Source organism: Falco biarmicus, chromosome 4 (genome assembly GCF_023638135.1).
Source record: "Falco biarmicus isolate bFalBia1 chromosome 4, bFalBia1.pri, whole genome shotgun sequence".
Taxonomy (NCBI): domain Eukaryota; kingdom Metazoa; phylum Chordata; class Aves; order Falconiformes; family Falconidae; genus Falco; species Falco biarmicus.
Window position 1 is genome coordinate 55,690,326 of NC_079291.1, and position 283,919 is coordinate 55,974,244.

The 283,919-nt window shown below is 44.6% G+C and overlaps 2 protein-coding genes and 1 long non-coding RNA gene across 11 annotated transcripts; 2 read left to right on the forward strand and 1 right to left on the reverse strand.

Annotated features, from left to right (window-relative positions):
* Nucleotides 1-75,375: 75,375 nt before the first annotated feature.
* On the reverse strand, nt 75,376-80,674 carry LOC130148961 (uncharacterized). Of its 6 annotated transcripts, none has more exons than XR_008821726.1 (3): nt 80,576-80,674; nt 79,535-79,760; nt 75,376-77,389 (listed from the first exon to the last, which is right to left on the reverse strand). It is a non-coding gene; the product is annotated as an uncharacterized LOC130148961 (long non-coding RNA). The 6 variants fall into 6 exon arrangements; XR_008821727.1 differs by lacking the exon at nt 80,576-80,674 and adding an exon at nt 80,187-80,392; XR_008821729.1 differs by lacking the exon at nt 80,576-80,674 and having other exon boundaries at nt 75,376-75,757; nt 77,145-77,389; nt 79,535-80,063.
* A 176-nt stretch (nt 80,675-80,850) lies between these two features.
* On the forward strand, nt 80,851-189,127 carry ACVR2B (activin A receptor type 2B). The gene is made up of 11 exons (XM_056337618.1): nt 80,851-81,245; nt 160,659-160,866; nt 164,610-164,719; nt 166,070-166,221; nt 167,359-167,502; nt 168,608-168,751; nt 169,650-169,798; nt 173,428-173,542; nt 176,225-176,363; nt 178,703-178,833; nt 179,970-189,127. Exons 1-11 carry the CDS (start codon nt 81,194-81,196, stop codon nt 180,162-180,164), a joined length of 1,539 nt encoding a protein of 512 aa, XP_056193593.1. The 5' UTR covers nt 80,851-81,193; the 3' UTR covers nt 180,165-189,127.
* A 1,475-nt stretch (nt 189,128-190,602) lies between these two features.
* On the forward strand, nt 190,603-238,765 carry EXOG (exo/endonuclease G). 4 transcript variants are annotated; one of them, XR_008821347.1, is made up of 8 exons: nt 190,603-190,858; nt 192,124-192,273; nt 195,717-195,856; nt 197,627-197,703; nt 200,613-200,727; nt 227,163-227,327; nt 235,888-236,084; nt 236,448-238,765. XR_008821347.1 is itself a non-coding variant. In XM_056335471.1 (8 exons), the coding sequence occupies exons 1-7, from the start codon at nt 190,618-190,620 to the stop codon at nt 235,948-235,950; spliced, it is 951 nt and encodes a 316-aa protein (XP_056191446.1). In that variant the 5' UTR covers nt 190,603-190,617; the 3' UTR covers nt 235,951-235,980; nt 236,448-238,765. The 4 variants fall into 4 exon arrangements, 3 of the variants coding, with proteins under 3 accessions (XP_056191446.1, XP_056191447.1, XP_056191445.1); XM_056335471.1 differs by having other exon boundaries at nt 235,888-235,980; XM_056335472.1 differs by having other exon boundaries at nt 235,888-238,765.
* The last annotated feature ends 45,154 nt before the right edge of the window (nt 238,766-283,919 follow it).

Genomic DNA, 283,919 nt, shown 5'->3' on the forward strand with positions numbered 1-283,919 from the left:
CCTAGGTCTTTTCCCTTGACCACCAGCCACTCCTTTCCTCAGTTTTTACCTAGTCCTTGGGAAACGTCTTTCAACCTCTTTTTCTCTCCTGGAAATTTTTGCGTTCCTGCCTGCAGACACAGCCCAGCTGCAAGAGAAGAGTGCAAGAGCAGGTATGTCTGGGCCACCTTATATCCTAGTGGTTAAGGACCTCTCAGGAGACAGGAAACTGGGACACTAGTCTCCTCTGGATTGAGGAGACACAAACTATGGCATCCTGCTGTGGGTGAGCATTTAACTGCTAGAGAAATGGGCCAGAGGCTGGTGATGCCTCCACCACCCTGTACTGCTGTCTTGCACCTCTAGCAAAACAGGAGATGGCCATCTTCTAGGTTAAAGGATGCCTGGTGAGGGCTAGTGACCACAGCTACGCAGCCAGTGGTCTTTCAGGCTTAATGTCCTTAGATGTCTCCAGGACAAAGCAGACTTGGTGTATGCAGAGGCTGGGACTTTTGATGAATTTCAAGTGTTTAGGTCTCATTTGAAGCAGGATTTGAGCTAGCTAGATCCTTTCGTAAATGACTAAAAATGGTTTAGAGGTTTGTGCCTTAATAAGTGATCTTTAGATAGAAATCAAAATTACTGTGCTTGGAAATGAAATACTTTCAAAATTTCCTGGCTGGGAAAATGCAATGGCTTTAATTCAAGTCCTAGAGACTTTCTCTGTTTATTTTAGGACACTCACTCACCACTTCTGGTATAATCCTATGCACACTGGAATTAAAGATGGAGATAAGAGTTTTATGTGTTTCTTTCCAAGATCCCTTTTTCTTAAGTGATTGGTACTCACCCCTTAAATTGAAAAGTTTCTCTTTGAAGTGTGAAACTTCAATTATGGTAGTGGTGTCTTCTGTATATGCATTCCATCTACCTTTGTATCTGACCTTTCTGGTGTTAACAAGAGACTTACCAAACATCTAAAAGGTAAAGAGTTCTGAAAAAAAGAATGTAGGCACTTTTACTACAACTTTGGTTTTGCTGCAGATTGAATAAGCTGGAATGCAATGCAGATATTAATTACAGTTCCTTTTGCTGTGTAATCACAATAATATAGGAAATACTTTCCACTTTCCTGGCAGTGGCCCTGATCCAGCAAAGCACTTAGATGTGGGAATGGTCCTATTCAAATGGGCAGGAATTTCATAGGATCAGAGTCAAAACTTATGTGAAAACACATATGTACCTACACATATAATCCAGATGAATTTTTTTTTGTTAAAGTCCTAAAAGACAGTTCTTCAATTTCTGAATATTAGGGTCACATCCAAAAGGAGGCAACCGTTATTGCTCATTTCACAGTACTTCCTGTGACGCCTCTGTCTGTCTGATTGTGCTCCTACTAACCCACATGCAGAACCCTGCCAAGGTGGCCATATGACCACTGGAAAAGAGCTGGCTGGTGGGATAAGTGGGAAGAAGTTGTCCATCCATCCATAAAGACATGCCCTTAGTCATGCTGAGTGAATCACATTTTAAAGAAAAAAAAATTAATTCCTAGATGAGAACGTCCAGTTCTTTTGGATTTATGATAGCTCAGTCTGAAGTTAGATCCAAAATTCATGGCTCACTCTTCCTTCCAACCTTCCCAGCCAAAATTCTGAACAGGAATAAATATCCTGGAACTCTTGGAGAGTTTGAGATCCAGACCAAACTTCTGCAACTCACATCCCTCTCCAAGGGATTTCAAGGTATTTTTTAATTGAATGGTTGTTTTCTTCAAATAATGTAGGGCTTCAGAATTTGTCCTTTTACTTCCAACTCTGTTTTGTCACTCACAAGTAATCCTTATTTAGGTCAGGCATCCTAGGTTTACAAATCCGGCTTTGCATACTTCTTTCTCTTTCCTTGTCTCATCTTGAGATAGGAATAAAAGCTCTGCTTGCTAGTAAAGTGCACGGAGCTGGTGCTTGCGGTGGGGCTCATAGCACATGGGATTTATTGATTTTTATTTTTTTTTTCAACTAAGAGTGAAAATGAAAACAATCCTAGGACTTCTATCTGTTAAGGTCTGATGACACCGCCACCAAGACAAGGAGCAAGCTTGGGTGATTAGGGGCCAGCACTTTGGCTTCCTCCTTAGACCTCTTCTAATTAATCATGTAGATATTCCCTTGCAGTCTTAAAGCCTCAATCCTCCAAAAATACACAGCTTTGCTTAATTTTGCACACAGAAACTTGATACATGAGGAAATCTGTGCAGAGGCAGGGCTCCAATGTACGAGGCACTGACTGAAGGAGGTATAGTGAGGGCTCGTGATCAAAATCACTTGGGAGTAGCACCAGGAACAAAATTCTGTTCTTGTTAGCATCAGTCCTCTAAAGCCTCCCAAGTGACTCCTTCAATAAAGAAGTGTTGCCATCCTCTGTGATGGACGCTGTGTATGTAGTACTGCTACAGGTGGTTCATTACACCTGGAAATGTGCAAAGATAAGCTGTGGAGTGGGCTAGGCAGGTAACTCAAAGAACATCTAGAGATCGAGAGAGTGCAGCTGATGACACGAGAAAGCAGGAAAGCTGCCTTCTGGCTTCTCCAGAGGAAAATCCTACAAGACCTGGTGGAGTCCCCTAATTCTGTAACACCTGGCAAAGGGTTAAGCGCTGCAGAGGCTCCAGCCTAACAGCCACGCTGGCCGTGAGTAGTTAGGAGCTAGGTGGCCCATTCTTCACACTTTAGGAGGCCCCTCTCAAAGCAAACATATGTCAATAGTTTAGAGGCAGAAACTATCAAGTCATGCTGTGTTACTCAGAAATAGAGAGAAGAAACCGGTATAATGGGAAAAAGAAATGATCTCACCTGCCTGGTGGTAGAAAGACATTTCTCACAACATTTAATCTAAGAACTAGTCTTAGCCGCTGGCCATATCTATCATTCATCATGACTTAATGAGAGAGGAATTGTCTCACGTTGGGTGCAGAGCTGTGCAACAGCAACAACAATAAACATTTTTGCACTTATAGTGGAATTCTCTTATCTTTCTTTTTTCTTTCTTTTGACATATTCAGCACCACGCAGCAGGGAATAGTATGGCTTTATATAGAGCTGTACACTCCCTGTGTGCTTTGCAAAGTAACTGGTATATATAACTTTCTGGTATAGAAAGAACGATACGGTTGTGCCGCTTGGACTGTCAGCTCAGCAAGGGCTCACTGGTGGATGTGGAGCCTGTGCAGATGAGGAGTGCTGGTCAGGGCATCAGAGATATCCTTCTCCTTCAAGTTTTTCAGTGGTAATTTCCCAGCAGGATAAAAATATAAGTTGCAAAAATCCTACTGAACCTTTGTAATCCTTTGCATTTGAATGCTCTTCCTGGGACTGCGGTGCCATGACCAGATGGCTGGTTTTCAGGACAAGCTAGTTCAGATGCTGGATTCATTTTAGCTGGAGAAGCAGCAGCGTCCATACAAACCCCTAACTATCTGCCTCTCCGTTATAGTCCTACAGCACAGCATGTGTCTGCGAAGGATCCTGGGTTTTCTGCTGCCTTACTTGGGACATGAGGTGAGATGTCATCCTTTGGTCACTTCTTGTTTTCTCTATGCCTCCTGCTCATATCAGGTGAACATGGAGGTGTCACCACGTGTCTGAGTGTGCTTGCCATAAATAGTGTGCCATCCAAAATTCTCTCTCTGTCCAGACGCCGTATAGTACAGGACAATGTACAGTCATGGCTAAACCTACTGATGTGAAGATCTGACACAGGAAAGGCAATGCTAGCTCAGTTACCATGGAAGTATATGGAAAAACATACCCCACTGATGTCCAGACCACAACCAAAAAGGTATTGAAATATGTTATTCATTTTTCAGTGATGTCAAACTCAGCTCTCTAGAGATTTTGATTTCTGGCAGACAAGTGGTGTCAGAGGAATGACAGCCTCAGCTTTTCGTAGAAAAACATCTGGCAAAATAGTAGAAAGGTGGGTGCTTTTCAAAACATACAACCCAGCCTGGGAAGGGAAGGGGATTCAGAGACTCACAGGCTTTTTAGGAGGATGGCTTTACCTGCCCTGCAGCCTGCGCTGTCCCTCCAGGGCACAAAGTTCACAGTGTTTGCCAGATCTGTGATCTACCTAGGCTAAAGTACAAAGTGGCAGTTAAATCAACAAAGCGCGAAGTGAAAAAGGATTCTTTCTCTCCCCAGATCTACACTTCTTTAGACAGAGATCAGAACAGGGGCTCAAGAAACAATATTCCATCTGAAAATCACAAGCATTTATGGAGTGGAAAAGATGGTATCAAAAATGCCACCCTTCCTCCCAAATGTGAAGTCTCTCATCCTAAGGAAAGGGGTGATGGGGAGTCTTGGGAAAAAAGGATTCCAAAATCCAGCATTAGTAAACTGGACTTTTCCCCCCTCCTTTTCCTCAGGGCTATCCGCAGAAAAGTCTGGACTGCTTTTGATTATATTGAAAAGAATCTACCTGAGGCAAGCACTCAGTGTGGAAAAACTTTTCTTATGTCATAAAAAGTTTGCAGAGTTATAAGAAATGGAAGGCAGAATATTTCAATGAAAATTATTGGCTTAGATTAGTAGTAGGCAGTGTTAGCTTGCTTAACAACAATATTGTTTATCCATGGATGAGATTACAAATAAGCACATTTCCAAATACAAATTACGGCATGTGCATAGGAGCGCCTCCAAAATCCCTTCAAGTCCATGCAAGTCTTCCCACCAATTTCACTGGATTTTCACTTGGATCAAGCCCAGGGGGCTGAATTTGTTAAAACAGCTTAAGACAGGAGAGTGTTACTTTGAGCTAAAATTTGCAAGGTAATTATAAAAATAGTTGGCTGTTGAAGTAATGTACAGGGAAACCACTGTTTGTTAATGAGAATAGCAATAGGCTTAATATGTCTGACTGGGGGTAATAAATAAATCAGTCTCAGATTGAGAGTCTGGGTAGTTACCTGAAGCCAGGGCAAAAGAAGCTCCAATGTTCTTACATATGCTGTGTAAGAGGGACTGAATTGGATGAGGATTTTGGAGATTTGTCTAGAGACAATGGAGCTTTAACACTCAAGTGCTTTTTTATAAACCTTATTAAAATAATGTTACTTGAATATACTACTGCATTACATGCACCAGCTATAAAGTTATTTGCAAACAAAATACTGGATTTAAAACAAGAAATTCTGTCAAGACTGCAGTTTTACACTGTTTGACACAAAGCATGAGAACTCAGATCTTTGTATGTCTTGTTCCTATACGCTTTGTGTGTACAACCCTTTTGAACTTTTAGGTGATTTTGATCCAATTCAAATAGCTTGCTTCCTTCATCCTATAAATTTCAATCTCTGATCAGACTAGTGGAATAGTACAGGTTTCTTCCAGCAGATAAAACAACTCCTTTAAATTCTTGTGGGTGTTAAATTTCTATTACCCCAGTGCTAGTTGTTATAAAAACTAATTCTAAGCTATGTTCCACCTTGAAATGCTTTCATTTGGAATTTCAAGTCTTTTTACAGTGAGCTGGTTATTTGGAAGTTTTCCCTTTTCATTGCCTATATAAATTCGTAGACTGTGTGTCTAATTCCTGTCTGAAGTCAGGTACAGGTCTCACCCTGAAGGTGCCTGGAACTGGTTCTTTAGAACATCAACTAAAGCTTGGTTTGCTTCTACTGGGGTTACCAGAGGGAGGTCTTCACCATAACCAATGCAGTGTCCGATTCCTCCCGTACATATTTTTTTTATAGCTTGGCAAAAAGAGAGCTAAGTGGTGGCCAAAATATTGAGCGTATCTGTGTAATGGTTCAGTGCACCGTGTGGTCAGAGACACTGGTGAGAACCTGATCTGCAGGTGTGGGTCAAGCTTCATGAATATCGGGGTGGAGAACACAGGTCCATAGTACGTGCATGTGTATCTGGTGTGGTCAGTCTGCTGGCATCCACGGCATTCCTAATCTATCTCTTTACTTGCCAGACACAAATGAAGACAGGCTTTCTGGAACCTCCCAACATTGCAAGCTTGGATGGGATTTAGAGGCCACTGGTGCTTGGTCTGCCTTTTGTGAGGACAAGCAAGAGTGCCTGGAGCTAAGGCAGGGGACAGGGAACAATCTGTCTTTCTGGAAAGTCAAGGGAAGCTCTGTGCATCCAACAGATGCAGCAGCCCTTGTCATGAACAGGAGATAAATTCAGACCAGCCTGCCCCCAGCTGAACTTGAAACCAACCCTCCTTTCTTCTCTTCTGGCAGTCTTGGCCCAAAAACAAGTGGAGTACTTGTGTCCTGGACTTGTCCTTTCCATTTGTAAGCCCTACACAAACTCCCACAGGCAGAAACATGGAGATTACTAAATCAGGAATGTTCTCTCTTTGTAGGTGGGAGAAAGAAATGGGAAGGAAGAAGCTGTACCTGGAGACAGGGTGGGGAAAAGCTACAGAGCTAATTTAGGAAAGATGGCTTACTTAGCACAGCTTACAAACACTCAAAGGGATAGCATGCGGAAACACTTACCCCAGGGTGGAAGAGAGAGCTCATTCAAAAGAACATTTCCAGAACAGGGCTGTGAGTGAAGACCTAAAGATGTCCTTCTTCCTCTGTAACTAGAGTAGTTCCTTCTCAGCCATCTTCCACCTTCTTCCCCGAGGGGGTTTTATAAGGGCAATAGTTAAGGTGGGTCAAGGAGAATAAAACCCTAGCAGTTGGGGTGCCTCAGGCAGCTAAAACATATGCTTCTCCCATGCTTCTTTTAAGAGCAGTGAGTCAATGTTGAGAGGGGTTGAGGGTGGTGGTGGAAAAAGATGACCTTTCTGCACCTGCCCCAAGCCAGGGATATGGGATGCGAGGCTCCTTGGGAAGAAGAGATCTTGAGGCAGTTTGGGGCATAATTGTTGGGAGGTGAAATAGGATTTATTAGTAGTAGGTGAGGACGCAGGGTTAAGGTGAGGGGTGACAACAGGTCTAGCTGCTGTGCAAAGAGGCAGGCAGAAGCATGGGCAAGCAGAACAATGGAAAAAGTGGGCTTTTCAGGGCTTTCCAGGTGACTCTGAAAGCACATGTAATAAGAAGAGTTGTTTATTAAAGGTGGCAGACTGACGTTTGCAACTTGGCCAGTCTTTGCTGTGTAAACTGGTCCAAATCACATATATAGGATGTTTGAAAGGAAATAGGAAAAATCCACAGCTGTTGAGGGGCACTTGGCACAGCATGACGAGCACAGCCACAGCAATGACATCCTTGAAGCTTGTTCTGATCCTTCTTCCAAGGGAGCATGCTGCTACTGAAACATCTGCAGCCTCTCAGATGGGCAGGTTTGTTGGAAAAACAGCAAGGAAGTGGTTAAGCCAAAGATCTGAAGCAATAGGAGTCAGGAGAAAGATATCTTAAGAAGATAGGTCTGATCTGAATATCGCTGAGCAGCTGAAGTACCAGAGGCACCAGCATAAACAGAGCATCTCTGAACACCCAGCATAAACAGAGCATCTTTGAACACCCAGCTTGCTGCTTTCTCCTCCAAGCTACACGAGGACGGTTCACATGGAGAGCAGAGAGGAAGCCCTTCCAGATGTCTGCCTGGCACATTCACAGCAAAACAGAAATTATTTTGGCTTTAAATTTCCAGAAAACCCTCATACTTCTTAAAAAAAAACCAAAAACCAAAAAGACCCTTTTGTAGCTGAGCGACATGGCAACAAATTCCCAGTCTTTCTGTTGCTTGTTATCTTTATTAATAAGTAAAAATACTAATGGCCTAAATGTCTGTGTCATGGAGATGGTTAGTGTCGTTCTGCTCCATCATCCTGCTGATGTTAAAAGGACGCAGTAAGGATGCAAGACTGCATCCAGCATGCTCTGGTATTATTAATATTGCATTGTGAAAGGCCTTTATGAGCTAGATTAAAGCTTCAGTGGTAGTAACACTAGGAAATGCCTGCGCATTAATAGTACAATAATAATTATATAATTGTACCCCAGAACTATGCTGTCATTAAAGAGAGCTCTGAGATATAGAAAAATCCAGTGGCTGAATTCTAAAGAAATTCATTTGACCAAAGTCCCTCTCATCGGTAACCTATTTTTCTGACTATTGAAGAAAGAGGCTGATGATTTTCCTGCTCTGCTCATTTAAGGATCACCTCCAAAATAATGCCCTTTATGAAAAATTTCAATCAGGTTTCAGACCTTATCATAATGCGGAGGCAGCTCTTCTCAGGGTCAGCAACAATTTACATATGTATAGTGTGCTGATCACAACTTACTGTCAGCTCTTTTATTTTTGGATTTCTCATCTACTTTTCACAGGACAGACCACACAGTCTTGAGCTCAGCTTGGAGAAAAGCAACTGCAGAATTTCCAGCATGGCTTTCGGGGAGTTCAGCCCTTACATTGCCACATCCACCAACTGATTTAGCAAACAAGATGGGCTTACTTTCTTTTTTTAATTCCTCCCACAGCTTTGCCTACCAATTTCCTGAAAATCGAAGGTTCGGGTTCATGCTTTAGTAGAGATAATATCTTTTGTATTGGCAATTAAGCAGCAGTAGGACTGAGCTGTGTGTGAAGTTCAGCTCTGTGTTTCAGACCATTGACACCAAGGCTAAAGTATCACTGAAATCCTCTCCTACCAACCCAAAGCAGCATACTCCTGAATCTTCCTCCCAGACAGCACAGAAACAGGGCTGAATTTTCCTTTTTGCATCATCACTTTTATATTGCTTCTCTCCTTTTCCTCCTTTTGCACTATTCAGCTGGAAAAAAATAGAACCATACCACTGAAGACTGGGTTCCTGTTCATGAAGTGATTGTGTGTTTTCATGAAATACCATCAAATATCAAATACATAACCTGGGCTGAAAGCAGGATAGGACCCCAAACATCTGCCTGAGCATCCTAACCAACAGGCTGCAGAACAGGGATTTTATGACTCATGAAACTTGTATCCTTGAAAAGGGGCCAATTTCAGGCCATTTACCTGGGGCTTGTGGACTCATACCCCAGCACCCCAGTAGGTAAAGAACGTGGCTCCCATTTAGGGCCTTAACCCCACACTGAGAGGACACCATTATAAACTGCCTGATTTTTGAGGGTCTGGGTCTTGTTAATGTGAATTAGGAGTACTCGGACCTATGAACCAGGGCCAAGTGGGTATCCAGCAGGATGCATGGAACAGTGCTTGTCGGCATGAGTGGGGTCAGGACAAGCACCTGCTATTAAGACATCTTTTCAGGGTCTGTATCTTTGCTTTTTCTTGCCTAATTTACACTTCTGTAGAAGGGAGGTGATGACTATGAAAGGCACTTCAGGGTCTGAGCAAGGCAAGGGCAATTGTGTTTCCTCTTTGCTGCAACAAAAGAAGCTGATGGAGAAGGGAAATGTTTTCCCTCAGAAAGCCTCATCTTTGTGACACTTTACAGTGATACCAAGCAAGACATGCCCTGCATTGCCCAGTGTACACAACCTCCAATTAATCCCGTTAACTTCAGGATCCTGCTCACATGCTTAAGTCTAAACACATGTCTAAGAATTGTGCTAAACTGGGATTGGCATGCTATGCTTCTCATAAAGCCAGCATGGTTTTATGGCAAGTTCATTTGAGCCTCTTGAATCCATTTGGAAAACAGCAGCCTAACCTGGTGTACTTTGCTTTTTATTTCCTCTATCGCTGAGTCAGGTAACGGTATGGGCATCAGAGAGTTTGTGACAAAACAGCATTCAAATGCAACACATCAGGAGCTTTAACACTATAATTTAACCAAAACAAAACAAAACAAAACAAAACACCAAAAACCAAACCAAAACCAACCAACCAACAAAAAAAAAAACAAACCAAAACCAACAACATGAATCTAGTTCGTCTGATTTTCACTTTCCATTGTTAAACCTCAGTTCTCCTCCTGTTTCTTCTACTGTCTCATGATAGCACCCCAGGTCTTCAGTCATGACAAACATCTCTCCTGCCTATAGAAATGCTAAAAGAGGATTCCTGCTTTTAAGAGATTGTGGTCTAATGGAAGATGATGCAGCAAAGATGCTGCAAAGAAAGAAGGAAAGGGAAAGAAGCAGCACTGAGAGGATGAGGAGAACGCATGGTAGCTTAGCTGGACAACTAGATGTTTTAAAAAAGCCATAACCAACAAGTATAGTGCAGGAGCTGATGAATCTTTTTCCTTTCTTTCAATATTTGTTCCCTTATTTTAAAAGGTGTTGGAACTAGATTTGGAGGATGTAATAGACTAAGTTGTCCTTTTTTTGAAGAGCAGAATGTTGCTGTCTTTTTTTTTTTTTTACCCTTTCATCTTTTTAACGCCTCTCCACGTGTCTAGAATTTCTAAAAAAATAAGTCAGTAGGACAGTAAATTCATCAGTAAAGCTCCCTTTGATCTCCTCAGAATGGATGTCTGCAGATATTCCCTCAAGTCCCCTGTCCACTTCTTAATGACAGATTTGACTGCAACTAAACCGTAGGAGGCCAGAAATAATCTGTCAAAACTCCTTTTTTTTCATGTTTCAGTAAACACAGCTCTTCAGGGATAACAGCTGCTTCCTGAAGAAGACTTCCAGTTTGGAAGAAAAACACAGGCATTTACAGGAAAATTCCCTTTCCCTTCCCTTTTCCTCCCTTGCCCTGCCCTGCCTTGCCTTGTCTTCCCTTCATGAATTTTTCTCTTGATATCCTCATGAAGTTGATGCTGTTGCCCATTACCCATAAGTCCACCCTTACACAAGAGTTACTTGCCAAGAGAGGCAATTCAGAGGAGGGTACAGGTCCAGCTGCTCTGACCTTACGGTGGAATAAAAGACAGTGGGAGGATGAAATGGACTGTGATACGGTCTCTCAAATGGGTAAATAAGCCCAGTTTGGCATCTGTGACTCTTCTCTTCTTCTAAACTTGGTAACACTTGCTTTCCGGGCATTTATTCTGGAAAAAAAAGAAAAAAAAGTTTGCTTTTAAGGTAGGCTGTTATCCCTGTGTGCACCTAACTAACCATCTGAATCTCAGCTGGTCACCCTCAGCTCCCTCTGCAGCCAGTGGAAATGTAGTCCAGAGAGCCAATGATTCATTTCATCCTAAATTAGATACTTAAAATGGAAGACAGAATCATGCCTTAAGTATCTGCCTCCGTTAACTGGGAGGGGATGACTGCCCGAGTGACCAACTCACCTGCAGACATCTACCTGCAGGCATCTGAAGGTTGGTAATGCCAACCGTGCCTTCTCTGGGTGATTTCTGAGGTTTAATTTCACTCTAGCTGGTTTGCGCCACTTCATTCATTCTTTGTTAGCTAATGAACCTAAATTCTGTCTTCGGATGCTGTGAGATGGGCCTTGGAGGATTGGATTTAATTATTGCAAAAGTTGCAAATATTTACATTTCTACTAGCGTATACTGGCAGGTGTGCCTTTTCTTGTGGAAACACATCACTGCATTTGTGATATAGACATCAAAAAATCTGTTTCATATCCAAGTGGTTTTATTTATACCAACTATTGAGAAAATAATCATTTACCGGAGAAACAGTTTCTATTAATATTCATTATCATATGCCTTGAAAACCCATACACAAAATGTAATCACAGCCTGTATTAGTTTTGTAATTGGTGCACCTGACATGCAATTATTTGAGAACCACACTGGCAGTAGTATTGACAAGAACTCTCCACTTGCCATCTTTCACAGTATCTGGATAGGAAAGGAAAAAATGGTGGAAAGACACGGGAATTTCCATTGCAATCTGAGGGAGGCAGCCAGGTTGAGCTGTCTGCTGCAACGGAGAGTTTTAAAAGCTTTATACGGGAATTGGAGGAGGAAGGCAGCCCCAGTGCACTGCTGCGGTATGTATGTACTGAAGGGCTTGCTTGAAAATGAGGAAGGGTTGGAAGATTCTGATTTTGGCTTCAATTTGGAAAGGGAATTTGGAAAATAAACACTGAATTGTGTTAGTTTATCACGGTTCGGTTGGAGACGGAGGAAAAGTGAAGTAATAGCTAACTCAAGCAGCTGATTTAGTGTTATAGCACGTTGGAAATTTAACAGCAGATACAAAAAAAAAGAGGAAAAAGACTTAGGGGTGAGATTCATCTCTCCTAACTTCAGGGATAGGATACATCTCACTGAAATGTGGGCGTATAGAGGGTGATTCACTGACCAAACGTAGGAGTCTGCTTTACAGTGAGACAAATCGCTTCCTAGGCTCCGCCGACCATGTTGACTAGATCCCCAGTGCCGGCAGTGGGAGTGCAGACTTCCAGCTCACATGTAGACTCTTGCATTGCACCATCCTACACTACCTCCTACCCAGGCTGGCTTTAGGGATGGGATTCACTTTGTCTAATTTCAGACATCTCCCCAGCACACATCTACATCAAGCTGGTCACCCTGGGCTCCCCGCACAGTCAATGAAGAGACACAGGTATTTTTAGGGTATGAGTCATGACAATGCAGATCTGTCCCTCCCAACTGTTGGGCTACAAAGCCAAAGCCGCTCTTGCTTGATCCTGTAATTCCCTGTACATTTGTCTGTACCTAAAAGAAGGAAAAGGAGAGGCTATCACCCTAGTCTTGCTGTAACCTGGAGAACTGAGCTGCAGGCACAGTTTTGTGGAAGGCTTAGAAGCTCACTTTTCTCCCAGTTCCCTTTCCCCATCTGCAGGTACTCTCCAGTTCAGCGTCTGTGCCTGCAGCCAGCTCTAGACATACAGTCCCGACGGTGGCACTGCTGTCACCTTGCCAATGGCCCTGATTCAGGCACCAACATCTACAACCCAGTGCAGTTCCAGACCTCTTGTCTCGGTGCTCCACTCTGTGCCTTCAGAGCTTGAAGTGCCCCTGGGCTCTGCCTCAGCGAGGCTGGAGCCCAGCTCTGTACTTTGACTTCCACATCATGGCCAGGTGCCCAGAAGCGTGTCACCACGCACCGCAGTCATGGGCACGCATGTCCTTTCTGGGACTCGGAGCTCATCTGCATCCAAGTCTTGCTGAAACTACTATTTCAGCAAGGTGTTTGCCAGAGGGAATTGGTTATGGAAACATTCGTTGTGATTTTGGCTTTATTTTCATAGAGTTATTAATTTGGGCAAATGCCGCTTTACCTGTTCTGGGCTTCTAAGATCTTGTGCCAGCAGTGTTCCCAGTTGTGAGACCAATAAAAAAAGAAAACAAACCCGATCACTTTCACATTGCTTCTCTCCTTTCCCCAGTTCATAAGGTCCCAAGGTGCCTTGCAAACTGCGTATACGTGTGCACAGAGGAGACATTTAGCCATCATTCAAAGGACAGTGACTATTCAGCAGCCAGCTGGATTGTTAAACTGCTGGTTTGGACAGGAAAGGAAGAAAATTGCTAAATGTCAGGGAAAACTGAGGAAGAAATGTAGATAAGTGGGACACAATTACCTGAGCTGGGACTGAGCCAGAACACTAGAGCAAAATATCTTCATTGTTTGGGTCCGCCCATGCCATCAGACTTTCCTGGATCAGGACTTTGGTCTTTTACTATGCATGAAGGGGGTTGGTTCTCCCTGAGTAATGGCACTGTTGGTGGGCTATGGGCTGAGCCAACAGCCCCAGAATGTTTCCTTGTAGGACTTTCTCCCTGCTACCTCCCCCAGCCCAGATTTTCTTAGCTTTAATAGATGCTTGGAACCACTTCTTTTGAACAAGCAACTGTTGATTTAGTACCAAGCCACAGTCTTTCCAAGTGCAAAATACAAAATATAACAAGCTACACATCTGTCTGCATGGAGAGATGCAGTCCAAATCCAGTGGAGACAGGAAGAGATAATTCAGCACTCTTGCTGAGCTCCATTAATCCACATATTTAATACAAACACAACATTAGAACTAATTCTGGCTCTGATGTAGAAAGCAGATGTAAAGGGTGTGTGTGTGTGTCAGACAATCCAGCTTTTCAGATTACCCATCATTTGTGGTTTGGATGTTAATGTGGTAGTCAAACCTCTTAGGATTATCTACCTGTCAAGAAGAGAAAAGTAGTAGTATTTTCTGTTAGGCAAATCTTAAACCACATAAATGAAGTTACTCCATTGCCAGCTGCTTTAGAGGATTGTCTTCAGGATCCACTGTGGTTATCCTGTTTCAGAACTCAAACTTGTTTATCTAGCTAAGTGAATTTAATTTTTTGGATTGTATGGAGGGCAAGATCATCAACGATGACTCCATTTTCTCTCCTTCAATGTCTGCGTGCTTAGCGAGGTTACACCAGAGGAGGCCAAAAGTTGGAGGTTGCAGCATACCCAGGAGCTCTACCCCTCCAAGTGCTCTACAGGGTCTAATGCTGAAAAAAACCCTCTTCCATTCCTGAGCCAAAGGCACGCAGAAATGTGGGGCAGGGAACAAACTGTTAACACCTGTAAATTTCTTTCCCATCCTTTAGGACCTGACCCCTTGAATTCCCTTTGTGTCCCAACTGGCAGGTCCTCACTGCAGCAGATTTTTAGTTTGCCCTTGAAGTAACCTGTGCGACGGTGAGAGGGGAGGGAGTTGTCTGCTGGGGGCAGCGCTGGGGGTGATACAAGTAGCGGTTGAGTGGAGATGGGAGGAAAACTACAGCTGGAGTATTCAAAGGTGGCCAGTGCACAGTTTCCTGAAAAGTCAGTGAAGACGGTTTTGCTTTCCCCTAGCCAAAATCGATGAAGCCCTCCCTGCGCAGAGGCAGCCACCACCGTGCTGCCTTGCTGGGGCAATGGATTAGTCTCTGTGCTCTGCACCACGCGCCTCTGCTCCTGGGAAAGACAGGGAAAACAAAGAGCAACATTACCATAAGGTAAAAACTCTTCGGTGGGGGAGGGATATTTAGTGCTGGTTCTTGTGATCTTTACCATCTGTAGAACAGATGGAGCTTCATTATGAGGAAGAGAACACCTTGAGAAGCATTATAATCTCACACCAGCCCGGAGAGAAGCAAAACCTGACTGTAGTCAAGATCTCTCTCAGGGAGGGTTTTGGCTTGTGTTTATGAAGGTTTAGGGAGCAGGGAAAAGAGGCTAATGAATGATTGGCCACAAAAATACTGCCATTAATTTCGTTAGCATCTGAGACGAGAAGAGCCAGCGTGGCTTTATTTAGCTTTCTGTCTGAAGTAGCAGGCTATATTTTTTAATCTTGGGAAGAAAGCCTAATGCTTGCCCCTCAGAGCTGAAGTTAGCTGGGCAGTTTTTGCTTGGAGGATTTGGTGCAAAACCCTTTTATTTTTGTTTGTTTAACCTTTGTGCCTTCACCCTCTGTCTGCCTTACAGAGTATCTCTGAATCTGGCATTCTTGCAAGTCCCAAACTCGCAGCAAATCTCAGCTCTACCCTCTGCATTTTTCCTGCATTGGTATGCAAATACCAGGAAACCGCAAGATTCATCTAGCTTATGAGCGGTGGATGCAGCACAGAACTACAAGGAGGCTGTGCAGGCATTCCTGCCCCACACGGCTGGGACAGAGCTGGCCACAGCAAGCCCAGAAATGGGGGGCAGGCAGACCCTTAACCCCCTGGCAAGTCTGCACCTGGCTTCTGCACCACCAAGCCATAAATCAGCCATGGGACGCACCAGCGACCCTTGGGTTCCACCACCCTCCTGACAAAACACAACTGAGCTTCAAGTGTGAAACAAAATCCAGGTGAGTTGGAGGGCTGCAGAAAAAAAAAATCCATGAAGCTCCAGATCCCTAAGGGTGAAGAAATGCAGTTTTAGGAGAGCAGCCTTTGCTCTTGATGATTTCCTAAAATTCCCCTGCTAGTTCCCATGGTCAGATATCCCTGATCTTGAAAAGCATAACAGCGCAGATAACTTGGCATACCCTTGTCACCCTTGCAGCGATTGCCGTGTTTCCCTCCTTAGAGGTCCCAGAAGTGTTTTTGCAAAACAGCCTGGTCCGCTAGATACAGAGCATGGGAACGGGCAGCAGGAGCCCAGAGACAGTCTTTCTCCAGCTTCTCCATACAGTTTTTTTCTTTGCAACTCCTTAGCTGTCTTGTCTCTTCCTCTGTGTTTACGCAGTGCCTAGCACTGCGGGGCTGGGGTCTCGGCCGAGCCTTTAGCAGGCAGCACCATGATACAATAAAGACGTGCTCCTTTAGAAACTCTACCACCTTCCGTGAATAGCTGCAAGTTTGGTTCTGATCCAAGCAACCTTATCCACAAAGTACAGAGAGAACCTGTCATGGTGTGAAATACTAAACTCTGCCTCTATTTGGAGGAAAGCCACAATTTATCAAGCTGAACACCACAAGGAGCGGATCCGTCTGCCTACCTAAATCTTCCTGCTAGTTAATAGCTAGGCAGGGAGTTTTATCTTATATGTTTGTTATTTTTTTAATTATTTTTTAAAACTCAGAAGATCATTTATTCAAAGTGTAATGACTGCAGTACATGGGACTCGTAACAGATTCAAAATTAACATAATGATATTTGATAATAATCATAACATTTCATAATATTGATTGCCGGAGAGAACTGACAGCAAAAGAATGTACCAGCTGTCTGTACGTGTAACATCTCCCCGCTTTTTAACTTTTTGTCTCCTGAGGAAAAGTATCAGATGGAAGCTTTATTTATTTATTGGGGTTTGCTCATTCATAGAGAGGAAAAAGATAGAGGGCAAAAATGTGAACATTAAAGTATCCTCCCAAGAAGATAAAGACCTTATACCCATGAACTTGGCTCAGACATGTTTTCTGACCTCACTGCCTCTTGCTCAGCCACACATGAGAACTCCAAGACAAAAGCCTTGCTCCAGCCCCTCTGGATGCCCACCGGGACCCCTTGGGCTCTGAGAAGCTGTGCCCAAGCCATGGATGGTGGCTGTGGCTGATGCGGATTTCAAGAAGGGACTGCTCCCTTACCCTGAAGCCATGAGCGGTGACATACTTTATACCTTTATTGCTAAACCCTTTTTTTTCTTTTTTTCTCCTGCCAGCCTCAGGGTGGCTGTGTCCAAACTGCTTCCTACCCAGAGCCGGCTGCACGAAGCCCTGCGCCATGCTGGCGACAGAGCCCGAGAGCACGAGCCAAAAAACACCCCAGGGACAGCACAGCCGCGTGGGTCACTGCAGGCCAGCCCAGTGCATGAAGCCATGATTTTATTTATGGCTACACATGGAGCCTGGATGCTCCATGGGTCCTAATTCAACAGCGCATTTAATCCTTTGCTGGACAGAGCTTCTGTGGTGGTGGTGTGGCATGTCCAGCGGCTAGATGCGTTGCATTTCTTCGTTTTTACTGTAGGAGACCTCTGCAGATGCCAGGCAGGAATCTAACTTCCCAGGTGCTCAGCAGTTTTTGAAAATCTACATAAGTCAAGAGGAAAATGCAAAATCACTAGTCACATCAGCTAGCATTGTCTGGAAAATGTAAAGTGTTTCCCGAGACTATGGAATTTTGAAGAAGAGAAATCAGTCAGCCTCTCTGAAATTTTATTCCAGCTCTTTATTACAAAATCATACAGTTGGTGAGCTTCTTTCGACCACTCCAAGGAGAATGAATTGCTAAATTTGTACTGTGGGGAATTTATATTGTGGGAAATTATTGCCACTCATGTTACTACAATTTAAAGGTATGAGTGCTTCTCTGTGCTAAGAAACAATTCAGAGGGTCCGTGCACAGGGATGTATCTGTATCAGAGAGCTGGCACTTGAGCTGCCAGCCCCCTGCTTTAACTCTTTACCTGCGTTCTGTGATAAGTTATACTGCAACCCTGGAAATATTTGGTGAGGAATTTGTTATGCACACGCAACGTACAGAGTCATAGAATCATGGGGTCATTTAGGTTGGAAAAGACCTTTGAGATCATCAAGTCCAGTTGTTCACAATTGTTAATGTAATGACATTGTGGCAACATCTGCGGCTGGCATTTTTCATTGTGTGATGGAGTATAACAGCAATGTGAAATCAGGGCATTATGTGAGAGACAGAGGGGGAAGGAAAGAGGGACAGAGTCTGTTGACTTAAGAATGCCTCCAAAGAGCATGCGATAAGAAAATAAGGAGACTGGTGGAACAGTCAGTCCTTGTTTGGCTGGCTGCCTGCAGATTGAAAAGATCAAATATTTACTGGTGCTCCCAATGCAGAAGAATAGCTGGATCTCTGGCTGATTGGAAGCAAAGCGATACTGAGCGCTGTTAAAATAACACAATGCTTAATGTATAATGCTGTTTTTCAGCCAGTACTCTGGTATTCAGCTGTACCTGTGCTTGCAAAAACTGTTCATCACTGCAATAATTTTCTCCTTGAAGAAAGGTGAGTTAGGGTATAAAGTATACATTAGGACTGGGGAGATGAGTGATTTTGTAAGGGGGAAAAAAAAAAAAGAAAAAGCCACCAACGTGAATGGAAAGGAACCCTCCCAGACAAGAATTAATCTGTTGCTGGCAATGCAGTCCCCCTCTGTAGCAGCTGGCTATACCACGGACAGTAGATGATGGACAGACTCACTCAGCACTCATCCTCTGCCCGGTCCTTGCTGCAATGCCCACAGCTGCGGTGTTGCTGCCTTCCTCCTGTGCAGAGATCCCGGCAGCAGGCACTGGCCTCCAGCCTACGGGAAAACCTACATTTTGCAGAGGATGCTGGAGAGCTTTGTCTGGCTTTCGTTACTGAACTATCCAAACCCATGAGAATGAAGGGTTCATGAATGAGAATGCATCCCAAGCAATTGCACTTGTTTTAGGGGCACCTGGTTTGGAAGATGGCAGCAGTGCCAAGGTACCAGCCTGGGTGTTGCGAGTGGTGCATAACGCAGTTGTTGCATGTCTGACCATCCCCTTGAGAGAAATCAGGGAAGCAGAATTAAGTAAGGCACACCCTGATTTTCAGAACTGCTAAAATCCTCCGGTCTAATGACTTCAGCTGGACTTACAAACACTTGGCATGTCTACAGATTCAAGCTTTGCTTCTTGGGATGGTAGCTATAAAGCCAGGAGGACTTCATTAAGCATGGTAGGTGTAAGGAGAATGAGGCTTAAAAGTCACATGTGCTTTAGCTTGGTACTCTCCAGCCTTTTAAAGCCTCAGTGAAATCCTGAAGCTTTTACCTAATGTTGATTCATCCTTGCTCAAGGAAAACATTCTCTGGTTGCAGTGGATAAGTTGCCAGAGGAAATTCTTAAGGATTTGTCTGATAATGAAAAGATGATCGGAATGGCTGTGTAGAAAGCCTACAATGGTGAGAAAGCAGCAGCAGAGTGGTTTGAGAATAATACATTTGCTTCTCTGTGTGTATAGCTGTGTGTCAATTCTCAGCATTCTTGGAAGAGAAGAATACCAACCCAAGGTGGCATTTTCCAGAGAGCCTTTTGAAAAGAGTCATCCTCATCTTCATTCACTGGAGACCACAAATATACTTGTGTGTGAAGTTGTAAAGCCTTCTGAGAGAGCAGTTTGAATTAAAGTTTGCAGTTCTTGGTCTGCAAGACAGAGAATTTTCCTGAATACATTGTTCTGAAATCCCCTCCTCCCCTTTGTCCTGTTGGTCCAGAAGCTGGTCTTTTTAAGTAATTGATAAAATCGATGATTTAAGTAATTAGTCTGCCCAACAGAATTTCTACTAGGAAGTACAGTTGAACCAATTCCTAAACATAAAAAAAAATGGGAAATAATGGAGTGGAAGTGCTTGAAACACTGTTCAGAGATCATATAACAAAGTTTAATGCAGTGTTTCTTTCAGGTGCCAAAAGGTGAAAATTAGTATATTAAACATTTCCTCTGGTTATTTATCTGTGGATCCAATAAACCAACAATTGACTTGGTGGTGGTAGAATATGAAAACTAAGGATTCAAGAATGAGAATGAGGAGAGAGTGGTCCACTCTGCAACAAACTGCTCCATGCTTCAATTGCTGCAGCCAGACACCAAGTCATGGTCTCTGCTAATGAGCTACAGCCGACAGTTTTCCATCCAGCATGCTTTTAATTCCCATGTGTTTCATTTCTTTTGAGGGACTATGGAAGAGCCAGGTGAGAATTCTGCTGCCATTCAGACTGCATGCAGCTGCAGACTTCAGTCTGAATCAGCCCATCCAAGAGACACTGATTTATTGAAGAGGATTGAACACATTAGAGATGGTCTGCTGGAGAGGTGAGACTATATTAAAACACTGAGAGAAACTTCAGGGTCAGCCAGATTCAAAATGGAAAGCACAGCTGATCTTAGTTAATAAACTGTTGGGAGAATGGCAGGAGGAAAGATGACTTTTGATCTTGCCAAGCATGTAGACTTGTTAGTAGGATGGCCAAAGTGCCTTAGATGTTCTCCGTAAATGTTGGAGAGCAAAGCGTACCTCTTAGGGAAAAATGTGGTGTATGTGAGATGTGAATGCCTCGTGGGAGAGTTCTGTCTCCCTCAGTTACAGAAGCAGCCCGAAGTGACGAAGTTTCCCCCTTAGATGCCCTAATGAGATGCTCAGTGAGGAATCCTGAAATTGCCACGTCCCAGAGCTGGTTCCTGGTGAAGGCGAATTTAGATCTTTGCTTTTCTGTGCAGCGTGGCTCCCCGGGAGAGGGAGGAGGACAGCTAAAGCAATGCAAAGGAAAGGGAGGTTTAGAGAGCTGCTGAAGGCACCCTGGTTTCTGCTTCTTATGTTAAGAAGCAATTGAAATATTAAAGGTAATAAAACATCATTTAGTTCATGCTGTGAACTTCAGTTGTTTATTTCAGTTCACGCTTTGCATTTTATCTACCGGGCCTCAGACTGTCTATGTTGATAAATCACCATGTTCCAAGTACAGAAGGGGGGAAGAACATTTTATTTCATAACTATTCAATTATGAAACCAGAGGAGGAGGGAAAAATATATTAATATAACTTTTTCCAGAATTATCAATATCTCTAGTGTCATCTTTATTTTACCCTTTCTCAGCCAGGGATCCTCATCCCCATTTTAAGGAGAGGAATAGTGACTTGTCCAAGAAGCCAGGGATAAAAATAAGGTTTCCAACAATGGTTAACTTCTTCCACTCTATAAAACTGCACAATAACACTGTGCTATGATCAAAAAACAGCCCCTCCACCACAGGGAGCCTCTGGACCCAAATCCTCCCTGCAGAAAATCCCAAGGTGCACTCACAACTTGTAGCATGAGGAGGTTGTCAACAACAGCACAGTGATGCTCAGAGAGGGTTGCAGAATTAGGGGTCTACCCCTAAAATGATGAATAGTGTCACTAATTGACAGAGTCCCCCGATAATTAAATGGAAAGTTGAAAGTTATTTCCTTTTTTTTTCTTGCATTTCTCTCCTTTTGCTACCCCAACAAAGGACAAAATGTCAGTCATAACTTCAACTCAGCAGAGCTTTGTCACTTTATCTACATTTTAAATGTTATCTGAATGTTAGCTTTTTACATTTGCTTTTCTTTATTTAATAAAAAAGGCAAACCTATCATAATAGGCATAAAACCATCACGAGAAGGTCATAAAATGCATATTGTTTGCCAAAATGAACGGAGCATCTCCCGTCTTATCTATCTAGCAAATAAATACTGAAGGAAGTTTCTCTATCTTGCTGTTGTTTATAGATTTTTAAGTGTACTCGGAGCTGGTATAAAGTGCCAGATTGACAACTCTGCTTGTTGCCAGAATAGTGACAGCATAGACTGCAGGCAGGGTGAGACACCGTCATGCTAATATGTTCTGTTTTGGACCAGACTGGGATGAAAGAAAATATGTGGAGTGAAAGATCCAGTCTGTGGCCCATGCAATCTTTTGTCTCTGTAGTCTAACATAGATGGTGGTTGTATATGCCAGATTAAAAAGGAAAAAAAAAAAAAAAAAGGAAAAAAAAAGCCAGCATTAAAATAATTACTAAGCAAAGACTTGGCCAAGATTTACCAATACAGTGATTTCAGTGTGGTTGGATGCCATTGTTTCTGGGTGTACAAATTAAAACACCTTAGAGAACTGATTTTCAGAAAGCATAGAGCATTCCTCTTCGGTGAAAACTGTGCTTCTTCAACAGCATGCCTCTCCCTCAAAACCTAAATAATACTTCTGAGTATCCAGCTTACATACAAACAGGACGTGAAAATGCCAATAGCTTGTAGCAAGTAGGAAGTTTCTCTCTGTAAATTGCTTTTGGATTGTACCCAACAAAACATTCATTAAAAAGGGAAGAAATCCCCAGAAGAAAGACCCACAGGTTGCTAGGAAGTCCTTTTGAAACCTGAGCAATTACTTGGGACCTGATAATATTTCCAGCCCTTGGGTCAAACAGGTAGCTTGGATGCTTTTCCTGCTCCTCCTGGCTTTGTCAAAGGGGAGGGGGGACGGATTTAAAACTGTCCAGAGTCTCATCAGTTCTCACTCATCCAGCATGTAACACTGAGCCAAAAATCAGGTCAAGTCCATTCTGCTGCTGCTGAAGGTTGCACGGCAAATTTTATGTATGCATCTATCATAGATATACATCTATGTATCTATACATCATAGCTACCTGTGGGAACAGGAGAAAAGGAAAATTTCCTTCACCTCAACCATCAGTTTGGGAAGAAAAAGGACAAAAAGTACTTTTTTAAACAGAGAGGTTGCATGACTTATGGGAAAGTTGTTATTTAGAGTTTTGTTGAGGAGGTCCTCTTTAAAGAGAAGATGTGGTAAGCTGAACTAATACTTCCACTTTTTAAACCTGCAGGTGGCTCACCTGATAGACAAAGCAATAACATGGGTGTTTTTCACCTTGCCTAGGTGGCAGGTCATGGACCAGGAGATACCAGGTCAGCTTTTGGGAGCCCGGTTTGATAATAAACTACAATCTGTGGCTGGAAAACCTGTAAGCCCTCCATGTATCGCCTCCACAAGAGTTACTGTCAGGGCAGAAACATCTCAGCAGAGGTGGGTGTATGCACAGAGGCGGCTGCTGGTGTATTCCTGCAAGGTCTGTACCGACCGGCGCAGCTGCAGGGAGGGGAATCCAACTGTGTTGCTTCATCAGCTCTTTGCAATTAGTTGCATCTAATCGCAGCACTGAACAATAGCAATTGATGAATTAATGAGTTGGCAAGAGATGATCAAGAGAACATAATGTGGTTTTCAGAGCCTTATGACTGACATTACAGTGTGAAAGAGAAGGAAAGAAAAGCAGGAAAGAACAAATGTTTCCACCCAGCCAGCTTACCTTCCTGTCCTCAGGGACTGGAAAGTTTAGTGGGCAAAGAGGAGAGCTCCTACGAGAGGTATGACACATCACAGGGAACAAACCTTGCGCTGAGGAGCCTGCAGTAGATAAAGGAGCAAAGATGGATGGGATGGAAGAAGCACAGTATCGTTTTCCCCACAGCTTCCTGAAGCCCCAGTTGGATGCACGAACTCGTGCAGGAGACACATAGCAGAGCCTTGAACTGAACCCACAGACCCACATGTAAGAGAACGTGTAGACAAGTGTTTAACTTCACAGATGTGTTGAAGTTCCCTTCAAATGCTTAAAGAGCTACCCTAGGAACGCAGAAACAGCAAATGCAGTTCCCTGCCTTATTAAGTGACCGCACCTCTTCCAGAAACTGGTTTTGAGCCATTTTCAGCCCACTGGATATTTTGCTTAATTCCATTCTTGGCCACCCCTGACTAGCTGTTTTTTATATCAGGAATGCTCTCCAGCTTATCCTGGACAACAATACTGCCCTGAGTTGGGACCACGTGATCTTTATCATCAAATCTTTCTGATTCATTTTTGTCCTTTTCTTTTACATATTGTTCTTATTCCCGTTATTGCTAAGCTTACACTGCTGGGAAGCTCTCTGGGCTAGAACACCAAACACATTCATATGGCATTATGCATCTCCTTCCTCCTCTGTGATGAAAGGAGTCAGGGAAACTTGTGTCCACGAGTGAGCCTGAAATGAAAAGCAATCCATTGCCACTTAGGTTTGGAAAAGGAGCTGTAGACCACCCTTTGAAAAGCTGGGAGCTTTGGAGACCCCACAAGGCTTCCCATCTTACAAACCACAGGCTCTTTGGGGAGGGCAAAGTTTTAGTGCCTTTCCTGGCACGTAGCTGGGTGTTTCCAGTTCAGACGTTGCGTTCGTACCCACTGGACGCTTAGCCACGTTCCAGTGAGCCAAGGAAGCGCTTGGCTGAGCAGAAGAGTTATTTGGGGCTTGAGTCATGGTGGAAATGAACCTTCCTGAACCCTGAGGCCCCAGCCAGGATTGTGAAATAGCCGTGTGTCTGGAGATCTCTCCACTTCTGTGAATAACGGCTTTGCTCAGTTGACTTTTGGAATCCATCTTTTTTGTCCTAATAATTCTACAACAGCATCTTGGGGGAATTTATCTTAATCCACAATATGCTCATGTTTCTGTTTGTTCATCATAATCTAAATATAGGCAAAGAGAAAACTACAGTCCACTTACTCTCCCTACTGAAAGAGGCTAAGAGGGAGCTTTTACTATTTGCACAAGCTAATGGAGATACATCTCCTAATTCCCTTTTTGCCTCACAGACTTGAAGTTGCTTCTTGCTTGCTGTTAAAGCTGGTAACTGATAATAAAGGTAGCAATTATTTTTACGTCGCAGGATGCCCGGTACTGAGGCTATGCAGGAGCCTCATTACTAAACAGTATTCAATATTTATTCATGTATGTAAATTCCACTGGTCGAAATCTTGACACATTCACAGCATCACATATTTCATTCAGTTTATCCTCTGTAATTGTTCCCAACTGCTCAACAGCTCTGAACGATGAGTCCCATTGCGAGCAGGAGGTACAATGAGCGTAGTGGTTGTTGCTTCATAAATAATCTCAGAAGCCTGAGGACTGCAAATGACCTTGTTGTGTTTGAGCTTGGAGCAAGGACCGTACTGTTCGAAAGCTGTTTGGTGGGTTTGACTTTTACACTCTCTGTTTACGTATGTGTGTTGTTACTTTGTCTTCTTGAGCAAAAGATGGATGGCACAAGAGGTAAAGAGAACGTGAGGTGCAAGAGGTGTGTAAGAGTCATTGCTGTAAATAATGAATTTGATATTTTCACTCTGGATTGGTGGGGTTTTTTTGAATACTTATTATACAGAATCACATTGTGCAGTTGGCAGGAGCTGTTCTAGTAACTTACATGCATATATATTTTAGGAACAAAAATTTTAAAGGGGAAGCACAAAAGAAAGAGTGGAGATTGAAGTGCAATAGGTTAACACATGTTATGGCCTTTATTTAAAATTTATTTCCTGATTCTTCACCTCTGGAAACCATTTTGGCATGACTCTGACTACGTTCAGAAGGATTGGTTCAGTGCAACTTCAAGATCTTGTTAATTCAGAGCTTGAAATGGTGGGCATAGCAACACCTAATTTTTTTCTTAAAGCTGTGCTGACATTGATGGCCCTGGCATCATTGGATATGCTTGGTAACTAGTCCTGAACTGCCTGGTATTTGTGCTGCAGATCTAGGAGTGCTTTGCAGCGGTGCAGTCAAAGATAAGCCCAAGAAAAAATGTAGTTCTCACATCTTACTTGGGCGATATGTTGTTTGGGTAACATGTTGTTTACTTACTTCTTAGATACATCAATGCTGAAACTTCACTCTGTCCTCACTGCTATGCCCCAGGGTGCTGCCTGCCTCTGAAAGCATCAGCTGGTTTAGCTGAGGGAGAGAGACCCCTCTGAGAGATCTGAGCATTAACAAGACACAGATTATGCCTCCCTCCTTCACACAGGGCAATTTGGAAGACACTACTAAACATGCTGAAAAACAAAATCAAGGCATGAATATTTTCACAAGGCGAATCAACACCAGCACAAGGAAAGGAGAAGAACAAAACACCCAAGGTTTCTAAACGTATCTGCAACTTGTTTGTTGCTTTAAGCAAGACTTGAGCATTGAAATTAAGCCCAGGGAGGAGGTGGAAGAATAGAAACATTATTATTTCTATGTATAAACGTGGATGGTTTTGAAGGAAGAGTTGCCACAAGTAATCACAGACTAGAAACTTGCACTGGGGAACCAAAGGGTGAATGGCTGACATCCCAAGCCCAGACAAGCAAAAGGTAATCAGCAGGCTCGATCTCGCAGAAGGAAAATAGTGAGGAGATTTGCACTCCCATTTAAAAACAAACAAAACTGATCTTGGCACAAAACTGATCTTGGCCTTATTATTACTGCCTAAAGTTGAAGAACTGCATGGTAGTGATTATCATCACAGAAGGAGAGAGAGAGACTGCTCCAGGCTCTGGCTGAAATTACAGCATCTTGTCTTCCACGTACCACTCCTCTGCATCTCCAAGATTGCTGACGATGTGGCAAGAGGCTGCCGTTGGAACTTTGGCACGGCCACTGCCTACTACAGACAAGACACGCTTGCTGAGCTGATGTTCGTGGTCCTTTGGCATTTGTCCTTTTTTATTGTTTTCTTTGAACTAGGTGATGTTAGACTGAAAGCATATGTTGGCTGTATAAAGAAAATCTTAACCAACCAGTGCATATAAATTACAGCTGGTCTTGTTACTTCTTATTAGCAAGAACAGGTTTGAGAGGATGTGGTTTGCACTCACCCTGACAAGCTTCTTACATCGTGTCTGTCTCCAGAGCAGGCTTTGGAACTAAAGAGTTTTGTATTTCTGCTCTTCCATGATGTAACCTGGCCCATCCACTGAGTTCAGGCTGTGTCACAAGCTTAGCAGGAATTACTGTGAAGCAAGGAGGGTATGAATGATTAAAAGGAGCCTTGACCAGCTAAGCTGTGAAGGCATTTGACAAAAAAACTCGATGTCACTGTCACAGTAATTAATACTGAAGAGCATTTTGGTGCCATGAATATTGTACTTAAGGAATTATATCAGCATGTTAAAAATGCATCATGAGAGGGCACATTTCATTTGACTTAGTTTCAAAAAGGAACTACTCATAATACAAAGACATAAAACCATGCCAGCAGGGAAAATCATCCTTTCTTCAATTAGGTCACTGTAACCAGACTCTTTCAATTGCATAGCTCCCAAAAATGTACCCAGTTTATCAAGATTCCAGCGATACTGTCCAGTGTTGCCAACTTATTGGGTGTCTCAGATGGGTGCTTTCAACAGAAAAAGGAAAGCTTTCCAAAAATTGCACAAAATTCATTCAAAAATGAAGCAAAGGTGGTTGACCACATCCACAGCGTGCAGCTCTGGTCCTCCAACCTTTCCATCTCAAGAAGGATCCATTAGAACCACAAACAAATGGTACTAAAAGGGTGAGAAGGTTGCTCTCAAGTATAAAAAGGCTTTATTACAAGGAGGCTACATCTGTGCTAGTAAATGAAATGGTCTGGGGCCCTGAGGAAAGGTTGCCCAGCCCAGCTTTCACGCATGTAGCTAAACTCTTCTGCAAGAAAACAGGTGGGTCTGCTCCCTGCCATCTCTTGGCCATCCTTGTCTTGGTCTGTCCTGGGGAAGGCGTAGCATCTTCATTACTGGAGAGTTCAGAGAACAGTTTAAAAAACATCAGGAATAGTTAAGCTCTACCTGAACCTGCCTTGAGACTGGGACTTGGTATCTTCCATCCCTCCCCAGTGCTCTCAGGTCTGTTAGATTATAAATACATCACTTCTTGCCCTAAGATGTGCTACAATTTTTCTAGGCATTTTTCAAGTCTTACCTTTAACTCACTTCTGAAGTGGCTGCAGGAGGTGGTGAAGTAATCCTTGTTCATGACAATCTTTGTATTGTATGTCTGCACACAATGTCCCTTGGGATCCAGCCCCGGTACTGGATGTGTACTAGACATGACTATTTTAGTCATCACTTTTCTATTCAAGCTGTAGGATGCTGCTCTGCTCTTCCTTTCATTTGATGGCGTCATCTGCCCTATTCTTCTTCCACCTTTTTGTTTGTTTTGTGTTTGAGGAATGTTCCTTGATTCTGAACTGAATAGAGAGGTCACTAATGGAAACCCTGCATCTGAAACACCGCAAAGTGAGAGAAAAACTCTGCCCATCTCTGAGGGACAACTTCTGGTTGGTAGGATGTGTTAAAAAATTGGCCTCCGTTTCTGTGCCTGGGGCAAGGGAGACCACCATGGAAGCACAGGGACAGAGACTAGTCTACTCTGTGTACAACAGCTTTCTGGCTAAATTTCCCAATGACCTGTACCTTGAGCAGGTACTTGCACAAGGGTGTATTTTACATCCACTCCATGCGGCTATCAATCTTCAAGCCCTCAGCTCCCATAGTACGAAGGGAGATGGGAGGAGAGGGTGAGTGGTACCAGAGGGCAAAGCTGCCATCTGGGGACTGAGGTCCTGAGACAATGAATGTTCCAGCTGAGCTTTGTGCTCTTCCCCACGAAGTGTTTGATGCTATGTCTGATTAATACAGCCTTCTATTGCTTTGTCATCGAAACCTTTGGTGTTGTCTAAATTCATGAAAAACATGTTTCTTTTGCCAACAAATTGATTTGATTTTCTTTGATAAATTATGGGTTATCATAAAAGAAGAAGCACTTTGTGTGCCTGGTGACAACTTCCTTTGAGGTAGAGCATATTAATCTACATACCGCATTTGCTTTGAAGTCAGAACAAAATCCTGACTCGTGATGTGTGTCCATGAAAAAGAAACAGACAGTAAGCTCAATTCTGTTCTGCTACATCCATGTAAATCCATATCAGTGCCAAAGCTGCAACAGAGATAAGGATTGGGCCCAGTATGTTATCTCTATGCATATCCCATGCTTGGTAGGAAGGAAAAGACAGGAAAGAGAGAGGTGAAAATTCCGCATTTTAGCTGTATGTCATCTCCCCGGTGAAAGATGCGTTGACCGGAGGATGATCTTGCACATTAAAGGTAATATTGTGTATCTGTATAGAACAGCTTAAAGTGAACTAGAAATAAAAAAAAGTCAAAGGAAGCAGTTATGGTGGTAAATATCAGTGTGACACAGACGAAATAACTCAAAATGCTTTTTACTGACACAGCGTCAGCAAGATGTAGAGCTTGTTTCTCCACTCGTACTAGTTTTACAGCCCTATAACTCACCAGATGGCAACAGAATAATCCTTGATTTGTGCTCGTTCAAGAGGGTCAAGCAGCTACCCAAATTTCTTAGTCCAGCCCTCTCATTTCCTTTTGCCATAATATAACCTCTTCTTTCCCAAAGCTGCCATTGCTGAAGCCTGTGGGTCTCCTGCTCTGACAGCTCTGGTGCTGCGGGACCAGCTGTCTGCGGGAAGGTCCTCCTGCTCTGTGTCAGCATCCCTGAGAAAGGAGTCAGACCCCACATGTGGCTGTCAGCATCTCATTTGCAAAAAACTTGTTCAAAGGCAAGGTGGATAATGCTGAATATAATGCTGTGGTCCATGGAAACCCAAGTGAAGGAAACATTTACAGTGGAAGGGAGATGTCTTACCTGTTGTTAACCATTCATCACTTTTCTTACTCTGATCTCCTCTCACTTTTACTCCTTTGGCCAAAGTCTGAACCTAAATATCAGCTTTGAATTTGGTTATGTTATAATTTGGTTTATGATTTTTACTTCCCAGGTATCTCCAGGCACACCTTGGTAAAGGAAAGCTGCTGGGTGGGCGGAGGTTAATGCAGAGAGAATAATGGAGCAGGAAAAGCAATCACAGGGATCTGTGCTTGGATAACATGGGAAAACCACAGAATAAAATAAAGAGGTGGTGAAATCATTGGAAAGGACTGGTTTTATTATCATCATTGTTGGAGTCTGTACCACAGCCTGTAACACCCAAAACCACAAAAGCAGCTGGTCCACTTCTAGCGAGCGAGCTCCCTGCATTCAGTGTGGTGGAACTGTGCTCTGCAACGGATGGAGACATTGCACCCCCACCCAGCACAGAATCACAGAGGTGCTGAGGCTGGAAGGTGCCTCTGGAACCACCTAGCCCAACCACCTTGCTCAGAGCAGGATCAGCAAGAGCAGGTTGCCCAGGATCTATTCTAGCTGGAGTTCAATATCTCTAAAGGACATGCCACGCACTCTCTGGGCAACCTGTTTCAGTGTTTGACCACCCTCACTGCAAAATAGTTTTTATTTCATTTAAATGCAATTATCTATTTCAGTTTATGTCCATTGCATCTTGTCCTGTCACTGGGTAGCACTGAGAAGAATCTGGTTTCATCTTCTTAAACACTCACCCCACCCCCCTTAGGTATTTATGCACATTGATAAGATCCCCCTAAGCCTTCTCTCCTCCAGCCTCTTTTCCAGACTCCCAGCTCTTGCAGCCTCTTCTCTTACATCATATTCTCCAACCCCTTAACCACCTTTATGACCCTTCAGCAGACTCACTCCAGTATGTCCATGTCCTTCTCATACTGGGGAGCCCAGAACTGGTCCCAGCACTCCAAATGTGCCTCTGCGGTGCTAAGCAGAGGAAATAGAACAGCCCCCTTGATGTGCTGGTGATGGTCCCCCTAATGCAGCTCAGGACACTGTTGGCTTTCTTTGCTGCCATGACACATTGTTGGCTCATGTTTGACTTGTACACCTGGGACTTTTCTGCAAAGATGTTTCCCAGACAGTTGGCCCCCAGTATGTATTGGTGCATGGGGTTGCCCCTCCCTCAGCATGGGAGCTTGCATTTTCCCCTCTTGAACTTCATGAGGTTCCCGTTGGGTTAGTTCAGCCTGTTGAAGTCCCTCTAAACAGCAACACAACTGTCAGACACTTCTCCCTGTTTTCCATCATCTGCAAACTTGCTGAGAATGTCGCTCTGTCCAAGCAATTAATGTGGATGTTGAAGAGTATCAGCCCCAGTATTGAGCCCTGGCACACACCGCTAGTGACTGTCCTACAGCTGCATTCTGTGCTGCTGCTCACCCCTTGACTTCAGCATCTCGGCCAGTGTTCAGTCCACCTCACTGTCCATCTAGCCCGTACTTCATCACTTTGTCAATGCGGATGTGAGGAGAGATCCTGTCATAAGTCTTGTTAAAATGAAAATACGCAACATCCACTGCTCTCCCCTCATCCACCAAACCAGTCACCTCATCATAAAAGGCTATCAGGTTGGTCAGGTATGATTTCTCCTTCAGAACTCCATGCTGGCTACTTCCAATCACCTTCTTTTCTTTCATGTGGTTGGAAAATGCTTCCAGCTGGATTCGCTCCACTATCATTTAAAGGGCCAAGGTAAGGATGACTGGCCTGTAGTTCCTCAGATCTTCCTTCTTGCCCCTCTTGAAGACCATAGTGGCATCTGCTGTCTTTCAGTTCTCAGGAACCACTCCTAGTTGCCATGACCTTCCAAAAATAATTAAGAATGGCTTTACAGTGCCATCAGCCAGGTCCTTCAGCACTCATGGGTGCATCCCATGAACTTCTGTATATTCAGCTTTTTTTAATGCTCCCTAACCTGATCCTACTGTACCAAGGGCAAGTCTGCTTGCTCCATACTTTGACACAGGTCTCAGGGTCCTGGGATTCTTGCAGGTAAGACTTGTGAGTAAAGACAAGTAAAAACCAGCACAACATCCATCAACAGATAACAAGGCAGCCTCCCATCATTTTTTTCGTTGTCAATAATTACAAGAAAAGGTGAATGAAACTAGGTAGCATGTAGAGGCCAATCTGAAGAAGATACTAATGCAGCTCAGTCTTTCCTACTGTTCTTGTAATTGCCAAATAAAAGCTTTTTTACTAGAATAGCAGCCTCTTTGACCTACCAAGAATGTTACAACCAGTAATGCTACAGTTTAGTCTTGTGCATTTTCCTTACAAGCCTATAAATACTGTAGAGTCTTGCTTATAAATACTGTAGAGTCTTGCCTATAAATACTGTAGTCTTACTTACACAGAAGGCAGTTGGGGTCTTCAAATGGCTTCGCTTTAGACATACCTCACTGTAGTATGTGAGGAGCTTCTCAGCACGTGATAGTGAGTGAAGCAACCACAAAGAAAAAGATGCAATCTGGATGGCGTTGGATCTATTTCAACAATTTTTTTGGTGTCTGTTGTATGTAAGAGATCATTTGCATCTGCACCATCTTTGGCTTTTCTTAAAAAAAAAAAAAAAAGTTGTTTGTTTTGGGTTTTTTTTGTGGTGGGAGGGTGAGAGGGGAAAGAATTATTTCTGAATCTTATCAAGAAATAAAATAATACAAAGCACATCTTACGAAAGAAGAGGCACACTGTGCCTTTTTTTCCACTGGCCTACTGCCTAAGGGAAACATTCACTGGCAAATCTAAAACTTGTTCAAAACCCTTTGGAGAAGCAGACTATTATTAAATTATTTATTTTATCTTTGAAGTGTTTCCATTTTTATACTGTTAAGGATTTCTCTGTAAAAGCCGGGGTGCCTGAGAATATTTGGCCTGTAGTGATCTTTGAAACATAAGCCTCTTTTTTTTCCTCTGTCTTTTCTTCTCCCCCACTCTCTCCGTCCCAGTTTCTTCCCAAAATGAATGAGGATCTGTCTGATGTGGAGAAGCTGTACTCATTGGGGAAATTTAAGGAGATCTTTAGTAGCTAGAAACAACTAGAGCCTGGTTTGCACTGTGTTTGTTCAAATTATTTTTTAAAGAGAAACAAACCTGGCAGAATCAGAAAGGGTGGGAGACATATTCAAATGCTCTCAAGTGCTTATTAAAATGTTATGTAATTAAATGTTAAGATCACGCCTGTAGCAGTGTCTTTTGAAATAACTGTGCTAGCTGGGTCTTCTGAAACCAGCACAGGAAAGTAATTCATTTGCAAGGTTATCGGTCACCGAGGCATATGCCTTGGGAACCTAAATTAATGGGAGAACTCCTGTTGACTCGCAAGGGCTTGGACAGGGCCTGAGGAGAGCTCTGCTGTTGTTTCCCAACATGGTTCTTGCAGACTTGGAGGACAAAAAAATTGAGTAGCCATATGACGGTCACAGTGATTTGTGTTGGGGTGGCCCTGAGGAGGTAGCAGCAAAGCTAGCGGGACTGAGCCCTCCATGGGTGGTGGGTACAGCGCTTGGGAAGGATGCTTTGCTGGATGCTGGATGCGGTACTGCTGCCAGCAGGAGCTGCACCACTTGAAGGTGCAGGGATCATCACTGTCTCTGCAGGATTTCTTACTGGATAGCAGAAAGAGGGGACACAATATACAGGCTAGCGTGGGAACCTGGTAGAAATGTGCCTTTTAAAACAGCATTATGGGGCTTCCCTTTCCAGTAGTGGTTTCCCAGTTACCACAAGGAGGGTAACTATTAATGCTGCTTCAGGCTCAGGCAGCAGAAAGGGTCTGAGTGTTAGGTGAAATGGATGTGGAGGTGCAGCCTGGGTGCTGTGAGCATCTGTGTGTCAGCAGCTCCATCCCTCAGTGTGGGAGGTCCCACACTAAGAGGGTGAGTTGTACAGAGTTGCATGTGTGGAGGAGTTAGATCGCAAAAAGAATGGGTTCTCCCATTAGTGGGATTAGGACCATGTGTGTAAGGGAGTTTATATACGTCTGGGCTAAAGCTGAGCTCAGCAGTGAGGAGTTAGCACAGTGGCAACGTGAGGGATGGGGCAGGTCCCAGTGCAAGGGGGCTGATGAGGCTGCTGGTGCTGCTTCCTACAGCAGATAACATGCCAGCTGGTACTAACCCATAAAGCTCGATGATCATCATGGGGAATTCCTAGCCCTCAAGATTACTGGTAGGGAGATCTTTTCCCTTGTAAACAGCTCTCTGAATGAAGGGCACAACTAAAACGTGCCGAAAGCCTGTACACAACGCTTCATTTATATGGCTGAACTTTATTGCACAAGGGAGGACTTCTGTGTCAGTCTGTTTTGTCTTGTGCAACCTCCTTCTTGCTGTCTTAACTGCAGATGATGATTAGGTAAATGAGTCTGTTCCATCCGGTAAGTAAAGGGCATCTTCACTCTAGTGCCGTGTGGGTCACAGTGGATCATCTCACACTTTTTCACTCAGCATATTGCCTGTCATTAGAAATCTGCTTATCTTTCCTTCATTTCTAAGGCCTGTTAAGTGCACATGGCTGCAAATGCCTTCAGGTGCTGCCTCTGCTCCCACACCTCTCTTTTTACAAAACATTTGAAACTTAACGTGCTGAAAGTGCATCTTGTGAAAGGGGACTCTGCTGCCACAAATGTAAAAGCACACTTCCACCGTCACTAGTGTCAGGTCTGTGCAGTGCCAGTTCAGCCACCTCTACAGACCCGAGTTTGGACAACAACTATCTGCACTTCCATGAACTGGTGGGAATGGGACAGGATAGAAAGTATGCTCCCAGTTGCGGGAAGACTAAACACTTGATCTGGCAGAGCAGTTCCTGATAAAGGGTGAATCTGTGAATGGTTTTGAACAACTAATAAGCCCCTAATAGACCGATGCTGTATGCCAGGTGGTCTTTTAGATCCAGCACTTTGACTCCAAAGCCAGAAGTGGTGTGTCATCAAACCATGGTTTAAAATTGCTGCAGGATTCATATTATGATGGGCAAGCATAAGTCTGTAATACCAGGCTGTCCACTTTGTATTTTTTTGTGAAATAAGTGAGTGCAAATAATGATTGTGGAACCCAAAAGCAATATTGAAATATTAATAATTGATAGGTTTGTGTTCTTCTGGGTAGCCAGGATAACAGGCCAGCTTGTGGTTCCAGGGAAGTCAGTGGAAGCCAGTGAAGCAACCTCTCAGCCCTCAAAAAGGCCAAGTTTGGAAAGGCCCCACTAAAATGGAAGGAGTTGTGTGTGCCTGGGAGTGTCCCTGAGGCAACTGCTTCTGCTAGACTGAAGGATTTGCAGAGCAGGCTACAAGGAGAGCAGGAAAGCCATTTTCCTTGTGTACACCATAAAAATCAGATCCAATAAACAACATTAGTTTTATGTTCCCTGAATAACATGGCGGGGGGGGGGGGGGCGGGGTTTCAGGCTTTTAACATTTTCATCTACTCCTTGCAAAGACCTACACTCTAGCTCCCTCTTAGCAGATGGAAATCAGAGGAAAAAAAAAAAGAAAAAAAAAAAAGACTGTATGTGCTGGCATATCCATATGGCAATGAAGTGAGAAATCACTTGGAACATGGGGCCTCGTGTGGGGTCACAGCCTCCATACGTTCTTTGATGGGTGCAAAGGGTCCTGAAACTTGTTGCTGCTGTAACAGCGGGGGAATGGGGTTGGTATAGCACAGGCTGAAAATCCCTGACAGAGAAGGAGGGGAAGACGAGCTATGAACAACCCCTAAGGTGTTTAGTTACCTCTCTGCCCCTGAGATCCCAGTCACTGTTGAGAAGCTAGGCCTGAGTGCTTTTGAATGATTTGCAGCCTCTTGCTGTAAAACGATAATTACATCAGAGCAAATATATGCCAGCTTTATCATGCATAATAAACTCCATCTGAGTGAAACCATCTCCAGCATGGAGGATCTGCAGAGGATGCTTAGCATGGGAGGGGAGGGGAGGGGAGGGAGGTAAGTGATGCAGGAGCCTCATGTGGGCTTTCTGCCTTACTAGAAGGACAGGTGAGGACTGCACGTGCTATGGCAGGAGCACGAACAGATAAAAGGGATGTTTGTGCATTGCTGAGTGGCTCTTTAGTCTGCTTGAGTTGTCTGAGCAACTACTTGAATGCCAAAGACCGACTTCGAGCAGGGCCTTTTCTCTTATCCCCTGCATTATCTAAACCTGTTCTGGAGTCATCTGGTACATCCATCTTTGGCTTTTCATTGACTTCAGCAGGTTTGGCATCAGCCCTGTGTACACATATATCTGTCTCTGTAATTCTCCTAGCTGTTTACGTATCTGTCTTATGTATTTATTTTCCCTAGTACCCACCACTGCAATATATAAGGCAGGAATCATCCTCCACAATGCCAATTTCTTTTGGCTTCTTTCCTGTGCGTGTTTGGCTTTGCACTTTTCCTCTAAAATTATGGCTGGGATTCTCAGTTATTCTGCAATGTTGCTCTGACTCTGCTTAGATGAAAGGTCTACCACCAGCTTCAATGGGAGGAAACTCAGAGCAGGGCTGACATTTCCTGGGTGTCCTGTCCTATGTGTACCACAGGAATAGCCTGGAGTGTATCCTCTGACAAACAAAAGGTAGCTGACCATGACGTTCCCAGAAAATCAGAAGGGCTTCAGAGACCCTGCAGATCCTTTCCCACCTGACCAGACTTAAATGTCAGTTGTTGCACCTCTAATTAGGAGTTAAAATAGCTGAAATGAGTACATTTTTTGAGAACAGAATGTCATGTGCAAAAAGGAAACTAGCTGTATTCAAAACTTTATTCAGAATCATATCCACAGCCCCAAACTTCCATGTATATAAGTAAGTCAAGGGAATAATCCATTTGTTCATATCCTGAGTGCCAAGAGGAGGCTGCAGAGAAGTCACAGGACTGCAGCACTTGCAGACCTCAGCATCCTCCAAGGCCAGGTCTGGTTTAGCCCCTGTTCAGCCTCTTGCCAGCTGCTTGCTGTGATCCTTCCCAAGCTCGTTCGCAGGGAAAAACAGGCAACTGATGCTCTAAAACCCACTGAAGCAATGGGGAGTCTTGGGCTGAAATCCAAATTTGTGCAAGACTTTCATCTAACCAGTGCTAGCGATTCAGCTCCAGGATAACAAACAGGCGTGAGCTTTGTGCCCCTCAGAGCTCTTTCCCAAAAAGCTGGTAGTTCATGTACCCTCATATTAAAGACTAATCTTAGTAACAAGCTCTGACATGGGCTTTCTTTAGTAACTATGTACGAACATCAGTTGCTTCAGGTCAAGTCGGTTGTTCCTTCTAATTCCTCAAAAGGAAAGAGCTTTGCAGAATATCACCCTTCCCTTAATTTCTTTGCTTACACACTTAGAGGTGTGCACCTGTAAGGACGTGTTCTTGTAGCAATGAAACAAAAGACGACCAAAGCCAAATGCAGCTAACACTTGTTAATCTATTGGAAGTCCAAAGAGCCAGTCATTACATATGGACAGCTTTATATGAGACATAAGTATTGCTTGGCATGGGTCCTTCTTTAATTGCATTATATAAACATAACAGAAAATTGACCCAAAGGGGGAAAACAATTTTATCCTTAGAACACTCTTCTGACTAAGTACAGAGCTTTTAATTAAATTCCCTATACAAAGTGACTGCCTGTCTCTCATGTTGAGCCTAATTGATATCAAAGCCATCCTTAAAATCAATATTTTTTTCTGGAAAAAAGAGCAAATACCCTCTCCACCCCAACAGAATTCAATAAATAATTTGATAGTACTTGACTCCTAACTGTAATCTTTGTCTCATTTGAGCAGAATATAAAGTGAAAATTTGTCCGCACTGCCCCCCAGCATTCCCATTGCATCACAAATCAGGCACCACAAAATGTCAGTATTCCTCCTCAGCAGGTCTGCCGTTTCCATTTATTTCAGGGAACCACGCTGAGCAAGGGAGGAATTCAAAAATCTTCAAGTGGCAACACATTTATGCGGCTTTTGTTACCTGTTTTATATTTTTCACTTATTTATGATTATGGTCGCAATTGGATCCCATTAGAAGTCGCGGTAACATCAAAGGCTTGTTAGAGCAGGTAGCAGACAAACCCATACTCTTTAAAGCTTGCTCGGGAGGGTTTGCAGCGTACCATATCCCTGCTGCAAACCTGTAAGCAGGCACTTAACTCTACTCCTAGGAAAAAAGCTGTGCAGGTCCCTGCAGGATGGGGCCCCTGCTCTGACAGACAAATACAGATCCAAGGAGCAGGGCTCGTTCGTTACCTTTGCTTTCTAAACTGTCTCCTTCAGCTGTCCTTCTCGCTTTGTGCAGGCATCCTGTCAATCTACCTCGTCAAAGCTGGCAAGAGAGTTGGTCCCCTTTGCCAGGAGCAGCTTAGAAAACCAAAGGAAAAGAGGAAGAACAAAAATTAAGCTAAACGTTAGGGTGGGGTTTTTGTTTTGTTTTTGTTTTGTTTTTCAATTATTCAGCCAGATTTAGTGAAGCAGGCAGCTGAAAGTCTGGCATCGGTTACCGCCCCACCAAAAAAGATGGTCCAACCTTAAGTCAAAGCCAAGTTAGCGTGTGCAGTCCTTTTGCATTGCCTGTTCCTGATAAAAGCAGGAATAATCCCTGCAGAGACCACTGCCTAGCGAGGGAGCATGGACTTGAAAGCTCAGCCCTGATCTTCAGTTCCTGCTCTGTAATGTCTCTCTGTTGATATCGGCCCTTGGGGACTCTTGCTACAAGCACAATTTTCTTTCAAGAGCGTATGCTAATTGTGGCATTAGGGGTGTATTTATGATCTCTCACTGACTGTGGCAGGTAAGATTGGGAGAGAAGTGATACTGAATCTGCAGACAGATCACACTCATAAAGCATGATTTTGTGCTTCCCGTGCGCTGTGACACCCTGAAGCACAAGGGATTAGCATAAAGAGAAACCTGCCTTGGCGTCACTGGAATAAAAATTCATTTGTGATTTAGGCAGTCAAGCCAGCTCCACGGACCTCGCAGCATGCTTGTGCACCAGGATAATGACCCGAGACCTGCTTTTCATAGGGAACCAGCAAAGCACTCTGCTATCCTGGGCTTTGGGAAAGGAGAAAGGCTGGGGGAAGTCTGAAGGCATGGGAAGGTGATGCTATTTTACCTAGCCCTTTATTCCAAATAACTCATTTAGTCCTGAAAATTATTTAGCTTCCAAAGTGGTCCTGTGCCCTCACACCTTCCTGTGGCCGACCTCAGAAGCAAAAATCTGGTGGCTGGCCACAGGAGGAGACAGCAGCCAGCCAGCCCTCCCGCAAGGTCACCTCTGGGGGGTTTCCTCATTGGGGTCTGCATCCCACAACCCTTTTAAAGTTTTGTTGCTGGCTTCAGCAGATGGATGGGATGGGATCACCGGGCGAGCGTGCCTGTGTGCACCCGAGTGGCACCTTCAGCTGGGGTGGCAGCTGGCGGTGGGGGGCCAAGCCAGCGCCCGCCACCGAGCACAGAAGGCCCTTGTAGACCGCGCGTGTTCAGCTACGCCACCATTTCTCACCTCGTGTAAACTTGTTTCGGCTACACACAATACACATAAAATATTTAGCAGAGGGCTGGCTGTACAGCTGAATGCCAGAAAGTGAGAAGGGCTGGAAATGAACATTGAGATGAAGGTGCCAAGGCTCAGGGTAAGGCAGGTGTGTGTGGCGCTACTTTATAGGCTCCGCTACATGAGCAGAGCCTGCCTCTGCTCCCAGCTGCAGCGGCGTAAATCTGAAGTAACTCTGCAGCTGGTAGTTGCACCACTTCAAAAATGGATGAGCCTCTGTCCGGTGAGGCTGAGCACTTCAGTGCAGTTCAGGAAGACCCAGACCTCCCTCCTATTAATATTTATGCAGGGCTCCTCAGGCATCTTCGGAAGAGTCACCATAAAATTTCTGCTGCTGTAGGGAGGGCCCTGAAAGAACAATTTGCAGGCAGTTATTATCATGATTAGACATGGTAACTGAATTAGTAGTTATTTAATTATTATTTTTAGTGTAATACATAGTTCTCACCCTCCTTGGTCCTGCAAAATGCAGCCTGAGGAAATGCTGGTGAGAGGGAAGAGCTCCATTTGGAGACAGCTATTAGCAAAACACTGCAGTGAAGGAGGAACCAGAGGAAATATCCATACCCACCCAGAGGGTAATTTCTGCACACTCTAAAATATTGCAGAAGATGCCACTTCCAGAGGTGTATTTTGGTTCAGGGAGGGGTTACACTGGAGGGCTGAAGTTGTTGATTTATATGTATGTATATATATTGGGGTTCGCTTCATCATATATGTGACATGAGGGCCTGCAGTGTAACCAGTTAACTTTTCCATGGATAAATTGCTTTGAGTTATGAGAAACATTTATTTACTGATGGAGGCTGTGTGGTGACAACACAGCCTGTGAGGCAAAGCAGGTGGAAAGAAGGGTCCGTCTTGGCTAGTCTTTAACATGAGCCCAAGAGATAAGCGTTTCCAATACAGCATGCCAAAGCCATGCAGGGAGATTTGTCTCCTACCCAAGCTAATGATGGAGCCATGTCACCATATGTGTGGTTAGTTTCCAGCAGCTCCTCACTTTTTCAGCACGAATGGAGGGTGACAGATTGTATATTAGACAAATTACTCTTCTCTCGAAAGCAGCAGCCACAGTGATATCCAAGTGCCTTCTTCACTCTCTCTTCACTGAACAATTTCTGCACCATCATTCAAAGCTCTTTGCAATAAAAAGGTGGTCAGTAAGCAAGAATTACAGTGTAGCTTCCCAGCTCCCAGCCAGCGCTTCCCGAGGCTACGCCTGTACCAGCGACCACAGCAGGCTGCCATCCATCCTCTGATCCTCCTGCCAACTGGCACGGCCATGCTGGCACCCATATGGACAAACCCTCTTCTGAAAAAACCAGGGTGGCCACATCCCAGCTGCCTGCTGAGAGCAGTCCTGCAGGCTCAGCCAAATACCCCCCAGGGAGGGTGCTCACCGGGGCAGTGCCGACATCTCCTGCCTGGGGTTTGAGCCAGGCTGTGGACCTGTGTCCACCCTTGGATGGGTGGCAGGGGTGTCTCCAGGCAGAGCAGCATGGATTGCTTCCCTGACCTCAGGGCTGGTCCCAGGAAGGTCTCCAAAGAAGCAGATCCTTTAGCACTGGTGGGAAGGACGTGGGGAATTGATGTCCTCAAGGGAAGCCTTGGGGGTTGCCTCAGACAATAAATTCAGTAGCTGCCTTGGGGGCAAAAACTGGAAGGCAAACACGCTCTTTAAAACTTCACGTCCCTGGGCACACTTTGGTAGAGATGAACTTTTTTTTCACCGTGTTTGCTGCTTTCAGAGACAGATGGTGATTTCCCTTGTAAGCTCAAATTTTTAAGACATTTCTGATATTAAGGACTCATCTGTTATCAGTTGAACTCTGAGTTCCCATTGGTCATTGCCTAAGCATACTGCATGTAGAGTCACCCAGCTGGTGATGACAAGTGGTCTGCAAAGTAGTACCCTCTTGACCTACCCTCTTTTGAGGACAATCCTGTAGATCCTACCAGCCACATGTTGTCAGGGGTCTGGTGCTCTATGTTACCCTCCATCCTTCTGTTTTCACTTTTGTGTCCCATCATCCAGCACATCTTCCAGGCACCACCCCAATCAGATCTAATTCTTGGATTTGCTCTTTGGCTGTCACTTCTGACCTTCTCTTTGCCCCCTCCTGAAATTCCTGCTGCTGCTTTCTGTCTCCAGGACATCACTATGGATAGTGCATTGCCCTCTAATGGATAGATTTCAAACTGAGCTCCTCCACCGACCAGAACTGTTGGAAGGATCCTTTGACCCACTAACGAGGCGGGAGATTTGTTATCCACACTCAGGCCACTTTCTATCCCCTATTTCCACTTTCTATCCCCTGCTTTCCTTGAATCAAAATCAAATACTTTTTTTTTTTTTTTTTTTTAACAGCACAGACATCGGACTGAATGTTGCAGCTATTTTTAAGAGGAGGCAGAGGAAATCTGTGCCAGTATGAACCCTGGTTCCTTCACGTCCATGAATACTTTAATTGGCTTCAGAGTTAGGAAAGCATTAACAAAGCTGATTTCTGTGATTCCATGCATCTGGATTTCAGGGTGGGTTTTTTTTAGCTTGCCTAATCCTGCTTAAAGTCTTAAGATTTATTTGTATAAGATGCTGCTTTTCTCATTATATGTACATTATAGTCACCATTAAAATAATACAAACAAAAGGAAAAACAGAATGGACTTGCAAGCAGCTGATAATTAATTACGGAGAACTTTTGAAAGGGTGTCTTAGCATCTTAAGCAACTCCTCTTGCTGCTAGATACATGGGCTTTTTTTATAAACTACAATCAATTGGGGGGAAAAATGCAGTATGAAGTTAGTTGTCTGAGCTCATTTTCAGTTTCAAAACCCGAAAGGCTTTGAGGCATAAAGTACCCTCTTCTTTTAATGTCAGTAAATAAGTTGATCTGTTTATATGGTTTTCAATACAAGTAAACTGCTTGCCATTTAAACAAGTTCAATCAGCTGTGAAAATTGACATTTTTAACCATAAAATCAGACTTCATCCTACCATGATATTAAATATTAAGGAATAATTTAAAGGACAGTATACATTTCAGAAACCTGCCTGGAGAGATGAATGCCAATTTCTGCCATTCACAAATCTGTACCCAAAAATGGCCCCTTGGCTTGAGGCCTGCTGCTCTGTAAAAGCCACTTTACAGATTTATTCCAACATGGTAAATCATCATTGCTCTGAGACGACCTTCAAGCTTTGCATTCAGCCCTTGTGTGGCAAAAGCACATCCTTGAGAAGGTCTGCCAGCGAGGATGGATGGGAAAAGGGCATCGTGTGCTGATGCTCTCCCCAGTGACAGCATGCCCAGGTCCGCAGGAGGCTGCAGCAGGGCTCAGCATCCTCTGGCTGCTGGGGCATGGGGCTTTGCAAGCCTGGAAGGCATCAGCCCAGCCCTACCCTGCCCATGGAGGTGAGCAGGGGGATTGCCAGCCCCCCCCCCCCCTTGCTCATACGCATGGCTGCGCTGACAAGTGGCACTTGGAAAGGGGACATTCCTACTGTTATCAAGACTTTGGGAGGTCTGTATACACTCCTCTTGGCCCCTGCCTTCTATTTTTTTAATTTTCCTTCCTTTTTTCTCCTGTTTCTATCCAATTTGGGGGACAAAAAAAACCAACAAACCACCACACTGCTTCTGACCAGGCTCACAACTGACACAGCTCTTCACAGCTCAACACCCCTGATGTTTTCCCTGTGTCAAAGGGGTCTCATTGTGTCAGGCGTTTCCTTCTGAATAGGACAAAGCAAAACAGCAGAGCAGTGGGATTACTGGGCTGCTCAAGGGAGACAATGGGGAAACAAAACTCAGGCCAGAGAGACATTTATTTTTCAGAGGGGCATGGCTGCCCTTACACAATCCCTTTTAAAGCGCTGTGAAGTTTCTCTAACACAATCCAGTCCTGCAGCCAGGCAGAAATCCAGCATGTTTGAAACCTTTTCATGCCATCTTTAATTTTAAAAAATGTGCACCCATTTGCTACCACAAACTGGCAAGAGTATTAAGGTATAGGAAGATCTAACAACAGTCTTTGGGGTTTCTCTGCTTGAGCACCTCTGGACGTTTCGAGCACCGGGTGATGACAGCGGTCAGTCCTTTCCATGCTGACAAGCTGATGTGGAAATCTGAGTGGGTGCAGGTTTCGGTGAGCTGCTGCCTGCTGACCAAGCACATCTCTGCTGTTCCCTGTCCCGTACAGGCTCACTTTTGGCTCCCTGCCTGAATTTTAGCTTTAATTCCCACCAAATGGCCTGAGGCTTTTCTGCTTGGGGGTAAAGAGAAGAGGTAGGTCTCTCTTTGTGGCTGTGGCAGTGATCTGCAGCCAGGGTGGGGTGAGATTGAAAAGGAAGTGTTAAATCTGGGAGTGCTGGGAGTGCTGGTAGGATCTGGGTTTGCTCCCTGTTGAGGATTCAGGCTGTGACTGTGGTTCCTTCCCTTATAGAAATTTTCTCTGGAAATGGCCCTTCTGGTGCTGGAAGTTGGCCTTACCCATACAGGACCACTCAATGCTATCTCACTTGTGTCACAAGTGCTGGGTACGAGCACCCCAGACCAGCCCAAGGGATTAATTTCCTCTCAGTTTCCTACATGCCAAGCTGTGACTCTCTCCCTGCCCTAGGCATAATGGGAAAAATGCTGGAGAGAGAGCACTAACGCATCCCATGGGGCTGCTTGCTATAGGGCTAGCTCTTGGCACCCCTTTGTTCCCCTACAAAGGCATGTGGGGTGGGGAGAAGCCAGTCCCATCATAAGTAAACAAATGCGCTGAGTTAAAATTTTTAAATGGAGTCATAAATAAAGAACTATCATTGGAGAAGTCCCCAAAGACATGGGTTTTGCTAGGGTTTTTTTTTAATGTTGGCAGCTTCAGTAACTTTTAAAGGGATGTCAGAGTAAATAGCCTGCGATCCTACAGCATCTTATAAAAGACTTTAACAACAAGAAGATTTTTATGCTTTCATATTAGATGGGTTCCTAATAGAGATTCTGTTCATGTCTCCTTATTTTATGTAGTGTAAAAATAATAATAATAATAATCCCTGTCTGCAGCATATCTTAAAATGCACATCTTTAGCAATTTCTGACTTAAGGAAGAAAAAACTAGATGCGTTTTGGACAGAAGATGTTCAGGGTTTTCTGGGATTTGGAACATCCCGTAGCTTCTGCACCAGCCATAAAAGGGGAAGGAGGGGAAGAAATGTTTATTCTGTTTAACTTAACAAACAGAAATTTAAGTGAGACTTAATCACACTGTGCAAGTAAATTTCCTGATACGCTATTAGAAAGCTCTTTCATCTTGCAGATTAAAGGCTACCTGGGGAAGCTGTTGCACAGTGAGGTAAAAGGTGCAGCAACTCTCCTCGCTCAGAAAGTACAAGGTGGGACATTTCACTTTCAAAGTGGGGGAAATTTTCTTTCATGAGAAGAGTCACTGCAAGGAGCATAAGTACAGCATGCTATGTGTTTACAACTCACATTTGGGACAGGGTTGATTTCCCCCCATAGAAGAGGTCAAAAAGCATGATGAGATGCAGTAGCTGGGACACAATGTTCTTAAAGGTCTTTTCCAACCTAAATGATTCTATGATTCTATGAAAGCTGAATCTCTCAAAATTCAACCTAAAAATGAGCATACACTCTCAACCATAGGCATTTTTAGCTCCTGGAACAACTTACCTAAATTCCCCATCATCTGACAGCTTTAAATCAAGTCTGGATGTGTTCCTAGAAAATACACTCTAAATCAGCTGAAAGTCAAAAGCCTGGTGCGTGATTCCCATAGGGAGAGTCTACAGCCTACATTATGAGGGAGGTGAGACCAAGCAAGCAGAATGGTCTTAAGAGTTGCTGAAGCCAATGAACAACATGTTCCATACCACTCTCGACCAACTGCTTCTGCGTGCAGAGTGAGTGCCTTTAATAAATCATGGTTTTTTTCCTTTCTGTATCAATCACTTATTTCAACACAGGAACTTTCTCAAAGTGAATGTTATAGGGACCCAAAACCTTCACCCATGGCTGAAGCATGAACACAATGACGGGGTTTTAAAACATGGAACTCGTTTTACTAAAGCCTCTTTTCTTCCTCATGCCTGGAATTCATCCCTAAAACCTTTGGACTCCATACATTTCTGAATCTACTTCCCAGGTGACAACTAAGGTGAAGCCCACCACAACTACCTTTGGAGTTGTCTACATTGCAGATGTCCACCTGACCCAGCCACCATGTGTAGTGGAAGGAGAGAAATAAACCTTTCTAAAGAGTGACCTTCTGACCAATGTTAGAGTGAGGTGAAGAGTGCCCTGGGCTCCCTTGGCTCTACCAATTGCTTTGGCAGTGAGCATAGAAGGACCTGAGGGTGATGAGTTCAGATAGATTTAGTGCCAAGACAGTGTTGCTTATATCTTGAAACAATCTCTAGAGGAGAATTTAGAGCAGCCAGATTTGAAGGGGGCGGTGGTGGTGGCCCACCTCCTAGAAGAACAGCTCCATGCAGTTGCAGCAGCTGTGCTGGCTATGTATATGGGCAACCCAAGATGGGTCTGTAGTACCAGCTACCTCTAGTCCTTTCTGAAAACTAGCTTTCTCTTTTCTTTTCCATGTGTGTAAACCATCATTAGAAGCTCAGTGTTTCCTTTAATGCTGTAAATAGACAGCCTGCTAGTACGATGACTGCATTTGGTCTATATACTTTTTAAACACTGCTCTCGTGGATCTCTATTCTCTTTATTTCAGGCTATTATCAAATCATTGTGAACTCATGATGGAGATACAATACTTTACAATGAGGTAGGAATCATTCAAGCTGCGATTGCATCTGGGTTTGCAGCAAAGGTGAGTCCTTTGTGTTGTCTCTACGCTGATAATGCTGGAGACTTTGTTAAGGCGGAGTGGAAGTTTGGAAGGATAATAAAGAGTGTCTATACCAGATCTGGAGATGTGACTGCAACTGAGGTGGAGGCCTAATTAGCTCGGGCAGACCACCACACTTCTGTGGGTATTGTAAGCTTGATTCAAGCTCATGCACCAATGTGGTGTTGCACAGTGCTGTATAGTCAAGGCAGACTATTCAGAAATGGATCAGGCATCCCACTGACGTGCTCTGTCCATATATAGTGTTTATAAGACTATTTAAAGAGGTCTAAGACTGGGCCAAACGAATGGATAATTTCTTAACAAGCAAATCTCTTACACTATGGAATGATTTCCAGTGGCAGCTCTCTTGCTTGGGACGTTTAAATCTAGATCTGGAAACAATAAAAAATTAACAATAGGATATGACCATCCAAAAGGCATCCTCCAGCTCCATTTCCATTGAAACCGTGAATGGAAAAATGGGGATGGATTTACCACCCTGAGTAATTCTGAGGCCACTCCTGGCAGACGGCACTGAACCTGATCTGCAAGACTCTACCCAGACACCACTCTCCCTACTCCACTAGCTTCTGACTGCTACCAGCTAGTAGGTGAGCCACACTTCTTAGGCAAGGTGAACAAAGTTGTTCAAACCTTCTGCTGAGCCATAAGGAAGTTGTTGTTCCACCAAGATGTAACAAGGGATGCTTTAGATTATTCTGTGCATATCTGTGTTGGCCCTGCTACTACGACATCCAAGGACATTCAGCATTAGAAGGGCTTTTTACACAAACAGCAGGGTAATAGACAGGTTCTGTTAAGCACTTCTAAAATCTCTGCAGACAAATTGAATTCTTTAGTATACAGAGTTTCAAGAATTATCTTGGTGGTTATTGTGTCTTTGAAGCACAGAACAGCCTGGATACCAAACGCAAAAGGCAAGTACCAACTGGAAGTAGATGGAATTAGGGTTGCTTAGTTGTGTGGAGATGTGAGGGTGGGTTCAGACAAGGACCTTCTTGTTGTTGGCTTGTGGTTTTCTTGTTTACACTGTTTCTGCATTACCTCTTTCTGATCCAGCAAATCTGTTGTAGTTAAGCCACATGTGCTCCTGCTTATACTAATTGGTAAAAACAGAAATGGGAGAGTTCAGCAGGAACTGAAGGCACCAACATCCCTTGACCATTCGTAGAACGGCTATATCTGAGGAACATGTGGCTGGAACAGTACACTGGGGACCCATCTTAAATTCCCTGGACAAAGCAATTTTTTTATATTTTAATCCTAGAAGTTACAGTCTGCAGATCATGGCAAATCCAGTGGGTCTATAAAATCACTGATCTTCTTAAAACAAAGGAGGGCCTTTGAAGAAAGCAGAAACAAATAAGCTGGGTAAGTATGGGCTGACTTCCTGATTTGTCTCCCTCTTGTTTATCAGGACCCACACCCTGTCTCACTCCCTTGATGCTCTTCGTACATCAAATGGCTGAATAGCTACTGTGAGTAAAGCTGTCATTATGGCCTTACTTAGCATTCAGACCAACTTTCCTGTTGGATGCAACTTGTGGAATCCTAACTTTGCAGACCTAAGACGACTTGTGTAATTTGTGTTCATATGAACAGAAGCTTGTGCATTTTGAAATGTTACAATCAAATAATCCCATCTGTACTTGAGAGTCTGTAGCAGGCTGACGTACAGTTGCCTTTTTGCAGTAATTATGGAACTTCCTTGGTAGGAAGCATTTTGGAGGAGCTAAACCTCAGTCCTTGGCTTTTGGTTTCCTCGCAAGGTGAGATTTGTAAACCCAGTGGAAAACTCTGCATTTTGCATTTTAACAATCACTAGGAAGACTGACCACTTAGTGACAGCATCTCCTACCTTCTTCAAAACGTCTCCAGTCTCCTGTACTGCAAAATCCCAGTGAGCTTCCAAAGCAATAGGACAGTGTTTTTGTCTCTAGCCTTTCCCTGACTTTCAGGCATTTCAGTTTTTTCCCTAAGTACAGTGAAGACCCAGAAGAGATTGCTCTCCTCTTCCAATTCAAGCTTGGCCCATCCTCCTGATAATCACGGCATCGTTTATGTTGGAAAAGACCTTTAAGATTATCGAGTCCAACTGTGCACCCAGAACTGCCAAGTCCACCACTAAAACATGTCCCTAAGTGCCACATCTGCACCTCTTCTTAATATCTGCAGGGATGGTGACTCTCAACCCCTTCCCTGGGCAGCTTGTTCCAGTGATTGATCACCCTTTTGGTGAAGGAATTTTTTCTGTTCTCTGAAATACAGTGTTGCCTGGTTTCTCCTTGCGCAGCATTTTTGGCTGTAGGTGGGATACAATGAAGTCTTCATCAACATGAACAAATAAAATAAAATTTCCCTGCTGCTTATTTGTACTGCATTTTGAAAGTATAGGTGAAGATTTTTTTAACAGGCTGGATTTCCAAGGATCTGGGTTTGAGGTCTGAATACAGGTTAATAAGGGTTTTCTACATGCCAGTCTTTTCCTCCTGTTACTGGTGAGGCTTGCTTAGTATTTCTGAAAAATCAGATCCATTGCTAAAATGTGCTGCCAGACAGAATTTGATATCTATTGTTAAAGTTCATTAGACTGAAGCCAAAAAAAATCCCCGTCTGGTTTGGTGCAAAGCTCTTTTTCTCCTGAGTGCCTTTGGCTATGAATTCTGCATATTCTAATTTTAAAGTATCATTCATTTTCTATTTGGTGATAAATGCTTTCCTGTGTAAGAGTCTTTTGATTGCTCTGCTAATTAAAGTGGATAGTTTCCTTTTATGTTAGGTGACTGGGCTTCTGGGTAACTGCAGCTTGCAGGGAACAGCCAAGGTTACATGGCAGCGTTTATTACCTTCACTCATCACCAACGGGTACATGTTCTGGAGCTCCAAATTCCCCGTAAGGAAATTAATTCAGAAAATCAGGAATTTGTCATTCTGGGTGCTTTTTGATCCCCCTTTCCTAGGAATGGGGTTTTACCCATTTGCTCTCCCAGATTCATACCATGCTGAGAAACTTTTGATGACTTAAAAGGCATGGAGACAGAAGTAGGAATGGAACGTCCATGTTCTCCCTTTTTTTTCTGCTCTGAGCCTATTTTGGTCAGCATAGATATTTGTGATAGCGGCACATGAATGTGTGCTGGGAAACTCACTCTTCTTGTGAATGCTATTTTAATTGCCAAACAACTCCGTGCCTTCACTTCTGAAAAAATGTTTCTCTCTTGATCTGCTCCGGCAAGTGCAGGGGATTTGATCTGAAATATTAGAGAAAACACAGGGGAATACCCTGAACAGAACAGAAAATGTAGAATGGTGGCCAGTCAGGACAATCTATTCAGAGGAAAGCCTCTGCGGGTGGAGATCTAGCTCCCACCCAGCAGACTGTTGCTCTTCCAGGCTGGACTTCTCCTGTGATGGTTATCAGTGACAAGCTACCAAAGAAGGCCCTCAAAATATCTCAAGTGAGTATCTGATAAAGGGTACTACTATAAGCAAAGAGAACTACCACATAAGCAAAATTCTTTCCAGTCAATGGGAATTACAGAATGCGTAACATAAGATCAAGGGGAAGACGTGGAAGTTTTGGGGTCCCTCTGGAAGGAAATTGTTCACATCTTCAGGATGCTTCTGCCTGTAGGTGCCTGTTCCTGCAGGTCTGCAACTATTATGGTGTGTCTGTGTCAAGTGTGCACATGGCTTAGAGTGCTGATAAAATGTGACATTAGGATCTTTATCTGTTTCCACACTCTCAAGGTGACCAGGAGCTCTCCTGATGGTATGCAAGTGTTTTTGGTGAGGGGGAAGGTTCCTGTCGTTTCTGCAGTCTGTGGAAGCTGGTCTTCGGAGCCACGTGGAACAAGAAAGGGTACAAGACTTGAAGGCCCCCATTAGAGCTACTTTCTAGAGGGATCCTAGACTCAACAAGATCAAAAATCATCGACCAAAGTTTGGGTTTAATATAACAATGATGGCAGTTCTCAGGGAAGCTCTGCCAACTGTCTTACTTCAAATGAAATTTGGAGATACCTGGAGACTCAGTCTGGCTGCTCTTCTTTGAATGCTAAATATCCCTTTTAGATCCCAGTTCCTTTGTCCTGAGTAGCAGCAGAAATGGTGAGCCTTGCAGGTCATATCAGCAAGGGAAAGCAACCACGGATGCAGCGTCTGTGTATAGGGTAACTTGTTTTAGTCAGATCCCTGAAGCAGCAGAAGCCTTAAACTGAAAACCTTATAACAGCACCATTTTCATACTCCACAGGAAAAGAAGAAACCCAAACTGAAACTCTTTAGGCTTGAATGCATCGATTCTCACAGGACTTTACATAACCTGAGCTGTGAACATTTAAATCATCCTCCAAAACGGAACAGGCGTTTGAGATTAAGAAGAGTTTGGAAGGCAACATGTGCTGATACCCCCATAACCATGTCTGCTGGGTATCATGTGAGTGGGGTAAAAAGAAAAAAAATCTTGCTTTGTTATTGGAGACTTAGCTCTCTGCCTGCCCTGTTAAGGTGCTGGGGTGCAACATGAGATCAGTCCTATCCCACATGCAACCCTCCCCTTTGTATCTACAGCAGCAGGCTGCATGGCACGCTGCGTTAGTTATAAAGCTACACTGTGCACACTAATTGGACTCATCTACAGTAACCCGGATTTTCCTTTATAACCTAGATAGTACATATTGTCTATACAATTTCCCCAGAACCATCTCTCCTGTTGTCTCTGAGGCACAGGCACCGGGTGAATCACCAACAAGATTAAAGAAACTGCTCTAGTCTTCTTGTTCTTCATTTCTGCAGCTGTGCCCCTTCCTTAGTAACAGACACGAAAAGCCCAGACCTCAGGAACCTGCAGGTCTTGTTTACACAGCATTTCCCATTTCTAAGATCTGGTGACCTGCAAGAAAGCCATCACCTCCACCTGCAGAGATGCTAGCTCACTTAAACAGGGGGAATCACGGCTTCCTTTTAGTCTATGCTTTGTATTTGCATTTGCAGTGACAGATGAGCACCGCCACATCTTCAAAGGCAGGGCAGGCTCAGCCTTTGAAACTCCCCTCCTTACACTTCAGGGGCTGTATCCCAGGATTTTGCCTTTTGACCACCTCTACCCAGCAGGTGTGTTGCTGCTGCTGAACAGTAAGTGACTTTTGCTACCCTGTTGTGATACCTCCCTTAAAACTTGGAGGCAACCAGGGGCAAAAGGCACCGCAACAGACAGGTGGAGTCTCACACTTGGCTACTCCGGCTGTAACGGTTGTAACAAGTTGTCATTCCTTACCAGGCAGTCTTACACCTGAAACAAATGTTGTTGACCTTCCAGGTATCCTCTTGTGGACAGGATGCTGACTGCCCTGTGGAGGTTAATTGGCTATTTAGAAGTGCCACTTTAGGGTAATACACTGCTAATAGATAGCCAGCAGGTCCCGAAAATAAATATTCAGCCAAATAATTCTAGAAAGCAGAATTTCTCTGGATGTTATGGAGTCACCATGAATCCTCCTAATAATGCATTTTAAGCCTAGCTGCATTGGTTCACTGCAGCTGTAATTCCAGAGCACCCGTAGAGCTGATGTGGATCGGGGGAGTTGTTTAACAGATGGTTTCTTTCAGAAGCTGGGTAAGAAGAGCTGCCTGTTAGACACAGGACACGCAGCTGTGTGAGGATTTTTTGAGTGTTCAGGTAGCCTTCCAGCTCACCACATCTCTGTCTGATACAGGAAGGTTGGGCATGGGAGGAGAGCCTCAGGACAAAACTCTGCCACCAAGATGTAGATTAGAGGCAGCTGCAGACTCCAGGGAACGTGCTGTTCCCCAAGTCCTCGGTCAGGGTTAGTTGCTTTCTGTGATTCCCTGATCTTATTGTGGGATGATTATTGTAAAGTCTAGGAGAAACACTGTATCCATTCCTTATTTCTCTTTGGCATAGCCAAGACCTGCATCTGGTACATTTATTCTGAATGATTGAGTCCCAGGATCACTGGGGAGAGCTATTACAACCATCTGCAGTTCTGCTAAAGCCAGAAAAGTTGGACTTTCGGACAAACCGGGTTCAAGATTTCTTGGTCTTGTAATGACTGAGAGGATGTGGGTCCCCATGGGAATTGTACCATCCATTACAAAGATTCTCAACAGAAGCTGCATGCAGACTTTTGGTCTATTCCTGCCTTGCTAAGTCCCAGCATTGAACTTCATACAGCTGTGCTTTTATCTCCTCCAGCTCTTGTAACCACTTGCCATTGGCAATGAAAACCTTGTGCCACGGTGGGCTTTTTGCCTTCTTTGTGACAAGATAAACTCATGGCAAGGCCTACAGCTGTGTATTTGTGATTAAGAGGAAAGAGTTCTCATCCGTTTTGGTGGACATTGGTTTCTGTTTCCTATCATGCAGCCCAAGAGGGGAACAGCTAGTTCTGGAAGAAATGATGTTTGTTGTTCCTATCACATCAGTCATTTCTCATCATGGCATGCATAACCAAGTGAGTTGGATGGCCTTTCCTTGATGTGGACACTTTTCCTACAGGATGCTTTGTGACACTGTAGTCAAAGATCAGACAGACCCCTTAAATCCATTGCTAGCACTATGGAAAGCACCATGATGAACAGGTAAGTTCACTGTACTGGGAGTGTAATTGTAAAGAAATTCAAATCAATGTAGGTTTAATCTAAGTTAAGCTGAGCTTTAGGGATTAATCAAATCTTAATTACAGGCTGAACCACGCAGCCAAAGTTATTTCTAAATTCACTGGATAAGCATTCATGTGGGTGCTAGAAAATATCACCTTTTTGCATTACTGTTATTAAACATTACACATTCATAACCTTTTCAGTTGTAAATTATTAATGCATGTAGTTAAACTTTTAATTAAGACAAACTCTTAGGGACAGATTCTACTACTGTTATTTATCTTGTGTCTTTTCACACCAGGAATTCTCTTAACTTCAATGGGATGGTTCATATGATAAGATACTATTAATTTGTTTTTATTTTTGGAAGAGTGCATAGCATGTGAGACCATATATTCAACAAGGGAACCTTCATGTTCAAAACAACTTGAAATCTAAGACCAACAGGCGAGAAGCCACAAACTAAAAGAAAAGAAAGAGTGATACAGAAAAAGGATGGACAAGCAAGGCGGTAAAATTTATAGCTAACATCACTCCTGTGTCCAGAATAGGCAATAAAGAATTTCTGAAGGTCATAACTGAATTAGGTGAGTGGACAGCGTGAAGGTACATGACAAGTTAGTATTAGCAGTAGTATTATATTGTGGGCTTAGCTGTGGATCAAGGTCTTACTTTGTTAGGCACCATATAAACCCAGATCAAGGTAAGAGTCCTTGCCCTGTTATCCTTCAGTTAAACCATTGCTGGTGAATGTAAAATAATCCGTATAAGAAGAGTGGAAAGGAATATGAGTACACTTACTAGTTGCAGATGCAGCACTATCGTAAGACTGCTGCAATGATAGATGGCAAGGGATCTCAGGATAATTTAAAGGGGCTTCAAAATGTCTACAAAAATCTTCCATCAATTACAAATATATTAATTAAGGCAAAACAAAACGAGTTATGTTGACTTGCACTGTCTCAATACCAGTCCTCTGTGGGGGCTAGTGACTGGTTATCTCTGCAGCCACTAATTACAGATGCCTCTTCCACCCTGGAGGACCTGAGCTGCTGTCAGCAAGGAAAGGTAGTTAGCAGCTCCCTGTTTGGAGTACTGCACAAAGGAAGATGAGCTGAAAAGGGGAATGCGCTTGCAGACAGCTTGAGAAACAATGAAGCACCTTATTAACAACAGTGACCAACAGAAAATATGTCTGAATCATTATTGCACCCTCCTCACTTAAGTTTTCAGCTCAGGGTACAGCTTCTGTCAAAGAGCCAAGCAAAGGTTAGGATGTGTAAGAAATGGGATGGAGTAAATTTCAGCATGGTATAAAACCAAGGCTCCTCTCTCATCTGGAATGCTATATGTCACTGCCAAGGGAATTAAAGGATGTTCAGATAAGGATGACAAGAATAATTTGAGACCTGGGAAAAAAAATCTTATATGGAGAGAGATTGAAAAGATAAGTGGTGTTTACAGTGGAAGGGAGCTAAATAAGAAGGGCTGTGATAAAAGCTCGTGCTGTCAGGCCTGTGGCAAGGGGAAGAGGGAGACTGGTGAAAAGGGACCCAGGAGGTGTAAGCGTGCCCCAGCCTGCGGGCAGAGGTGCTGCCGAGCCTGCCCGGGAAGACTTCAGGCAGGGAGGTGGGACAGCCAGTGGCGTCGGGAAGGAGCCAGGAATCCTGTTGAGACTGAGGACTTTGGGCTCCAAAGGGAAGGCACACATGCTGGTTGACAAAATTCCCCACCCTAACGCTGTGCACTATCAGAAACAGTGAAAAGGAGGCTGGCTCAGCACTTTTTTTTTTCATGTCTCCCAACACAAAGCATAAAATTAAAGAGCAGAAGGCAGGAAATTCAAGATTAGTAAGAAAAGTCACTGTGGAAAACGTGATGGATTTGTGGAGCTCATTTCCACTGGATGTTGCAGTGGCCAAGGATTTAAGGAGATTCAAAGAGGGACTGACCGTTCCATGACCAGACATGAACAGACTGGAGTAAACAAGCATCCTCCAGCTCCAGGGTTTCCACCACCTCCTAATTACCAGGAGCTGAGGTGAAGCCTTTGTGCCAAATGTGGTGTCCAAAGGGTGTCCTTGCACACAGCCTGAGACAAGGTCCAGGGCAGGATGGGTGCAGGCTCATTTTGCTGTAGCCAGGCGCCAGTTCCTGAGGTACAGCGTGTGTGAGAGGGGCTGTCTTCTAAGAAGGGCAGCTCTCATGCTGCTGTAGTTTTCCCCATGGCTTGGGGAAAGCCAGGCAGTTTGGCACTGCAGCTCTGAATGAAGAGCCCTGGACCACGCTCACAGCTTCACCACTGGTTCCTTAGCTGCTCCTCAACACCACGGTCTCCTCACGTGTAAAATGGTATCAGTGACACTGACCACACTTGAAAGTTTGATTTCTACTACTACAAGGTGCTAAGCTATCTACTACACAAGTGCTAAGAACCTATATTTTTGGTCATCTAGTGTGTGCTTAGCTCCATGGGAGGAGTTTGTTCCCAGCAATATGCTCCAGCTGCCTTTGGTGTCACCATCCTTGCTCCAGACAGGACTTAAGCATTTCCTCTCCCTCACCTCATTCAGGAAACCATTCCAGCAAGAGGCTAAATGAATTTTACCCAAAAGCATTTAATTTCACTTCACTAAGACAGTTATCCTATATTAGATAAATACCCACTGGGTTTTAAGAGCATGTTTGTTTGAAGATTAACTACAAGGCAGAGTTGTTTATCCAGTGGGGCAACTGAATTAATGAGGTGAAAACTGAAGCACCTATCCTATTATGCTACAACTGATGACCTAGTTTTGATACTTCAGTGTTTTGATGTATTGTAAGTCACTTTGCCTTGTGCTTCTCCTGCTCCTTCTGTCTAAGTAAAGGTTCTGACTTCAGTCTGTCCAGCTTCAGAATGAGGAACTCAGTTGAAAGTGGGTCAGTAGGGTGAATGATACTGGAGAAGACTTTGGGATGCAATCTGGGGTCTTTCTTACTCTTCCTCCTCCTTGTCCTGCTGCCAGGACTCCATCCTCCTCCCATCTTTTCTGCATTACAGTCTCTCTGCAGACCTCAAATCTTTAGTCTTCAGCTTCTTCCAAAACTTTGGTCTCTCTTTTGCAGTAGCTTTGTATTCATTTGTCCAGCAAGTTTCTCCAAAGCAAATTCTTTTCATTAGCCAGAGGAAGCAAGTGATTCATGGCTGCGCTGGGCATGTTTCAGTTGCCTGGAGATATGTGTCTAGTGCCATCTGAAATGATCTAGCATCTTTCATTTGCTGCTGCAGAGGAGCACAAGTGGATTTTATATCGTACCTACTTGCCCCAGATGTCCTGGATATCCCTACATCCATTTACCACATACCTATTCTTTTGGCAACTGAGTCATGTATTTTTGTGCTTAATTGGATGCCACCTCCTTCACTTTGGGGTACAAGAAGAAGAAACGAGGATGTGAAAGCATTAAGGCTGTAAATATAGACTTTCAAAGCAAAGGAGCCAAGTGTCAGATTCTGTTGACTTTCAGCATATTCTGAGTTTGAAAATCCCAGACACGTTCCTTTCAAGACCACAGGTCTTGATAGCACTACACATAGAATCAACAGCACGGCATCCCAAACTAGCCATGATAGTCTTGTCTGAGAAAAGAGCTGCTTGAATCACAAATCCAGCAAAGCAGCTCACCTCTCCAAATCAGTGATAAGGTAAATCGAAATCTCTAATCTACCTCTAATCAGGGAGATGTGAAGGGGTTTTCTTTGTTTTCACAGAAAAGACAACTGATATTCTAGACTAAGTCTGTGCAGCAGACTAGTCCTTCTGGGCATTAGTAAAATGGATTTAACTCGAATTTTGGTACCAGTTGGAATGGAGCTTTCATCAGAGGGTGTCCAGCATTCCCCATCAACCTAAACAGTCATCTCCTCTTGATTTTTAGGTGATGACACATGGGAAATGATGACTTGGAGAAAACAAGAACGAGCAGTACACTATAAAAAGGGCAAGGGACTATAGCCTGATGAGAAATAACCACAGGTTGTGCTAAGCCGTGACCTCTTTCACGAGGCAAAAGATACAGGTAGAGCTTAGCACCAAAAGTAGAAGGGATGGGAAGAAAATGTGCTGGTGACATCAAGTTGAGAAGCAGTATCAATACTGAAGGGGCTCTAGATATCCCACAGGAAAGCCTGGATGACCTCACAGATTGGAATAGCAGGAAGGGGATGGATGAAACTAAAATCCTGAATACATGACCTTGCACTTTGCATTAATTCCTGCCATAATCAGAAACTTTGTGGATTCCTTGGGAATGCAGAGGACAAAGACCCAGATGTATTGGTCAATCATGAGACATCTGAGCTACCAACATCATATCATGTCACGTTAGAATAATGCAATCCTGAGATGCACCAAGAGACACATTTCTAGCAAAGATACAGCTGTATTAATGCTATCGTACAGGCGGCTGATGGGGCCTCTTCTGGAACAGTCTGTACAATTCCCGTCACTGGTGTTCAAATCTGATGAATTCAGATTGAAACAGGAAGGACCACTGATCAGGGACACGAACAAACTGCTTTGCAAGAGGAGATTACAAATTTGACTCCTTCAGGCTGGGAAAGACACGTGTATATAATGACTGCTTATAAACGTATCGAAGAGGTGAACATCAAGGTGGGGATAGACCTATTAGCCTGAAGGGCAACGCTGGCACAAGAATAAACAAGAATGAATTGGCCATAAATGTAAGCTAGTAAGTAGGAAGGAGCGTGCAAGTGACAGAACTGAGTCTATAGCAGCCTCTTCTCTGAACCATGGAGGGGAAAAAACTGGTTAGGTTTAAGTTGGAGCATATTTCTGAAAGGGGAAATATGGAATCTGCCACTCCAGGGACTCATTTAAAACAAAACAAAACAAAACTAAAAGAAAAGAAAAAAAAAAAAAACCAAACCAAAAACAAAGCACCAAAACACCAACAAGAAAAACAGAGGCACCTTTTAACCTGGATTTTTTTTTTTTTTGTAAGTCCACTGCCCACTGTAATGGTGCATGGATTCGATGGATTTGAAAGGGGGAGATGTCAAGTGCAGGATGCCTTCTAGGCAGAACTCCAGCACCCACACTAAAAGAAAGTCCTCACTGAATACGCAGTGTTGCTGTTGTTTAACTATTCTTCATGCACCAGACCCAAGACACTCATTTCTCCAGGCATTCTGCAAGTGCATAGGTGCTGTCCCTGCCTCAAACGCTTACAAGCTAGGGTAAGACTTCTTGTTTTCTTAAAAATGCTTTATGGTGTCTCAAGATACTTTCCAAATGGGGCCAAAGCACTGAAAGAAATTTACAATATGCTTTTAGTGTTCAGCTGATATATTAAACTGGATTATAGACTTGTATCATAGGAAATTATACTTGCGCTTTAGTTCCATTAGCCTACTTTAAACATTGGTATTAAAAGTGGATACTTACTTAAATACCAAACTGTGCCTGGGTTATAATCTGTTTCTCTGATACCATAGATCATTTGCAAACCACAAAGCCCCTTTGATCTTGCAGAATGCTCAACTGAACTTAAAAGGAAATTAAATGCAGAGCTCAATTTTTCATTAAATTGTCACCCACTGTTTTAGAGTTATGACTCTTCAGATCTGTTTCTTCTAACAGGTGGACAAACAGAATGTTAATACCATGGTATCTGTGGAGTTATAAAATCTGCACTGAGCAAGATATTTTCTAATTATTACTGCTTCTTTATTAGCAAGGCTAAAATTTCGTTTTGCCAAAAAGTCTCACGACACTCTAAAGCACAACTGAAAAATCAGGGCTTTAAAAATCTGGGGACAATTCTGTAGCCTCTGATGGTTTCAGGCAATAAGAGCAGAACACATTTTATAAAATTGGAGCTGCAAAGATCAGGGCTTATGTGCAATTAAAGAAGTCCTTGATGCGTGTTTTGCCTTTATGAAACCAAGTATATACTCCTTAAAGTGCACAATACAGTCACAGACTTTGATTATGAACGTAAAACTGCAGCATTAAGTCTTGCAGGTGCTTTTGCCCAGGACATCAATGGGTGCAGAACCAATCTCCGTGAAAAATTCCCGGCTCGCTGCATCTCACCAAGCAGGATCGCAGCAATTGTTGTGCACCCTAGAACTGCAGCTCCAGCTCCCCGAAATACTGGCTGTGCAATGCCTCTGGGAGGCTGAATCGGAAAGCTGGGTGATATAAGCCATAGGTGTGTGTTGCATGATTCTCTTGCTATCTCATTCTCAGAGGAAAGATCTATTGCAGCTCCATCCAGACAGCCTTTGGTGTCTTTAATCCAAACTGTGGCAGCTCACCATTTTAGGCTTGAAAGCCTCCAGGTTTGGCAAAGATTGTGGTCGTAATAGATAGACCTAGCAAGTACCTATTAAGGTCACAGTCTGATGCTGCAGATAGAGCAAAGACTGGCTGGAGGGAAAGAAGAAGATTAGGAAGCTGCCTGTTGAATGCATCTATTAGCAACATCCATTCTTTTGGATCAGGGTTAGGGTCAAGTTGTGCTAAGAGCTAAGCAGAATTAAAAGCTGACTTCAATCTGTGAATTACTTGTGCTCCAAACTCCAATTTTTTGTTCTGGAAAGGTGCTGGTGAAGGGGGATGGCTGCAGTGAGTGAGGCTGCTCCGTGTTTGTAGTGTTTCATCTGAATCAGGCACATTTCTCTGCTTTTCATTTCGTTGTTTTGTAGTTGAACTTTGCTTACAACTGGGATTTTTTTTTTTTTTTAATTACAATGATTTTTTAATTGGAGGAATTTTGGGTGGGTTCTGTCAGGTCCAACAAGTCCTGTTCTTGGAAATCTGAGCAGTGGGTGGTGGCAGGGCTTTGGATAAATCTCACTCTGGTTTCAGAAAACTCTCTCTTTTGAGAATCTGGCTGAGCTTTTGTTTGTTTGCACAGTCATCCCTCTCTCCCAGGAAAGGCATTGGGATCTAATGTCGTCGTCTGTGAGCAGCCTGGTTGGCTCACCGGGCTGTTCAGAACAGCGTGCTAGCTGCGTTTACTGCTCTATAGCAGAGCCTTAATGCTCTGACAAGTTGAGAAATGAAGAGCAGAAGATGTTTTTGAACTGTGGAAGGAAAGAAATGGTGAGGGTGTCTGGGCCTAGGTGGGGAGACAGACACCCCTTTGCATCCTGAATTTCAATGAGATTGTGAAAGCACAGCTATTATTTCCCAAAAGAGGAGTTTGGAAATACTGGACAGATGCTTTTATTAATAGTAATACAGTCAATGCTAGCACAATAAGAATTAAAGGCAACTGTTTCCTCTGAGCCAGGGAGAGAGAGAAAACATTCTTTTCACAAGCACTGGTGGAAGGAGCAGTATTTTAGGATGCTTTGAAAAGCAATCGATGAAGACAGAAGTGTATGAATTTCCATATCCAAGACCTATTACAAAGCACTGTTAATATTACACAAGGTTGCAACTGAGGTTTGTCAGCCCAGGCTTGTTTTATCCGAGCCCTGCAGAAACCAGGGGTTTTAACTGTAGCCTAGTAGAAAAAAAGCCTGAAGAGTTGCCTTTTCCATGATCTCCAAGATCATAGCTGTCCTGAAAGAATTTTCCAAACCAGAGTTGTAAGTGGATCACCTCTGAGAAATGTCCTCTCCACACTCTCAACACCTGAGTGAGAGCTATTGTACTGATGTAGACTTCGTTGATCCTGAACAACTACCGTCTCTGACTGGTTTGAAAATCTTTCCATAATTAGTAAATCAAGACATAAAGGAATAGCTCCAAACTCCGTTTGAGATTGCTATGGCTTGGGTCAGGCTCCCATTTGCATTATTCTCCAGCAGTGATAAAGATGTGGCAAGACCAGGAGTCTCTGTTGAGGTCTTGCTCATCGACCGCCCTCCGAGGCTCCTCATGCCATGCCCGTGCATACGTACCAAGAGAACATTCCTGGCCAGGAAGCAACTATAGAGGGAGACCAAAAAACCCAGATGGGTGCAAACATAGTAGGGAAACATGAGGTAGCAGCAAGATAGTTAAAACTTGAAAATACCTTGGATTTCTTGACCCCTACCACATCCCCACTGCGGTGTTTTAGCTATTGTGTGGAAAGAAAGGGCAGGGAGGAGAAGCTTTAAAAATGGCACTGCATTCAAAGAACTTTTTAAAAATTCTTTACACTTAGCTGCCATTAGTCTTGTAATGTTAATTAGGTCTCCTGGGAAGTAAATGTTCTTCCAGGACAGCCTTTTTCTGGGAGGCAGAGTATGGATTGGAGGGAAGATGATCATTCTTTGGGAACAGAAGGCTCAGAAATCCTCTTTGATAATTGTCAGGTCTGGCTTACTTGCAGATTCCCCATGACAATACCTGTCTATCTGGGTGGGAGAACCAAAATCCAGGAAATCCAATAGAGAGAGTTAAGTCTTCCTTTGTGTGGTCATAATTTTTTAACTTCAGAAAATGATGGGCCCTTACAAACCAACCCTTAGCCTCTAGCAGTTTGTTGTTGAGGGCTCCTTGGGGCTCTGACTATCATCAGTGGTGTGTTTGGTATGTTTAACGCTTAGATTCAACTAGCTAACTACCAATAATTAGCCCTTAACCAGCAACACCCATCCTTTGAAAGTGAGAGAAAAGATACGTAGCACACAGGGATGCTGCAAGATTCTGAGTGTGTTTCTGCCTAGGTACTTCAAAACCTGTGATAGCAGGAAAGGCTCTATCCAAGGGGATGGCCATTCACATCATGGTGCTTAGAGGGTCTTGATCCCTTTAAACATTTCCAAAGAACAGCTTACTGACAAGCAAAAAACTTCACCCCATCTTCCAGGCTCAGGAGAGCAAGGCTACCAGTATATATTATATGACTACATCACATAACCTCCAGACAGAATATGTTATTAGGATTTATTAGGTTATAATCCTTTTTTGATTAAAAATTATAAATCAGCTCATGTTTGAAGTTAACCCATAAATGCATAGCACATGTCAAGCAAAGTGTAGTATACACGGCCCCTGGGCATGCATGGAGGAGCCCACCCTGCTGCTTCCATCGCTTTGCAGAAAATAATGGATCTGATCAAAGGACTGTGGCCCGCGCTGTGTCGGGAACATGGCTTTCAAGAGGTTAAAACTGTTGCATTTGATTTATTGTCCCTCCTTTCTTCTTGTTTCTCCTTGAAACATAAAAGCTTGCAGCCCACAGACTCTTGACATTTCTTTTAAACGCTCTTGTCATTCAGAAATTGCCACAGTCATCTCCCGTAACTTTGCACTTAGTGTTCCCAGCCTGTTTGGGGTTACTTGCAGAAGTTGAAAAGGAAATACGAATAGATTACAGGGCTCAGTCCTGCAAGGTGGAGAGTCTTCTAGCTCTGAACCAACAAAGCACTTAACCATTTACTTCAAGGGTGCAGGTAGCCTTTCACAACTGTGTTGCCACTAACTGAATTATAATCTTGAGAACACAATTGTGAAGGTGTCTGCAAAATAAACAGCCACTGTAGCTACTGAGGGCAGGTGACACTGTGTGGGATTTTTAAAGGATCTTGATGATTTACGAGCACAATTATGGCTTGCACTGGAACCTTCCACTTAAATGCTTTTCTAAAAACCTGCCTCCCTATAATTTGGGGTTAGGTCCCTGGGCTCCTTGAATTCTCTTTTGCACAGCAGGACCATTTTCCTGCTCATCCTGACGGTACCATGCAGGTCTCCCTCTCTCTAATGCATGCTAATGAAGGACATGCAGGACAGTTCAAGAGGTTGGCAATTTATTATCCCACACCCAAACAACTCCATGGGAAACCCAGCCTCTGGCCTTTGCAGCCGTCTAGGGCTAAGAATAAAAGTTATGAAAATCCTGGGCTTTGGGGAAAGCAGCTTTATTTACCTCAACGCAATGCAGCAGTGCCAGGTGGAGCTTTCATCCATTTACGAGCCATTGAACTAACAGCACATTTTTTAGCTCTATTAGCTACGTGTATGAAAAGGGATAAACAGCTTGCAAACGATGCTACATTCAATATGAAAACAAGAAAACAAGCATAATACCACCTTCCATGTTGCCTTCTGAAAGAACCAGAGTGAAGACACCTGTCAGGACCTTCACCGATCTCTGATCGATAGGCAAGGTCCTATGGCTCTATCCGAGGTGGTGCTGTTGATCACAGAGTGCTTGGGTTTCGTTTCCTACCTGCTGTGAACCTTATCCTCTATCCAGTACTCATCTCCAGGAAAAGTTCCCCATGATCTAGTCCCTGTTTACAATTATTTTTTTTTTTTACTTTTCTTGGAATTTTTCTTTATCCTTTTGGTGGACTTTACTTTTCTTTGGTGACTAATGCTTCCAAAATCCTTTCCTTTCAGCCCTGAGCCCTAGGGAACCTGAATACTAGCAAGTTTTTCCAAGGACACGTGGAACTCGTATTTCCTAGCTGAATCCTGACAGTTCACTGAGCAAGAAATCCTTTTTTTTTTTTTTTTTGTCTCACACACACTGTAAATTGGAATAAAAATCTTAACTTTTTCAAATTGCTTGTGGCTGAGTGTAGCAGTTGTTTCAATGAAAAATTCAGGCAGGAAAAGCATGACAGGGTGGTGGCACATTGGAGTTTCAGACCCCCTCAGAGTGAAGGGAATTGATCCAGATTTTCAACTTCTTGGGCAAGTGCTTGAAGACAAGGTTAGTATGGAAAATGTCATCCCTTCTCTTTTCCCTGTACCCTTTCAAATGCAGTGCTGCTGGAGTCCAGAGAGCACCTTACCCGCCGGCTAGGGCACCCCGGGCATTTTGGGCAAGTAGCAGTGTTTGCAGACACCAGAGTGTGGGTACGGGACCTTCATGGGCTTGGTGAAGACAGGGTACAGCAAAACTTCAAAGAGTCTCCTTGGAAGCTTTTGCCAGGGAAATGGAGACACTTATGACTTTGCCGGCACCCGAGTGGGTTGGCATGATTTTTTTCGCAGATCTCTCTGTTCAGCTGAGGTGTCTGCGTTCTGTGCAACTGCTGTTTCAAATGTTGCCCTTTGTGATGTGCAAGATGAGGCCTAGGGTGGCTTCGGGAAGCTGTGCTGCACTGAGGAGGCACAGCTTTCTCTCAGGAACCCTGGGTAAGATAGGAGCCACAAGTGACATGAAAGGTGCATTTTTCATGACGCACCTGGAAAAGCCAATTACATGTAATTAATGTTGGTTAAATGCTTTGAAGATGAAAATCTTTTATATAAGTGTGATTAACATCTATTCTGTCAAAATGATTGTCTTTCTAATGTTTTAAGAAGCTTAATAGCACGCTTCAGCTTTTCAGTGTTTATCTCCGAGATGTGATGACCCCATGCAAAGTGTTTGCTGGAAAAGTGTATAAGAAAGGCCTTCAGTGGGAGCTGTTGTTGGCCACAAACCAAGAGTAAAGACTGAGACAGTGTGGGACAGAGATGATTCACCTGTCAACGGTTCAATCTCATACAAAGGTTCCTAATCAGCAAACCAGTTGAGCGATGCTCAAGTGTTGTCCTGATACAAGGTCTTAAATTGTGAGCGCTCACTGCAGGATGGCTTATGGAGCCCATGAAAAGATAGCCTGCACATACTGCATCCAGTTTTAGAAGGTGCATGGTAAGGCATACCAGCTTACGCTTAGCAGGAGCCCAGGATCTGGCACAGGACTGAACAGACACCTCCAATTGGGAATTTTGCCACCAATTTCAATGAAGGCAAGAAATGACTACATTTTAGCATGCACAAAAAAAAAGCTGTTATTGACTGAAGGCTTCTAGTCGATTGTCTTGCTCTGACATATTTTGCTTTCTACTGTAAATAAAGTGGATTTTATTGTAAACCGCTCACAGGAGATGAGAAACAATAAGGGTCGGACACTGAACAATAGGCGTTCTGAGAAAATAGTGAGTTCATACATTGGCAGTTGTTATTTTCTGAAAATGAGTGCAGATGTTTTAGTATGCTGAAATCATTCAAGACTTTTATGGCAGAAAGAGGCCATGGAGTAAATAAACTGGTGACAGGTATAATGAAAGGCATTCAGTTTATTTTCTTGTTCAGAATTACTTTATTCAAGGGAGCTCTGTTTTGCCTACCACAGGCAAAACCTTGAGACCATCTTGAAGAAGTATCTCCCTGTTAAAAAGAATCATCCAAGATCATGTAGCAAGCCCAGGGCTTCTGGATGACAATCAAATGGGTTACTTAATTCTTTGTAAGCAATTCCTAGAAAGCATCGCTTCCCAGAAGAGACATATATGAAGGCTCCGTTCTTTAATTTCTGGTGGGAAAACACAAGGGCTGTGCATCCAGCAGTGAGGTGAATGCCACTTGAATCATGCATGGTGCTGTTGCCAAGAAAAGTGTCCAGATATCACTGAACACCATGCTATTAAACCAGCCAGATAAAGGTCAGGGAGGTTTGCAGGGCTACAGAAATGGGCAGGTATCACACTCTCACCCTCCATCAGTTATCTTCTCAGACGAGCTGATCCACTGGTGGTTAGGACCAGCCCCCACAGGCTTTCTCTGTATGGTGGAGGTTGCAAGATTGCTCTGAGGGGTCGCTGGGATCACCTTTTTCCATTTCCACTGTTCAGCCAATGCAGCAAACCCCTTCCCTGCTCTGCCCTTGTGGCAGCGGTGGCGGAGTGGCTGCTGGGGTCCCTATTAGCATCAGGTGCAGAAATATTTGCTATTGAGCACCAGGGAAGTGTCACTCCAAGCTGTCATCCTTCAGGACACCTCTCCTGAGGTTCAACACATCCCTCAGAAGTACCAGTGATGTGGTGGGGGTGAGGGGGGGGGCGCGGCATTCAGGATTCACAAGGTTCCACCTTACCCAGCCGCAAGGTGTATGCACGGCAAACCAGGTGAGACAACTCAAGCTTCACTTGGACCTGCTAACAGACAGGGAAGATAGATGAGGTCCTCAGGGCTTATCTCTTTCAGTTCATGTGTATTAATACTTTGGCTGCTTTGCCTTCACTGGGATTTCACCTCAGGTTAATTGCTCTGCATTTGCTAACGCCATGTAGGAACATGCGTTTTTTCCCCCTGGTGAAGAGAAGCGGGATCCAGAGAAGTGCTCACCTTTACTCCAGCTTGCCGGAGCACCGGCAGCTTCGTCTTTCACAAATGCAATTAGTAAAAATGTCAAACCCATTTCCATGAGGCTGTTGCCACAGGTGGGAATTTGCATGCTCTCCCACTGGGCACCAAGAAGTGCTGCTGGAAAACAGGGATCGTTTGGGCTGTACCTCTCCCTGGCATTTACCACACATCAGGTTTTCAAGTCCACCACCTTTCATAAACACTAAATCCCTGAAAAAGACTTTTAGAGGAGAGAGCTGCAAGACAACCAACCTTTCCCTCAAAGGGAGGCATATGATAACTTTAGCTTTTGTTCTTGTGACCTGCCCTTGCAGGACTGAAAAGAGCTTCGAGCACACACCCAGGAGAGCAGGAAATCTCTCCTATGGATCACTTGTAAAATGGCCCGGGTTGAAAAACACACTGCAGAAAGAATGAAGCCTGACTGCAAAGGAGAGTGGGGTTTTTTTTCACCCGTGAATAGGATTTCAAACTAGCAGCCAAAGTGAATCATTATATATCCTTGCCATATGCCACTTTCAATCAATAAGGCCTTATGCTCTGCTAACAATCATCCTAAACTATACCTATTAACAAGAACGCACTTTTTCATAGTAATATTCCATGCACGTCACCGCACACAGACTGCAAACAGTTGAGAGTGATCACAGCCGAAGGGAGATGGTTCCTGAAACAACAGGCTAAGTGTCTGGACGTACACCACACTGTAGAGGCTGCCGCTTTTACACGTGTAGGCTGGTTTTTGCTTTCAATGGCATACCCTCCTACAGACTGATGGGGTTTTTTTCTCTTTCAAGTGTACGCTTTCCTGATGACCCAGCCAGTTTCTTTCCTGATGACCCAAGACTCCCTCAGAAGTGGCTGATGCGCTGAGGCTAAGGTGCAGCAATAGCACAGTGGGATGAGACATGGCTTCAACAGGACCCTTTCAGTTTGGCAGGAGAGAGATGACAGCAATCATCCTGACCTAATTGTCAGTACGACTAGTTCACACATGAACTAATCCTTCTGTGAAGACATGGGAACCTGCTATAAAAAAGACATGGGGTTTGAGGGACATGGTGCAGGAGCTGGAAGCACAGAACTTACCTCCTACTGCTCATGGGGCACCTCTGTTTCCCACCTGCTATTTTTTTGTCTACTTACATTGCAAACTTCTCCTGATGGGTGTCACTTCTCCAAAAATACTGTGCTTCTGCAGAAGTTATTGACTGAAATGACACAGTCTGAGCTGCTCAGAGCACAAAGTCTTACACTATGGGCACGAAGCATTTGGTAGATTCACCCAACTGAAGCAGAAATCTGCACTTGAGCTAGTCACCCATGGCTCCCTTGCTATTCAATGGAGAGTCAGTCAATACAGTCGATGGAATCTACGGTGATTCATCTCTTCCTAAAGTAGACAGTTAACACAGAGCAGACGAATTGCATAATAAAAATAATTATTTCTTCCTGCTGCCTGGAAAGCCCAGTATGACAGCTCGCATTTCAGAGCCTACACTGCAAATATTTGAAATGAGGCGAGTCTAATCCCACCACTGCCCTCGCAACCTCCCCCTGCCCTGATGCTCTCTGTGCATCTCAGGCATTTGCTGGTGCAACTTGCTCTGTATCCCGCAGTGCAAAGGGAGTTACGGCTGGGTTGAGGGCAAACCGGCAGTCCCACACTCAGGTAGCTAAAAATGTTCTAGACCTGACAAACAGCTCACAGCCCCAGGTCCTCTCATGTGTCCCTAGACCCCAACCCCCAGTTCCATTCATGAGTCACAGCCACATGATGCAAAATGCGGTACGTGAGCTGCACACTGGGATTGCATCAGCCCTGGGTGTCTGGTTGTGCAGCTAGCTCAGGCTAGGCTATACAAAATTCTTATGTCTATAGATCCTGGATTAGCAGAGCATGTACACTATGGCACATCCCCATGCAATGGCCTTCAGCCGCTACCACATAAACCCCCTTCTATCTTTCTCTCAAAGGATGATTTTAATCTTTGCTTGTTTCTGTGTTCTATAACTAAAGGCTGTTTCTGCAACCCTTGTGCAGATACTTACACATGGTCTATGTGATACTTTCCAGCAGTAATCCTTGTGTGTTTTGCAAGGTTCAACAGAAAAATTCTTTGCTAATCAAAAGGCACTACTGCTAGGATGTTTCTGTGCTGCAAAGTAACCCCCAGTCAATCAAAACCCCTTCAAACCAACCCCTGCTTATGCTTACTGCTTTGCAACCTTGTTTCCTGTGGGTACAGGTGGGAAAGGAGAATGAGCTTACCTTTGAGCAAAAAGCTGTGCAGCTCCGGGTGTCAGTAATGCCACCAAAATACAGCTGAGGTGCTGCAGTGCCCTTTTGCTGGCTTTCTGTGCAAGCACGTATCCCTAACAGCATCCTTTATTGCAACAATTTTGCTTAGTTTCTTCTTCTCTGGCATGGTATGCACTCATTGAATCTTGAAGTCCTTATTCCTCAGACAGTTCCTCTTGCCTTTGATGAAGATTTGTAATCCTGGAAAGGCTGTGCAAAATTTATACTACTAATTTTTCATATGTGGAGATGTTAATGATGTACAAGTTACTGGATTCAGTACAAGGTAACTGGCCAAATTTGTGTAGTCCATTTCATATGTGAAGTAAATATAAGTGATCAAAGGATAACTTCTGGCTTGAAAAGACATTAATACTGCTAATACCAGCTGAAGTAATTAAACTGCATGTATTTGTTTAAACACTTAGTGTAGCTGTTGACCCTACGGCATCCTCTCCTTTCTTCTTAACTTCCACAGACATTTTGACATTGGTGGGATCTTTAGGAATGAGGGCTGTAAAGCTGGGCAGAAAATCAGTTTTCCCATCACAAGAATACTCAAGATCATGAAATAAACACACTCTTATTCCAAATCGGGATGAAAGCTCAAAATCAGAGCCCTAGAATACAGTCCCAGCAATGGCAAAACCACACATGGTCCCATCTAGTTTCACATCTGGAAAACATAGCCAAACACCTCCTAACATTTTTGGCTGCTGTTTCTGGCTGTTAAAAGATGCACCTGCTCCCAAAGCAGCCCTGCATCCCTGGGGATCCCATGAAGGTTCACGATGGGGGTGCAGGTGCTCCCTTACAACGGGGATAAATTCAAAAGATCACCTTAGCTGGGGCTGAGCAAAGAACGCGGTGGATATTTAACACAGAAAAGTTCCTTTTAAGTTACTTTAAAGGGCTGTGGCTAGTTGAAAGGCAGATTCGCACCTGCCCACGGTGATTCATCCCTATGGTGTCCCCAGGCATGACGTATTGCACGGTTTGGGACACAGGACTGCTTCCTTACACACACCTCCTGTGACATTTCAGGAAGGATGGCAACTACTGAGATCATTATTTAATTACCCATACTATATCCAGAAACACAATGTGATCTGATGCTCTTGGTCTGTTGTTTCAGACACAGCCAGTGGGGCCGGCCCTGCACGGGCATGTTGAGCTGAATCCAGAGCAGCCTCACCTCCCTCTGCTGCACCTAATTAGAAGGTGCTTCCAGTGGGTGAGATCCTGGAGAAGAGGTTTGGCCACGGCAAACTGTCATCTCCAGCCAGATCCAAATCCACACCCCCCAGCAACTACAGAAGTGTGTTTTCTACGCTGCACAGACCGCATTTATTAATATTGGTGTGTCTTCAGCTTTTTCATCCTTCATTTCCCTCTACATAGTTTTATTTTTCCCCGTCAATAAGAATGATTTTATTCTTCTTAATTAGATTTTTTTTTTTTTAGGTTTCCCATAGTAATTAATGCACTTTTCTTCTGCAGTATAACCTATTATAGTAGTTAAAATATTAAATCATGACTGCTGCCAGATCTAAGGGACCAAGAAACATAGGTTTTTCAATAGCCACTTTGTCTTCATTTTTTGAATTAGTTTGCAGCCTACTTTACATTTTTGGGTAAGTAGTAAGATTTGTTGATTTCAATGAAGAACGATATAAAAATAAATTGCATTGTACTTTTAATTACATAGTCTTAATTTTTGTGGTGACACTCCAGGCTCTCATATAATGTTGTTTAATGTTTATGTCTCTTTATTGATTTGATAATTTAAATACAGTATGTCGTTCAATTTGCAGATTTCCACATTCATTGTTGGGGTGCTGTGCTCATTAAGGAATGAGGGGAATTCTGTCTTTTCCCCCATCTCTTTCATGCACACGCAGGCACGTATGTGCCTTGTTTGCTTTTTCTTAGGCACCAAATCCCAGCTAAAGAGATGCTTTTCTTCTCCACTGCACTGAGACTGTGATCCTCCCCATGTTCAACATTTTGAATCAGGGGGCTTGGTGTGAAATGGGCTGCTGATCCAGGGAGCCCTTTTTTTGGGACTCCTTGGAGGTGGCTGAAGATAGTGGTGGGTAGGTCAAGAGGCACCGCTGGACATGCTAGCCTTAGTGGGCTCTTTCATTACCTGGGAAGTCAAACACCCTCCAGCCCTGAGAATGGTTTGAGTTCACCCATGCCCTGTAGAGGACATGGTGGAAGCAGACCTTGCAAAAGTCCACAGAAACCACAGGACGAGCCCAGTTAGATCTCCTTTGCTTTAGGGTGAGGATGATGTCCTTACTGCTTTCCCGATGCCATTTAGAAACAGCTATGAGAATGCAACCAACCAACGGCAAACCCTCAAACCTTCCTTTCTCCATCAACACCGTCTCCAACCATCTCTTCCACTCACCTCAGCTCTCTCAGAGAGGAGCCATGGACATTGCTCCATCCTACCCCAGACAGTGTCCGCCACTTGACTAAATCTCATCTTGATGGACTGGTTCTTAAGATGTTTGTCTTTTAGTTTTGAGCTCCAGACATACTTTAGAATTTCTAGAATTTAAGCAAAATTAAAACTTTTCTTTCAAAAATCCATCACCATAAAACTGTTTTCCCCTCCTCTTCATTAATGATTTACTTTCTGTGGAACAAATGCACCAACTGAGGACAGAATCATTATTAAAATCTCAGTTAACAACACAATATTACTTTGGTCCTTTCATTTCCTCCACTATTATAAAATTCAAGATTCATTTCATCTATTAATATTAGCAATCTATTTTTTTTTTTAATTTTGACCAGGCACAAATTAAAGGGGGAATGATATTATGGAACCGGCGCTAGAACTTATTCCTTTTTTTTGTAAAATCTATTTTTTCCCTTCCATCAGCTCTTTCTTTGCAACTAATATTGGCTTCTTTTGCATTGATATTCCCAGTGACTTCATTTGATGCCTGGCATTACTCCCGTGGAAGTCATTTGGAAGGGGCCAACAGACTTCCTTGGAAGGTGATTAAATTAAGAGTCTGTGAAGAGCCGAAGGGTGGCCCACGGGTTTGGGAGCAAGGGAGCTGGGTTCTGGTCCTAGCCCTGCCATAAAATTGCTCTCTGACCATGTGCAAGTAATTTAATTTCTCTGTACTGCAGTTTCCATAGGTTTAAAATAGGAACAAGAGTGTTTGCTGCCCATCATGCAAGTCTCCTAGCAAATAAAACATGATGTAGAAGAGCTAACTGAGGAAGAAGGCACAGATCCTTCTCTCAAGAAATCTGTGTCCTAGGGTAGCCACAGAGTGAGGACAGGGGCAGAACAGACACGCACTTTATTTTTCTGAGAGCTCACGAATTGCTCCTGTTCCCTTTATAACAGATCATTGTCAGTGGGTTCTAATGAGATTTCCTTGTGCCTCTCTAACACTACACAGAACTGAGATTTCTTTGCAGTATTTCACACGTAAAAGCTCCACTCATGTGCAGTATTTCCTTGTCAAAGGCTGGATTTTTAATGCTCTAGAGTAACTAACTTCTGCAGCTTAGGCACACCTGTTTCTTAGCTTGCTTCTGTACCCCTACAATCCTAGGAGCTGCACATCAGCTAAATATGCTTGTGATAGCTTTTGCAATCTCCGTGATTGCAAACAGGGAATTGATACTGTGGCAGGTCTTCCCAAACACTGAAGTGCTGAATTCCATCGATTTCAGTGGCAGCCGGAGGAAATAGGAAAAGAAAGCTGGATAAAGCCTTCTGAGAGGCCCCCAGCACAATCAACAATACCTCAACAATTCCTGCATGATCTTTGCCTAACACCTTCCTGCAGTGACAATTCCACAACAGCCTGTGGGAATATCCCTGTGCAGAACTATTCATACACTAGGAAAGTTTTTCCTGCTCTTTTATCTATGTCTTTCCTGCTGGAGCTGAAGCCCATTACTCGCCCTACTTGCAGAAGGTACAAGGACCACCACGCCTCTTTGCACCAGCCTTGCATGTATTTGGCAACTCGTTTTGTCCTAGCTTGGTCCCCTCTTCAGACCTCACACTGCTCACAGCCCATCCTCAAAGGCACGCTTTCAACACCCCCCCATCATTCTTTTTGCACCTCTTTGGGCTTTTCCCAGCTGAGCTGTATCTTTCCTGAGGTGTGGAAATTGTTCTTGAGCCAAGACCCTGCCGCCGCCAAGTTGAACAGAAAGGTTGTCCCATGCCTTCTGCAGCGTGCCCCTCTGAACAGGCACCCCGCGCTGGGCTTTTGCAGCACTGGATTTCTGCTGCACTCGCAAGCATCACAGCCTTGGATCTTTTTCTGCACGGCAGCAGCCTGGCCAATTGTTCTTCATCTTGTATTTGAGAAATTGATTTTAACTCCCCTGCCAGAGAGTGCAACATTTTAATTACTTCTGTGGATAAAGCCCGTTGTTCCCATTCTGATCAGGACTTAAGAGATAAGTAAAGCAAAGCCTATCAGAGATCCTGCAGAAGCTTGAGCTGGAACCCAGGCCACCGGAATACCCCCAACCAGTACCTCTGCCATATGTCCTTCACCATTCTCATCCCTGTCCCATGCCGTCCTTGGTTTTTTTTTAATTCTTTTCCCTCCATTATTGAATTCTTTTCAAATCTGATTAGTAGCCACTTGCAAACATTTAAACTATTGCAGGTGAATAATTAAGGGTCTGTGCACTATCCCACAGCACGGATAGGCCACACAGAAAGGGAAACAGGCTGGTTACTTGCTGATTATTGATAATTTCCCTGCTGCCAGATCCTGCTTTTCAGCACAAGTAAGTGGCATTTGGTGGCAAAAATAAAGGACAAGATCAGTGGCCTTTGGGAGCAAGAGAAGGTTGGGTGGATATGGGGCCAGGAAAGTCAAGACATGAAGTGCAGCATTCCTGCCAAAGTGTCCAATTTAGGGGACACCAAGGTAGCTATGAATAGATAAAAACTTGAGTCTGGCTATGAAAATATTTCTGTCTCGTTCTTCTGAAATCAATGGAGAGGCTCTGCCCATCCAGGAGCCCACAATACCCTGGCACCACAGCCTGCAGGCCTGGCTGCTCTCACTTGTGAATAGATCTGTCACTGACAATATGCCAAAATGTCCAAGAATTGAATGCCGGGGAACGCCGGGAAGGAAAGCAGGTCCCTCTCACAGGCATGACTGGCTGCAGCAGGACTCACCTGCATCTGTATTGGCAATGTGTCACTCCTGTCTCTCTACAAAATAGATGGACCAGTAGTCGGATTCCTAACAGAACAGTTTTTATACTTTGCACTTTTTATGACATGTAGTGTGTCCTATGCTATGAAGCTAAGGAGGCTGAGAAAAGGCATCAGGGCAGCTAGGCAAGAAGCAGTTGATAGGAGGTTGTACGACCAAGGTGGAAGGTCATGAAAGCCAGAAATTGCCTGGATGAGTCCACCAGAGAGCCCTTCAGCATGCCAACAACCTGCAGTGTAACTGGGAGGGCTGAGCCAAGAGAAGACCCCTGGAGCTGAGAAGCACATGCCAGAGATGGTCGTATGGGGAGCCCAGGACTTCAGCACGGGAATTCAGCCCCTGAGATATGGCTAAGCAGCCCAAGGGATGGAGTGAGGGTCATGCTGTGCAGCCAGAAATATGAGGAAGGGACAAATGAGTCGGTCTGTTTTGGCCCTGGCAGGTTGAAGAGAGACGATTTTCCAACAGGTAAAAGCTGGAGCAGACAGAAAAGGAGCAATCTGTCCCACACATGCTCAGTACGGACCAAACTGCAGCAGGAAAGGCTGAGGATACCCAGGAGGGAAAATGTTCTGCATGTGAAACTCATGATGCCCTGAGAGCCTGGAGCACTGTGCAGGGCCCAGCACTGCAGGAAGAGGTTGGATGAGTATTTCCCAGGAATGACACAGGTTGAATGAACACTGCCAAAGGGAGGAGGATGGACTGGATGACACCAAAAGATCCCTTCCAACATTAGCTCCCAGCTTGCACGCTGCCAGCTGCCAGTGTGTGGGACATGTTTCCTTCAGGTGATCTACATCAGCATTTCCCCACAATGAGCAGCAGAGGCAGACAACTCATAGTGTAAAAAAACCCTCTGGTCCCAATAAAGACAAAAGGAAAACCACCTTGCTAGTGATGTCCAATTCATTACTTAGCACCACATAACACAATAATATTGCACTTTAAAGCTTAGCGCATCTGCCTTGCTCTATTTATACTGTGGTCTGGAGTGTTTATCACCTCCCGCTAATGGCAGTAGAGTATTTGCCACAAAAACTTAATTATTTGCCTTCTCTGAGAGGGTATTTTTCCTGATTAAAGCCTTCCTGAGAGCAAGGCAGGAAGCACTCAGCCCCACCGGGCATTCTTATACCCTAACCACTGAAATCTGGGACAATGGCCAATAATCTGGGACAAACTCTAAAAATACACCCAACCACTCCAGGACATATTTTATGGGTCCCTCCACACATGCCTTGAGTGCGTCAGGAGGCACAAGGCCACAGGTAAGAGCAGTGAACCCTATACACGCTGCGCTGCAGCCCAGCTGGCCGCGGGAGGGATGCACAGGCTCTTCTTAGGCACAGGCACTGCAGGGACACAGCACCTCCATAGGAACCTTCCCATTGTTAATGCTTAATTACAACCGGTTTGAAACCTTCCAAGTCTAGCTTTTTAAATAAAATACTGGAATTTAAAAGATGTTCTTCTGCCAACCAAACACCTGGGGAGGGAGGGAGGTGAGAGAGCTGGAGAGGTGACAAGCCTTGGCTCGAAGCTGCTGTGGCCACCACGTACACTTTAAAACACCAGCACTGCATCTTCAGGTCAAACACAGACAGCTGAAGACAACGTGGGTAAACAACTACTGCCTTCTTTTACAGAGGATGGTAACTCAAATGGATGGGGTTAGGGAACAGTCTATGGGCATTGACTGGAGATGGTGTTCTCTGCAGATTCAAGGGCTGTTGTACTCCCAGGCCCTTTCTGAGGCGCTGGAAAACCTCATGGGATTTGCTGGCAGCCACCCAAAAGACTGCAGCACTTCAGGCTGCCCTAGCCTGGTCCGGCACAGGGGAGGTGTAACACCCTGCCCCTCACCTGCCAACCCCAGCCGCTGTCAGCAATGCCGGCTGCTGCGCACAGCGGGTGGGCAGGTGTTCTTTCACCCTTCTCCTTGTCCATCTCACTTAGACGCTTTGTAGATCTGCTCTGTGCAAGCAAAACAATCTGATGATGGGACCCATATTTATTTACTTTGAGCATTGAATGGAAGGAGGACAGAGTGCTTTATGGGCATGGAGCAAGAGATTAATAGATTGCCATTACTGGAGGCTGTCACAGTCACCAGGATTGTCGCCATGAAGCTATTCTGGTGTTGCTACCACCAGTTTTGGAGCACATTTTCCTGACAGACATCCAGGCAATCTTAAATGTTTCAAGCAGAAGAGATTTTGCTGCTGTGGCACTTGGTAATCTCTTTGAATGGTTAAGTACCACCAGCTGGTAGAAACATCTTCCACCAAATTTAAGATACATTGATTTCCACTCACTGCAACACGCACTCTTGGAAGTTAGAGAGATATTTATTTTTTTTATTAGCTAAGCATCACCAATGCTGTATTTGTATATTACAGGGAAATTGAGGGAGAGAGCTTGAAAACAGGTCATTAAAATCAATGTCTAAAGTTTGGTCCTGTAGTCCACTTACATAAATATTGTGCTGTTCCACTCCTGGCCACTGGCTTTTCCAACAGCTGGAGCATTTGTACCTGAGGTTCAGGGAAGTCTCTCTGCAAGCTGCGGGAGGAGCAGCACAGCTTGGTGCTTCAGGGGAGTTTGAATGCTGGTTTCTCATCACTAAAAAGCATAGTAGCACTCAAGGGCGTAAGACAAAGCCAGCGGCCACAGTAACCTTAAGTAGCGTGAATCTCACGTGAAGAAAATACCTGAAAGGAACATGAAACATCAGGCAGACCTTTAACGCTATGTCCTGGGTTAAAAAAAAGGTAGAAAATGTGGTCCTTTACCAATTAAGCATATATCATCATTGAATTAGTCATATGACATCCATCATGTTCCCTGTCTAAGCACAGATGTCTCCAACTCGAGTGTGGACGTGCTCTGGTACCCATTGAGCTGGCATGACCTGGCGGTATGGATTAGAGCCTGGATTCTCCTTTTTGGGGATGGGTAACATGCTGATGGTACAGCTACCGTCCAGCACCAACCATCCTTCAGAGCCTTCTTGCAATTAAGTTCCCCACCCAATAGGCCAGACAAGTTCTCCCAGATTTAAAGGGAAATAATCATATGACGACTCTGCTAGTTATAGCAGTAAAAAATAACAAGCTATGGCCCAGAAGTCCTAACAAAATCCACAGGAAAGTAAAGCGATGCTAAAGATCTAACCTGAGCAAAGCTTTGGCACACGGCTCTGACGCCGGCTGACACATGCCAGTTGCTGGTATTTACTCTTTAATCCAAATACAACTGAAAACCAAGGGAAAAGTTCCAGTTCTGGAGAATGGCAAAAGTGCTGGTGTATGGGCATCTTGGTAACATCCCTTTGCTTTGAATACTCCCCCCTCCTAATCTGTCAACATCTGACGCCGTGCTCTTTAGTCTGGAGCTAATAAAAGCTATCAAAAAATATCGTTTAGGGCCCGTTCTGTCTGCCGTATCACTCGCTATTTTTACTGGCTACACTGAAGCCAGACCGCAAAGGGCAAATTTGTCAACGTGGGTGGGCTTTTTTGGTGCGAAAACCAAGGGCTCGTACAGACAGTAGCAAAGACCATCTGCATCCACGTCTGGAAGTTCAGAAGGCTCTAATTTAAAGCTGCTTTCAAATATAGAAATTCCAGCGAAGTTAATTGTAGCTGCATCACGGAGAGGTGACAGCAGCGAGTCCTTAGAAAGCTGGGGAAGATTTAAATCTGTCTCAGGTCTGTTCCCGTTAAGAGTTAGGCAAAGCCACTGGGAGCAGTGTCAGGCTAATACTGGATATAAATCCTACTAGGAAATTCTGCAGGTGGGGTGCTGGCTGAACAGCAACAGCATTTCTTGAAAATAAGGATCAAGTTCTTTAGCAAAAGCACCTTTTCTCCACGTGAAGAACTGTGCAACATCTTTTTATTTTTATATTAATTGGCCTGTGCTTTTAAAAGCTTCCTAATTCTGCTCACAACCGAGAACTTAGCTTACCGTTATATTAAGAAACTGCTTCATAGTGTGGGCTGGTTATTACCGGGAAGTGCTTAATTACAATAAAATGCGTAGTTAAAGTGACAATTTATTTACTCAAGGTTATGAATATAAATTGGTTTTTCTTACCCATGCGTTTTGAAATGGGAAGGTAGAGGCTGGGATCCCAGGAGTTCCTTTACGCTGAGTGATTTCCTACAAGCAGCTTTAGGGACCGGTAGGGAAACTGCAGCCTGCAAACCAGCTTGCTGTCTTGGGGCTGCAGTGCACGTTCCTCACCTGTTGCAAGTGATGCAAGTTCTGCTTAAGAAGGCTGGAAATGGGTCCCCTTAATTGCACCAGAGCTCCGTAACCTGCAACAAACCGAGGCCGAGCTGCAAAATAAATCCATTAGTGAATATCTGAAGAGATAAAGGAAATGTTGGGCCCCCTTCCCCCAGTATTTTCCATGTTTTATAACACCTGTCAGTATAAATTTCCATTCGCTGAAGAAATTGCATTTCACGAGAGCTACAATAGGATTTTAAGATAAATGACATGCGAGCACTGCAGTTTTGTACAGGCTTAAGTGATCCAAGTATCTTTATCACATGCGGGGTATCAAAATACATGAATTTGACTTGTTACAACAGTCACACGAGAAAGATTGAGTGTCATATGAGACCGCAAAGCATAAAACCATCTTAGCTAAAATTTATTTTAGTGCAGGAGGTTTTTCTAACTGTTAAGTATAATTATTTAAAAATGGTCTGAGCCGTGCAGCTCAGACAACTGGAAACAGAAAGAAGCTCTTGAAAACGCTGCTTGTGAGGGCACTTCTTGCAAGCAGCGCTTGCTATTAACATTTGCTACCTTCGTTCATTGCTATTTCCAAAATTCTTGGAGGCTGACAAAGTTTTTAAGTGTCATCTTGCTAAGGCTGTAACATTATCTCCAGTGACAACACTCACTCCTGGGCTTTTATGTTGCCAGTAGAGAAAACATTTTAGCTTTTCAGCAGGGTAAACATCTGCCTGTGAAACAATGTAAGCAAGACGGACTGCAATTTAATAAATGAAAATTCAAGGTATCGTTTACCTCTGGGCGAAAATCACCCTGAGTCCAGCTCCCTGTGGGTTTCTGTTTGCAGCATTGCCTGCACCGTGAAGCACCACGCTGTCCAAGTGCAAAAGGCCACACCATGCCTGTCTTACTGGGTGGCTTCAGGACAACATCCGAAGCGCTCTGGGCCCGTTTCCTCAAAAGCGATGACAGCCCTGTGATAAATGTGCTGCCAGGTCCCTGCCTGTAAAGCATGAAGTCAGGTACTGTCAAATGGGGCTTTTCATAGCGCAGCAATTAAAAATAGGAACAACGTTCGCCAGGGAGCGTTTCAGTCTGGGCAGGGACACAGCCCCAGTGATGGCCAACGTTAGCCACGCTGCCCGCTCCCGGGGGTAATATTTTCTTGGTATGAACTAAATGTCTTGTTTCAGCTACTGATGGGGACGCCGGTACACTGAAACACTGTGGTCATATTTTATCCCCCCATATATTTCTCTGTACTTCAGCCACTCGGTAGCTGTTTAAGAATTTATTCCTTGAATGAAATAAGAAGAAATATTGATGCCTTATTTGCTTTTGAATGAAGGAAGCAGCCTTATACAAAATGTTGACCCATTATTTGTCCTTGAGGCTTCAAACACATCCCGAGCTGCTGTGGCCCACGGCCAGGTGTCACCAACAAGTGACACTTCCTTCTCCTTCCATCACTGTGCTGCACTCCCTTTTGCACCCTCATGGACTTCTCCGTGACTTGTCCCACCAGCATGCAGCAACAAAATCAGTCCTGGCTGTCACCAGATTAAACAAAAACAAACCAACCCTACTTCTGAGCGCTTGTTTCTGGATAAATAGGGATCATCCCCAACCCCCACCTTTGACAGACACGTCTCCTCAGCGCCCACCCTTGGTTTGACTAGCTGGATGACAATACCCACCATGCTGCTTCTGTGCTACAGACCTGCCCAGCATTAGCTCTTTGTGGGCTTGTTTTTGCTGCTTTTTGCTCCAAAAAATTTTTTCCTGAGCTTTTTATTGTAGCTTTACCCATTGCATTGCCCATCGGTGTGCGCGTTAGCTGCAGCTTTCCCCCCAAGAGTACCGTGTTTAAAGTCGCAACCGCTATATTCCCGCCAGTGTGTTCCTTACAGCAAACATATGAATGAGCTATGATACCATGAATGATACTATTAATCAGTTTATTGCAACTGCACCTAGGAATCCCATTCACAGTTAAGACCTTGTTACACAAGTGCTACACGTATATAAAAAAAGTCTCCAGCTTCAAAGAGGTTACAAGCCCTTATAAAAGCCACCTGAAGTTTCCTGTGAACCTCTTACCGTAAAAAAAATAATATATGTATTTATTCTGGGAAAAAAAAATGCTGCTCAAACTTTTAGAAGAATGATTCCTATTTAGTCTTATCTCCCTCCAGAGTTAAAAAAGCAAATTATTTTAGTAATGTTTTCAGCCTTACCCCCACCGGGCAGACGGCAGGGAGCTAAGCTGGGGCTCAGCACCCTGTGCAGCTCGGCTGTGCCACGGCCCCTTCTCTCGCAGACCCAAATCGTGGGGAACGACCCAACTCCGGCACCTTCCCCTCCGCCTCCTTCCCCTCCAGATTGCTCCGGTGCTCCCTAACGCCGTGCTATTTAGCGATTATCATTAAAATAAATTGCGGAGAGCGCTCCATTCCTGTAATCCTGGCAATAGAGAAAACCTCGTTAACACGGAAAGTGACGGCGGAGGTGCCCCCTCAGCCCCGGGCACTGTCCCCGAGCAACCGCTCCTGCCACCCCTGGGGGTCAGGGCACTATTCTGGGTGCAGGGTCCCCGGGGCAGCCCCCCGCCCCCCCCCCCGCCTGGAGCTGTTGGAGACGGGCTCTTTTTTCTGCAAGGACACGGTTTATTCCGACGCCCCGGGGGGGTCACGCCGCTAGCTCCTCCGGCCAGGCGGCGGGTGCCGGGGGTTCCCGGCGGCCGCCCCCTTCCCCCGGGGGTCGCCCCGCGCCCCCTCCCGCCCCCCACGCCGCAGGCTCCCCGCGGGGCGCGGCCTGACGGACAGCGCCGCTGCCCACTCAGCGGCCGCGGAGCCCCCGCGCGCCCCGCCCCCTCCAGCCGCTTTGTACCGAACATCCGGGTTTCCCCCGCTGGCTCCGCGCTGGCTTCTCCCTTTTTTTAGAAGCCATTTTGGACTCGGTTCAGGTTTTTTTAATTATTAAAAAAAAAACCAAACCAACAACAAACCACGCGCGCGCACAAAAACCCCAACCTCCCCTTCTCCCCCCCCCCCCTTTTTTTTTAATTTATTTTTTCCGCTTTGTGTTGTTTGTTTGGTTTTATTCCCCTCCCCGGTAGATGGCAATTCCCGACCCAGCCCCTGCTCCCGCCGCCCCCTCGCCCCGCGATGCCGCGGCCCCCCGCCGCCGGCCCGCCGCCAGCCCCCCGCCCCGCTGCGCGCCCCCTCCGCGGGCTCTTGCCTGGCGCCCCGCAGCCGCGCTGGGTGCGGGGTCCGTACCCTCGCCAAGTTTCGCTGCGGCCGCCGCCGCCCCGGGAGCTGCCGGCGCCGGGAGCGCGTGTGCGTTGCGCGGGGGAGCGCGGGGTGTGCGCGCGTGTGTGTGTGTGTGTGGGGGGGGGGGGAGCTGCGCGTGCATTGCACGGGGCTGCGCGTGCATTGCGGAGAAGGGAGGGGGGGCGGGCTGATTGTGCGCGCACGCGGGCGTGTGCGCTCGCCCCTGCTGCTGGGGGAGCCGGAGGGGCTGGGTTGGGAGGAGGAGGAGGAGGAGGAGGAGGAGGAGGGGGAGTCGGTGTGTGGTGCACGCCGCGCTCCCAGCACAAAAGCCCAGGGAAAGAAACTCTTGGAAAGCTCGGAGCAAACGCCGGGGCCAGGCAGGAGCAGGTCGAACCGTCCGGGGCTGTTCCTCTCCACTGGATACCTTTTGCAACTGCGGAGGAATTAAATCCGATTTATTTTTTTTTTCAGGATTTTTTTCTTCTTTTTTCTTTTTAAGAGAGAGAGAGAGGGCAGAGCCTCGCTTCTCCCCCCTTCTTTCACTCTCTCTCGATCTTTTTATTTTTATTTTTGTTTCCCTTGGGGACAGAGGGGCACACGAGGAAAGGAAAAAAGTAAAGGAATATGATTGCTTCGTGGCTGACTTTCGCCTTGCTTTGTGGAACTTTCTGTGCAGGTAAGTGCATTTCGGCGTGTTTACCTCCCGCTCGGGCTTACGGTCGCCTCTTCAAATGCAGAATTGAATGGGCCGTGCAATTATACTTGCAGCCACCCTCCAAACCAGCGCAGAGCAACCAGCGAGCCTACAAACTGGGGAATAACCCCACCGCTGCGAGCTGCTTCGTTTGCTTTATTATTATTATTTTGCTTTTTACCCCCTCACCCTCGTTTTCTCCCTGCTCGCAGGACGAGCCTTCCCGTGCTGCTTTTTGTTCCCTTCAGGCAGCCTGTGGGAATTAATGGCAATGTAAACACGGCGCGATATCGAGGAAACTTTACAAAAATGGGCATTTACTTCTGGGCGGGTGCTGCGGGAGTGGGGTGGGGGGGTTGCTGAGGGGGGGAGAGAAGTTGGGAGCAGCGGGAGGAGACCTGGGGGTTGCTCCGAACATGGTGCGGAGCCGCGCAGGTAGTGGCCATGTGTGCGCTCAGCTCCTGGCGGGCTGTGGATCCCGGGGGGGTGGAGGGGACCCCTTCCACCCCGAGAGGGACCCCCGCGGTTCCCCCCCTCAGCCCCCCCGGGACGCCGTGGTCCCGTCGGGGTCTGACCGTTAGCAGGAAAGGAGCCGTTCGGGGCTGGCTGGCGCTGCGGGGAGCCGGGAGAAAGTTGGGAAAAAAGGGGGTGTGCGGGGTGGGGGAGGGGGTCTGGGGGAGCATCCCCCGGGAGATGGCTTTTGTGGCGGGGGTGTGTTTGTGTTTTCTGTGGTCTTCATGCCGTTTATATCACGGAACGGGGCTAGCCCCCAAACTTCAGCCGCAGCCTGCGGGTGCGCGTTTGGCCGGGGGAACCGGGGGGGAAGTTACCCGGGAGCCCGGGCACGGCCGGGGGCACCGGGCAGCGCTGCGTGGGCGGGGGCTCGCCGTGGGGTGCCCCATCCCGCAGCCCTCGGGGTACGTGTCAGAGCTCCTGTGCCCCTCTCCAGCACTGAAAACGCGGGCACGCTCGAAATCCCCACGCTCCCCACTTTCCCTCCTTGTTTTTTCTTTTTTAATTAATATTATTCCCCCCCCCCCCCCCCATTCCTTTTTATTATTGCTGGGTGTACGGGGCGGCAGCAGTGTTGCCCCCCCACTCGCTTGGTCACCAAGACCCCCTTGACTCCCCTCTGCGGGGGGCTAAGCCCGCCGCCCCGGCGCTGGGCTGTAACTTGTTACGTTCCCTCCATTTCCCAGCTCGGGGAAGGGGGGAGGACGGCCCGGGGGGTGGGGGGTGGGGGGGGCGCCTGGTTGTAGCCGCGGAGCTTCCCGGGGGCAGGGTGTGGGAGGCAGCGATGCTGCAGCCGAGCCCGCTCCCCGCTCGGCGACGGGCAGCCCGGGGACTCCCCGTGGGCTCGGCCATCGCGGCTTCATTGTATTGCAAAGCGGGGGGAAGGGGGGGGGGCGGGGGGGTTCCCCGCGGGGGTGTGTGTCCCCCCGCCCCGGGGAAGGGGCTGCCCGGTGGGGGGAGCGGGCGGCGGAGCCGGCCCCGGGGCGCTCCTGCAGCCGGGCTTCCTTTGTTCCGAGTGCCCATTAAATATGCACTGCCACCGCCTGCCTTTGGCATCATCAACAGTGCCATCGCTTCGTTATTTTTATTATTTTTTAAGTCACACCGCAAGCGTGAGGCCGGGTCGCGGGGGGGAGGGGGGGGGGGCGGCGATGAAAGGGGAGCGGGCAATAAGAAACGATAATTAAAAAAAAAGAAATTGATGGTGAGCAAAGCCAGCTTAGGCTTTTTGATCTGATGGCTGGGACACTTGTACGCAGCTTTGTTTCCATGTGTTGGGAAGGGGGTTGTGCGGGCTTGTATTTACATAGCAGTGCTGAGGGGGAGCAGGTATTTTGGAAGGAGGGTGGGGGGGGTGGTGTGTGTCTGGGGCTCTGTATGTGCCATCAACATTCGTGGTGCTCGGCGTTGCTATCATCACAACAGCTCTCTTGGCTGGAAAATTCTATTATGTGCATAAAGGAGATTTATGGTCAATGTATTTTCTTTCCATCTATCTTGGAATCCTTTTATCTCGGGTGATTCAATAAAAGAGATGGCTTCCGGGGGTTTTGGTTTTTGTTTTGGGGATGGGGTTGGCTTGGTGGTGGGTTGGTATTGTTTTTTAACCCGATCCTATGGCTGTGTGCATATAGTGGCAGAAATCTAAGTTGGAGGAAAAAAGCAATTGCTTTACAAAAAAAAAACAAAACCAAAAACCAAACCCTGAAAGCTTGTTAAACGTATCATGTTATGGAAAGGATAATCTGATAGGGCATACCTATGCTGACTTACCCCCCCCCGCCCCCATTAATACAGTAAATGCCAGAAAATTAATATAATTCTGCTTATTTGGAAGGGTCCTCTTGAATCATTCAATCAGTGCGTTAGGAATTCTGTAAATCCCTCCCTCTCCTTTAAAGCCTTTCTGGCGATATTTATGAGTATTTATCAATGTGATCTTCATTGTCCAGTTTTTCCTAAAGCTGTTCAGTCCAAACCAATAAAGAAAACAACCTCAAATACCCAAAGTTGCAGTGTGTTGCTGGGATTCATAGCACTGGGCTTTGCTTGAAGTATGTCTTTTGTGTGTGTACATGTTAGGACTATGCGAAAGTGGTGGGCTTTTCAAAAATCGCTTGACCTCCATTGTTGATGCTTCTCATCGCTACCTTGGCTGGCTGTAACAAAGCGAGCACAGGCTGCTATTCTTTAAAAAAAAAAAAAAATCTGTTATGCTTAATTTTTGGAATACTGAGGATTCATTGAGGAAAACATTATGTTCATTTTTAGCCCTTTGTTTGCAAATTTTCTTCAGGCCAAATGTTCAGAAATCATGTTTTAATCTATGAGCTTTAGAAAATACAGAAGGTGTAAAAGGATTTGTCTTGCAGAATGCATTGCTAACACGTTTTCCCGAGCCATTACATTACTTTTATTTTGGTGCAAGTTTAAGTAATGCCATGCAGCAATGAACTGTGCTGCAAATGGGTCTGGTCTCCTCTTTCACCGTCTTGTATTTATCCTCTTGTGCTTGAGAAAGGGAATAAAACTGGCTTCATTAGCTTGCTAATTAAACACAATGAAGTGCATGGCCCAAGGTTAATGGCAATGGCCTTTAAAAACACAAAACTCTTGAACAGGTGTTTGGGATATATATTTTTTTAATCTGTCATCAAATCTAGATAATTATACCGCCGAGATCACCATTGTCACAGTTCTGTGGAGAAGAAAATGCTATGTTAGAGGTGCAAGTGCACAGTGTATTATTTTTAGTGGCATTATTTATAAACACCTCTCCAGGTCCTGCACAGCCTGTGGTTTAACTCCGCTCTTCTCCCCCTGCTCCATTTCCAAGCACCTTCTGCATCTTCCCTCTGGTCTATGTTTTTGTGGCTTGGGCAGGGTTAAAACTTCAGTCTCCCCGGGCTGGAGTGAGGGTCTAACCTGAGCCTGGGTAGTTAACTGAAGTATTTAAACACTGAGATTTCTGCCAGTTCTTGTGCCTTTGAGCAGCCCATCCAGGCTGTAAGGCTCCTACTTGCTTGATGAGATAGTAAGAAGCAGCCAATTAAAGCGGAGGTCTCTTAACTCCCCGTATTCGAGCTGTCACCAGCCTCCTGTCCACTCTGGTCTCCATCAGCTAAAACATGCTTGTCAGGTTTTTTGTGCTTTATGTGACGCAACAGTTGTAGACCTCCCCTGCTGCCACTGAATAGATGGTAGAGAAGAAAGAAACAGGCCAGCCTCACTTTTTTTCCTTCCTTTTTTTTTTTTTGTTTTGTTTTTGTTCTCTCCTTTCTCACCATTTCCCCCCCCCCCATCCCCACCATGCAGGCACTCCTCGCTTTGCAGATCAACTTGGAGGGGTTTCCTGGCTGTACTGGTTTTAGGAAGCAGGGTGGGCACACAGGTTGAGAAGGAAGAGGGGGTGGCTTTTGGAGTGTTGGTAACAGGATGGCTGGACCAGCCTGGGAATCCTGCTGCTGTGATTTGCGTCATGCCTGTCTGCATGGTGGGTTCCTCTGCAGAAGTATTGCAGGTATAAAAGGAACCAAGGGATGTTTATCTTGATAAATTAAGAGAGAAGGAGGTGGATGGAAGAGATAGTTTGAGGCTGGGCACTTACTTGTGTGCTCTGTCTGCATGGTCCCTGTTCCTAGAAAGCCAGGACACCTTTAAATTAAAACTAATGGACATCAAAGTTACTCCACTTTTAGGCCTTGCAGTGGAAGGTGTTTTGGCTGTCATGTTTCAAAGCCTACTGTTAGAAGTATTTCTAAAATTTAACGTTAATAGTAGGTGACCATGTGGAGCTGCACTAGAATAGTCAGAATTTAATGTGATTTTACTAGTGCTGCATCTTTCAAGCCCCATAAAATACAACACTGTTCTACCAAACACACCCAGGATGGTTATTTCGAGCTTAATGTAGTAGCTGTAGTCTAAAAGTTGCAGAAGCAACTTGATGACCCCCCTGTTTCTGGCTGTGTGGCCGAAGCAAGGTGATGCTGGACGCCCCTTCTGCCGGCAGCACTGCACCCAGCGCCGGGGGCACAGCTGGCTTCTCACCACGGCACCCACCCCTCGCCTGGAAACCTGTGTACCCAGCCCCATCAGCCACGGCTGAAGAAGCGTTGCTGTCCTTTGGGATGGCTGAAGGCAGGGAGACAACTCGGGTGAGTTCAGTAGGAGTCTAGACCCAAGAGAGAGCGCTCGTGGGGTCTTACCTTCAGTTTTGGCAACTGGAGAACTGCTTATGCACTGAAAAAGTTGCAAAGGCAACTCTGGTGAAGTCAGGGTTGGCTGGTACCTGCCTCAGAGTTGGTCGTCTCTTGCTGCCACGTTTTTTGACACCACTCCTTTGACACAGCGTTTTCCAGGTTCCCAGGTCAGATGCGGGCAGCGTGGTGCTGTGCCTTGGCACTACCGCAGTACCCTGCGGTACCCCGGCTCCGGCGCTCTCCCTGTAACAAAACATTGTGGGAAGTTGGGAAATGGGAACTGCAGACCGTAGTCTCTGCTTTAAAAAGGTGTTGTCTTTCCCTTTTATCCCTCCTTGGCCTTTGATTTTAAAACTAGCAGGGGGGTGTGATTTTCTTGCCTGGCCAATAGCACTGCCTGGATCTGAATTATTCAGTGTAGCACTTGGCATTCTGCACCCTGTTCCCACTTAAGCTCTTTTTCGCCTGTTCCTTCATGTGGAGATTTTCACATCAGTGAAATTGGATGTGTTTAAGAGAGGTGTTTGTGGCCGCAGCATTCACCAGTGTAAGCTCTCTTCTCTCCTGCCTTTCCCCTCTATTAACCATTGAGGGTCAACTAATGTCTAATCTCTTTGCTTCATTATTACTTCATTCTGGAATAATTTTGTATCTCTTTAGTCATTTGCTCCTTTAAGGTGTATCAAAAAAATATAAATCACACCCATCTTCCTTGTAAGTTTTCTTGGAACTACTGAAGTCAGAGGGGCAGAGAAGTAAATTAAAGATGAAATGCTCTGCCTGCATTTTGCAGACCCAGCACATTTTATGCTTAGATTTGAATATAACCATTGGTCTTTTTCACCAATTTCATGTTCTTTTCTCTCTGTCATGTTTCTCCCTTACTACGGTATAGCTTTGATTCAAACTAAAAGTTAAGAGCGGCAATTGTCAGTGTACACTGTAAAATAATAACATGCTTCCCTCTAGCACGCAAGTGCCTCTTATTCTGCCAGTATTTGAGTCCTGTAGCTCTGATTATGTTATTGCATGTGGCATTGGTCCATCATGCTACTTAAGAAAAATACGTTACTGCTGTCTAGGTGCCTTGAAAAATACAGTTCTTCTTTTGCAAAGTGCTGTTTGTGTAGAGAAAAGGACCCTGTCCCAAAAGCACTAAGCAGAGGGGCCAAGTGCCGGAAAATGGGGCTGTCTGCAAGTGCTCCCTGCTACATCGTGAAGTGGCTCACCCAAGGTCACACCAAATATTTTGTACCTATACTAAAAAAGTAAGCTGTATGGGAAAGTGTTGCTGTATTGGCTAAAATCAAGCTTTAACCTGGTAGTGTGTTCTGGCCACCTTATGGGATTTTTATTATTATTATTGTTGTGTTATTCTTTTTTTTTTTTTTTTTTTTTCCCTTTTGGTGACTTTGGAGGTGGTTGGTGTGGTTTTGCTTTTAGAGAAGATCTTTTCCTCTTACATTGGGTTGCCTGTGAGCAGGGGCTGGCTCATGCATACAGGTTTGTATATTTAAATATAAAAGAGACATAGCGGAAGGAGCAAGCCTGTTTGTGCTCAGCTGGAGGAAGATGCGAATTAGGTGTTTCTCATTAATAATTCTGCAATTTCCAGCTTGGTGTGCCATTTCATCGCAGATTCGGTTTCGGATCTTAGGGGAGCTGTGCAGGCAGGAGGCTGCTGGGAGGAGGGCACAGGGCTAGGTGCAGGCAGGGCTGCCTGGTGGTGGGTGCTGGCCAGGGGGCAGCCAGGACTTGAAGAACCATTTTTTGGCTCCTTGATGGGTTTGGGAAGGAGGGGTGTGTTGGGGAGCTGAAACAAACCTGTTAAAATGTTTGCACCAGAGCTGTTAGAAGTAAAACTTGTATTGGTGGACGTTTGCATCCTGTTGCTATAGTGCAGGATTTATGGGATGCAATTTACAAGGTGTTCCTACCTCTTCTATGGTGGGAGTGACTTCTCTGAGATCTTGGGAGTCAGTGGCAGGGCAAGAATGCTGCTCCCCATCCTCTTGGGTCCGTGGCTGGGCTTTGACTGCCACGTTACCCTTTTTTGTCTGCCTGGAATTAAATTTTCTGGGAAAAATGGAATGTCCTGATAACTTTAGGAAACCACAGGAATCATTTTGTTTTCTTTCTCCTGTCTCAGTCTCATACTAACTCCTGTCTCAGTCTCATACTAATAGATCCGTACACAAGTTCTCCTCCTCTATTTAAAGAGAATAAAGCGCATTCACAAAAAGATGCAGCACTTTACAGTTTGAGCTACATTAATTTTTATCTAAGTGGATACTCATGCAGATTAAGACCTGGGTTTTGAACTCGACTCTTCATGTCTAATATGCACCCTTGTGTGATGAGGGAAGAAGAAAAAGGGGCTCATGGGAGCAGAGGGGGTGTGTTAAACCTCCTCCAGTAAAGCTGGAAATGGAATGTATTGATGTCAGTTTTATGGAGATATAAACAAAAACTGGGAGAGATGAGAGTGTCTCTGGCACTTTCCAGACCAATGCAAAAATCTCAGGCCTGTACTGAATGAGCCCCAAACCACAGCTGCAAAAGTTGTCATTTTAAGAAGTCTGTGGGGGCTGATGCTGCCCTGTAGTGTTTTAGGTGCTGTGACTGTCTCTACCTTCTTTTTAAATTTTATTTTATTTAAAGATTTTCCCATTATAGAACTTGTTTTCTAACTGGTAGCAGAAGTTTAAATTTTCTATCTGGTGCCCATAGTGCTAATGTAATGCTTCTTCCTAATTTATTGCTCAGAGGTGTGAGATTATAAGCCTTTGAGTGGATGAGAGGGATAAAGTTAGCTCCATTTGTGCCTGATCTATCAAATGGTCAATCTAGGCAGCTAACCCTTCTTTCCTCTGACATTATCTATTTGAAAAGCCCTGTGTAATGTGTGCAACTTTTTAAATTTGGCTTTTAGGAATACTGTATTTATACATAATTCACCTCTGCAGGCAGTTTGGAATTCCTGGGGAAGGAGGAATGTAACCGTGGGTCTGAAGTGAAGAAATGTTCGATCAAGCTCTTTCTCTTTTTGGTGACTTCTCAAAAGCATTTCATAAGATGAGGGTATTTCAGGCTTTTTAAGCCCTCTTTGTGCCGTTCTCATGTTTTGCAGTCTCTGGCTTGCTTCTGCAGACTGGTGGCTGTTGTCAGAGTTTGGCTGAGCTGTCTGCAAACTCACCCCTCCAGTCACTCCGTTTGCCATCAATGCTTTTATTTTTCTGGGAAAGGAGGACATTTAAACTTTGCGCAGTCAGTGTTCAGTCCTTTTTCTGAGGCAGCAAGCTGAGCTTTACACTCTTGAAGTTGTTGGGAGGCTATGGTGCTGGTCTTGGAAGAGCCTGTGAAGTTGGTAGGCACTCAGGCGTGCATAGGCATTTGCTTTGCTTCAGACCTGTACGCTACCAGGTGGATTTGCAGAAGCCTCTGTGCTCAGCAGAGAGAAAATATGGTTGACTTGAGATGCGGTTGCTCAGCGAAGTGCAGCTTTGTGGTTGTCTTGGTGGTAGCCAAGGGTAAACTTGCCAGGACCAGGGCTACTGTGTGGACTGCGTGGCTCACTTGTTTCTCCAAGTCTTTAATTTTCTTTCCCCAGTATGATAACTGAAACACAGCAGGATTTGTATTGCCACTTTAGTTCCCGAGAGTAATTAATGGGTTAAGAATGCTAATTTCCCTATATATGTGCAGGCTGAGAAATTCGGTTGTCCTTGGTTTTCATGGTGGGAGTATCCCCTTACAGCTCAGTGGCTATTGAGTAGCTCTCGGGTGCACAGAAGTTTGAACTTGGAATCCTTTGCTTTCACATGCACCCACAACTTACCAGGCACTTTTATTTTTGTAAGAGAGTCTCTGCTAAAGCATATTCCTATGCCTGGGGCAAGGCTTTTTCCCAGATACCTATTGCAGTTGCACTGACTAAGGCTCAGCTCACCTGCTGGGTTCCTGAAAAGCCAGTTTGGCGGTAGGTGACATACCTGAAACTATTCCCTGCTGTGAAACTCCTGTTTATGTAGGAAGCCTGGGATGCACACGAGATAATGCTTAGCACAACCCAAAGGAGAGGAGGAGGATGGTGCATTTGATGCTTGGTGCTGCCTTGCCGGGATGTTGCCTTTGCCCTCCGACAGGCGTGGTGTACAGGTACAAGTGCCCGACTCCGGTGATAATACCGGAGCTGTAGCCTCTCCAGCTGGAATGCTGCACGTGGACCCTTGGGTGGGGATGCTTTCATGGGGTATGCCCTGCCACAGAGCCGCCTCATCCATGCTCCTTGGCTTCCTTTGAAACATTTCAAAGACAAATGCTCTTAAAAAAAATAAACACAAAACAAACAAGAAAAAAACCCTAACCCCAAAACCCCAACAAACCAAAGTGGAGATGAGCTGATCGCTGTTTTACTGTCTCGCTGTTTAGTCCCTTCCTCAGGCTCCTGGAGCATCTTTTTTTAAGTGAAAGCCTGAAGCAGAGCCTGTAGAAAGGGCAGGCTCAGTGTGCTTCATCATAGCAAGAAATTCCCCTGTAGATTTTAGTCACCTTTTAGAGACTGAAGCAAAGTGCTGGCCCTCCGTTCTCCATTTCCAGGTTTCTTTACACAGGCGATAAAGGAAAGCAAAGCCTGATGGAGTGTTTCTGGTACGCACGCTTGCTGTTGCTGGGCAGTTCCCCTTGTGGGTGCAGCTCGGTGGCATAAAGCTCATTCAGCCTGAATTTTGAAGGTGGTGGATGCAAAAAGAAAAAAAAAAAAAAAAAAAAGGGAAACAAACAAAAAACCCCAACCCCAAGCTATTGAATGTACCATTCCTGCAAGTGCACGTCCCCGTGGCTGTCACCTGTTTGCATCGGGAGAGGGTTTGGCTTGATGCGCCTGTTCCTAGAGGGTATTTTAACATTTATATTGTACCTGAGATAACTGCGGAAGTGTTTTACAGATAATTTTTATGGCTATAGATAATTTTCCATAGATAGCTTCTGCTATCGTCTAATAGGACAGCGTTAGCGCTGCTAAAAGCAAACATGAGAAACCTTTTTTTCTTTTTTTTTATTGGTAATAGAATTTCCTTTCCCATGCAATCCTGTACAGATTGGCTATTTATTATGTAAATAACAGCTAAAACAAGCCCTTCCAAGGTAACCGTAAGCCCCAAAGGTAAATGAGATCACTCCTACTCTTTTAGATAAGTGAGATGCAAGTGTATCTGGCTGTGTAACTGTGTCTATAGGCTCCTTCTCAATGAATTGCTGATGAAAGAAGAAACCCCGAGTGAGGGACGCGCGTTCTTGCAGCCTGCGCTCCAGGATCGCCCGGTTGCTGTCCCTGATGCTTTTTGTGCACGGGAATGATTTCAAACCAGCTAACGTGCAAAACTTTGAAGTGTGGTATGGCAAGATAAAGTCGGCTAAAAATAGGTCTGAATATGAAAACCAGGCGAAAATTCGGAGGGGGGGCGGGGAGCAGAGGGTCGTTTTACAGGCATTGTTGATAGAGTTTCAGGGTCCCGAGGAGGGAAGATGAATGTCTTTCTGTTATAGTAACAGCTGCTCTCTGTCCATCGGGATCTAGTGTTTGCCGATCCAACTCATAATAATTAAACAAAAGAGTTATTTCATAGCAGCCTCAGTGGAGGATTATGTTGGAATTTTATCTTTCTCCATTTAGACTTTTCTTTGTCTATTAAAGAAAAATACAAAGTTAACCTCTCACCTGGACTGGGTCTTGCCTCTTGTCAGATCCAGCTAATTACTGCTGGGAGGGAAGCTAGCTGTTAACCGGGCATTCACAGTGTTATATATATATATACACACACACACATATATATATATATATATATGTAAAACCAACAAATCTCCAGGTTTCCCTAATGCACTTGTCCTTAAAGAGCTCTTCAGGGGTTTTGTGTCCTGAATGCCCGAGGGGTTGGGTGACTCTGTGGGCTGTTAGTAGCTCCCTAGTATGGCCATGTAATGCAACATGCCAATTTCTTTTCTTCTTGTTTTTTAGTTTTGTGGGTGTTTTGAGTTGTTTGGTCTTTTTCCTATTTTGAGACCTAACAGCTAGTGTGAACAAGCAAACGGCTCTGAAGGAGTCCCAGATGGCAAGTGTAGCAGCATTTTGGGGATGGATCTGTGTTGTGGGACTTTATTCCCATGTAGTTACCTCTGCAAAAGCCCCTGGTATGAGTCAGTCTCGGTGGAGTCACAGAGGTCCAGAGCAAGGCACAGCTTGGTTACTCGGTACCTTCCCGTGTATCTAGACAAAACTTTTAAGACAATTTGGATTTACCTCTGTATTCCTGAATAAAACAGTCCGTGGCCAAGTGGCATGGCACAGCACAACGGGTGCTATGCCCTTCAGATCTCCTCCCACCCAAGCAGTATGGCCACATTCCAGCCCTGTCCCTGTCCTGTCCCATTCTCTGGGCATGGGCTGGGAGAGGCACTGGCCAGAGCTCTGTCGCTCATTCCTCCTCTTTGCAAATCTCCCTTACCATTTTCTGTCATCTGCCTCTGTCCCTGCAGAGGGTTTCCAGAATATTGCACCTAGAAATAGCTGGATTGTAACTTTTTTTTCCATCACAGTGGCACAGCTTTTTTTTTTTTTTTAAATACACTGAAGCTATCGCTCCTTGAAGATCACAGGCTTGAATTTATCAGGTGCTGAAGCACCACAAGAAGCTACCTGAAGCCCACGGCTCCCATCTCAGCATCCTTTCCCAAGTCTTAATGGGATACATGCCTCCATGTAGCTGCTTTTTAAACCCTGCCAGTTAATTTAATACCTTTTACCCTTCTCTGAAGGAGAGAGAAGGCCCATTTGGATGGTAAGGTTAAAACCTGAGCTGCGCTATGTTTATATTAATAATTTCCACTGGTGAAATATGGATCTGAGACTTTCCTCATTCATTTAAACCTCATAGTTAATAGGCAACAGTGGAAATGTACCACATACATGATTATTGCAGTGACCTGATTTCACATGCATTTCTGATCTAACTTCTGCTTCAAAAAAAAGAAAAAATGTATAAAATTGATTTTGGGAGCCCTGGGAAGGAGAAGGAAACCATTTATTTCAACCCCCAAATTCCTTTGAGCTGTAGAAACATTGTCAAAGTAATTGTAGCCTTTTCAATTTTTTTCTGTGTAGATTTCTTTCTGTGTAGTCTCAGAAAAACTGTGCTCTGTTGATGGATGTCACTGTTTTTTTACTTGTGACAAATATCTCCCAAGGTATTGTTTGAGTGATGTAAAATTGGTTCATGTGTAAAATTCTAGCTTTTCATGAATACTTTATCATGGATATGTGTATGCCAGCTTCTTCTGGATTAAGGTGTTATACCTTTAGTGGTTTGCTGCGGGATATCATCTTAATCATTTTTGCTGTAATTTAATCATCTTAATTAAAACCGCATTGAATTGCGGAAAGTAATTTGGGTCTGGAGAGCACTGGGTTTTGTATTTGTATATATATTTTTTTTGTCTTGTTAGAAGATGGTAATGGTCTTGGCAAGATTCTGCTAAAAATTACTGCAGTGTACAAAAACTCATGTTGCCAAGTTAGTACATTATTTCTCCAGCTAATTGTGGCCTGGAAGGGTATAATATAAAAGGTCATCTTTGTTAGTGAACTGCAGGCTTCTCCTGCAAGACAGAAATCCATGTCCTTATCAAGGATGAAATCTTGGCTCCTTGGTTACACAATTGAGCTTTGCTATAATTTGGACATCATTAGGCTCTTTATTAAAGCAGCGGATCACTCTAATCAATTTTGGTGCTTTGCTTTCTTAAATGTACTTCTGTATGTGCATTTGTGTTCCAGCTTCCCTTTCTTTTCCGGCTCCATGAACCCTGTGTAGGGGAAGGGTCTGAAGATGAGGTAGAATTAGAAGTTGTTGGTTTTTCCTTTTTGGGCTGTTTTTTGCCTAGAAGGTCCCATTTGCAACAGTGATTTTGAGAGCTGGGATGTTTGACCTTCTCTGCTCATCTTCTTGTGTTGAGAAGAATCAGGAGACCATTCTGGAAAGAACAGCTGCTTGTTTTGGTTTGTGCTGTTAAACTTCAACAAAACAAAACAAAAAAAACAAACAACCCCCCCTCTCCACAAAACCTCATGAAACCAAAATTTAATTTGAAGAGTGGTTGGCGTTACTTTTCTCTTTTTTCAGACCCAAACAAAAGGGTTTACATTTTGGGTGGCAAAGGGGAGAAAAACCCAACCCCAAACAGATTTCTGTTTGTAGCACATGGTCATGGGGCAGAATTGTGGGGGAAAGAAAGGTGGGGTTTTGTGCTTTTGCCTCTTTTTTTTTTGTGTTTTGGGATTTGTTTTCATTAGGATGCTGGCACTCGCAGGAATGTATTTCTGTGGCACTGGCTTGTGCACTGAAAAACGTAGCTGGCACCATTTCTTTGTTTGATTGCTGCTTCTTTGACCAGCAGATGTTTTTCTAGCTGGATAGATAAATGGATCTTCCCTATTTACTGGACAGTTAGATCTGATTTTGAACAGCTATAAAAGTTAGACTTGTGCTTTGGCAGAGCTTCATTCTCAAGGTTTTGGAGACTCTAAATTCTGGTGCCTTCCATCACCTATATTTGGGTGGATCATAGGCTGGAGGTGCCTGTGCCCTTGAGATGCTCACCAGCATCAGCAATGGTTGCAGAGGCAGGAACAGCAATATCGTATCATCTCTGTAAAGGACTGTCTTCTGCAATATCCCTACCAACTTCACTTTCATATATCTTGAGGATGATAATCTGAGAGTACCACCCCAGTGGGATGTGGAAGTGCTGTTACTCGCACGCACAGATGATGACCGGAGCAGAGAGATGTGCTCTATGGCAGTGATGCTCAGGCCCTTGGTGGTGTTTGCACAAGGTAGAAGTCCCTGATCCGCAAAGACAAGCATTTGTATGTGGACCTCTAGTTCATCTCAACGGTCCTGTGCTGGGAGGTAGATACCTACAGTTATTATTTTAATAATGTACCATCTAGATGGCTTCACCTCAAGCACAGACGATGTTGCAAATGCCGAGTTTTGCAGTCAGTTGGTATATGTGCTGTGGCTTTGCTCAGAGTAGCGTGTTACGCCTTTAGAAATAATTAAAAACTGGAAAAGAGACTGTGGTGTGGTTGTGGATGAAGAAAGCTCTGTCCAGGGAATTTTGGCATCCAGCAACCTCTGTTAGGGGGTCCTGCTTTTTCTTGAATCTGTGTACCAAGGGCTCCTGACTTTGTGCTGGTACCACTGTTAGCGGCTCCTGTCTGTGTGGGTGCACACCGAAGCCCCCAGCGACATTTGAAATGGGTTGTGCGCCACCTTATTTAGACCCCTCTGGTTCGTACTTCCCCAGTTTCTGCCTAACAGATACATGTGCTCTTCAGGACCTCTCCCCAGGTTTCGCTGCTTAGTGCAAAAATTTGCTCTTTGAGCAATTAGGAGAGCTGAACGTTTCTGCTCTGAAGGGACGAGCCTTCTTGGGCTGCAAGTTTTTAATGAAAGCCTCAGGTTATGAATGTGTCATCATCTCATTACTGTTCCTCACCGCTTGGCGTCCTGTTGGTCTAAGCTAGTTTAGCTGTCTCCAGCCTAAATTGAGTGCTGCTTTCAGTATTTATAAACTCTACAACTGTTAAAATAAACCAAGCCTCCAGTTGCAGCAATGGCAGCGGGGCTGAAGACAAGGAGTTGTCTCTAAGGAATATAGTCTATTACATGTTGGGTATAAATCAGCCTCTGGCTTGTGGGTGTTGGGAGGAAAATTTCCTTGGGGACTTGTAATCCAGAATCAGCCTCCTATAAATCTGCTTGGATCTTCTCCTGAAGCATGTGGCGGTACTGGAGAGCTGATTATGGATGTAGAACGTGGACCTGGGAGTGTGAAATACTACTGCTCCTTCCCTTCCATCACCACGCTGGACGGGCAGGTCCGAGGAGCAGATTATTTCCAGTATGTTAGAAGTGATGAGTTCATTGTCCTGTTCTCACCCTCCCTCCTGCTAAAACCTTCAGACTTGGCTTTAGATACTGGGAATTGAAAGCAAACAATGACAAATATAACTGGGCTGGTTTTATTTGCTTTCTGGGGTTTCAGGTGTGAGAATGCACACCGGATGCGTTTTTGTGCTTTTTGTATTTCTTTTCCCATTCCTTGAGGGCTGGAAAATATTTTTCTTTAAATGGAAGGTGATGTTTTACATCTTCTATGCGTCTCTGAGGGATGAGTTTGTAGAAGGCAAAAATCCAGCTCTTTACTGGGTAGCAAAAAATCCTGGAAAGGAAGAACAGGGCAGGAACCGATGCCACCCTGTCTGCAGGGACAGGTTGCACGTGACCGCAGGCGAAGTTTGCCATTGTGTGCTTTCCTGAAGGTTTTTTTTTAATATTTTTGTGGTGCCACCCAGTTGGTAACAGCTCTCTTAGTGCTGCAGGTTAAGGTATCACTCGAAGAATGGGTTATGCGAGCAGCTCTGGTCCTTTGGAGGCTTTCCATGAAGAGCGGAATGTGATTGATGTCCCGGAGCTCTTTATAGCTGGTGAAATTTTCCCCAGAAAGGTAAACCGTTCTTACAGCAGCTCTAAAATGTCATCCTTACTCTGTGCTAGGCCGCCACCAGCCATTGGGGCAGCTTTATTCTCTTCAGTGGCTTGGTGGGTTTATCAGCCTCCAGGTCCAGGAGGCTGCAGGATCAGGCACCTCCTACAAGGTGTAGGACTTCTCCATACCTCATGTTGGTCACCTCCTCCTCTTCACTGCATCCATCCTGCTTCGCAGACCACTCAGATGTGTTTACAGGTTTCCCCTAATGGGAAACATGGCCAGTAGCAAGTGATACGTGGGTTTGGTTTGTGTTTGGGTTTTTTTGTTGTGTTTTTTTTTTTTATTAACCTTTTTCTTTTATCACTTCTCATGCAACTTGCCTACTTCTTCCCCTCCTCCAGTTGTGCTTTCTCTACCTTTCTCTCTCTTTAGAAGAAATTGTCTGTTCTGACTTCAGTAAATGTTTTCTCACTTGTCAGAACAAACGCAGCTGAGCCTGGTGGGGTTTTTGTTTGTGCGTGTGTGCGCAGGGAATGTGTCAGGGTGTTTTTACGGGCACTGCTGCTGAGCTTGTCAACGGCAGCTGGGCCAGGGAAGCTCAGCTCTTTTATAGATTACGTATCTTTACAGATTTTTATCTACAGTTTTCAGGGAAGGGTAGTCTGAAGTCAGTCTTGACAGTTCAGTAGAGGAGAAGGCTGTAACCACCACTCACGCAGTGCCTCCCCTGCTAGGGGAGGAGAGGGATGATGGGCGCTGTGGGCAGGGACCCTCTCACAGCATCTCCGTCACCAGGGAGGTCATTCTGCTGTGATGGTTGTGTTGGTCCTTCTGCATTTGCAACAAACTCTGCTCACTTCCCCTCCCCACGGTGCCTGTTGCTCGTCATGTTGGAGGAACCTAACTGGAAACAGTGAAACCGGTCCCTACCCTTTCCCCATTGAGGGGTGGTCCTCTCCGACTCACTTTTTGGAGTCCTAGTGACAAACGATTTGCCATTAGTCAGGAGTCCTTAAAACCCTGCCTGAGAAAGGCTTTTTATTTGTCTTCCTCCCAAGTGGCAGTTTGGGGGTGGATGCTTGCAATTCTTTATGCGTTTCTTCTCTTGCTCCTCATGTTCGGAGGAGTCAAAGGAAACCCTCTGGGCTGGAGCATCCCCCATCCCGGGCTGAGCTCCCGTTCCCAGCATGACCATGCTTGTCAGTCGCGGTTTTGGGGTTTTTTGCAAGGTCTGGATAGTGCCTGCTGTGATCGATCCATTTTGGCTGCAATTTAAAGATGTTTCAGGGTGCTTTTGCACATATGGGCATCGACACTCATCCCTCATCCGTTAACTCATCCGTTGTTTGGTGGAGGATGAGCTGTCAGGAGTTAAATCACAGGTAACTGGACTGAATTAAACTGGTAATGCCGTACTAAAATGCCCTTCTCCCTCCCTTCACATCTTTGGAAATGCCTTTTGTCTGGACTGTAAATTAGATTATTGTTGTTGATGTTGCTTCAACGAAGTCAGGAGAGTGGGAGCTCCTGGGAGCATCCTCCCAGGAAAGTCTCCTTTTAGTAAAATGTTAAGGTATGTGTTATGTGTTCTCTTTTCCCTAACTTTTGCAAAGTTACACTAGAAATAATAATTCTGTCTTTTCAGTTTTCATGATGTATTTATAAAGAAACAAAAGTCCTATAAATGTCTTAAGTATTATCTTTTCTTGCAGGCTTCATTGTAAAAATATTTATTGAGGCCTCGCTGGCTTAAACACTGTGGTCAGCATCATGAAAGTAATGTTGGGTGGGTGGTTGTTGTTTTGGTTTGGTTTTTTTTTTTTAATGGTACTTAAAAAAAAGGGAGAAAAAACCCCAGGAGAAAACCCTCATAGCCTGGAAATACTTGTTTCCCTTTTTTCCTGGCGCTTTTTTTTTTGTATTTCTTTACCAGACATGAGCTTGAAAAGGAGAAAGAAGTTCTTCTCTGTTGTTACAGCTGAGCTAGTGGCAGAAAATGAGTGTTTAAAATAGTGCTGCAGTTTAGTAGTATATAAATGCTCTTTTAAAAGGATAACATATAAAAGGTATACTTTTTTAAATGGGTTGGTGCCCCCCCCCCTTTGTTTTGGTTTTTTTTCTTTCCTTTTTTATTTAACTTTTTTAGAATTAGGGGGATGTTTGTGGAGGGTTTTTTTGTTTAATTATCCTGGTTTTGGAGCTGTGGAGGGCTGGTTCCCAGGGAAGACAAGGAAGGGGAACATTGCCCACTAACACGGTTTGGAGAGGAAGGAGTGGGGAAATGGGAAGATTTGCAGGAAGAGAGACACGGCAGCCCGTCGGTGCTTCCTTTTGCTGCTTCCGTCACCTCTTTGTTTCTCCACCTCTTCTGCCTCCGGATCTTGGTATCGTGCGACTTAATGCTGTTGGTATCTGCATCTCCTACACATCTGTTTATCCCTCCGCTAAAGCCCTTCTGTCGAAGGCTACACGGGCTTTCATCCGTCGGGGCTGGCCAGGCGGCACTGGGGCAGGCGGTGGTGGCACGTGCCGGGGCGCACGGTGCCGGGGGGCTGCCTTGCGCTGTGCTTGTTGCAGGGTCCCTGGGATGGGCATTAGCGATTAGAAAGCAACGGGGGGAGATGTTCCTGAGCTTTCTCAGCGCTCGTGTGTCCCCTTTGAATTTTTCATGGAGACGTGCACGTTTGTTGTCAGACATGTAGTTGAAAACACAAACCGGCAGTGGGGCACTGGTGGGTGCTGGAGCACCACTTAGAAATCCCTAGGGCCAGGAAAATACAGGGGGAAAAGTAGCTTGGAGGGTATTGAAGAGTCTCAGGCTGGTATCTTTTTTTATGAGATGTAGCTACCTAATTTTTTCTTATAATTTCCATCCCTGTAAAGACATGGGGCTCACCCCGGTTGTGAGCTGTAGTGGCATTTAGCCAGGGCTGGAAGCTGGGGCTGACGCTGACAGTAACAAAGATCAGATTTTGGTGCAAGAGGTGGACTTTTCTGGAAATGACGGACAAACTAATTCCCCTCACTTGTCAGTAAAAGTACGAAGTTTGGGAATCCTGCCCCCGTGCTGGCCAAGAAAAGACAAAAACCAGTTGGGGAGAGTTTCTGTAACAGGGATATCGCTCCAAAACCCAGCAGTGGTTCCTCATTTCTCATCTGCCAGAGCACGCTGCAGCCTCTCCTCGAGTGGTCGTGGTGGCTGACACAAACTGTATTTTTCAAGTAAGAAATCATCTGTTCTGCAAAACACAAAGGTCGCCATGTGTATGTGCAAACCTTCCATCTGTGAAGGGAATAATGTAACCTCTGTCCTTTCAGGCTTCACCTCAGTTGATCTGTACCACATGTCCTTCAAGGTAAGCTGGGTAAGTGGCTAGCAGTCAAGGCAGGGAAAGAGAAATCCCATTTGAGGCTGACCTGATGCCATCTGACATTTTGCTTATTTGAAAACAGGAGGTTTGGCATGGAAATGGTGGGGCTGGTTCTGAGTTGCTGTAACCCCTTAGAATGTATTAATCTCAAGGGTGAATTACAGCCTTATAAAACAACAAGGGGGTTTACTCTGTGGTAAAGACTTTTTCCCTCCATGGGCCACCTAAGTCTGCTTGGGTCCTTGACGTGTCTGTGTGCCTCACTTGAAGCATGTTGAGAAGCTGTTGTATACCTACTTAAACATGTGCATTAATTCTGTAAAACTGAGCTCTCCTTAATTATCCCTCTACTTTTGGTTTTGTGGATGACGTGGTGCACATTCCCTGCTTGTAAGTGGGGCCAATATATTCTTGCTTTCTCTTCAGCCCTCCTTGGAAAAGCTGGAAGTTTGCAGTGTGCTTCAAAGACAGAGTTACCACTGCAGCCTGTCTGCTCTCCCGCAGATGCAATCCCCTCCCTGAGGAAGCATTCAGCTAGAGGTTACAGAAAATAAAGCACCTTTCCGAACTGTAATATTTTTGTTTTAAATGGGGTCTAGAACTTATAAGTGTGGGTAGGAAATTTAGACTGCTGCTCTGCTTGTTTCGGTTTGGGTTTTTTTTTTCCTGTCTTAGTGAAACAGCGTTAGCTTTGAGGCATCGTGATACTTTCTGTTGACTTTGTGCCGGGGTCAGGATTTGCCGAGCCTGCCATCCAGTTTTCCATGACTCTACAGTTTGGAGCGTGCCATCAGCACACAGCAGATAGGAGGGGTCCTGCCTTGGTGCGGGAGCCGTTACGTGCCCTGCCCCTATTGCCGTTACTGGTACTTGGACTGGCAGAACAGGTGCAGCCACAGCGGAGAAGTTTAAGGCAATGAAACACCTGTTGTTGGGAATAAAAGCTACTGAATGTTTGTGGTTTTCTCACTTTTTATTGGCATGTGTGATGTCTCCAGGAGGAAAGACAGTATCTTTTCTGTTCATGCCCTCTCTCCCGACATCCAGCAGCTGGCTGGCGAGGTGGCTGCTCCTCTGTCCCATCCACATCCCGCTTGTTGCAGCAGCATGCTGGGCTGGGGTTGCATTTCTCATCGTGCTCTCTGCTGGGTGCAACCAGAGAGTGGGAAGAGCCAGAAGAAAGATGGTCCCTGTTTTGCGAGGACGTAGGGAGTGGAGCGCTGGAGCCGCAAGCAAGCCGGGTGCTCTGCCGTTACGCTTTCTGCCCACATCCCCTTCTACAGTTGCATCTCGTCCAACATTCCTGATTTTCCTTGGCCCAGCACTCATCTCCGTGATACCCTGCTGGATGCTCTTTAAAATGTGTTGTGATCCGGACATTGGCTTCATGTGGTCTGTGGGCCACCAGCCAGACTATGGGATGGGAGCCACTCTCTGAGGTGAGGTCCAGCCCAGTCGCTGCAGGAGCAGGTGGACCACTACTGTGGCCTTGGGGACATCCACACAGCCATCCCACCCCAGCTGGACATCAGGATGGGCCATGGAGTGGTGAGAATGTGCAGTTGATAGGATGTGGGATGCAGGAGGAAGGTGAAGGACATCTGGGGTTCCTCAGTGGAGCCATCCCAGGAAAGCAGGGGTCATCAGCTGGAGGGTGGCTGTGGCAGCTCTCGCATATCCCTTGTTTCCAGGCAGTAGTGTGTATTTCAGAAAGCTGTTCAGGATGTTCCAATGCAATTTCTTCTAAGAGGGTGAAAATCCCCATGTGGAAAATCTGCTGTTGTCCTGGTAGGATTACGTTTGAGAGTACTCTCTTATTTAAAATCACAGCTGAACCAAGGCTTGCATCTTTATTTTTGTTTGTTTGGTTTTGTTTGCATTCCTAAAAATGATCCAGTCTTTTTCTCCCCTTTAAAAGCAGCAGTGCTGCAAACCAGCTGCCGTTATGAAATGAGCGAGTTATTCTAGCTGAATTGAGTAGATTGGACTGGAAACACTTCTGGAAATACTGTGCAGGTTGTGGACCAGCTGTTGGCAAAACTAGCCAGAGTTTCATAAAACAGTGGGCCCCAAAAAAGAAACTGTATTTTGCCGTAGTGATTTTTTTTTTTTTTACCCTCTTTATTCTGCTACAAGCACGATCCTGCACTTTAATTAAAATTTGAGCTGTCTCAGCACTGGGAGAGGGCTGTAAGTCTGTGGCATGAAAGGGCAGTTGTTTCCTTCATGGTAGCTGGTTTCCCTGCCTCCATCGAGTGGTTGGTGACCTGAGACAACAGCACGTGTGAGGGGATGAAGTGGAGGGAGCTTTCGCCCCCTCCCCCCCCTTCTCTGCTAGCAGAGTTTTCATTGCCTTTCCAACCCCCTTCCATGAGCTGACTCTTCCTCTGCTGCGCTCAACGGGTGGCCCAGTGGCAGAGGGAGTAAAGGAAGAGCTTGCAATAGATCAGAGAGCTCAGCAGAGCATCCAGCGGGGAGCAGGAGGGTCTGTTGGAGACAGGTAGACCTGTGCTCATCTTAATCCAGGCTGGCACACATGAACGTCTCAGTTTCCTCTAGTGGGTCTCTCCATGTCTGACTCCATCTAATGGGCTCTTGGGCCCAATCCAGTTTCTTGGAAATATTCTGCCTTCCCAGTTGTGTATCCAACTCCAGTTTAGTGTGATGGTTGTGCAGGAAGGCTTGCAATCCTCCTTCCCTGTCCACGTAGCTGGGGTAGGTGCGGTGGGCTGGACTGGACTGGGACCAAGCACAGAGCAGCCCTGGTGGCTTTCGAGTTATTTTTCTTCTGGATGCATGGTCAAAAATTCTCCTGGCAGCATCTCCCCTCTTTCACAGGGAGGAATATTATTATCAAGCAAAATGGAGAGAGAGAAATTTTTCAGTCTGCTGATACTCTTCTTCTTTGTGAAGCATATGTCCTTTTTGACTCCCTTCTTCAGTGTTTCCCCTTTCCAGTTTTGGTCACCTTTTAATCCATCAGGTTTTCAATCAGGCACACACAGATGGGAATTCTGTTCTGTTTGCTTGCTGCGCTTTCTTGTTGTTCGCTGTCAGGTATCTGGCCAGGTCAGCTGGAGCCAGCTGGTCCGTCCTGTGTGTGCAGGAGCAGGAAAGTCCAGACACTGCCTTGCCACTGCTTGCTAGGCTAAGCTACTCAGTTTCTGAATTAATCCAGCTTTAATATCCTGCTGTCGGGGATTTTTGAACATAAGAGGAACCTTTTCCCCAACCTCCCAAAGGAAAAAGCCCTACGAAATGCTTTAAAGTGTTGTATTCCAGAGTCTGCAGTTTTCTCCAGCCAGTTGACCAAGAGGTTGACGACTGGTGAGATGCTGCTGGTTGTGTCCCATCTGCTGCTGGGACACTGAAGTTTTGACTGTCTTCAAACAACTTGAATTAGTCTTTGCAGATTGAGATGTTCCTGCTCTGCACTGAACATAGCACTTCAGAACAAAAGAGGAGGTGGATGCTAGTCCCTCTGTCATTCTTTCTACAGAAAACTTTGGAAGTGCTACAGGAGGAACCACTTCCTCCAGTTCCTTGCAGTCTGCCTTGGCCAAAGACTTGCTTCCATTTGGATGCGTTTTAGCAAAAGCGTGATACTTGGGAGCGCTGGCAATTCATTTCTTGTTGCAGAGTAGCAGCTGTATGGTGCAAACTCCCACAGCTAACTTTGCAGCAGCAAACTAAGGTTTTGAAATGTTGCTTGTGGTCCAACACGATATGGCTTTGAACAACAGCTTCTAACTAGGCGTCGCTCTGATTTGAAGGAAGGCAAGGCAGTGGGGAGCTGTGACTCTGTGGCTGAGTAGGTGCATTGTAGCAGGGAGATAAGCTACCACATCCTCCCTTCTCTGCTGTAAATATTGCTGGAGATGGGACACATGTAGCATTCGTGGTGACATAGGTGACCTTCCAGGACCTTGCTTAACTGTGGGTGAGAACTTCCCAGCTTTGCCTTTGTGATGATTTTAAAATGCTATAACTATCGTGCAGTTGTTACCTTATGGTAAAAAAATCAAATTTTTGGGGAATTTTACTCTTTAGCTGCTTTATCTTAACTGATGTTGTAGCTTGAATGAAAACACCCATTTCATCTTGCTGTGCGTAGGGGTCAGAGACCCTGCATTCCTCATCCGAAACCCAAAGGCACTCGGCAAACTCCATGGAGAGCTTTACTAGGCATACTTGATATTACGGTATGCTGATACACTGCTTTAAAATGCTACGTGTGCTCTTTGGCTGGGACTTTCTGTTGTGGACTCCACGTGCTTTGAAAAGCGCTGCCCTACTCCTCACAGGAAAACGGAGGATCTGAGGGGGCTCAAATTGACGCAATTGGCCTCGGAAATCCTCTGCCCAACTGTGTGGAGCAAGACGCTTGCTACTGGCACGGGTGGGGAGGGATATCGCTCTTTGGAAATGTTTCAGAAGCGTGAAATTCTGTCCCTCCCAGCCTGCTGACCCGGTGAGGCTGTGTTTTTCCCCTGCCCCCTCTCACCAGCATAATTATTTTACATGCAAGAAATGTGCCTTGGATTTTTCGGATTTGCATTATTAGCACAGATTACTTTCTCTTCTCTCTTAGGTGTAAAAAAAAAAAAAAAAAAAAAAAACCCAATATTTTGAATGGCTGATCTGCTTTCCGAGGAGTTATTTAAGCGCAGTAGGTCATCAATGTATTGCACGTATTACGGTTATGCCTTGGCATTTTTTTTGCGTTTGTAATCCAACACCCAGCTGCTTCAGCCTCAAACTCCAGGCAGCTATTTAGTGGTTCAGCTAGTGTTGAGGAATGCATTGTGGTGCTGTTTACTTCGTTACGTGCAAGGCTTGTATGGAGTACAGTGAGGTTCAATTAAAAAAAAAAATTGAAAAAACCCCCCAAAAAACGAAAAACCCCAAAGCTGAAAACCAGGACAGGAAATGAAAGCTTAATGTAGATGTTAACCCAAGGCAGGGTGGAAGGACCCAACGGAGAAAATTTGGGTAATATTCTGCAGTCATTGCAAGCATTCTTGATGATGAGAGCAGAGATTACTTACAGTGCGATAGGGAACTGGAGCAAGGGGAAAAAAAAAAAAAAGTATCCATCTACTCTGCTGCAGCTGTTCTGTTGCTTCTCCATCTCTGGCTGAGCAAAAAGCACTGGAAAACCCCACCCAGAGCAGTAAATAGGGCTTTCCTCGGGGTATACTCAACGTTTGCTGGTCCTGATGTAGGTTAATATTTCAGTTGCAGACTTGGCGGAAGGTTTCACCCAGCATTTCCACATCTCCAGACTCTCTAGTTTTCACTGAAGTGCTACGGGGTGAGTTGCCCTGCGCCTTACTTCATATCTAGCGTGGTAGTGAAAGTGCGTGAAGGCGAAGCGAATTGAATTCATTACGTTTAGCTGGATAATTAGGATGCTGCTAGCTGGTTACGTAAAGGGTGGTAGTAAGCAAAGCTTTTGATCAGCTGATGAGGATTTTGCATGTATTCCTGCTGAAGCTCTCTAAGTCTCCCGGGGGGTGAGGAGCGGTGGTGGCTCTTAAGAGGATATAAGGTACTGAAATCTTGCTGCTCCGGGAGAAGGGGATAGGGCAGAGCTCGTCCTGCTCTTTAGCGGGCAGAGGTTTTCATGGTGGTGTCGTCTTGGTCACAGAATTGCTTCTCATGACTGAGGAATATGTTGTCTCCAAAATGAGGAGTGATTAATGGGGGGCTATTCCTGTCCCCATGCTGCATCAGCTGGCGTTGGAGGAGGAATCTGAGGATACAGAAGAATTCGGGGAGCTCAGCCCTTGTCCCTGACCACCACTCTCATGGGTGGATTTGGTGGGCTTGTAGGGGGAGGGTTAGCTGGACTCCCAGTTTGGGCTGACCACAGCAGGGGACACACACTGGGCGTTGCCAGAAAAAAAGTGAAAAATGTGCATATGCATGTGTAGCCTCTTAGAAGAGCCACTGCACTGCAGCAGCACCAGCAGATGCTCCAGCAAACAGGGCGTGATGCTCAGTCATCGGCTGTGCTGGTCCGAAGTGTTAGTACCTGGCTGGGTCACTTGGTGGGAGAACAGTGATAACCTTCTTGTGCTTTATAAAACATGGGCCCGTTGAACTCCTTCTTTAAAAATTAATGTATGGTCTGAAAAGAATAAAGGTGGAATTAGGATATAAGCCTCAAGGCAGTTTGGCTGTGTGACCTGGGCACCCTGCACAGGGTTTTTTTGGTGCTTTTTGTGGTTGTTGTTGTTTGTTTTTTTTAATATTGGGCTAGAGAGCAAACATTCTAGTTGTAGGATTGGATTTTTGGGTTAGGGTTTGTTGTTTCTTCACCGCCCCCCCCTGCCCCCCGGTTTATCCATTTGTTATGGGGCTTTCTAAAGATACAATCTTATTTTAGCTTCTCACTGTTCTTGCGTGGAAGAAACACGTGATATTCCCTGTAAGTACAAGAATGCACCTGGGTAGGCAGTGAGGAGGTCTGGGGTGCTGGATGGACACAGTTATCCAGCAGAGCAGGTTTAAAATCTATTTGGGTTTATTTGAGCAAAAAGTCCCTTGGCATATGTAGCTGCATCTGACTTGGCATTTATTTTTTGCGTTCAGGGATCTGATTTAAAGCTTGTATATCACTGACACGTTTTTGGAGGATGCTGTTATATCCAGCAAGCAAACTGTGCTGGCTCTAGGAAGGGTTTAATGAGTAAAGGCTGGAGCACTGACCTTTTCCACATGTATTGTTTTGGATGTGATCCTGCTGTAGAGCCTGGTGTCTGACTGCCCTGCCTTTGCAGCTGGAGTCAGGGCTTTATCAGCCTAAGTCAGCATTGCTTATCAAATCCTGGGGCAGGAGTTCAGTTTCAGTGCCAAAAGGAGATGCTTCCCCCCACCCCCCGAGGAATGAAATTTGAAGGGAATTAAGAGAGCCTGTGGTCTTCCTCTGCTCCCCTTCCCAGGGTGTTGAACTGATGGAAGCTGGGGAGTGAGGTGGGATTCCTCCCCATGGGTCTCCTAAAAATGGGAACAGAGGCAGGCAGCATCCTTTAGAAACACCACTCTGTACCGTGCTCCCGTGTTGAAAAGGGGGCAGGGGAGAAATTAAGCCTATTTGTAACAAAGCAAATAAGGACTAGTATTTTGTTGTGAAGGGGGTGAGACATCCCTTAATTCCAATAAGCTCTTTGTCCTTTACAGCAGCAGTAAAGAAGGATCTTCCTGCCTCAAAGCTGATGCTTCCAGAAGGGTTTCCTTCGTGTACAGCAGCAGTCTTTAGATTTCAGAGAGGTGTTGGATCCTGCAAATGTCTTCAGCTGCGAAATGGTTATTATCCAGCTATTTTTGCAGCAGAGGGCATGTAAAAGTGGCTGTGTGGATTTGATTTGCCTGTTTTCCCTGTCAGTGTAGGTTAGGTATCTTGTCATACTCTGCGGTGGCTTTCATTAAAGTGGTTTCCAAGCAATAGCACTTCAGTGACTTTGTTTTCTTTCTTTCTCTCCTTACTTTTCTGTCGGCACATTTCAGGTTTGAGAAGAGTCGGAGAAAGCCATGCACGTTTTTGGTGCTTTCTCACCTAGCCTGCAAATCTGTCCCTGCAACCTGAGACCAACTCCTACCTGTGCCCCATTTTTCCAGACTCCTAAACCTTTGCCGTACCAGGCTTAAAAAAACCCTAGCTGATGCTTTCTTACATGTTATGGGATAGTCTAAAAATAGTGCGCTGCCCTTTTTAACAGAAGCATGCATTATTAAAGAAAGAATGAATAGGCGACGGAACCAGAATAAAATCCCCCTTCTTCTGGCTGAAGACGAGCTTTAAAAACCTCTATGCCTAAATATTTGACCCTTTTGAAAATGGGACCTCCTCATCAGGAACTGCAGTGTAAACTGAATGTCTCAGCTTGTGGCAAGGTGATTGTTTGACTTTGCAGATTTAGTACCCAGGTTATGGGCAGCTTGTTTGCTAAACACCCCCCCCACCCCCCACCCCACCCCCCCACCCCAAGAAGAGCAGCAGCAGGAAGGATGGAGCTGGAACCAGCATTTTCCTAACCACTCTGTGCCCTTGCACTTCTGCCCGGAGCTTGTAGGTGGTTTATATATAGTGATAACGAGGCCAATTGTATTTATCTTGCCTGGGACATGGTGGTATAAAATACTCCTAAATTGGGCTGGTAGCATCTGACACTGCACAGTCATTCACGCGGGCGCTGCAGTGTGTAAAACGATACTGTGCTGCTGCGGTAGCATCTTATATTCGCTGCTGGCGCAAATGAGGCGAACAAGATGCCCTGTGCCTTTTCTTGTCTGAATGAACGGTTGGGACAAATTATTGCAGGGTGTTTATAAGCAGCAGGCTCTTCTCTTTGGCTCAGTTTTCTGTGTGTTGCTGGGTGAATAACAGTGTGTATAATAAGCAATTAATGTCTATACATTTAATTTTAAAGGACACTGTAAATAACAGGTTTTACTTCCCTCCCTCCCCCAACTGTTGCATTGAATTTCATTCCCTTTAATTATACTAACAAATGTGGAAAAAATTATAAATATTTATAGTGGACTGTGTGGCTTTATTCCATGAGTGAGTGAATGTCCCAAGGTTGATTATAATCTTCCATTCAGTTACAAATCAAAAGTATCTATTATACAACTTCAAGAACGAAACTCCAAACTTCTGCCAAAGGCAGAATGAAGCAGCGCTGGACGTCAGGAATGTTGTTAGTACGAGCCGTGGTGTGACTGGCCAATAGATTTTTGTTATCCCTGTTTCTGGGCAGCTAAAAAGTGAATTATATGGCTGTAGTTCTGGTGTGACGGTGCATTTTAGATGCTGCCAATAGCTAATTTTTGAAAACAAATGTCAAGCATTGTGCTTTGACATTGACTTTGATTCAGCGCGTCTTTTAGCGGTTTAATTTGTTAAAGGATGTTTAGCCAGGCGTATGAAATGATGGGTACACAAGTTTTTTTTACCACATTTTTTTACATTTAGGGTAAACCCTCTACTTTCAATATTGCATTTACATCCCAGCTTTCTCTCTGACAATCTGAGTTTCTTTCCACATCCTTGCTATGTGTGCTGGTCACAGGAGAAGCCATCCTCCTGGCAGACCAGGGTGTTACTGAAAATGCCCTGTAGCCATGCATCTTGAAGAGTATCAGCAGCATAACCCTTCATATGTCCTCAACATTTTTTTTTACTTAGTTTTTTGCCTTTTTTCTCACTTGAGAAGTGCTGTGCCTTTACAGGGGTGGGTGTTCTTTTGCTGCAAAAATAAAATAGTTTCAGGTGGAGCTGTGGAAAGGTTGAGAGTTGATCGCTTGGTGGAAAATAAGACCTAAAAAATTGATGTTGTTTAAAACTGGTTAGTCTGCATCAACATATGCCTGATTTTGCTTATGACTGTACTGCTGAGAAAGGAAGAAAATATCTCTGTTTTCACCAATGAACAGAACATTTGATTGTCACTTTAGTGTTGGTGCTGTGAGCAGCTCTTGGTAGGTGAATCCCTCAGACCATGTGCGCTTCATCTCTGTTAAACTGCTGGGTCTGCTTCTGTGGGCTCTGATGTGAATCTACCCCAAGCTGCTCCAAAGAGGACCTGCCTGAGCTTTTTTACAAAGGAGAGGAAAAATCATGTGTGTATAAACAAAAATATAAAAATAATATATATAAAAAAGCGTTGCAGCTATAGCCACTGAGTAATGGTCTGTTTGATTAAAATTTTCTTTAAAAAAATATATAGAGAGAAGACTTTCAGACCTCCTTTCAGTTCTTTATTATCTATTCTTCTTTGTATCATCCAACTGCTGTAAGCCAGCCAGGTAGACTTTTATTGGTTCGGATTGTATTTTATAAAGAGTCCAGCATAATAGGGTCTTAACTGGAGCCCGTAATAGAGACAGTGATCATTATTGGCAATAAAACCTGGCAAATTTGCTGGAAGTGTCTTGTGATTTTATAACTTCAGATGTCTATCTTAGATTATGCTTAAATAAACGGGTCTCAAATTAGGAATTTAAGGCTTGAATTAGACTAATACTCCTACAAGTCTAATGATTTTTGTTTTGATTTTGAAGAGCTGAAATAAAAGCACTTTTCGTTTATCACTCATCCCCCTCCCTTTTTATTATCGAAGAGGACTGAAGTGACAGTATTTTAAATGTGGTCAGATGAAATGTTGGTTATGTAACTTTTTAATAGGCACTTTCAACTGCAAATAGCAGGTTTGAGTTAAGGCTTGAGCAGAAGGTAGTCACATGTAGATTTCTATCCTTTTTATTGTTGGGTGGGTTTTTTTACTTTATAAAATCAATTGCAGTGATGGGCAAATGCTAGGTACTCTCCCATGTCTAGGCTCTTGGCACTGCTCCTTTGGCCTTTCCAGCCATCCCCGCTGCATCACCTCTGTGAACGTCCCCTCGCCTTTCCTTCCTGCTTTTCAATGTTTCCTCCAGTCTTTTTTTTAAACTTCTTTCCCTCATCTTTAAACGTTCTTCACAGCTCCCCCTCCTGTCGCTTGAGTGATGTGGTGTTTTGCTGTGTCCCTCGGACGATGCCAGCCTTAATCATCCATTTGTCTAGGTCTCCTGCGGGCATCCTCAGCTGCTCTTTCATGTGCTCCTTAGATGGGTCTATGAAGATGCTTCTTTCGTCAACACTGTTCTTTAAGACTCCAGGGGTCCTACAGAGAGTGGGTATTCACACATGCCAGGAGAAAAGACCCTTTGATTTGCTCAGATAGGTAATTCAGGGAATCCTGAAGATACGGTTCCATAGTAGGCTGAGGGTTTTAACTTTCCAAACCCCATCAATTTTAGACAGTGACTGTGTAAAATCACATTATCTGTGTGCCTTGTGGATTTCTGTTCGTACCTCTATTGCTCTCCCTTTTCATTGTTTCTTCTCAAATTAAATTGCAAATGACAAGGTGGCAGCGCAGAGAGGGAGGGAGGACAGGAACCTTCCCTTATATGCCTGAATGGTTCCTACCACAGCGAGAGCTTGGTGCCATTTCATGCCTTGTGGTACTACTTTAATGTAGACCTTGTCATTGAGTGACACACATAATTCCCCAACAGTACTGGCACCTTCCTGGGGCTGGCTTGTGCTCCCTGCATGGGCCGGCTTTTATATAGACCACAGTGACCTTGAGGTACTCGGCAATGCCCCGTTTCTTTTCTTCAGGCCCCTTCCTAAAGTTGGAGTAAATTACTTACGTGGCACAGTTGCTGGTAAGGCACCTGGTAGTGCAGCTCCATAAGTCAAATGAAATTGGTTGTGAAATGAGTATTTTAACCTCAAGTCGTGCCATGCTGGGTCTTGGTGGCCGTGCAATGGGAGAGGGGACTGGTGCTCACCGCGCTGGGAAGACTCTGCACGGTCTGCTGTGGGCACTTACCATGTAGCTTTTGTCGTGTGTAATAAAAGTCATATTTATGGATTGGGGCAGTTCCTGAATAGCGCTGATTTGTACTTCACAGCCCAGGAGGCACCCAAGTGTGCGCCGAGGGTGAGAGTGGTTGGAGCGAACAGGGAGCCAAGTGCAAGAAGGAGGGGGAGAAAGCAAGGTCCTAATTTTTCTAAAGGAAAGCATGGCTGAACACCTGCTGTTCCCCAACAGAATAATATGAATTTGCATCAAAAAGGGACCCCAATCAGTTGTGCTGGCTGCTTTTGAGGAGAGCAGTTGTGTCTGGAGGCATTCTGTTGGGGGAGATGTCTTCCAGTGAAAGCATTTTCCACACAACGGCTGTGGGGCCCACCCTGGGCTGGCATTTAGAGAAGGGTGGAAATGCTATTTAAATTTCAAATGGACTCAAGTTTTCACAGTTGCCATGTCAATAGATCAAGTTCCTTGAAATACATTTTAAGCGGAGTTTACACAGAGCCGCAGGAGCCCGCATTGACTCTAGGGCCTGCCTTTATTGTGCCTCCAGCAGCGGTAAGTCAATATGGCATATTGAAAGCAGCTCTGCTCTGCTGCCGAGTGAAAGTTAGCAAATTCCCCCCGTCTCCTTCCAGCTCTTTTCTTGGGTAGCAGCATGTTTAACTAACTGAAATGTTCTTTTTTTTTTTTCCCCTCCTTCTTTTTGACTTGTTTCGGGAAGGCGGTAATTACATCAGGCTATATCAAACTCATCACACCTTCCAAAACGCCTGTCCCGGCCAGGCTGAAGAACCAGCCTGATGCAGGGGAAGGTAACAGGAAAACAAGCGGGACCAGGACGGTGCTGATAAGGACAGGCAGTTGCTTAGTACAGAACAATAGAAAATAAAACTCGGAAAACAAGACCGGCCAGAAGAGTGGTCGTATTTCATTGCAGGAGCTGATAAGGTTGCAAACTATAACTCTTGGGGTTCCAGGAACAACATCCTCTGGGAGTGACCTGATCTGACCCTCCCTCCAACTGTTACTCTTGCCTAATTGTGGTTCTCACTCATTTATTTTCCCTCCCTATCCAAAATAGCTCCATACCTCATAGGTCTGGGGCTTGCAGCAGGTGTGGGTTGCGGGCAGAGACTGCTGGAGATGGGGTTCTCCCCAGATACAGGTGGGATGGGAGCTCCCAGCGTGGCTGGAGGTGACTGCTCCTGGAAAAGGCTCTGGACCTTGTCATTAACTTCCCAACTGATCCATCAGGGTACGAATGTATCCAACAAAAATGTTATGGGTTAAAACCACTTGATGTTTCCCCTCCCCTTTTTTCCTCTGGGGGAATGGTGCATGGAGCAACGCGTTGTGCTTCTGTGCGCTGTTGTTTGTGGCTGATGCTGGAATCAGATTTTGTCTTTGGTCTTCTGGCATGTCTGCATTTGGTGTGTGGGTGCGTGCAGTGAGTCTGCAGCGCTGGAAGCTGTCGTCATTGATTTCTACAAGACGTGTTTGAAATGCTTCTGGAGATGTGTGCATTTCCTTCTCCATCATCTGCTCGTGCATGGAAAATAGTCATTTCTCCTTGGTGCAACTACCATGCCGGCTGTCCCTATTAAAGGTGCTCATTAACCATTTCTTGCTCTGCATTCCCAATGGATACATGAATTTGAACATTCTTATCTGGGGTGAACAGATGCCAGAAGGTACTTCTGATTTCGAGTTTGACCTGCTTTGATATTTTATGTGGCATGTTGCTAACTACCTGCGGTCTTCCTCTTTGTGCTGGTGTAGCATGTGAGGAAGCTGGAGTCTAGACTTTGAATTTTAAATGTTCTGGTATGAGTTGTTTTGTTTCTGTTTGGATTGCGCCTACCACTTTTATACCCTAGTGCTACCCTGCCAGGATAAATCACTCTTGAGGTGGCCACGCATTTCCTGAGAATTACTGTTAACTTAAGCAAGCAGACAATGGACCTGGCAAACCACCGTGTGACACTGGGCAGTGTTGATGGGGCCTTCAATTCTGCGACCCGGGGAATGTTCCTCTCCCTTTTCCAGGGCTCTGAGAAAGCTCTGTGGTTGTGGTAACCAAAAAAAAAAAGGATGGCTAGATTCACTTTCTACCAGAAATAGAGGGTGGCATGGGAGAAACATATGTCTTGATTCCTAAATAGGGAAAAAGAAAATATTTAGGAAGGAAAAACAGTTCTGTGACTAATTATTTTTAATTGTTTTCTTTGAGGAAAAAAAAAAGAAAAAGATCAAGGCTGTTAGAGTGCTTCTTCCCCTCTAAAACATATACAAGTGATCAGGCTACAAAACAGACTAATTAGATGTCAAATAGACTTCATTTCTTAAATTGGTTTAGTTACACAATGCAAAACATCACATTGGGAAGCAGATGGTGTGTCATTTTTAATATGTCTTGTAACTTGCCTGAAATCACATCAAAGTTTCCTTAAAGAAAATATTGCTACTACTGACCAAAAGAGATGCCACTGAGTATTTCTCAGCGTAACAGCAAGATGTTGGGCCAGTGTCTTGCAAGTATTATCATTGCCTTTGGAGGCTTAGAGGTAGAGTATCTTTTGAAAGGAGTTCGTATTCAGTGGATAAAGAGCTGGTGCTCTCTGAGAAAAGTGGGACCCTTTAAGGTTGGCCAAAAAAATCATGGCTGTAATATAATCAGTTTTGAAAAATTCTTTCCCTATGCCCAGGCTATATAGTTAATTGGAAAGCCGTTTGGGCCATACCTTCCTTAGAAATGCCTGTGTTGCACGGGAATCTAAAAGATACTTTGAACAGGAATATGGAGAGCCAGGAATCCTGCAGCAGTGGGGGGAACCCTTAACCTCATTTGCAAAAACATGAAAGTGGCTCAGTACCTTGTAACTCGAGTCACAACAGCATTCATAAAAACAGCTAAAGTGCTGCCAGGCTGTTCCATTGCAGCCTTAATTACTGAAAGAGTAGGAAATGAGTGTTTGGGTGAAAAACACGTTTAGGATTGTGATGGAGATTAAGTAATACCAAAGTGGAGGGAGAGCTGTGCTCAAGTGATCAAAACTAGGAGATAACCTCAGCTGTATTTCAAATCCATACCCAAAGCTATGCTTCAGTGGCTTTGGAGGGTGTATTTGTTGCATGGGAGGAAAAGTCCATGAGATGCTGACAATAGCAATGAAAATGAAGTCGGTAGTAGCAGAAGAGATTTCTTTGATTGGCTCTAGTGTATATAAAAGGTCAGTTTAAGTATCCTCAGATGATTTAATGCTTGAAGAAACACATCTTCCCATTATGGGTTTCATTAAATATTATGAGAAGAGTATCAGTTTGGGTTAGGGTGGAAATCAGAAAATAAATCAGTATAGGCAAAACAAGGCAGAGGGTTTAATTTCTCTCTAATAGTCTTCATTCATACACAGTATTAGTTTCATTGTTTAAGATTTGTATTTCTAAAGGAAAGTGATAAATGCAAAGGGTTAGAACACTAATTTGCAACTAACCTGTTGTGCAGATTTTGGAAATATCTTCTTCTCTTATCACAATACAATCTGAAATAGTGGAATTTCCTCCCTCCCTTTTGTCCCAAGCTCCTAAATGGTAAGAGGAGGAGGGCAATAGGCTTTGCCATGGGGCATCCTCTTATCAAAGATACTTAATTGCCTCCAAGACTACTAATCTAATATATGAATAAATACCAAAGGAATTAATTGTGTTGATTTAAAACCCATTTCCCCTCTTTTCTGTCTGCTTCCCCCTCCCCACATCTCTCTGTATCTTCATCCTGTTGGTGACAGACCATCGGTTGTGAAATGGGGTGACGTATTGACGTCTGTCATATTGACGTATTTTGGGGTTGGAAAGCTGTGGCTTGCAGGGTGAGCACTACTTTAGGAGGGAGGGAGGAGGTGGAGGAGTTGTTTTGGATGTGGCGGTGGTGCTGGGATGCTTTCTGCTGGGATGAGGTGTGGTCTAAAACTGCTGTTGGATTTGAGACCTTTGGTCATCCCCATGGGGAAAGAGGAAAACCAGGCTGGCTGACACCTTCCCTGGGCAGGGAAGAGGGGAGCTGGCCCTCTTGAGGTGTTTTCACACCCTTTAGTCCCCCTGCTGGTAACACAGTTTATAATTAACCTCATTAATAAGGTATACAGGGCCTCAATCAATCTTTAGACGATTGCTTCAAGGATAGCTTGCTAAAGGACTATACAATAAGCACGTTTGGCACCAGAACGTGCTGAAGATCTTTGTCCATAGTGCTAATTGTTTGTTTTGTCCTTCTCCCTCCTGCCAGCTACACACAGTTCTGGAGATTTTCCTGAATGGCAAGGAGTTTCCTTGGAAAGAAAACAACCTTGACTGTACTTTTGGTCATTTTATATGGCAGTGGTCATTTTTCAGTGCTGCTCTGGGGGACGTGGGAAGGTGGAGGCAGTTTGGAGGGGGACCCCATGTGTTACCCACTGGAGAGCCGGGTGGTTTTGAAAGGTGCTTCTCGCCTTTGAGTGCTTTAGAAAAATCTTTGTTTCTAAAAGAAAAAAAACCAACCTCCCCCCCCCACTGACGGTATTAAACAAAAGAAGCAATGAGCAGAATCACTTGCCCTTAATTTTTTTGTGGCTTCCTCAAAACGGGAGCTCACGACAGTATGGAGTTGCATCGAGATCGTGAAGTTTGCAGAGTAGCAACCAGGTGGAGGAGAAGGCGGAAAAAGCGTACGCAGAAAGTCTGGAATTAGTTTGTGTTTTTTTGGGGAAAATGGTCATCTGGGGTGTTTCAGTTGCAGGCTGCTTTCTGTTAAGTGCAAATCAAGTCACCTCATTTTATTTGGCTCTTGCCATGACTTTGTTTTTTGATACCTGGTAGGTTTCATCCTACATGGCTGTGCGGACCTTTCCACATTTTCACTAAGGATTTACAGATCTCAGCAAGCACCTTTTGATAATATGGGCAATAGAGTTGCTTTATTTGTTGCTTTCCTAGACCTTTCACAAGTAGTCCTGGGACCTGTTCAACTCTTTTAACAGGCAGAGGAAGACTGGAAATTTTATTTTGTTGCAAAGGACTTATGGAAACTTTCAGCATGGATGTACTTTTTGTCTCGCAGTGGGAGTAAGGATGCCAGAGCATTTAAGAGAAATGTGGGGGCGCCTGGGGAGAATGGTTCTTGGGTGCCTTTGCTGATAGGTGATTGTGGGTGTTTGCTCAACCTTCCTGGCGACGCTGGATTATTGGTTTTGCATGATCCTGCCATGGGAAAAGGTGTTAGAGAAGGAAGCGAGGAGCATCCCTTGCCCATCTTGCACACTGAATACTGACTTGCTCATTATTTTAATTGCAAATATTTTACTTACCTGTTTGTTTTCATGTGGGCTTCTTAACGGTAGCCTGTTGACCATATGCTCAAATGAGCAGGATTGATCCGAGAAATCTGACCTACCATTGTCTTTCATTCTCCAAGCTATTTTTAGTAACTGTAGTTTTTGTTTGTGCTATATTGGAAAAAAAGCCCCCTTTTAGCAGCCTCAGTTGGTGAGCTGCAGGAGGATGGGAAGGCCCTGTAACCATTTCCCCCATTTTATTTTCCATAAAGTGCAAGCATTTTAAACAGAAAACCTGACAAGTCGTTTCCAATCGTGCATTGTAATTATCTATTATAATAGGGAATAAAGGATTAATTAGTTTTCAAGCTGCAGATATGATTTAATTAGTTTTCAAGCTGTATCTGAAACACCTGTCTCGGCAAAATCAAAGTGCTTTCGTTCAGGGGGAAAAAGTGGGAGAGGAAAGAAGGAGAGAGCGAGTTTAGGGTCGCTGATACTTGCTGACCTGGTGGCTCCACCGTTTTACACCGTCGTCAAAGTGTGATGTGTTTTTTCTTTTTAACTGCCCAATTTATGACAATTTATTTAGCGGCACTGATGGGCGCACACTTGCTGAAGGCACATCGTTGCCAGTTCATGCCCCTGCTTCCCAAATTCTCTTAAGAAATGTTGTGTGTCCTTTGTAGGATGCATGTGCTGACCCCAGGGAGTCACAGCAGAGAGGAAAGGACCAAAACCCACTGGGTTTTTTTTGTGAAAATCTCAGCTCCAGTCACTTTGCTGGGGGAGAGTAAAGCTGTGGCTGTGAAACTTTGGTCATGTATTTGGGGACAGTTCAATGCTGAGTGGTCAAATTAGGTCAAAGAATGCTTTTGGTGTATGCAAGTGGCAGCTGAGGTCTCTGTTGCGGACAGCAGTGTCTTTCCATTGGGAATAAATGTGATTTGGGAAGAAAATGGGTGTAAACCAGGAGGATCGAGGGGTAGGTTTTATCATGGCATCACTGCTAGCACCCAGCACTTGCAGGATGGCGTGGGAAGATGAACCCCCCCCCCTGGCTGTGGCTTCGTCTGGGGGTCAGCTCTGCCTATGAGTGACACTCCATCCTCTCCACTATCTTTTCCTTCCAAAATAATAATAGTAATAATGATAGTAATAATAATAATAATAATCATAGCATCATCATCTGTGAGAAATGCTGCTTCTTCCTCTCCCCCTTCCAAACCCATGTTTCAGGGTCGCTCCCTGGGAAGAGGTGTCCAAAGCAACAAGAATTTTGCATTTTGGAGGTGGGAAAAATGGACCGTCCCTGAGAAAAGTTTTTTTCCCCTTTTTTTTAATTTCTTTTTTTTTTTTTGTATCTAAAGATTTTTCTTGGCACATATTTTCCCCCCCCTTCATCTACCTTTCTCCCCACCACTTTTATTTTGAATTCTGCCTTACAAAGCAGTGCTACCTACCCAGGCAGAGGGTGCAGCGTGCTTTCTTGCTGTAGTAGTAGTAGTAAAGGTCACGCTTCCCTGCGGTGGCTTTTTTGGCTGGGTTATTTTTAACACGGAACAGCCCATCCGTGCTTCTCCTCTCCCTTGCCATCGCGTTTGCATGCGACAGGGTCTGGCGGGAGCAGAACAACAAACCGATTGCACTTGAGTTTATTATCTTGTTATTATCTTGGTGGTTTTTTTGTTGGGTTTGTTTTTTTGGTTTGTTTTTTTTGTGTTTTTTTTTTTGGAACCGCTGGGGCTCTGTGGTTGGGTTGCGCCTGGTTGCTCGCCAGCAGCTATAAATAGCATTGTGTACAAGCAAGAAGTGCCTGAATGAGGTTGAGCGGCAGGAAAGGAAAAGCCCCTTTTGGCTTCCAGCTGGCTGCCGGCCAAGCAGCGCATTGCTTCAGCAGATGAGTGTTTTGAGGTAGCGTGGGAAGGAGAGAGCAGTGAGTAAGATGGTCTTTCTCTGGTTAGAGGTGTGTGTGGATGTCTGCGTGTGTGTCTTTTGTTGGGGTTTTATTTTATGAATGGCTGCCTGCAGGCAGGGCAGTGCTGCCTGTGGGGATGCTGCCGGCTTCGAGCAGCTAGTACTGAGGCTTGATCCCTGGAGGTGTTAATGAGCGAGCCCTGGGACCGACCGAGTGGTGAGGATGCTCTGGAGGATCCGTGCCGAGGTAGCGCCCAGTTGGGAATCGGGTAGGTTTTGCTTGTGATTTTACCGCTGCTGCTGTGTTTTAACCTCAGTCAAGTTTTTTCTCCTTTTTGTTCTGGTTTGGAAACACACCATTGTGTTTGAACTGGGATGTTGCACATGTTTATGGGTGTCCCATCTCCAGCGCTTTTCATGACAGGTTGTGATCCTGGTGGGGTTTGGAGTTTTGAGCTTGGGAAGTGGGAATGGCCCCTCTTCAACCAGAGGAATGGGACTGTCATGCATCGTTCCCTTCACCCTCATCATCTCTGGTGCTGAGCTGCTGGTTGGGCACCCTAAAGGACACCCATAACCTCAAGCCCACTGCCCTGCACCCAGGCTCTTGCTTCCCAGGGGGTGGTGTTGATTTCTTGCTACGTTACTGTAGCACCGAGCAGACCCTGGTGCCACTGGGGCTGTGCAGACAGACTAGAAGGAAACACTCTGAATCAACCCTTAATAAATATTTTTTTCCCTCTCAATGTATAGATAACGTAGTTTTAATCAAGGACTTTAAGAAGTCTTTTATATATATATATATAAAAGAAGAAACTAAAAAGTGCTTTTAAGTGCCATGAATGGAAGCACAGATTAAATGGTGGTGTTGCTATTGAATTAAATGAGTTTTGATCAGAACACTTAGAGACACTTTTTTAATAAAGCCTGGACTGGGCTGGGGAAAACCTGACTTTCCTCTGTCCAGTTATTTCAGCTCCACTGAAAGGCTTTCTAGGAGGAGCCACAGCTCAGCCTGGAGAGCCTGCCAGGTTTGTGGGAAGGAAAGAGGATGAGGGGAAGAGTTTGCTGTCTTTGGCTTTCAGTTTTAAAAAGAAAAGCAATAAAAAAACCCACCAAATTTCCTTTTTGAGTACAGACTGAATTTGCTAAATTTTAGTCTGAAACTTGAGTATTTCAATCAGTTACGAGAAACGAAAAACAGGAGTGAGAAGTAGAAATATTGAAGGAATATATTCCCTCTTCCCTCCCCCTATTATAATTTGTTTGCATACTCATTGAGAAACATTTATGCTAAAAATATCTGTCCTTTAAGAAGTCCAATTAATGATTTACTTAACTGGGTAAGATCTTTTAAAACTTCAAAACTGATTAATTATTGCTGCAAAAAAGTAAGGGGGACATTAGTGATCAGCTGATATACTGATGAAGGCAGCAGTTAGTTTTTAATAGTGATGGTAATGAATTAATCATTGTTTGTACAGCAGAACAGTATGTTTAACTGTTTATGGTCATCTATGCTGTGTCCTGCTATGAGTTAGTGGGTACTGAAACCATCACTGCCCTGAATGATCTCGGATCCTTCACGCTGCTTCCCAAAAGCCATATACTGTGGAGTTTGCTCTTAAATATTTTGGGAATATTTTGGGGATTTTTCCCTTTTGTGTTTTTTTTTTTTTTTTTTTTTTTTAAGCTTCCTGCTAATTGTATTGATCATTCTGCAATGCAGATAAGGCAGCATTAATTTAATAAATAAATCTCTCTCTTTTTGGTTTTCATAGCTGTTCAAATACTATAGCTGCATTATATTTCTGGTTAAGGTGGTGGGGTTTTTTACCCCTCCTTGTAATTGAATAGTCTCAAAATGCAGAAATGGCACTTTATTTATTTGAACTGTTTAGAGGAAAATTAATTGAGCTATTTTTATGATGGGTCTTTTGTGTCACTGTCTTATTTTTCACTATCTGATTTATGCAGCTAGAGTAAAAGGAACACAAAAAATCTGCCTCATTTGAATTGCTGATATCTCTTTTATAGAGGTTTAGGTTGAGATTTTGTAATTTCTGCTTTCAGAGCAGGAGACAGAATGCTTGTGCAGGAGAACCTGAAACATGGAATTTCTTTTGCGCTGTTGTGGTATCAGGGCTGCTTTGATCTCCCACGACAAAACGTAAGATGCTGCAAAATGAAGGATTGTTTGAGAGACTGAGGGGGGCTTTCCCCCCACCCCTTAAATTCTTCAGGCAGCTGGATCAGAGTGGGACTCTCTGGAGAGAGTGGGACAGGGTGGGGGCCACAGCCTGGAAATGTCATTAGGGGAATTTGAACGATGAAGGTTAGCGGAGACCTTCCTTAAACTCAAGTGAAGGTTGCGACCCCCAAGTCCTGGTGGGACACGATCCTCTTAGAGGCTGCAGGATTGCTCCCAGATGAAACCGAGATGCAGAGGGCTGGCTTTTCCCTTTTCCAAAGTAGACAATTTGTTCTGCACGGTGGTGTTTGCAACCCCAGGTCAGGGATCAAATGCCAGGCTCAGCCGGCCGTTTTGCTAGTGATGGTTCGGGAAGTCTGTGAAGAAGTGGACATGGGAGCACCACCTTCAGTAGCCGGTTGGAAGCCACCTCCGGAGCTGTGTTTCTTCCCTGGTGCTGGCAGTGTGTGTGTATGGGGGAGGTTTCTAGAGGTGCTGCTGCATTTACCTTTGCCAACCCAAATTTATGGGGGCGGGTTGATAGCTGGCAGTGACTGCCCGGCGTGTGGGTCTGTGCCTGATTACTTGCAATGCCAAGAAAACAAGGGGGCTTGAACCTCTGGAAGGAGATAACACGGCTGATGTCTCTGCCCACACTAAGGAGCAGGCAATTCCTGCTCCTGCTTCACATTCAGTATACAAAGAAGCTGCATCATCCCCAACCAGATCTCCTCTCTGTTGCTAGTGTTATGTCCTTCTTGTGTTTACTTAACAAACCCGGCCCTTGCTTGGCTGCACCTGGCTTATCTTCTCATCCCCCCTTTTTTTCTGCCTTAGCAGAGAAGTTAAAGCATGAAGTCTTGTCCTTTGTTTTGCCTGGAGTGAGCAGCTCTGGTTTGATATAATCCATTTAAAATGTTGAAAGTTTCTTTCCCTCCCCTCCCTTTGCAGTTGGCATGTAGGTTATTTGAAGCAGGTAATTATCACCCATTTGTGGTTCTGTCCCTTTCCTCCTCTTCCTTGTGTGAAGGTCTGTAAGGACTTGAGTTGGGGTGCAAAGGGACCAGCCACCCCTCCAGCTGCTCCCCTGCATCGCCACAATGCTGAGCCACGTCAGGAGGTCACCAGAGGAGCCTTTTCTGACAGCAAGAACTTGCTATCCAGGGAAACGCTGTTATCTCTGCGATAAAGTGCTGTTTGTGGTTTTTTTGGCAAATAGCCTTCCTACAGTCACAACTCCTGGAGGAGTGAAATTGTCCAGCTTTAAGGAGGCTGAGCCAAGCGAGGTGCTTGGAGTGTTGCTGCCCGATCCCCCTGAACTCCCGCTCCTTAGTGGCCTTCGCTTGTTTGTGGCAGCGTAACCTGTTGATAGGGAAGTGTTGCTCTCTAATAAATGGGAGATAGCGGATAAGGACACGTTAATAGTGGAAGGTGCCACGTGAGAAACAAGCACCAGAGGCACTTTGAAGGCTGTTGGTGGTGTTTCCCTGCCTGTGCAGGCATTGATGTGCTCCTGGGCTGCACGGTTCATGGACGGTGTAAGGGTTGTTAGAAAGTTACCCTTAACTCTGAGGCTAAAATCTGCTTTGGCTTATTATGGTACAATGCCTCTACATCTTACACTGATTTAAATATATATATATATTAACAAAAAACTGTATTAAGTGTATTTTACAGTTAAAACATCTGGCATGATAGAATTTTCTGTTCTCGAAGCACCTAATGCTTATTGTTAGTGAAGGGAGCCAGAAGACCACCTACTTGTGGCGATGCTGTGTACCCAAATTTCACTGCTCAAGGAGGAATTCACATCTCCTGGTGCAGCTGAGAAGGTCATGCATCAAAGCTATAGAGACCGATTGAAACCACGCTGCTTGTTTAAACTATGGGCAAAACAAAGTACAAGACTTCATGCTTTAACTCCTCTGCTAAGTCAGACAAAAAGGGGAATGAGCAGATAAGCTTGTTCCATTGGAAACATACCACCCTGTGGCCATGTTGGGTTTATAGCCATTATAGCCATACTTGTGGGCCACTTTTGCCCATCCCATTGATGAGAGGAAGGATGAAGTAGTCATCAGAGTTCTGGGCATGTGCGAAATCCCAAGCTGATCCCCCACTCTCTCGCAGTCTGTCCCCTGTGGTAGTTGGGAGGTTGCTTTGCCTTTCAGTGTCGCAGCCCCTAGTCTGTAAGCACATAGGGAGGCTGAAAATAATGTATCAGTATCTGCAGGGTACTGGAGCTATTAGGTGAAGCTTATGTATGCACCCAGCATGTGCATGCTGAAGTTGTCTCCTGGTTATGTGTACAAGAAATTGCTGTTAACGATAAACCCACGTGTGTATAAGGTGATCAGGTAGCATCAGCTTGGGTTGAGTTGAAGGGCTACCAGGTCATGACAAGTACATTCAGTATGTGAAGAAGAAGATGCATCCTCTCCAACCAGCTCTCCTCTTTGTTGCTAGTGTTATGCTCTTCTTGTGTTTACTTAGTCATATGTGCATTGACATTATGGAGAGGGTTTCGTGGGGTTGTTTCAGGAGCAGAACACCATAAGTAATCTGGTTGCCTGTAGTCACTGGAGAGAGCAGGTTGCAAGTGCTGCTAGATGCTCTTTCTCTGAGATGCTGGAGTACGAGACTGTACGGAGTTGTGTTTTTTGAGACATGCAAAACAGTGTGTTTGAACGTACAGTGTAATTAGCCCTCTAATGAAAGCCTTGATTTTGATATCCAAAATAGTGTACTGGTGGTTGGGAAGAATACATGTCGCTGTGTTGGGATTGCAAAGTGTCCCTAGTGACTGCACTGAGAACGGCTGGTCCAGGGTGCTCCAGCAAAACTGCCGTAGGCATCCCAAGGAAATATGTGGGGCAGGGATGCCTGCTAGTAGGGGAATGATGTAGGCACACTGCCTTGGAGATAGAGGTTAAACCACTGTGGCTTAATGAAGATTGGCACTAAACCTTGCCAAATTAAATGTTTAACCTTTCCTTTGTCAGAGGTTGCATTAACCAATGGTGTAATTAAGAAAAAAACCAGTAATTTTACTCTGGGAGAGAGTTGAGAGGGGTCTTGTACCTTGAGTTGCAAAAGTGAATAATGTGAATGTCTGTCAAATTCAAGTGTTCATGCTCACAGGTTTTTACCAAAAATGAGTCAGTAGGAAGGATTAATTCTAGTGCCAAGCAGAAGTTCCTGCTGCCAAATACTGTGACCTAAAGAAGAGGAGAAGGTAGGAATATGGTTAAAAGGAAAAGTAAAACTACTCTTTTCATTAGTGAGGTGTTGCTGATAAAGCAACCACTGAACAGCCAATTATCTGTGTCAAGTGGGTCAGAGCCCACTGGTTCCTGTTTTTCCCCATCGGAGGAGAGCCTCGGGAAGGCAGTTTTCATGCTGGGTCTTGCCTTCCCTTGCCCTTCTGTTTCAAGCAGTTTGGAGCCCTGCTGGCTGTAAACTGGGTCCTAAATTAGCTAATTTTTAAATTTGTGCTATCTTTTTTCGGTTTTCCCCTATGAAGGGGGAGGGGTCACTCTCTAATCCTTCACTTAAAAGCAAGTGCAGTGCAGGTCTCCTTGGAGCAGAGATGGTAAAGGGAGTGGAAAAGGAGGTTAAAAATCAAGCACCTTCTTAATCTTTCCTATTTCTCTCTATTAACATGGAGGGGACTGGAAGGATTGATTGCTTAAGGTAAAAATTATTTTAAGCACTTGAGCCGTTTAATGTAGGTTTTAATTTTGCTTGTTTCTTTGGCCCAGCATCATTTGTTTGCACCAGTAAAGGCTACTAGTCTGGCAGTTGTGCTGATGTGGTGGCCCAGACCTTCACTGGTTTTTATGTTCCCCCTGATGATACTGTCTTTTTATTTTTGAAAGCTCCTTTCTGCTGTAGCTATGTGGTGCCATCTCAGCAGATCGTGCAGACCTGAGCCCCTTGGCTGCAGTGATGCAGTGCTGGAAGGAAACAGTTGGGGTTTTGTGTTGGGATGAGCTGTGGAGTACCTGATGCTTTCTCTGCCTGGTGAGAAAACAGAGCTATCCCATTGCAACCGATACTTCTCATGGTGGAAATAACACAAGTGCGTATGTAGGCATATGGAGCAGGAGAACATCCATTTTCTTGGGCTACAGGACCACTGTCAGGGGGAGAAACCCTGTTTCTTGGGCTGAAGGACTCGTGTGAGCTGGAGAGGACCTGTTTTCTGGGGCTGGAGGAGCAGTGCAGACTCAGTGGAGGTGGCAATCTGCTAGTAAGGTTACAATCAGCCAGTCTGCAAGAAATCTTCCAAGTGGAGTGAGATTCCCAGGAACCATGTAGTTACTGATAATCAAGCCTGGGCTCTGTGAAGATGGTCTCAGAAGCTGTGCTGGTCCTTTCATCTTTCCCAGATGGCTCGAATGCTGTCACTGTTGTTCAAGTATCATGAAAAATTCCGAGTTTAATGGCATGGCCCTGATGGCCGCAGCATCAACCTGAGCTCTGCCAGGAACAACCCCTGTGGGTATTTTTTGACTTGACAGATTGAAGGTGCTTGTTCAATTAATGCTGCATCATGGTTTGCTTTCAGTAATGCAGAAGGTGTCAGCAGTTTTGTTTATGAGCCTGTGTGCTCTCCCAGTTTAAGTCATTCCTGACAAAAGGAACTTTAAATGCTTGCATTGATTCCTGGCTCCACAGTGCAAAATATCCACACGTGGCAAAGACGCAGAGATTTTTCAAAGCAGCCTAAAGGATTTAAAGTGCTTTTAACATCTCAGGCATTGAGCTCCCAGGCCTTGGACCACTGCTTTTAAGCATCTGTAAGTCACAAATAGATTTAGAAGATAAAAAGCTGGAGGCTATTAGTTCTCTCAGCGCACACTTTACTTATTACTACTTTCGAGGAAAGCACACTTACTAAATTTACCCTTTGTAACATTTAGAGATTGATATTCACAGATTTGGCCTTTCTAAGAAGCACGTTGGGTTTTGTAAAGAACATTATGGCTCAGAAGAAATGTTCCTGCACACTTTTTCATAAGTCTCCTCCCTGTCACTAACTACCCAAAACTATAGTCCTTAACAATTTCATATGTGATACATGTAAGAAACTAAGATGATTTCTAGTTTTAAGGTAAAAGCTTGAAAATAGTGTGTGTGTGGTATTTTTGGTTTGGGTTTCATTGTTGGTTTTTTTGCTTGTTTGTTTTTTTTGGAAACACAAGTTTTTAACAGAAGTAGTTGATTTTTTTTCCATTTTTTTAAATGGACTTAAAATGCTCCATACTTGAATGCTTCCTTTTTTGAAAAGGCTAATTCTGTGTTTGCTGAAAAAAATCAGAACACCGTATGTTCAGAAGTCCCAGTATTTGGGGAAAAATGGGGGGGGGGGGGCGGGGAGAATTTCAATTTGAAACTTGTTTTACATGTCAGATACATTGGAGTTAATTGGCTTTTGTATCGTGTTTATCTGCAGTGGATCTACCAAAATAGCTTAGATGATTGCACTGCTCCATCTGGTTATTATCTTGCTTCTTGTAATATCCTTGTGCCACGCTGTTGTGGCCATCCACGGCTGAGAAAAAGCTTGCTGGAGATTCCCGAAGATCTGCTCTGTTATATGTTACCAACTTGTCAGGGACTCACTTGACAAATTGAAAATTAGCCAAATGCTTTTCCAAGCCAAAAGTAGCCTGAGATGATGTCTATGCATCATACCAAAGAGCTCTTTTTAGCTCCTTAAGGTGACTGACTCCAAATACTCCTCAGATTATTAATAGTGCCCTAATAAACCTGGAGAGTGATCCTATAAATTTCTACATGTTCGGGGGTCAAGCGGTGAAGTCAATATTAATTAATAGTCAAATGCAGTGTTTTATTTCATGTAATCAGCCTCCTGACAGTCTGAGCAGTCTTGGAGGTTAGTTACGCTCGAAGAGTGGGAGCGATGCCAGAGCATCCCATGCTCCGTTGTTATAAAATAGCAAATAATCTCGAGCTGTTGTGGGTAATCGCTGCAGACGTAATACATGGCCTGTAATGCTCCATGCTCTTTGATAAGGGGCAGTGGGAGCAATGTTCTGGTGGACTGCGTGGGGGTTTCTTCTTGCCCTCTCCCCCAGCTCTCGGTGCAGGAACACTGCAAAGCAACAGAAGTTGACTTCATCTTGAGGGCAGGAGGGGGGTGCAAAGCCCTGGGTGTCAGGGTGACCTAGGGTGCTTGGTAGCTTCAGTGGCTTCATGGTGGCAGGTCCAAGGCGGAAGGTTGCAGGGAGAAAGGAAAGATGTGGAGAAGCTCCATGTTCATAGCGCAAATGGAAAAGGAGAGGAGCTCCACTGAGAAGGAAGAGGATGCCCCTATTGTCGGCTCTGGTATAAACTAAATAACTTCAAAACTGTTGAATGTGCACTAGTGGGAATATTTAAAGGATTGAAGTTCTTTTATTGAGAGGGAGTTCTGATAGTGTACCTGGACCGTCGGATTACTGTGCCCAAAAGATAATCCATTTATATGAAGGAGTGATTTATAGATTATTTTGCCTTTCAATAGCTGACCTGCAACCCCTGGAAATTCCTCATAAACTCTTCTCCCTTGCCTGGCCAGCAGTTGGCATCTCACTCCGATTTGGCTGTGGTGTAGAGACACCCTTGGCAGACAAGGGTGGGCGATAGCAAACGTCCTGCAACGAGTTAGGTAATAGAAAGCTCATCTTGTCCAGAAGTTCCGCTTTAGCTCATTTTCACGCTAACTTGAAACTGTAATGCTCCCCATATGCCACCCTTCACCCCCAAAAATAGCTGAGGGGGAAGAAAGGAAGAAAAAAATAGAAAAAGAATATTTTCCAGGCAGATGCACAGATTCCTCCTAGCTGAGGATATTTGACAGTGCAAAGATGGATGCTTCATCCAGATATTTGTATTTGCTCTCCAATCTGTTGTTATTAGAGTGAATTAGGATACCTTTTGGCTACCACCTCTTCCCCAAGCGGCAGGCTTTTCATAAGTTATTTATGTGGGATATGTCACCTTATTAATTATATTCCTATATAACCTTTTGGGGCTGATGCAGAGTGTTCCCCAGCGTGATCAGGATTCACATGTGATGGAGCCGGGCTGGATCCACGGTGCTCATCTCTGAACCTGAGCCATACCTCATTCTTGGGGAAGAAAAATAAGAATAATAATAAAAAAAAAAAGCAGAGATTTGTGGCTGGTTAACCTAGACAATACTTAATTTTTTGTGAAAGGAATTAAAAAAAAAAAAGAGATTTGTGGCCAGTGAAAGGTTTACTGTTGAATTTTTAAAAGATCACATATATACACATGCATGCATAAATACAATATGTGAATATAAAATAAACATGTATTCACTGCCAGTGCTGCTGATGGTACATTAGTGTTTTAATTTGATTTAAATGCATTTTGCCTGCCATCCCATTGCAGCTGGAGTTGCAGTGTCCTCAGTGAAGTCCCTCACCCTAGGGCAATCAGGTGGTGGCCCTGCAGGGTAGAGCGGAGTGCGTTGATGTTTCCAAAGCAAAACTTGTCTCTCTGTTCATTTTTCTCCCACTGTTGCAGCTGATCAATTCACTGAAAGAACATGACATTTTGATTGAAGTCTTCCTGTGTCCCAGCTTTGGCCCCTGTTCAGTGGAGCACATCTTGCAATTCTGGTGTAGACCTATCGTATATTTATATAGATTGTCTTAACGTCATGGCTGAGGCCTTTGCTGAATGGTATGGACTAAAGCATGTTGTCTGAATGCTCTCGGGAATCAGGGTTTTTAATAACATTAACCAGATGTTAGGCAGCCTATTTTTAGGGGGATGTCTGTAGATGGAGAGTAGGAGTGGCAGCTCCTTCTATCATGCTCTGTTTTTCTAACACTTAAGGACACGGTTGTTCATCATCCACATTTCTATATCAAGATGCAGATGAAAATAAATGTTCCTGGTTTTAACCATTTTTCAACAAAATTGTTTAAGTCCTTTTTCAACGCTCAGGCTTTCCTTCTATGAGCTCTTCTTATCCCATGTTTCCTAAAGGAGATGTTAGGCAGCAGCGTTACATGCCTGCCCGCTCCGCGCCCGCTTGGCCTTTTGCCGTCGGTGCTATCTCGACCGATGAAGTTCACAAAGGCGATGTGTGTTTCTTCTGCTGGGTTGAAAGAGCTGTGATTCTGCCATCTTCTTGGCCAGGAATTTTCTCCCAGCTGGACTGTTGGGAGTTTTGGGGTGCAAACCCCAGCTGCCAGATGGAGATGCAGAAGGGGTTGCCCCATGGGTCAGCCCTCCAGCAACCTGTTCGGCCAAGCCCTGGCTGATGGGGCATCCCAGTGTTGGTGCAATACTGCATGCTTTTACGGTTGCTGCCTTTTTCCACTTTTTTTCCAAGTGTTTTGACTTCATCTCGTGCTGTAATGGATTTTGTGCAGTTGAGAGATAAACTGAGAAGCTTTGCTCGATGGTACCTTGTTGACAGCCTGTCCTCCGCTGTAGGAGTGCTTTCTGTTTCTGGCCATGTGTGGTTTTTAGCTGTAGCGGCCAAGTTTCAAGTGCGTATTGTCGAGCACGTTGCAAGGCTTTTTGGTCAGCAAAGCACATGTGCATGCAGCACTGAATTGCCCAGCGTTAAGTGGGTTTTCCTTTAATGCTAGCTACATCAAAACAATTTAGCTAGGTCCCTTCTTTCTGCATTGGTGCAAAAGCAAGAGAAATAGCTGGAGATTAATTAATTTGTTTGGGAAATGGGCTTTTGGGGGTATGCTTTTTTCCTTTTAATCCATGGGACCGAAAACTGGTCTTGGCTTCAGTGGGGATCAAGAGGTATTCCTGTGGTGTGGATTTAGATGTAACTGCAGCGTGCTATGTCATCTCCTAATGAGAAAGCTGTCTGCCGCCTCTCCCCTGGAGCACTTCTTGCTCTGTTTCTTGTCTTTTTCTTTCTTTCATTCTTTTTGTTGTTGTTTGTTTTTGTTTTAGTTTTAGTGTGTGCCTTCCACAAAGCCCAGTAGCTTGAGCATCTTTTAGTCTCATTTTAAGCCCATGCTTATGGGCTGACTTGGATAAGGGGGGATGTAAGTCTTGAACTGCCACTTTCCCTGAGATTCTGTCTAAAAAATTAACACAAACCTCCAGCTTTATTCAGCCATGCCTGTGACTACAGTAAATAAACAGCTCAGTGTTTTTCTAAAGGACCAGATATATTCCATAACTATACCCAATAATCCTCGTTGTGCAGACAGAGGTATTTTGGAGGAGACATCGACCCAGTTGGTATTTTTTTCACTGATACAGCTGTGCCTAAATGTGACCTTTTAGTGCTGTAGCTACATCAGACGGGGTGGGATGGTCGCGATGCTGGGGGAAATGCCGTGTTGGATGATTAGCTGTTTTTTGAGCTAATTTCTCTGTCATGGGATAGGTTTGAATGGATGGAGGCTGATTAATGCCCACCATTGAGTTTGGGCATTCATGCCTGAACTCCAAGTGTCATTTTTATGATAGGGGGAGGCAAAAAAGCAGCGGCAGATGCTGGTTTAACCGGTGAAGTGTTGGTGTTGCATGGGAATAAGGGCATGGCGGGTAGGGGGGGGTCCAGGGTGCCTGTCTTGGCTGCTCTTTATTCTCCAGGATGGGAAAGATGTTGTAGACCTGAGCCATAAAAAAATAATACTTAGAGCACCTTGATATCTTGGCAGATCTGAGCCTTAGAGCTGGTTTTCCACAGGATGTCAGACCCCATGCGTTATTTTGGGGTTTAGGTGGTATCTGCTCAGGTACCTCCAAGTTTGCAAGCAAGTGTTGGAGTTTGGTCCTCCATCTTCTTTGTTTTTTTTACTGAGTGCCAAGAGGCTTTGGGTGGGATGCTGAGACACCTTTACTCCAAATGGGTCCCTCCTGTACTTGCAGGTGAGCTTGAGTGCACGTGCAGAGCCAGGATTTAATGTGAATGCATTCTCCATCAAATTCTGTATTAAATGGAAATAGGGCTCACTGAACTCCTGTAATCTCTGGTTTGTGTGGCTGAGCGATGGAGAGATTCTTGGCCTACTTTGAAGCGAGAGGAAGGGAATGTGTACAGGGAAGCAGGAGCTGGAGTTGCTAGGGAAACACGAGCGGGGATGCTTGCATGGCTCTCACCTGATCCCTGCTGCAGCAGCTCCGTGGTGCAGGTTCCCTTTCATACAAGTGTCATGTAGCCCTCTGGGTGAATTCACGGTCACAGAAATCTGCTTAAATTGTCCCCTCCAGGAGCACTTCTTCCTCGAGGCTTGAGGGGCAGCAATGATGCCCAGCAGAACCCCTAGGAGATGGGGGACATGGAGTCAGCCCTGGGCTGCTCCAGAGATGTGCTGCCCATCGGCGTCATGGCCACTCTCTGAGGGTTGGGCTGGGGAAAGAGGCAAATGGGGATTTTCTCCTTGTGGAATCACTTTTGGAGAATTGCTGACTTTCCCTTGCTAGGAAGAAACGCAGCAGGTTTGGTGGTTTCTGCCTTCGTGCCTGTATTGCAGCACAGGGACGATGCCGGACTCATCTGGATTGGCCCCATTTCATTGCTCTTACAGTTGTCATTCCCGCTTGTCCCTCTGGACTACAAGTCCCAGAGTACTTTGCTATTTGAATAATTTGTGCCAGGCCATGTACCACAGCACACCCCATACCAGGAAAGACTACTTCCATCAAATTTATGATTATGCAGGTATTTTCTTTCCTCCAAATGTTTTATTTATTGCAATGGCTATTGATAGCTGCACTTACCAATTCTGTTGAGGCAAAAGAACCTTCTACAACTGCTTCCTTTTTTTTTTTTTTTTTTTTTTTGGGTGGTTCATGTGGAATAAAATTCCTGGCAAAAATTTGAATATCTGGATTCCTGTTGGCTTCCCCACCTTGTAACATTTAATAATATCTTGTAAATGTTTTCATCAGCTGCTCCTGTAATCTTTAATTGAGCACAGGTGAATCTTGAATGAATGGGTATGACTTCTGGGTTTTTTTCATGTTTAAGCAGTGATCTGTTCAGTTTAAACAGTGAGAAGTTTTGGGGAATGGATGTGGGACTGTCTGTAGTGTGATTATTTTCTTAGGTTTAGAATTCAGCAGTTGAGGGAAGCAATTGAAACTTTTCTGTGCTGGCTGGTTCCTTTTGAAGCAGCTTGGACCACGCAGGAATTGGAAGCAGCTGGCTTTGCTTTATAATTAATCAAGGGAGTGATTATCTTGTGATAATCTTGCCCCCTTCATCTCCTATTGCATAAGTAAACAGAACTTCAGCTTGGATAAATTTGAGTTTTGGCCTTCCACCTTTAGCTACCAGAGCTGAAAATTCAGGCCTGATGGTGATGTGATGAGCTCTGCCCCCGCATTGCCCCGGGGCAGTGTGAGAAGGGGCTGAGCTGGGCTGGCTCTGCCAGGGGCAGTGACCGAGCCCTGTGCCAGCCCATGGACGAGCCATCCCCGACCACACTGGTCCACTGCAGGGACCACACTTTGCAGCCAAACAGCTGCGCAAGGAGAAGGTGTATGTGGATGCTGCAGGGCTCCGGCTGCTCTGTGTTTTCTGTAACAAAGCATTTCTGGCCAGGGGCTGCTGCTTTGAGCTTTAAACAAAAGAAAGGGACCAATTGAAAAACTGAAAAGCACCTGCTAAGAGGTGAATGTGGGCCTTGCGCCATGGTGCTGTGGAGTCAGCATCTGGAGTTCAGTAGGGTGGCGCTGAGTGAGATGAGCTCAGATTAGCCGCACTCCTGTCCTTAAGAGCCTTGGTTACATCCGAACTCACGATGGACTTGAGAGGCGGTTGGCACGCACACGGCCAGCTTTGGGGCAAAGCCTCAAATCCCTTTTGGCCAGCTCGCCCGAGTGCTGCTGGGGATTGGCATTGCCACTCATGCACATCCCAGCACCCCAGGCTGGGCTCTGCCTTTCCGGGCTGCTTTCAGGTCCTGCGTAAAAGGAAGGAGACGGCACACCTGAACAGCAGACTCTGCGTTCGTCTCTGATTTTATTCCTTGCCCTTCCCCAGTAATACCTTCATGCTGGGTAGGTGAAGCCGTGAGCTGGAAGGAGCCAGCTCCTTGCTTGTCAGCGGCGCCGGCGTGGCCGGTCTGCTCGCTGGAGGCGGGGAACGCTCAGTGCCAGTGGCTGTTCGAAATACATTGGGTTTCTAATTTGAGACAGGGATTCTGCAGAAACACTTGGCATAGGTGAGTTGGAAAAAGGTTTTAAGGGTAAGCAGGTTATTTATACTCTGCCTTGTGTGTCCAGCCTGCGTTCGTGCTGCTAAGTCGTTTATGTTTATTTTATGGAGAAAGACCTCTGCCATAAATAATCCTCTAACCATCAGTCAGCAGCAAGGACAGGGTGGCCATAGGGCATAGTGTCCATCTCGGATGCAGGAGTCTGGCTGGGGAGGGGGATTTAAAAATGGGATGCAGCCCCTTCCCAAGGACCGTATCCTGCACCACACAATGACTAGGACGGAGCAGCAGGCTGGGTGGTGTGGAACCTCCCTCGTCTGTCCCTGGGCAGCTTGATTTTGAACACTGGAAAGATTTTCAGGTTCCTTGAGTTGGGAACATCACAGGTTCATGCATATGATAATTTTTTAGCAGGGATCGGTGTGTTTATGTGAGCCCTGCTATGCTATGGCAATGGTCCCGCTTGGGAAGTCCCTGGAAAGTACTGTTTAATATACATTTTCCTCCCTGGGACATAAGTATGAACGGGCCATTGGGCACTTAGACTAGTAAAAGGGGTTTGGAGGTTTCTCTTGGTTCAGGGGTGGAGGAAAAAGGTGTTAGCAGGAGCTAAAACCCATGGGGTATTAAAGAAAATCCCTGTCTTCCCATAAAATGTCTGCAGGGACATTTATCTTCACATTTGTCTCATGGACTCTTTAGTAGGAAAGAGTTAAATGTCCTCTCACATGTGTTCATTGCCACAGCCTTGAGGAGGTTTCTCTTCTTCAAGAAATAAACGTCGCACATGTGTTCAGCTAAAAATATTGCAGGAGGAATCCTTCCTTGGCCACAGCCCTGATGCAGCAGAGCAGCTGTGAGTCGCAGGGATTTTGTTTGTTTTTAAACTTTATCTGTCTTCAAAGTGATGCTGTAGCGGTTGTGGGGTGTTAGAAGAGCCAAAGTCCTCGTTGACCTTCGTTTGCATCCGAGGATGGATGTAGACTAGGACTTCTTGGCAGCTGTTTGCAACGTGGGTTGGAGGAGGTTTTCTTTGCTATTACCTACTAAAGCAGAAAACCCAGAGGTTACAGGGATGAGTCGAACTTCGGTAGCTGCAGGGTGGAGCACCTTTGAAGCTGCTCATCAGCGTGACGATCTGCTGCTGCACAGAGGCCGAGGGCAAGGAGGGACGTCTCAGCCTAACTTTTTGCAGGAATCAGTCCATGACACCGAACCTTCCTCATTGAGCAAGGCACCTGGTTCGCTGTGTTAACGGGTAATATGGATATTGACCCTGCGAATTGACTGTCTTCCTTTAACCGTGCGTGCCTTTGATCAGTTCACTCCTTTTGAAAAGTCAGAACTGCTCCCGTGCGTGTCTCAATGGGGTGGGATTTCTTACATTTGGTTTAACTTTCTACTTTAGGGTCGTTTACCCCTGCAGGTAATGTTTCCATTCTTAAACCCATAGTGTGGGGTGGGATTACTTCTGCCTCGGTAGGTTTGTGGGGTGGGACAGGGCTTCCTTGCCGGCTGTATTAACGCGGCAGGTAGATGCTGCTGCCCATCATCCAGAAGGAGCTGGGGAGCTGCGCCCAAGGCCTGGCATGTCCTGTGCTACCTGCTCCTACTCCAGAGAGACCATTTTAAATGGTGCTTCACTTTGCATTGTAAAAGTAACCTTCCCCTCTTCCACACCCCACACACACCCCCCCCCCCCCCCCCCCCCCCCGCTTTTTTTTTTTCCTTCTTTTTTTCTCATTGCTGGCCAGTGATTCGCCCACCACCCCAAATCCCAATTGAGCCCTGATGCTGAGGGGCAGATGAGGCAGCAAATGTATTCAGCCTGATGATTTCCACATGAGCAGGGCTCTGTGCTGGTGAAAGACGTGAACTCATTGCAGAAACCTCCCAAGAACAAAGCTTTGGAGAAAGGATCAACCTTATTAGCACATTTAAGGAGAAAGGGGGTTTGTCACTGTATCAGTTTATGCTTCAGCACTTTAGCATTGTAAATCTCTTTGTGGAGGGATTGATTAAAAAACTATATTTACTTCCCCCCCCCTAAAAACCAGAAAGAAAAAATTAAACCCCCAACACACTAGTTTGCTGTAAATCTTTTAAACAAAGTTTATGGGATTTGATGGTTTTGAAGCCTCCTGCAGTTTAATTTTTTTTTTTTTCTCTCAAGCAGTCTTTTGGTTTCCCAAGTATTCTTCTGGCCCTTTCACTTGAAAAGGAAAGGCAAACTTTCATGAATTGAGCAGGGGCAGCCTTTGAATGAAGTGAGGGTCATTGCTTCTCCGTGCTTTTCTTCCCATTGTTTGAAGAATACACCGAGGATGGTAGGAGCAGATGTGCTGCTTCTATCTGGGCTTATTCTGTCCCTAGTATGGATATATATGAGCTGTCTTTGCATTAAGTCCTCCCATGGTTGCTGTGGCTTAGTCTATGTTAATGTACTGAGGCTCTTTGTAAGCATAGGATGAGGCTCTTCTGATACAGAGTTGGTGCTTTACATGGACACCATCCCGTTTAAAAACAACAGCAACAAGAAAAAGCATGAAAAATATTGTTAAAAGGAAGAATCAGTGGAAATCTTTCTGTTCTGTGATTTATGTGGCGGGATGTGTACCCTGCACTTGTGACCCCTTATAGAGGTGTATCTGCCATAGAGCCCTGCCGCAGCTGGGGTCGGCAAACCTAGCCAGCTGTGTTAGTGATGGAGGATGAACTAATGCAACATCCAGCATTGACTGCTGAGTATGAAAAGTTGCTTGTAATAGTACCTTCTGCTGGGATTTAATTCCAAGGAAAAAAAAATATGTGGAAGGTGAAGGAGACTGCATTTAAAATGCAAGTGTGTGTGAATGATGTATCTGTATTTTATAATATACAGAAAGATTAGCCATGCTTTGAGCACCAGACTACTAATGGCTTTTGTTTGTCCAGTGACTCTCAGATTAACTGTGCTATAAATAACATGGAGAATGGATGTTTGTGGTCACGAATGTTTTAATGTTAACCAAAAAAAAAAGACATTTTTTTATTCGGGCAGGTAGGCTAAGCAGCCTGGCTTTGAAACAGAGATGCTGTATTAATTAAAGGCAGCCAGAAACCTGGCAGATTTTTTGCTTTTGGGAGGAAATCCTGCAAACAGTGCCTTGCTTCTGAGTACTCAAATTGATAAGAAAATCTTTGCCTTTGCTTAGGTACAGACATGGCATCCTTGGTTGGGCTCTGTCCCAGCATGGAAAGTGCTGTTAGGTCACTGTATGTTAGTAGCTGGGTTCCTGCGGTTACAGTGTCTTTTAAGGTAGGTTTTGTCTCTTAGGCACACATTGCAACCGCTGCTTCAAGGACAGTATCTCTTTCATGAGGACTGTATCTTTTTCACCTTCTGAATCTCTCATCCTTTTGAAACGGAGCAGTTGTTTAGTGGCGAATGTAAAGTACGTCCTCATCTCAGCCACCCACCAGTGATGGAGATGCTTTAGCTTTGTTTGGGGGAAAAAAAAAAATAAATACATATAATTACTCATCTAGTCATCTCCCTTTCTGTCCTGTTCTCTTACGTTGCTCATGCATGCAAGTGGGATGTGGTTTATCCAGGGGAGAGGGCAGAGCCAGGCTCAGAGATGTGCAGCACGAGGCAGCCGGGGGAAATTCTGCTTGTGTGAGCAATGGCTCCAGAGAAGCAGGTTGTGGTCTGCTTGTCCCCTTGTAGCGGGCAAGGAAAGAGCTTTATCCCATGAAATGCTCATGTGGAAAATCTACATGTGTCCCTTCCCCAGAGAGGGATATACTGGGAAGAAATCCCAGTCTGCTCTGCTGGAGCTGCCTTTGCCGCAGCCCCCTCCTAATTCAACCTCATCTGGAGGAAATGACTCGTTTGCACCTGATTCATTATCAAAAAAAATATCCACTCATGATGAAGGTGGGTTAACAGCGACATATTACAAGGCCAGCTGGGAGAAATGCTTCGTGATTAAGTAAGTGTAGCTAGTTTCTACCTGAGCCATGCGCTTTACTCTCCAAAAATGTCTCATCTTTGGAGGGCACGATGCATATTTCTCACCTTCTTTCTGACAAGTACATTTTAAAAACAAGGCTAAACTGCAAGCAGTCAAACTTACTCCATTCCCAGGTCAAACAGAGTTGGAGAGGTGCTGTCTTCAGCTGGATTTATGGTATATTTGTGTGCTTGGAAGATGCTATGTGTTACCCAGCCACAGGTTGACCATTCAGGGAAGCGGCTGGATGGCAAAAGGAGTTACCCAGCAGAAGCTTAGTGTTGATGGGCTGGAGATTTTGTAGGCGTTAAGATTGTTGAAGAGAACTGTGATGCACTAATTTAACCTTCTGCTTAGCACGGACAGAGGAACTTTATCTTCTGATACCTGCAGACTGTCTTTATTCTACTGGGTGCTCTTCAGGCTTAAAATCTGTTCCAAGATAAGAGTCCACTTAAGCCTCTAAGATTGCTTAGCAGTCAGTAGAGCTGGAAACAGCACGGTCAGCTGAGGAGCGAAATGATACTGAGTATATCTGTTCCAAATCCTGCGGGGATACCCATGATGTGGCAGAGGCTGTTGCTACCGGTGGAAAGCTCTGCCGAAGGAATGGGACCAAGAAATCTGACTGTAAATGAAATGTAATACCCACACTGGTGTTTGAGTTGAAAACCATCTGCTTGAGCTCTCCAGCTAGTCCAGCGTGAGAAATTTGTGTGCTTCCAAGAGGAACTGTGGAGAAGTTGTGTCCTTTGTCTATAAGTGGAAGACGGAAATATAATTGGGAGACAGAGATCTTCCATCCTAGGATAATGAGTTGAGAGAATATAGCATTGGGAGAAAATACCTGGAAGGTACATGTGGCTGATGCAGATGAGACTTCTGAGAAAAAAAAATAAAATATTGTCAATCCTTAATCTCCAGCTAAGGATGCCCTGAGTTTGAGATTGCTGTGTCATGGTTTAACCCCAGCCGGTGACTCAGCCCCACGCAGCTGCTTGCTTGCTCCCCCCCACAGTGGGAGAGGGGAGAGGATTGCAAGGGTAAATGTGAGAAACCTGGTGGGTTGAGATAAAGACAGTTCGATAGGTAAAGCAAAAGCCACGCAAGCAAAGCAGAGCAAGGAATTCATTCGCCACTTCCCACTGCAGGCAGGTGCGCAGCCACCCCCGGGACAGCTGGGCTCCAGCACCAGTAACGGGGACTGGGGAAGACAAACGCCGTCACTGTGAATGTCCCCCTCTTCTTCTTCCCCAGCTTTATGTGCTGAGCATGACGTGGTACGGTATGGAATGTCCCCTTGGTCAGTGGGGGGCAGCTGTCCCACCCGTGTCCCCTCCCAGCTCCTTGTACCCCCCAGCCAGCGCTGGTGGGGTGGGGTGAGGAGCAGAGAAGCCCTCGGCTCTGTGTGAGGCTGCTGGGCAATAACGAAAACATCCCTCTGTTATCAACGCTGTTTCCAGCACAAATCCAAAACACAGCCCTGTAACAGCTACTGTGAAGAAAATCAACTTCTCTCAGCCAAAACCAGCTCACTGTTGTGCCCCAGAAAACATCTCGTGGATTCATCAGGCTTCCTTGTGTGTTGAAATGCATGAGAGTCACTTGCTTTCTAGCACTGCTGCGGCGTTCTTGCTGTCCCTTAGGCAAATGGTTTGTAAGGCGAGATTTCCCAAAAGTACTTGGTATTGACTCAGCCCTACTTCCAGAAGCCAAGGGAAATACCTTCTGAGGCACTTGGAAGCTGCTCCTGGAATTGCTCAGGTCTGTGGAGACTTCCACGTGTGCTTTGATCTTGCTGTCTGCTGCTCTTTGAAACAAAGATTTTGTGGAGATCAGATAGTTGGGCATTCCCAAAGACTTCTAACTTCTGTTCTGCAGAGCTGTCAGTATGTCTTGCCATTTTGCTGATTGTAGGAAGTGAAGGACTCCCATCCAACGCAACTGCAACCTGGGAAGATGCAGAGAGCATCCCTGGTGCAGCAGGTGGGGGGTTTGGTACAGATGAACTCAAGGCAGCGGCTTTCTGGTTTGCAGATTCTGCTACTTGACAAGCAAGGGGACACCGTGCAGAAGTCGATAGGGCAAGAATACGGGGGAAATTGGATGCAACCAGCAAGTCTTGGCACTGAAACACTGGGTGTGGGTGGGAAGGCATCCCTCCTGTGAGCACTGTGCTTTCCGAGTCCTCGAGTGACTTTGAGTCTCTGGGAAGGTGGGTCACTCCGTCCTTCAGCAGTGAAATCACATCCACGTGAGGCTTTTCTCCAGTGGCACAAACCTGCCTCACGCTGCTGCCAACAGCTCCTTGGATGCTGCGTTGGGAAGAGCTCTTTGGACTGCTGTTGTAATGCTCTCGCTCAACATACCCTGTGTTTGCCTACCCGGTTTAAAGTGTTACTAGTTCCTGAATAGAGCAACTATTTGCAGGAACTCATTAGGTTTCCTGGTCTTGAGCACTACAGCTTTTAAGAAGTAGCTGCTAAAGATGTGATCAGATGTGTTGTTGAAATTAAAATGCAATATGAATTTAACATTAAATAGCTGCTCCTAAATGGCTGCATGCATGTAGATATTCCTAATCTGGAGCGGAGATTAATTTTTAATCTGTTTTATTTCATTGCAGTATATCCACGAGGCTAAATTGAAACAAAACAATATTATTCCAGGATAAACATGCTTGCCTGCGGGTATTCAGGAGGAACGGGAGCCCTAACAGCTCTGCTGGAACAGCTCCGTGTGCGCACAAGCTGCAAACCAATTGCAGGCAGCAATTGTCTGCTGCGATTTTAAGAGGGAACCCATGATGTGGAAAATCCTTTGCAGCTGATATGTCAGTCATACCTGAGGATCAGCCAGGAGGGAGGGATAACAGCATGTTTGCTTCCTAGTTGAGGGCGAGAGGCTTGCAAAAAAACTCGAGTAAAGCTGGAAATAAGCTGCTGGGATTTAATGGGGAATTGCAGCGCGGCGTACAAGCAGTTGGAGAATAGGGAGTAAAAACACTTGAAAATAAGACAAGGAGCTCGTAGTCCTGATCTTGATCAGTGTCTTAAAAGCAGTAAGACTGATGAAAATTTCTTGCAAACCACCGTTTTCTGGGGTGCTGGCACAAGGCCCACTCAAAGTTGGCTGGCTCTGTGGGAGGTGTCTGTGGGAGCCGTTTGCACCAAGGGTCATCCAAGGGGAGGGGGAAATTTTCAAGGTGGTTCTGGGAACTCATTAAGCTAAAAAAAAAAAAAAAAAAAAATCTGTGGTGGGTATAAGTGGTCACTTATATTTTTGCCTTTTAACACGCCTGAGCCAGGCTCCCTTGCCCCCCCATCATCCCCTCCTCTCTTGGTGCTCTCCTGTGTGCGCAGCTCCAGATGTGCTGAACCAGATATGCTCCTCCCTGAGCCCTTCAGCCAGATTTTGGGGAGAGAAGTTCCTGGCTCGCAGCGGCTGAGGTGCGTTCGGGGTGCCCTCGTGCTGGCAGAGGTTTCCATGCCAGGCTGCCTCCTCGTCCTCTCCCTGCCTGTGCTGCTGGCGATGTGCCGGTGGTCCCTGGCAGGTTGGTTGGCCCCGGTGCCAGTGTCCTCGTACCCAGCACGGTCATTGCTGGGCAGGGTGGAGGGTTGAAAGGTGCTGGTGACACCCAGGGTATGTGGCCACGGGGCTTCTCTGGCCACCACGCTCTCCTGGGTCCTTTGGTTGGAAGCAGTGCAGGATGCCGTATTTTAATAAGGATGCCATAGTTCAATAATGCTTTCTTTTTCCTTCTTCTTCCCTCCCCCCCCTTTTATTTTCTCTTCCTACTTCTCTTTTCATGGGGGTTTGTGATGTTTTTCTGCTTCAGCTATTTATACATCCAGACAACCCTGCCTGCTAGTTCTGGTCCTTATTTTAGCACAGCCCAGCTCCTTCCTTTGAGGTTGCCCGCACTTGGTTTATTTTGTGATAAAACGAGCCCATCTCCACCCTGGCTTTACCTTTAAGGGCTGTGAGTTATCAGGGTTAAGAGCCATGGTATTTTTCTCTTAGTCATATAGAGATGCTCAAAGCCCTGGTGCTAAACGGTATCGATCTGAGCACTGGCTGCCCAGGGTTGTGGGTGCTTGTGGGAATTGGGTGAAACATCCCTTTGCTTTTTGGGTTTTTGTATAAAATGGTTTTGCAGAATGGAAGAAGCTCTACAAACTTACTTCCCTCTTCTGTTGCTTAAAAACCCAGAAACCCATCATTTCAAAAGGGTGACGAGGACAGGTACAGGGCTGCAGCTGAAATTGTGGGTGGTGGTACCAAAGCAGTGAGACACTGCAGGATCCTGGACCATCAAGAATCATTGCACCCCTGTGGCATCTTCTTGCCGTAGGGGAATGCTTGATTTCATCTTAGCAAAACCCGCTGGGTGGTTTGTGCTGGGATGGCGGCAGTGATACACGAGGCATACGCCTTGTATTTGATACTGTGCTGTTTCACCTCCGGTAGAAATCTGATGCTTTTTTCATCTAACTCCAACATCTTCTGCACTAAAATGGTTGATGATTAATGTGATTTTTTTTCCCCTAAACTCAGGGAAATCTCAGCAGAAGGTTGGAGCAGAGCAGGAAGCAGCAGCAAATGCCATCTCTCCCTCACAGGGAAAGATCCTTCTCCTTCCCTATTAGAAAATGAACAGTAATGAAATAATTCCTTTATAGTCATAGCTGGTCAGAAAAAACTTGCCTGTCTCAGGAGTCTTCTCGTGTTTGCTGAAAGTCTTTTTCAGGATGTGGAGCTCACTTTTCTTCTAGTTCAAGAAAATTACAACATTGCTGGGAGAGATGTAATAGTGTGTTGATGGGAAAGTGATCCGGGCGCTTTGGGTTTCTCTTGTATTAAACCTTACAGCAGGTTTACCTGCTGGAATCGAGAGGATTTAAAATGAAAGTGGAGACGTTCAAATGAAGATAGCATGCTGAGTCTGACGGTGATGGAAAGCAGCTGTAAAACATTAGGGATGGTAGCCTGAAATCTCAGGCAGTCAAATGAAAAGTGAAGATAGAAAGTTTCTCAAAGGTGTTTGCTTTAAAAAAACAAAACAAAACAAAACCCAAAAAACAAACCGATAAAAGTCTTGTGGAAGCAGTTTGGTGCTAACGCGTACCCAAAAGATTTAGCAATTCAAAGGAAGAAAATGATAAAAAATGAAATTAAAATTCCTTGTATTCTTTGAAAGGCAAGACACTCCTGCCTTAGAAGAAGCGCCATTGGCACGTGTGGTATGTTCTGAAATTGCTTGGGAGAGAATGTTGAACTGGGGGGGTGGGGAATGGAGGGAGAGACTAATTATATATAATCTTAAAATGAATTAGGTGATATAAATGTAATGAAAGCAAATCCTGTTCCTGGAGAGACTTTTCAGTTTGCATTTTGATATCCTAGGGCAATGGCATGTTGCTCTCTGACAGACAACCATTTGATTTGGAAATATGTGAATAATTGGGAAGTGGAACCTCTTTGAATTTGTTACTTTCCCCTCTAGCGTTTGAAGGACTAATTATAGGAAGAGCTGCAGAATGCCCTATGCGAGCATGCATGCAGCCAATTTGTTACTTTGCTGGTTGCATGAGTCACTGCACTGCATCCTGTGCTCTTTGATATGTGTCCTTGCTTAAAAAATTATATATTTATTTTATAGACAGAGTGATAAGCATGTTATACTCTGTCGGGGAAAAAAAAAGGTACAGCAGCTCAGTGGTAGAGGCAGGGGATGGGCGGGTGGTTGGGTAGGAATAAATACACGTGCGGCTGATGTGGAAAGTGATTGTCTGAAAGCTGAAGCATCTTGGCAAGGCTTGCACTGCCTGCTCGATTGAGAAGCATCACCCTATTTTAAGATTATTTTGAATTGGTTCTGAGGATCCTCCTGTCTGCAGTTCTCTGCTTACCAGCAGCCAGAGGCTGACACTGTGCTGGGCAGGAGGGACCACCTCCCCATGCCCAGCGTGGCCACTGCCAGTCCCCAGATGTCACGAGCAAAATCGATGTGACTGCCCCAAGCTCTCCAAAGGAGGAGAGGGGGTTAATCAGCTGCATGACTGTTCCAACACACTTGGTGTCATTTATCTTCTCTGCCTGTGCTCAGCCCCAGGATGGTGGGTTTGAAGGGGAGTTAGGGCCAGCACTGGGGCAGGAGACACCGAGTGTGAATAAAAATCCTTCGCAGTCTGGAAAATAACCAAGTGCTTTGCTGCGTGGAAGAGCTCACAAATCCTAATTTATAATACTTTATAAATGTATGAATATCTTAAAAATATATGAAGTCCTTCTCTCCCACTGAAGGTAACATTCGTGATGGGAGCCAAGCAACTGCTGGGTTGGGCTGTGCAGGGGGAGGAGAGAAGGGCACTGTGGAAGGTGATGGATATAAAGCCAAAAGCCTGTGTGTGAGATCTGCAGATCCCAGGCTGTGCTCAGCAGACCCGTTATATATAGTGTCTTACGTTAAGCTTTTGTTGTTTATGTAACACAGAAAGTTTGGGATCTTCTGACATAGATGAAGCAAGTATTCCTAGTGGCTCCCTCCTGACCCAGTGTATAACCTTGGCCTTGGAGCTGTGCCGCCTCCTCCGGCTCTCCCCACCTGTGATAACCGAGATAATGACATTTGCTGCTGTTGGAAAAGCAGCGCTGGCATGGAGAGCTGCAAAATAAACCGGGATGTTTCACCAGGCTAGGATGTGGGAGGCTGTGCTCAGGGTCTCAGCCAAGAGCTGATGCCTGAGTTTGCCTAAGACACGGTGCATCTTTTGTCTCCCCTTCTTTAGGCAATATCCTCTTTGGGGAGGGACTAGCGCAGTGAGGACCAGATGTACGTTAAGCCCTTGGGGCCATATTGAAATGCAAATGGAAATGAAATAGTGTATTACTTCCAACAGCAGTAATGGTGGTACAAAGATGAAAGCGCTGTGTTGGTAGATTGTGCATCAAAAGGGGATAGCTGGGTATCAGCCCTGACAATGCTTCATCCTGTTGGGAAACCTGCATGCCATGCAATGTTGTATTTGGGGGGTTGAGGTCATTGTTACACAGATTATTTAAGCCTGGATGCATTTTTAGCTGGACTTTGTCTAAAGAATAAACATAGCCAGGGCTGTTTTCCAGTCATCAGCTAAACAGCCAGATTGAGGGCTTGACTCGGTGATCCTTGCAAAACATTACTGGCTGTCTTAAAAAAAAAATTCCCAACACATTTTCCTTTTGAAAATATAATTGTGCATAAAGTGATACACATTATTTTTACTTTGCAAATTATTCTGGTGCCTGGACTGTGCTCTGCTTCTCACTTGTGTGTATGGTGCTGTGCTTCCTCTATGTATCCATGTATGCCTGAGGTGGCAACTTGGAGATGGAACTAGTCCTCTTCCAAGAATAAAAGAGCTTTATTATCTTCTTCTGAAAAAACAGTGGCCATAGGGACAGGGGTAGTATTTTTGCCATGCTAGGCACGTCTGGCTTGTATCTGGCTTGACTAACATAGTCCCTGTCCTGCTAGAAGAGCCTGTTGTAAACTGGGAGCTCCAGCACTTTCTGCCAGGCTTGTAGGTCTGTTCTTGCTTTTGATTCAATCTGTAGGACTGCTTTTTAGTAGAGACACCAGTATTGTTCAGATTTTGCAGTGAGATAGCTAATCCCCATTAGTTATCCCATGCTAGAAATGCACCTTTGATGGCAAGGAACACAATATGTTAATTCCTCGCTATGCTGAGATCAAAGCTGGTTGTGAGATGTCAGCCTGGCCCAGGGCTATGGTGACTTCTCCTTTCTGCTTAAGATTTTTCAAAACTGTGTAGTGGCTTGTGGATACTCAATCTGAGACATTCTGAGCATTTTTTATCCCCTCAAGAATCAGGCATCTTTTCAAGACAGCTTAGGTTGGCTACCCTGCATGAAAATCTACTCCCTTTGAAACTCTTGGCCCACAACTTCCAGAATACAGCTGGGCAGGCACGGCAGCTTCCTCTGCTTCAGTGTAAAGGTCACTTATGATGTGTTGTTAATGAATAATTATTACTGCATGCTTTCCTCTTTAAATGGCAGGGGCATCCTTGCTACATAAAACATTAAAAACTTGTTAAGGTGGAAAATACCGATGAACAGATGAAAACCGCATGCAAAATCCTAGCCCAGTGAGAAATGGTTGTAAGCATTGATCCGAAGGGGAGCGGGGACGCGCTCTGGCAGGGAGGAGTTTGTGGAGGTGTTGTGTCCTTCTCCAGCAGCTGTTGGCTCCAAATGGTATTTCTGGGCTTGGGGCAGTTGTTTGAAGGGGTTGGGTTCCTCAAATCCCAACATGAAAAGAAATGCAGACCGTCTGGATAGGTCAAATGGAAATCGAGCAATATTGTAGTTGATAATACACTGCATTTGGTTTTCCAGTAGCTGCTTGGATCTTGCAACATTTGAAGTATTTTAAAATTGCGTTTTCTAGTTTGAAGACATTTAGTATAGGAACTGGACAATGGCCAGACTGGGCCAGAACAAAAGCCCACCCAGCCTGGTGGCCTGACCCCATCTATTGCCAAAAGGTGCCTTGGAAGGAATGGCAGAACAAGCAAGTGCACGTGGTTCTTGAAAAATTATAGGGCATCTTCTGAGAAGGGGTTCCCCACATCACCTGCCCTTTTCATGAGGAACCACCTTCTCCAGGTTTGTTTTGAACCTGAATCTCACTAGCTGTGATCGTTTCACCCTTCCATCACTTGTTGTTCATCACTTCTTTCATCCTTCATCAGTTGTCTCAGCCTTGCAAAGCAGGGACCATCTTAAAGATGGATGAGATTGATCAACAATATTATTCTCCACTTTTAATTCAGCATGGAGAAGAACACATCTCTTAGTGCTCACCAGAGGTCCTGGGATAGCTAGAATAATAGGTTATGTTTCCTGGGGTTATGTTAGAGAAAATGAATCCTGTACTAGAGTATTTATGTTGAAAAGCTTGAACTGTGATGGGAAAAACTTGTACCCACGGGAATGAGTACCTGTTAGCGGTGGGCTGAAACTCTCTGTTGTCTTATCTTTGCTCAGACCTCAAAAAGAAAGATATAAGAGGTTGAGAGTTTCTCGTTCTTGTTTCTGCCTTGCCTGGGGCAGGTGTGTTCACCTGCTTGTTGGTGTAGAAGCAGATGGACAGTCCTGTGCTCTCCAGAAAGTTATCGAAAGGTTTGTTTGCTCTTCTCTGATAGCTGCAACACCTTACCAAAGTTCAGGAAAATTGGCTGAAGAGCACCAAGACCTGTGTGTTCAAACCTAGTGGGTAGCTTAGTGGTTTTATTGCTCAACTGGCTGCTGTCACAGTGAAACTTTTCACGTTGCCTTGGAATTTTTAATTATTTTATTTAGTGGAAAATGGAGTTTATTGGTGGTATGTCTTCCATTTCTGTTCCTGCTGATTAACGAGAGTGTACAGTACTGTCTCGTACAGTACCTTTTTATTAGAGAGGTGGGAGTAATTTTCACGCCTGTGTCCCTGCATATGTCTGAGCAGGGGGAGGCAGTGGGAAGATGGGTTCAGTGTTGCAGTTTGCTTATCTCTGTGTAGCTGCCAGACCTCTGTGTGTATGTTCCTGCAGGCACCTCTCTCATCTTACAACTCACACACACAAGTCATCATTGTATCTTGTTGATGAAGCTCTTGAGGAGAAAGGAAGGGGTTTGGCTGCAGCCAGAAGTGATCATGTGGCAGGTTATGGAGGGAATATTTGATTTTCTTGCAAAGTGGTTTAAACAAGGATGATTTGATCCTTGGTTTCCCTCTTACTGAAATCTGGAGGAGAAGGAAGAAGAAGAAAAGTGTCTTGAAGTTTTGAAATGGTTTGCTGTGTCAAGGTCTGATCTGTTCTCTGATATCAGGAAAGGTATCTCCACTGAGTGTCCAGGTTAGTAGGTGGAGGAGACACTTTCATTCATTTATCTTTCATCAGCCAAGCTGCTTTCAATCATTTATCAGTAGTCCTGGCTAACCGGGGAGGTCCCAGTTGACTGGAAGTTAGCAAATGTGATGCCCATCTATGAGAAGGGCCAGAAGGAGGATCCAGGGAACTACAGGTCTGTCAGCCTGACCTCGGTGCCACGGAAGGTTATGGAGCAGATAGGCTTGTGTACTATCACACGGCATGTACAGGACAACAGGGGATCAGGCCCAGCCAGCATGGGTTTATGAAAGGTGGGTCCTAATCAACGAACCTGATCTCCTTCTATGACAAGATGAGCAAGATGACCTACCTAGTGGCTGAGGGAAAGGCTGTGGATGGTGACTACCTAGACTTTAGTAAAGCTTTTGACACCATTTCCCACAGCATTCTCCCAGAGAAACTGGTGCTCATGGCTTGGATGGGTGTGCTGTACTCTGGGTAACAAACCGGCTGCACGGCCGGCCCCAAAGAGCAGTGGTGACTGGAGTGCCACCCAGCTGGCACCAGTCACGAGTGGTGTTCCCCAGCGCTCCGTGCTGGGGCCAGTCCCGTTTAATCTCTTTATCGATGACCTGGACAGGGGGATCGAGGGCACCCTCGGTCAGTTTGCAGATGGCACCGCGCTGGGGGGAGCACTGCCCTGCCGGGGGGCAGGGGGCTCTGCAGGGTCTGGGCAGGCCGGGCCGAGGGGCCGAGCGAGCTGTGTGAGGGTCACCCCAGCCCCGTGCCGGGCCCTGCCCGGGGGTCACACACAGCATCCCCCCGTGCTCGGCCTGGTCAGGCCGCCCCTCGAACCCTGTGTTCAGGGTTGGGCCCCTCGCTACAGGAGGGACACTGAGGGGCGGGAGCGTGTCCAGAGCCGGGCAGGGGCTGGGGAAGGGGCTGGGGCACAAGGCTGGTGGGGGGCGGCTGGGGGAACTGGGGGGGTTAGCCTGGAGCATAATAGGCTCAGGGGGGACCTTATCGCTCCCTACAAACTACCTGAAAGGAGGCTGTAGTGAGGTGGGTGTGGGTCTCTTTTCCCAAGTGACAAGTGATAGGACAGGAGGAAATGGCCACAGTTGCGCCAGAGGAGGTTTAGGTTGGATATTAAAATTTTGTTCACTGAAGAGGTGGTCAGGCATTGGAACAGGCTGCCCAGGGAGGTGGTTGAGTCACCATCCCTGGGGGTATTTAAAAGATGTGTAGGTGTGGTGCTTGGGGACATGTTTTAGCAGTGGACTTCTCAGTGCTGTGTTAACGGTTGGACTCGATGATCTTAAAGGTCTTTTCCAACCTAAATGATTGTATGATTTACAGAAACTGATTGCTTAGAAATTCAGCTAGATCTTGCATAGTGCTTCAGACCTCAATGTATGTTGATAGTCCTTTTTGTCTACAGGGAAACCAAAGTGTGGCAAGTCAGGAGGTGACTTGGAACAGTTAGTGGCCTTGTGGTGAAATCTGGATGCTGACTTTGGCAGCAGAGCAGTGTTGTGTGCTCTGGATCACAACTGGTAACGCTCAACATGATAAGAATCATCGGGGATCAAACGTCCTCTTGTCACCACAACAGTTGTGTAATCGAGGCTGACAACCATATACTGTTGTTTTTCTTTCAGCCACCCAACTGTCTCCATTATAGAATCACAGAGTGGTTTGGGTTGGGAGCGACCTTTAGAGATACCTAGTCAACCCCCCCTGCCATGGGCAGGGACATTTTCATGAGACCAGGTTGCTCAAAGCCCCGTCCAACCTAGCCTCGAACACTTGCGATGAGGTAGCATCCGCATCTTCTCTGGGCAACCTGTTCCAGTGTCTCAACCTCAACACAGGAGATTTTTTTTCTGTGTGTCCAAGCTAAACCTATCCTCTTTCCATGTAAAACCATTGTTCCTTGTCCTATCACTGCAGGCCTTGATAAAAAGCCTCTTCCCCATCTTCCTTGTAAGCCTCCTTTATACATTGAAAGACTGCAATAAGGTGTCCCTGGAACCTTCTCTTCTCTTGAGTTCTTGTTGCATTTCCAGTGATAAATCCCTCTAAATACTTCTGAAAGTGCCCAGAGAAGGGCACCACCATCTCCTTATTGTTGTACGTCAGAAACTGAATACATGGGTGCAGCATCAGAGATGGGGCTGGTGGAGATTCCCACCTATCTGGAGTTAGGAAATTGTCTAGGAGTACAGTACTGAATCTTAGAATATTACTTTATGTTGTTCTATGTAATATGGGAGCCTGGTCACCATGGAAACAGGCATCTAAATAGAAAGTTGAACTGAAAGGGAATGTACCCAGTTTCTGGGGTGGAGCTGTTGAGCTCATGTCATCCAGAAAGCTTGGACACGGATGGAGGGTAAGTGCTTCTCCTTCCATGGCATGTGCGCACTGTAGTCCAAAGTGGTTTAGTCTTCCTTATGGCTTGAGAAAACTATAAAACGCCAGGAAGCAGAAGACGTGTCCAAGAGCATGTGATTATTTTACTGTTTTCCGCCTCTGAAACAGTCAGAGTTTCAACTTTGTGGGACAGTCTGCTCAGGAATATTTTTATTTCAAAGTGGATTCCAGATGCTTGTGAGTGCATGTTATCAAGATGAAAGCTAATAGGTGACTTTATTTCCCCCCAGCCACCCGCCCACCCCCCTTTATATACTATCTCTTCAGCATCTCTTTTATAACTTGTCTTTAGAGAATCGCTGCAGTTATCCAGCCGTTTCTTCCGTGCCTTTCATTATTGTAACAGAAACAATCACTGGAAATTGCATGATGGTATTGGGTTGTGCTGTATTCCTTCCTCAGGTCGTTTGACGGGAGGTTTTTTTAATAGACCCAAAGGAGAAAGGTACATTTCTGTAAACATGAGAGAAGTCGTAGATGTGCTGTAGCCACTTGGGAGAAAACTCCATTGTAAAAGAGGCTTTTAAAATTGCTCATGTGGGATTTGCCATTAAGTGTGTAAAGACGAGAGAAATGGACTTCTGATTTGGCTGACAACTTGCTTCTCATTCTCGAAGAATTTTAGGAATGTCTTTACTTCCTTTTGGAGGGCTTAAGGCTAGTGTGTGATTGCAAGGGCTAGAGAGTTGCTTTTCTTCCTGCCTCACTTCTCTTTCAGCCTAGGTTTAGCTGCCTTCCCGTGCTTTGACTGAAGTTTGTTAACTCTTGAAATACCAGTGTATGCAGAGAAAGAGGCTTTTAAATGTCAGCGGTTTCTTCTTTTGCAAAACCTGACTGATCTGAAGATCTAGGATGTCATGTAAAAGGTGTTGCTTGCTTCAAGGAGTTATCAGGTATTTTCACACGTTGTGCTGTGGGTTGAACTGAGGAAACTGACTGGGATGTAGTAACCCATGCTTATCCTTCATCACTGTAACAGTGGCTATAAACTCTGCTAGCACTTGTTTGTGCACTGTGCTTCGATCGTATTCTTACCCTTTGAGCTAAAATACACCAGGGTGTCAGAGCATCAGTGATTGTTCATGCGCTGGGGAATACAGGTCAGACTGGCAGCAAAGATTTGCATGTCTTATTCTCTAGGAAATGGAGAAATATGGGAATTTTGTCATACTGTATTTTGTATAATATGCAAATGGTCTTTGCCCAGAAGGGCTTAATTACCTGTCAGTAGATTGAACCCTTGAGCAAGCTGTAGGGTGCCATGAGCTTTGCTGCGACTCGGGGCTCTATGTAAAGAGCTGGGCAAGCATCCCCGACGTGGTCCCATAGTATTTCTTCTTGCTGAAACCCTTCGTTCCTCAGAAGCAAAAGTTTGGGTTTCTCAGGTGAATAAAGTAGAGCCCCTAGTTTGTTTCAGCCATCAATCACCCATTGTCACAGGGGAACTGAGGTCTGAATTCACACATCTGGTAAGATGTTCTGCCTGCCACTGCCTCCCCTTCAGCTGGCTGGCGAGGAGAAGCTCAGTGCCTGTAAAGCTACGGAATAACAGGAAGGTAATCTTAGAAACCTAATTTCTAGATAGAGGGAATCTTCTACTGACAGAGTTATCAAATTTAATTCTTCCCTGAGTTTCCCACTTGCTCATGTAATCTGCTGATTAAGTGAGTCATCTCTACAGTGTATTTGAATTTTGGTCAATGGAGTTTAAAATGGTGATTTTGAACCCTGTCCCACAGTTCAGAGTGAGTATGCTTTTTTATTTCCTTTTTAGCTCTGTCCTGCTGAGAAAACTGGCCAACTCTGAGCTTTGATTATTCAAGTGGAAGAGGGTGACAAGAAGACAAACAAACACCATTTAGTTCTTGGGGGCATGCTTTCCTGATGCTTGACCTTTTGGACTTCCAACATCTTCTTGTCCATTTACATGCATTACAGTTTTTCCAATTACCAGTGAATTAAATTTGGAATTGTGGTATTTGGAAATGTCAAGCAGAATCAATAGAAAAGCACTTGGGGCCCAATCTTAGTAGACTCAGCACATTTTAAAGCATATTTGAAATGTCCCTGCTGATAAATCTCAGAGGACCACGTGTAGATTATGAATTGAGGTGCTGCTGTTTGGGTACTGAAGCTGTCTGTGGCTTGCCAGGTGTGCTGTGGTGTGTTAGACACACATCAGTCTCTCCCTGGAGAAGACCTTCGCAATCAGGAGCTCTGAAAAGCATTTCTGCTGGTGGCAGCAGCATGGGAAGGCGAGGATGGTGGGATGTAGCAGGGATGGTGGGATGTAGCAGGCACACATAAAAGAGCCGGGAAAGGTACCGCCAAATTGCTGTTCCTTAAATCTCCGTAGTCCACAAGGAGATGCTCCCGTATCCTCAGCCCTTTGCCTGGAAGGAAATTTCTTTGTAGGCTTGCTTTGAAAGCTTTTCAAAACTTCACTGTGTGTGGGGAAAATATTTATGAACATACGTGATTTCACTTCCTCCTCCCATGCTCTTTGGAGACCTCACGCTGGCTGCTGAGGAGAGCAGGAGAGAACAAATGATTATGTTTTAAATGCTATTTCAGAATTTCTTGCATATTGTACTTAGTGATTTGTGGCATCTGGTCAAAATCTGCCCTCTATTTTTGATTTTCAGGAGTGTAGCTGGAAATATCTTCATTTGTAATTAAACTCTAATACTTTCTGTCACTGAGGCTACGAAGTTTGGCGGCTGAAACAACCTTCTCAGTAGCTTGTTTGCACAGTGCTTAGCCCACAAGGGTCCATTTTTCATGCCAGAAAGCAGCCGTTCCTGTTATGAGCCAAATAAATGGGCTGCTTAATGTTTTTATAAATGCACACCTCAAATTTTTAAAAAAAGAAATTCTAAATAACTGTGTGCTTGTTTGAAAACTCGTGGTCTAGGGAGAAAACACAACCTCTCCTCTCTGGAAATCCTGTATGGAGCCAGGCATTTTCTTGGCATGGTGGTACAAAGGAAGCCAGGAGATGTCTCCTAACAAGTAGGGAGGGTGGCGGAGCAGTTGGCACTTACCTGCTACGTTTGTGGCAGAGGTCCTGCACGAGGTGGCATTCTTGGGGATGGTCACACATGGATAGAGAGCAGCTCAGCATCTTGGGAAGTTTGGATGCGCAGTCTGCAGTTTCACATGTTCCCCACCCTGTGCCACGTGGAGGCAGGCGGTTGGTGGCAGTGCCCTTTTTGGATGCGTAACTTTGTGTTCATCGAGGCTGACTTGATTTTGTTTCTGTTCTCTTGGGTGCAGCGGAGGAGTGTGTATCTGTATTAAGAAAAAAAAAAAAAGAGAAATTAGGCGGTTTTTTGGTGTTATTACTAATCCAGTTTGAGCTCTGCTGTCCAAATTGCCTCGTTTGTGACCCAAAGTGCATTTAAACATGAACTGCAGAAGCACCACGGCATTAAATGGTTTTGATTGATCTCCCTGATGGTTTTATTAAAGAACTAAAACGTTTTTTGGGGAGACAGATACAGTTAGTGATGCAAAGGGAGAAATCTAATTACATTTTGGCTTTGTCCTTAACTGAAATGCTATAAAATAGGATTTTTCTAATGGATAACTAAAATGATCTCTTCTTTAAATAAAATATAGAAATGACCAGCTGAGTTCAAGTCAAAAATGCTCAGCTTCCAAAAATTGATTAACTGCTGGCAACGTTTCTGTCCTGCCACACACCAGTCCAGCCAGTGACCTGGCCAAACCTCCATGGATTGCTCTGCCTGGCCAGAGGAATGATTTACTAAACCTTTTCCTGAGTGATCCTCCCCTTTAGGCCAAGAGATTAATCTCATCAGCAATCTGTGTGTGTGTGTGCATGTGTGTGTGTGTGTGTACACTCAGTATTTCACTACATTGAATAATGCTGTCATCTCACTCAGCTCCATCTTCCTGAACAGGAATCTGCCTGGTTTTATGGACTTGTAAGGAGCTGGGATGCTGCATGTCTCTTCTCCAAATCCTTCTCCTATCCACCCTATCTGACTTAAAATACCAGGGAAATTATTCAGAAGAATTAAAACCTTTATTGCATCCTTTCCCTGAGCTGGCAGTAATGACTCTTTAAACATGCTCCCTGTATTTTACAAAACAGGTTTTACTAGCAGTTTGGGGGAAAATTCTAATAAAGATCTAAGTTATTTTGAATAATTTCCTTCTTATCTTTTACTGATTTAAGCCCAAGTTAAAAAAGAGATATATGATGGGGGGTGGGGGTGGGGATGGGGGGGGGGGGTTTGCTACACAGATGTCCGTGGAAGCTGTGAAGCATGAGTCATGGTGTGAATATAGAAGCCCTGAGTTGTCATCCCTGGTGAGCAGAGAGGATGTATTTCTTAATATTAAAGTTCCTTTTTTAATTTTAAAAGAAAATGACTTAAAGCCTCCTGTCCTTTTGAGACTGGTTGTCAATGGCATCATTGCAGGTTACCATGGCAATATATGCTGAGATAATAGATTAACAGCCATTGATTGACTAGAAAACTTAGAGCTCTTTTATCGTGGGATATGCCAAATGTATTGACAGAAAACAAAATTCAAAGTAATATCTTCCCTTGACGTTACACCGTTGCTGTTCTCAGTGCTGCAGGGGCCTGGTTTTACCTGATCTGGCTCAAGAACCAAAATATTTTGCAATAGTCGATGCTGTACCAGGTGTTTGGGTTTTTTAATTAGCCAGGGCAGTGCCCATCCCTGCATCCAGCTGGCTGGAAGGGGCAAGCCTTGGGTGTTTAATTATTCTGTGGCTAGATGTATGCTGGCCACAGACATCCCCAAAGGTGGGGTGAAGTTTGGGCTTGAGAAAGGGGCTTTGCAGAGTCAAGGGGGCTTGTCTGTGTTATATATGGGGCTCTGCCATTCCAAGGCTTTTGTGGAGGAACAGGGGATGCAAGCAAGGAGTCTTTAAATCCTCGTGTGCAGTTATGTATTTAACCACAGATGTCATCACTAGTTTGATGCTTTGCCTAAAAACGTATTTAGACCCTATTATTTAAGTACAGCAGGAATGAAATCACCCCGCTTGGGGAATAAGTGCTGGAGCAACACTTACTAATTGTGGATTCATTGTCGGCTCTGTAGAGATGCAACTGGCTGGTCTCTCTGGAGCAACATTTTCCAAACTTTCCCAGTCGTAAGCCTTTCTTTGGCTTAATTTTGGGATCTGGAATGCTAGCAATAACTATTACAATTGCTTCAGTTTGCAGTCCTGCACATAACTTCTGGGCAGGTGTCTGGGAGAGGGAGAGCTGGGGGACAGCAGCCCTCTTTTCCTGCCTTTCCCTCCCCTCCCAGTGTGCTCTACACATGCTTGGATCGTGGTCCCCCCACTGAAGGATGTGCCAAGATGCAGCCCTGTGTTTGAAGGCGGCTGTTTTAGCATCCCCGCAGGTGCTGAGCAATGGGAAGGGGCGGGTGTGAGCTGGCGCCGGAGTAGCTCATCCCAGCAGATGCTGAGCTGCAAGGTGAGCGCCCAGCAGCCTCTTATTTCCCAGCTCTGCTCAACCATGCTGCAGTTTGAGGGATAGCTCTTGAAAACAAACCCAAACCTCAAACAAAGGGCCCGACTTTCATAATCACACATGCAAGAATGCATCCACAGTTGCTTAATTGCTACATGCAATTACCCTCCAAATTAGAGGGCAATTACCCCAATTCAGTGTACAATCTCTGTCATTTTATATTATAAAATTACATGTACAAATAGCTATATAGGGACATAACTAAGTGTTTGCAAATAACTTCAGTTGCATACACAGTTTCATATATAAAGCCCGGTGGTTTTGACAGTTAGGCAAAGAGACTGTCTGGTAAATCACTCAGTGTTTATGCAGACTATTTTGACACGTCCCATCTTTTTGTATATACTTTCATTTTAGCTTTTAAAAAGGGGACAAGCAGAGATAAAGAGCTGAGATTTACAGCAGCCTTCAGCCTTGGGGAAGATATTCCCCATGTATCTAATTATGAGTTAGGAGCCCAGCAACTGCTAACACCTAGACCCAGAGTTGCTACACTGGATCTTGGCTATAATTTAGCAGCTGTTGGATAATGACACAGCCTCAGTGATCTGTCAGCAGCTCCAAATTAGAAGAGCAGAGTTTAGTCTCAGATCGGCAGCAAGGTCCCATGCCTCAGCAGGCTGAAGTCCTTCAGTTCAAGAGGACCCATTTTAATGAGCTCCCTCTCTGCCTTGCAACTCCCAAGTAGAGGAGAGAGGTCTTCCTGTGTCGCATGGCGTTTCAAGTGCTCTTCCCATCGTTACCTGCCTCAGATAGGTGCTGGGGGTCTTGCTCAGCAAAAACCTAGCGATGCTTCAGTCATTTGGAGCAGAAAATCAACCCGAGGGAATGGGCGTGACGATGGTTTCTCAGGACCACGGTAAAAATGTTGATTTCCACCCCAAAAATGGGTGGTGGTGGGTAGCCTTCCTCTGCCTTCATGATGCGTTGGGAGTTATTTCAGCTTGGTGGTATTTTGCATAAAGGTATTTCTGCGCGGCTTTTGTTTGAGGAAGGTGTCGGGAGAAGCCACATTGCGTCATCCCCGAAGTGCTGGGTGGATGCAGTGGGATGCAAGAAACCCATCTGCTCCTGGAAAGCCTAATTCTGCCTTAGACTTTGATTTCAAACAGGACTTCAGACTTTATTCCTTAAATGACTGTTTATGGATTGTGGTATTAAAATGTTTACTGTTTTTGTCTGGCTGCTACCATGAGGCTCTTTTCGATGGAGAAAACTGGGGCTGGTAGCAGGCTGCGCTGCTGGAGATGCCATGCTCCTGCCCGGCATGCGTGCTCATGCTTTGCTTGCTCAGCGTTTTCTGCAAAGCGCTGCCAGTGCAGTGAGGCGGTTCTGCCTGCAGTAGTTTGTGCAGGCAATCGTCCAGCCGTGGTGGAAACATCTCCCCTGCAAAATGTCTATGTGTGGGGAGGGCCAGCAGATCCACCTGTGTTTGTACCTCTTGCCTGTACCTATTGGGAATCTCTGCTGGATAGGAAACAGCTTTTTTTTCTAACTTTTGCTTTGTGGCTGGCGGAGTAGGGTTAGGCAGGAGGGTAATGGGAGCCCAGTGAATTAAACCAAGTTCCGACAGCCATCTTCAAACACTGGCTTAGCAAATCTTTTATATCTCGTTGCGCCCAACTCCTGTTGACTTTCTGCCAAAAGCTTAGCAGCTCCCTGGTGTGTTTATTTTCCATCCTGTATGAGCAGGGTGTCCTTACCAGGCAATGCCACCGAATGAAGGGTGTCAGGAGTTTGCCGACCACTTACTGACGCTGGTATGCAGGAGACAGCAAGAGCGTTGGGGGGAGGGGAGGGCAGAGCCAGTGGGACACAGCCCCTTTAGTCCTTCTCAAGCTGTGGTTTGTTACTGCATCCAAAGGCTTTTGTTTCAGGAAAGGCTTTTTTTGGCCAAAATTAATCCTGTCTCCTCTTTCGGTTGTGCAGGTTTGGTTCAACATCTGCCTTTGAGCCAGGTTGTGCTGCTGGGCGTTGAGGGAAGCCCACTCAAGTCCAGCCCAACCCTTGTTGCGCTAATGCATCAGCTGTGTCCAGTGGAAGGAGACAAGCGCTTCCTGCAGCCGTTTTGGGGCAATACCCTCTGCTTTTTCTTGCAGCTTGAAATGAGAAGCAGGACATGGTTGATCTGTGTCTCTCTCACCTGTGTCACTCGGCAGAAGTGTCCAGCTCAGTGTTTCTTACAGACCTGCAGTGGTTTTGGGGGAATGGGTCCTTATGTATCCATTGCCTAAGGAGGGAGGAGGAGGCAGGAGAAACTACATGGCTTCCCAGAGATGTAGGAGCAGAGCTCCAATTTCCTCCTCTTAGTCATCACCACCCCACCTTTCTCCCTCCAAGGGACAAAACCCTGTTTCAGTTCCCCCTCCTTCCATTCAGTTGAGAGTTTTAACATAGCAAGTGCAGGTAAAGCAGTTAGCTACAAACTTTGGTCTCTGTGTGATCCATTACAGAGGCAAGGTACGAGTGTTTCTCGATGAGCTAAAGCAGCAGGTAAATTAATACCCAAGTCTTGGAGTCATGCCTCTTCCTGCTGAGACCATCTTGGGCACAAACAGAAGGGCTTCTCGCAGTTCTGAGCACCCAGCGGGATGAGGGTCCTCACCAAACAGCTTTTTAAAAGGGTCTGGAAGCAGGTAGCAAACACGCAGGTTTCAAAAGTGTCTCCTTAATGCAAGCATCCTTAGGAGCTGTCTTAAGGAAAGCATACATACATTTAGTCATCCAAAACTTTATACATGCTTTTATTCAACTAATCTAAACTTTGACAGCAGGGGAAAAACTGTGAAAGGCCTTTTTCCTGGCACGGTTGCTGTTTGCAGAGTTGGGTTTGCATGTTTGCAAGCAGATCTTAGTCTTCAGCTGAAACTTGTTCCAGAAAAGACAACTGTCTTGGGGGAAGGGAGCCTGGGCTCAGCGCAGGATTTAGCAGCCTCAGTTTGCTGGTCCCACAGCTGATACAGCTCCTGTTTCACATCTTTTTAACATTCCCTTTTCAAAGCAGAGTGGAAACATCAAATCTCACCACAGCTTTGTGCATTGCATTGGCCTTCATTGCAGGTGGAAGAAAACAGAGTCTACATAATATTGCTCGAGGTTACAGATGGAGGTGGCTGAGCCAGGATTAGATTTTGGGGCCGCTTCCCAGGCAAATGGCTCATTAAACCTTCCTGCTCTCCAGGAGATGGGGTTGGGGAGGGAGAGGAAATTTCCATCTAGAGCAAAAGCGAGATTGGGTTTGGAATGATGGAAATGATATTACAAAATGTATTTCAAGGGCTGGACCAGAAGGCGATAGTGAGTTATTAGCTATGAAGTATCAGCTGGAAGCCATGTGAAGTATTAGAACGAAGCTAAGATATTTATTCATTCCTTTATAAATAAAAAGATATCGCTCTCCCTGCACACAAGGCAGTGTTCCTTCGCTTTCCTGCTGTTTTAACCAGTATTTAGGAAAAATGCTTAATCTGCCCTAACAAAGTGTGGTGTAAGTATCAAGAGAACAAATACCAAGGCTTTAATGAGGAGCGTCAATATTGACACAGTTCTGTGTTAAGGGATATCGGGAGGTTGTTTTTATTATAGTAAGCAACTTGTCAGAGGAAAACTCAAATGTAGCTTTGCAAGTGCCGATAAAACCTGCAGGTGCTATTGAAATTGAGCTCTTGTTCATGTGTGCTGTCAATATAATTTCTAGTTTCAGAAGTCAGCTTTATGACTTTCTCATACCCCTCTTCCCTTGCAGTCTCTCCCACGATGCAGATTAAACATTCCTCCCCAAAAGAGTTATTGAAGGATGGAGCACCTCTTCAACTTGCGAAGAGATCTTCCTAGTCTGATGAGTTTGTGCCGTACCATGAAAATTGCCCACTGCTGATTCCAGGTGTTGGTATCAGAGCAGGCTGGACACGGCTCCCCTAGCTTGTGCATAAGCTATGGTTTCTCCTGCAACCTTCTTGCAGTTCCACTTCTGCTTTGTGGCAGATCATTTGCACTCCTTGCGTGGCATGTGTTGGCAGCAGAAGGTTGTTTTTCTACAGATCAGGCTACACTGAATAGTTTGAACGCAATCTCTGGCTCAAGCACCATCTTTAACGGGCTCTCTGTGCACTGCAAAATTGGAGGTGAATCCTGCTGTGAGGTAACAGCGTGCAGACTTGGCAACTTGTGGAGTTGCAGGCTGTGGAAAGGCAGATCAGGCTTCTCCCAGCTTCCTGCTCCCTTGGGACAAGTCATTTAATCTTGGCATGTTGGATCTTCAGTTGGAAGTAATACTCCCTTCCATAGCTGGGTGTTGTCAGGGTACTTACATCAGTAGTGGGTGGGTGTTCAGGTGTGGAAACGATGAAGCTACGGAAGGTATCCGGGGCCTGGAGCTGGTGCCTGTGCTCATGCTGGTGTTTTTTCTCTGCTGGCTGTAAGCCACTTGCTGCTCAGCATCTTACGAAGGCTGAATTGCATTACTTTGTAGAGGCCTTTCAGAACTGGCTGGTTTGCCATGTTGAGTGGGAATCACAAGCTGGGTTGCAGTTATATCATGCAGACATGGCCCTGACTGCCTTAATCTCAACGTTAAAGGTTGTGTCGCCTTTGGAGAAGATAAAGAGTCGTGAAAGTACTGCAAATTTTTCCAGCCAGAAATTTAGTTCTGTGCTTTGCAAAGGTCTGGCTATTCTGGGAGCGCAGCAGTTTCATTTCACCATCCTGTGGGACCCATTCATGTTTTTTACTTAGTTGTCAACACATTTTATTGGGCTACCTATATTTTTCATGATTGCAGTCCAGAAAAATAACAGCCAGGTCTGACCTTGCCTTAGGTTGGGTAATCCGGAAGAGAGATGGCTGCAGGGCATCTCAGGTTTTACAAAGTCAAAAGCTTCATGGTACCTTTTCTGATTGTCTGCTTATGCCATGTGTTTGTTTCATTCTTCTTCTCATTTTAAACTAATCCTCAAAATGCCATAAAGCAGAATATTTCCAAATGGAGATAGGATTTCTAAGGCTTAGGACAAAACAAGCCATCTGTGTTTCCTTGCTTGATTCCAGTTTTAACTGAAGTGTCTGTAATCGTGTTTCAGTTCTGTGCCGTGGTGTCTATGGGGGAATTGTTTCACTTGAGGCAGCAGGAGGTCCTTGGTCCTTTGATACCAGGTTCTAAAGGAGGGAAGATGCACAGGCTGCGGAGACTCTTTGTTTCGGGTGGCCACATGTCTGGGGTGGTGAGAGCTGTTTGAGGAACAGTTGCATTTTGCTGAAGGTCTTGTTTGAGCGGAGAGGCAGTGTGAGCTGTGTCAACTGCAGCTAAAACCATGCCATTTATTCTATGGAGACTTATCCAAATAAGACTGAACTGGGATCTAAGTGTGGAACAGGCACTGGTCTGGCCCTCCTCAGCAGGATGGATATAATCTATTCTCAGTTACATCCTATACACATGAGAAACCGTTTGTTTTTAGGTGGTGTTTCTCAAAATAGTGGTGGAGAGAGAGGGCAACTCCATTGTGTGACACCCCAGCAAGCGGCATGTAGCACCCTGGGAGGTTGTCTTGCTTAAACAGGGTTTTTGTGGCTACAAGGTAACTGGGTGTGGGTTGCCTCGTACATCCCCCCATGTCAGGGCCCTGTGGTTGAAGCACTGGCCAGAGGAGACCTGGGGGTTGGGTCTCAGCTGGGCTTTTGACTTCACCATGGGCTCAAATTGTAAGCCTGTGCAAACCTGTGCTCTCTGTTCTCCATCTCACATCAGCAAAGAATAACCTTCAACACCATGCTGAAGCTCACTTTGATGAGCTGCTTAGTTCCCAGGAGGCAAATGTATGCATCACCTAAAGCATAGCCACCTGGAGATGTGTCTCCTGGGATCTGTTTCTGATTTTGCTTGAACATACTTGGGGTTTGAATTTTGCTTTAGGACCAGGCCATGGAGAGGCTGAGACAAGGGAATGCATTTACTACAATGCCAACTGGGAGCTGGAAAAGACCAACCAGAGTGGCGTGGAGCGCTGCGAGGGGGAGAAGGACAAGCGGCTCCACTGCTACGCCTCCTGGAGAAACAACTCGGGCTCCATCGAGCTGGTGAAGAAAGGCTGCTGGTTAGATGACTTCAACTGTTATGACAGGTAATAGCCTAACTGGTTTTCTGAATCCAGGTTTAATTGTTCCTCTAAGTGCAAAGGCTCATGATATTTGCATCAGGAAAAGAAAGCCAAGTCCAAGTCAGTCAGCCCATTCATCCCCTATAATTACTTCTGTTGCTAATGCAGGTCTCAGAATTGTCACTTTTCTGCGTTGACGTTCTAAATAGAAGCTGCAAAAGGTACTTTTAGGGTTTTTTGTTGTGGGTTTGGTTGTGGTGGTTGGTTTTTTTTTTCCTTAGCAAAGCTTTGATAGTTCTGGCATGCATTGAAAAACCTGTCCTGTATCATCAAATGAAAAGCAATATGTTCTTCCAAGAGCGTTTGGCGATACAAAGGAAAACTTGGAATCATTTGGAGCTTTCTAGAAAAGCACAGATATCTGGGGGTGGTTAGAGGTTGAGATATCCTGGCGTTGTGATGTTGCAAAAAGTTTCACTGTTCTTTGGCTGAGTTAAGACGGGCCAAGAGAAAGAGTGGGGCAGCAAAAGCAACAGGTGTGGTTGTGTGTCGCTGCCTGTAGCAAGCTGAAAAGGAGCAAGGTTTTGTAGCATGAAGACTCCAACCTCATTAAATGGCTGGGAAAATAAACTAGTTTTTTCTCATTTCCCTTGATGGAACTCTACAGAGGGGAAAAGAATTACAGCTAAAGAAAATAGCCCTCTGAAGTTTCACGGTTAGAAAGGGTAGTGTTCAGTAGCTCTAGACTTACTGTTTCTGTTAAAAAAAACAAACATGCCAATGAGCAACCAAGCCACCCAAACCCAGCCCTTTCAGTAAGGATTAACAGAACATAAAATTCAAGGATTTCACCTGATAAAACACCAGTATAGGTTGATCACACCTTTGTCCAATTCCCAGCTGAGCATCTTTGTAGCTTCTAATTCCAAACATTTTAGGACATCATGACCTAAACCCTGGGTCTGAAGCTGGGACTAGATTTATTCCCATGGGTGGAGAGTTTTCTCCCTTTGGCACTGTATGCTATCCCTACTTTTGTGTCCGTTGTCTTAGCTTTTCCCAAGTGTGAGTCGTTCCTCATCTTCATTCTATTCTTAGCCCCGGGGTTGCTTTCCCACCACACCTATTCCCTTGCCAGTTGCGTAGCCAAGCTCTATATATAGTTAAATTTTTATTCTTTCCCGATAAATCAATCCTCCTTGGCCCATTAGTCATCTTAATGCTGATCCTTCTGAGAACAGAAGGTCACTCTCGTTTCCTACTTCCAAGCAGAAGTGTTTACTGTAAACAGATTTCTCCTTTCAATGCCTGCTCTCGTATACAGTGACACTTGTATTGTCACTGAGTGTCTCTGCTCAGGGATGTAGTGGTTCTTAAACTTTGTCATAATGTGTTGCTCTGTTAAAATGGTAAAAAGTTTCCAGGGCTCCTCACAAGCCTTTTTGCAGCCCCAGGGTAGAGCATCCATTATCCTGCAGGCTGATTCTTCAAAGACACAGTTCCAGGGCAAAGCTAAAAGATCTTCTGAGAATTAACAAACAGTACAAGTGTTGAAAGCAACATTTGAAATAAAGGTTAGCTTTAATTAAATAAAGGCTGTTTAAATGCAGTCTTCCCCCCCCCCCCCCCCCCCCCCCCTTCCCTGAGTGCCCTCTGCAGTCTTTCATACAGGTAGTGTTGCATCCCAAGACAGGAAAAATGGCTAAAAAGATGATTTTTCAATTGATGCTGCTGTGCTGACGCCCTTTTTGTCTCTATCTTCAGCATCTTTGGATACCGGACTCCTGGGTGCAGCCTTGGGAGATGCATCTGTACCTATCTCTGCAAAAGTGTCCCCTGGATGCAGGGCACGGTCCTGTTATTCCAGGCTGCAGCTCCCCTTGGAGCACAGGCAGCACATGCTGCTACGTGCCAGATGCTACCTCCTTGTTGCTGGAAGATGAAAAATGCAGGAGTGCAAGGGTTGGGATGCTGAGGGTGATGGCTCCTTACTCTGTTCTGTATCTTAAGGAAACAAGAACGTGGCACATGTATATTTAAGGTTATAGGAAAAGGTAGTGTTTAAGAATCGACTTGTGTGCTCTTTGTTTATTTACACAGCCCCACCAGAGAGATTGTGTTCACGTTCCCTTGAAGAGCACGTGTACTGCTATGAAACGTGCCCTCAGTGCCATAGAAAAATGTGTCATTCTCTCCCACTGTCTCATTTGTAATATTTGCTAAGTATAACATGTCATGTGTACCTGGATGGCTGCCCTGAGCGCACACCAACTCAAAGACAGGGATAATGAATTGCAGATGTGGAGCAGGCTGTTTTCACTCATTAGCTTGATTTCTTAACCAACAGATTTAGCAAAGGATGTGTTTTCTATTGAAGACTCCAATACTGATGCTGTTAAATCCAAAGGGCTTGTTATCTGATTTCACGAAAAAGCATCTGGAAACATTGCTTAACTTGTTAAATCTTTGTTCATTTGAATAAGTCAAATAGCTGCTTTTTTTGCTTTGAAGTTTAAAAAAATAAAAGCCTGAAAAACAAACCAAGCGTTTCCCAGCTGAGACCTTGCAGGAGACATTTTGGCTATAGCCACTTTCCCCCCCCCAAAAGGAGTAAAGCACTGAAAACTACCCCGTGTTATGACTGAAGAGAGCTCTTTCTTCTCGTGGCAGTATGTCAGTGATACCACAGAAAGGGAGGCTTGGCATGGGTTCATAAATGAGTAATAATGTCAAACACATATGATTGTTTTGCTACTTCCTCCGAGTGGTCAAAGGAAGGAAGTTATGCATATAATTTAGCTGGGCTTCAGGAAATAGTTTGATACAGTTCTCTGCGGAGAGCAGCTCTGCAACCCTCGTAACTAAAAGCAGAGGGTAATGTAGCAAAAGGTGGCAGGGAAGGGAAGCAGACATTGAAGAAAGAGAAAGAAATGACTGCTAGAGCAGTGCAGAAATCACTGCACGGCTCTTTTGGCATTGATCTGTGGGAGAGGGAGGATGTGTGAAAGTGGAGTTGGTCTGATCCGTGGAAGTCCCCTAACACCTTGCACAGTGTAGAAGGAAACCTCAGTGCTGAGGAGGCTGTAGCGCTACCTGGATAACAGGCAAATACAAAAAAAATGAGAGCTGCAACCTGTTTTTCTTAAAGGCTTTCATGCAGGAATAACTTTTTTAAAGGAGGAGGTAGCATTTGAAAATTAAACTTAAAAAAAACCACAACCCAAACCTGCAGCCTCCCTCCTGCCTGCAGTGGGACCGTTGCTGCTGGTGTTCGATGCCCTTCTAGCACGTAGAGTTAGCGATGCTCAAGGCGGTGAGAGCAGTCCTCGCTCAGCCCTCATCTTATGTACTTTATGGCACAGTCTTTAACTGCATGATCAAATACTCCTCTCCACTGACAGCATACATACAGGCTGTGAGAATGACACTGTTCAGGGAACAAGGCATCTCTCCATCGTTTTTCTGCTGCTCTTTCAGTTAGCGGCGGCGGCTGTTATTTATTACTCACCATCTAATGCCTTCAGTACATATGGAAGCATTTGTTTCCTTTACGGTCTTTTCAAGGGTCTTTGCTATCCGCTGGGGTACTTGAACGCCAAGTTGTTTTCTGTAAGTGGAGACTGCCGATCTATGCAGCGCAGCAGCAGGAGAAGGTGCATGGAGAAGACGATTTGGGGCAGGTCAGCTCCCCAAGACCAGAGGCAGGAGTTGGCTGACGTTGTTTTTTCTCTTCCCTTCATTGTCATGTCTGTCCCTCCCTGACACAGGCAGGAATGCGTAGCCACAGAAGAAAACCCTCAAGTGTTTTTCTGCTGCTGCGAGGGCAACTATTGCAATGAGAAATTTACCCATTTGCCTGAAGTCACTGGCCCAGAAGGTGAGTGACTCGGTGGACGGGGAGTTGGGGGTCTCTTCCTCTAGACCCAGTTTGTGATGACTTCTGGGTTGTTGGATACATCCGAGAGGACACAAAGCACCATTTTGGTTACAAGGTCCAGAAATCCTTCTGCTACAATTCTTTAACAATAGTTTTTTAAGGTTCTTTCACTCTGTGGGTAAAATGTGTTGTCCCAGCACCTCAGATACTACCAGCAAGGATTAGTTTTTCTTTATGGTGGATGTTCACAGTGGGATATTACAAAACCAAAATCCTGCACAAGGGGAAGAGGGCAGAGTGATTTATACAGCATGGAAGAAGGCTCAAACTCTTAAAAGGTATTTGACACCTTCTTCATTAATTTTCATAGGTCACAGGTCTCCAGATACCTTGAGCATTTGTAATTTTTGTATTTGATTGCTACTTTGTTGGTCTGGGGATTGAAAGGGAATGGGTGTGTGTGTCAGCTTTCAGAGTTTGTGGGTATACTTCAAGGAAGGAAAGTAATAGCTAGTACTTCTTCGGAGGCTAATAGAGAAATGATGATTCTTTCAGCTGTACGCTTGCTAAAGTATCATTCAATACAAATTATTGAAGCAGGTGGATTTTTTCCTTAGGATGGTTTCTTTTGCTATCAACTACTTACATTTACTGAGATGTTCCAATAGACCATTATCAAATTTTCCTGGGCTTTCCTGTTAGGTATTTAATTGTTTACATGGGGTTTATTATCTCCTGTTATTAATGTACCCGTAGCAACCTAGTAGCAAATATTATTTCTCTCACAGTTTTTTGTTTAATTTGGCAAGTCTTGCTATTTTTTCCTTCCCTGTCTCCAACATAGCAACATGGCTCCATTTAGTATTCCCATTGTTTGTGTCTCAACTGCACTGATGTAATTTGGAACAAGAGCTACTGTGGGAATAGTGCATTTGATTGTGGCTCCGGCAGCATTCTACTAAAAACTGACACCTTGTCAATCACTGTAAAAGGCAAAGCAACACTGCTAGGGATTTCATGCACACTTAATACCTTTGGAAGGGTTAAGAGGAGGAAATTTTCTTGCTGTATCCCAGCAAGAAATACCCATCTTAAATAAAGGTCAGATGGAGGCTCACCTTGCAAAGTGTGGTTTGGACCATTGTAACTCCATTACTAATAGCCACATGGAAAGGAGTAAACCGCAGAGTGTTATGAATACTGTTGGATGTGATGGGACATGCCATTAAGCGTTGTCAGCTTTGGAGGAGGAGGAAGGATGGGGCTGGGTTGCATCTGGACATGTAGCTGACAGTGCTGTTGCATGCCTGAAGGGTCCTTCCCCTCGCTTACCCTGCTCTTTTCTCGCAGTTATATACGAGCCACCGCCACCAACGCCCTCCCTGCTCAACATCTTGGTATACTCGCTGCTCCCCATTGCTGTCCTCTCCATGGCCATCCTCTTGGCCTTCTGGATGTACCGTCACCGCAAGCCTCCCTACGGGCATGTCGACATTAACGAGGTAAGGGAGTTACTCCCCTTTGTTTGGACCTTACAAAAGGCATGGAGGCTGCGTAGTATATGTTCACATCCACTTTTGCTCCACCCTTTTTCAGGTGGCCTAAGTTTTCTTCTCTTATCTTTTTGAAGTTGGTGGTACAGCTGGCCAACGTGGTGGTGTTAGCATCCCCTGTGAGGCTGATGGATTTAGATGGGGTTATCACCACGTCTGAGATTCCTAAGGGATGGAGTTCCATAGCCCTGCTTGTTGGCTACCCTTCCCCCCAAAATCTCCAAGCTGTTGCCTGTTTTCAGCCAACTTTCAGCAGAGGAGCAGAGATCAGAGAGATGATAAAGTTTGTACCAGCTTTACGGAGGGAGGGGAGATGCTTTCCCTGTTGAAGCTCGTTTTTATGAGCCATCAGAGAATGAGTGCAGGAGGTCATCCTCATGGTCCAAAGCCATCAGGAACTGGTCCTCGCTGGCTCTGCTGTGCCCTGAGCCTTCTGGTTTCTTCTGAAGGGCTGAGCAGCTACCTCTCCCTCCCTCCTCTACCCATTACAGCCCATACTGTGAACCTTTCCCAGCTGAAAGCAGATAGGACAGAGCTCCAGCCCCACGCATCCTGCAGGGTTGCGTTGTTCTCTTGGACCAGTGCAGAGTTTAAACAGATACGATCTTTATGATGCTGACAGACCTGTTTACTGCCCATTGCTAGGGTTATGTGAAACATGGCTAATGAAGTGCAAAGCAGTGGGAGGTTTTCGGTGTAGTTGGCTGTTGGGTCACAAAGATCAAGAAGTTCCTACTTTTGGCAGGAGGTAGCCTTGAGGTCATCAGTGTTTTACAGCCCAAAATAGCTCTTGCTTTGAGAACATGGGAGAAATCAGGTTTTGCCCAGAGGATGGCAGGTAGGAGTTTGACACACAAAGTGACAGCTGGAGGCATAGGTTGTTATAGATGTTCTATACAAATACCCTACAAAGCAAGATAGGGAATTTTGGGCTGCTCTTGCTGCAGACAGTACGGCTAAATAATTTGTATTAAATAAAATGTTACTTCTCTACACCTCTTTCCCCATCTGCAATATCTCCATTCCTCCCCTCCCTTTGTTTTACTGTCTGTCTTCAGCCGGTGACGAGGTTTTTCTCTCATGCAGGACCCTGGCCCGCCACCGCCTTCTCCCCTGGTTGGCCTAAAGCCTCTGCAGCTCTTGGAGATCAAGGCGAGGGGCCGCTTTGGCTGCGTGTGGAAGGCTCAGCTGATGAATGACTACGTAGCAGTGAAAATCTTCCCTATTCAGGTGAGAAAGGCATTGCATTAGGTTCTCACTTGCTGGGCTTCCTCACCTGTGCTGAGATGCTCTAAGTGCCCATGGAGGCTATGCTTTTTAAGGCCATAACAAAAATGCATTTGGACTCTTCCGCTGGGGGAAAAAGTTCAAGGACCCTCCGTTCCTACACTTTTCTCTGTATTATCTCCTTACCGAATGCATCCTGTAGTAGTAGTTGTTGCAAGAAGGGCAAAATCAAGCACATTTTGAAATCTGCAGGGTATTTTAACTTCACTGCAAATGTCCGTGGTGTTAAAGTCCAGTAAGACAGCGTGCAGCTGCGATGCCCAAAGCACACACAAAGGACCAAAGCCCTGGCTTTGTGTGTCTTGCCTGGGTAGATTGTAAATCCAGACCCGAACCTAGCAAACAGTTTACTGCTTACAAAGGCACAGCCCCGGCGCTGTGAAAGCTAATTGCACAGCAGCATTTCTGTCAGCTCACGTCTTCCACTCTAGGAAACCTTTGAACACTCCTGACTTGACTCTCTAGGAATTGCAGATGGAAACAGTAAAGCAATCAAAACTCAAATGAAAGAAGAATGACTTAAACTTCTTTGCGCTTCTCTGCTATCTCCTTCTTCATTAATTTTTTGCTCAGTATTTGTTGTCATAGTGTCGTTAAAGGAGATTTGCACATATTCTGTCCAAGCCAGCTGTGACCTACTGGTAAATATTCAATAGAGCCTAGATTACATCTTGCATTCATAACAGTTTCAGCTACAATGCGGATCTGGGTGCTGTATGCACAGGCTTTATTCTTGCAAGCATCCTTAGGAAATCTTGACAAATCTTATTTCTCAGTGAGGTTGAGTTTGGATTCCTCCTCGCTCGCCACACATGTGCTCTAGGAATAGCTGAGGATGATTTTGGAGAAGGGAGACTGAGAACAGCTACTTCCAGTCTTTCTCCAGCGCTTACCTTTTAGGAAAACAGCCTCATTCTGAAGGGACACATCACATCCAAATGCTGGAGGGTGATATTAAGAGGACCGTGAGCATCTCTGACTGAGCTGAAAGAGCTGTTTGCTTTAAAGGGAAGCGTGATCTTTGATGGTGCATTTCTCCCTGCTCTAGGATAAGCAATCTTGGCAAAGCGAGAGGGAGATTTTCAATACGCCTGGCATGAAGCATGAAAACCTTTTGCAATTTATCGCAGCAGAGAAAAGAGGGACAAACTTAGAGACGGAGCTCTGGCTAATCACAGCTTTCCATGACAAGGTAACGTATCATTGCACATACATTTTGGGAAGGCAGAGAAGCGGCTGGTTGTGGAACAGAAGGGTTTGGTGTCTAATATTCTCCCAGAAACTCCCCTGTAATCTCTCCAGTCTGTCCCTGGTGAGCTATGGCTCAGTGGTAGTGGAAGAATGCTCCTCCCCCCCTACTTCAAAGGCCCTTCCTTTAGCTTTCAAGGCTTTCCTACACAAATATAAGATTAATAAAGGTGGGACCTGGCGGGGAGAGAGAGGCACAAAAGACTACAGCTCACATATGTGGTGGTCACCATCCCTTACCATGCATAGTTGAGCACGTGGGAGCCAGGTGTCACAGACTGTTCAGTCCCAACTCACCCCTTGCAGATGGGCTCTGTGTTTGCTTTTGAAGCTCGGGGCACACCTCCGGCTTCATGAATTGCTTTAGTTATCAAACAGGACTAACACTTAAAATAAAACAAACACACGCAAATCCAGAGTTGAGCCAGCAGTGTTATCCCTCTGTTTAATCCAAGGTCTACTGAGTCAATCATTGCCACAACCAGCTGATATGATGCATCATCTTCTTGCATGGAAGGCTTTCCCCTTTCTTAGGTTAGATGAATTGCTCGGTTTGAGATTATTTTGTCCCTTCCTTACCTCCCTCCACTTGCCTGGCAGATTAGTACACTCCTTTTAGACATCCAGACACTTTCTGTGCTGTCAGGGGCTGAGGACTCACGAACGCTTCTGGGTTTAATTTCTTCTTCTTTCTTACTTCTGCTAGTGATTTTTTTCCCCCTGTAGAATCAAGGTTCAGATTTCTCAAGCACTCATTAAAACCATTTTCTGAACTGATGAGTTGGCACATCTGTCACGTAGCAGGGTCTGCGATTAAGAACATGCGATGTCCTGTTTCGCAGGGCTCTCTGACGGATTACCTGAAGGGCAATATTATCAGCTGGAATGAGCTCTGCCATGTTGCAGAAACAATGGCCCGTGGCTTGTCCTACCTTCATGAAGATGTCCCTTGGTGCAAAGGTGAAGGACATAAACCTGCTATAGCACACAGGTACGGCTTCTTTCCTTGACACCATTCAAGTGCTGTGTTCAAATGTTTACAATCTCTTTGAAATGATGCTGTTGAATGAAGGAGGAAATTGTGCTTTTAGGATGTGAATGCCTTTTAACCCAACAAATCCGATGCTAACGCAAGAATTTTTTTCAGTCACGTATGAAACGGTGAAGGGCATTGTGTCCTGTCTGTGAAACAGTCAGTGCAGTTGGTAGTGGTTCATGGCAAATGTCTGGAGGGTAGGTGCTTCCCTCTGCCATCAACTCTTCTCTTGACATGTAGTGGGAAGGAAAATCTGGTTGCTGCAGAACTGCTCTTTGAAAGGACTGTGCATGATAAATCACATTATAATCTGTGTATTTCTGTGGCTGTACCAAGATTTGGACCCTGTTTTTCCCTAAGTGTTTTAGACTGATAACTCCACTGCATGTCTTCCCACAGAGCTTTTGATCATTAGGTAAGAAATGGAGAAATTGTAGAAATGCAGAAAATGGCTGCTATTTATTTTTCACTGTAGCTTCATAGTGCCGAAATCGTGCCAGGGTGCTTAAGATGGACACCAGCGCAGGCACCACGGTGCCTCTGAGACGTCTCGGCACATGCTCCAACCCACCTGGGTGGCAGCTCTGTGGGGACAGCGGGAATCCAGAAAGTGGTGGGTTAAACCATCCTCGATGCAAGGATCCTTGTTTTAGCCCCTCTCCCAGTTCCACTTTGCTTGCCCTGGACTAAAGCATCTCTACCAGCTGGTTTGCTAGTGTCATGGCAGGAGGGGGGAGTTTTCCAGAAGGGATTTATGCAGGCTACATGCTGTAATCCACTGCCGTACTCCCCCACCACCCACTGCATTTCATCTAGGAGGGACTTAAAACCCCACGGTCCAGCTGCAGCAATTTGTACCCGGTCTAATGGGCATGTCTTCATGTACAGCAAGATAATCCCTGGTTTCGCAAGGCTGTCCCTGCCCCCAAAACACACACCCCCTCCCCGGAACCTGAAGATTTCTGAGAGCTGGGGGCTGTTGAAAGAGCCTGCAGCTGCCTTTGTGCTGCTCCTGGAACTGACCCCTGTGTCCCTGACATTTGTCCCTGTGGAATAAAGGCAGTGGTTTATACATGAAAATTCCTAAGGGTGGGGAACAGAGAAAGGCTATAGAAAAGCTTTAAAGCCACAGATCGTGCTCATTAGTGTCCCCATCCATTTAGCAAAAGATAAAAGACGAGAATGCACCATTTGTGTGAGTTCAGCACATACCTAGGGAAGAAGGATTTCAGGACACACGGGACCTCCCTTGTTTTACCCCACTCCTTTTATTTTTGTTTTAAAAGAAACCACCAAATACGTTTTCAGTCAGGGGGGTGGGATTTTTGAATGGCTTCAGACAATGCATGCGAGGAGGCGGGGTTGCCAGGTGGGACTCCCCGAGTCACTGCTGGGCAGGGGTTCAGCCAAGGCTTTACTGGCCCCTGGCACTACGAGGAGGATTAAGGTTCTGGGATCGCTTGTTGGTGCGAAAGTGCCCCCACGTGGAAGCTGAAAAAATCTCCCGTGCTTGCTCTCTTATTCCCTAGTTTGAAGCATTGCACAGAAAAAGACGCTTTCTTCTTTTCAGGCCACTTTACCGGTGGCCGTTTTAGGATGGTCTAATGCATCAGGTGTTAGTGGGAATTCTACGTGGCGTGGCTTGGATTAAGTCTGTCTCCCTGTCCTGGGTATGTTTGCATTGCAACTCACACTTGCCGGTTCATGGGGGATTGTGGAAGGAAGGAAAGCGTGGAAAAATGGGGAAATGTATGGAAATTGGGGGGAAAAAGGAAATACAAAGGGAAGTCCCTACATCATGTATCAAGATGTGGTAGTTAACTGTTGCATGCCCGAAGGGCAGTGCTGGTGAAAACCAGCAGGAAATGCCTTTGCAATAATACTGATTTACATCCCACTTCACTTTGGAAGCATATCGTTCTAGCAGACTGTAATAATTTCTGTGTGGTCCTAGCTGAGCCACTGCTTTGCAAAAATCTCGTGCACAATCTGTATCATCCTGGAGGGCATAATCCCCTAATGCTGACTGAGCAAAGGAGTTTATCTATGTCATTAGATGATGGCTGTTTTCTAAGCCTGTGGGGAAACTGCTATACATGGAAGCAGTCAGTCTCTAAGACGACAGGTATTAGGTAAATGGTGTTTTTCTGTGTAACAGAGGAGTACAAATGTTATGCGGGCTCTGCAAAACTGTACTGTGTCCCTAGAAACCCCGTGTGTCCCCTTGTGGTGATGGAGGCTGGTTTCAGCTGGGGCTCCCTGGTGTATGGTGCTCTCCAACTTCACTCTCACTTCCCCCATCATAATCGTCAAGCCAGAAATACCCATCACGCTGTATTTAGTTTAGAAAGCAAAAATCCTTTCTTCTGATTTTTAAAGTTCAGAATCAGGGGCTGGGCGGTACAGGATGATTTTTGTTCGTGGTGCTTTGAGCTGGTGCTCTGGCATCTGAGGCCACAGTGAGCAGCCCTTCTCTATGGTCCAGCAGTTTCTCTCTTCCCAAAGAATTTTGACAGGTCTCTCTAGTGCGGAACAATTGTATCTGCCCTCATTAATTATTTTGTGCAGGCCTGCAATGTCCTGCAATCAGCAGGGTCACCGAGTGAATTGATGATAGGGAAATTATAATGCTGAGCATACAGGACAATTGCCATCTGCTGTCTAAGGTCTGTAATTTAATTAGATTGCCAAACATTCCTTTTCAGATGAAAATGCAGGAAGCCCAGGGAACAGGGCTTGACTGGATTAGGCATCTCAGTGTGACCCTCTTCCACTCCCCCCTCCCTCTGCAGCCCCTGCAGATTTACCTGAGCTGCCCTGAAACCATCGTGCTATAGCAGAGGACTGACACAAATGTCCCCTTAATGCCACCTTCAACACAGACCCGCCATCTCTCTGCAAATGCTTACACCTGCCCAGCAGCTGCCCAGTCCGATCCTGACAGCTTGTCTGAGTGTGGGCTCACCCCCTTCCCTGCTTGCTTTCCAACCCTCCAAATTCTCCAGGGAAGATCGATCCTGCAATTAAAACATAAGTGTAATAGATGACTATGGCAAAAGTCTGTTGAAGCGTGTTGTCAGGGTGAAAAGAGTCCCACCAGCATCTGTTAATTTCCAGGAAGATCTAATTTCGTAGATAGGAGCAAACATCCTTACTAGGTTAAAGAGTAAATGCACCGCCTGAACCTGTCTTGCTTTTGTTGTTGGGACTGAGAACTAGTAAGAAGTGCTCAGAGGTGGGGGTCCACAGCTGGTGCTCAGAGCCAGAAATGGTGCCTTATACTGCCTGCTTTAATTAAACACCCCCCTTCATATCACTCCTTGCTTTTATTTTGAGGTTGATTCACCACAGAGTTTGACTGACTCTGCTGGGCAGCACAGGGCTGCTTGGTTGTGTTTTAGGGACACAGGCAGTGAGAGGCAGCCGAATTTGTCAGAGCCAGCTGTGCCGGGCAGCTGGGGAAGGAAGGAGCTGATCGCCGGGGGCTGCTAAGCCTAGAGACTTACAGCGTGGTCTGTTGCAATGTGATTTGGACGTGTGCTGTAATAAACCCTTCCCAAACTTGCTTCTTGGCTTGTCCATAGGGACTTCAAGAGTAAAAATGTCTTGCTGAAGAACGACTTGACAGCAGTGCTAGCCGATTTTGGACTAGCTGTACGGTTTGAACCTGGAAAGCCTCCAGGGGACACTCATGGACAGGTAATCATTATCGTCAACAATAACATTTTAAAAACTTGGGCTTACCATAGCTCCTTGGAAGTGGGAGGTAGTTTGTATAGATGCATTTAATTCTCTTTGAGATATGTATTTTCCATAAAAGCTTGTGCTCAGACATAAATTCCAGGAGCTGCTTTGATCTGGGAGAGTGCTCAGACCCCCCCTGACCACTGTGCAGGTGAGGTTCCCCCAATCCCAGGGGCAGGCAGCTTCGTCCTTCAAACACAGGACTTGTTGGCTCTTTATTGCTTCGGTATTAAATATTCGTAGAATCATAGAATACCAGGTTGGAGGGAACCACAAGGATCATCTGGCCCAACCTTGGCAAAAGCACAGTCCAGCTGAATCTTAAAAGTGTCCAGTGTTGGGGAATCCACCACTTCCCTGGGGAGATTATTGCAATGGCTGATTGTTCTCATTGTGAAAAAATTTCCTTTTGTGTCCAATCGGCATCTCCCCAGGATGTATCCATTAATCCTTGTCTTTTCCATGTAATGCCTTGCAAAAAGGGAGTCTCAGTCGTCTTTGTAGCCACCCTTTAAATACTGGAACACAGTGATAAAGTCTTCCCTAAGCCTTCTTTTCTCAAGGCTGAACAAACCCTATTGTCTCAGCCTTTCCTCACATGGCAGGCTTCCCAGCCCTTTGGTGATCTTTGTGGCCCTTCTCTGGACATCTCCAACCTGTCCACGTCTTTTTTTGCATAGCGGGGACCAAAACTGAACACAATATTCCAGTTGTGGCCTGACAAGCGCTGAGTGGGATGGGATGATGACTTCTTTATCTCTACTGGTGATGCAGCCTAGCATCCCATCGGCTTTCTTTGCCACAGCAGCACACCATTCACTCATATTGAGCTTGTCCATCAGGACCCCCAGGTCCCTTTCCACAGAGCTGCTCCCCAGCTGGGTAGGTCCCAGCCTGTGCTGCACTCCTGGATTATGTTTTCCCAGGTGCACTTGTCCTTGTTGAACTTCTTCAGGTTCTCGTTACCCCACTCTTCCAGCCATCCAGGTCTTCCTGCAGTATGGCCCTCCCTTACGAAGTGTCCCCTTCCCCACGCAGTTTGGTATCATCAGCAGACTTCGTCAGGGTACACTTGATCCCATCATGCAGATCACTTACAAAGGTATTAAACAGCGTTGGGCCCAATATCGATCCCTGGGGGACCCCACTCGCAACAGGTTGCCGGTTTTATAAAAGGAGCAATTTTCTAACCCCCTCTGGGTGCGGCCTGTCAGCCAGTTCCCCATCCACCACACGGACCACTTGTCTAGACTGTAATGTAAATATTAATACTCCTGAATATTAATGCTAGTACTACAATACAAATAGTAATACTCCTAAAAGTAATTAATTTAGTTTTAAGAGTTCGGCCAAGCTGACTGCTTGGATGACGTTTAGCAATGGCAGATCTTGTGAGCTGGCTGTGTGCCACATAAACAATCTACTACATTTTTATGGATTCTTAATTTTCTGCCTTTGCCCTGCAGAGAGCAAAGCTCCTCGTTCTGCTCTTGTACCAGGGCACAGCAAGGCCAGCATCCCCTCCTTGTGCCTCCAGGGTTTTCCAAATGCCCATCTCCAGTGCAGGCTACCTTTTTACCTTTATCTCGGGAAGAGTGAACACTTCTGGGTTAGCTCCTCCCCACAGGTTTCCTCATTTTTCCACCTGTTTTTTGAACTTTTCCAATATTTTGCACATGTTTTCATATCCTGGCTTCCCCCTGTCCTGACTGCCTCGGGTAACAGCAAGAAGAGATGAAAATTTCCTAAAGGAAAATACTAAAAGCATTTCAGTTCCCATGTTATAAAGGTGCTTTTCCCCTTGCTCTCCTTTCTGCTGCCCTACATTATGGGCTGTAATTCTGCTGCATATGTAACCACAACTATATGAAGAGCTCAGTATGGCTCTACCTGGGCTAATCACAACAAAACAGGCAGTATAATGAGGACTGAATCCCCTCAAAGTGAGAGGGGATCTTTTCTGAACCACATCATGGCAAGCCAGGGCAGGGTAGACTTTGCAGGGTTCATGCTTTACTACTCCTGTGGATGCAGGAGACTTGTTTTATTCAGGGGCTGTCAAACCAACACCTTTTCCTATCATTTCAGGATATGTCAATTTTACTCTCCTCTTTTTTTTCTCCTCTTTTTTTTTTTTTTTTTTTTTAATATATATATATATTGATATAGATTTATTTTTTTTTTAGTAAAAGGGGATTGAACTTTCAACAGTTAAAATAACCAAGTCTGACTTGCCCTCAGGGGGTTTTGTGTGTCTCCAGAGACTGCATTTTCTCATGCAGTGTGTGCTGCTGGAGCGAGATGTGGTGGGATGCAAAGCAGGCAGGATTTCATCTGTACCCACCGTGCCGCACTGCATTTAATTTAGACGTGTAGCATACGCTGAATGATATATCACACATGTAGCCATGCACTTTGCTTTTTTTCTTCAGGTAGTTTATCTAGACTCAGGCGATCTTAATGAGAATTCGGTGTCAGAAAAAACAGCTCCCTTTTGCTTGTTTTTCGAGTGAGGTGCAACTTTAGCAGAAGTAGCCGTAAGGCTAATGAAACCACCTGTCACTTGTCTCCAGCCAGCAGAAGCTGATGGGCCCAACTGGAATGTAACTTGAGTTGTGGGGTTTTTTTTCTCTGTAGGTGGGAACAAGGAGGTATATGGCTCCCGAAGTGTTAGAGGGAGCAATCAACTTCCAACGAGACGCCTTCCTGAGAATAGACATGTATGCAATGGGACTGGTGTTGTGGGAGCTAGTCTCCAGATGCAGAGCAGTTGATGGTAAGAATAAAGATTGTCTCTTCCCTGGGGAGGGTTCTGTTTCAGCATGATTTAGTGATCCAGAGCATGGGCCTGGCTTTGTTTAAAAAAAAAAATATTAAAAAAAAAAATCAATGGCATATTTTTATTAAGCAGCTAACTTGTTTTTCACTTGCTTGTTTTTTGACATAAGCTGTCATTTTCTGTAGATAACAACCCTTGTAGTGTTCAAGTCTCAAAGTGCCTTTAATTGCGGTTGCATTGCATATTGGCTGAGAACTCAGAGTGAGAAGGAGTACATGAATCTTCTGTCGGTGGCGGGTGTCCTTTAGTCCTGAGCCTGCTCTGTGCTGCTCTCTGTGGCACTCTGCTTTCCTGCCTGTGACCAGGGCAGGCTCTGAGCTCCACAGAAGAGCTGCCCTCAGCTCCAGCTTGGCTGTCACACCTCGCTTCTACAGGGCAGTGTGGTAGCCTGAATGGAAAGCCCAGAAGTGAAACACCTCGGTGAAATAGCAGGACCACAGGGCTGGAAAGATCTTCTTGGATCAGGATGCCCATTTCCCTGCTATCATAAGTTGCTTGGTATTAAACTTTGACTTTCGCTGATCAAGCCTTCTCTCAGCAGTGGGCTGAGTTTGTTGTAGATGGAACAACTTCAGAGGACGTCCCTTTCTTCTCAGTAATCCAGAAGAATGAACTTTAATGGTGTCTCCTTTCTCAGGTTTTTCATCCTAAAACGATGCTGCAAAATGGGGCATCTTTTCTATCCAAATAGCAGAGCTGCCCTTTGGTGACACCCTGGCCACTTGCAGGACCTTGCCCCGGCCAGGGAACCAATCATTTCATTGTAGTAGCCCCAAGTCTGCTTGCTCCAACTTCTTTCTTTCTGTATAGTTATAGGTACTCTGGACTGAATATCAAGTTCATAAATTAACAGTACGTCACCTGGACTTCAAATGTTTTTGTTAGTATTACAGTAGGACCAAGGAGCTTGATTATAATTAGGATGGCTGCATAGGTGTGTGGTAAGAGGAGGGCTTTTTTTCAAAAATTCACTAACTAGAAAAAATGCCAGAGGAGCAGGGACGTAGGAGCACAGTGGGGTGAAACAGCGGTACCCAGATCCACTCATATAAAGAATAACCCTTCTCTGTTGAGGCCCCCCAAATATCCACTTGGATTTTTGCCTGTCATGTTTGTGATACCCTTCCAACGCTTCTCAGGCAACAGCTGGCCAAGCTACTCCAGGTGCCATACGCAGCACTGTTAAATCAGAGAGGAGGCTTCCTTTGGGACAACTGGGAGCTGAACCTCATCTGCACTTCTAGCTCAGAAGTGATGTGTAAACAGCGGATTTGGCTTGGAGGTCACCAGTGCAGCTCTCTGTAGCCTTGATTCCTCTTGGAGGAAGAGGAAGGGGACGTTGTGAGAGTTACTGTGTCATACGTTGGAATGGGTGTTTCTGGATTACCTAAATGTCAGGTTGTTGGTGTCACAGTTCATGACCAGCTGAAGTGGTCAGCTCTTTTATTTTAGTCTGGAAAGGCCCTCTTGAAATATCTCCACTCTTGAAAGAGGTCACTCTTTGCTACGGAGAAACCATAAGTGATGCTGCAGAGCACCCTGAAAAAGCCTGTCAGTTAAGCGGGGCTGCCATTTGTGAGACAGCATCTATGCATCGCCAAAAGCCAAATGATGTTTCAATAAGCAGAAATTATTGCTACCGTCCAGCACCTGCACTGATACTCGAAACAGTTGTCTCATTCCTGTGGCCCCGGGCAGTTCACAGCCATAACTGGTATAACTAAAGTGTTCAGAAATCATTTTGCACTTAAACCTGGTACTTGGGACAAGTGCATCTGGCTCCAGCGTGTCAGGGCTGAATCAAACCTATGAACAAGCCGGATCACAAGTGGTGTATGTGCTTGACCTTGCTAGTCAGTGCCTAAAATGAAATGATGTTTACGCTGAAACCTTTCTCTAGGTTGTTGTCTGTCAAATTGCTGTGCTATTTGTGCTAAAATGTGAGGAGGATGGGCTGATTTGCTCTTTCTATTAAACTAAGCCAGACTACCCGGCGAGTCTCCTCCAGGAGAGCAGTGGGATCGGGAGGCCTGGCTGAGGGTTTGGATTCGTAACTCAGTGAGGTGGAAAATGCGTGGCCAGACAAACAGTGGGGACAGCAAAGTCCATTGTGCAGGAGGAATGTAAATCGCATTTGTCTGCAATGACATGTGAACTTCAGGCTTTGCTGCAGCGGGTTGAGGTTGCTCTGGAGTCGCAGCTCACTCATGCATGGGGAGGAGGTAGCTCTGCGGAGGACGTTTCTGTACTAACTCAGTTCTCTGTGTGCGCCTCAGGTCCAGTGGATGAATACATGCTGCCTTTCGAAGAAGAAATAGGTCAGCACCCATCCCTTGAGGACCTGCAAGAAGTGGTGGTTCACAAAAAGATGCGCCCTGTGTTCAAGGATCACTGGCTGAAACACCCTGTACGTTGCTCCTGGTTAACGGTGGAAAATATTTTCCTGTGTGATGGGAACAAGGGATGTGGTTATGCATCGCTCGTTAGCTTTGGAGGGAAGCTAACCAGCCCACCCTGGTGCACAGACCAGCTCCCTGGTGCTAGAGTGTCAGTGCCAGGGCACGAGGGGTTGCTCGACACCTTCATGCTCTACTTCCCATTTGTCCCTTGTATTTAGAGGGTAAATCAGCTGTCTGAAGTCAGCCAGTGCTGAACACGGAGCTTGTGGTGGTTTAGTGGGTCTAAAGGATGGAAAATAAAGTCCCTTCCATTAAGAAAAAGAAAACGATCCATACCATTGGAGGCGTGTTCCTCACTAGCTAGATAACATACAAGATTTAACAATTTTTTGAGGAAAAACTAATTAAATGTGAAGCCAAGCAGACAATGAAGCAAAACGCAGCGTGGGTTTCCCAGAGGTAGATTGTTTCAGGCTTGCATTTTTAATAAAAGAGGTGATTTTTTTTAAGACTGGGAAGCTGAGCAGATGATGAAATCTCACAGGGCTTCAGGAAAAATGCCCCTGTTCTGACCAAACGGCCACGGTTTTGGCTACAGTCATGTGTACTAACTCATAGGCTAGAAGTCAAGGAGAGCTGTGGGTTGTAAAGATGAGTATTCCAGTTCAAATGAGGGTTCAAATAAGAGCTGTGCTCTTCTAGCAGAGTTGAATTTGGTTATTTTGGGGATATCCTCAGCAGCGATTGCCCACAAAGCAATGGTTTCGTGGTAACTGATATGGTGCTGCCAGCTCTCATGGTTTTATCATGGGGTTCGTAATACTTAATGTCTTTTAAAGCTTTAACTACTGAATCTTGGGGTGTATTTTGATATTAAAAAAAATACTTTAGGGGCTATGAAAAAAAGCTGGATGTGACCAAGCTCTACAGCCTTAGAAAGCAGAATCTTAAAAATCCCCAAACCACATATTGAAAGCAATTCTTAAAGCTAATTTTAGGGTAATTGGCATACCATGGAGGAAATATTCTTAGTTTTTCTTTACAGCATTAGGCTGTGTGAAGTGGACTTCCCCGTTCGCTGCAAAGGTGGTCCCTGGAGCAGGTTTCGTTGCTGAAGGTGCTTTCTCCCCCTTGTTGTCTGCAGGGCTTGGCGCAGCTCTGTGTGACCATCGAAGAGTGCTGGGACCACGATGCGGAGGCTCGGCTCTCAGCGGGCTGTGTCGAGGAGCGCATTGCGCAGATCCGCAAATCCGTAAACGGCACTACCTCGGACTGCCTCGTCTCCATCGTGACATCCGTCACCAACGTGGACTTGCCACCCAAAGAGTCTAGTATCTAAGTCCTGGTTCACTTTTGTCTTTCCAGACTCAGTGGATTTAAAAAAAAGAAAAAAGTTAAAAAAAAAAAACACATAAAAAAACAAAAAAACAAAAACACAAAAATCCAACAAACACATGAATGCAGCTGCTATTTTATCTTGACTTTTTATTATTATTGTTATTATTATTATTATTATTTTTTTGGATTGGATCAATTTTACCAGCACATTGCTCTACTGTATTAAGAAAATGGACATTTCAGCAAGCATTCAGGTGCCGACTAATGAATGCAGAAAAGGTGCAGGTACCTCAGAACCTCAACAAACTCACTTCAGTTGTTTTCATTTTATTCAGTTTTCTGGGTTTCTCTTTATCGGTCTGTCTTCTGAGCGGAGCATCTGTGACATAAAGGAAAACCACCTACCATCTTTGAAAACGCAATGCTGCAAACTGTGGAGGAAACTTAAAGACTGTTATATAAAGAATACACCTTCCTCAAAAGGATTTTTTTTCCCCATTTTGTTTAGGTTTTGGGTTCAGTTCCTTTTTTTTTTTTTTTTTTTTTTGTTGGAAGTGAGCTTCAAAAAAAAACAGCAGATGTGTCTTTTACGGATCTAACGGGTGTCATTGTAACATGGAAAAAAAGTAACTGGGCGGAGAATGTTAATTCTTGATGGTAGAATTGAAGGGGGGAGCATAGAATAGGGGTGGGGAGAGTGACGTTGGATTTGGCAGCATTTGGGGAAACATCGTTTGCTATGGAGCTACTTCTCAGGTAACCATTAGAGGAGGGGAAGGACATTTCTGGGCAGAGTATTAACAGCTGCAGCGTATGGAGAAAGCTGAGTTAAAGAGCCAGTGGTTGTAAGCAAGGCGCTAGTTCTTCCTCCAGTATCTCAGGCTTGGGTGGTAAAAGAACAGCGCAGAACTATAATTACATTTTATTTTTTGACTCCAGATAGTAATGGGAAGGATGCTTTCAAGCAATGTAATCAGAAGAGGTGGGAAAGTGTGTTTTCAGGAGCACTTTGGTAAAATACTGGAAGATGGGAAAATTTTTGCATCTCACTTGAAGTGTGAGTCAGTTCAGGGAATTCGGCCTTAGGGTTGATTATCTGTCAGCCCAAGCTACCAGTGCAGATGGTGGAGAGAGGAAAAGTGTGAAAACTGGCTCTATATATTTTTTTTTTTTTCTCTTATTAATTTGGGGTTGGGGGCGGGGGTGGAAATACCTGAACTGGTGGCAGATGGCTCCTGTAGCATCCGAGAAACCTATGACCTGCCCAGCTGCAGGATGCCCAGGCAGCTGAGCAGCAGCAGTGATTATCGCAGCATCTCTCCGACTGGTTTCTTTGACGCTGCTTTCTCCTCACTCTGTGATGAAACTCTTTTGTCTTAAAGTGGTGCATATTCTAAAATACCGTTACTCTTATTATGCCATAAACTCGCTCTAGTCAGTGAATGTTCCTAATGCTGCTGATTCAACATTGAAATATTTTTTTAATTTGCAAAACATGCAATGTTTAAAAAAAAAAACTTAAAAAAAAAAAACAAAACCACAAAACACACACACACACACGTTACGTGGCTTCCGAGGTTTAAACTGAAAAAAAATTAAAAACTTCATGACCACAGACCACCTCAAACCAGAAATACCTCAGAATTTTCTACTTGTATGAGTTTTATTATATATTTTGTTAGTTGTGTTGTCTTGTAGTAAGTATATTTTAATGTAAGTTGGCTTTTATGACAAGGGAGTTTTAAAAAAAGAAAAAAATGAAAAAAAGTTCCAAAATCTTTTAGGAAGTGCTACCATTTTTTTTTCTGTTTGTTTTATAAAGCACCATTGTAAATAACTGTATACAGTTGTAGAATAACTGCCTATATAAGGTACCTGGGCATTATTCACTCTTATTTGTGAAGGCTGTTTCCATTCTGTGTTATTTTTTCTTTTGGTCTGTTTTAGTGAAAGGACAGTACATCTTTTTTTTTTTTTTTTTTTAATTATTTTTATTTTTTTGACTTTGAATATAACATGAATTCTGTGTCTTGCTAGACTGACAAAGTTATATCCATGGAATGGCCAGAACTCCTAAATTTTTCAGTTTGTTAAACCAAAATGCAGTTCTAAACTGATCACCCTCTTATGAAAATGTAAAAAGTCTGTATTATATAAACTAATTGGACTTGCCACTGCCAAATTGTCAGCGTGCACCCTTGCACAGTTATAATTTATTAAGCAAGCAAAAATCACTAATTGGAGAAAATACAAAGAAAATTGAAACACATTTCTTGAAAAATATAGCTTTAAAACCTAGAGATCACAAATGAGGACATGGTCCTTTATCTTGAAGAGACATTAAGATAATTGCCTTAATTTGTCTATCTGAATAAAGTCTTAACCTATTCTTTCAAGTTACTGAATGTATATTGCATATTAGTATGTACACACATGTAACTGTATTTCTGTGTGTAGGTTTGGAAGTTTCTATTGTTGATGTGCTTCTGTTGAGAACACCTTGACAAAACCAGACGGAACCATACCATTTTGTCCCAGCCAATGTCCCTGGTCGTGGTTGGCATCTTTGGGTCTGATGCTGCAACATACCTATGCTTGGCATTAAGTGTGTAGGTAGCTCTTCTGGCGTCATGACATTAGGCGCTCACTTAATGTCAGGCATGGTCATAAAAGTTCGCAGGATCAGTATTTTTCATGTTTAATACATTTCTGCACTGAGATTTATATAAAAATGTGACTATGTTTTAGTAGTGAAGTGATGTAAGGGTTGGGGTGGAGCGTAGAGCGGTTAAGATTGAGTGAATACTTGTTTTGAGGTGGGCTTGCTTCCATTTCCCCAGGCATGGGAGCTGGTTCATATTGCTGCAGAAAGAAAAAAGCTGTACTGTCTTTTAACTGTTAATACCTGTTTGTTTGCTGTTCTGGATTTTTTCCTTCAGCATTATGTATTATGGCTAAAACAGGCTTATTACAGCAGTTGCTTTTTTATCCTGATTTCTTTAAGAAGCTTTAAAGTATTTATTGAAAGTGCCATATGATTTTAATAGCCTATTAGACAGTCTCCGAAATCTTCTCTTTTGAGAAAGCATAAAAATTTCTCACGTGTAGCTTATCTTACTGCAGGGAACTGCACGACCATACAAACTTTGACCAAATGTTGATTGTAAAGTATTACATCTTCCCTGGTGTAATGGTTCCTTATAGATCATCTTGTCAACAGGATTCAGAAAATGATTTTTAAAAGAATTTCCAAATTGCGTGTGTGCTCAGTTACAAATTGTAAATGTTTGTAGGTATGTGTGTCTTGCTGTTGCAGCAGAGAAAGAAATGCTGAACTTTTGCTTATTTACAAATTTGTACCAGTTTAGCTAAAGCTGTTCTTTGAAACTGGTATTTATTTATTTTATTAATGAAGGCAAGCTCTGATTAACTTAGTGGTCTTTCAACGCTTGAGCTGTCAAGCAAGTGGTTTCCTCAGCGCTACTCTAGCATTTGAACTCTCATTGACAACATGATTTTTGTTCTGTTCAGTACTGCAGAGGCTTTTTCCAAGCCAGCCAGCCATCGGGCACCTCCATACATTTAGCTGTAATAAGCAATTGCGGCTCTTTTCCTCTTAACACTCCCTTGAATATGATGGGTACAACACCTCTTACGGTACTTTCCAAGCACCAAATTTCACTTCCCATTCAGACTTAGAGGAAGTAGCTCTTCAAAAACTTTGCTGCAGAATTTTATTGTTGACCTTCCTCTCTTGTGTGGCATTTCTTAGGTGAATATTAACCTTAACTATCCTGGGTAAAAATTCTCCTTGACTTTAGGAGCCAGGATTCCCCATCTCTCTGGAGTAACTCCCTTTATGAATTTATTGCACTAGCTGGGCTGGTTTCCTAGGTGGAGAAAGTTTGAGTTCACAGTTTGGAAGTGGAGGTACCACAGGAGCTAACACCACTTTTTTTGAGATGATAGAGCTGTGACTTTCTAATGAAATTGCATTAGCAGGGCAAAGTTGGAAATTGTACGTGGCTCATGGGAAAATACATGTGCATGTTCTAAGAGATGGCTAGAAACCAGTCTAACCATCAGTTAAGTAGTACCAGGCTTATTATGATTAAGGGTGTTAGCTAGTCCTGATCATAAAGTTTTCTCTGTTTAAGATAAAGCCATTTTCTCTTCTGCCTTGTTCTTCAGCTGAAATTCTCTTACAGAATACGCTATGCTAGGTAAAGTGACACCTATGGAAATGCCAAGATCTTTGTGTGTGTTTGTTCCAAAGAGAAGGTCCGTGAGTGTCCCCTGGTAACTCCACTGCATTTTACTTGGGTGTCTGACTCCCTGCTTTTCCCACGTGAAGTTGTTGGTTGCAGCAGAAGCCTTGTGGGTCCACGCAGTGCAGCGTTGCTGGGGGCCATTTCCAGGTTGGCTGGATCAGGCCTCGCTGTTAGGAATCCCAATCCCCCTTAGTATCACAGCAGAAAGCGGAGAACACAGGTTTCATTCCTCTTGGGCTGCTTTCTGGGCAGACTGTCAGAACTTGCCCTGTTTATAGGGGGAAGATTTGATTTCACTTAGTATGGAAGAAACTCGTACTGCAGGTGAAGGTGCTGGTTGATAACGTTGTGACAGTGCTGTTGTTGCAGTCCTCTTCAAGCCACACTCTGCTTGAGAAGTTGCTAAGCAGGAAGTGTCCCGTACACTATTATCACTTTTACATACAGAATATTGTTTGGTAACATTGTAAATAAAATAGACTATATAATAGAGGAACATAAGGACATTTTGACTTTTTTACTTTTGGAAATATATATATATATTTTAGTTACATATACAAACAAAAATTCTACATTGTGTGAGAATTCTTTTATACCACAAATTATTTTTGTAATGTCTAATATGTTTCTGCAGGGAAAGGGGAGAAAGGTCTGTGTATGCACAGCAAATAAATAAATATATATATGATGTCTAAATTGTGTGCACTACATCAAAGTCTAGAGGATAGAACACATTTAGCCTGAAACCAGTTAGAGGAGCAAGTTTGGATGTACTTGGACATGCTTTGAGGACGGCACTGAGTATATGTTTAGGTTATCTTGCATGTCACATCCCTTCTGCTAAATAAGCTTAATTGCTTTTCTATGACCATCTTCAGTTTAACCAGGAAGAGTTTTTTTTCACGTATTCATGCAAGTATCCATGTGTGAGAAGTGTGTCGTTTGGCATATGCCATGGTGCTGCAGTGAGTTGTGAAGTCAGGGTGTTAAGAATTTACCAAGACCAAATAGCCGGGCTGATCTCGCTCACTGCCGTATCCGTTTATAGCAGCTGTGTCTGCTGCATTGACAATATGATCTGTAAGGAGCTGTTGCCAGTAGAGTCCTGATAAAACCAATTCCTAGAAGTTCCTGCTCTCTGAAATGACACAACTAATCGGGCTTCACCAGACACGCAGATATGTGCTCTCTGTTCCCAGCATCAGATTTTACGCTGGGCTGGAGGCACTAGAGAAAAGGAGCACTGTCATGTCCAAAGTCCTACTTTGAAAAAGAGCATTCCAAATTTGTGTAGCCAATCCAAGGTATTCTCGAAGTATTAAAGAAAAAAAACCACCTTAAAATGTTTTCTTTTTACTTCAGCTAACTTCTCCCATTGGACGTTAAATTCACTCTGGTCTTTTTGGTTCCCTTAGCCTCGACAGCACAGTGTCAGTGGGGTAAGAGCTACTGAGAAAAGCTTTAAACCAAACGGTACATTGCACTACCTTGAAGCTGGCTTGACAGTGTGCCTTTTGAAACCAGTGCTTAAACGACTTTGAGCAGGCTCCTGCAATTGCGGAGTCCTACATCTGTGGTGTTAGTGAAGTCCTGGCCCTGTGGAAGCCAGCGGGAGAGGTGCCATCCCGTTCTGTGGGACCGTGAATGTGCGTGTTGTTCCTGGAGCACTTTCGAAGTACACCTGGTCCCTTACTTACATGGGACTTCTTTCTTAAAACTCTACTTCTGGGGTGACGCTCGGTTGCCTGACTGAAGTAGTAACCTATCGAGTAAGCAGTAATCCTTTTTGTCAGGACACTTCCACAGAAAGAGATCATACTTGTGTTATGTCCATCAAGCTGTTCTGAAATGTAATGCGATTCTGTTGTGCCTTTGTTTCTCCATGTAAAAGCAACTGCTGTAAGCTTTTTTTTTTTTACTAGTTTTTTCTGTCTGAAAAAACACTTTTCATTGCCCAGCTGTTATTTCTGGATGCAGTCTGTGATCCAGGTATTTCAAGAACCAATTACCTCAAACCTCATGTTAAACAACAGTGTTGCTATCTGGATTCTCCTTGATACTACAATATTGTAACATACACAAACAGGAACCTTGCTATATATGGGTGTTTATATATATGTATCATATACATATATACAGGTATATATATGATATATATATGTAAATGGAAAGTGATCCCCAAGGACTGAAGGAAAAAAGCAAAACTTTTTTGTTTTCCAACATTGAAACCAAAAGGGCTTCTCTGAAGCTCTATAATGGCATTGTGCTGGATATATATCAAGAAAGTGTTTTCTGAAAAGTGCTTCCTTTGTTAGCCTTTTATTTCAGTATTTTAATGGGGCAGATGATGTGATTAAAATACTATTTCTGCATTTTTTGGCCCATTTTTAAGCAGAGGCCTCTTAATCTTTCCAGTTGTTAAAAAAAACCAAAACAAACCTCAGTATATAACATTCCAGTAAGGTTAGTATTGCAAAACTAAAACATGTTCTGGGAAGACTTCATAGGTTCTGATTTTGTGAAAAGGCAGGCATTGGCCATACTTAATTCAAATTTTCCACTGTTTTGAGGAACTGAAGTTTAACCAGTAACCATCCTAGTCAATTAAAATCCTAATTTAGTGGTCACTGGCATCTTTGTGTTGCCACCCCTGTTAAAACACTAGGACCCCCACCACCCAACCCCCCAAAAAAACCAATCCAAACCAAAATTCCAGCCATGAGAGAGGAGGAGTAGGAGTTTGGAGCATTTCATAGCTCCTGAAGGTGGATTTGGAACCAGAACAACTTTGTCAATAGCAAAAAACGTGTTGGCAAGACCTAGAACCCGTCTGGCCCTTTCCTTTTTCCAACCACCTTCTCCCAAGAACCTTCTCATAAAAGCAGACCTTCAACCGTAATGACTTCTTAATGGTACTTTGCTGAAGAGAATTCTGTTCTGGATATATTTTCTGGGGAAAAAATAAAAAAGTTACACCGTTCTTTTAATCTACACCTTATGTACGTGTTCCCCTCCCAAATGTCTGTTTTTTTAAAATTGTGTCCATGTAGCTGATGCAACATTACAGTCTGTATTTTACTTGGACAAAATAATAGCTTTCCAATCCAAATAGTAATGAATTTACTATTACTAGTAATTCATTTAATTAATTAAATATTAGTTATTAACTTACTATTACTACAGGAAGAAAAGGAGATGCTTCCCTTTCCCTGTTTTTTCCTTGACTGTCTAATGTTTCTATGGCTATCGATGGTTTGTGATTATCTTTGGTAAATCATTTACAAAAAATACTAAAATCTCCCAGGAGGAGGCATTTTGCAATGCTGCTGGCCTTCCAATGGAATAACTATGATGCAAAAGTTGATCTGTTGGTGGATGAGAATTGAAGGAGGTGGTTACTGCAAACTAAGTAACATTCTTGACCTCAATTCTATGCCATAAGTCCGCACAATGCCATTGTCAATCTGCTCAAACTATCTACTTATGAATTCTGCATGATCCTCATGATAGAGTTGAAAGCCTGATCTTTCACCTGTTAATATTTTCACATTCGTCCTTAAGTTTGACAAATTTTATACTGTAAAGTTGACTTAAGTACAGTTTGATGTCAATTCTTGTGGAAAGAGCTTTCTGCATGTAACATTAGATGCATACAGTTAAACAACACAGCATAGTACAAAACTCACAAGAAAAAGTTTTGGCACCAGCAGAAAGAAATTTCACCCTAACCATTTGTCATTTTAAACCATCTTATTGTAAGTTTTACCAGCTACTTCTAAATTTGTGCTTTATTTAAAGAAATAAAATAAAAATCCTAAGACTTGTCTAGCGTAGTGAAATATGTGTATATCAGTTTTAGGATAAATAGCTAAGTCTTATTACGCTGTGTTACTTAACTTGTATATATAGAGTATACATAAGAGTTTGCAGTAACCTGTTTCTCCAGGATTTCCAGTTTGAATGGATTTAAACTCAAACTATGAGATTAAGTAAATGATTTAGAAGATTGCAGAATAAACTGAGTGTAAATTACAGGAAGCTCTATCAGATGGTGAAATAATTTTTAAAGAGTCTTTTGGTCCTTGGCTCAAATTCAATAAGTACTGTTTGTATACCAAGATATGTGAAATGTAAATGTTGTAGGTTATATTTCACTCTTGTAGCTATAAAAATGTAGAACAGAGATAGCTTGTACTACTGAGTTAACAAAAGTTATACTAAAGTATCCTGTTAAAGAAAAAAGTATACAGAGTTAAGCTCGTTGCTGTAACCCCTTTTGGATTGAAGTGTGCTGATTTTTTATATATGTATATTTTATATATGTATTCTGCAAAAGTATATATATATAAAATGTATATATAAAATGGCCTAATGCAGACATCCATTGTATTGCAGTTATGAAATGAAGACATTTTGGAAAGAACATTGTATCATAGTTCATGAATTTGCAGTGGATCTTTGTTCCTTTTTACTGTGGTATTTTAGAAATGAGTCTCAAGTTTGAAATTAGATCTGCCAAGTTGGAGTTTTGCTGCTTCAGCTTTGCACTGGGTGTCTGAATAAATCAGTATGAATGTAGTATTTGCCCTGTGTGAAGCAGCTACACCCCAACAGATAGGAGGAAAAAAACTAGAAAGAACCTATTTCAAGTTTATCTTTTTGTATATGAAAATAAACAGTAAATTACAAATAATTGCTTCTTTTGTTGGTGCAATGTGAAAAATCATTGTTACTTTGTTGTCTTTAGCATCTAGCTGGAGTATTTCCTTTTTTATAGAAGAGTGTTTTGGTGTTTTAATAGCTTCTCAGCTATACAAAATCCCTAACAAAATCCCTGCAGAGGCATAGCTGAGGCCTCTGCTGCCCATCATTTGTAACTCCTCCAGAGGGAAGAGGGAATTAGCTTGAATTGCTGTACGCTTTTAAGTGTGTTGCCTCTTCTAGCGCTATGGTAGCACTGCTTATCATTCCCAGCAAAAACCTGTTTACACAGGGAATTACATGCATGCTAAGCTCTATCAATAAAGTCCAGCAAGGTAGCTGCAGCTGCCAGTGATCGGGGGAGGGGGGGGGGGGGGGCGGTTTAAGGTAAATCTCAGGACCATGCAGTGAAGTGCCTGCCCTTCCCTTCCACCAGCTCTAGCAGAAGAGCAGAGCAGAGAGCAAGGGACAGCAGTCGCCTAAATGGTTCTAACCTGATTTACAAAAATTTGTCCGCTAATTCCCTAACAGCTGCTGGAAGTTGAAAGTTACAACACTGAACGTACAGCTGCTATGAACCAGCACACCCCTGTTCACAGTGTGCCCACAGCAACCGCACAACCAGGTCCTTGATGAAGATGGCTGGAGATTTTCCTCCTCCGAGGGAGGCTGTTAGCAACCACGCAGCATGCACGAGTGCTGCAAGGCTCCCAGGCGGGGAAACTGCAGTCAGGGAAATGGCTTCAGCGTGAGCTATCTGCTGCCAGGGGGAGCCGAGACCGGGGACCGAGGTGCAGCTTCCATACACCGTGGGCTTGGTGGGGTTTTTCCCCACTTCAGCAGGGCACCGAAAAAGATTCTGTGAGGCAGGGGGACGGGAGCTGGAAGAAGATTACAAAAGGTAAAAAAAAAAAAAAAAAAAAAAAAAAAAAGCCTGAGTCCCCTGCACTCCTAGTCCCCACATGTCCTAGTCTCCACATGAGACAAGAAGAAGCCCTCAGCCACAAACCGAAGTGTGGCCAGACCACTGGGCAAGCTGCCTTCAGTGAGCTGACAGCGTGGCGACGCAGCCCTCATGTTTTGGTGTTTTCCATGGCTAAACTGGTCCTTTTTTTCAGCAAAAACGCCTCACGCTTGGTGCTGGCTTGGAAATGCTTGCAGTGGGCCCACATGAGGCCCATACAAACACTACCGGGCACCTGTGAGGGAAAAACCCCCAGCAGTAATCGGGCTGGTGGTGGTCCTGACAGAAAGCCTGATGCCACATCACCAGAAGGTGATTAAAGCCAATCACGCTGCACGCTGCGGTGCTCGCCGGCTGGCGGTTCGGTAGGCCGCCCCTCGGCGGGCGGTCCCTGCGGCCCCCGTGAGGGCGAGCCCCGCGCCTTCGCCCTCCCTCCCCCACCGCTCTCGGGCAAACCCCGCGCCGCCCCTCCCTGCCGGTGGTTTCCCGCGCGGCGCCGCTGAGGCGATGCCGCCACCATGGCGCCCAGACGCCCGCAGTGTCGCAGCCGAGCCGGCAGGGGGCGCGGCGGGGTAGCGCGGCGCCGCGGCTGCACACCCCCGCCCGCCGCCATGGCGGCCTTGCCCCGGCACCGCCGCTTTCTGGGCGGCTTCTTCTGCGGGGCCGCGGCGGGCGCCGCCGTGTCGTGCTGGGTTGCGTGGCGGCTTCTCCGCAGCCAGAGCCAGCTGGAGCCGGTCCCCGGGCGAGCCCTGCCGGAGGGTAAGAGCCGCGGGCAGAGGGGAGGCCGGGCGCGGCGGCCCCGCTCCCCACAGCCCTGCGGCCCCGAACCGGCGCCCTCCCCTCAGGGGAGCCTTTTCCCAGCCTGGGGCGCCCGGGGGGGGCGGGAGGGCGGGCGGTTCCCTGGTACCTGCGCCGGGTTGGGGGCGTGGGGGGCTTATTTGGGGATGCTGGGCTGTAACTTGCGCTGGAAACGCAGTCTCCTCGCCGCACCTGCTCCCGCCGAGGCGCTGGTGGCTTGCCAGGGAGGGGGTTTCGTGCCACCGTGGCAGCAAGCGTCCCGTGTGGCAGTGGGGAGCGGAGAGCAGCAGCCTGGTGTGATCTGGTAACGGCCCCATAATGTCACCACACACAGATATATATATTTATTTTTAAACATGCAGTTCAGGTCAGGCTATAGCTACGTTTAAGCTGTTGCGTGCCCTGGGCTGTCCCGGGGAGCTGCGGCCAGCACGGGTGGTGGCTGTCCCCTTGGGAAGGCCCCGGCCCACCTGCCGAGGGGGCTGCGGCGTGGGGAGGGGGCTGCGGGGGGCACCGGGCCCGGGGGAAACCTGAAGGCTTTAAAAGCACCGGACTGTTGGAAAGCACAGGAAGAACGGCTCTAAAAACACGAGTGGCTGTCGAACAGATGGCTGGAGGACAAGGAAGTCAGTAAGATGCTGTAAATATTCCTCCATGAGACAAAAATGTCACTTGCAAAAAAAAAAAAACAAACAAACAACAAAAAAACCCCCAACAAATCCTCAACGTGAAGCTTTCATTCATTCAGAAGCGTGTGAGCACACACTCCTGGTGACTGCAGGACTCGTGCTTTTGCTCAACTCCTACATCTCAGTTTGTGAGGAGGAGTGTAATTTCCAACTCTGAAGGGTGAAATGGGTGTGTTTTGATTTCCTGTGTCCGTAACTTCTTTTTTTGACTGATTTGTTCCTAAGTATCTGTTAGCTTTTCTTCTGAAGGCCAGCCCAAGGCAATTGCTAGGTAGATATTGGGAGGCAGTAGAGTGGATGAGTTAGTCCTAGAGCTGAGATCCTCATGTGAGGACACAATGAAAAGCACAACTTTTTTTTTTGTAGAAGGGAGTTTCACTGGATAGCTCTCCGTATTTTTTTTAGGTCTTAATTGTGGCAGTAACCTCAAGTAGTTCCCTATACAGTATATTTACATCCACTGACATACTTTTCTTACTGTCTTGTTTCTGATCCCATTTCATCTTTGGATGGCTTTCTGTTTATTTTTCTTCTTAGAACCAGTAGAAGAGTCTCTGCTGGAAAAATATGGATTCCCTGAAGCTGGAACAGAGACCAGATATTATACAAATCATGCATTGTCTTATGACCAGGCAAAACGAGTGCCTAGATGGGTGATAGAACATATTTCAAAACAGAAGACGCTGGGTATGTAGGTATTTATTTGCTTACGTTTATGATGCCCAGAATGGGCTTTGCTGTTCACAGAAAGGTGGACCCAGGAGCAAGCAGGGAGAAAAATACTATAGTGATTTCTAGGTATGGATTTTTCCACCCATTCACAATCCCACTGGAGGCAGCGTGCCTCTGGGTGGATGTCAGTTTCATTCATGAGAGTATATGTCTAATGTTGCTAGTGATTTAAGTGATCTGTCATTGCAGGTTGGCAGGCCTCTTCAGTGTTCTTTCACTTGTTGGGACTAGTCTGGTATTGGATGTACAATGTCCTGAAGCCTGCAAGATACACTTGGCCCAAGGGCTATGAAAGGGAGGAATGAAGGAGAACTAGAGCTACCTTCTGTGGGAAATTTCTGCTATGAAACAGTCTGTAAGCACCAGATTAATATAGCTGTGTCAGTTAAGTCATGTTGCAGGAGTGAAGCTTAACTTACCTCTTTTAAACATGAATGGAGGAAAGATGAAACGCTGAAAATTAAACTTTCCTTACTGGATTCAGACCTGCAAAGATCAGTGTTACTGCTGAAGCACATGAAAATTGCTTTTGCTTCCTTAGCTAGTGTAGTTAGTTCTGTGGTCCAGTTTATGCCAGTTTAGGTACTGCCCCATATGTGTGAATGCTTGTGGAGTCAGCGCCTTTAGTGACCAGACTTGTTCATGTGCAGATCTTAGAGATTTGCTCAGAATGGGAAGAAAAGAGGAATGTCCATTTGTGAGATAAAAATGGAGCAAAGGACTTCAACTGCTGTAATTGTTCAAAGATGGATAGGGCATTACCTACTTACTGCAGCCATTATTTACGCTGATGCAGTTCTGTTGTATTTTCTGATGTGCATTATCTAATACTCTCTCTCCTGTTCTTTATGCAAGACAGAGGCTCAGTGATTTTTTTTGCTGTCAGTAGTGAATGAAATATGAGAAGTATACAGTCATTGTAAATTAAGTTTATAGCATTAGTTCAGTTTTTATAAGGCAAATTATTAGTAATGGAGGTAACTGTATAATTGTAAAATGTTTTATGAATGCAGTAGCCCTCTAAATATATCTTAATCACTGTCTTCAAATTACCTTTCAAAATTAAAAGCGTGATCCTGAAAATATTTATAACCAACCCCTAAGTAGCATCATTGATTCCACTTGTTTCTGAGAAGAAAGCAGTAATGCCAGGCTTACTTTCAAGTGGGCCTTAATAGCCGAATTGCTAAAATGTTTTCCAAATGATCAGATACAAGTAACCTGTAAGCTGAGATCAAGCATCTTGAGGCATTCAACTCTTGATTTATGTCTGATAGCTACTCCAATTGAGATTTGAGGTAGAACTGTGTTGTTTGGGGAAGGTCACGAAAACCTTTGGTGTTCTGGAGTTTTAAAAGGCTGTGATGTAAAAAAATGTACTTTATTGATAAGTAAGAACTTAAATGTTTAAAAAACATAGTGGAAAGAAATTATCTTTACATGTATATGAGATGTACAAAATTGATTACAGAAGAAATTAGCTGTTTTCGTCAAAGCAGTGAACACAGAATAAATAAGGATACATTTTTCTGTTTTTCAGGTTTAATTGATAGGTTACACTTTGTCGTAAATACTGAGATTAAATAGGATTTTTTAAAAATAAGAATTCTGTTGTTTTGCACACTGATAAACCTGTCCATGTGGCTTCCTAAGCATCACTCCTGTGTTGAAGTGTCATGTCACATGCTTTACCAAAATAAAAGAGAGGTGAAGCTCCTTCCTTCTACCTGCAGTGCATAAAGGTGCTCTGACCACCTCTATGTTTTGACATCACCTCCATGGACTTATGCAAAGAGGAAATTGCTTACAGGCACTGTTTTCCAAGAAATGCATTATCCATATGCATGCTCATTGTCCGCCTCTTCCTTGTGGTCTTTGCATATCCTTGTGTTCTTCAAAGAGCTGCCAAATGGAGACATGTACCACACTTTTTTTCTCAGTATGGAGCACAAGGAAGCGTAGGGTGCAAATGTGCTCAGTGATAGTATTGACATGACAAAAAAGCCAGAGTGCTGCAGTTTGCCTGTGCATGCACGGTCGGCTATAGAAGAAAGAATAGTTTTAACAGCTAGCAGTGATGACTATTGAAAATTGCCATTCGCGTTGTATAGCAATAGGAGGTGCTCTATAAACTGCTGAGTTTGAGGAAAATTCTCTGGTGTGTACAGGCCCGGATTCATGCTTAAATGAAAAGAGACTGTAAAACAGTCCTGTATATTGCATCTATGAAATTATGCCTAAGATGACACCCTGAATTTTATAAAGAAAGAAATCAGTATGCTGTAGATACTTTGAATTATATTGTCATTTTGGAGAAAAAAATGTGGACACAGTGATGGTGCTCTAAGCCAGTTATTTTCCAGCTGCATGCTGTGCCACTCCCTGTGTGGAGCCCTTGCACAGGCACAGCTGAGTTAGCCCTTGCACGTACCTCTGCTGCTTCTCTAGAGCAGCTTCCTTAACTATGGAAGTTCTTAGGTCCCAAGCTGTTTCCTAAGAAAGATGGTGTGTTACAGGAGGTTGTCAGTGCCAGAATAATTCATGTAGGGCTCTTCTGACCATCACTTCCAAGGAGGCAGTCAGTGTTTGGGATGAAGTAGTCTCAAAGTTGCAGCCTACTCAGCGTAATTTCTTTTCCAAGGAGTTGACTGGGACTTCACGCAGTGGAAGGACACAAATGTAGGTGTATGACCAGTAAACCTGGGAAGAAGGCACAGACTCCCCAGTGAAGACAGCAACTTAGAATGGGCTGCCAACTCTGCAACAGTTAAGTTAGCTCCCCTCCCAACCCTCCCCACAAAATGTTGTTGTCTACCAGAATACTTTAGGCCTAGTCATTTTCGTGGACATTTCCCAAATGTCTGGACAGGCAGAAGGGGAATCTTGGAAAGGAACAGGAAAGCTCTATGTTTATTTCTGTGTTCATGAAGAACAAATTACTTAACCCATTCAAGAGAAAGTCTTATTATTTTACAAAGTCTAATTTTATAAAGATATACCCATCCTACTTCAGGCTAGGCTTGGAAAAAGAAGAAATGGTTGTAGTGAAGATCTGTGTATCTTAATTGTCCTAAAGAGTGAATATATACTGGTTTATATCTTTAGCAATCTTGCCTTTAATGTGCCTGCATTTATGATAAAGGCCAAAGTATTTTGCTTTTTCTCTATAAAAGCATGTTAGAATTTCTGGTGTATAGTTGGGACGGATTGAGAACTGAAGCACAGGTATTTAAGCAGAGTTATTCTTTTTTATGGTTGAGAAGACAAATACCCAATTTAGATGAATGTGTGTAATCCTTAAGCTTGGGTCACTTGGCAAGATGGGACAGAACCAGTTTTTTGTCTTGTTTTTATGATGGTTTAATGATAACCTAACAGTTTGGTGTGTTATTCCTCAGGCAGTGCGGACCGAAGGCACTGTAAATTCAGACCAGATCCTAACATCCCTCTAATGTTTAGTGCTGTCAATGAAGATTACCTTGGGAGCGGATGGTCACGAGGACACATGGCACCAGCGGGAGATAACAAATTTTCAACAGTAGGATTTTGTTTTTTCTTTTTAATTTGTGTTTTTCAGTCAGAAAGGGTCAAAAGACCCTTTAAAGTAATGTGCAGTGTTCCTTTTACAGTTTGTTTTGAGATGGAACATGATCTCATTATTGATGCACAGATCTGGACTTGGAGTTACAAGGTGTGTTCCTGACTGAGCACTGTAGATGCTCTCACAGTCTGCTTCAGGCGTCTAAATCGGGTGCATGCTCTGGTGACATACTTCATTAAATTACACCTTGATTAGCTTGTTTGGCAGAGAAGATGTGAGTATATCTTGAACAGCGTAGTATTAAGCAAGTCTTCTCAACCTCTTGTATGTCACATTGTCTACCTGTAAAATGAAGATGATAACCTTCATCAGACTAACCTCAATTGTCTTCCAAAGCTCAGTTCAAGGGAGACAGGGTACGGTGACTTCATTCTGGCCAACAGGTGCTGAGATGTTTAAGGCTAGATTGGGCAGAGCAAAGAAGCTGTTAAGTACTGTTCTGTATCGGCAAGGGGATTGCCTGGATGATTTAAAAGGCTTTTTCCTTTCTGGCAGTGTGTATGAGGTAAATTAGAACCACCTTTTGCCATAGTTCTTTCAGTCTATAAAATGTCTTCACCTGCCATTTATTTGAGCTGTAAGAAAAGCATGCTCTAATGCCTTGGCGGACTAACAAAGCAGCCTTGGATTTATTGGATCCTCTTGTGAAATGTGCCTAATGCAGCAATTTGTCAATTAAAAAGCAGTTTGAATTTGTATTTCTACCAGACAGAACAGTATGCGGTGGGGTAGAGTGACAGCACAGTGGCATGTGGTGGATGAAAGAACCAGTTGTTTTACTTCTACTGGAAATGTCTTTGTGGTTATTTATTTGTGGTCTTTGGGGAGATTTTGCTGGTGAGCTACCTGTGCAGAGATCCTGTACCTGGCTTGAAATGCAGTGAGATGATACAATCTTTCAAATAAAGGATTATAAAATTTTTATTTCACAGTTGTAATTAGTGTGGGTAGTATTTGCTCATTATCCTAAGGAGTTCTGTCAGCCCCTTCAATTTGAGAAAGTACTATGTAAAAAACACTGACAAGTACAGGACCTGTGAAGATTCTGGGTTAAGATCTTGGAAATTTTTTTCTTTATTTGCCTGCACGGGCGTTGTTTTTCAGTGCCACATCCTTTGTATCTGGAGACATGTGGGCTTCTGTTCAGAGAGGTTTATAACACTTTTGAAAGATAAAATTAGGCAGATATGTACATGTTTGGCCATTACGGTCTCGTAAATAATTTCATCACCTGCATGTTATGAATTTATAAAATAATGATGAATATTTTTAATAAAACTTTTACTTGTAAGGGAAAGAAAAAGTTACCCATTAGGCAGTCAAATAAATGACAAGCATGGGTGAAAGCGTCCTTCTCATTCAAAAAAAAGAGTAGCTAGTCACTTCCAAAGACGTTACGAAACTGACACTGGGTGACATAGTGATTCCTATGCCTCTAGAATTGGACATTCTTGTGCTGTATTTCTGTCAACCCCCGCCCCCAAAGCCCCAAAAAGTAGATACATTTTGCAAGGTTTGTAGCCTCAGTTATGCACCTCATAATCCAAAATATTTTTTTGAGATGTTCTGACTTAGATTTTATGTGAACTTTTATGTTGATCATGTGAAGACTAAACTAGAAATGGATTCTGATCTGAAAACTTCTAAAATGTGTTTTCAGCTTGTAAATGTTTAAATTAAATTATATTATTTTCTTTCTCTGTGCAGAGAGCTATGGCTGAAACATTTTATCTGTCCAACATCGTGCCTCAGAATTATGAAAATAATGCTGGATTTTGGAACAGGTGAGAAATTGCTTTTAAGTAAACTAAGTGAAAAACACCAGGCAGTGGCATAAACAAAAAATGCTATATTTATAAAGCTTCTTCATGTCCAGGTATTCTACAGCACTTTGTAGGCTATCTGTAGAGATCATAGGAACTTTCTCTCAAATGAAAGGCAGCTCAGTCCTTACAGTGCAAGAACAGTATAACAATTGCTTTAGTTATTTATTCAATAAAACTGTAAAGGACATTTTTGGAAAAGATAAAATTACTTCTCTGGCTGATGTGGGTAGAGGTACCAGGCTTAACATCTCTGTCCTCAAGGAAAATTCAGTAGAAGCAAGGAAAGGGTTTAGATCTTGCTTTAACACCTCTTCCTCAAAAAAGTGCTTCCCATCTCTGTATGTGGACATTGGTTCACTTTGAATTGAAGATCTGAGTGCTCCCCACTGAGTCGTGACTACTTCAGGTCTTGGGTGTTTCTTCAAGTGCTGGCTTCCAAGTAGCAGTCAGGCAGGTTCTCTGTCACTTGTGAGCACTGGCTGGATCGGCTTTGAGGTGAAGTGAGTGGTTGATAAATTTAAATCTCTTCACATAGGATTTGTATTCTTTCCTTCCTGGGAGCAGAGGAAAACATTAATAAAAGTAGCATTCATCCAGTGCTCCTTGTGTAGGACTTACAGAATGTTAAGACTCAGAAACAGGAGGGGAAAATTAGGGTTTTCACAAGGTTCACTCAAGGAAAGGTTAGCAGAATTATATACAGTACTGTATTAAAAGTCTACCAAAAGCGTATTGTCATTCAACTACACACTGCTTTCCAGTTTTACAAGAATGCATATAAAATCCTATGAGGCTTTCAGTAAGGTTATACTGTTTTATAGACAAATAAAATGATATAACATGTTAAGAGATTTTTTGGTATTGTTTTAATACTTGGAAGTATTTGAGCATAAAATTTCCTTATACCAAACCTAGGCATTTATACTAATTCAAGGTTGGAAAACCCCTTTATTTCCCTTGAGCAGGATCTCTGTCTAATAAGGGGATCGTGGGGAGTGTTTGAAAATTTCCCCTGGCACTGTCAGCCCCACCATTTAAGCAGCTATTAGCACTTTCTCCCAACCCCACAGTTTAAATGCTTGACAAAGGTATTGGTGCCACTTTTTCTGTCAGTCACTTTGTATAGTGATGAATAGTTTTAAGGATACCGTGTTTCACGTGTGTTGTATCCCTTCCTGGCTTCAGTACTCTCTTCCTCCCCCTCCTTCTCCTTGCTTGCTTCTTGAATTGTCTTCTGAGGTGCAGGTAGATAATACAATTTAGTTTAATAATCTGTTGGGGTTTTTTAAGTGGTGTTTGCCCTCCAGCCATGTATTTTTGCTGCTTTCCTAGTTCCAGCTGTGGTACTAATCTGACTCTTGGGGAGTCAGTTCCATTTGTGAACCTAGTTGAACTGACTTGCATCTTGTTTTGCTTGATTATGTTTCTTCCAGATTAGAAAATTGGATCAACTGGTGAGATAAGTGCCAGAGCCAATGTGGAAGATGGAGTAGGACTTTCAGCTGGGGCAGACAAGGGGAGCAGTAGGAAAGGGGAGAGCAGGACTGCATTTTTCAGCAAGCTGTTAGATAGTAAGCTATTAGATTGGCTCAGTGGTGTGGTCTAACTGCACTTTAATCATTTCTTGTTCTCTTGCCACTAACACACGTGCTTCTCTTATTTTCTGATGTTTAACTGTTGTTTTCTGTCTTCAGTGTGATTCGTGGTCACTGTAATCTGTTCTCTGTCCTGGCTACCACCAAAAGCACTTTGCTCCCTAGCTGCATTTGTTCCCATTCTTTCCTTGTGCCAGGTGGTGGTTGTATTGCCATGCCATGAGACAGCCTGAGGAGCTGAGCTGCTTGGAAGCAAAGCTGACAACAGCAGGAAAAAAAATTAGCTTGTGATCAATGCTTTGGCATATCACATGAAGAAAGGGCTCATTCCTGCTAATTCTGATTTGTATGAGCTGATTTAACTCATTAAATCAAAACAGTTTGTTCTAGGCTATTGAGAGATGAAGAGTGCTAAAGGTGACCCAAAGGAGAGGTGTGAGGAATAGGGATGAAACAAAGAAGGGGGTGAAACCTCTCTGTTTAAGAGGCAGCCAGATTACCTGGGTTCATCTGGCTCATGTTGTGGTCTCTGTCCGTTTAAGTGCAACTCTGTCTTTTAGTAAAGGACCAGTGGGTGCTCACTGTACGTGACTCGTTTAACACTTGGGGTGTTAGATCGAAGACAGGCTATAATCTTTTGTTTTATATAAAATAGGCAGGATCCAGAAACCTTCTTATTTGGAGAAATATTTTATGCTATAAACTGAATCAGTTTAAAAAGCAAAAGCAACATACTACTCTATGTTTAAACAGTTTTATATTAAAAAAAAAAAAAAAAAAGACAAGTAGACTGTGGGAATGGTGCATAGAAACTTTCCTAAGTACTTTGAGCTACAGAAAGAGCTTATGGGATGTTGGTTCCTTGGGAAGGAGCATAACAAATTGAGTATCGTGGTAAAATCTTTCGCAGTAAGAATGCCACAACCTGCTGTTTAAAATAAGTATTTTACTAACCCCAAGGGACCATCAACGGTATCTTTCTAGTGTCAAGTGTGGCAGTAAGTAGAGAACTCAGATTTTCAGCACCGGTGGTAAGGCTACAGAAACCTTTTTCAAATGTGTGCGATAATACATCCCTATTTGTAAATAAGTGAACCTGTGACAAGTGGCAAGTAGGACTTGGACCTGCATTATTCCCTCTTTGAATTGAGTAACATGAGTTTGGAAAACTGCTCCCAAACTGTCAGATGTTTATCTTGCCCTTCACAGTATGTTTCAAAGTTTATTATGTTTTCCCAGCTGACTTTACCCTATCTGACAAATATGTTCCAGAATGGAAATGTATTGTCGGGAATTGACCCAGAGATTTGAGGATGTTTGGGTAGTTTCTGGACCTCTGACCTTGCCTGAAACAAGTGAAGATGGAAAGAAGAGTGTTACTTATCAGGTATGTATATATGTTGCTGGGTTAACAGTGCAGTAGTAATATTTATTTAAAAGTGATACTGTAGCTTGATAAAACAAAGTTAAACATCCTAGTACATGCAAAATGTAGGGAATGTCTAGTACTAGTTGGCACAAGATCAGCAGTGATGTTCGATCTTGCCTACACATGAAAAAGTATAATTTTAAAATAATGTGTTTTATTTACAAAGAGGGATCTATTAAATGTCTGTTTACAGTTTGCAGTAAAGCTGTTTCCTGATTTCCATAATACATGTCAGGCTCTAAGCAGAGAGTTAGTGGGTTTTGCTGTTATGTAGGCATCTATTCAGTCATTTATTTATGTATTTTAGAGACCGTGCAATACAAAGGTAGTTTAGGTTTCTCAGAACTATATAGGGTATTGGAATACTTCTATTCATTAATTCAGAAACAGTTGGTTGCCGATATCCTGCATGCATCACTTAGATGAGGCCTTGCAACTGAGATTCTGAGCAGACCAAAGTCAGCTGCAAGTTCCGTAGGTTTTAGGTGGGTGCAGTGTAATCACTGGTCCATGGTACTGATACACCCCCTTCTTCTTTTGGTCCCCTATTTTTATTACCTGCTTAAAATACCTTGAGGGTGTAGGATTGATCATGCACAGTTGTTAGAAACCATCGCTGATAGACAGACAGATAGGGAAAGCTATCAAGTTGAGGGGTGAATTAATACTACTTATCTGGATTTGCTGTTTGTGAGCATGTGTTTAGATGTCTGTAGGATCTGAGCATAGTAAGGCATTCAAGGGAGGGAGTATTACCTTCTGCCCCTGCTGTAATGAGATATTATTGCTGTCTTCAGTTGCTAGATGAAAGCTAGCATGATGCAAATAACAAATGCTGTATTTTGCGCCTCTTGAAAAAACACTTTTCCTTGAAAATAAGTACTTGGATCAACTGCAGCTTCAGCTTGTGAGTGATTCAGCTGTCCAACTAGTTCTCTGAGGAGCAATGAATGAGCTTGCTACAACAAGCCCCTGTTTCAGAGGGATACGAGAGACACAAAAGAAAGAGGTGTTCAGTTTTCAATACTGGCTTGTTGAGCGGTAAGATTTAGGCACTGTTTCTCCATTATAAATACACAGGTGATTTCCATTTGATTGAACTTGGAACGCAGTCATGATAGTATTTAATTTTTCCTGTTCGCTTTTACCTTTTTACTTCTTTAAAAACTGTCTCATATCCCCACCTGCACGTCTATAACCTTGACTGTGATGAAATCACAGCTTTGGGTTTGGGTTTGTTGTTATTTTTTCCCCAGACAGTCATGTATTATGCATATGAAAATGCAGTAATAATAATTGCATATTCAGTGGCAGTTCCAAACTTCAGCTCTCACCACATCTTTGTGAGGAAGGTGACAGCTGTGCTCATTTGCAAGTGGATAAATAAGCCGTGGTTAAGGGATATGACCAATGCCACGTGATGTTAGTGGCAAAATCAGCTTTAGACTGGCAGTGGTTCCTTGTCACCCAAAGGGAGAGTGATGACTTTGCCATTGCCCATTATACTTTTCAGTCCTTTCCCTTGTCTGCCAGCAGTGATGACTGTCAGATCTTTCCACGAGATGCCTAATTACTCAATGCAATAGAAGACCATCCATACCAGACTCTTTATTTGCTTATTGGGCTTGTTTTCTACAGCCCTAGAAAGATAGAGCAGCACACAGAGGAGTCCGGCGCTTACTGGTGACAGCATGAATACGTCCAAAAGCACATAGCTGGGAGCAGGAGGGAAATGTTTCCTTTCAACAGCCTTGAGCTGAGCATTTAGCTTACTGTCATGCAGAACGGTACCATAAGAGTTCTCCAGACTTGCACATAGCTTGCTGGAATTTGCCTCCTTGTAGCTGTCAGGATATTGCATTTATTTTTTTATCCCTAAAAATACATATTTGTCTTACATAGCAAAGAATTAAAAATTCTGAGCTGACTTGAACGTTTTATAGCTGGAAATGATTTTCCAGGAAGCAGCTGAATCATCTATGAACTGCTTCACTTTAATCTTGGTCATCTTTCTCTAGTTTTCCTCTAGAGAAAGTGTTTACTTAGAAGAGAAAGATTACATTTTCTGAGAAATTATTGTGGCTCCCCATTTTGGTTTTGAAATGTAAATTTTAGTATTCTCCAGCTAGAAATAAGAGCAGGCACTGCATCTTACTGCCTTTTATTCAAAATAACTTGCTACCAGGATATGGTGACGGAATAATAGTGGCACAAAATGTCCATGCTGCTTAGATTATCATATCGTTCTGTTCTTGTCTGTTGCCAAGATGTCTTCATCATCCTTGGGTTTGATGACAACTCTGGTCTTTTATGAATGTTTTATCACTTTTGGTCTTAATATAAACTGAAGTGAAGTTCAGTGTTGGACTGAAAACGGTGGAATGCTACATGATGGTATTCATGCTTTCATTTCACCATTTGGCCACACGCATAAATCCTTTACTCAGCTTCCTATGGTGAGATTCATCATGTAAATTGATTTGTATTTAAGCTGTATTTAAGTACAGATAATGCTGTCTACAAGTGGGAAAAGTAAAATGTTACTTTTGAGGGGTTTTGTTTGTTTGTTTAAAACATTAAATTATTTTATTTGGGTTCCCTTTGGCTACACTCCTAAGTGTAAATAAATACAGTGTGAGGATTGTTTTGTTTTTTTGAAATCTCTTTACGGCAGAAGTTCTTGTGCTTGTCATTGAAGTTGTCCTTTGGGGAGAGAGACTTCAAAGTGGAGTGGTGTGTTGGATTTTGGGATTGGTTTTATTTTTCCCTTCTTATCTCAACACATACACTTAGAAGAGGGAACACAACCTGTCAAAGCACTGGAGAGAAATTCTTTTCAAACAGATACCTTCGATATAATTGCAGCCATTGCCGCTGATTGTTGTAGTCTGGGATTCTGCCCCTAAACCAGTGCTAAGAGTTGGCAGCTGACGAGAAGGGAAGGTGCCTCTTAGCCGTCTTTCAGAGTGAACTGCTGGGTTCAAACAAGTGCCGTAGAAATGAAAGGCTTTTAGTCCTCATTGTTTGTGCTTATGAAGCTGATATGAGAAGGTGTCCTTTGTATGTGCTGTTTTGGAAGTGCTACAGTATACACAATAGTACTGAAACTTACAACCTATAATCTGACAATGTGACTGCTAAGGCTAGGCTCCTTTCTCATGTTTTTCTTCTTCTCTGAGACTAGAACTGTGGAAAAAAGAAAACACTGAAGTACTACAGTGAATGTGCCTGCACTGATTTGTCTCAGATCCTCTTTTCAATCCTAGTTTCCTTGTTTTTGACTAAAGGAACAGTGAAACATGTATCCATGGCTTCACAGGCTGGTGTTTTTCTCATCAGACATCCAAAAAGGTTATTTTTAGATCACTATAGAGGAACAACAGAGCATCGGTCATGGCATTGTTCCCAGTTCCTGCTTGGACTCTGGTACCATTTGTTGTTTAATTCCAGAAACGGAATTAACCTTGAACTCCTTAGATGCCAGTGTTGTTCTGTCTATTGGCTGAACTTGCAGTATCCTCAGATATGTTCTGTCATTTCATCTGTCTGCAGGGGAGGCTTTTATTGCAAAGAGTAGATTGATGACCATGCTTGGTAGCTGAAAAACATATTTTGTGAATATATGTAAAATAGAATGCCAACAGGAAAAGTCTGTTCTATGTCATGGGAGAGGCAGACACAGGATTTTCATCTTTGTCCAGATCAAATCAAAATGACATTTTCTTGTTTTATACAGTACTCTTCTCCAGTGACTGTCACTGTAGTGATTTTCCTCTGTCAGCAGATTTTGGAGTTTGAAGTACAAATTTTGCAATAATTCTACAGTGTCACACTCAATGCTTCACCCTCCTTATTCTCAATGCTGTTGTAGTAAATACTAATTTAAGAAAATTGGCTCTGGTTAGTGAATGGAAGTACAATTTGGATAAAATTTTGTTTGTTGTTTGAAGAAACATTTTAATGTACATTTTAGTGATATACTGGGTTCATACTGGAATCATATCTGCTGTTTAATTTTCAAAATTGAATGACTAGGCTGTGCCAGAGATGCATGGTAACTGTACCAGAAGATATACTTACTTGTCATCTAAGTCTGTGGCAGATAAGTCCCTGGGAAATCATTGCACCTCTCACATATAAGATGGTACTTTATGGTTTTCCCCAGTCAACTTTCAGAAGTAGTAGAGGTTTTCTCCTAGCCAAGATGCTACAGGGGAAGGAATCCTTGTTAAAGGAGGAAATAAACTGGGGACTGTTACTTTTTGTTGGCTGCTCCAGATAGGCTCAAGGCTACACAGGCAACTAATGGATTGAGGTCCATTATACACGTCCCATAAAACTTACGTACAAAAGACTAGATCTTAGATCAGCTGGTTTAAACGTCTGGAGCTGTCAGCCCTAAATTTAGACATGATGTACAAATGAAAATAATACACAGTGGGTTAAAATTGGAGGAGAAGAGACACCAAACGTGCAGGACAGATTTATGGGGTTGCTTTTATTTAGCACTGTACCCATCCCAAAGGTTCTTTTATTATGGAAAGAGTAGTGATAGGGACTGTAGCGCATTCAGTGTTAAGTAACCTAAGTGGATTCTGTGGAAGTAGTAGTCATTGGTCACCATATAAATGCAGTATCATAATGTGTATACACACCCTCTTTAATTAAAAAAAAAAAAATCAACAAGGGGGTGGTGGTGAAGTGTCTGTCTTTTAATATCATAAATATGTATTTAGGCACGGGGGGGGGGGGTGTTTACCATCTCTTTTTTTTTTTTCTTTTTTAGGATTGCCAAATGATTTGGCAGTAGCAATCAGACCAGCCATAACAAATTAAATTTTCCTCAAGTACGTACATTTGCATTTTGGAGTGCTTGGCTGTGCAGTGTTGTTGCAGATTGTTACTATGATTTTTATCTGTAGTATTTTCTGTATTGCTAGGTTTGCCTTCACATCCCTTGGTTCTTCTCAATGCCATCTGACAGAGTTCTCTCAAATATTGGGGAAAAAACAATATCAACAGCATCAGTGCTGCCTAACACAAATCCAAAAGGAACTGGAGTGAAGGCAGTTAATGCTGTCACAATGATCAAGTAAATAAAATTATACTGATAGCAAAGGGAGTTTTTTATAATGCCAAAAAGTCTGTTTCTATACAGAATTTAGTATCAAATTACAATAAAGCTCTGGGTTGTCAAACCTGGGGTTGTATCAGCAAGAATATTATCTACAGTAGAACATCTGGTGGGCCTCATCAGTATCATGCCTCAAGTTACAGCTAAAACAAAACGAATGCCTATTCAGAGAAAGCTACAGTCTTATTTTGGTTGACAAGAATGATGTCCTTGGGTTCTGTCCATCAAGAAGTGCGGCAGAAGTCTTAATTTTTTTGCTGCCAGATGTAGATGGAAGCACTGTTACACAGAGAATTGTGTGTATGCTTGTTTTCGGTCTGTTCTGGTTTGCAGTATGGCTTGTTTCTAAAGTCAGATTATTATACAGAGCGAGCGTGAGAGTGAAGAAACAGTAGAGTACAGAGGGAATTTCTGGAGCTATCATTTTAACGTATTTGATGATGGTACCCTCTGGTACAAGGACTCTTCGGTGTGTGCTGGCAGTTAAGGCATTATTGGATGTGATTTCTGTTTACCAGGTTCTAAGAGAATCTCAGATAATTGCCAGTCCAGAACTGGCTCTGGCTGATGAAAGGCTAATTCCTTCTGCTAATGCTCTTCACGGTTGATTTTCATTTTCTAGTCACTAGGTGGCAAAATACTACTTTCAGATTCGAGAGTCCTTTCTTTTAAGAATTCCTCCTACCCTTTCAGAAGAAGATAATTTTGTTACTGCTCTGGGAAGATGTTAAGAACTCCATTATAAAGTGAAAATATGGTAACATTTGTGTATTTTTAAAACTTTCTGGTAAGAGTAACACTCTGTTTTCTTCTAATATAGTATGAAGTGTTCTGCCATTACACCTTATGTATTCCTTTTCTCCTGTTTATTTAAGCATGGAGTTTTCTTTCTCATAAACTCCAGCCTGTCATTTTTAGGGATTTGCCTCCTATTTGCCTGACTACCACCACGAAGGTAAAATTAGCTAATGCCATGTGCTTTAACTTACCCTACATGACTTTAGCAAATGTCTTCATTACTTATTGTGATACTTAAGCACTCCACAGATAATATCAAATTAGTCCTTCCAATTTTAAAAACTACGACCAAGAACAGTTTAAGGATTTGGCAAAAATCACAAGGAAAGCCAAGCTTAAGACAAATCCCCATCCAGTGACTTGGCTAAGAGACCGGATTTATCAAAGCTCACAGAGTTCTCTCTGTTTTAAGAAATCATATTACTTCTGCCCTTATCTTTATCTGTCCCTGTGAGCTCTTTAAGTTTGTATAACTGCTTACCAACACGTTTGTTGTTTTAGCAATATGTAAACATCTCTAAATGTCAGGAATTGCACACATTTTAATGGCCTGTCCTCATGACAGCTGTCCACGTTTAATTGGGCATCCAGGAGTATAACAAATTTATACACACTTGTGGAATGTCAATAACAATGTCAATAATAATAAAAACCAATAAACACTATGCTGAAAATTGCATTATCATAATGTTGCATTATTAGATGACTACAGTTCACTTGTAAGGACTTCAGCCACCACCAAATCACCAAAGAAAGTAAGAGCAAAGCAAAAGTGAAAGGAACAAGCAGCTGCTGAAAGTTAGGGCAATGAATGTTTTCACATTGGACTGATACAGACAACGAAGAGAAATAGTATCTGAAATTTCATGTTGTTTTCCCAAATGATGAATGGAAAAGAATATATTTAATGCTATAAAAAGAAGGCTTTTAGCTTGATAGTTTTTTTTTTTGTATTATGAGGCTATTGAAAATTTGAAAGATTAAGCAAAATTTTATAGGAATAACAAAATGGAAGGATTGCACAAAAATTTACCCTGTGGCCTGTTATTACCGTAGTGTGAAGACATGTGGGACAGTAGTGATTTTCAACAGGCCATTGCTGGAATTTATTGCTTGTATTAGCACATAAATTTTTTTTTGAATCACAGATACTGTTAAAAATGCAGCTCTTCTCCAGCTGTGACAGCTAGCTGTTTCAGGCATTGATTGCTGAAAGATCATCTGCTGCCTGTGGATAGGCTAGTACAAATCAAAGTCAACATCTGTGCATGGATAATCTTAACCCATTTTCTATTCTGTTACAATAGAAGCATATGCTGTCTGGCTCTATTAGGCATGCACTGAGATAAATGAAATGGTGCAGATCAGAACAGTGATTCAGACTGCTGTAGTTAGGTAGGAGAATCCCCTAGGTGGCAATAGGAAATGAATTGTTGAGTTTGTTTTTCCTACCTATTGCTTCTGTTGCAAACTTCACTTCTAGAGAATCCAGCTTCCTTCCCTGTCTGTCGAGCTGTATGCGGGGGGTGCCTATGGAAACATTTATCTGTAGCTTCTCTACCTACTCCCATAAAAAAGCAAACTGTGGTATATTACAGAGCATAATGATGGAAATATGGCATGTTCCAGAACTGCATTCCTTTTCTAACAGAAATCATTGGGTTACACTGGCTGCATAAATTATTGGTGGTGCATCCTGTGCCTGGTTCACATAAGCATTAAACTGCAGGACAAAACTTAGATATTCTTTGTAATGCATATTTACTCTGTCAGAGAAATTGGGCACCCTTCTTTGATAGTATTCTCCTCCGGCAGAATGAGCTGGGGATAGAACTTTATGCCCCGATTCCTGTAAGGAAAGGACACTTGTGGACTCTGGCTGTTCAGAGGCTGAAGTTTGTTTTAATCACTCTGACAGTATTAGAACTCAGTGATGTAATTAGAGTAGTTTACAGCTATTCAGAGAACTAGTATAAAGCCTGTGCACTACTTAAATTTTATTTTAAACCTCAAAAGAAAGCTTATGTGGAACTGAAGTGGTACATAAATTACGTGTATGGCCATTGCCTGTGTAGAGTTGAGTTGTATTAAGAGCTACATTTCTCAAAAGGCCAATTCTTCCTTCATTTTGAACTAGTCCTCTCTTTCCTTACCTCCTTCATAGGTGCATATACTATGCATAAATGTGCATTATTTTGCATAGAATATATATATTTGCATAATATTACATAAGCACGGGGTCTGTTTTTCCTTAACACCCACTTCAGGCATTCAGCATTTCCATTTCATACCTAACTATTCTGTGTGCAGCTCTATTCATTCCCCAGCCTTTCTATCCACCCACTCAGTCCTCAGACTCAATCCCCTGTTCCCTCTGCTAGCTCACTCAACACTCATTCACCTGTTTGTTTTACATATGCTATATACCCCCTAATTGGAGATACTTGTAGCAGCTCCATCTGCATGTTCGCTCTTCCTCTAGTCTTTTATACAACAGGCAGAGGTTGGGGGCGGGGGGCGGTTGTAGGAGGTGTTGAGAAGGGGAGAGAACTCAGCTGGGGAGGACCTGGTACACAGATATGTGTTTATAATGGGGAAAAAGTATGTGAAGGGCCCTGGAAAAGGCAGTGCACGGCTTACTGCACAGGAATGCTGCAGGTCAGGAGATTGTTGGCCCAGGGAGAATCTGGGGAACAGGCTTTAGTCTCGCTACTGCCTTCTCTCAGGAGGCTACAGCAGCTTCAGGGTATAGTGCAGCTGTGTACAGCCTCCCTTCTCTTCTGCCCTGCCCTAGAGTGTGCAGAAGGTGGGATTGCAGGGCAGGCGCTGCAAGCTGCCCGCTGCAGCAGGAGAAAAGGAACTGCAACCTTCTGCCTTCAATAGTGTCAGTTACTGGATGCATTGGGGTGAATATGGGAATATGAACTCATTCCTCTCCCACTCAGGGTTCTTAATGCTTCTTGGCTCCCTCCTTCTCACCCCTGTACGACGCATGTAGAAACTCCCCATTTTGAGTGCCACCTATCTCAGATAGGTTAAACTCCCAACACCATTCATTTTGGAATTCAGTTTTAACCCACCAGGTATAACAATGTGTTGATGCGTAGTTTTTAGTATATTTTAAAATTACCTGTGCATCAGTCAGTTTTGATTATTTATGCCATTGATCCTGCAGAGCTGTAACTGTGGTTTCACCCACACTGAATGCTAAATGCAAAGTGCTTTGACACTTGGGAGCTCTGATTTCCCTATCAAGACATCTGTTGTCGTTGAAAGGGAAAGTAGATTTGGCATAAGGCATTTATTTATTACTTACCAGTTTCAATGACTGTTAGATGTCTAGGCAGAGCTTTTATTTAGGAGAAGGCTGGTGGCATAAGCAAGATCGATTTTGTTAACAAAACCAAGAAACAAACCCCAACCCACAAGAAAAAAAGTTTAAACTATAGCAAAGCTATTAAATAGCCTAGTTTGGGGACGGGGAAGCAAATACTCTGTAACAGAGTAAAGAAATCTAAGAGCATGTTTGGGAGAGGCAGTAGTAATGTTACTACTACATTATCGTACAAAACATAAAAAAACATTGTCAAAGTTTTCCCTTTCTCTTGAAGGTACTTTCTCTGGTTTTGGTCTAACCAGTAAGTCTTTAAGACTGGTCACGTAAAAAACTGACAACAGAGGTAGAAGACACACTTCAAGCGCTGAAAGAATTCATAACTGAGATTAATTAACTATTGGAATAGACTGATGTGAACCTTGGTGATTCAGTAGCCACAGGCAAAGTTTAGTTGTAAAAACATGTTTTCTTTTGCCAAAGTGCTGAATACTCTCAGAATAAAGCATACATAGGAAGTGTTTCTTTTGTGACTGAGTTATATCAGACATATGAATGGACAAAGCCTGTCTGGACTGATACACGGAATTGGTTTGTAAAATACTTTCTATTAATGTTGTTGTGGCAGTAAAATAAATACCTGCTTTCTCTGAAATTATATTTTAACTGTATCTAACAAAAACTGTCAAAAAATCAAAACAAGCAGTCTTTGCTTTTGCAGGTAGTGCATATACTAGAAATAGTACCAAATTACTGGGGTTTATGTGTGAAATAAGATGCCTTTATAGTTTTTGTATCTTTTTCTTCTGTTGCCATTAGAATAGAAGTACAGCTTTTAGAAGGGTAGCTGCACAGAAGGGTTATGCAAAACTCAAGACTTTCCGTGTGTGAGCCTGTTGTACTTTCTTAGCATGGCAGATTCAGTTCAGCAATATTGAAGAAAAAACCACCAAACCTAATACATTGCATGTACGAGCGTCACATCTTGAATTCTGGAGAGATTATGTTTATCATCAAGAGGTGTATTTCCTTGGACTTCTTCCTGACACCTTATTCCAGGGTGGGGTGTCTACTGTGTACATACATGTATGAGCTTTTAACAGATGTCATGTGAATTCAGAGTCCTGATCCTCCACTCCCAGTGCTTCAGTTAATTTCCTGGATCCTTGTCTGAGTGACCCAGCAGGAAACCCAACATGTACAAGCTCTTAAGTTGAATTGTAGTGAATTTGTGGAAGAAACAGGTTCATTTTCTTTGGATAGCTTCTCTTCCAAGATACTGAGTGACTGAATGTACTTTATATCCAGGTCCCCTCAAAAAAATGCTTACTTAGGTAACATAGCTTTTAAATGCAACCTGTGTATAGGTAATAGAGATTAAAAAAAAGCTGACAGAAGGTAAGTTAGAGCTGATTTGAAATGCATATTAAAATGCATATGATTTGGAACTGTTAGGTCAGGAACTTACTATAGAGCCACCGTTACTGAAAACAGCTTTCCAAGCATTAGCAGTGTGGGGCAGTATGAGAAATGAGCTCTACCATCCCTTCAGGTAGAGTACACTTAGGGATCTGCACCAGGATCAGGGAGCTGGGGTCTTGGCTGACTCCCTCTTTCCAAGCATGTTTTTCAGATTTGGTTCTGGTTCAGTTTCAGCTGTAGCTGAAGTTGCATCTGCTTGGGAGATTCGAGTTCGTTCTTCTACCAGAGCTTCTTGTTGCTGATCTTTACAAATATTTAGGCAATAACTGACTAATCTTTTGACCTTTTGACTGCATTGTTGTTCTTAACAGTGTAATATAATGCCAGTGGGTTAGAGGCAAAAAGCAGAGAACTTTCTGGGAAACTTTTTTACCAACAGTGAGCGAATAACCCTGCAGTGAAGCATTCTTTGCCCTGCTTTTCCTGATTGAGAGATTCAGGCATCAAATAACTAGCTTATTCCTGAACAGCTATATAAGGGGCTGCAAAGAAATGGTGCTGTGGTGTGTTGACTTGGCCAAGTGCCCACCAGGCCGCTCCATCAATCCCCTCCTCAACAGGACAGGGAGGGGGGCAGGGAGAAAATAAGATGCAAAAAGACTTGTGGGTCAAGATAAAGGCAGTTTAATAAAGCAAAAGCAAAGGCTTGCATGCAGAAGCAAAGGAAAATAAAATATTTGTTCTCTGCTTCCCATCAGCAGGCAGTGTCTGGCCGCTTCCTGGGAAGCAGGGTTTCAGTGTGCATAGCGGTTGCTCTGGAAGACCAACATCATGATGAATGCCTCCCTGCTCCCCCTTCTCTTAGCGCTGTGGCTGAGCAGATGTATGGTATGGATGTATGTGCTGAGCAGATGTATGGTATGGAATATCCCTTTGGTCATTCTGGGTCAGCTGTCCTGGCTGTGTCCCCTCCCAGGATCTTGCCCACCCTCAGCCTGCTGGTGAGGGGGGCATGTTGGTGGGACAGCCTGGATGCTGTGCAAGCGCTGCTCAGCAGCAGCCAAAGCACTGGTGTGTTCTAGCTGCCTTTCGAGCTACCAACGGAAAGCACAGCACTGTGAGGGCTGCTACAGGCAAAACTGTCTCCATCCCAGCAAGACCCAATCCAGCTACTTTCCACCCTCTGTGGAAAGCTTCTGGTCTGATAACATTGCACATGGTTTTGATGTGTAGTTATATGCCATGGCTCATTTTCAGACATAGTAGGATTAGTCTTGCATCTTTTTTTTTTTTTTTCCTCCCCTTCAACTGATAAGATCTGTATCTGTAACATAGCTTTCCTTTTGACAGGTAATCGGAAAGGATGATGTAGCTGTGCCATCGCACCTATACAAGGTGATCCTTGCCAGACGGAGCACAACATCTACAGAACCCTTGGTACTGGGGGCTTTTGTGGTGCCAAACAATCCCATAGGTTTCAGTCACCACCTCACTGAGTTCCAAGTAAATATTGAAGATCTGGAAAAGATGTCAGGTTTAGTTTTCTTCCCCCAGGTGGACAAAACCAAAGATGTTAAAAATATCTGTGAAGTGGATACCTGTAAACTGATGGGCTTCAAGGAATTTACATTGTACATCACTGCTCGAAAAGTGCAGAGTGCCCGTACATTGCACCGGCTGGAGAAAGCCATGGCAGAGTTAAGGGAGGCAGGAATTGAGCCTGATGAATATCTTAGGAAACTTCACAAGAAGAAAGAAGAGGAGCTACTACAGGAAAAACAAGTAGCAGCTAGAGAGGGAAAAGCTGGCTGAGTACTTGCTCAGGAAGATGTTTGGGGTTTGTACTTTGAAAAGGGAGCTGCAGACAAACACAAAGACAAGAGCTCTATGAATTATCCTTTTTTGAGTTGTGAAAGCAATAAAACATTTGGAAGCTGATGGGTTTGGAATAACGTTCATTCTTGTGTAACATGATGCACACACATGGTTTGCTGCAGTACTTAGATGTGGGAAATGAAAATGACCCCTTTCTGGCATGAATAGATACTGGACGTCCAGAAAAGGCTATGTGCTATTTTCCAAGCGAGACGTCAGACTTGGGGTTTGTATGGAATCCCTTCTAGGAATATTATAAAAATAGACTGTAGACACCTTGGGAGTATAACTGGAACATGTTTAAATGTAATTCTTCCTGTAAATGTCTTTCAATATGATGTAGAAGCAGTGGTACTTTCTGGGATTTTTAAAAATTTAATTGGAAATGTTTACTTTAGAGATCTTTTATTACAGACCTGTACGACATAATCTGAATCCCTTACAGTCTTCACTTAGTTGTGTTAACCAAATCAGATTGTCTCTAACCTCTCCTGACCTTGTGTGCTTTGGATACTTCAGCGTGTCAGTAGCTGTCAACTGTTGTCATTTGCAGCAGACTTCTTCCATTCATATATAATTCTGCAATTCTTTTAAAAAAGCAATAGAAGCAGAGTTTACACAAGTTGCTACCAGTGTAGACTGGGTCTTCATAAATTAATGTAAGCTTAATATTTCACTTTCACCACTAAGTTTGGATAAATTTGTTTTCTTGCGTATTTTTTGATCTGAGAGGTAAGCATGGCTTTCTCATTGCTTGTAGTAGTCATTCACTGGCTTTTTTCCTAGCATCAGCCTTTGGTTTATAAAGTTTGGTTTCGCAACAAAACTTATGTGTGAAAACAGAAGATTGACTAAAAATGCATTTCCAGTTCTGTTTCAGCAGCAACTGAAGTTGCTTAGATTTACATCTGCTTGAAAGATTGAATGATTTTTTTTTTCACTAGTTTTGTACTTTATTTGTATATACATCTTGAATTTCAGACATAAATCAGTATGACTGGTGTCCTCTGATCCTCAGATTTTGCATCTGGAAAGAAAGAGTAAAAACTGGAAATACTTAGAATTTTTTTTAGTGGTAAGAGTCTATATAATTTTAGAGTTGTGCCATAAAAAACACCTTCAGTAGTTTTAACGCGAGAGTTAATGGTTTCTGAGAAGGGTCATGTAGTGCCAGGTTGAACTGGGCTGTTTACATAAAGGATGAATCAGGAGCATTATTTGGATGTTGTGAATCATCGTCTGGATGTTCTAAAAAACTGTATAGTTTCCTTCATCTCAGTTCAATTGCAGTATCCAGAAGTAGATCACTTTATAAAGCAGTTACATTTCCCATGACACTTTTGTGTTTGCCAAGAACATATTTACAAAATCCAGATGTTTAAAACCAGAGAAATGCAACTAGCTAAGGACGTCATAAAAACTTACTGCCCACATAAATTAGAGGGAAATTGAAATTGCTCATTTCAATTTTAGCCTGGAATTTTGGTTGTTAATCCTATCAAATGTAACAAAAACAGTAAATCGCAAAACAACAAGCCACCTCTCCCTTTGCAGAATGTGGGAGATGACAGCATGTGTTGCCTGGAATAACAAAGTGCCAGATACTTCACGTGCCTCTTGATGGTCTTGTGTGCTTCACTGGAGTCCAAGCAGCCTTTTGGCCCTGCGATGGTCTCACCCGTTGGAAAAGGTATCTGTCATCACTCTTTGCATTGTCTTTCTCTTTTTCCCCATTATTTGAATTATTTATGTTTTATAATTCAGCATTTCACCTTCCCTTTCATCTCGATCCTTTCAGCTGAGGTTACAAATCTCATGCAGTGCTTGCACCTTCTCTGGACAGCTGAAACAGCTCTCAGTGCTATGGCTACGTGTCCATCCGTAGCAAAAAAAAGCGCCTTTGGGACAGCATTGGTTGTATGCGAGGAACTCCAGGTATCTTCCCTCTCTGCTGACAGCTTGCCATTACAACACCAGCAAAAGTGCGGCATGTGACTCACCTCTGGAGGCCTCCTGCAGAGCCCAGCTGCTCCTTAACTCGGTACCTCCTCGGGCCTTACGTACCCCCTGGAATTCCTGCAAGCCCCAGTTACCATAACTTCCATGCCTCTTGGCTTACCGCATAGACTAGACTCCCTATATAATTTTCAGCTGTTGGAGCATGGTTGGTGTTCCTCAGCTCCCCTTGGAGGGTGGCAGCAGGTGGTGAACAGTGAAACCACTTCCAGTGCTGGTCTGTGCCAGAGAGTGCGCTCACCTGCTCTGCTGCTGGTTTCCTCATCTGAAGTAAGTGTGGAGTCTAGCATATAGCAAAAAAAATGTACTTTACAACAGGAAATATAAGACAAGTAATAGCAAGGGGGGTGAGGCTTTACACACTTGTTTGAGCCACCTACGTAAGTAATTGTTTGAAGATCCTTCATGAGAACTGTGCTCGTGTCCGTGTCCATCTGTCTTTCCTGTTGCACACTTAATCACTTCCCTGCGTGCGTCTGTAGTGACAATACGAATCTATGATGCAGCTAAGCAGCAGGAGCCCTGGAAGCGGAGAACTCTGTCCTTTGTTCCTCTGCTGTTTTGTTTGGGTTTAAAGCTAAATAACTGAATCACAAGGGAAGTTGAACACCAGGCTGTCCACAACCTGATACAGTGATTTTCTGATATTCCCTGGACTGTTGTTGACTCTTGATTGTAACTGCTCATCTTCAATCAGGGTGAAAGTGATGGTAAATAGGAGGCAGGCAAGCGAAGGGAATGCGGGGGGGGGGGGGGGGGGGGGGGAGGGGCTGCCACCGTGCTCCTGGCTTTGGGCTGCAGCCCACTGGCTCCGCTCGCGCACTTTTGGTATTTGGCCTTTTGAGGGCAGACTGTTTCCATGGTGTCAGCCTCGGCGGCCAAAAATGATGGGGGGATATGAAACAAGTGTCTCCGGCCCCTAATACCTGTCTGTCTGCTTGTGATGCTACGATACCCATTTAAAATGAATTGTTATACTGACAGCAGTGTGGTATGAAGCTAATGATTTTTCCTAGATAAGGGGTTTGATAATAATGTCTGAAAGTGCCTTTAGATTGACCACCCAAGTTGTGTATCTGCTCCAAAGACAATTTTGACTCCAGCTTCTTCATGAATTTCAGTCTAGGTGACGATTTAACCCTGCACTGTTCTTGTGTAATGCTCTTGTTTTGTATCTGTAAACACAATTTAGGGGGGTGGTGGGAATTTAAAGTTCTGGGTTTAATTTTTGTGTGTTTCGTTCACTTTGGAGTACTATTTTGCAATTTTCAGTTTGTCCCATAGTAGTAAAGATGGGTCTCATTAGCTAGTTGTGCTAAGTGCTGCACTAACCTGTGGAGAAACAGTCCCTGTCCTAAAAAGTAACGTGTATTAGATACAGCAGGCAACAGCTGGAAGGGGAGAAGATACAAACCCAGAAATTTAAGGTATTACTTCATCAAGGGGCTTCAAGAGATACTGCAACACACACTTGTGTTGTTTCCATCACTGGAATCATCTCTCTGACAGACACTTGGGTGTTCTGTAAAACAAATGGAGGCAGGTAGGTAACAAACCCCAGGATTTGCAGAAGCTAATCTGGCCAGCAGGGTTTGCTGGAGGTGGGCGCTGGGTTCCTCTGGGTTTCTCAGTCATGAGCCCTTTGTTGGAATTGGCTGAGGGAACTGGGGTGGTTCAGCTTGGAGAAGAGCAGGCTCAGAGGAGACCTAATTGCTCCCTACGACTGCCTGAAACTAGGCTGCAGTGAGGGGGGTGTGGGTCTCTCCACCCGAGTAACAAGTGATAGGACAAGAAGAAATGGCCTCAAGTTGTACCAGGGAAGGTTTAGATTGGATATTAAGGGTTGGGTATTAGGGAAAATTCCTTCACCGAAAGGGTTGTCAAGCACTGGAACAGGCTGCCCAGGGAGGTGGTTGAGTCACCATCCCTGGAGGCATTTAAAAGATGTGTAGGTGTGGTGCTTAGGGACATGGTTTACTGGTGGGCTTGGCAGTGTTAGGTTTACAATTGGACTTGGTGATCTTAAAGGTCTTTTCCAACCTAGACAATTCCATGATTCTGCCAGTACACCACCTGGTTTAGTGAGATGTCCGAGCAGGCATGATTTCACAGCCTTCTTTAATTTGGTTCATGTACTTGAAGCCATGGATTTTTCTAGTGGAAACTTCCAGTTTCTACAAACCCTACTGAACTGGCCAGCTAGGGCTGTGCTGTCCCCAGGGGCTGCTGGCCGGACAGGTGGCCATGTCAGCCCCAGAAGACTGGAAGGTCTCCTGCCTGCCAGGTGCCTTCATCATCTGTGCTGGTGGGTGGAATGGGCTGTTGAACTATGATAGCTGGTTTTGGTGGGAGGTCTCCATGGTGAAGCAGCTCCAAAGATGCATCTCAGGCAGGTGGATAAACCAGAGCTCCTTAAAGATGGGACCGCAGGGCAACAGAGGGGGTTTTTGGTGGCAGCTTGCAGGGAATAGGGCACCTCTGGTACTGTAGTGCCTGGGTCTCTACGTGTTTAACCTGTGCCAGCCTGTGTGAAGAAAATGCCAAATCCCCCTGTGCCCATCCTAGTCCCATGTGTTTGTTGCTCAGCAATGAAGCTGTGGAGGAATTTATATATAAACCCCAAAGTGCTTTTGCTAGTAACCTGGCTCAGTGGGGAAGTGAGGAGCAATTTTCCTGTTATTTTTGAATTGTCTTCTCCTGCAGTCACAGAGGAAAAGCTTTTCTCACCATGCAGCAAAGGAAATGTACCTTTTTTTTTTTTTTTTTTTTTTTTTTATTCAGGTCCATCTAATCAGCTCCACCTACACAGTGCTGGTGTAGCCAGTTCTCACACGCTTCCTAATAGCCATCTGCCTGTGCAATTAATGGCTTGTCCGCTTTTGCCATAGCCTGGAGGAAAAGACCAAACAAGAGCTTTGAGTATTTGGTTAAAATATCTGGAGTGTCTGTGTGGATACTCTGGGATGGATGCTCTGGGATGGCTACAAACAGCCCCCACTTTCTCGTCTTGTAAAATATTACAGAGCAACTGGCCTTTTCCGTCATGCCCTTCAAAGAGGGCAAGTTTTCCACCTGCCATGTGAAAAATTAACAGCTGTGGCAACATAATATTCCCAAAACACTCACTTCCAAGAGCTGAATGCAAAGCTTTTGATGTTAGTTTGAGAGGTACAATGGCTGGGATCCCCACCGGAGTGTCCAGTGAGTGGGGAAAGATGCAGAAAACAGGTCTGGAATGAAGTGCTTCCAACTTTGCTTAAAAACCAGTGTGGAGGTATTTAGCAGATGACAGAAGTAAATTTGGTTTGTGTCAAGCATAAATATGCCCAAGACAACAAATACAGACCTGTGCAATTTTTCTTTAGCAGCTCTCAGCAGCCGATGAGCCAGGGCTCGGCACTCAGCAGGCTGGAGCTGGGGAGGGAACGGGAGCACCCACCGAGCTGCTGGTGCTCAACAGCCTGAAGTCCTGTCACATCTTTCCATGGGTGCGCCCATCTGGAGGAAGACCAGCCCGTCTCCCTGCCAGCCTCATTTTATTCTCATGTATTAAGAAAAATAAGCCTTCCTCCCCCTACACCTGTTGTGTGACCCAGCTGATGCTCTTTGGTGCTGTGGTCCCTCAAAAGCAGGGTGGCCATGGCACCTGGGGAGCCACAACAGGACACAAAGCGTGGTGAAATGGAACCATAGCTGGATTAGACAGCCTGGCTGTAACAGTGGGCTTGAACTTGGATTTCATTACTGAAGTGTTGTAAGATGCAAGGTAAGTGAAAACTGAAGGGTGTGAAAGCAAGGCGAGAAAGCTGACCTAACCGGTGACAATGCTAGAGGGGAAGATGCCAAATCATGTCCCTCAGCCATCAGCAGGTCCCTTTGGGTGGAACCTGAGCTGCTTCAGTGGCAGCTGCAGGACCTTCTGTAGAACATCAGCCCTGTGATGCCGCTCGGCGAGGTGGACAAGGTAGGATTATCGCCCTATGCCTGTGCATGGATATGCATGTAATGGTCCCAAAAGCAGATGGGCAAGAAGTGTAGGGCTTGCTGCAAGCGCTGCATTTGCAATGCACACAGTTGGTTTCCTTTCGTCACACGTGACTTCATTTTTCAGTCTCCAGCTCTGGGTACTGAGGCTTCAGTCTTTCCCTGTCTTTATCTTACCTACACCTCTACAAGCTGAATTCCATCATCTGCAAGGAGATACCACTCCTCTCCCAGTCCTCTGAAAGTGGGAAGAGGAGAGAACATAACCACTGTCCTGCTTATTTATTTGGAACACAGCGTTGCACCTAACTGAGCTCACCTCAAGCTGTGATGCAGCAGCTTGAGCTCCAGAAAAAGGTGCTGGGGTTAACCTAAACGGTTTTAACCCCATCTTGAAGACAACCGTATTGCTCTTCCTATTGCTACACTACTACTAACTGCATTGTTATCAGACTGACTGTCCATTCCAGTCGAGGGAAATCTAATCAGAGAATCTGGTAGAGCTCAGGACCTCATGGCAAGGGACATGCTGGTGGCAGGGCTGCCATTCCCCACTGCCACCCCCTGTCCCGGTGAACTTTGGAGCCCTGGAAATACCTGCCATGGTTAAAGAGCAAACGGAGTGATTGCTTAGTGTGTGATAGCCTGGGTGACAATATCTTAACCTTTCCTTTGGGCTTTGTCACAGGCATCCTGTGATGTCAAGCAAGTGTAATGGGGAAAAGCTGTGCGGGGAGAAGCTGTACTGGAGCAGTGAAAGGCTGTGGTAAAATTTCCCCATCCTCCCTTATCTCAGCTCCAGTCTTCAGGTGCTTTAATGTGGAGGGGGGGCAGGATTCCTGTGGGTGGGAATGCAAAATGTATGTTCACGTGGAGTTAGGATCTGCGTGTGGCTGTGTGGGAGAGGAGTTTTGGCTCCAGGGTTATGTTTTCATTATATGAGATCTGTGCTGTAGCGAGTAGGAGATTTCAGGAAAGAAATCGATGTTCCTGCCATCAGGATAAGTCCGATCAGTAGCAGAGCAGCACCCTCGCCATCCCTGGACTTGCCTGTCCTGAGCCCTTGCCAGGAGTTGGGTATCCAAAGCAGACCACATCCTTCTTGCAAAAGCCATGTAGATGAAAAGCAGACACATATTGGAGATGCTGGAGGCCAGTATTCAAACACCCCTGCACCCAGTTTGCACTGGGGGTTTGAATTCCAGGTTCCCGCTCCCAGGGGGGACACATTCACCATGGGGGTGTAGGAGGCAGTGGGACATGAACTCTCCTGCTAAAACATTCGTACTTTCCCTAAACTGCTCAGAAGCTCTGGCTGTCATTGGGCCAACGAGGGAGGATGCAGTCCTCACTGCAGAGCTTATCGGTGGTGCAAGGTGCGTGAGTCTCTGCCCTGCCAAGGCTGTAAGTGCCATGAAGAAGTGGGTGAGACTGTGCAGGAGCATGTCTGGGCGCTCCCACAGAGCAGCACCCCCAGGACTGCAAGCATGAACGGGAGCCCCAGGTAGGTCTGGGGTCTCCCATGGCCTTAGGAGTCTGAATTAAAACCAGAGATGCCCCTGTTACATGTGATAAGACTTCAGGGACTCAAAGTTTAAGCCAGGTGGTATTTCTTTTTAATGCAAGATGTGCTAAGCGTATAAAGCATCCAGCCATTTCCATGCTCTTTTGCTTGCCAAACTCTCCCCTGAGCATGACCTTCCTCACCCCCGTCGCCCCCTTCACCCCCGTGGCTCTCCTCATCTCCATGTACTCTTTCAAATCAGCACCTTCACTTTGCTCTCGCCACTTTGTACTCCTCCTCCTCCTCTGTTGGAAGCTGCCATCACCAAAGTGAGCATGTTGCTCTTACTAATAGCAAAGTAATCAATTTGAGTCAATGTATACATTAGTAATGGCCATGTAATTCTAGTGCAAATTAGGTTTGGGCAGGCTGCAAAGCCTGAGACATCTCGTCTTCCTGAGCAGTTTGGATTTACTGTCCTCTGGGGAAGGCCACGGTGAAACGCCCCCCTACCCCCCTCGCAAATCCTCCCTTGATTGGATACAGTGTGGTCGTCTGATTAAAATTGTGCAGTGGTTCAGAAAATGATTTTCAGCCAGTGCTTCACAGTAAATTACTTTTTTTTTTCTTCTTTTTTTTTTCTCAAGACAACACATTTTTACCTCAAGTACAGCTGGACGCTGAAATGAGATGCTCCAGAAAAGCAAGATGCTAGTGAGGGAAAGGCGGAGAGGGGTCAGGGGAGCACCCAGCAGCGGTGATGCCCTGCCATGGACCATCCCCAGTGCATCTCCCATGAGCCCAAAGCCCGGCACCCACTCCCATGGTGATGCTGCCCACTTAACACCCAGATCCTTTTCCCTGCTCCGAGTCAGGCAGCCGGCAAGGTTTGCCAGTGCCATGCGTAGGCAAGGAACCACTGCACTCCCACGTGGGGTGTCCCCTTTCTGATGTGCCTTGTCTGTGCCTGTCACCTAACCGCTTAGGGAGGTAGATGGGAGGGCCAGAGCCTGTGTCCCTCCTGCCACCCTCCTCTCTGCTCTCTGCCCCGATGGCCACTGCTGCCCCAGAGCTATGTGCCCAGTGCTGGCCATGCAGCATTTTCCAGTCCTGGGTATTAAAACTGAAGGAAATGCACATTTTTTCCTCAATCCGTGGAATGGGGTCTCCTGTTTTCCATGTGAGCATCCCAAGGATGCCTAGAAAACCCTCTGTCCCTAATGCCTGATCCTGCACTAGCTCACTCATCCAAAACGCTGCTGATGCTCTCTGCAAGGGGAGAGCTGCCTGCTCTCTTCCATCCTGTGGCAAGGGCTTGGCAGGGAAGGATGTGTCATCCAAGATCAGTCCAAAATGACTCCCCTATTTTTTGGGTTACCCAAAGGAGGGTCAGGAGGTGCACTGCTCTGCCAGTTTCTAAAACAACAGCTTAAATATCTGCTTGCAGGAAGGTGTTGGTTGTGACTGGTGATGACAATACTGTCCCAATTTCAGCATGGTTAGACCTCGAGGAGGCATCATGAGATTTAAGCATGCAGCAATGAGCCCTTCCTGGAGGCCTTCCATGGACCTTGTGCCCATCCCATGCACTGAGTGCTGGGCTGCGTCTCCAGGCATTGGGCATCCAGCGGCGAACACATCTGGACTGAGCCCCGCTCTAAGCAGCTCCCACCCTATGGCAGGGGGGCTGTGCCTGTGTAAGGAGGTAGGATAAGGGATAATAATAATACAAAAAATAATCCATGTAAATACTGCAGCAGATGTGTGCCGGAGAAGGAGTAGTTGGTGGTGGGGAAAAGGGAGAGGTTTTGGGTTTTTTTAATTAGAGGTGGATAATTTATTGACTGTGTGCTCACATGTCTATGTGTCATTCAAAGTGTCTTTCAACAAGCGGTATGGCATTACTTATAGGGACTCATCCACTGAGTTGAAGGTCTGAATTTACCATCATTATTTTTATTTTCCTGAAGGGACTGTGGCAGCCAGGGGGAGTGGACAACCACAGGCAGTAAAGCACCTTTACGTACGCCATATGTAAGATGTATGTTTGCATTCAATTAAATGTAAAATTTATTTCCTCCCTTTTGAGAAAAAGAATTTAAATGCTAACTAGAAGTCTACCAATGGCAGGGAACCACTTCACTCTTTAACATCCTTGGAAGCAGAAGAAAATTTGCACGTAGTGCCAACACGTGGAGAATCTTGGACACAACTGATACCAACTTCCCCCCTTTGCTGCGACACAGGGTCTCTCCACTTCGTATTTGCTCCGTGAGAAGTGGTTAGTGTGAGGGAGGGAAGGGCTGTTTATTAAATTAAGAAAATACGTTTCACAGCATATTGGCACTGAGCTGGAAAGGAGCAGCTTGGTTGCCCACTCCCTCTCCCGGTCCCCACAGGATCCTTCCTCACCGGGGATGATTAGTGCCGTCGTCCATCCAGTTTGAAATGTCACATTTCCTGCTGCAATTAGAAGGAGCTTTTATCTGCGGGATGTATGTGTGTGTGTCTGAGGGGGCGTTTTCATTCCCTCCAGGTGAATGTTTTAGTAAGCAACATCCAACACATAACACAAATACTTGAAAAGAAACATTTTACTATTACTAAAGACTGTTATTGCAGCTTTCATGACCTTTCAGAGATCCCTGGGAACTGAAAGAAGGAGTGGGCTTATGAAAGGAAGCACGATCTTGTTTTTAAGCTGGGGCACAGGAGAGATGTGGTTTCAGCATGCTCAGTTCCCAAAAGCTGCTGCTGTCACCCTTGCAGGGCTTGCCCACGCCAGCCCGCTGGCACCCAACAGCAGCGGCTGCTCAGCCCCTCTGGGGACCACCTCCAGGCAGCTGGCAGTGATGGTCCACAACGTTTTGGGGGAGATAGGGCAGAAGATGCTGAGGGGCTCATGCTGCAGGTGACCCCATGGTCACACACCGTCTCTGTGCCCTGCTCTGAGGGTGCTCAGCTGGAGGGGGTTGAGCCCAAGCGGTGGGGCTGCCTGAGCTGGGCAGGGAGCTGGAGAACCTGCTTCTGGGGACTCCAAGGCAGCAGAAAGAGTGCTAGGAAAATATGTGGTCCAAGGATAGGTCTTGGGTACGGGGCTGGCAGCATCCAGGCTGTGTAATGTTTGGCACAGTTTCTATCACAGCCTTGGCTCATGCCATCTAGCAGCCTTCTGTAAGGTACCTGGGTGTAGCTAGGGTGAGGACATGGGCTGGGGACTTTCCTCCCTGAGAAATCTGTGTAAAACCAGCCAGTTTCGGGGGGTGAAGGCGGGGGGGGGGGGGGGGGGGGGGGGGCGGGAGTGGAAAGACACATTAATGCAAGATGCTCTGTATTGTTTGTAATAACCAGGCCTCCAGCTAATTTACCAGTACAACATATCTGAACATGCTTTGAAGGTCATGAAAGAACAGTCCTGCTTGAGGATTTCATCCTAAATACGAAATCCATCTGATTCTGATTTGACAATATAACTGCAGCCATAGGATGAAATTTTCAGTTCTATTAGCTGTCAGGTAGGCCCACTCTTTTTAGTGGAGCAGAGTACAGCTCCAAATGGGCCAACACAGCAGAACGGAGGTCTTGACTATGATGTATAATTTAACAGGTTTATGTATTTTCTTCCCGTATCTTCTGTATGCATGAGAAGATGAGATTCCTATCCAAATGACTTAAGACTTTTCAGGTTTGACCCTACAAACCCTTATTCACACAAATAGTCTCAGTTACTTCGAAGGGGACTCTTCATAAAAAGGAAATTTGTGCCTTTGGGGTTGAAAAGGTAGAAAATGAAAACATGGAGTCAGTCATGGTGCACCACCTATATAATTCAGGGTACACATTTAACAATATAAGCACTAATATATTGGGCATGGTGGCCAAAATTGTCAAAATTACATCCCTAATGTTAGATCTTTTCAGCTATATTTGGGGTGCAAAAGGCCCTGAGGCATCAGGATACAGAAGGAGATACTTAACTTTATGTGACAGCGTTGTTGACCTTTGGAACATTGTTTCGGGTGAAACAGTATGCCATGAAAGGGAAGTCTGACAAAGTGCTCTTGTTTTTACAATTACAGTACTCCAGGCTGCTGTTGTTCTTCGGGAGTTTGCACATTTAAGCACCTTATTTAAAGGGTAAAGTAGATCCACACTCGTGGTCAGTTCTGCTGGCTCCTTGGCCCACCTCACCTTCTTCATGGTTTTTGTCTCCATCTCCAGCCAATGGTGCTACATCCCTCCCAAGCTGGTTTTCAGCCACTGGCACCATCCTGTTTTGGTCCCTGTTAGTGCTGGCTTTAGCAGGCATTACGAAAGAGGAATGTAGGAACAGAGCAGGATCAACACGTGGAGCCCCAGCTCAGGATGTTGTCTTGATGTTTGAGTCCCCAGGGCTCTCATCATCCAACATCTAATGTCAAAATCATGTCTCGCTGATAACATATCGTTGTTGTCTTCCTTTGTGTCATAAGTCTCCGGGTTGCCTAAACAGCCTGGTTTTTTGTGAATTATTTGGCAGTTACTCCTGCTCATCTGTGGCCTTTCCATAACATCAGCTGCATTGTGAAGGTCAGAAGCCTTGTACAGGAAAAAAACTATTCTGTGTTTGGGTTAAAGGGTGTTGGTCTAGCAGGGAAGAGGTGCATTTGCTGTTGGAGTGTCCATGCTGCTGCTGCACATGGCCTGAGGATGGTGTTGCATCCTCCGCTCAGTGATCCTCAGCTCAGTAAAAGCCAAAATTTGAAGCCTCACAAGAGGAGTCTTAAAAGCGACCTGGTACACTGAGATAAATATCTCAGTCTGACTTTCAGGACGCACTCTGTGGGATCAGGTCCTCGCTCTTCTACCTCAGACACAAAATAATTAGCAGCCACCTTACGTGGCCTGCATTAGTTTGTCATCAGTCTTAGTTATAATGGAGACTGAAATGGTTCTGCTATTGACCTGATATTTTAAAATGTGCTTAACAACTTAAATTTAAACATTGACATATGACAATCCTACCCTTGGTTTTCAAAAGAAAGTATAAAAAATATCAGATGAGGAAGAACATAATGAGAAAGGAAATTTGTGAGGACGACTCACGATGAAGGGTGCAGATATCATGCATCTACCAGCGATTGTAACTCTCTTGCCTTATAACCACTTTAGAGCACAGGATGAAAGCTCAAAACTCAAAAGAAAATACTTTTGTGTACAGATTAACATCTTTTCTAAAGCACTGTTATTCCACGTTACCTGATGTGTCCATGTATCTTACTACATGTGCTCTGTGTGTCCTGCTACCTTCCCTCGCACCACGGTGGACTGTGTTGCCATTTCACTTTTGGGGTGACTGCAGAGGTCTCAGACAAGGCAGTGGGTAATGGCCCAGGATGCTTGTGGCTTTCAAGTAGTCCCTGTCCTCCCACTTTTCCCTCTACCTTACTGTTTTTCATGTACTTTTTCCTCTTTTGCTCTCACTTCACTTGTTCCTCCCTCGTTCCTTGGTGTTCTGGCACTGCCTTCGCTGTGCAATTCACCAGGGTTTGTCCGCTTCAGACAGGGCTGATCTGCAGGGGAAAATGCCTGGATTTTGAATATACAAAAGAAAAAGCATGAAGCCCAGCGTATTAGTAAGGGGCAGGCTTTAATTAACTAGTCATTATTGCATTACTCCACAGTAGAGGAAAGATGACTAATGCTATGTCTGCTTCTGGCGTACAACTGCTGTCAAATTCAGCGAGGTCTTATTAAACATCACAGAGGTGTGACTAAAGAAAATGATGAGCAGAATGTGCAAAAATAGCAGTCATGGACCTGCCGTGTGCGCTATGAATTTCTAATCTGGGATGGAGGGGAATGTCTGGGCGGGAAGAGCAGGAAGAAATTGCTGTATTTTGCCATCAAAGAAAAACAAAGTTAAGTTTCAGGGAAAGCCATCCTAACTATGAAGTGATGGGTGGGTGATCCTCTGGCCCAGGTGCTGCTGGGTCTTCTGTCATGGCCTTCCTGGGTGCTGATCCCTGCTTCAGGCATGGCTTATTCCCTTTGTAGGAGACAGTTGTTGACTGAAAAACTCAGGAATGTCCTGAGAGGAGAGACCAGAGCGCTGGTCTGTCCTTCGGTGTGTGGCCAGCACTATGGGGTGATGGTCTAATTTTCCATCTTTCTGTCCTAGGCGTGGTGCATCTGGGGCAGCTTGGCTCCAGCTCCAGGGATAGACATAGAGAAAGTCTGCCTCTTGGCATACCCACAGGCTGTGGGAGGGCTGGAATAGAGGTGTGGTAGGTTGCTGTCTATTCTTTCTGCTTAGAAACTCAGTCTCCCATCTGTCAATCCTCCAGGGCACCCAATGTCAAAATATTCCTGTCCTGCACAGACTGGGTGGTGCCTTACTCACTGATGGTGCTTTGAAGAGCATGAGCTGTACTTTGGTGACACAAGAGAGTGCAAAGTGGCTGAAGGTGTCCGTCCGATGGGAGATCCAAGCTCCAGGAGAGGAAAATCAGGTACATGACTCTGCCTGGTGCCTATTACCAGCTCATGACTCCTGCCGTCTGCCCCCAGGTTTTCTGACTTCACCCTTCAGAGGTACATCTCCTGCTGAAGGCACGGGGAGGTCCCCGATTAGGCAGTCTGGAGCGTCCTAACACAGCAGGACACAGTATTTTTGCTGTCACTATACTTACGTTAATTACCTAAGCAGGTCATCAGAATTGGACTTGCAGCTTCCTGAGCCAAACCCTTCTGAGATACACTTTTATTTAGGAATCAGCACCAAAGACTGCTCTGGAGAGCCAGGGCCTGCTATGAAACACGCAATTGTCTCTCAAAAGAGGAATAATTTTAGAACCAGATTTGGTACTTATGTAAAAACTGCGCAAACTGTGGTGACCCCATCGAGCCCGTAGTCATGCCAGTGGCAGTCAGCCCCATCCTTCCCATTCTCGCCTCACATTACTGTCTCTCTTTTAAAGAAAAGATATAATTGACAAGTGCTGGCCAGTTTTTATGCGTTAAACAATTAGAACAGTAAGCACAGAGGCTTTATATCACTTCTGCTTTCAATACCTACCGTCAGCATCCTCCTCCCCAATGAGTTTTTAACAGCTGTGTTGTTTTGAGATGTGGCGCAGCACCGTTAACAGCTTTCCAGAGCAACTATATTACTTTTAAGTAGAGCATTACAGGGCTGAGTACCATTTCTTTCAGGGATGCAATTAGGTAGGTGATGGACCGTGATGACTGGTCAGGTAATTTATCAAGTGCTGGTGAGCTACTGCCCCATATTAACAGAATGATCAATGGTGATAATACAAGTTTACTGAAAGAAATGGAAATGAAGGAACAGCAGGGTCTGAACTGGGTGCTGGTTGGGTTTAACAGGCATTGCTGTGTGCTAATGAAGCCCTGCAGAAAGAAAATGAAAACTGGAGCTCAGGTCTCTGGTTCCCCTCGTGCCCCACCTGTGCTGCAGAGCTGCCTCACCTGACCCTGCTGGGTACAGGAGCCGTGCAGGAGGGAGCGGGGCTGCACATCACAGCACCAGCATGTCCCAGTCGGATGTCTAGCCTGGATCCTCTGCAAGCTCTTCCAGGGAGGGAAGAAACCATGACCTCTGCTAAGTGAGCTGCACTGAACTCAATTTCTAATCAATGGAGAGATGTGTGTGCTTCTAATTCTTTACGCACCCATTTTAGGGTGGGGTGAGTAGTGTCTTACGCTCCACTGTCTCTGGTGGCAAGATTTCCCTGCCAGCAATGCTACAAATGCTCATTGTGATGTGCAGGGAGGTACCGCTCATCAGATGCTCTTTATGGGCTTCCTAGGCAGGACTGCAAGTTCACAGCACACCTGTAATGCAGGTTATAATTTTGAAGACAAATGGGCAGACAGACACAACTATCTCAAGGTCAAGTGTGGAGTCAATGAAACCCAGAAGTCTCAGCCCCGTGATGCAGGCTTAGGCACTTGATTAAATTATTGCACTGATATTTTTTTTTCTTTTCCTATTGCCATGCTATTATCACCTGCTTGATAAATTGCACATATTAATGATCCATGAAAATATAGAGAAATAAAATTAATGAGGAATTTCAATGTCTGGAAACTTTAGCCAAAAACCTAAAAGCAAAACCTTAAAGACACAAATTTCAACACAACCAAAGTTCTCAAAGCCGTAACTCAGCTGCTGTCTAATCTGTAGGTGCCCCAGGGTTTAAGTTTCTTTTTGGTCTATATTTATGCCCTCTTTTTGAGTTTATATTGAACAAGATATATTACTCTTGCCTGTATTAAAAAAAATATATAGCAAAATATTGTATTTTAGATGGATTCATGCACAGCAACAGCTAATCTGGAACTGTCATCGGTCTATGGATGACTGAGATGTTAAGAAGCCCATCAAGTCTCTCATTTGCTATATTATCAGTGCTGATCAGTGACAGTTCACATCAAAAGAGCCTGGTAGTGGGCTGTAAAGCTGTTGTAAAAGATCCAGGAATCAGAAAAAAACTCCAAATTTCTTTCAGCTAAAGCCAGGTAGTGCATTACACCCTGCTGTAAGGATTAAGTACATCGATTGATTCATTAACTTCATGGTGTCCACAGTGGGACTCTTATTTTAGATAAACTTTTCTGGCAACCATACACTGTAAGTGTGTCAGAGAAAGGGAGGAGAAGAGTGCAGACCTCAGCTCTGGAAAGTGTTTTCTTGTATGGCAGCAGCTGTATTTCTGTGATATTGCATGTATTTAGCTGAAATTTATGGGTGGAAAAGAGATTAGTTAGGCACATGTAACATAAAGAAAAAGAGAGCTACATTAAACCATAGCTGGAATCTGCGGCTGGGTCACGGGAAGACTGTATAGATCAGCTAGACAAATTTCAGAGGTGCGAGAGACGTTCACCCAAATACCGTGCTTCCCTCTAAAAGTTTCTTGCTTGCAACCATTATAAACTGAATTATTTCTGGTCAGGAAAAGATGGGAGGACATCCTCCCATCTTATTTATTTCATACCATTTGTAAGAAATGTGAGCCTAACTCTTGCTCGTAGCTGTCCTGTGCTTGTGTGGGAAACCAACACAACTTTACACCCCTTTTCTTGTTTCTAGGCCTGAGCTTCATTTAAGGATTTTTAACATCGATGGAGTGTTAAAAAAGAGATCTTAGCAGCAAGCTAAATGATGAGTCCTCTCATATGGTGTCTGCTTAAGGGACCTTAAGGTTCCAGGATCCGATGTGTTCAGGCAAACAGGGAAGCAGACTAGTTTCAACATCCACGTCATAAATCAAGAGCCGTTAACGGAGTCCGGTACATTAGGAAGCAAATACATCAGCAGAGATTCACAGAGCTTGAAATATTCAGGGCTCCAGCCATGGACACTTGGCTGTGGTCTCTTCCCACAAAGCTGTCCAAGGGAAGCGGTTGGGCTGGAGAGGTTTCCTCCAGCTCTGTGAGAGTCTCTCTCGCATGGCTCTGGTCCAAACCAAAGCAGATATCCCCAATTTTGGTCGGGAGGAGAAATGGAACATCTTTATCTGCTGTTATCTGCGGCTTTGGCCATGGTCTCTATGAAATTCTGGCAATGCATTTGGAGAAACATGCCCACAACAGAGAGAAGGACAGGGCTCTGGGCCTTTCCAGCCTGGGTCTGCATGTGCTGCTGGTGGCTGGCTCAGCACCCTAGCACGGAGGCAGCCTGCGACTCTTTTTGTTTCTCATGCTTTTCCTCCCTGTTTCACAGCTTTTTTCACGCTTATCTATATGCTTTTGAATACAGTTCTGTCATTCAACTAGCAAGAGGACTCTCACAGCTTACTATGAGTTTTTTTAGCAGTTGGGACTTTCTTTGGCGGTCCTCTTGGCGGTGCACTGGAAAATTAACAGTTCAGATCCCTCACAATGAAATGTGAGATGAAAGGGTCAGTGCCCTGTGTCTTTCCGTCTTATAAATACCCCTGACTTTCAGCTTTGCGGAGAGACAAATCAAGCTGCTTGCTGGGCTGACCTCCCCTTCAGACATCAGTTGATAGTCTTTCTCCCGACTTGAGGAGTAGCCTAAGAAGGGAAGAGAGATTTCTGAAGTGAAAAGTGCCCTATGATGAGATACGGGAGCCAAAGAGACACAAACTGCTCCTGGACTCCCAGCCTGTGGATAAGAAGCTAACTGACACTTATGAGTGAGTGGGGAAAAAATGCCTTAAACCCTTGTGACACTTATATAACTTCAGGCCCGGGATGTTTTCCGTATAAAGGAAGGATGAGTATTGCCAGGGGCACCTTTCACGATAAGAGCAAGCCAATAAGCTCTGAAAATGGAGAGTTACTAAAAAACAAGCCTTCAGGAAAATCCAGAACATTCCCTATCAGGCTTGGGTCTCTCTTGGCAGCAGGGCACAGAGCTTGGGCAGCTGCTGGTGGCTCCCAAAACTGGCATAGGTCAAAGACCTGAGATGAACCAGGGGTTTGGGCGATACGGGTGGGATTTTTGGTGGGGAGGATGCTGAAGGGTGGGAGTACACAAAAAGAAGAAGAAAGTGCCGTGTTTGGAATGGGGGCTGACACTATGGAGCAGAGGAGACATGACTTTGCTTGGTGAGGTGGGCCCAAGGCCGTCATTTTTCTGGGATCTTCCTAAAACCAGCAGGTCCTGCTTACTTCTTTCGAGCCTTTAATTCCCCTCCAAGAAACAAAATGGGAGAGCATGGAGCACATGACCACCTGAGGTCCCTTCCAACCTGAGTTTTCCTCGAATCCTACTGGGATGGTGTAAAGAAGTAGGTGCTTAGGAGCAACCATTGATACTGGAGCTTTGTAGATAGAATATATGAGAAAGACAGGGAAGGGAGATGGGGAGGATGATCACCATGGGCCACCTTTGAATGTAGACCTGTACACAGTTCTTTTGCCAGGTGATCCTTAAGATGCTGCTGTTTGGTGGCCCATTAGCTGATGGTGGTGAAGTTGTCTGGCATGCTGCACTCAGGAGGTAACTGCCAGGCTGAGCCTGACCTTGTCTGACCAAATTTAGGCCATTTGGGACAGGTATTGGCAATGGAGGGAATTCAGACCAACCACCTACTTCAGATGTTTGCTCCCTTCCTAGTTTTGAGAGAGCGGTAGATGCCTCCAGAGGGGTGGCTTGACCCATCTTACCCAGGTGTAGGTGAACACCTGCTGTAGGGTTTGTTCCCCCTCAGAGCTTTGTTTTCTCCCTCTACAAATATTAGCACTACATTTGGTTTCTGTGTTCCTCATCAAACCAGGTGCTGCAGCCCCTCCTGCTTCCCTAGGAGCGATGGGAACCACAGTTCTTTTACAAGCAACTTGAAAAGGGACCGGTCTTCAAACTCACCTGCCTGCTGGTGTGATTGCTACATCACTATTGATGTCCACTAGGGAAGTGTCTGGAGGCAAAACATGCAGCTGCAGAGGTCTAAAGACAGGCTGAAAAAGGCTGGGCCTTTATGCTTTCAGGAAAGCATGTCCCCTGCAAATTCTTCACTGTAGTCCCATCTACTGACATTTAACGCCAGCGCGTCCCAGCTTGCTCCAGGCAAAAGGACATCCTGGGCACCAAGAGAGTGCACAGGACTTGGGTAAGTTTCATACAGCTCATAGGTCTTACCTAAAAAATACGTTTCAATCTCAGCGTTAGGGTCCCACATGGGTGCTTTTTGCTGTCTTGCGGTTGCTTTCCACTCCTATCTCTGTGCGTACTGTCCTTTTTGCCGGTTGATACAAGGCGGCAAGGAAGCGTGTGTGGCAGGTGGTGGGTGCGCAGCGACAGCCCTGGTCCTCTGCGAGCTGCGCCCTGGGAAGCCAGAGCTGCCTGACCCTGGCATCTGCACTTGCATCAGTCTCCTGTTCCTCCTCTCAATCCCCACCTGAGGTCAAGCTTTGAAAGAGAGGTCAGCTCCATTTGAAGGCTGTTTGGAGACTGAATCACTTAATGATGAGTCATGTGAAAATTAAATTGATGCAAATGTTAATTTGACAACCTGAAAGTCTGGAGAGGGTTCCAGCCAGACCACAGGCTTTGTGCTAATGCAGCTGTGCTTCCGCCGGCCCGGAGGAGATTTTACAGCAGGTAAACACGGAGTGGGAGAGACTTCCCTACACCAGAATTATCTTTTCTTCCCAGAGTCTGACTCATCACAGGTATCTCACAGGAGGGGAATCTCTGCAAAGAGCCTGTATCACCACCCTGTCACTGCCTGGCAGTGCTCCTGATCAGTGGCCCTGATTCTGGGCTGCTGGATTTTTTGTTATCAGCATCAAAGGTGCTGGACACAGTGCTGCTGCCTGACATGCAGAGCGGCTGAACACTTCCAGCTCTCCTAATAAATCATTAACTACTCCAGAATGATCACTGAAGTGTACAAGGAAATAAGCAATTATCTCCTGCCCTAGAGGAGCAGATCCTGTCAAAAATGAGAAAGTGTCTGGGGATAACAATATAACTAGAATAATTAAATGCTCTTTTATGTTTGTTAAATTCAGGATTATATTCTAATTTTACCCTCCCCCCCCTTCAAAGTAGGGGGTAATTAACTTTGAGGCATCATTACTGGCATTGACCGACCTTCTCGTTGTTTGCGTGAGAACAGTCATGACGTTTTGCACCTGCTTTGCACGGATGTGAACGACTGGAGCAAATGTAAGGAAGGGAGAAATAGGATCTGTACTTGCCACATACAGACAGATGTCTTAAGGTCACGCAGCCAGGCTTACACAAGTGTGGCAATGCCAGAATTGAGGTTGTCTCCGTGGCGCTTGCAGCAGACCATCAAATGGTTGCCGAGCCCTGTACAAACTTTTAAGACTAGTTAATGATAGGTTTCTTACCAAAATACAGCCACGTCAGTGCGCTACATCAAGTGACATTTGAAATGCCCTTCATTTCCAGATCATGATTTAAGGCAGAAATAGAATGATTTGCTTTGTCAAAAGTAGAGTCCACTTGGAAAGCTTGAATTCTTTCTGTCTTTATAAGTGATGGTTAAACCATGGGAGGTTTGTTTACCCTGTGTCTAAAAAACAGTTCTGGCCTGCTGCATTTGGACTTGGATTTTTCATTCTTTTTTATTTTTTTAATTGTCTCCCAGCTCAGGAAGCAGTCAGAAAAAACTTTCAAATAAGAGTTATTATATTACTTGTTTACCTAATTAGGCAATTGCTATACTTTTCTTAATCGTATATATTACATTACGTATTTCAAGACTGGTTCACTTTGAATAACATTTCTGAGCATCATGATAGGCCTTTAATTAGTCAGCAAGAGGTCAGAAGAACGTTAATGGGTAACATTTGTAATTAATTTAAATGAAACACAGCCCCAGCTTCCTTAAAGGTGATAAAACCATATCATCTTTATATATGTAAAGTTTGTCTTTATGCATATAAATATAGAGGGCTTCATAAAGACTCCACAGAATTCCTGCCTCCTCATTCTCTACCTTTTCTGACCTATCTGGATTACATCTGACTGTGTTATTATTTCAGTTGGGAACTGATAAACCATTGCAAGTTAAACACTAGCAGTGCTAAACTTTGGCCCAGGAGGTGAACAGTATTCATGGAGTCTCTCCTGCCTCTTTTCCTGGTGCAAGCCGAGTTACTTGCTCTGGAGCAGGCTGCACCGGCAGTGTTTCCTGGTTGGAGTAGAAGTCCTGGTATTCCCACAGGAGAGACTGAACTTGACATACTTTCAAGCCAAGAAATGTTCAAGACAAATAATTTGAACAAAGCCGGAAGGAAGTACTAAGATAGAACTAAAATCTTTGTTAATCAGCCAAGGGTAGGGGAAGTGTAAAATACCAAGGGACAGGTTCTGCTCTTTTATTCAGCATCTTCTCTCTGCAAATAGCACCAGTAACATTCCTGCAGGGCAGGCATGCTGGAGACGACTGAAATGTAAAATGTTTAATTTGCTTAGGCAGGAAAACAGGAAGAAACAAAGTTTCTTAGTGCAAACAAAGGTTTCATGTCTGTCAGGCTGATTTTGTCCCAGAGAACTATAAAAAATATCAGACAAATGCAACCTATGGGATAAAATATCAAAATCAGAGAAGTAAAATTTTCCAGGCTCAAGCAGTCTATTGATTTCCTTTCAGCAACATGTAGCTCATTTGCCACATTGCCAGCTACTACAGATTTACTCCATGTTGCAAAATAACTTGACGTTTCACTTGGTGCTCCCAGTACCAATGGCAAGCAGAGCAGAGTCTGGCTTCCATTACACTGTCTCACCCCAGATAAAGCTCAGTTGCTGTGGCTGAGGTGAAAGTATGAGAAAGTCTAGCTCTCCCAAAACCTAAATTCTCATCAACCAGGGAACAAAGAACTAAAAATTAATTAGCAAAGAAAAAAAAATATTAAATGTGTGCAGTCTTAGCAATGAGGTCTTGGTTCTTCAGGGTCCTTCTCAGTGAGGTTTGGAGGGGTGGGATGGGGAGGCTGGTGTTGGCTGTAGGGTTGGGAGCATCAGCCCTGGGAAGAGCATCAAGCGAAGACACGAGTGCTAGGCGCACTGTGCATCATCCCAAACATATCTGGCAGCGGGTGTACCTCCCTGCTGGGGACTCTGATTTATTTACACAGATGAAGGTTTAGCTAGCTTGTGCAGGGTGAGGATGAGGATGAGGGAAAGGTCAATGGCAGCGGGCAGCACCGCTGTCCTTGCAACACCCACATGGCTCACGAGCTGGGGGGCCCAACCAGTGCCCCCCCAGGGATGCAGCACAGCCTGAGTCCCGTAGCAGCCAGCAAAGCATCCGGCATCCAGCACTGAGGTCACTTGTTTGTTTGTTATTGTCATTGCCACTTTCTTTTTTTTTAACTGAAGGATGTGGGGGGTTTTATTTATTTTATGTTATTGGATCTCACTGAGCCTTTGTAAGAGAAGGGAAGTGTATGTGGGAGGAGCGAGGGGGAGGTTATTGTACGGCTGTTGTTAGAGACGGGGTTAATGGCCCAGAGATTTGATAAATAATTCTGTTTAATTTAAGCCTCGGGAGCTTCTAATCGAATTGCATCACCTGTGGTTCTGCTGCTTTCTTCCAGGCCAGAAAGAGAGAAGAAAAAAGCCCGACAGAAAACCCCGACCTTTGCTACAACCAGCTGTGATTGGAGGCTTTCCAAGCCTGAGTGAGCTGGGTGAGGTGGAAGGGAGGCGTGTTCCCTCTAAAAGCCCTTTCCCTGGAGAGCCCAGGCTATGGATGCCACAGCCAAGGCGCCGTTTGAAGCAGCCTGGGCAGCTGGTGAGGTTATCACGGGTAACAAGTCAGCCAAACACACAGCAGGGGATGTAGAGCGGCCGCTTTGCTTCATTTAGTGGCAAAGCAGATAGCATGGTGTCCCCCAAAAAGCTCACCCCAACGTCAAACACCAGCTTTTGCATTTTCCAGCGGCTCATGAGTAAAATAAGCCTGGGGGTGAAAGGGAGAGAATATGCCTTGGTGCTGCTGACGCCGATGCCTTGTAACCTGGGTAGGGCAGTAATAGCTCATCCTAGAGCAATAAGAGCTACAAAATATCTGATTTTATTAGTTATTGCTCTTTCAAACGGATAAGCAGTTTTCAACCAAAACATAGACTTTTAAAAGCTTTTCTTCTTTACGCAGGTTAAAACTGGGATCTGTGTCCTAGAAGTTGCATCCACCTTGCTGTAGTATTTCGAAAATACCTGGAGCCTCAGGCTGTGAAAGCAGAGCTTGGAAAGCAATGCTCGGGGAAGGCTGCTAATGACCTGGAAGATGACTGATACTTATCCTCACTGAACTGGCAGTAAATGTGAAAGAGATAACTGCATCTTGATTTTAACAAATTCTTTAGATTTCCATCTCCACGAGCGCAGGGTTAGATTCCTACTGTGCACGCATCTTTTTTAGCTCTCAGACATCCATGCACAGCTCCACTCAGGTGAGAAGGGGCAAGAGAGACGTGGAGTGGTCCCAGCAGCAGATGCTGCTGCACAGCAGCCTTTATCTCTTCTGCTCACGCCATTCAGCATACTTCTCTCTCTGTTATGACTGGGAAGTGGCTCAGATGTATCTGGGAGCAAAGCAGGCTGCAAGCAGTATAAGCTACACTGGAAAAAGGCACCCTTATTTTGGGTTAAAAAAAAAGAGAAAAGAGGAAAGAAAAATCTGCAGAGGGATTTAACTCTAGAGGGTTCATACAGCTAAAAAATGTCCCTGTTCGAGTCAAAGCTTGAAAACCTGGTAAAGCCGGACACAGTGAAGGGAATGATGTGCGAAATGCAGAGGGGATGTGTAGGGAAGGAGACAGATTTGCAGAGGTGGCTATGCAGCAGGGGGGCAAGGAAACCCAGTAAAGGGCTAAAAGCATGCATGGCAAAGCCAGGGCAGTGCTGGCTGGGGAACAATGCATGACATACGTCTTTTGGGGCATGGGAAGGAAAGCCAGGAGGAACTACAGCACGCAGCACGTTTTTCTGAGCTCAGCTTTTGGTGAGCATCAGTGGGCTCAGAATCAGTCCCATGGCCCAAGGCAGTGCACGAGGTGGAGGGGACATGGGTCATGGGCACGGGAAGGAGCAGAAAGATGCAGCAATAGGGACCTGTGGCTGCAGACACCTGCTGTGCAGCACCTGCAGAAGCTGAGCTGGAAATACCCATCCCATCCATGGAGAGAAGATGGAGCTGAAGTAATTCTGGTGGGTACTGTCATGAAAATACTGTTCAGGTCACCATAACTAATGTCCTTCTTTTAGGGGAGGGCTGTCACTGGGAGACGAAGGGTGCCCGAAGCCAAGACCGAGGCACGGTTGTGTATGTGCATGCGTGAAGCTTGCACGGAATCAGCCAAAGGCTCACGTTGAGTCCCGTCCCTTCAGACTCATTTTGAGGGACATTTTTTCTCTGTTCAGACCAAAGACCAGGCTATCCCTTAAAAACTACCCTATCCCACGCAGCTCCGCAGACGGCTGTCTCCTGCAATCAGATCAGGACTGGCAAAAGCCTGCATCTGAACGGCGATGCATGGGCTTTTTAAGAAGCCATGTGAGAGCAGGCACTTGCCTTCGGGAACCGATCACAGGGTGAAGAGCAGGGTGACTTATTTTAGCAAGGACACGAACAAGAAGAGACCACGGCAATCATCTGATTTGCCTTTCTGCACAGTGAAGGCAGGCCATGAGAATGTGCCCAGCGATTCCTGCAGCCATCCCAGGCTTTTCTGGGTGAGGCAATGGGCACCAGCTGCAACATTTATAATTACGTGCCCCCTCCCCAAGCGTGTGCCTACCCATAGCCCAAGGAATCAAGAGCTGAATTCAGATTTCAGAAGAATATGTAATAATGATAATCACAATAATCACGCTAGTGCTGTATTGCCTACATGGATGTGTTTGGTGGGTGTGCGTGTGTCATTTGGGGGAATTGAGCACATGCTCATGCACTATTGACCCTGTTGTTTTCCTGCCATTGATTTTTAAAGGAAACATTCAATTAAAATCCCATTTAGTCTGGCTAGGCAGGAGCCGGTATTATTCAACTGATAAAGAGAAGATAAGGCTTCAGAAGCTTCACATGTGTTATGGGACTAACTGCTGAAGTTTGCACTAGGACATAAATCCTCCCAGTAATCTGGTTTGCTTGGATTAAACACTGCAATATTCAGGCTGACTCTTTATTTCTGTGACATCTCATGGACCCTGCAGCCTTGAGCTTGGTGCTACGGAGCTGCACATAGAAACTGGAGGGGTTTGGTGCCTTAGTGTGGGACCAAGAAAGCTGGTGGGCAGAAAACTCCCTGTGCTAGCTCAGAGAATGTGGGGAAAAAAAGCACCACATCTTCAATTCTGCCCTTTGCCAAGAATTACAGGTCTTCTAGCGGGTGTTCCTGCATACTCAGGCTTTGTAAACTTTAATTAAGGAACAGCTGAATAGCAATTTTAAATAAACACATTTTCAATGTAGCTCTCTGAAGTTGGAATTAGTGGTAATTCTTGTGTAGATTTAACCATTTATAAAAATGTCATGCCCTCTGTAGAAGGAAGCCCTGGATCAGACTTTTTTCAAGTGTTTGGACCTATGTTGTCAGAGGATCTCCAGGCTGGACTACCATAAGCACTGACCATTTATTTCGGTGCCTGTACAGAGTGTCTTTAAAAAAATGCAGTTCTAGTCCTACCTGCTGAAGTTCCCCAAGAATAATCTGCTTATAAATATCCCCTGAAGTCAAATATACCAATCATATGTAGCCTTCAATTTGAAGCTAAATTTACTTTCCTTTCTTGTATATCAGGCTAATTGAATTACTGAAACAATTGTGGAAGAGGGTGATTACTGCAGCATATATGCCCGTATTTTAGTTGCAATTAAGCTAGTTTCATAAAGAAAGTCACTCTTTCTGAAGCAAAGTCCCTAGTTTATTTAATGAAACCAAACACTTCATTTCCAAAAAAATTGAGACTGTGCAAATACAATCATTATAATCTAATTCCAGAAGAATTAAGAAAAATATCAATCCAGGAATTCATTAAATGCCTTATGTGTCAGGATGACCTTTAAGGTTTGCTAGTAATCTACATTTTCAAATTTTTAGGCCTTTTTTTTACAGAGTCTTAGAGTGAACAAAGAAGCACTGATCATATTTGTTGCTTAGCAAATGGAGAATTTTCCTGACCATTTTATGTCTACATATTTTACTGTGCATCAAGGTGACAGTTGTGGGCTGCAGGTTACAAGAGAAATAAGGTGCACTGGAAATGTGAGTATTGTGAGCTCTTCTTCCACAAATGAGTAGGAGTTATTTCAAATAAAACATCAGGGATTGCATCTGCTATCCAAACTCTCAAAAAAGTATGTACCACATCTTCTCACCCTTCCACCTGCAGAGAATTTTTCTAATCAGAGAACCATCTTGCCCCAAATCTGGCATCATCCTCGGGGTTGCTCCTGGATGGAGCCTGGCCCCGTGTCCTCCTTCCCCAAAAAGCTAAACCATTTTGAAAAACAGTTGTGTTTTACTGAGAAGGACTGTGCACAAATCTCTATTACATTCTGGTGGCTTCCAAGAGAGTTAATTATTGTAAAGTTGGGTATTTTATGTATCTGGATCATAGGTTAAATGCGGGAGCCACAGGGAACAAACCATGGACAGGATTTGCAGAAAAAAGACTGTTGCCCAGGGCAGCCACCTACCAGGAGAGAGAAAACCACCATGCTCCTGCCTACTTTGTCTTGGTAAAAGCTCTGAAACCTGCTGAGTGACCAAAATGCTGGTTTATGGCATGGTGGCTACTGTGGTTTGGGATACCCAGCCCGGAGTAGGAATTGCTACTGGATCTCATGCCTGCTGGAGGCAGTGGAAGTCCAGTTCTTCAGTCCAGACTGACTCTATCCCATAGCAGGTCCCATCCCTGCATTTCTGGGGGTAAGAAACCTGGATTTTGCCCGCACAGCTGAGAAGTCACGAGACTGCATTAAGCATAAGCTCCTAGGGTCCTCAATAACCATCTCATTTCAGGATTTCCCACTGCCTCCTTGGTCCAAATCTTGGCCACCAGAGAAGGAGAGACAATTATTATTTGCTTCCTGGGGATGGGAAATGGGATAGTGTGGGGTGGCTTTGCCCACGATTACGCAGAAAGGCTGGGGCAAAGCAGGAATCCCATCCAACCTACTGCTGTTATCCCCTCCCGTTGTGTGTTTGCTGAGACCGAGACTTGCTGTCGCAGAGAAAGGGTCTGATTGACAGTGCCAAGGGGTGCGAGTTTGCCTGCCCCTACAAAACAGGTACGTCCCTCTTATGAAAGGACCACCTGCTAAGTCCTCAGCCTCTCTGCTATGGCTATTAATAATCACTTCCCGTGATTTTCATAGCTTTCTGATGCGGACACTTGACCTCTTGTAATTGTGTTCAGATTTCCCACTCATGTTTCACAGGATATCCAGCAGCCGTTGCGCTGGTGACGGGCTGAACCTCTCCTCCTCGCCACCCAGCTCCGGAGCCCTTCTGCCGGTATCCCCACTTTCATCTCAACAGGCATCTGCCACGCCGGTTTTCTCTCTCGTCGCTGCTCTGGCAGCTCTCCATTATCTGTATTCAAATTTAAACATCAGGTTGCACCTGTTAGTTTAGCCGTTGATTGGGAGGAACCGAAGCGGAAAGTGACCCCGCGTGTCCAGCTAAGCAATCCCTTTCTGCTAATGGAAAAGAGCCGGCTGCACTAAAGCCGCCAGCGTGTTCCTCCAGGCTATTTGTATCTCTAGTGTTTCTGCCTTATTGACTGCCTCCTTGGAAAATAATTCTGTTGCTTAATTGATTGTATCATTTCTTTCTTCTTTTTTTTTTTTTTCTTTTTTCTTTTTCTCCCCAGTCCGTCAGCCTAGGAACTTTATTTCTCACTTTTATTTGGTTGCTGCTGTGCAGCAGGAGTTGATGGTAGGATGGCAGGCAGCACACGCTTGTTCTTCCAGACCATGCATTAGGGAGTTTAATATCATCTCAGCACAACGTCTTTCTTCAATGAAAACCAGGTGGGTTTTATGCAGCTCTGGCTTTCCAGGCGAACTCCATTCACCTCCCTCCGCTGCTTTGCACAAAGGCTTGCATTTCCCAGAGGTGTTCCCTGATTGTGTGGTTTCCCATGTGTCCGTGGGTGGCCCCCAGAAATGGGTGCTTCGGAATGAAAGAGTATGAAAAAACATTTGGCTGGGGACCTTTCTCAAGCAGCACAAACCACAAGAGTCCCTCAAAATGCCATATCAACACAGCAAGCCGGGTCCTCCCCGGTGAGAATAACCATCAACCGGGAGAACCATCATCCTGGGCCCCTGTGGCAGCCCAGGACACACTCTAGGGGGGAAGTAAAGACAATGCATTTTCCTTTCTTCCTGCTGTTAAAACCTCTGAAAGTCACTTATTAAGCTCTCCCTCGGATCATCCCATTGCAGCCCGTATCTGGATGCCTCACAACAGGCCATAAGGAGCTTTCAGAGATCCCTCAAGCAAGCCTCTTCCTATCTCCCATCAGCCAGCACCTTCTCAGGGAGCTCAGCTCAGATAAGAGATGTTCTTATTTGCTTTGGGTTCGCAGTGTGACATATGCATTCCTCCGGTTCTGCTGAGGAGGGATGATACCATGTGTATTAGACAACAAGGAGCGTGGAAAGGGAGGGCAGAACAGCCTCTCAAGTAGACCATCGATGACTATCTGCTAGCAAATTTAAAATAAATCGGGAAAGAGTTCTCATTTACAACTTTCCCTCATTTTTCCACTGGCTAGCAGGCAGGCTTTTGCAGCCAGGAAAATAACAAGCATTTCCATGAGCTGTTTGTTTGACACGGTATTGGAGGAAGGTAAATGATTGTGTCTTGGGGGTGTTAATGGGGTCATTTCATGCTGTGGTTATTGGTGGTGGACTGATAGAATGAATTATGTGCCTATAATTATAATTTTTTGCTTCTGGGTGGTCACCATTTCCCATTGTAAATCTGCTTGTCAGGGCACCAAGACATTTTTCCGTGGGTGTTTCTTATTGTTATTTAAAGGTAGGGAAATAATTTCAAAAGCACAAATTAAGCTTGGTTGCCAACAGGAAGGAGATAAAGTTGACTGAAGGAAAAAAAAAAAAAGCCACTGGGAATCTGACAGTCCTTCCCACATGCAACCACACTCCTGCGGGATGGGGGGATGCGTGGGCTGCCACCGGCCCCACGTTCGGCTCTGACGTGAAGAACTGGGAATCAATCACTTTGATGTCTTATCTTATCCCTAAAGATAGATAGCAGTGGCCTGTTTGGTGACTGTCATAGTGCTACTTTAACAGACACTTTTGAAGTACTAGAGCAGCACTTCAGTGGCTGTTGTGAGAGCGGAAAAGCTGACACCAACGCTGCTTTGGGAAATGGCCACCAGGGATGTGGGGAGGATGATGTGTTTGTGCTGAATGGCATCTTTCCTCATCACCCATGGGTGTCACAGCTGTGACTGTTGGTGGGTGGCTTTGTGCACACGTCTCCCATGCATGTGCACCTCTGCCCTGGGCACATTTATGGCTCTGATAGCTTCTGCTCTAGCAGAGATGCACTTGCTGAGCGTGAAGGCAGCAGAAAAAACCAGGGAGGTGTTCAAACACATTCCTCTGTTTCTTGGGGCTTAGCTATCTCACTGACATTTTGGGTATCCAAACTGAGCTGCTGAATCCATCCCTGGCAAGTATCTGTGGACTACATGAACTGGATTCCTATCAAATTTGCAGCAACCTTCTCCCTAGCCTTGGCAAGCACAGTCCTACTGGGCACGTACCTGTTCACAGCATTTCCCCACCCAGTTGCCCTGGCTGGCACACCTCTCTGCTTTTACATCTCCACGGGTTTGCCTTGCTGCCTTGCTTTTTGCATCAGGCACAGCCGTCTGTTTGTATTTTCCAGACCTCTGCTGCCTCTTTTTGCTGCCTCTAATTCCCAGCTCTAACCTGCCCCACACCAGACTCTGCTTTTCACTCACAGAATTTTTGAACAAGCATCTTTGTGTTTTCCTGTGGACACCAAGAAACTATCTGAAAAATGCCCTTATTGCTCGCCTTTGAACTTGCCTTTGCTGCCAGAGAGCCCTTGGTAGTAATTAAGTCACTGATGGACGAGCTTCACGGCCATCATGCTGACAGATACCACTTCATCATTTCCCAGTAATCTATTGCGCCTGTTATTAAATGCTGTCTTTTCTTTAGGTTGGAAATTCTTAGGAGGGCTTTTTATTCTGCATTTTTAGAGCCCCAGAACAAAGATATCCTGAACTCTCTCGAGTGTCATAAGAACTCAGGTGATGAATAAAAGAATAGTAATTTAGAGCTGGCCACTTCTACCTAGTTCAGCGGTGAGGATAAAAGTCAGCTGAGTTGCTTTCAAAATTTTCTGGTTTATGCATCAGGCTCTGTTCAAAATTTTCTGGTTTATGCATCAGGCTCTGTTCTTCATCAGCTCGGCTAGTTTATGTGCAGTGCCACTGAGAAAGTTTTTTCCATTAATGATTTTTTTATTTTTATTATTTTGTTGTTGTTGTTGTTTTGCTTTTGGCAAAGAGTTGAAGCCTTGAGTTTTTAACCAAAAACATTTCACTGCCCACACCCCAAAACAGTGCTGTGATGCACCTCGGTTTTCCCTTTCCCTGTATTACCATGCAGAAGAAAAACAGATCCTGGAACCCACATGTCGAGCTGTGACCAAGCCTGATTCACAAGGGATCAGCTCCTGCCATCCAGCACCAGAAATCTTCTGAATGACATTTTTTTTCCTGGCTTTAAGTAATCAGTCCAAATAGAAAGGACGTAGCAATGGAAAGCAGACACTTTTTGTTTTTTTAAAAAAGAAGTGTTTGGTCAAAATCCCAACAGTCAGCTGCTGAATGGATTTCACAGGAGGCACCTGATCAACCTGATTCACAGGCAATATTCAAGCTGCTCTTCGCAGAACTGATCCAAGGGTGATTCCTGGTGCTGACACGAAGCCTTTGCACCGGGAGGAGCTTTTCCCAGGTCTCTGACCCATTTCAGCATCCTCCTTCCTCACACTGGGATATTTGATTCTCCTTCCACGCCACCCACTGTGCTCTCCTCCCAGCATCTCCTTTGGCTCCCATGAGTTTTAGAAGACCCACGTACCACAGAAGTTCTCACAGACTTTGGTGGATCGCCATGCACGTTTATCCAGCCTGGGCCTCCTTTACAAGCATCATCTCAGGTGTTCACCAGTAAGAACCGTACCAGTGGCATGCTGGGTTAAAGGTCTGCCTCCAGTACCCCTGTTTGCAGTATAAAGTCTAAATTCTAAGTATAAAGGCAATATCTGGGTAGTTCCTCCACAAAGCGTTCTGTGTTGGGCCAGCTACACTTGATTAGTCTCTTCATCAGTTCAGGTCATTTTAGTGTCACATTTTCCTGACCTTACATGAGAGTGCTCATTAAATTTTACTTCTAATTTTTAATTTTTACCCTGTGGATTCAGAAGTGAAATTTTTTAATATGAAGAAGCCCAGTTCTGCTTCAATTTATATAGCCAAATATTAAAATACAGTGCTGTGAGACAGTCACCCAGATCCCAGTTTCCATCTGGCAAGAGCATTTGCTATTTGCTGGCAAATCATTGCTGGAAATGGTTGTTCTCATTTTATGTTGTAGAGGAAAAGTGACTTGGTGGCAGGATCCTTTCAGATGTCTGGACAAAAATGACTATTTTTTTTCTAAATTACTGTTTAGAAATCCAAAGATGTTTTCTGCTATTTGCTGGCATGTGAAAAGGCACACTAAACGGCACTTGGGGGTTAATTTTCATGACCCTGACTCTACCTCCCAACAAGATAGATTACATTTTCAATTCTGTTCCTTGGTGCATAAGAGAGAATCATTTTGTAGAAAATGAGAATTGATCCAAATCTTCACCCTAAAGTCAAACTGCAAGTTTATTGACCAGAAAAAAAAAAAAAAAAAAAAAAAGGATGCATTTCTTTAGAACAGTGTTCCCCGTGACATCCTCTATACCAAAGCAGCATGAAACAGAAGCAGAGCTGCCACCTCAATGGGGAAACCAAAGTCTGCAGAAGGGCAGGCCATGCCAGGGAGTCCCCGCTTGCTCCTATGGACTCATTTGCAGCTTGCATGCAACCTTCATGCTTTCTCTTCTCACAAGTTGGCTCGCTGCCTTCCTGCCCTCCATGCCTCCCCAAGCCTGACATTGCAGCCATTGGGGACAATATAGGGCCCTACGGAGAAAAAAGGCCAAGGAGACTTTCCAAGGTGTGAACAGGGGCTAGGCACCTCCCTCCTGTTGAAATCCCTGGGACTCGGCATCCGTGCTGCCCTTCAGGAGTCACGGGGCAGAGGGAAGCGCTGGTGTTCGGGTGATGGACACCCCACAAGAGCATTGCCCATCCCCTGTGTATCCTCCCGGAGCTTGGGGATGCCCCCCCAGCCAGGCAAGCAGGCTCTGGCACCTCATCCTGCTGTCCTGGCCAGGCAGAGGCACAGGTTTTACTGCTGGCCATGCCCTGGGCTGGCTGTGGCTTTGGGAAAGGTCATTCCATTGCTGTGCTCCTACGTCTCCTTGCTCACCTTTGGCTTTGCTCCACTTATCTGCACTGCCAGTCCTCTGGGGACCGAAGCAGCCTGCCCAGGTGTCTCAGGTTAGGTATAAAGTCTGATGCCATTTTATCTTCCCCTTCCCTTGAGAAAATCAACATACTTAAAAACAATCAAAAATTGCCTAACCTTTATCCTGGGCAAAAAATGCTTGAAAATATGCCCGTAGGCAAAATGCCCTGTAGGCAAAAGGAGTCCAAAGTCCTCCCTTCCATAACACATAGGAGAAAATCTCCAAGTGTTACTTATTGTAGGGCTGAAGACTTTTACAGCCCACTCACAACATGACTCTGAATATTTGGGCTGGCACTACCAGTGCCGAGCCAGGCGTGCCAGCATTTTGCTCCCGCTGCCAGGCTGGATAATGCTGTTTTATCATCCTGCTTCATAGGAGAGGAAAATAAACCCCCCAGCAGATCTCCAGCCCAACAACAAAGCCTTTCTGCAGGAGGCAGAGGGCAGTGTTTGCACACACATAGTAATTAGGAGCACAAATGGGTCGAGATCATCCCTCATGTTCTCCCTGCTGTCCTCTTTGGGGTGACGGTGGTGGCCCACTGGGGTTTTGGTGAAGATGAGAGATGGATTTATGCCCAGCTTGGATGTGTTTGGAGAACCTCGGGGGGGTCGTTGTAGTGCTCACCTCTTGTGAAAACCTGCCACAAGTCCCCATGTGAGCCCCTTGGGAGAGGGGGAGGACTGTTTCTCCCAGGGGGACCTGCCTCAGGGAGCCCTGATGGTTCTTTGTCCCCAGCTGGGGAATTGCCCTGCACCGAGCAAGGTCAGAAGCCGAGTCACAAATGTTATAGGCTTCACATGAGGCAGCTGCTCACAGCTACAGCTCTGTGGTCCTGTCCCTGGGGGCACTCATGGGTCTGGAAAGGGGGAGAAAGTCCTCACTACACTGTCCTGCTGGGTGCACTTAGTCAGGGTCTCTTCATATTAGCTCATTTTACACCCCTCCATGATAGGCAAGAGAGAAGCGATGTCCCTGCGTGCACCTTCTCCCTGCACACATGCCTAGGAGGCTAAATGGGTCTCCTCCCTGCCTCCCCCTGTGCCACCTCCAAACAAACCTACAGCTGGCAATGTGGCTGGTGGATTAGCGAGGGGAGGCTGCGGGAGTCTCGCTTCTGGGCAATGACACCAGCTAATGGCAGGACACAGGGCGCTGGCAGCCGTGGAGCCAGCCCTTTGGCAGGAGGCTGCCGGTCTGAAATCAATACCCCCCGCGCTTCCCATGCCCCGCTGCTCCCGCTCGGCCCCTCCAGCGGAGAGCTCTCCCAGGGTCACAGCCCAGCTGGGGAAAGATCTGCTTATCCGGATGCCCCCCATTGCGAAACAGTAAGGGAAACATGTTAGAAAATGGAATAAAAACTTTTTCCAAGCTAAACTCAGTTTGTGTTTGCAAATAGGGCTGCTTTAGAACACTAATAAATTTCACACTTTCCTGCTGGTACCCTCAGGGGAAAAATATTGCAGCTCTGACCTGTTCCTACAGAAACAGTTGGTGTGTGTCTATAGAGACCTTTGTATTTTGTATTCATTTGAACAGGCAGTACATAAAATTTTCCTTAGCATCTCTTTTATGCCACCTGCAACCTGCATTGTGAGAGACGGCTTCCTCTCCCCAGCAGCAGCTGCATTTCACATCGTAGTAAAGATGGCAAAGGGAGATTCTTCTGCCACTTGACACTAACCGTCCCGTGATTAAATTCATCCTTTAGCTTCATTGTGCCACTGGGGCTGAGGCAAGGTTTAATTTATCCCACATAGTTTACGAGGTCCTCATGAGCTTATGGCAGAAAACAAATACACCACATGCTAGCGGTACCCTCAGACAACAGCTATTTGAAAGTCCCGGCTCTGAGCTGAGGAGGCTCTGGAAGGAGACGGCTGCAGCAGGTGGTGTTTAAGAAGATGTATAACACAGCCATGCCTAACTAGCTGTGAAACTGGATGCCTGAGAAAAGCAAAGTTAGCTCCGAGAGAGCATTACATGCCCATCAGAGACACGGCACTGCTCTCATTGAAGCGTGGGAATTACTGTTCCCCATTTTGAGCCAAGCAGCTATTGAATGCTGAGGGACCCCCAGCCTGTGTCCAGTAGGGATGGGAACTGGCTATGACCAGATATTTCTTTGATGCGGTCTGGGATGCATGTTTGGTCCTTTAGTGCTGCAGGAAGCAAACAAGAGCATGTCTCCTCTTCCAAGCTCTCTCCTTCAGCCAGCACCTCAACATTTCTCTATCATTTTTTCTAATAGACATCCTGTAAATGCCTTCTCACTCTGCTTAGCAACCTACTTGCTCCTTTTCTGCCAGCCACAGCTAGCCACACACAGAGAGAGCACTCTGCCAGCACTAGGGCACAGGTTTCTGCTCTGGCATCCAATCCCAAGGCCAAGCTTTCCTTACGTGGTTTAATTTTGGTCAGTCTCACATGCTTTTCTGACCAGTCTCGCAACTTCAGCTATTTTTCTTGTGAAAAGTTTATTTACCACCTTCATCTATCCTGAATATAGAATGACCATCCCACCTACATGGCAAGTAGTAGGGATCAGCTCCCCAATCTGCTAGTCTGCCGGGGGTCTCCCCAGTGGGAGCACAATGCACTCTTAGGTTCACCCCAAATGGGAGTTGTTTTGTTAAAGGTTTAAAACATTATAGAAATGCAATTATTGTTTTAGTGTGTTTCTACTGGAGCATTTTGACAACACAGGCGATTTTAATCCTATCCAAAGCTCCTCAGAGCTCCTGTGCCAGTGCATGTCCATCCTGGCTGGCCAGGAGCCTCTTCACACAAGCCCACCACTGCCCTTGGGCAGGGTGATGGCTGCGTGGAGCTCCAACCGTTTTGTTCGAGAGGAACCTCATTGCTCTCACACCTGCCCCAGCCTTTGCTATCCTAGTCGTATTCTCAGTTTTGGAGGTTTCCACTGTGAAATCCTGACCAAAACCCTGCCCCCTTCGTGCCTTTTGGGTGATCCGTAGGGATAACTTGGAAGGCAGACCTGAGCCCAGTGACAGAAATCCACTTTTCCAGACAGCACTGGTCAGTTTCTTCCTCACAGTTATCCATCTTAGGATTTCTAGTCTCCCTTCTTCCAGGGTTGTGGAAGCACAAGTAGTCTTGAGTTTGAAGATTTTACAATTTAAACTAGCTCCATCTAGAAAATGAAGTAAAATCTTCTACCTATAGACTTACTTCAGCAAAACCTCTAGCTTTTAAAATCCCTGGAGACCTCAGTGGGAATTCAGAGAGTGGTGATGACTGGGAGAGCCTTGGGGGGCTTTGCTGCAGAGTGGTGAAGGGATCAGTGGTACTTTCATGGAGTGAAAGCAGCATCTGGGGAAGCACCACCCCAGTGGGAGGCTTGAGACTGACCTGGGAAGAAGAGAGGCGGGAATAGAGATTAAAGATCTTGGAGGTTTTAGGGGACTTGAGACCAGACAGGGACTGGTTGGCTCCTCTCCACTGGTATTATAGGTCCCCCACCGAAAAGAAGTAGGAGAGAAGATGACAGAAGATGATAGCAGTGAACAGGGCTGCCCATGCATCTTACACCCCTTTCCTGTCCCTTGATGCCAGCAGAGGACTGTCCAGGCAGGAGGCAAGCAAAGAACAAAGCCACTCATCCCAGGCTCCTCTGACATGCCCCAAACAGGCAATTTGCCTTCCTAGGGAAGTGCTTGCTTCAAGTAGGTCAATGTTTGTGGTCAGTCATGTCTTTCATTTTAGGTGTTCTTCAAAACTTCAGCATCCTTACATAGCGTTGGTGGTGCTGGGACTGCCAGGGGTGCGCACAGCGGCTCATCATGTTTGCAGCAGCTGGACATACCTGCTGGGAGGGGACCCTGAATGGTCAGATCACCTAAGGGAAGTACTCTGAGAAACGCATCACTTTAGGGGGCAAGGTGTTTCTTGAAAAAAAAAAAAAAGGTGAAAAAAAAAGGTGAAAGGTCTTCACTAGAATGACTTCACCCAATCTGATATTCAGAGCAATGGTTAGGCAAGGCATGGGTTTCAGAGAAGAGCTGGTTCCCCTTTGGTTCAAGGAGGATAATGTCCTCAAAGCTCCCAAATCTACTTTTTAAAAATCTATTTTTATCTTTTTTCCCCCAAGAGAGGGTTCTGCTCCACTGTCAGGGCTCCTGTAAGCTCCACACGGTTCTCCTTCATGGGACACTGGATAGAGAGAGGTCTTTGCAGCACTGCAAAGCAGTGCATGGCCCGATGAACGCTGCTGATGTGACAGCTGGTTTGGAGCTGCAGTCACCTGGTGGCAGCACCTCAGGGTAGGACCAGACTAAACGTCCTACTTGGCAGGAGACATCTCTGCCTACGTGCTCCAGGACTCGGGCAACGTGCTGCCCTCCAGCACCAAACAGCAAATGCAGCAAGTGGGGTTATGGCATGTTACTGCTGTAGGGGTTCGAATTGACCCTGCGTTTCTTTTCTCACATGCAAAATGTCTTTAATACACATTCAGAGCTTGTACATAAAGATTTGCTTCTTAGGACAAAATTCCTGGTAGGAATCCACTTGCTCCCAAAAGTCATGATGGGGGACTATTTGTTTAGGAGTTGCCCCGCTCTCCCTGAGCACTCCTCACCAGCAGAAGTGCTGCATAAGTTATCACGAAAGAGCCTACCCACTTCTAGCTTCATGGGAAATCAGATCTGGGAAAAATATCATTCTCTTCTTAGTTTTCCACAGATTTTGAACATCTGGCTCGGTGCTTATACCAGGACACATCCACTTTGAACTATTCTGTCTCCATAGATGGTGCTGGTGTGCCCTGGCATGTCTGACCTCTGTGCCTCCAGGGATGCTCCGTCCCAATATGTGCATTGTATAGATTGGGATATTCTCAGTAAAGACAATAGATTTAATCCTTGGTGACACTATGTAAATAAAACAGATTTTAACATGTGGTGTTCTGTCTTTAAAACACAATGGCACTTCATAAATAATATAGCATTATAGCTCCCAGAAGTCATGTACAAGTACTTTATTAGGTGCCGCGTCAATGCTCCATTTTGCAGCAACTGCCCAGAACTAGGCATCCTATAATTCAGTTACACTGTAAGTAGCCACTAATGAGGCATATTATTATAAAGCCAATGCTGTACAGCTACACTGCAGTAAATCTGGAGTAATTCCAGTGAAATCGGTGCTAAAGCATGGATTTGCCCCTATGAAATGAAAAGCAAAGTCTCACTCAGAAAAACCCAAAAACAACTTTTGAAGAATTACTGTGAGACTTTGAGGTTTGTTCAAACCTCCCAGTTCTTATTTTCTGCCTTTCCCTGTTCTCTTTTCCACTCTGTTCTCATCTGTCACTCATGTATTGAGCATCCTGACAAGTCTGCCTTACGATTAATGCTCCTGTTTTGTGGGTTTGCATAGTGCCTCCTGAGTGCTTAACAGGTCTTAGAGAGTTCAGTTCGCTAAGCTCTCAGATTGCCTGGCAGTCCCCGATGGCTTAATGATGTAAAATCATAAACCGGACTGCAACTGATTCCTCCTTCCTGTCTATTCCTTTATCAGGGACTGTGATGTGGGATCTGAAGACAGAAACATAATTAGATGTGTGCTGAGTGGGATTTCCCTGTAGCAAGCACAATTCTGACCTCCAGATATAACCAGGGATTTGGGGGAGATGGATTTTAGGAGATAATAATGCTTCCTTTGCTATAGGATGGAGAAGTTCATAAACCAGCTTTCTCTGCGTAGAAAAAATTCTAACCTCTTTCCTGAGATTGCTTACTCAAATAAGCTTTTGTAGCAAAGCCAAAATTATTATACACTCTCATAGTATATAAATCGGAATGCAACATGGCTGCATGATGTAATCTAAAAATGACCTCATCCTCCTTAAAATCAGTCCAGTTTCTATTCGTCCAGTTTCCAGCTGATAGATTTATTTTTGGCCCAGGATGACATTATCTCCCATAGCAGACTAAGAAGCTTGTTTCTGATCTCGGCTAATTAATAGAAAGTGCGTTTCCAGAGACAAGCCCTGGTGCGTACGTAAGGCTAGGTCACTCTGTGGGCATGTGCGTGGGTACGTGTGTGTGCTTGCTGACAGCATGCCGATCCTGCTAGTAAGTCACAATCGAATTTACTGTTTCTTTTCGATCTAAACCACGTCATTACCTCCCGCTAATGTGGTTAGGAGAGAGCAGGAGATGCTCTGGGATGTTGGCTGGTGGTAGCGAAGCCAGCACCGGAGCACGTGTGCAGACTGTGGACTTTGGAGGCAACGGCAACTTGCAAGGCAGAGGGATGCTGTACCCCGATCAGAGAACTGGAACAATGTTTGATTTGGATCATTGAAGCATAAAATGCCCTATGCTGCGACTGCTTTGAAAAGCGGTAGTCAGCAGCAGGATGCCCATCTAACTTACCTTTATGTTACGTTTTCCACAGTTTAAGATTCAGCAAAATCCATGTGAAACTTGAACTGGGCTTCCCCAGGGCTGCCCACGGGCTCACAACGGGCAGATGCTTCCATGCACCCCCCAGAGACAGGAACGGTTGGCACTAGGCAAGTCAGCACCCAGCTGGGCTTGCAATGCTTCTGCTCTTTGACGCTGAAACACCAAACTGGCAGCAAAGCTGGACAAAAGGGTTGAGGGGGAAGATCTGTGTATCTCCGGAGGCACTCAGGGAATAGCACAGAGCAAAGCTTTTGCTTTAATAATAAGCCGTAAAATATTAAGTGGACGGGAAGCCAGCTATCCTTCCTCCTAGGGGAGCACCCTAATCATGAAGCTACAGAATCACACTTCTACATTCCTCTCAGACCAGCCCAATTATCATTTAATTATTTCAGGAGACCAGCATAGCAACAAAATCAGGAATGAAGCACAAATCACTGCTTCAGCATCCCCTATGATTTTGTGGCCACAGTGCCCAGAAAATGGGTTCAACTCCCATTATTTGAGACAGAACCATTTTTCAGTCTTCCATAAATGAACCAACTTCCTCACCTGTGGACCTACAGGAAAGGAGCAGGGAACTGTTTAATTTCGGAGAGGGCAAGGCCTGGCCTTGCAAGCCTGCTCAGAGCATTTCTGCAGCCCAGGCTCCACCAGGTAGCTCCTAAATTGTGCAATATGATAAGCCTGAGGAATGAGCTAGGTGCTGGGATACTTGGTCCTCCAAAGACTGGGGCATGTTGGGGACTGCTGTTGGCAGACCTTTAACTCCCAGGAAATGTTAATGTGAAAAGACATCAGCAGCTCTGAACTTGAAGGGCCTCCCAAGCCCTGCCTCTGCAGAACAAAAGCTTTTCACCTTGGAGCCCCAAGCGGTGTTTAGGCAATCGGGACCCCTGTGGGGTGACAGGGCTGAGCACTTCCATCTGCAAAACAGGTGTGATGGGCTGAAAAATGCTTCGAGAGGGAGCTGTGTGGCCATTGTGGCAGTAGGAGCAAGCAAATAATGCAGACAAGCAGAAATAGAAAAGTGTTTGTGCTGTGTTCCAGTGACAGAGAAAGAATAGGAAACCAGATATCTGGTGTCCCAGTTCCCTACTCAGGGTGTAGAATCAGACTCCTTTCCCTTGGGTGCAGAGATGTACAACATCAGTTTGCACTTATTCTACAGATGAGTTTGCTACACTTGTGTTTTAAAAGCACCACATCTTTGTTATGATGCTGATCTTTACTCTTTGTATAAAGTATCTTTTTTTTTTTCCTTGGGTACCTTGTACAAGGTCTATTTGCTACCCATCTCCTCTTGCTTGGCATAGTGAATCACTGTTCACACAATGCTGAATGAAGCCACTAATTAAATATGTGGTTTTTATTAAGCTCTAGACAGGCTATACTTACAAGACTGTGCAGTAAATGACTTGTTTGTACTATTCTTTAACTTATTTCCTGCCCCTATCCAACTGCTTTGAGTGCAAACAAGTCTATGCTCGCAAAGTATGATGGCCAATTCTCTCTGGATTCATGCTTTTGTACACAGATCCAAATTCATAAGTAAGGAAGCCTGGAAAAGTAATTACTCGGCTGCTTGTGACTCATTTGGTTACCCTGAAGTAACTCGGAGGCTTGAAAGGCTTCTCTGCTCATGCTGAGTGGTTTGCTGACTCGGCAAGGAGTTCATTGAAGTGAATGGTGTGTACCCGCTCACAGGCTGATGTGTGTTGGGCAGAAAAAGTCTGGGGTAAAAACATGCCGAAAAGCACAGCCTTATGCAGGTCCTCATTGTACAGGTGGGGTGCTTGGTATCCCATCTTCCCCTTAAGGAGGGGCAGGTTGGGAGTCTTTAGTGAAGTTCTAGTCAATGATAAATCACATTCCTCTGCTTACATGTGTGTGAAACAGCCCAGGTGGATTCCACCACCTCTGCCAAATGCTCTGCACTGCTGATGCACTGTGGCGTACGTGGAGCTGAGCAGTAGCTGTGGGCACCCAAAGTTTTATCTCCTTATAAAACAAATTGGTTATCATGATACCTCAAGGGGGTCAGTGCAGCAGGTGAAAAATGGGTGGAAGTAGGCAAAGAAAAACATCACTTTGCAGTCACTCTTTCTATGACTGAACAGATTAAAAGCAAATTTGCAAGAAGACACAGCATCCCAAATCCTTGCATAAGGTATTGTTTGTTTTTTTTAATAAAAACACACATCCTTACAAAGATAAGATTATGTTTGTGGAAAAAAAGCAGCTCACCTGTTTCTCAGACAAATGCTCTTTTATAGTGAGGACGTGTGCTATTTTCTTATGGATTTTAAATTGGTTCCTTGATTTGTTTCTTTATCTGCTCCCTGAGACTTTCCTGATTAGTTGAGATTTTTGCACTCACTAGTTGATTAAATAATGAATACATTTGTTTGATTTGCAGTTGCTTACTTAATTAAAATTTCTTTTCAGTGCCCCAATTTTCATTATGATTTCAATTTTGCATTTAATCACTGTGTTGTTCTTTGCTGCCACCTCTCTTAATAGAGGTCTACTCTCCTGTCAGCCTTATTGCAGAACTTGGCTCCTAGCTGCACTTGGGCACATGCTAGAGAGAAACCTCCATTTAGGCAGTTGATTTAGACAGGAACTAGAAATGTGGGGGGAAGAGGAGGGGGAGGCTGAATTTGCAGGAATATCCAAAGAGTATAGATTCATTTTAGGGTAGAAAATTAAGGTAAACTATTTCTAACATCACCTAGTCAAAGAGCATCACATTCGCTTCTGAATATATTTATATTTAATGTATATTTAATTTATATTTAACAGCCTGTAGGCCAAGTATAAAGGCAGGTCCCTTCATCCCACACTGCAGACAAAATGATCACCCATGATGGTAGGTGGTTTGTGGCAGCGGGAGAACATCATCAGCATAAGTTTTGTGATGGGGCATGGGCTGAATGCTTTACTGCTGCTTCATTTTAGGATACTGCATTTTCTTCTCTGTTTTTATTCTCCCTTCTCTTTCTTCCACTCCCCCCCCTCCCCATCTGATCCTGCTCTTCCTTCTGTATTTGCTTGCCTGCAGTGTACCCCAAATTTCTCTGTCCTGGACTTCTTTCTCGGTCTGAACTTTTTTTCTATTTACCAGTGGGATCACACATGAAATGGTTAAAGTTGCCCCACCATCAGATTTTGATGCCAGTATCCCAATCTGATTAATCAGAGTGAGGGAAATCCCACTTCTGATGCTAGTGTAGGCTGCAGATGTGGGCACATGCCCTTGGTTGGTTCACAGTCAAAGGGGAACCTGAGTCAGAAATGCAGTATTGGTGTTTTAATAGAAAAAAAGGCATCTGCCATCCCATGTGCAGCAAGGTCAGCAGGTGGGTGTTTGGTTTTTTTTATTGCCAGGCAAGGCAGAAGCAATGCCTGACAAACCCATCCGCAGGTACACAACAATACTCTTATGATGGGGTTCTTGGAGAATAAATTATTAATGATATATTTCATCATCTGCACAAATAATACCGTAAGAGTCATCAAAATACCTAGCTGGAAAAAATGATCACCAGACCAGAGGTGATGAGGATGCAACACAGAGGGGTTTGAGGAGACAGACACTGAGGACAACTGATACTTTGGGAAGCTGGGAGGAGCGAATGACCAGGGTTAATGGCTTAAATCCTTATCCATCCAGGAAATCCCTTTAACTTTGCTGAAGTGAATATATGTCAGCTTAGAAATCACAAGAACATCTGGTTTATGTATTTGCAGAAGTAAGTTTTTTTAAGGACTTAAATTTAGCTGTGCTTCTGTGTCTGCAGCTTTTAATTCAGGAAGAAATACAAAAGCTGTCCACAAATAACAATGGCTCTTCTGGAATTGAGAATTATTTTTGCTAACACCAAAAGCAGTAGGGACAGATCTTGTAATCTTGACAACTGTGTGCAATAAATCTATGACGAATGTGCCTTTTCATAGAAATTAGAAATAAGCTATTCATAAAAAAACTGAGCTGAAAGAAACCTTGAAAATTCATCTTTCCCAAGTGTAGGGCTTCTGTGAGCCAGACGCAGAGCAAAAGCTTCCCTTCCTTTAAAAGATGACTTGTTTTTAGAGTAACATACACAGAATAATTGAGTGAAAGAATCTCATCCATCACCACTTAAGAAGGGACTAAAGTGTGCTGACTCTGAAGCAACCTCATGAGGATGTTTTCAGAGGGTATGTACTGTAATGCGGACTTTTAAAATAAATATGTGACATCAAGTACACTAATACAGACAGTTATGCTTTCTCTTTCTAGATATTGCAATGGCTCTCTTGCTCAAGCAGCAGCAGTGATTGGGATCTATCTTAGTCACCCACTGCAATGACTATAAAAGTGGGTGATACCTGATTGAAAATCTTACCCCGCTGAAAAATACCCATTTCTGAACTATTTGTCTGCTTTTCTTACAACGCATGGAGTTGGGGGTTTGGAAGTGTCCATGGTTTTGGAGGTGCAGTTCACCTTGTCCTCTAAAGCTGGCCAGTTGAATCAGGTCCTCAAAGTGCGTATTTCTTTGCACTGACTATAATGAGGGCTGTGCCAGCTGAGATGCTGAAGCCTGCATGCCAAATGTCTGGAGCTGGAATGATATTAAACCTGCCCATCATGTCCCTCTGTATTTTTGCTGCTATCTGTATTGACGGACTAGAAAATATATACCTAAGTCTTATCACTAGAAGAAAGGTATACCTGTGCGGTGTGGAGGGTAGGATCAATGACCTGTCACAGCAACTGAACAACAGATTATCTCTTGTCTCAGTTAGTCTTTCCAGGTGGTATTTCATTTAATATTACTTCTCATGAAGTTAGGTGCTGAAAGGTCCATTTGCAGCCTGTGATGAGAGGCGTGCCTCACAAAGGACAACTCATCCCCTCTTGAACTAGACATCTCAGATAAGTGGAACGAATCAGGCTCTAGAGGAATTTATCCCTTTCCAACGACTATTTATCAAGTTCAATTAATAATGTAGTTTGAAATTGTAGCCTTTGCTGACCAGTTGCAATGGCAGCAAACTTGCTACAAAAGAGCACTTGGCATTTAAGGCTTTGAGTTAAGTTGCTGATAGGCACTCTGTTAAAACTACCTCCATAAATCTGAGAGCTAAAATGTAAGGAAAGAAAATCAATCTGATGCAGGATTTTATTGTGGTTCTTCTTTTTTTTTTTTTTTTTTTTAATTCTTTAACCATTCAGCGACCTTCCCATTGTAATGTTTAGCAGCTCATACTGGTTTAACTTGTGGAATAACCATCCCTAAAAAAATAAATACCATTTTGCCAACACAAGACTTGTCCCACTATAAAACATATGCCTAAGGAGCAGTTGAGCATCTCTTGATGCTACCATCCCTGGGGAAGACTTTTCTGACTTGGTATTTATCACAATCTGAAGCACCGTCAGCCTTAACATCTCAAATTTAATTACTTCTTCTTGCAGTTCATAATTCAGAAAGCTTTGTTGTAAATCAACCACAACATAATAACCTAAGTCACTTTCAAGCACTCACTGGACAAGTGTATGTTCCGTGTTTCAATAAGTATTGATAGCAGTTTCAAGTTATAGAAAAGATTTAATTATATCCAGGACAAGCAATGTCTCAAGTATTTCTCATCAGTGCATTCATTACAGAGCGAGTGCTGGAGAAATTTGTAAATAAATCATTTAAACGAAAAGGGGATGCTGTCATTCTCTAGTCTGATGAGTAAAAACAAAATGCAAAAATTCATAATCCCCATTGGCCATGTCTCATTTGGAAGGCGGCTGGAGATTTTGGTACAGCAGCAGCCCTCTCACATACGGAAGGAGCCTAGTCCAAACCTCACTGAATATCTGGATGCACAAGCCGTCACACAACTGTGTGAGTCTGCCTGGAATTAGTGGAAATATTGTGGAATATGGTGATCTCTAAAAAACGTGTGACCAGCATAACTTGGACCTTTGGTAACATCGACTGCCCCGAAAGCTGCTCGGTAAAGCCTGGGCTGTCCCTTGCACGGCGCGGGAAGTGCAGGGTATGACTGCGCCGTGGCAAACACCAGCTCTGGGAGGGAGCTGGTGGCTTTTGGTGATGGTTTCTGGGGAGGTGAACTGAGAAACTGAGGTATGAAAGAGAGAGATGTCCTTACCGGATTCCACAGGCTGAGGTGTGGGGAGATATGGAGGGAAAGCCCAAAAGCTGTGAAGAAAAGGAAGAACAGCTTTTGGCAAGATCAGACATGTAGAAAGTGCTTGAAAATTACGTGTGACTGAGCATTGCAATCCTTTAAAGAGACATTTTGGTTTATGTTTACTCACTATGGTTAGCAATAAAGAAAATGGAGACTAGCACTCTAATGAGCTTTCGTTCCCTGAGGCACATGTTGCCTTTTTTTCAGGTAACAGCACCCTTTCCAGTGCTAATGATTTTCTTCTGTGAACCAAGGCAGACTTTTTTTTTACTATTTACCCTCCACCTATGCATGACAGATGGTGTGATGTGCAGTTTTGGAAGCTAGTCTAGGGTGCATGAACTGATATGCATTAGGCTCACAAATTCAATTGTGTCTTACCTGTCTGCCCGAGGAATCCGTCTAGTAGAAGAAGTGAAGAGCCAGAGAAAGGCAGCAGCTTATGTTTGTTTATTGTGTTTTATTTTGAAAAAAAAAAAGAAAAGAAAAGAAAAGAAAAGAAAAGAAAAGAAAAGAAAAGAAAAGAAAAGAAAAGAAAAGAAAAGAAAAGAAAAGAAAAGAAAAGAAAAGAAAAGAAAAGAAAAGAAAAGAAAAAAGAAAAGAAAAGAAAAGAAAAGAAAAGAAAAGAAAAGAAAAGAAAAGAAAAGAAAAGAAAAGAAAAGAAAAGAAAAGAAAAAAGAAAAGAAAAGAAAAGAAAAAAGAAAAGAAAAGAAAAGAAAAGAAAAGAAAAGAAAAGAAAAGAAAAGAAAAGAAAAGAAAAGAAAAGAAAAGAAAAGAAAAGAAAAGAAAAGAAAAGAAAAGAAAAGAAAAGAAAAGAAAAGAAAAGAAAAGAAAAATAATTTGCCTTTCTGCCAGAACTTCACATTTCAACAGAATATGTCGAGGGCTTAAGGTCATCCTCTTATGAAAGCACAGGCAGAGGGTCTGGGAAGCTTCAAGCTGAAATAAGGGTTTCTGGTCTAGATAAATTCAGAGCACGCAGCAAGATGCTTTGCTCTTATGGATTTAGGCCCAGAGCCTGCAAGCTCTGAAGTACTTAACTTTCCCCCCATGAGTAGATCAGCTGAGGCCTGTGCATCCATTTCCGGGAGACAGCTAAGCACGTGCATAAATAACAATAACAGGGAAAAATCAATGCGCTCCAGCCTCTTCAGAGGTCTGCGCCTGCTCATTCAGTCACGCTAATGACAATTTCAGTTGGTGCCCACCTTTCCCCAGTTTCACTTCTGATGAAAGATACGTGGCTGAGGCTGGGGGCAGTCTGTGCTGACCCACACACGACCCACGGCTGAGCTAGAGACCGATTAAAGCAGGGTTGTGGGGCTCAGCGTGACATGACCATTGAAAAGGGCAAACACGGTAAAATCAGCATACTGATCACAGGCACAGGGCTAGCGCACATCCCTTGGCTTGCCAGCAGCACTGATTTTTTTACCCCAGGTTATCCAAGGCTGTTTTGACAACGAGATCACACTGTTTGTGCCCTAGACAAACCTCTGCTCCTGGTGGATTATTTCTTTCCTCTCTGAATTAGAAGAATTGTTAGACAGAGTGACAAGATGTGGTGGATCCCTAGAGAACAGACTGGAATAACTTGAGCCATCACCCATGCTTGGCACAGAGCCGAGCAAGACTTTTTTTGCCAAAGCAAGGAGCCAGATGAGAGCAGGCTGACCTCCTCTTGTGCCAGCTCCAGACTGCACTGGTTTTTGCTCTGGGAGAAGGGGGGGTTCTTTATTGCAGTATAACCCTGCAATGGTACTGCCACCAAGTTATGGGAGGTCAGACCCAGAGCATCTGCTGACCAGCTCACAAATTACCTTGCAGGACATACTTGCCCTGTAAGCAAAAGTTTTAAAATTTCTCTGGCACAGCGGCCTGGGTGGAGGGAGGCTTGTAAATTGACATACATATAGTAAATACTTAACGTTACTGACTGTTTTCAATGAGCAATGAGATCTGGGAGGGGAAAACAAGTCAGCAACTTTGTTTTATTTTTTTGTTTATTCAAGCTTTAACTCTCGCTGCTTTTTGGCCCCACTCACCCCTTCCTAGCGGTCCAAACTCATGGCCTGTGGTGAGATTTGAGACAGCTCTAACTCAGATACTCATACGCACCCTCCTTCCTTCTCCCTTCAGCTGGATCCTTGCAATGTGCCATCTAAACCAGCATCAGCAGCTCTTCTTTGTATGTATTTAACAGCAGCGATATTGGTTTGGAAGCATGCTTGAAAAGTTCACAGGAGAGAAAAGCAGGAGGAAGAGTGTTAAATGGGAGTGAAATGGAAATGTAAAAGTTAAAAATCCCTGAACCAAAGCCTTGCAACCTCAAGTTACACTATTTATAATGTCATTTTTTTTACTTTGACCCAGTGTAGAGGTAGTGATCAAAGTCTGGGATGTTCTTTGCTGCCGTGTAAAATCTAGTGCAAAAAAAAAAAAGTAATCTTGTTCCTCCTGCTGACTTTCCCCTCCACCTTGATACAGGTTTCTCAGTGTCCTACCCAGAGACTCATTCCTCTATGGAGTGCAGGGCTGTAAGCAGGAAGACAGTGAAGGAAAAATTCTGGTAAGCATTTTTTATAGAAAAAATTACACAAGATGTTAAAATAACATTGTTTTAGATGGAATTTGCAAATTAAAATGCCCAGTTAACTTTCATTAAGAGATGAACGAAAAAATATATTTCTCCTTCTCCCAGTCTCCCCCAGCCCAGGGAAGCACAGGCACCATTCCAAAGGCACCATTTCCCCCAGTTTTCAAAGCCTGTGTTTCCAGCATTTTGTAAAAAATGAAATGTCAGCTAAATGAAAATTTCCCATGGAGAGTTTTGGCCAAGGTCAGTTCATCCATTCAAATGGTTCTATGCCAGAGCAACCAGCTTAGGGGGTGTGGACCAAGCCTTGGCTTTTAAGGACATTGAACAGCCCTGAAGATGCAGAAGTGTGACCTCATTTAAAGCAGGCTGCCGTGGCATCAGTTCTGCTGGTGGTTAACGTGATTCCTGGTGGCTCAGACCTACGGTGATGTCAAGCTCCACTCATATCCAACTGAGTTATCAGAAATGCAATACAAGTGCAGAATTTCGCCTAGTATTTCATGGGAAAGAGCTGATTACAAGTTTTACTGTATTAGTCACTACAGTGTAAAGAACTGAGATTTACACTACAGCGTAAAGAACAGAAATTTATCATAAGATAGAGAAGTACAAAGAGTGATGTCCAGATGATTTCTTTCTCCTTCACCTTCTGAGGGAGCCTCATGCCCTTCTGTAAAGATCAGACCACATAAATTAATTCTTTTTTTGATCAGCACCTGTATTGGTGTCATTCTGCACACAACATTGCTTAAATTTCCATCTCAATTCTGTGCCAAAAAAAATTGGAAAGATTTCATACACCCTGAAGCTTTGAACAGGAGTGGACTTGCATTTGGACCTTTCCTTGCTAGGTGCTGGTGTAGGACACAGCATTCCCCCAAATCCTGATTCGTTTATCTAATCACAGTTGAAGAAGGTGAAACTACTGAAAGTTCACCAGAGGAAACGCACTATTGAAAAAAAAATACACTGACCTTTTCTGCCTTCCCTGATCTGATGTGACAGCAGAGGTCTAAGATGGAAAACCTTTTTCATTTTCCCTCATCCTTCACTGTTTTAATGTTCTTACTCTCTTCTCTGCTTTGTGAGCATGAGGCTCTCTACTTGCCTTCTTCCACCAGCACCCACAGAAAAACCTCTTTGGAATTAGGTGCTGGAATTTGGGCTGAGGAGGTAAAACCTGGCCTTTGAGCAGATGTGGCTGCACACTGCAGGATGACGGGTACCAGGGGCTGCATGTCGGTGCAATCCTTTGTACCCACTTTGCATGGAGTGGTACAGCAGGGCTGGAGAGACCCTGGCTCACAGGGAGGGGGCTGAGCACAAGGAAGCCAGGAGCAATGCCAGTTTTGAGAAGGTGGCGTCTCCGCAGCATCCACTTTGCCTTATTGCACATCTTAACCCATTTACTTATCACATGGTCTTGTGGGAACAGGCCTGTAATTCAAGCCATATTTGTTTTAATTGCCTCTGGCTTTCCTCGCCATTTGGCATAAAAGAAGGATAGAAGAGCTTTTATGGGAGTAAAATTCTATAATGAATCACTTATATACAAAACAGACCACACACTAATGGGGGGGATGAGAAAGTTGCTTTGACCATGGGTAGTTTTGTGCCATTAACTTATTATTATGCATCCCAGAAATGAGTGGAAAACTCTTTTGCTTTGCAAAGCCTCTCCTTTGCTGCAGCACAGCAATCTTACCAGTAGATACTGAATTGTAGTACGTATAAAGGAGATCAGACAGTGCATCTGACATATGTAAAATTTAATAGTAGCATTTCCATGACAACAAAACTGACCATTCTGTTTCCTGGATGCTGCCACGAGGTTTGAGCGTTGACTTCTTCCAGTTATACTCCAGACCTGATTTCATACCCTGCATCCAGCCTTTTGGCACTAAAGACCATTATCTGACCAAACTACCCATTTTCTGAAGAACTTTCATGGGGAAGGACTGGGAGATGGCAAATTACAAAGAAAATGAAAAATGAACTTCCACGCCGACTGCTCCAGCCATCTCGGCACGGGGATGTTTTGGGGCTGGAGCCAACTCCTTGCAGGCACACGGTCCTTTCGCCACTCCAAGGCACGAGCAGATTGGGAAGCACAGCTCTTTCCCAGCCCCTTATATAGAACAGATTTCAATAAAGGAGATAATACGACCCGAAGGGGTTATACAGATAATACCCACCAGGCATGATGGAAGCATGCTCTGCTGAAATCCCCTTATACGGCATAGCTGGATAGCTCGGATCTCCCAAACATCCAACGCATAAGACAACTCTGCATGAGGTCATACAGCAGACAGAAAGCCACGGTGCAGTGACAGAGCACATCTTCCAACCACTCTCCTTACAGCTGGACCCCAGAGCATCAGCCCCTCTGCTCCGCCAGTCCCTGTGCACCGGCGGCTGCTCCTGCACGGCCTGTTGGGTGCCCGCTGCGGTGCTGCAGAGGGGTAAACGCATCGCATGCTTTTGTTATGGGGCAGCACCCAAAGCCAAGTGGATGAGTCCATCGGGTTTCATCCCCTTGGTTTCATCTATTTCACTTTAGGTTGTATTTTGGAGGGGATTTGTCTCATTCCACTTTAGTGGTTTATCATGTAGGCATCTGCAGCACAGCTACTCGCCCTAAACTGTGGTTGAAGTCACTGGAGAAAGACAGGCACTTCCAGCACCATTTTTCTGCCCTGGTTTAGGCACTGGGATGGAGCTGGGCCATGGACACCACAAGCTGGCTGGCTCCTTGCTGACTGTGCCAGTTGATGCCCCAACCACGGATGTTTTCACTTAGCCACACCTGTGGTTTTCATGTGAAACTTGGCACATCTTTAGATACCTTTTTTTTTTTCCACCCCCAGTTCCCAAACAATTACTCAATTTTTTTTTTTTCAAAGTGTGTTCTTTCATCTTCAAATAAATCAAAAAAAAGCACTTAGTACAGGTACTACCTGAACAAAATGACATGTTGTTAAGGCATTTCCAGAATGTTGTTTATGTGTACAAAACCCTGTTTCTTGCAAGATTTTTAAAGTTTGTTGGTTTTTTGTGTTTTGGGGTTTTTTTTAACAAATATGAAGCATTCCTTCTAAGTCCATAACTTGTAAATTTATGACAAAATTAGAGCAGACTCAGCTCAACACAGCTATTTTACATTTCCAAACAAAAAAACCCCGAAGTGACTGGCTGCTACATTTTCTGAAATACATGTCTTTTTGAACTTTATTATAATCACTGTGTGGCTGAAGAACAACTCTGAATAATCTGTCTTCATAAAGCTGATGGTGCTCCAGCAAAGGATGCTGTTCACAAGCCAGACCCAGCAGACCCAGAGCCAAGCCACCTCCCAGCAGGGAAATTCTCCTCTTCCCAGGAGAGCGATGTACCTTTCTTCATGATCCCCATTTCTTTATCAGTAAAACCTCTACCTTCTTTCTCATCCATCAACATAAAGGATGACAGAGTACGCTGTGGAGGGATATCTTAGCAATTGGTAATTTTGAGGTGGGATCATGACTTGTATGGTCAGCAAAAAAGGTACCAGAAGCAAAATCAACCTGGCATACTGCTAAACCCAAGTCTCCTCTGACAGAGCATAAAGTCTCCTCTTGAGCCTTTGCACAACTTAAGCCAGTACGAAGTATTTTACATTTTTTTCCATTTCATTGATAATTACCAACATGCACTTTGTAAGATGAAAAACCCGAGCGGTTTTGAAGCTTCTAAAATTCCCAGACTGAAACTTTTCTTCTGGAGAGTGTCGTGTAATAGAAAAGGAGCCGATCTCTTGCAGCTGTGCTCCATGGGGGAGAGTGGGAGGGAACAGGGTTGTAACTTGTGTCCCTCTGAGATTTCCGAAAGCAAAAAAAAAAATGCTGAAAAGCTTCAGAACAGCATCGTAACTGGGGTATCTTTTTGCTCCCTGGCTGCATAAAGTCCTGCTTAGAAACTGTGTGGTTTGCCCACTCTTGTAGGAGTAGGGTCTACCCTGCGGCAGCTCCTGTTCCTCAAGCTGTTTATTCATTGCCACATTAAGCAGCTTGTAGACTAAACCTGAGTTATCAGAGGAGCACAGTGGCCCATTTTGCAAAGCAGGGGTGGATCGTTCTCCAGCCTCCTCCCTTTTAGGAGTTTTAATGCCTAAACCTGCCTAAAGCATGTTCAGGTGTTTGATCCATTATTAGGACTGGTCCTAAGTAATGTCCCAGCGGGTGCCCTGCGTGCCAGGGCGAGACACTCACTGTGCCACCACATACTGCAATCCTCCAAGCACTGCTTGGCATTCATTTTTAAAAGCTAAAGGATTATATGTGTTTGCAGCTGAATAAACATGCACAGAAATCACAGATGCAGGCAAGACTCGCTTGTCCGTGCAGTGGATGCTTAGGTACCCCGTGTACCTATTACAATTACACGTTTGAAGTACACGTAGCTGCCTAAAGAGGTACAAAAGCATGTGTGCTAACAGGTGCCTGACTTAAAAATGTATCTACTCAGTTTTGTTCTTTTTATTTCCACTTTCTTCAATAATTGCACCTGCTAACAGACACATCAGAAATGCCTGATGCTCTGTAATGGCTGCCTGGCAACTCACTAGGATGAACAAACTCAATTTCATTTAGGTGTAGAATAATCTGAAGTGCAGTGAATTTATCTTATGCAAACATTGGAGGGCTTAATAACAGCAGCAGCAAACCACAGCGTTGGTGTAATGATGATGATGTCCTAATACAATGGAACAGACTAATATTTGGTATTTTTGAAACTGCAGTTTGAGATGTTTCTTAAAAGCACGTATCTACTGAAATGAGTGAATTTTTTAATGAGTTTTGCCTTTGTAAAGATGGACAGATGAAGTGGTCAGATCACTGTACATGCTCCGGGTGTGCTTATCTAGGGCTTCATGATCTATCTAAATATCTGCAGATTTATAAGTTTGGCAGATCTGAAGATGCTGCTTACCAAAAGCAGTTCTAACTGCAAAATATTTGGCTTCAGCTTGTTCAACAGTTGATTTCAGAATGTTAATTTTACCTTGTAAGCAGAATAAAAATTGACTTTGGGGAATAAAAAGGCGAAATCCCCAACATTTTTTCTGCATAGGAGTAGTTTGTGTTGCAGAGCCCTGCATGGGATGGACAGGTATAGATGAGGGACAGGAATGTGTACAAATGATGCAGGAAAACTAAACCCCACTGTGGTCTGTGAGCATTTCATGTTCCTGGGTAGTTTAGTAATGCTGATTAAAATGACAGTTCAGGCTGTGCAAGGAAGGATTCAAGTCTGAGCTTTTCTATAATATATATATGACGAAGATAGCAAATTTACAGCGTGTGAGGCTTGTGGGTGGTTGTTTCTGCTCCCACTGAGAAGAGCATTAATTTTCTGGGAGGTCACAGTTGTGCCAGGCAGTGGGGATGGCAGACTTAGGTGGCTGCTATCATGGAACGTAATCAGCTCAATTCAGCTTGAACTTAATGAAGTTGCTCCTGCAGCTTGAGATGGTTACTGTCTGGTCCTGTAACAGCCACGTTGTTTCAGACATGGAGAATCAGGACTGCTGCTGGGGAAACGCCATTTCCCAGTGTCACGTTAACCCCAGTGGGCAGCTCAGCCCCAGGCACCTGCCTGCTCCCCGCAGTGGGATGAGGGAGAGACTCAAATGGGTAAAAGTGAGACAACTCACAGGTTGAAATAAAGACAATTTAACAGGTAAAGCAAAAACAAAATAAGGAATTAATTCACTGCTTCCCATCGGCAGGCAGGTGTTCAGCCATCTCCAGGAAAGCAGGTCTATGTCATGTGTAATACACCTAATGGTGACTTGGGAAGACACATGCCGTAACACTGAACATCCCCGCTTCTTCCTCAGCTTTTACTGCTGAGCATGACGCCATATGGTATGGGATGTCCCTTTGGTCAGTTGGGCCAGCTGTCACGGCTGTGTCCTCTCGCAGCTCCTTGTCCCCCCAGCCCACTTGCTGGTGGGACAGCAGGAGAAGCAGCAAAAGCCAGGATGCTGTGTAAACATTGCTCAGTAGTAATGAAAGCATCCCTGGGTTATCAACACTGTTTTGGTCACAAATCCCAAGCATGGCACCATACAAACTACTATTAAGAAAATTAACCCTATCCCAGCCAAAACTTAGATCCGGGCACTGGTGTGGCTGTGTGGATGCGAACTGCATGTAGTGCATCAAAGTGGCTCCCCCCAGAGCAACGCACAATTATTAACAAAGATGTTCACTTTTCCAATGGATTTGCAGTGAAACATGCACTGATAGAAAAAAACAAAAGAAAACAAAGCACAGTGTGGCCTTGAGCTATAAAACCCCTGAAAATTAGTTTTTACATGGCATTCTGCTTCCCCCTCTTAAGTTTACTCCTTTGGCAATAATGCAGCAAAATCAATTATTCACATAGATCTATTGGAAATCAACAGTAAAGCCTGGCACATCTGTATTTTTTCATAACAGCAGCACTTAACAGTCCATACAGAGGCAGAAACTGCTTCAGAGCAGTTGGGCAGATCTCAGTCTCTGCTCATTGTGGAAAGCAAAAAAGCAAGTATTTTGCAAGTCAGCAAGTGTGTGTGAGAAGCAGATTTTCAAGAATAGTTTTTAGATTACCCAAATAAATATCTTTCTCAAAGCACAGGTCCTCCTAATTACAAAATATCTGCTCTGTAGATGGAGGTCTTTGTGCCAAACTGCTTGCTAATCCTCTCCCCTTGTTAATGTATTGGCAGAAAATGCAAGTGCATTAAGACTCACGTTTAATATTTACAAATCTCTTTTTATCTATAAATGCCCTCCCACCTCTTTCTCCACCACTCTATCATCGCCTGCCTGTCTGCTCCCGGCATAACATGTTGTGGCGGAATATGATTTGGTTTGGGAAAACCTGCCACTTTGGCTTTTTGCAGAGCCTCCACAACAGTTGTTATTACTTTAAAAGTGTGGTAGAACACTGCATCCTCTCACTTAAGCTTCTGTTTTTCCAAAGGAAATTCAATTAGCTTTAGCATATTTCCAACTAAATGGAAACCTGGACTGTGTAACCTGTATGGGTCTCCTCCGAGGACAGCCCTTGCCTTCCCTTTCCACTTGCTACTGAAATGACAGTGAAATCAGCTGGCCAGACCTCCCTTTTTATCAGAGGCAAAATTAACTTGTCCCTCGTGTGTTTTGGATTCCAGTCTAAATCTGGATACTGGGAGCTTTCTAGTTGATTTTGACCTTGAAATAGGACATGTGGGTGTACCTGAGAACACCTGGCTGTAGAGTCTGAGCAGCTGAAAGACCTTCAGGAATAAAAGTGTTAACCCAGTCCACCCCCAAACTCTTTTATTTCCCTTTATCTCACCCAGCAAGTCCCTGTTGTTTCTAAGAGATGTTCCTGTTCTGGTTTGTACCCTAATACAATCCACCTCACAGATTTGAAACCCTTTGAGGGTTTTTTGGGGTATATTCAGTTTCATGGCAGGATGCAGGCGTTTTGACTTTACTCCTGTTGTGGGCTCCCGTCACAAGTACAGATACTCATCGAACATTTTGCAGGCTGCATTTAAAAGGCCTGTTGCAGTGCATCTAGCTATTGGGTAGGCAGGACAGGGGCTGACACCCAGGTGATGTGTTTTTCTGAATAACACATTGCTCAGAGGCGGGGAGATCGGTAGCAAAGACCAGGTGGGGTGCAAGTGAGCTGGAGTGCACGTCTGTGTGCAGTCGTGAGCTCTGGTTAGCAATGCCCAGGCTGCCGGGCTGCCTCCTTGAAGCTGCAACCTGATGCTCTTGTTCCCTTCATCCTACCCCTTTTTCTGCCCTCTCCAATGGCCCATAAATCGTCTGGAAGATGCTTCTGTCCTGCACTCCTTTGCCTCCTCCTCCTCAAATTCCTGCTGCAGTTTGGGACTCTGACTCTTTCTGCAGTGAGAGCTGGTGATACCAGAGGCAGAGGACTGTGACCTTTAAGTGTGAACAAGTCAGAGGAGGAGATAAGTTATAAGAAAGTTCCTGCATGAAATAATTTAGTGACAAGGTGTTTTGAGGGACAAAATAGCTGCAAGTATATAGGCTGTAATTTCAGAGCTGAGGGGGAACCCTAAACAATCTCCAAATAAAATGATAAACTAAAAAGTGGCTTCAAGACCCAAGGATTTATTTTGATATCCAAGCCCTGTGCTATCCCAGTGCCTACAGGGATATATAAAGCTGAAACAATACAGGATTAGAAGCAGTGCTGGCAGTGTAATGTTTGAAAGGCCTATGCTACAAAAGGGTCAAAACACAGCCAGTGGAGGAGGGAGGACAGAATATATATTATAATAATAATGACATTATGTATGAGATTGAAGGATTTTGTTTTATTGTCGTTGCATTTTGCCTATACTAAAAGCAAAGCATTATATTGTTCCAGATTTCATTAACACTGAAGACACATGTGGACCTGCACATGGTCAGGTCTCTAGTGAGCCAGAAGACTAAGACAGTCCTGTGGATAAATTTGGGTTTAGAACTGTATCAGCTTTTTATTTTTTGGCTCTATCCTCTATCCATACTTCAGAGCCAGATTCTTCATGCTGGCAAGCTGGATCAAAGGCAGAGGTGATGTTTCGAATTTATATAGACTTAGCTGAGAGCAAGGTCAGAGTCATTTGTGACTACGTTTTAGAAGTCCAGCAAAACGGAACTGTAGCTGAAGGAAGAGAGAAGGAAATGGTAGCTGGTCAGCATGAAGGGGAATGATCACACCAAGTTTTGGAAGTGATTTTAGAAGGGATAGGGTCAGGCAGTAGATCAGTAAAGGTTTTTAAATGTCCTCGTATCAAAGATGAAGGATGAGCTGTGATTTAATCATAAAATCAAAATCATGAAGATGCTTTTGTATTTAGGTAGGGAAATAGGGTGCAAAATAATCATTGCTCATCCCCTGCCTTTGGTGGGTGCTCTTAAGGTTTTGTATTGCAAATGTATTTTAAAATTGTCCCTGTGGCTAAATTGTCTAGTCATCTACAAAGTTTGAATGGGAGAAACCTTAACACGGGCTGGCTCTGAATTTGGTGCTCTCCCTGCACCAGGGACAGGTCTTGTTTCTGCCCCCATGCCCATAACAAGGAGGGAAGAACATCGTCTCCCAGGGCTGCAGAGCTAAAGCAATGCTGTCTGAAAAAAATGCTTAAAATAGTATTTTGTGGCTAAACCCCTTTGCAGAAAGCCTTACAGAGAACATATGGAAGAAGCACAAAAAGCATGGCTGGAGTTAGGCTTCTTGCGCATGTAGAGAAGGCCACCACAGAGAAGGTTTGCCTCAAGTGGGCAGAGATCACTCCCAACGTTATGTCTTCTGAACCCATGTAAAAAAATGTAGTATCTACAGCATCCTGTGGTCCAGCCTCTGAAGCTGTAGTGCATGGAGGGTGCTGAACATCGTATTTTATTTGTTTCCCACCCACCACTTGCTGGTTTATTTGAGCCCTCCTTAGTCCTTGGGTAAGGGGAGTCAGAGTCTCCTTCCCTATTCATTTTTTCCAGGCCAGTCATGATTTTATGCCTTTCTGCCATGTCCTCCTTCACTTTATCTGCCCTGTGAACAGAAGAGTCCCAGTCTATTAAATCCTCCCCCCCACAGGAGCTGTTTCGTACCATTGATCCTGCCTGTCACCCTTCTCCGTACCAACACTGCAGCATCTTCTGGGCAAGGGGGAGCTGGGAGCCAGGCATGATGGAGACTCCCCATCATTTCTAGAGCAGCCTGTTGATACCTCTCCCAGTAATGCCTAAGAGTGCTTTTCTGCCCATGATGACCCTCTGAGCTGATATTTTCTTAGCATACCCGTTTCAGCTCCAGGATTTCTTTCCTGCGTGGCAGCTATTCCTCTGAAATGCAGGTTTTTTGCCCATCTCCCTCCAAAACCAGCATGCGGTGGTGGCCTGAGCCAAATTCCCAGCTCAGCTGTGAAAAGGAATAGAGACCTCAAAATTACAAAACACAAGGACAAAGCTACATGAATGGGAGAGGAAATCGATGTCTCTGTGTTTGCTCTGGATTCAAAAGGCACATAAATGGCTGATTGAAACCGCTGCTATGAGCAGACATCAGAGGCATGAATGAAGAGAAAGCAAACAACTCCATGTAGGCTTTTACTCCAGAGCTGGTTCTGCATAGGTGGGAACTAGATCTGGTGGGCCCTGGTTGCTACCCCTCTAGCAAAGGACCTGGGGCATTTATTGCTATTTTTAGCTTTTTTTGATAAGGAGATCGTCCAGAAATAGTTCCTAACTCTGGTCTCCACGTGGTTTCTTTTGAGCTACCAGCGTCTGGAATTCAAACTGCAGGGCTCTGCAGGCAGCCCCTGCGCCAAGCACGTTTCACCACCCTGCAGACTGCACAGGGTTGAAAAACACTGGCCTTTTGTAGAGAACACTTTCCCTTCCCATGGGACACAGGTTACCATAAACCTCCAGGACTGTCAGCAGTTGGTAGCTGGAGCAGCAGCCAGTCTGATTTCTTCTCTGAGCTTTTGCAAGCTCTGGAAGGGTTATAAAATGCTTAAGTTATGTAAATAAACCTCTTTCCTATAGGTTGCTTGATTTTAACCAGGTGGTGAAAATACTGTAAGTTTGTGCTTCTACAGCATCTTTCACACAAGGATATCAGAAGTGCTTTATAAACATTAACTAATTAAGCTATTAAACCACACAACACCCCACTGAGTATGTAAGGATTTATAAGGATGTATACAGTAAGATTTAAGTTTTTCTCTTTGTAAATATTTTTTTCCTGAAAAATGGAAAAAATAAACCCAAAAATTATTTTTCTCTATACATGATTTAAACATCTAATAAATCAGGATAATGTCATCAAATCAGGCAGGCTATGGGTGGGTGGTCTTGGGAGCACAGCAGCAAGAACCACGCTGGGAGGTTGCTCGGTGTTTTCGCCATCCTGTACATTGAGGGAAAGTAGCCACAGCTTGATGTCAACCCCCTCAGCTTTAAAATAGCCCCTACCCACTGGCACTTCACAGTGCCAATGCTTTGAAGAACACAAGATGCCCACACTGAAGGCCTCTGGCATCTTTCCCACATCCATCACATTAAACACATCTGTGCTGGAGCAATATATATGCTCACAAGCTGATGCTGCATATATTCACACAGAAGTTGCATCCAACAGCCTGGAAAAGAGGAGGAGGAGGAGGGAGGATGGGGTTGTCACCTCCTGACCACCGACTGCAGGAGGACGAGGAGCACCCCAGGTCTCAGGGGGAGACAAATCCCACGCTTTTCACAGGATGCCACAAGAGCAGTGGTGGCGGGGATCAACAGCCACCACCGTGTCAGCAGACCCAACTCAACAGCTCGCTCAAAGCTTTTGGGTTCTCAGCCACTTCGGTATCATCCCAAGGCATGAAAGCTGTCGGTATCGCATCTGCCTGTCATCTGGTCTGAATCAGGGTGTCAGGGCTGATGGCCGGGAAACTTTGGAAAGTTTTTCAGCTTGCAGATAAACAGCAGCAAGCGTTCTCAGGACAACACATTCTGGAGCCCCAATCTTATCAGGGCACTTAGGACGCAGTCTGTATACACGTTTCAGGCCAGACAGCCAAAGCGCACAAACAGCTGTGAAGACCATGTTGACGACTGCAGGTTTTGGTTGCTTCTTTCTGGTTTTTTTTGTGCCATCCTGATATAACAGGGAATGCTCTGTGGAGCTGGCAGGAGAGTGCTGATTAAAGCCAGCTTTGCAGAGATTGATGCAAAACCTAATAGCCTTGAGTGCCTTTGCAGCTACCAGGTTCACCGTGTCGTCTCGCGGGGATGATGGTAGAGAAAAGCAACCCAGGTCATCCATTCAGCTGTAGGAGGGAATGTGAGACAGTCTTGAGTCCTGTGTTCCCCGCACACAGCTGAAAGCATTGCACAGCATTTGGGGAAGGAGCTTGCTGCGCTAGTGGCGTGCAGCCCCTGTGCACCCTGCACTGCCCAGGCGAGGGTGAGCCAGGCTGGTGGTGTGAGTGTGGCCATAGGGCTCCGGTGATTGTTTGGCTCAGCTTTGTTAAAGCAAGCTCAAATCTGCCTGCAATGTGTATTGTAAATGTAACCTCAATCCTCACTTTGCATTCACAAGCGGTTGTGTAATTTGTAAAAACTTGTCCCACTGCTGTGACTGAGAGCTCAAACCCACAAGAAACAGAAATTAGCTCTTATCTAAAAAAAAAATAAATCAAGAAGAACAACTCTCTTTTCAAGGCTTTTGTTTGAGTATGGTTGGGGAGTAATAACTGAAATATGTGCATTACAATTTGGGGTTGGAAAAATCAATGTGTTTCACACCTACGTGTAAGGTGTTACCTAAAACACCTCCTCCTCCTTCCTGTCTCTGCCTGGAGACTTCCCTGCTGCTCAGCTCCTGCTAGTGGATCTCTGTGATCTTCCTCCATCAAAACGAGCTCCCCCGCTGAATTCATTACAGCCAAAGGACGTGATGGATATGAGCCCACACATCAGCTCCAGCTTCACGTTGAAGTCAGATGTGAACTTCAGGTGAACTCCCACATACAGTGAGAGAGATGATGCCTCATCCCAGATGACTCTTTTCTACATTCTCTTCTGCAGTTTGGGCAGGGCACTGTCACAGCCACCTCTGTGGCTACACCCCCACCTCCTCTTCCCTTCTGCTTTGGGGTGGAGTTGTGGCCAAGATCAAGTTGAGCAAGGAACATGATGAGCTTTAGACAGGTAGCCAGTCACCAACCTTAGACATGAAAAGGGGCAAAAATACAGTCAAAACCTGCTTGTTTTGCAAGCAGAAGGGACAAGATTGCAAAGGTAAAGGCTGTATCCTACCATTGCTCCTTAGACCTTCTCTGTATTGTTCCCCCTAAAGGCAAATCTCATTTTTGGTTCATGTTTGTAACTTTGGTGCTGCAAACACTTTCCCTGATCCTGCTTTGCTGCTGTGTGTAATCAGTGTTTGTCAAGCTCTTCCCAGGTCATCTGTGTGATGTGGGAAGGGGTCAGCTGCTGAAGGAAAGCTGACAGTCGAATAAGGAGTTGTGAGAGCTAAACCATTGCGTTTTAAGGTGATGTTTATGTTATTCTATTTTGAGTTGGATGTAGGCACGACAGCACAGTCCCTCCAGCAACTCTGTGTTGCTTCTGGGTATTAAAGTTGCTGCTGGGGATGCATCTTTGTAACCAGGAAACCAAGCATAAAACCCCACTGACTTATTGGTAGCTCTTGATTTAGCCATGATTTTATTTTTTTCCTTTACTACTTATATTAAGGCATTCTAAAATTTCCAGGTCCTTTTATCCTGACCAAAGCAATCCCTTTCTCTACCAGTCTTCACAAGCTCAGAATCATATTCTGCCAAACCCTGCTCCTCCATACCTAACATAGGGAGGGCTATGGGTAGAAAAGGACATAACATAACTCACTTTTTCCTGCCATTGCCTTTTCTCTTCACAGCAGACCTATATAAGCCTAGCCCATAAGCCTATATTGTCATCTTACATAAATCAATCTAACCCCAATTTATTTTTAACTCTTCTGTCTCCTGCTTTTCATACTTCTTTCTCCATCATCTACCCTCTCTCCTTCCCTTCCTATTAACTGTTTGCAGAAATCAGGACATGCCAGGAAGTCTCCAAAGCCACAAGGATTCACTCTTGCCACAGCTTCTTCTGCTCGGTGGTGGAAGGGTTATGGGATGTTGCTGTCAGACCATGGATGACTTAAGTGTTCCCAGTTTCATTTCATCATCAGAGAGATGGGTATGTTCTTGCAGTGGGCTCTTCACAGTACTTTCTATTGCTTATTTTTGGTCTTTATCATGCCAAGGATCTTGCAACAGGAGCAGAGAGCTGAGCACCCACAATGAGGTTTGTTTTTTTTGTAAGGTCACTTGACATCTTCATGCCAAGTTTCCAGTATTATCTGGTATGAGAATGCATTTAAGTTAAACATCTGTCTAGGGCTTATCTAGGGTCAGATTATGTTCACAGAGAGCAAGTGCAGAATACAGGGATTTAAAACTTTTCCTTCTGTTAAAAATTAGTTTAAACTTTACATAATCTGAAAAAGCAGAATGACAAACTTAATTCAACATTCAATGAAGCTGTTTAAAAAATTTCTACCTGGGGTAGGAACCGACCTTTTCCCAAATAACAAAATGCCAGTGGCTTCTGTCAGAGGCACTCTCGAAAATGGCAGTTAGGTGTTTTTATGCCATCTCTCTCCACAGCTCCTATAGGAGCTGGTTTTCTCAAGGCCTGACTGTATTTATCCGTACAAAAACCCTGAAGGGAGCAGAGGTGCCATCCTTCCTACTTTACCTGTTGGGAATCGAGACCGAGAAGAATAAACCTTGAATTTTATAGCCACTATGGAGCCGTTTAGCTGGGCAGATAATAAACTGCAGGCATGAATCCAGGCATGGAGCACACAGGTGTAGACCCTCATGTCTTTGGACATGAACATATGGAAAAGCTGTCCATAGGGTGGCCATGGTCTGAATTATCACATGCCAAGTACTCAGAACAGATGAGTCTGTGACTGTATCGGTGGCTGCTTTAAGAGCACAGTGGGGTTGACAGAGCCAGGATGAGGCTCTTCAGCCAAAGGAACTCAGCTGAACTATTGCTCCAGGCTGTCTTTAAGTTAATGGAGAGAAATAGCTGCCTCTACAGGGTGATTCATCTTCTGCTAATGTGTCTGTCTATGGGGAATTGCTCTCTTAGATTGCCTGTTTCTACTGGCTTCCACTGGAGCTGAGGGTTTCTACCTCAGACTGAGACATCAGTTTCAGGTGAGAAACTCAGAGCAAGGAACTGAATTGGATTCTGCCCTGTGCCACCTAACCTCTGGAGCAACATTTCCTATGACTTCACATTACCCAGGGCACATCACTTCCATATCTCAAAACAGCTGGTAAACTTTGAGTGCTCTAAAACCAACCTGTATGGCTAAACCAGATCACACTCCAAGGGGAGACACCAAGCCGGCCCACAAAAGGTTTACCTGCCTTCCAGAGGGTTTGCTCCAACCATTAGACCTTATTGCCAAGGAAGCTGACAGAGTTAAGAGAGAAAACTGTTCCCTATGAAATGTTCTGGCTTTACATTTACAAGACTCTCAGTCATGAATAAACCACAGAAGGACAAGAGATTACATTGCAATGACATAATCCACGGACAGAATAACAGTGAGCATCCCTGAAGGCGAGCACTCAGCTATTCAGCCTTAAAAACAGCAGCAAAAAGAAACATGTCTGAATTTTCTAATTCCCCTAAAGTTTAGATTCTCCATAACTTAGTTTCATGAAGACAGTTCAGCACTTTCCAGCAGGAGTTGTGACAAGGAGGCAAAACCTTCCAGCTTACAAACACTGGTGCAAGCTTTCATTGTAGGATTAGATAAAAATGAAGTCCTAGACTTCATCAGCGCAGTTCGACTCACTGTTCTGCATCCAAGAAGGAGCACTACATGCTGTATTTGCAGAATTTATTTCACCCTGTCCCCATTTGGTAGTCCTGTGCATCACAAACTCAGTCATGGCAAGGTATGGCCTCATCCAGCATGGCCTGACTTGCATATTTGACTCTTCCCTCAATAAATAACATCCAGCGATATTTCTTGGGTAGACAGCTGTGGGCAGCTGCTGCAAAGAGCACCAGCTCTTGGCTGCTGGTATCTGCAAGCGAGGTGCTAGAGGAGCAACTGAAGATGAGCTGCCACCACCTCATGGGTGGGCAGTGCAGTGCAGCCGGGAGCCGGGGGGGCACATCCCTGAGGCTGGAGCAGGGAGGAAGGGAAGAGCTGCCTGCCCATGCAGAAAAGAACCCTCCCTTGGCAACTGTCATCCAGCAATGTTCCATCAGACAAAATGGCACTGATAGGTACCATGCCCCCATCGTCTTGGTAGCCAGCTTGTAATTCTTGCTCATGTTAATTGGGATCTACATCACTGTTCCCATAATTATGGATTCTGCAGGAGGAAGTTCTCGTCTCTTGTGAGGCTGTCCAAATTCTGGACACCCTGTCTCATACACAAGCATTTAAATGGTGCTCTGGAGACAGGGTATGGAGAGAGGGACCCAGGAGGTTACTGCTTGTAGCTACTTTTTTGTTACCAACACAAAAAAGGCTGTTCTAATGTGCCCAAACAGCAGCTCCTTAGAGTACACATTACTGTCCAAGTAATACTATTCTGTGGTACCTCTTCTCTGTGCTATCCCCTTGGTTCTCTTAACAATTGTTTTATTTTTAGCAGGAAAACATTCATACAGTTGAAATGAACCAGACAGAACACCCTCTCTGAAATGATAGCCCAAAGACTAGAATAAGCAGGCGCTGGCACTGAAAGGAATGACATGAATGGGATGGGAAGATCTTAATCTTTTTTTTTTTTCTTCTTCTTTTTTTTAATATGGAGTGGATGATAGGTCTCTAGAAGAAGAAAGCCTGACTTCCATCTTTCGTGAATGCAGTGAATTTTCTCACACTGAGTAGCTAACAGCTTCTTCATGTCTGCTAGGCAGGACACCTTCCCTAACCGCATGACCTCTGATTCTTCTAAATGCAACAAATATGGGTCAATGGTTTTTGGAAAAGCAAAACTCCAGAGCAATCCTGTACTGATGCTAAAATAATTCCAATGCATGAAAAGTGAGAGCAGCTGTGGCTGCTTCCACGTCCACAAGCAATGTGGCTTGCTCATTGCCAGTGATCCTTAATCCTCTTGGAACTCCTGACTTCACATATCGAATGGCTGCTCCATGGGGTAATATCAGTGTATTGTTGCTCATTCACTGTAAGTATTTTACAAGGTGATACAAAGTCGGGAAATGTATTCTCAGGGGCCACAGGCACAAAGGTTACTGAATGCAAATCACATTTGCTTTGGCACCGGTTTCTGACATGTTTGTAAAACCAGGAGCCGGGTATCAAGTGTTAAAATGGAAAAAATTCCCACTGCATCCTGTGAAAATGCTGGCAGCCCAAGGGCAGAGAGTGCCCACGGGTGTGGTAATTCAGTGTGGGCACTGCTTACTAAACCAAGTAATCATTTCAGCTGCCAACTAAAGGGATAAAACTATTTTAGTGGGCAAAAGGAGCCTCTCTTAATCTGGGGCGAAGTAACAGAAGCCTGTAGGTCTGCGTGAGAGCCACAGACGAAGGAGCACACTCTGTCAGTGCTTGCTTTTCAATTACATATTTTGCAGTAGTCTGTGTTTTCCTTAAAGCTCTGGCTTTGGGAGTCTAGCAATTAAGTGCTTTAAACATTTCTTTAGGAAGGATTTTCAAAATGCAAATTTTTTGCCTTACAGTGGAGAAAATGCCCGTGGTGTTGCAGCCTGAAAATATGACCTGCAAATGCCGAAAAGTCAGAAGCAAAAAGACAAGAAGGGGGACACTGAAATTATTTTTTTTTAAATACTGTTTCCTTCTCCCATCCTGCTGTTGGGGGCTGGAAGGGAGAAAAAAAGGGGTAGCTGGTCATGATTTGGGAGCATTTATATTAGAGATCCCAGCAGCCAAGGGGACTGTGCTTCTATGGAGATGGATGCTCCCTCAGACTGGAGTTACTCACTGCTGGGCAGAAGGGTATTCCTGCATGTATATATTACACAAAGGTTAAGAACAAATTTATTTTTTTTTACAGAAGATATTTACTGCTTTTTTCCCCCCTTTCAAAAAGTTTGTTTTGTTTCCGTTGTTTTGGGTTTTTTTGTGGGTTTTTTTTTTTTTGTTGGGTTTTTTTTTTTGCTTTTTTTTAAATAAAAAGATTTGGTTTCCTTACAAGATTGAGATTTGTTAATCACAAGCAAACATTTCTCACAACAGATGGCCTCACCACAGAGTCAATTTCTTGGTGCAAAGGGATTTTGATAGACGTGCAGTGCTCAGCTCTCCTTCCCCCCAATCTCCCTCTTTTACACAGGGGCAGTGGCACGAGGGCTACATGGTCAGAAACATGCCAGCCAGGTGAGCTGCATCCCAAGACCAACCTGCCTTGGAGTGGATGCTAGCCTTGGCTGCAAGCCGATTTTAGTCTGGTGAAGGTGCGTATGGTAAAATTAATCCCCATGCTTTAGACTGCCAATGCTTTTAGGGGTGATGTGCTGTAGGGTGTCCACCAGGACCTTGCCGGACATAACCAGTCCTTGCCAGGCAATGTCCCCTTGAACCTTCCTGCAAACCTGCTTGCAGTGGTATATGCCCTTGCAGAAGGAAAGTCATTGATCAACGGTTTTCTTGTGCAAAGACATTCACCTTATTTGCCTGTATTTGGGTCAGCCTGAAGCACAATATCAAGGCTGAGTCTTCCACAGAGAAACTTGTGTCAAGTCTATCCCAGGGATAACACTGGAGAAAAAGAAAAGTCTGTTCCCCACACCAAATCTGCTACAGAAGGCAAATTCTGCACCAAGTATGAGGAAGGGTTAGGAGAGGCAAGACCCTGTCTGGAAGCTGCTTGTCCTGTCAGCTGAGCAATATGTCACTGTGAAAAACTTTCCACAACCCTATTGCTAATGGCTCTTCAATTAGGTGCATGTAGCCCTAGCATCCAAAAGTCCTCTCTGGACTGAGCCCATCCTTGGGGGGCCTGGTGATAGGTCACACCAAGGACAGACCCCACATCCACATCTCACAGAAGGCATTGGCTTTATTAAGGCTGGTGGAGCATGTGGGGTCAGGTCTGTGTCCTGAAACACTCTCACTGCAGCTGACTTTTGGCTAGAATGGAGATGATCCCTGGAATAAGCTCTGCCCTCAGCTGCATGTGTGGAAATCCAAATGCAGGATATTCCCCTGGGTTTCTACCCATGAATCCGAGCCCTTTACCTAAAAAATTGGCAGAGCCTTGGGAGAAGCAACCTGAAGGACTTCGTCAAATTTTATTAAGGGGGGAGAAATGAGAGGGACTTCACTAGCTAGGTACCATGTATACACTAGAAGAACATAATCCCTGTACTTCAACACAGATCTAGAAATACTGTTTTGCCCTGAACTCCACTTCCTCACGTTTTTCTCAAGTAATAGAAAAATGTGAGGTTTACAAAGGAATAAGTCCATTTCCTGCAATATGTCAGCTCCTGCCTTCATTTCCTATGCAGCCGTGCTGTCAGCCACTGAGTATCACCTGAAGGCAGGCGTGATCCTAACAGCAAGAAAAATGATGATTTTCTTTTAGTCCATTTCTGAAATTTACAATCCATGCTGGGGTAAGAGACAAAATCAGAATGGGAATTTACTGTTCAGGTGATAGGGATGTTCATTCAGCTCAACACAAGTTAAATGTCAAGCAGTTGCAATAAAGGGGTGCAGAGTTAGAAGCAGTGGAACTGTAACTCATTCACATTGTTATTCACCAGCAGCGTATCCTACCGATGTCCTTGCAGAGCAGGTCACATACAGAGTAGAAAAGATTTCTTTAATTAATGAAACAGATACTAAAAAATTCAAAGATGCTGGAAGTGCCAGGCCAAAGGTAACTCAAGGCTGCCTCCTCACATTGTGATACATCCTAGGGATACTAGTGTTTGTGAAACAGGCAGGTTATTTTCTATCCTTATAAGAACATGCGCATAACTTACCAGATAAATGGCAGGAAAAAGCATTTATGGATAACATACATGGAGAAGGGACTCACTTGGAAGCCATAGGCATGGGCTTCTTGCTAGGGGATAAGTGAAAAACATGCATTGCAAGCTGCCTGAGCTATGGTTTATACCTGTGCCAGGGTGTAAATCAGCATCACACAGCATCTCCCCTGAAACAGCTTTCCCAATATCACCAGAGTATTTTCCAAATAAGAAAAAACCCACATTGCAGACCTTTCTTAAACTGCATTTGGGCATACCCTGTTAAATGGTGTCTCTGACAGGGCTTATATTGTAATTACGACATGTGCCGGGTGGTAGCTCTTCCCAGTTATTCCTGATCTGCCAGGCCAGAGGGGTAGGGAGAAGCTGTCAGTGGTCGTGTGCAGCAGCGTGACCCAGCTCCCTGGCTGCCAGCCAGCATGGATAATAGACATTTATTCGGTAGGTGTTCCTCTGACAGGCCCCAGAGGAACTTCCCAGAGCACTGGTGGCACTGGAGCAGTAGCTTGCACCACCTCCACAGCATGCAGATATTGCCAACACCCTGCTGCCACCTCACTCCGGAGGACAGAACTGTAGGTCTCTTGCTGTGCAGGGAGGCCCCCCTCTCCTCCGGGGAGGGCTGTCCTTCTTGCATCAACTCAAGTGACCCTTGTTTGAAGATGTGGACTTCAGCCAGAGCAGAGATGAGTTTTCCTAGTGCTGCAGATTTATTGCTTGAACTGGTTGAGTGCCAAAACCCGTTTCTGCTGTAATTAACATGCATTGGTATAAAAGGACTGAAATTTGGCCTTGCTTGCTCTTTGGCGAACTTCAACAGGGAATTCCAGCTGATAGGACGTTATAGCACATCTTCTCTGCAGGATTGCTTCTGCGCAGGAAAAAAAAATAAAAAAAAAATCCTTCTTCCGCAGGATCCCCAGGGAGCACCAAGTCACACCAAGCCCTCAAACATTATCTCCACTATGTGCCTGCAGGTCCCCCCTTCTCTCAGGAGTCCAAGGGTCAGATGTCGACAGCTGTGCTCCCGAGGTATCGCAGAGCTGTCTGTGATAAGGCTCACATGTACATGTACATGAGGAAGAGCTGCAGTGGAGTCAATCCCAAGTTTAGCAAGGAGCTGTTGGCCACCTCAAACCTTCTGAGTCTTCTGCTCGGATGGGGCGTGCACCCTTCACCTTGCTTTTTCCCCAGCAGCAGGTACCCAAACCCCACATTTTGTGTCCTCAAAACACACTTGAGAAAACCCGATGCCGGTGCTGTGGGAGCAGCTCTGCGTGGATGAGCGCTACCACACTGATAATGGCTAATGAGTTTACAGTCTCTCCAGCACGATAGCAGCAGCTGCAGCCGATCCCAGGGACATTCCCGGCCATGCAGTGAGTCAGCAGAATCATTAATCCCGGGGCATTAGTGATCTGAGGAGGAACCGGTGGGAGAGACACAGGCTGCTGCTTGGCCAGAACCCGGGGGGCGTCTCCCATTCCCACCTTCAACATCAAACTCAAATGCAGGAGCCGTAGAGGCTCTGCACATGGCCAGCTTGGGAGGAGCAACTGCAAACACTACGCTTGCTGCTTTGTCCTGTTTTCTCGAGCTTCTGGCAGCTTTAAGAGAGGGTTTTGTGAGGCAAAGGACTGATCCGGGGAGGTGGGCTGATCAGGGAGTGCCCAGCCATGCCCAGACCCAGTCTAGGGAAGGTAGATGTGGATGTTGATCATGGTAGGTCTTATGATACCTTCTACTGTTCCCAGACATCGTCTGCAGTTTCAGAAGCGACTAAAACACCAACACTGCAATTCCCAGCCTCTCCTCTAACATCCAGGTCTCCATTTCTGCATGTCAGTGACTACCTTAGACATGATCGTAAAGTTTTGGATTCTTCTTATTAAACATATTTTCCCTTCAGGGAGCTGATAGATGTGGATATGTCAGAATGGGCACTCTTTTCAGGTCATGCTACCGAGCACTGCTGAAACACCCTCATCCCTGAGCCACCCCAGCAGGTGACTTGCTGTGTTAAGTAGTATCATGTTTGTCAGCAGAGACAGATGAGGGCCAGGCCAGCACATAATGTTCAGATTAATGGATTCGATCTTCAGCTGATCTTCAGGACACTCCTAATAGCTCATGGAGCAATGCTCTGTGATGCATGATTCAAAGATGCTGTAGCCTCTGCAGTAACCCAAAATATTGCCAGGGTACTTCTTAGGTCGAACTTCACACTTTAGGGGATGCTTGCATGGTATGACTCTGCCACAGCTTTCACTTTCACCAGGTGTGACTTCTATTTGAGAAGTTACTTTCTGAAAAGCCTCAATCATTTCAAACACAGAAAATAATGGTGGTTGGGTTTTTTTTTTCTTTTCTATGGATAATTAAATTTTGTTTTATTCAAAGCCTTTCCAAGAAGAGCTGGCAGAAAATAAACCCTCAAACTCCAAGAAATGAAGGAAGGGCTGTTTTTACAGAGACATCTAAATTAAACACACTTCAAAAACAGAGCACTGGAACCAGCAAAAAGGAGGCATTTAGATAAGGGTCCCTTGTTCTGTGGTTGCCAATGAAGACATTAGCGTAACTGGACAGTGCTGCAAAGCCCTTTTTTTAGCTCAATATAAACAGACTTTTAAAGTCCGAAGAAGTCTTTAAAAGGCTGTCATATTAGGGTAAGAGAAAATTGTAGCTACATTACATTGAAAGCTGCTCTACAAGCCAAGGGGAATGTCTCATGTTTTTGGCTGTATTTGCTTCTATGATCCTTACTCTTCATTTTTGGCTTACAGTTAGTCACACTGGGATGCTGTTCCTACCAGATGCATCTGCTGAGAAGAAACAAACGGGAAAGGCTTCCCCTCCAGCACAGTGCCTCAGGGATACCTCAACATCTTGCTATGTGAAGGGCAACATCACTATTTTCAGCCAACGCCTGCATTTTTAAAACTCTGATGGTGTTCATGTCAAGCTGGAGGAAGAGGAGGTGGGTTAGGCACAGGCTTTTGTTTGTAGAAAGGCTCATCCAACCTCGTGAGCCTCTGACCCATTCCATAGTTGTGTCCTACCACTGACTCATTGCCATGGGAAAACCGGCTTGATTTAATTACTGGCATTTTTAGTTAACTT

Bases quoted from the DNA above. Each gene is read 5' to 3' on its own strand.
- ACVR2B (XM_056337618.1), top strand. From the start codon at position 81,194: ATGATTGCTTCGTGGCTGACTTTCGCCTTGCTTTGTGGAACTTTCTGT. The intron at 166,222-167,358 runs GTAAGGGAGTTA...TCTCTCATGCAG, and splicing joins GGCATGTCGACATTAACGAG to GACCCTGGCCCGCCACCGCC. The intron at 167,503-168,607 runs GTGAGAAAGGCA...TCCCTGCTCTAG, and splicing joins TGAAAATCTTCCCTATTCAG to GATAAGCAATCTTGGCAAAG.
- EXOG (XM_056335470.1), top strand. From the start codon at position 190,618: ATGGCGCCCAGACGCCCGCAGTGTCGCAGCCGAGCCGGCAGGGGGCGC. The intron at 192,274-195,716 runs GTATGTAGGTAT...GTTATTCCTCAG, and splicing joins TTCAAAACAGAAGACGCTGG to GCAGTGCGGACCGAAGGCAC. The intron at 200,728-212,807 runs GTATGTATATAT...TCCTTTTGACAG, and splicing joins AGAAGAGTGTTACTTATCAG to GTAATCGGAAAGGATGATGT.